Here is a 263,768-nt window from a genome sequence, read left to right as displayed (position 1 = left end):
GAATCACTTGGAGATCACTGACAAGATGGACTTCCGCGCGACGTGTGATCCCACAATTCTCTTGTGAGCTGGCGAGAATCAGCCGCCTTGCAAAAGGTAACTTTGTCCCTTCTTTCACTATACAACCCTCTTGTCCATCACACTGTCCATGCATGCTCAGGTCATTTAGAGGGAAACGACTACCAGCACTGCTTTTATCCTTATCCTCCTGACGCCTGTTAATGCATCACAATGTGCCCTTAGGAAGGCACGAGAGCGAGACACGCGATGCCGCCAATACCCACATGCTCCTGCTTCTCTACTGCGACCCCATGCTCCACATCTATGCCATTCCTTGCTTGGCCGTGCGCCTGCCACGCTGCTGCATGGCCCTGCGGAGCTGACGCTCAAATACAAGCAAGGAGAGGGCGACCTAAAGGCAAAACAAAGTCAAAACTCAAACTCAAATTCAGGCAAATAAATTGCAAACCTCAACAGAATCAAGACAAATAAACACACACGCTTGACGAACGCAATACGAATGTCTGCTCTGTGACATTACTGTCAAGTCACAAATTTGCCACAAGGACAATCCCTCAATTAAGAGCCCCAAAAATGGGGGGAAGTAAACCTTTAGAGCAAGAGAGGATGGACAGACAGGCAATAGACCTATGCTGACCTGTGAGGAGGTGACATCCCTGTAGTAAGGCAGAAAAGAGGAGCTGCAGCTGTTCTTTTTCTTCAGTATAATTAAATTATATTGAAATTAATGGATTCATTGTTTAAAAAAAATAAAAAATACACTTTTGTTTCAGTAAACCTTTTGTGAATAAATGCCTTTTTTTATTTTTGCACTACTCGTGCTCATCAAGCTGGTTCTTCAACATCCCTTGTTTTCTGTTGCCAAACAGTTTCAATAGTTTGATACGAGAAATGCGTTCGCTTTTGATCTCGACATTAGAATCAACCTGAGACCGTGAATCTTGACTTGACATTGGACTTCTTGCCTGAGTTACAACCCGACTGAATCGGTGCATCGGTGGCCTTGTGATGCAAGTTGGGTTTTTTCTGTTTGTAACAAAAAGCCACGACAACCACCTCATCTGAGCTTTACACGGGCGGGTTGGTGGCACTACAACAGTCAGGACGATAAAATCAGAGATAGATTGTATGTATATTCGAAGAAGTGCAAAACAAAATGAACAAAGCAAACAAATTCACCACACCGAGTCGTCTGAAAGGGTATCATGCAACAACAAGGTTGCTAAATTGGCAAGCCAAACATTGATTCATATGAACATGTTGCAGATGATTACTTACCATATTTTCATCGTCAATAACATTAAAAAAATATACATAAAAAAAAAAAAAAAAAACTTCTGTGGGGACATGCATTATAAATCATATAAATGAAGGTCAAGGTGTCCATTAATGCATAGCCTGCTGGTCATATTCACACACTGCATTATCAAACTACTACCTCCTGGATGTGCTGTCCTTGCATTCACAGCCCCTGCTGCAAGACGGATCCTCGATGGACCAACCCTCATTACTCATTACAGTGTTTGAGGACGCGGGGGACCACCTGCGACACTTATAAATGACTTGCTTGTGTAGCTTGCCGCGGGCAGAGCTGTTGCTGGGCCCGACCAGATGGCCTGTGATCGACTCTCGGGTGGCGCAGTACACATGCAGCGCGTCCATTGCCCGAGGGCCCAGTTTGCTTTTCACACGTGTTATGAGGCGGTAGAAATGCAGCATGACACGGATGACTCTTTTCTGGAATTGTTTTTTTTTTTTTTAACAGATCAATAGGCGGGAACACAGTCTGTCTGTCATAATTTGCATTCAGTCGAACGAAGGTGTCCTTCGAACTGTGAATTCTGAAGTCACATATTTACAGTTTTACAGTCTTTTTTATTGCATTAAACTGTCTGTTAACTATCTGCCCACTGCTCCTTAAAATACTAAGGATGGGTCAAATGCAAGGAATAAATGTAACAACTGTGGGACTAATAAGGGATTATTCCTATTTCTAAGAGGCAGGAGGGACTTGAATTTTTTGCTCTTAAAAACAGTCCTTTGTCCTCATTGTTCACAGACTCTCAATCTTTTTAGGACATTTCTATTCTGGTCGGAAAACAAAGAAAAAGGTATAGACGCGGAACACGAATGGCAACGCCAGTGACGGTAATCCGTGCCGGAGTGGGAAGGTGACGCAAGAGGTCACCGAATGTAAACGCTGCTGTTATTCGGGTAGTGTTAATCCCTCGAGCATGGCGACTGAGCATGCATCAATCACAGCCGTGTGTGTCCAGAGGTGAGCCAACAGGCATTAACCTTGAACCAGAAGTCAAAGTCTGGCTGCTCCACCCCCCGCGGCCACAACATAGACCACCGTGTCCACGCGCAGAAATACAAGCTGGAGCTCAGCCAAAGACAAAGTGAAGCGTCTGTGCTGCGACAACTAGGAGGTTGAAGATGTTGCCTGTTTTGAAAACCGAGTTACTGAAAAAAAAAAAAAAAAGGCACATTCATTGGTAAAAGACTGATTATGAGCGATGAAAGTCCAAAATTCACTCTCCTTTTTCTCAATCAACTCCGGAGAAGAAAAAAAAAAATTCTGTTTTTTTAGTTGCTAATGTTTAACCAGCTTGTGACTAAAGAGCTAAATCTGGCTCATTAGTCGCTAATGTTTAACTAGCTCATGGCTAACTTTGGAAAAAGGGGTTGACGAGAGCTGTGCGAATGAACCAAACAGTGAAATCTGTGGTTCTGAAAGCCACAACAACGATCCAAAACAGGCTCTCAAGCTACCGAGCTCCTTTTCAGCAAGTTTAATGTCAGTCAAGTGGCCGCAATCAGTTGGCATTCAACTAATTAGTCAATGAGATGCACCTGTCCTATTACTAACAGGTGTATCAACAGCAAGCTAAAAACTCAGAAGAAACTTGAACTAAATTGTCTGACTTGATTATGGTAAGAAGCTAAAACATTACAGTGGTGGCTAACAGTATGTTTCCCCACAGGCCTGATGCAAACAGGCCACCTCAAAGCATTCAGCGTAACGTCCAGCCCTCTTGAGTAGTTTTGATTGTCACTGTCTGATTCTGTTGTGTTTTCTGTCACTCACCTTGTCTCTCGCTCCGGATGCCTCCCTCCTGCTGTCTTCCTCCTGTGTGATTGCAAGCCCCGCCCTCATTGTTTCCACCTGTGCCTCGTTGACTGATCCTCCGTGTACCGGAACCCGCTTGAGTAAAGACCTTTTTTGTGCACAATACTACCGAGTCTCCAGTCCTTAACATACAGCGTGTAATGGAGATCTTCCATTTTCAAACTAGTCCATGCTAGTCCGTAGATGTCCTGGCTAGCTATAGTCGTGGTTTCATGGGACACTTGGATTGAATGGCACCATCAATGTTTTTGAATAAAAACTGTGCTTTCCGTATCACGGTTATTAAGAAACAAAGGACTGCTGTGAAAAAGCTTTATTGGGGGTATTTCAGTAGGCTGTGTGGTTTTGGAGAAGGGTCAATTGAACATCCAGTTCTCCACCTTACATTTGCAGCAGATACAAGGGCCGGTTGGGCTCTGACTTTGTACGATAAGAACTGTTAATGTGTTATGCAGTAATTGGTCCTTTCCATGTAGTAAAAGCAACATCGCTTGAATTTTTTTTTCAGAGATCATGGTAGACTCGAGGATTGTTTGACCGTTTTGTCCGGTAGATTACATTTTTCTGTGGTGAGAACTTTTTGCCTCGTGGCTATTTTAGAAAAGACTAAAGTGACTTTATAGCTCAGATCTAATCATGCTTCCTCAGCAAGCACCATCAGATAGGCTCCCTCACCTTATCAGTGTAGGCAGGCGGAGGAATCATTTCAAGCATCTACGGCCAGAAGGGAGGAAAAGGAGTAATTCATGTCTGTAATAGCAGTGGTACAACAATTAGAGAAAAAGGTCTAAGAAACGGGATGGGGAAGAGAAAAAACCCATAACAAAAGTATGCCTTGGGGGGCTTTTGTGATTGGAAAAAAAGAAGGAAGAGGAAATGAAGAAACAATCGCAGACTTTTAGAAAAATTTCAAGAGCAGATGACGACGATAAGCCTGTGTAGCACAGTTTGATTCCTCGGATTGTCAAACGGCTTTTGATTTCCTGCTAAGTTATATAAATGGCACTCATAGGGAGAACATCACAATTCAATAACTCCCTTTGAGATGAATGTTATTAGATTTTCATAAGAGTGGGAGTTCCTTTCTTCTGGCAACAAAAGCAATACAGCTAAAAAAAAAAAAAAAGAGCGTCAGCATTTGCATGAATATCCCCTCAATTAGCATAAACTTGAACCTCTCTGACATTGTCCAGGCTGTATTACCTTTTATTGCCTCATTTTAACAGGCAATTACGGACAAATTATGTCATAATGCGTTTGATGAAAAGGTCTAACATTGGTGAGTGAAAGACACTATTTTTGTACCTGCAATATAAAATGCAGAAATATAATACTAGCCGGTTAACTTCTAACCCATCTGTGCATCTATGGGTACAACACATATTAACCCACTCATTCAATGAGTTTATTGAGGTTGTAGTCCAATGCATATTTGCTCATGTAGCCTGATTGTGTTGCCTTGATGCAGCTCATCACTTATTTTATTCCAACTTTCTTTAAAATACTTCCGTATTGACGCGGCCGAGGCTTTCAGAGAATACCGCGCCAGCGATCGGAGATGTCTAATAAGGTGCCGAGAACGATTTGCCACTTTGAAATGCTAAACGGGACGGAGGTACAAATTAGCCTGGAAATGCCTGGCGCATGTAATTAAAGGCCCCAATGAATTCCAATAATCAAATGGGCCATCTTCTGAGAAAACTATTACAGGAGGATTATTAGTGTAGCAGGTTTCGCTAATCACTCACTGACAGGCCGGCTCGGTGCCAGCAGCCCCGTCTGTCTGGGGTGTTGCTTTCACACCCCCACACACACATATTACACACACACACTTGGACGCTCATGTGCAATCACAGCCGCCCCCCCCACCCCCTGTATGCATGCGTGTAGACAGACTGGTACACACACAGGCAGAGACAGTCAAGTCAGTCCTATTGATGTCAACCTTTTTGCTCTCAGTTATCATGTGCACACAGGCAGGCTTCATATTGAATCAGAGGGACAGGGTTAAATAAAACTGGAAGGCTTTCACTTTCAATCTCATCCAGCCTCCAACTTACATGCCTCGACCGGGAGATTCGGGAGATAGAGGGGGCTTTGGATGTCAACGCGCGGGCGACAACATACACGGGCGTTTATTCTGCACTCGAAAAACCGAGCGAGCAAAACCAGCCGTGCTTGTTTTGTGCGGCTTGCATTTCGAATCACAACCGCCTTCTCGAATGGAGGAATGTGGAAGCTGATAATGCGGCGCCCGTTCCCGTACAGCGGTGAAGTATTTACTACGCCAGATTCAACCACACACGGGCTTATGCGCTCAATTTGTTAGCTGTCGGGCCTCTGCGGCATCGAAAAGACCACGGTGGAAATTAATCAGTGACATTAAAAAATGCGTCACGCTTTGATGCAACCCAATGTGTTTATTGATTAATAAACGGTCAACGGATTCCATTTCCCAGATATACTGTCTGTGCCGGCCGCCGCTCCTTTTTGCTGCCGAAGAGGCTTTTTTCCCCCCAGGACAAATGTGTTTCAGCTGAGCTGATCCAATCCCTTCGCCATTGTTTTTATGTACTTCTGTTTAGCGCTCCCCCGAGCTCCACTGACTACCTGTCTGTTTAGAAGCCTATAAACATAAATCAGACTTGTTAGAGACTTTTTCATAAATTCCTCGCCACGGAGAAAAGCCGCTTCAACAGATGGATGAAACATCACCGGGGCTTTTTTTTCCCCTTTCTTTTTCTTTTTTTACTCTTTTCTGAAATGAATTTCTGTCCTCGCAGCGTTCAGAACATTATTGGTATCATTAAAGCCCTGATGAAAATCTGTGGTAGTAAGCCAAGAGTCATGGCATCAAGCTATTGTTTTATGTCCATCTCACTAGATTTAGAGTATTGGATCCATAACTTGTAGATATTGACATTCTGAGGAGACTGAATGATTTATAATTCATACTCCACACCCCAAAAGGCCCATCATCTATCCTATGTGTGTCTGCTTATAGAGGATGGCCAACAGTAAACACAGCTGCTCTGTCATGCGTTGAAAATGTACTTATGCAATGCTGATGTTACTCAAACCGTGAAGGCCACTCAAATAGATAAAAACCTACTGCCCTTGATCTTTTTCTTTTGATTAAAAAAAAGCCTTCTTCAATATTTGAATCTCCAGGTTCCGTTTTGATTTCAACCCAAATTGTATTTGTTGGTCATCGTAACTGTGTATTATTTCCCTCGCTAGTCTTTCAGCTCGGAGGTTTGACCTTTGTAGTCCACCGGTAGAGAATCTATGTCACCTCTGGCGCTCCCATTTGTCCCCTCACTGCACTTCAGTGGGAAAGATAATTACGCTTCAAATGAAGCTCCGTTCATCGTGTCGGCTAATGTTCACCTCTCTCTCTCTCTCTCTCTGAGCACAATGGGGAGGGTCAATGGATCCACGCTCACCTCTTATTTACAAGATTCATGTTTATCTAATGCATAATCAATAGCTTAGCACCAGGGAGAAGTTAGGGCCCCACTAACAATCATTGAAAACTACTTAACAGCACATCTGCCATTGCTGTAGTGGGCCATAAAGGAGAGGGATCGGTGTCCCGGCCCTCAACAGCACTGAGACTTGCATCCAGAGACAATGGAGGGTCAGCTGCATTCATCCCCGTATATCTATACAATACTGTCAATAACTGCTTTCTTGGCGACATTGGGGCTTTGCTTTTTTGTGTATCGTTCATCTTTAGATATTTAAAATATATAGAAATTAAAGTCTTACAAAGCAACATCACCCTTTGGTTAAAGTTATATTGTGTGTTCTGCGTTTCGTCAAAATGCAATTTTGAGGATTTTTTGCATTATACATTCAGAAATGGTTCCACTACTAAACAACACGTCTCCGGACTTTCACCCAGGAGACCACTGTGTCCCGTTTTGGAACCAAAAGTCAGCGTTAACTTATTTTACCGTACGAACCAAAGTACGAACTTTGCGTAACACGTAGCATACCTAGCTTTTGTCAAGTAACGTATGTTACATAACAAACGTACTTATGTAATGAATAAAGAGAGAAGAGACTCAGTTTGGTTTGTTGCCACAATTAAAATGTTATTTTAGATGCTGGTAGTTTATATTTCTACGTCCGAACAACTTGTTATCCCTATTTTATGTCAAATAAATAGAATTCTTTGGAAATATGACGAGATGAGGGTTTGTCGGTAGGCTGCTTGAGAAGACAGGATTACAAGCCAAGAAGTTGAGGCAATGAGAATTTAGCGTTGTATAAAAACATAATTCAGACGGCTGATAGAAGCATTGGTGTTATTTGTTTACATTCATTCTAACATTTCTCAAAACTGTGGCAGTTAATTTTATGTCAACATAAAGCACTGTACATTAAGAACCAAGTACAGGTTTTGATGATCTGCCGCCCTGACAAAGGGCCGTGTGCTCCATTAAAAGTTTGAAAGTCCATAATTGACTTTGACTAGGATGATACCGAGATCCCGTCTCTTCATCATGCAAACCTCTCCCTTGACATAGCGCTGTAATATCCTCCAGACCTGTAGAGACACCTCTACCTTATTTCCTGGTTCCTTGCACTTTGAATAGATCAGCACTTAGAAATCTGCCTCAGTGGCTCTGCTCGGGGGCGTGTATCATTTGGCCCCAAAATTCACTTTTCCCCACCAGTAAGCACTATCTGCCTCGCACCGCCGCGAACCCCGACAAAGACCTTGCCATCTGTCAGTGTCGTTCGCCGCAAAGTGGCTGCGATTAATTGAAAAACAATGGCGGGGCCAAGTGGGAGGGTCAAAGCAATATGCGTCGTGGCCTCGCCGGGTCGCCTCCTCATTTCCTCATTGTCGAGAAACGCCTCCCCCTGACATTAGCCGCGGAGATGTCGGATACGGGCGCCGCCTGTTTGGTTCAGCGTCCTCCCCTCTTTTGGCAGCGGGGATTATCAGGCGGACAGATGCAGGAGACTCTATCCGTCTCTGTCCGTGTCAGCGTAGCGGCGCGCTAATCGATGCGGAGGGGGATAACATGGAGTTGATCCCGGAGGACGGGAGGCTTCTCCCTCGACAGAACTCCGCTTGAGTTATGACCACCCAGAAGAAGTGCGGAGAGTGATGGACAGCGAAGCACAAGCGCGTGAGAATGAAAGATACATGGGAGGTTAACGGGGGAATGCGAGTGCCCGGCATGACACGATGCCTCTGGGCAGCAGAAAGCCACGGCATGTTATTTTTAATCCCGAACGAGTTTCACGAGAGCCCCTCAATCTCCAAGTTTCTACGTTACCGCCCTGCCTGAACGCTTCCTCCAATGGGATTTTTCTCTCTGCCGCCTCAGCAGATGGAATCGCGCTGCACACATGCCTTCATGCTTGACTGAGCAGCTCCTCGCCCTCAGTAACCAGGTGAAGTGACCCTGTCTATATGCAGACTTACAGCTCGACACGTTCCTTTACAGCCATCGAGTCCATTTTGCTGACAGCGCGCTGCGAGCCGACGCATCAAAGAGACGGAGCGTCTCCATCACTGCCGGGCCTGAGCCGGTCATCTTTATGTCACCGCCAGACTTCAGCATCCATCTTTCCCTGATGGATAGCTGGTGCACCAAGGTGAAGGACAATGCTCTCACTTAACAGGGCAGGTCCATTATTATTATTTTTCTTTTAGGTTTATACATCATTCTGTAGCTTCCTAGTAGTGTTTCCTATGTATTAAAATCCAAACATCCAAACATTTACATTTGGCTTAAAGTACGGATATTCTAGCAACAAAACGCTATTTTCCCAAGACATCTAGAAACTTTTCACATTTGACCTGACATGCATCCTTATTCATTGCCAGTGTCTGTTATCTACACTAACTTAAAACAATGGTTCTCAAATGGAGATACGTGTAGGCACTCCAGGCAGTACGTGAGATTTTTTATATATATTTAAAATGAGCATCCATTAAAAAATCCTTTAAAAATAGTTATTTAATAAATATTCAATTACATATGTAAGTTCAAGTGTAAGTTCATAAACTGAACTGTATATATTCGATATTAAATGAGACGCGGATGGCACAGCGCTGTATATTACATATTTTTTTCAACCAAAAATGCTTTGCACTGTTACTAAAAATGAGAAAAGGTTGAGAACCACTGATCTAGAGCGACTTAGAAGTTGGTCGGCACGTTCCCAGGTTGGAGAAACAAACCACTTTCACTTTCCTGGCACAGAAGCTGAGAGATGTCCTGCTATCGTATCTGAAAGTCACACAATAAACCAAACAAACAAACCCTTTCAGTTATTTCCGAACTTGAACAATGTTGGCTCAGCTATTGCTGGCGATCACGTTATTTATAACCTTATTGATTATCTTACTTCTATGTCACAGATTTCTTTGTTAAAGGCTGCGTGGGTGTTTCAATTTGAAAAACCCAGAAAAGAACGCAGATGGAGTCGACCTTTATATACACAACACTGACTTAAATCTTGGCACACACAGAACATTGCGTTATCTTATTACAGATTGTATTTTATCAATTTTTCTACTGTTCAAAATAACTTCAAAAGCTGCTTATTTCAATACGTTTGTTTTGATAAAATGGATTAAAGGAAATGAAATGTCAAGGGGGTTGCGGCTAGTGATAAACCTGACTGCAATTTGATTGTATGGAAATATCAAGGTTACATTATATGTACATAATATGCAATATCAATTACGATTCTTTTAGATTCACAATACAAATTGTGACTGATTGTGCCTTAACGGCTAAAAGCAGTGCTCATATTCCAATCCGATCAAAGGCTGACTGAAGGATTTATTACATTGACGACTTCACCTACATAACGTGCATATTTTAACCTCAAACCACGATGTTTTACAAAACCTAACCGAGTAGTTTTGTTTGATTTCACGACGTTAACCATGTGTTTTAAAACTGCAACCAGAGTGCAGCATCATAGTGTGCAGGGCGGGGTACCCAGTGCGTTAGAGAGAACACACTTAAGAGTCCTGATCCGTGACAAGTTGGGAATGAGAACGGGTCTGGTTTTGAAATATACTGCCGATGCTATCATAATAAACATTGGGCTTATTTTAGACTGACATAAAATGCACCAAATGCTCAACACAATAACATACATCATGGCACTGATGTCGCTTGTGTTCCTGGGAAAAATGAAACGAGGCAGAAGACAAAATGTGCAGAAGCGTTCCAGCGATCAACCCCCAGGTTTTCATCATATCCTCCTAATCAATCTTCCATTTCGTTTTTGAGAATTCAGCATGTCACAGCGCTCGAAAATGAGATCATTAGCAGTTATGTAGACGTACTGAGGAGATCACAGCGGGTAGATTGGCAAATCAATAACTTCTATTCTGGAAATTAAGTTTGAATCATATCCATGACAAAACAATAATAGAGCCCCAGCGGCAGGGTTGCCGTTAGAAGATATTTTATTTCTGCACTTTAGGAAACAACGAAAGAATAACGGACAACCTCTCATCTATATGTGAGATGGAAAAAGTGCTTTCTTCCTCCTCAGGTGGCCCATGTTCTCACATTGACGTCTTATCGTTCTTCCAAAGCCATACATTACACTTACCTCCAGGCGTTCGGAGTAAAATTGGAAACTAACCCAACTTGAAACTAAACTAACTGAAAAGAAAGTTTAGTTCAACCCCGGCCTGCAGCTCTTATAAATACAACACAGCTCTTTGCTCTCCCAGTTCCTCTGTTTTTAAAAATATCCCAGGGTACGACATCTTTAACTTCCTTCATTGCCCACCATGAAAGGGTTCTTAATGTATTTCTGCTGCTGTGTAATTAACATTAAAATGATTCATCTGATACTCATCGGATTGCCGACAACCAGTGGTTATGTCAGGCACTGTTCTAAAAAAGATGGCAGAGGGGCTCAATTACCTCCGCCTGAACAAAACCACTGTCTCTAGTGCTTGATGCGTGCCCTAATACCACATGATTTGATTATTCTGCACAAGCAAACACATGCAAATTACATTTCAGTTTGAAGTTGTACATTTCTAAGCGTGTTGATTAAGTGTAGGAATGTGTCAGAGATATCCTGCCAGGTATGAATGTGGATTTCAAATGCACATACCAACACATGGAAGAAAAGTTAAAAATAACTTCCCATCCACGGTGACGAGCAGAAACATTCTGGTAGAGGCTGAAAGTATACGTCCACCCTGTCGTGGGAAAAATGAATCCTGTGCACTCTGAGAAATGATATCGCTTAGAAACTGTTAGCGCGTTTTAATTATTGGATGCCTGGTGTAGCCTCCGGAAGAACTTAGCCAAACAACTTCTCTCGTTCTCTGGATTCATTTTCCTTGATCACAAACAAAGCAACAAGCGTTGCAATCGCGATGGCAGGGAGTCGTCCAATCAACACGCAGGTTGACCGTCCAAAAAACCCCGAACAGCCGGAAGCTCGGCTCTTTAATACACGGTTTCCCGTCATGAACATCTAGCATTTAATTGGCTCTAACTTGTCTAGAAGGAGGAGAATCGTGTCCTCATCTTTAACATGTGTGGGTGTTGTGGTGCAGAGCGTGGAACCTTGAGGAACCTTGAGGAGGATTTATTTTAACGATTTATTTTATCAAAACTCTACTATTTGCCAGATGTGTACTGGGTACCTGTGTCTCCAAAATGTCCATAGTTTACATTTTTACAAGTCTAACATGACCAAATATGGCAGAGAGGGACGGAGAGACTGAGTGTCTTACTTACACATGACCCTGTGCCATAAAGTGAATAGTGCAAAACAGTTAAAAAAGTAAAAAAATAGACAACATATAACCTATAAACATAGTGCTAAAACATATAAGCATAGTGTCTCTATTCCTTGTTCCATATCTTATCCTGTAATACATTGTTAAAAGACTAATGTGTTTAAAGTACTGTTGATTTCTCACAAGGAAACTATATTAATTTCCACCACACACCCCGCTCCGGCTTTCTTTGTGATTTCTTAAATAGAACAAAAAGAAAGGCAGTGGGGGTTAACCTTGGAGGCCGTTTTACAAAGTGAAGGGAGATAAAACATGGGCCGACCTGGTTGTTCACTCTGCCATCCAAGCCTTTGTTTTCCTCACAGTGTGGATGGCCATCTGTCAACCTTACCTAGAGAGAGGCAATGATTTTTGCTCGCCTGAGTGAACACCCAGCAAAGCAATATTTCACATGTTAGCACTGAAAAAAGGCCCGTCTCAGGGGATTTTTGCTTACCGGAGTGATGTGGGGGTGTACATCAAGAGCGATAGTAACGCCTCGGTGATGGAGCGGGAGCTGCAACGAGTCTGCTTAACTAGGAGCTCCAAACTCGCCTGTTAAAGGAGAACACCACCTTAAATTAAGAATTCTCATATGTTGTTCCCCGTGGCTCAGGAGAGCTCGGCTTTTATTTGTGAACAAGAGCTACTCTCGCTCACAGCCAGGAACCAGAGAAGTACGAACCAGTGATGATTTCCCAATGAATGGGAGACTGATTTGGTAGTTTTGTTTAAAAACCCAAATGAGCTTTTAGCCTGTTGCGGAAAATGAAACATTGAATGTTCTGGGGACCTAGTTTGAAAAGAAAATGACAAACCAAAACACCCCAATTTACAAAAGGCATTATATATAAATCAAAGATGTATAATTTGTACTACCATTTCCTCAACTTCTTATATTATCTTGAAACGGTCAAATAAGCTATTTTTTCTTGGACTGCTTTAGATCAAAGGAATAACATGAATGCATTTTGAAAATGGGCGTAGTTGCCCTTTAAATGCTGTCAGCTGGTTGTTGCATCGTGGAAAGGAAATCTATGTAATTTGGTCCTAAAAAATACATATCAACAACTTACTATTATATTTAATAGTGTCCCCTTATCCTTTCATCCATCCAGCCATCTATCCATTCAGGATCATTGTCCGTATCCCAGCATGCTTTGGGGAAAAGGTAGTGTCACATGTGGGTCCCTGACAATGTTTAGAAAATGCTCTGAACTAAGTGATTATATTTATTTCAGGTGTCAGTTTGTCTCTCTGTCGGTTCGGCAGTCCACCACTTTGATGCAGACTGAAATATCTCGACAATTATGGGATGGATTGGCACGCGGACGTCCATGGAGCCCAGATGTTGACGCCGGCTGACTTTGTCGATCTCCTGACTTTTTCACAGTTACGCTCGGCAACGCATTTCCTCAGGCAGCCCCAACTTCAACCAAACAATTAAAAGTATTTGGCAAACTTGCCCATTTTACAGCCTTTTGGAGGCTTCCAAACTTTTCTATCATTTGTGTCATCAATTCAGTATGTTGGGGAGTGAATCTCGATAGTACTGCTCAACCTAGTGAGGCTGCAAAAGTGCGAGCAGGGTTTTTAATATCTCGCCCCACCGTGCATGAAGTCAACATTAACCCAGTCTGCTTCTTCATCTCTGCCGCTATCTTTGTCTCGACTTGAAGTAGACTGCCAGGGGAATTGGATCTCTCTCATGGTATTTGTAGGAATGCAGGTCTTTACATGTGGCTGAAATGTGACTTTTCTTTTTTTCCGAGAAAGTGAGAAGTCCTCAAAGTGACCAGTAACACCGACCAAAACAAGGTGTCATTCCGCCTCAGCCATTAGCTTTCAAGCGTGGGGTGTCATTTGTCAGATCTTAACTTCTTTTCAAGGTCGCAGTCTACAGCGGGGCTATAATTCAACTATCATCTAATTAAGGAGGCCAATGATCATTTGAAAGGAGTAATGAAGTATATAAAATGCCCACGTCAGACCTTATTAGTGCCAAGCAGGACGCTTTTAGAAGTGATGAGCCATTATCCCAAAGGATACAAATAACTGAACAACAGATTAGCATCTCAAAGGAAACATAATGCACAAATTGGTTTATACTTATTGTGATATCTCTGAAAATAAATACAGTCCCCCATTCAGTCAAGCAAACAAACCAACCGGTGGAGTTGGTAGCCTTTTGGTGCGGCATGTTTCAGTTTGGTAATGGATCTCGCTAATGTGCATGGAGATGAGCTGCAATTAGGATACGTTTTTGTTAATATTCACTAATGAGCCTAGCTTTTTAATTGATAAATATTGCAGCATAGTAAAAAAAGAAGACAAAAAAAACACAGCCCAGTGGTGTGGCTCGTGTGGAAGGAAGCGCGCTCCTCCAAACAAGCACAAGCTGATGGAAGCTCGCGGTTGTCGGAGCTTTTCAAATTGTCTCGATTTAGCAGCGGCCGCTTCCACAGGCATGTAATTGTGTTGCCGTCATACATTCCCTCTCCCCTGGATGAAGCTTTTGGATTCCGGGCCTTTATCTAATTTATGCATCTCGTGAAAGTACAAGTCTGAATTTATTGGCGCTGGGCTAATGGCATTCATTAACCTTCGCAACAGTGGAATGTTTGATTGGAATATGGCATTTCCCGCCTCAAAGGGACGTTTCATCCCTTTTGCAATTCAAATACTTCAAATAAGTCATTAAATGATATTTTACTTCAAACGTCCAGTTTATGTATGGTAATAACTATACCTCATCACGCACACACACACACACACACACACACACACACATTGAGATAGACACACATTGTGCACACAGACAGACAGGCGGGGAAAAATCTATTTAAAGGGGGAGGGGTCACACACGCAGGAAGTTACATGCTGATGACAGGCAGTTTACAACTCACACTCACTAGGCTGTTTGAATATTAGGGCTTGATTAGAAACAATGCATCTGGAGACATAATTGTGTCTTATCATTAGGCTGATCTCTGACTAATTATAGTGTATAATTAATGAACTGTGATTATGAGACTAATTATGAAATCCGAGTTAGTTTGCATGATGTTAAAACATTAAGGAAATAAATTATACAAGTTGTCTTTGGTGACTTTTTAAAGCAACGGAACGCATCTGTTTCCCGTCTAATGCTGAGGGATTGAACCCATCAGGACCGATCCCTCAAGGAGCTGCAGGAACTTGCTATAGCTTTACATGTGATGCGCTTTGGATCCGGGTTTTTGGATCCCATTAGTTGTCAGCTCGGGACCAACGAGTCTTTCTGGACCCTATTAAAAATGTAAAAAACTTATATATATATATATATATATATATATATATATATATATATATATATATATATATATAAATAAAACATATTTGGGATAAACACAATACATAATGGCTACTTGGTATGAGCATGGATACGTTTGGAGTGCAAGGATAATTATGTTGAAAACTAAATGTGACTAATGAAAAACATTGGGGTGAGAGTTTTATACACTGCATTTATCCCCAGTTGGGATTAATTTGATTGAAGACATGCTGGGAAAAAACAACTTTTGCTTGGTCACAGTGCCAAGTGGGGTAAACCCAGGCGGAAACCCCCACGGTCTGAAAGGTGATCCCTGAATGCGGAAGTTCCTTAAAGTTGCATTCTTTCTAATGGCCATCAGGGGGCGACTCCTCTGGGTGCAAAAATAAGTCTTATTGTATAAGTAGTCTATGGGAAAATGACCCTCTACTTCTCACTTTGTTTATTACCTCAGTAAACATTGTAAACAGGAGTTTAGTGTCTTCAAGTCTTCATTTAGTAAATTATGTAAAACACATACATAAAGCAGGGGGATTTGTTCATGTAAAGATATTGATCAGGGCAGCTTTTTGAATAAATGTACTTAGTTACATTCCACTCTTCTTTAATAAAAAGGAACAAAGTGCTATGACTTACCCGGTGAAGACACTTTCACACCTTAAGCACCGCTGTAGCTGCAGCAGCTTTAAAGCAATGACTATTCGCTGGCTTTGGAGAGTCATAAGCTCATCTTGGCCCGTTCTCCCAGGAACAGTCAACTCCTCTATTAGGCTCCTGACCGGTGTGATGAGAAAGTGTTTCATTCAAGGGCGTTTTGGTCACGCAGAGAGATCCGCACCCACATCCCAAGCGGCCGATTGCCTCCGAAGTTATCCGAAATGTCCGGCTCTGTGTAATGATTTTTCCAGACAGCTGACTTGCCCCCTCCGGTTCGCTCACGTCACTCCGCAGATTTCACCTGATAATACGCTTAGACACAGTGGCTGATCACATTCACCTGACCTTGCTGCACCAGCTAACTCAGGAGGACGAGAGCGTCTCCGCTTATCCGTCCCGTTTGCTGGAAGAGATTCTCCAACTCTCGCTCCCGGGCCCGGTGGCTCCCGTTGACTTTGAAAGCTTTTAGTTTTTCCCCCCTCGGGCCAAGGATAGCCTCTCCGGGAGCTGCTGGGATCGTCCACGCCGGGCCGCCCAAACACAATTAGCCATCATGAATCGGAGAAACGTGTGAACCCTCCGAGAATGCCGACGGGTTCCTCCTCACCGGTTTGGGCCCAATGTTGTCACTTTCTTGTTGTTTCCTGGTGCTAATTGCATTTGTCATTGACGGCTGACTAAATCAGGCAGTTGCGACACCTAATGAGATGCTGATTAGGGATTCTGAAATTCACTCACAACTGATTTGGTGTTATTTTAGCAGGGAAAAATGAGGACAATTTCCTCTAATGCCACTTGTTAAGGTAATTACTCTATAATTGCCTTATAAAGGTGTCATAGAAGAGTTAAGGCAAAAAAAAAATACCACTACCCTTCAGGGGCACTTTGTTACTCTCCATTTATTTAAATGCGGGTCCCTTCGCACTGGCAATACTTTCACAGATTGGATGAGCAAAAGTGATGCGCGGCATCTGTGAACACTACTTTGCCCACATCCATGGGCAACACACATGGCGGCACCAAAACAAGCCCCGCTGCGTGTAAATAGAGTGACAACCCAACAAGGACCACAAATTCAACATCAGAGACTTTACACCGGCTCCACCAGACGCATTTAAAATTGGAAACCCTGCTTGATTTGATTAATCTCGCTTAATTAAGACATTTGAAATCGCTCAAAAAGTCAAGTTATAAAAAGGGAGAAAAACAAAAAGTAGTCCCCTGAGGATGTGGTATTGAAGCGGCCGCGCCTCCTGCGGAGCGTTGCTATTGGTTTATCTTGTACCATGTCATTTTTCAGTGATTGGAAACAAACAGCAGAGATGAACAAGTAGTGCGGTCTATAGGAAGCGTAAAGACTAGCAGGTCTCTGTACCGGAGCAGCAAACTACTTTGAATCAAGTTGAATGCCGCCTCATCAGCAATCACTTCAAAAACAGGAAACTTTTTTTCTACCAGAAACATGTTTTAAAGGCAGCATTGATGCTGGAATATTTTTCCAGATGCAAAAAAAAAAAAGCCCTACAATGTCGTGATTAGGGAGGAAAGCTCAGACAATAACCGGCTGATTGTGACCATAGCTGCTCACTCCATCAGGTATGAACGCAACTTTCTGCGGAAAGATCATTCTTTTTTTTTCTGCACTGCTACAGTATGTATTATAGATTTTCTTCTATATCATTCCACGCACAGCTAGGGTTTCTGAATTGTTGCAATGATTGATGGTAACGTTGGACTGTGCACAACAAGAATGTGCAATCACTCACCATATTTTTTGAATTACTGTACTGCGAGCCATTATTCGGTGTATCTGTTCTAAAAAGAGGCTTTATTGTTGGTCTTGACACGGGTCACATGTTTTCTTTTCACTGCCTGATAGTCTTTTCTTTTATGTGGAGAGACGGAAATAAAGAACAATAATAGTGCGGGAAGCAGGACGGCATCATTTGTCGGCGTCTTCCCAAACTGTTCCACTGTTTTATGCCATGTCCCGTGTTTGACCCATGAATCCTCAACAAAGTCATCCGACTCCTTCCTCTGGTCCTGTCATAATAATAATAATAATAATAATAACAATAACCATAACTTCCTCATCTGCTACAGAGGGCTTTGTCCCTTGAGTGTAAATAGACCTGGGAAACGACCGATACCTTAAAAAGGTAACATGTAGTGTCGACACTTCCACTTGCCCCGATGTCTGTCTCATTGTGGAAGATTCTTTATTATTATTTCAACATTTTTGGAAATACACTCATTTGCCTTTTTCTCCTGACGGTGGTTTGTCAGGTGAATGTGAAGCGACAGTCAGCAGCTGGTTAACTTCTAGCTCAGCAAAAGACTGGAAACAGCAGCCGCTCTCAAGCTCTCTCATTAATCAGTTATATATTGTCTGCTTAATCTGTAATACAAAGAACAAGCTGTGGTTTTACAAGAGGTTATGTGCCTCGATGTTTCTTGGCCGGCCGCAGTGACTTCCTCGTTTCCTGTCACCAGGCAACCGGAGGATACTCCAGACTAAACAAACATAATAAAACATGTTAATTAAAGAGCTTTGGCGCTGCTGTTTTTAATTTTTTTCTTCTATTTTGCACTTTGACAGATCCTGGCTGAGCTATTTCCCCGTGCTTCTCGTCAACAGAGTGAGTGCCAACCAACAGCGATGCCCTGGTTGTGTCGTTCCTGCAACATGTTGCCGTGTCACAGGACTGTTGTGACCGACCCGTCCAACTGGTGCGGACTCCAACAACAACCACAACAGAACCGCTCGGCACAGCTCCCGTCAGGGCCGGGTTTCTGCCCACGGACCTGTCTAGCCTACTTTCACAAGAGCAAAGCCGCGTCTGTCATATTGCGTTACCGTTGAATGATGGCTTCTCTGTTTTTATGCTGCAATATTGAAGGGGAATTTATTTTATTTTCATGCACTGAAAGGACCTCTTCGTGTGACGGGGGCCAAACGAGGGGCGCATTTGACTTGCAGCTCCCGATCCAGCCTAACCTCTATTTCTCTCAACTATAAATAACCCCCGTCCCCCAAAAAACACTCCCTAATGGAGTAATTTACACACACACTGCCAAAGCCATTGACAGGACTCTCTCCTATGGCAAATGTCTGGCATTTAGCGAATCAATGACGTGAGTTATGAAGAGGAGCCAGGGCCTTCGCTGCCTCTCCATTCTTCTCAATAACAAAAGAGGAAGTGCATTAAAAACTAGCACTGATGGGTTGTTGGGAGTTGCAGTCAATGAGCTCTTCGGAGTTTAAAATTAAAAGGCTCTTAGGGTGAAATTGTTTTCCCTGGTCATCCGTCATGTCGCGAAGGGTCTTTTTCATGGTGATTAATTAGGAAGTGAAAGGGTAAAAGGAGGCGGGGTTGTGGTAGAAAGCCAGTTGGTGTAAAATCCTGTACTTATCCTGCCCAGTTGTGAGTTAATGACACCAGCTTTCGCCTTGACTAAGTGTTATGGCTGCAGTCCATAATTTCATCTCGAAAATGGGCGAGGGAGTGGATCTTCCTTATAGTAATTGAGTATTGATTTGAAAATAAACAGCAGCGAGACTCCCACCCAACTGACAGACCCATCTTTCGAAGGGAATCGACAATAAATGGGCCCCTGGTTGGAGGGAAAGTTATGGATCAGGATGATACAGTCAAGCGCGCCTTTTCCCTCTGCGATCTCTCTCCCAATATATATTGGATTTTAGATAACCCATTTACGAGCCCTGTCATCTAAAACCTATAGTTTTGAGCAGGCGGGATGATAAGTTAAGGGTCTTTGGACAGATCGTCGCCGCTTACACTTCTGCAGCCCCAGATGTATTTATTTAATGCGGGGAAAGAGTATGTAAGGAAACTGCAACCTGACTGAAATGAAATGGGATCCCAAGGCAGTGTTAAGCAAATGTTTGATGTCAAACATAATGTATGCTCTCATAAATGCAAAGTACATCTGTCTAGCCGAGAGGCAAACACCTTTATCTGAGTGTGAGAGCGGAGTGTGTGTGTGTGTGTGTGTGTGAGAGAGAGAGAGAGGTAAGGGTTCATCAGCTCGGTGAATCGACATAATACGAGGAGTCTAACACTTATGTCGGGGCGGCCGTTAACCTCTGCGTAATCACTGTTGAACTGCGAACGCGCGGCCAACACTTCCCCCTCCGGAGCCGCGCGCGCCGCGCTAACGACATACAAATGTGCTATTCGTTTTCATTAGCCGCCACTTCACTTTTGATTCAGGAGCCGTGGGGAGCCGTGCGGGCGGCGGCGGTTCAACGCAAAGGAGTAGAGCGGCGCTCTGCCAAGTGACCTCTAGGTTCCTATCAGGCTGCAGATTAACAGAGATACCAGTTCATTTCACCGGCCGCCCTCAGAGTGCCAGAGGTGACGTCGAAACTCGCCATTGTATCGTCATCCACACCTGCCTAATGACTCCTGATTGTCATTCGCATGCTAATGCTTCATTTGTTATCGGAGCGGCCCGCGTCGGGAGCATCGCGGACCGCTATCTATATTTATCTTGTCAATTATTGATTGCCTTTTCCCCGCCGCACGTCATTATTAATTTGATGTGCTGTGTCAAACTCACTGTTAATCATATTTAAACAGATACGGGGAGATAAAAATCAATTTTCCATTATCCTTGAGGGGTATTTTTCTCGTTTTTTTCCTTCTCCACAGCCATCCGGCACTGCGGAGGGGACTTGAGAGATCGGCTATGCATGACTGAGCACATCCAGAGTAAATAACCATCTAATTTGAGTTTAATGGGAAAGCAGTAAAAAGATGGAAGTGGTGTCTTGAGTTTTTCTCAAGGTAAGATGATATAATGTGGTTTTCAGATGTTTCACCGAGCTGCCGTCATGATATTTACCCAGGGCTGATCACATTATGAGTGTTGTTTCTGTTTCCCCGTTACAGACAATCATGACGGAGACGTACCTGTTATATCCAGCAGCAGCACTCGCGCTCTGTAAATGCTGCAATTACATGTAATATTGCAGCAGTACATACAAAGAGAAGAAAAAGAAGCTAAACTAGTTCAGTTTAGAGCTTCTTCTTTTCTTCTTCTTGGAACAGAAGCAGGACGGAAAGACAAGAAGCCTAAAGAGCTATTACCCAGTGGAAGGTAATGGTGCGAGGCGCAGGAGGATACAAATAGCTGAGGAAGGGCACTTCACCCAGATAATGGGGTTGAAGGATTCTGGCATGGCGAGATTCATGTACAGACAAGGCTCTTTTGATGCAGTGACATTGGAGAGCCCATAAAAGCCATAGTATAAAATACAGAGGCGTTACTCCGAGCTAATAGGATCCCCAGCTTTTCAGAGGCAGATTTAGCATAGCCTGACATGGGAGACACAGAAACACTAATTGGATACACCTACCTGGGTTCAATAAATGAGCACAAGGGGATCCATCAGAGGGGATAGAGTTCAGACAGACGGAGGTTTTGTGAAGGAACGGTGGGCGTAGCACTGAGCTTACATTGGCGGCAAAAGATTTCAACTTAAAAAAGAAGAAAAAAAGAAGAAAAAGGCGCTGAAACGATATTGATGCGACATTTAATAAAAATGGACTCCCACTCAAACCAGTCGTTAAAGTCAAGCTTTCTCATTTCTTCACACTTTTTCAGGTTTTATGTATTGTAGTGTGCTTGTAGGAAACACAATTGTCCCGTGTGAAGAAGTAGTATTATGTGCAAGTGCAGCATAAATATTGCAGTAAGAAGTGTTCACTATCTTGCCACTAAGTGGGAAAGTGAGCCTCTGAGGCGTGGAAACCGTTAAAGATGCCGTTGTATCTAAAATGTTATGATACCACAGCTGGTAGATGTCTTGGATTAAATGAGGGGTTTATAATTCATATTCAAAGCGGTTCAGGTGCTAAAATTTCCTCCCAGCAAACGTCCGAACCTCATAATGTCTGTATTGTGTCCTGCGGCCTACCCAGATGGTGTATTATATCAAATGTAATCAACATTGTGTTTTTGCATATCAGAAGCAGATGCTAAAATAAGCAGATCTGTAGATCTGAGGGGAATTGTTGAGTTGGTTGATCATTTTCTGTGGATCTGTCCAACCTTTTGTGATTTAAGTCCACTTTAATTCCACGTCTCTGCTGTTTCCAGTGTGCTAAATACTCGGTTGTTCTCCGGTGTTGTGCTGAAGTCTCAGTACACAGACTCCCTACGCAATATGGCCTCACATTTAATAGATGCAGGCCGAGACAGTACAATGATACATAGACGTTTCACCTGCCACACAGCAGACCGAGGTTTGATTCTCTCCTTCTGCATCCAGCCAGACACTATTTAGCGATGCCAGAAGAAAAGCTCTTTAGACGGACTAATCTTTGGCTCGCTGGCAGCTGTGTCCTCTTCCGAAATTAAAAGAAATTCCCTCAGACCAGGTTCTCCTCAGGCCCAGATCAATACGGCTCTGATAAGCCAGGACACCTTCCAGCAGCTGCAGGGCACGAGGAAGGGATCTGCAATATCATGATTTGGGTTTTAATTACTTGGCACAAGCAGCTAGGTAACGCTTGCATAAATGTGTGTCTTTGTGTGTTTATGTATCTTCAAGGATTGTGTGTGTGCCTGCATGGCAGTTACCAATATGACTTATTATGTTACTCATACACTTGAAGTATGGTGGCACATGTAGGGAAGTATGAGTAGCCATGAAGATCAACTTTAAAATAAAAAACACCTATTAAGGATCAACATTTTTATTTTTTGTATTTTTAGTTTATTGATAAAGCTTATGTCTTTAAAAACAACTGCTCCAGACATTCAAAACCTTGTAATGCATGTTAATTTCATTTCTTAATTTCAATAGTATATGATACTATAGGGTCTGTGGCACTGACGGCACCAACTGTTGAATTTTTTTGCAACTAAACAAACAAACCAACAAACTAAAAGCAACCAACCAAAATCCATAAAAAAGAAAGAAAAAAAACAACCATCACACCCAAAAACAAACAAAAAAACACCAACCAACCAAAAACCATCCGGAAATCAACCAAACACTAAAACAACAATATAATATAATACAATATAATGAACATATTAAATGTGAAACGGGCCCCAAGTAGAGGCAAGATTCAAAACATATGGGCATCACAGATAAAGTAAATGTAGTAGTACAAAAAGGTACAGTAGTAATGCTGATCATGAGACAGCCAAGAGAGCTTGAGCTCTCTGAGGATACTGACTATTCACAGTGATGCATATAATGTGTCAATAAACAAAAACGATAAAGGACACTTTCGGCATTGACTGTCCTCTTTTGTGAAATTGGGAGAAAAAGAAACCTAAAAACAATCAAGCCTGGATTATTTTAGTTAAAACGTTTTCTCAAGAATGTGATATAAACATCATACATGTAAATTTGCCTCGGCACATGCAAACACACACAGTATTATGATGTTGACAGTCTCCAGTAAACACTGTAGTGTATGTTTTTCTAAGGGCCTGAGTTAGGACTCTGCTGGCCCTCCTGAGGCCCGGCATACATGATCCTTCTCTGCAGACACATATTTAATTTGTTATCTCCCCGCACGCTGCCGGCCTCGGGCCAGCGCGGCGGAATGGGAAATAAATGACACAGAAGGGAGCGGGCCCGTCACTCTGCAGCCCACAGGCCCTCACATAAATAGCTTTTAACATGGGGATCAATAATGTTAAGTTGTGAGTAAATAGATTATTACATTTAAAATTAGCCACCCCGGGGGCTAACACATGTTTATGGAATCACCAGACGAGGGCTGGTGCGCTTTCTTAGCGGACAGATGTGTCTTGTTCTAGATGTTTGGAATATGCCTGCTAATGTTTCAAAAGGTAAATCATACAGCACCTGGCGAACATTTTGCAACGAGGTGGAGGAAAAAAAGGAGACCCAGGGATTCAATATGTCTCTTACAACTCTTAACTTACGTCTTGATGTTCAAACCTTTGTCGTTGACCTTGTAAATACTTGTTACTCATTCAGTATGGTGTCCATCAAGCGTCAGTTTCTACTTCTCTCCGCCTGCAGCCGATCCCAGCTGACATCGGGGCGAGAGGCGCCAGTAAATCAGAGACACATTTAAAGACAGACGACCATTCACTCACATTCACACCTACAGGCCATGTGGAGTTGCAAATGAAGCTAACCTGTATAGGATTGTAGGTGGAAGCCGGAGGAAACCCACGCTGACAAGCTTCCGTCTTGATGATGTGCTCCAGGTCACGACCTTTTCTCCAGGTATCCTGGCTGCCTTCTTTCTAGTCTCACTCTTCCCATGAATCAGCACACCAGCAGGTGGAGGTGGAGGTGGAGCGCAGCAATGCAGCAAAGTCCCCCGTCAGAAGTCAGTGTGGTTTCACTCCGGTTTCCTCCCACACTCCCAATTTAGACATGAACATGTTGAACTGTATGATGATGTCTAAAGAACTTCTTCTTCTCAAATTAGAGCGACAAGAAAGATGCACTGACACACATACAGTTTATCATTTTGAAATCAACAAAATGAAAAGGGATCTCTTACATAAAAATCCTACTAAATAAAGAAACCATTATTTATTTTGTATGATTTTTATGTAAGAGATTTTATGTTCATTTTTATGTAAGAAAATCCCTTTAGTGGGATTGTGGATTATCTGTGGAAAAGTGAAATAGAAATGATTGTGAATAGTGAAAGCGTTGCATTTGGCTCAGAAGAAAGTTTGTTCAAACTTTTTTTTAAATATTTATTCCCTCTAAACTATATCAAAGTAATCCTAATAATGTACAATCTGACAGGAGACATGGTGGTGTAAGAGTCAACATCATATTTTTATGTGTCAGATATTATTTATTTATTCTGCTGTTTTCAGTTGTTCCACAATGGGTTGTGCTCAGTAACTATCCTGTGACTCATCAGTGTTTCTGCCTCCTCAAGTTTGAGGTATGTTTACCTTTTGAAAGTAAAACTTTATTTAGATTCCATTGCATTTGATTATAATCCAATAATAAAATGGATAATTCAGCATAGTGAGTATACTCTTGGTACTGTCAGTATATTTTGATGCTAATACTTCTTCCACTGTTCCACTGTTTGTCAGAATATCTTCAATAAGCATATTTAGAAGGAAAAAAATGGTTGATGAATAAACCAGGTGTGTATTATATCCTCTGCATGTGTACCTTTATGTCAGACTAAAACACCCATGTGCCCTCCTCTTTGTTTACCTTCTTTTTCTGTACGCCTCCGGGCTTCCCCTGGTGACCTCATGTTTACTGTCCACAAGTACGCTCTGAGTTGTGGGTAATTCCCGCAGGCAAAGTCTGCAGAAATGCGATTTTACGGAAAGTCTGCAGAAACGGCTCAAAGTGTCTGCGCCCTCAAGCGTTTGTGTGCTGCTGGCTATTAGAAAGCTTACCATTTTAAGGCAGTCTGACATTGGCTTCACTTTTCAGGCCTGGTCCAACCACGAGCAATATGAAGCCGTGCAATCTGGTTTTACAGAAACTGTACTAAGCAATGTAACACATGTCCTCCTCACTGCAGCTGATCCAGGTCCAGTTAACATCTGCCATGGTATCTTCTCCACCAGCAGTAGTTTATTCTTACCAGGATATTTGAAAAGCATTACATTTCTGTCTCCGCCAAAATACCATGCACTAAAATGCAGCGATCCAGCTTTTAACTGGATCCAGGAAAATTTGAATTTGATCATTAGCTTATAAAACCATTGATCTTATCGCTCCAGCTTTAATTATTAACATCTGGACTCCACATCTACCTGTTTGTAACCGCAATAACAACAATAACAAAGGATGGGTGCCCCAAGCTTGTTGGAAAATCTCATGTGAGGTAGCCATGCTTTTATATCTCTTTTGAGAACCTATGATTTAGGGAATTTATGTATTCTTAATGTGTGACTTTATTGATGCTTGTGTTTCATGATGTTTTCTCTCACACTCATATGGTTTTACAGGTTTTGCACAAGCAGACTTTACTTATCTCATCACACACAGGCTGTTTTTATTGAAGCCCTTTGTGCTTTTGTTTTACACATCGACCCCGAGTAAAACATGCCTCCATTCTTTAAAAACTCAAACCAAATTTCTTTTACGAGGCTAATCCATTTCTGACGGCTCTGCTTATTCTTCCAGCATAATAAGACCCAGAGTTCCTTTTTGTGTGTGTGTGTGTGTGTGTGTGTGTGTGTGTGTGTGTGTGTGTGTGTGTGTGTGTGTGTATGTGTGTGTGTGTGTGAGAGAGAGAGAAAGAGAAAGAGAGCGCTACTACCCGACAGCCTTTGCCAAATCCAATTGACTTCACACAGGACTTCATTTATTAAATCTCTAATAGGCCCTTTTATTATGTATGCTTATATAGATCTTAATAAAGATGTAAAGAAGTATAATTTAGCTTTCTTAGAATGCTCATAAATCTCCATAACTTTGCTATTTCAAAGAAAACCTGTTCCAATAGTCGGATGTTTTTTTCTTCTTCTTTTTACAGAAAATTGTTCATTCAGTTTAATTAAATATGATTTATTTTTCTTCCTCATCTGACAACATACCCATTATAAAGATGTAGTAGTAGTAGTTGTTAGCATAATTGTTTAGAATAATTAATAAAAAGGTAATGAAAGAAATGCTGAGTTGTGGTTTCTTACTCTTTTTTTAAAGCATGGCGGTGCAACACTGACGTTAACCACAAGTGATGCTTCACTAACAGATCAAACTTCCTCTCAAAAGTTCCCAAATGGACCAATACAACTCAAATGCCATGTGTGCTGGAAGTGGAGGAGCGGTGGTTTGGCATAATGGGAAGTTTTCATAGAGGCGAGTTGGTGTGCCGATAAGTGGCAGATAGAGGTTTTACACTTGGCCGGAGCATATCGGTAATAGCTCCAGGAGCAGCAGCGTATTGACTCCAGTCAAGGAGATGGAGGAGGGAAAGAGGGAACAGTCTTGTCTGCAGTTTAAAGAGGGCGATGCCCATCTCTGGAAGAGTGCAGGTCTACAGGGAGGAGTATCTGCCATGGAACAGATGTCCCAGTCACAGAGGCTGAGGGTGCAATCACACCTCCCACTTTTCTCCATTTCCCCCCGTGAGGCAGGTGGAGGATGTTGGGTATAGGTGGAGATAATACTCCGGTGCAGTCGTAGATTTGTTAAAGTTTACAGGTTAAAACAACAACGTTGTACCGATTCCACAGTGAGTGGCAGCCACGGGACGTTTCAGAACCTTTTAAACTCAATTTACTTATTATTAGACTCCTTTTTACGATCACAGTTAGCAGGAGGCTCGACAAAGTTGGAAACAAGTAAAAAAAAGAGGCAGCAGAAGCACAGAAGTTGCTTTTTTTATTTCACAAAATGATTGATCTTTTGTCACGACCTACATAACCCACAATGCAACCTGAGCACTGACACTCAGTTAGTCTGAATCAATGTTTTGATCAATGGAGTTTTATACAGAAAACACATGGCTTCCACTTTGTCCTGCCTCCATTTTAGATGTACGGTACAAAGTGTGTATTCATGCGATGAGGGTGTCAAACTGTGCATCGTAGCTCCCAAACCGTTCTCCCTTGTGAACTATGTGCCGAACTATTCTTTGTCCACTTTTCTCATAAGGAGGTAAGTAAGTTGCTGGACACAAACCCGTTGGTGAGTTTTTGTGCCTCGTTTTGGAGAAACCATAATAAAGAATCAATGAATAAATACCATCTGGAACGTCTCCTGCTGTTCATAAGCCTGGTTGCTGCCTCTAGTCCGTGTCCGTCCGTTGGCCGTGCCAGTTTGGGTTGTTGCTTCTTTCAGTGCAACCCTTCAGCTTTGCCATTACTCTGCATATATGAACCGACTGGTCTCTTATGTCGTTGTTGAAGAAGTTAGTTTCTTCCCTCTTGTGTGGCAAGCCTGTTTGTGAACGGCCATCTTTGTGCAGTTGCCTCACTGCAAACTGTTTTTGCACCACCGTTTTTTTTTTGGTGTATTTTGAGATCAGTGGAGAGTAAATAGTCAGCATGGAGAAAGCTAATTTTGCGTATCAGAAGTAAAACATTATAACAGTAAATATTACAATCGTAATAGTTTCCAGATTAAAGCATTTTGGTGAATTTTTTGAAAATATCTGGCAAACTTTAGCGATTGTTTGGTGCCTGTGCTCAAATGGAAAGGCTCTCGTCAGCAAAAACCTACAGGACTTGGTTGAGAATTTGATGCCGTCTATATCTGTCCGTTAAGCTACAGCCAGTAGACGCTTAGCTTAGCTTAACTGAAGCAGGTGGGACAAAAGCTAGCCTGACTCTGTCGATAAAGCAAGTTAAAAAACCTGCCTGATGCTTACTAATTGACGTGTTTTATGTAATTTATTTGATCTATACAAAATCCAAAGTGTACTGTAAATACAACTCGGCTAGTGGTTTCTAGTGTTTATGCTAATCTAAACTAGCCATCTCCTGGCTGAAGCTTCATATTCAACACTCGGCTCAGGGAAACCCTTTTCACCTCTTTATGTTCTCTAAAAGGTCGAGCAGATCTAAGTCAATATTAACAGCCAACACAGTTGGGTATTCCCTCCAATCCAGTTTTACGCTGCGTTGAACAAAAGCTTGTTTCCTCTCTCTTGTCTGCAAACGGGATCGCTTTAGCGTTGCACGCTCAAAGGTTGTGAAGATTCCAGTAATCCCTCTTCAAGTTTTTAGCGGTTTGAAAAGCATAAATTAGTTCATTAAACTTTCCCCCCCTCACAAAACTGCAAACATTACAGTCAGCACTTCATCTCAAGGCCTTAAGCACACCGTCCAGAAGTGCAGCCATTTGCACTTTTTATAAGCTTTATCCCCACCTAGTTATTCTAAGATCTGCTGCTAAATTTGTCCCTCATTCCCTCTCCCTAAGCTTAAGCCGTCAGCCCAGTAATACAGCTTCAAGAGCACATCTCCTGCCGGCTTATTTATTTATATATGTGTCTGCCTTTGGTTAAGGCCGCCATACTTCCAGGGTGCAGCACAGTGTGAGACGCGGAAGCAGAAATCTTGGGTTACTTCACACTGCTTCAGCCTCTGTGGTACCTTATCTGTAAAGCACCCTGCTTGATGCCAGGCAAGGACGTTTTGATTAGCAGAGCCGCAACCACTGAACTTGACTCTGTTTGTACAGTGAAGGATGGGAATAAATCTTTTTGATTACAACACATTAATTATCCAAAAGCGAAGACAATCATTTGAAATTTAAATTCTATGTTATTTGTTGTTTTTTGTCTCAGTGAACACACATAATATCATGCTCTCTGACTTCTGACGCTCTTGAATCTCACTCAGCTCTGTATTAGTCCCATTTTTTTGTGTGATGTCCCACATCTCAGACAAAAAAATGTCCACCTCGAAGTGGAATGATGCTTCCGTCGCCATCGCTCATGCTGTTAGATATTTCGGATGAGCAAAATATCTATGCAACTTGACAAGAGGAATCCAATGGTTTCTGCGATAGCTAACATAATCGTTGTGAGACCGTGTGTGAGACCGTGTAATACTTTTCCTTATCTTCACACCTCGAACACAGCTTTATCTTCCCCTCACATGCCGAGGTGGAGCTCTTTCTATGCGACTCCTGTAGACGGTTGTGTTTCTGTGTTTCACATCTCATGCTGTTATTCCCGCTGTCAGAAAAAACAAAACAGTGAGGTGATATTTGGGTAACTGCAGGCTGCGAGGTGGAGCACCAGACTCCACCAGAACGCCCGGAGTCAGCAAGAGGGAGGGACGTCATGATGTGTCAGCCAGCATCACATCACGTTTGGCTCCCAGCGAGGCGAAGGTCTCCGGACAAATCAGTTTATATAATAGACAGGATGAAAAACAGTCAGATGCAGTCTGTACACTTGGACACAATGGGGGCCGCATATGCGTGATGCTTTCACCAGGGATGAAGCCGTTCGCGTATGCAATGAAAATCGACTGGGAGAGATTTAAAAACATGTTAGAAATATGTGATTAATAGAGGCGCAGACAATATAATTGTACAGGTATGGTAGGCAGAGGAAATTAGGTTACTGAGGCAGGTTCTTTGTACCAAATGTATAATCATCTATCCAGATTAGATAATAAGAACGTCCTAGAAAGTGTGCTTTATTTAAACAGGTACAAAACAATATAGGGAAACGTGCGAAGAATTTAAAGTACTTTACATTAATACATTAACAATTCTTACTTTTATTGTTTTTAATTTCTGGAGGTCAAGTTAACCCTTTTACGATGCTCAAACAGCAGCTTGGGAGGATGTTTTGACAAGGGCAACGTCAGTACCTTGTTGGGCACTAACTCCACCCAGCAGGGGGCGCTGGTTTCTGCCTCATCTGCGAGTCAGAAAACAGAAAAACGTCACTGAACTGTGTTCTCTCTGTACAGCCAAACCAGCATCAGACGACGAGCTGGTAAACACAGCGGAGCGTTTAGCGGCTAGAAGGCCAGCTAGTCGACTCAGGAGTCGGCAGAGCTGAAAGAACACAAACACGCCTCAGAATAAATGCTTTTGTTGCTCCGTATTCGTGAGTGGAAATAAGAAAGTGTTTGCTGACAAGTTCGCCAAATAAACTTAAGTTGTGGGGAACCATAGACATGTGTACTACATCTATGAGGAACACTAATTGGGTCACAGATAACGCGACAACGTTCCTCTGCGGATGGACTTTTCCCCGCTGAGGTAACGCTGTTCCACCGCTAACTTTTTGCTACTCACGCTAAAGTGCGTGTTTGTGTTAGTTCATGTCTTGTACGTCAGTAGCCACGACGAGTGTGTTGTGTTTCTGTCCTGCGTAACCACTTGTAGGTATTGCCATGGCGCTTGCCTGACTGCTACTTGTTGCGCTAGCTAGCTAATTTGCATTGCTAGGCTATGAATTGCTGCTTACGGTATTGCAATGGCTTGGGTCATCTTTCTATGGCTGTTATGAGGCATGTGCATACAGTAGCGGTGGATTATGGTGTGTTTTATTGTCCCGTTAGAGCATTGAGGGTCGGTGTTGTGACTGGAGTGGTTTTGTGACATTTTCCTCCAATGTGGGTTTCCTACTGGCCAACACTTACCAACTGGAATCTTGGGTATATTGCTTTAGGGATGTAAACAGGACGTGATGGCAAATTGTATTTGATAAGAAGGGATTGTTAAGTCATACATTTGCAATTAAATATATGCACAAGTGAATAATTATCTGCAGCAAAGCTAACATACTCGCCGCTGCAGATGCATCATGTGGATTGATGGGTTTGGCTTGCCCCTTCTCATTTCAGCCCCTCTGGTTTCAAGCTCTGAGCAGGGAAATTGTGGATACTGTTGAATCTAGATATACTGTACTGGCGACGTCAGGCTGTGTGTGATTGTGGCCACACTTCCAGAACCTGCTCCACACACACACACACACACACACACACACACACACACACACACACACACACACACACACACACACACACACACACACACACACAAGTTGACATGGGACAGTATTTAAAAGGCAGGGTGGTCAGGATTTGCAAAAACAACATTTAAAGTTGGGGCCCCTCCTCCATGGCTGCTGGCGCATTCATGTTCATATATTATTTCATATACAGGCTTCTCTGACTGGGAAGTGATTAATCTCAATCTCTACAGTTTCTTGGTCGGTGCATCCTTGCAGGGCCTAGATGCCATGTCGCAATATCAACTCCCATATTTACATTAGAGCGAGATGAATAAAGGCCAAGCTAATATATAATGTTTTTATATTGCTGGTATATTGGTATTGATGTGTATGTTGGGTAGTAATAATAATAATAAGAAGAAGAAATATCAGTACAGAAATGTCTAAGATATCTATTTTCTCGATTAGTTAGGCTTATAAAATGTCAGAATATGGCGAATCAATATTTCCTCAAATGAGTTGTTTTAGCCTCAACTCAAAGATATTCAGTTTAGCAAAGAAACTAGAAAATCTTCACACTGAAAAAGCTTGAGAATTGCAACAAATTTACTCAAACGGATTGATTGTTTAGCAAAATTGTTAGCAAGGAAATCTGCTTTTTTACTCACGATTAATCTGCCCAATAGTTTATCAATGAATCATTTGGTCAGTAAAACCTTAGAAAATAGTGAAAATCGCCATGCACAGTTTCCTAAAAGTCTAACGATCTCATGTCATTAGTCTTGTTTTGTCAGAGCAGCAGATCAAAATCCAAAGATATTCAATTTACTATCACACAAAATATAGAAAATCTAAATCCCTGTACAATCAAACTTCCAGGGGTCTTCACAGATGTTTCACACACTCAATGTGCAAGAATACTTTATCCTCAGTGCCTACACAGCTTTCACTTTTGAGCTACAAAATTAATATTTATAATATGTATTGCAAAATCACAATCAATCACAGTGAAGTGTAATGAAAATGTGAATCGACTAAATGCATAGCATGTTTAACATTTTCAGCGGCACACGACAGACCGGACAGGAGGGGGAAAAAAATCCCTGTCTGACCACAACAAATGTGACCTTTAGACTAATTTGTTTGGAAACGTTACCTTTCATTTTCTATTTAACGGCGTGATTAAAATGTTTACTCATCAAGCACTTTCTCATTTTGATCTCGCTGCACCGCGCTCGCATTTTGGTTTACCATTTGTCTTCCACACAAACGCCACTAATTAAAGATCCCCCGATACAGTAATCATCAATAGCGAGTGGCCCATGAACAGGAACTAACACAAATGAATGATGATAGGTCTTTTTGAGTGTCATGAATCAATCAGCAGACAAAACCGGCTCGCCAACAATAAGTCCAATTGAGCCGAGCTGTGATTATGATTCAGTGAACAGCGCCACTCAAAAGAATAGCAACGTTGAGCCCAGAGAACTGATCAGCCTTTCTTCAGGGGAGTTTTTTTTAGGTTTTTTTTTGCCTCTCGGGTCCCAGAATCAGCCAGTTGTATCGCTGATGATGCTCAAAGTGCCACTCAGTGGGATAACTTTCAAGTGATTGAGGGGGGCAATGAGATTTGTGTTTAATCAGGAGACAGGTGCAGATAACAGGGCCATTAATGATTGGGAGTTGATTACAAGTCATTTCTGCGGAGCACGGCAGGACACTTCACAGTTTAATCAAGAACAAAAAGTTAATGGGTGCAGTTTCACATTTGTTTAGGCATTAATATCTGGGTTACTGTTTATTTTAAGCCTGTTTGGAGACATATCTATACTACGGATCATCTTTTCATTTCTGTTTTAGCTATAAAGGTCTTGACTCTGACTGAATTGGGTAAAACAACATTCAGACATCGCTGCTGTTCAACCTCAACTGTCTGCATGTAAAAGGTCAGTGTGGAGCACCTCCTCTAACCCAGCAGGAAGGACTCGCTCATGATTCGAGTCATCAAACTCCACGATTCCTTGCATCGTAATTAGAAAGAATGCATAAATGAATAATAATCAGAAACACATGAAACTAAGTGGGATATCCCAAGGAAACGATATAAACCAAGAAGAGCCAGGTCGCTCTGTCTTCAGCAGCCCTGGTCAGGCCTCTGTTGGCAAGCGGCTCACAATGTGGTTCAAACATCAGGATTTGATTTGTCTATAATACGCAATAAGATTAAATACAAAAAAAAAGTGTGCTACGATGCTTTTTCTGTTCTTATTTCCTTGCCACGCTGCTCTACACTGTTAGAGCTAACTAGCTAACCTGCGGTGTGACTGATTCTGAGTCTGACTTTGAACCATTTGAGCTAAAAATACTTTTTGACTCGATTTTCAGATCAAATTGAGTTTAATTAATATGAGCAATTTTAACGTAGTTTTTGAACACTGCGCACTACAAAGTAGAATGTTTTTCTGCTATATTTTCATTGATGCTTTCGTTTCACAATTATATACAGTTGTCTTGGCCTTTTTTTTTTGGCCTTCAGCTTTAATGTCCTAATTCCCACGATGCACTGTGGCGGCGGCGTTACGTCAACGGGATTCGATTGCGTCTTTTTTTCCGCACTTTTCCACTTGCTGAGACTGTCAAGCCCGCTGCTCTGAGGACTGAATGTAATCATTCTCCGCCGATATGAAATAATGAAGTATGAAGGGTAATTGTTAAACAAGCGGCCTCCTGGGAATTCATACAAGATTGTACCTGACATGCGTGATGTGTACGAGGCGCCGCGTTGGCGCGCCCAGACACGCGCACACTCGCAAACACTCGCGGATTAAACCCTATTAATGCAAACTCAAAGCCCAAGTGACATCTCTAGCAGCGTAATGAGAAATTCAGTAGGAATCCGAGGCTGATTATCAACTGCAAATTTGCTGTAATGCCAGTAATCAGAAAAGAGAGAGAGAGAGAGAGAGAGAGAGAGAGAGAGAGAGAGAGAGAGAGAGAGGGAGCACTAATTAAACCGTACCTGCAACTTGTTTCCTGTCATCTTCTTAACATGACAATGCCGCCAAGGCTCTGCGGAGAATTCATTTTCTGCTTCTGATTTATTGGATTGCTATTTACTGTGGAGTCCATCTACTTGTGTGGCTTTAAATGACTCATGAATAAAGATGAGGCCACAACATGTGTCTGCTTTAATAAAAAATGTTGCCCCCTTTGAATTTCGGGCAGAGTGGAATCTTTGACATCCACTCACCCTTCGCAAATAGGTATCCCAATGTCAGAGAGCAACACTGAGGAGGAGGAAGAGGAGGAGGAGGAAGAAGAGGAGGAGGAGGAGGGATACAAACTAAAATGATAATCATCTCATGATATTCTTGTCTGCCCAGGTGTCGGAGGGTTAATCACAAAATTAACTTATCGTCTTCCTGGATGAAGTAATTAAGCAGCGCAGGACAGACTCCTCACATAATTGAGGGTGAATAATGAGGATGAGGCGCGCGGTCTGGTGGGAGGGAGAAGAAGACGGAGGAAAGATCACAGATTGGCAATTAGGAGACGGGACACTTGATGGAACCTGTAAGGAGAAATATTGCCGTGCCACTCACGGCACAGTTCTATCCCCGTGATGTAGGAGGGCCGCCGTAATGAGAGGACGGGGCCCTCAGCGAGGCAGATTCTGTTTCCACGGCCTACTCTTAATAAACTACCTCCGTGTGACTCAACCAGGCCAGAGGAGATTTATTCAACACACAGAAATAGATCAGGTGGCGTGCAAACAACACATTAGTGGTGGTGTATTAACAACTACGGAGTAACTAGTTTCTTTTTGTTCCATTATAATGAGAATTTACGGAGCCTTCGCAAGCTCTCATTTCAATCTGAGCGAGCGAGTTAGCTTTGGGCTTGTTTCTGCGTTTGGTTTGAACGTGGCAAAGCTGTGTGGAGCCAGAGGCACAACCTTAAAAACATTAAGAACAACGAACATAATCGGACTGTTTTTTTAAGTCCTGTCTCGTGTGTCCTCTGTGTCCCCGCACTTCCTGCCCCTTTGATTGTCTGCCCTGTCCCTGATATTTAAACCCTGTCTGTCTCCGGCCCCACGGTCGGATTGTACTGCGTATTAACTGTGTGTAGACTGTTTGTGCGTCCGGTTAGATGCCCTGTCTGATTCCCGTTTTTGATTCCTGTTTTGTTCCTCTGCCTTTTTGGACCCGGTCTGTTTTGAAGCCTGTCCTTGTTTTTGAAGAATACATTTATTTTAAACAGTTGTTGGCATTTTGGGTCCTCACTTTGTAGTCAATCCTGACGGTTGTTTTGTTGCATTTCTTTCTCACGCACGCCACTCGGATTCATCCCAGTGACCGGCTCCTCTCTGCGGTCTCTCCTTCGCACAGTCCTGCTCATAACAGAGCTAATAGCTACAACAGCTAACGCTAACAGAGGGGGCATTGACTTGATTATGATGCGTTCAAGCTCTACTCGGTAGAACGGAGCATTGAGCGACGGTAGATTATAACGCTGTTGTGACGTGGTTAAAAGGGAAAGGTCAACAAGGAGAGTTTACACTGACGTCGGGGCGCTTCAAATGATTTTCAGGTACGGTTCTGCTGTCTATTTTGGAAAAGGAGCAGGTCATACTTCTAAAATGTGTATTTTAAATCACGTAAAAACAAATAATAAAACAGCCACTGGCTTTCTCAGATGAGATGAAAGGACTGATCCTTCTCAATCATCTTCAAAATAGATACCAACAAAGAACAGGCCAGTCTGACAATAAAAGATTAGTGTGAACACGGAGCATGAGAGCGCATGTGAGCGTGACATTTTAAATGAGCCCTCGCCCATATGTCTGTCATATGTTGACTCTGCCGTGCATGGTGTACGTTGCGGCACAATGGGACGCTCAGAAATCCCATCACGGCGTGTGATTAAAAACAACGTGAGGAAAAGACGAACATGAAAGCCTTGGCACATGACACACATTTCTCATTATACTTGTAGATTGCTGTTTAGCCCCTACCCAAGTGTAACGATTGTGTAATGAAGCAGCATTTACATAATGTGAAACAATTTGTTCATCTCAAGTTGGAGCATTTAAATGAAGCAGATAGAAGGCGGGGGTATTATGTCAATATCAGCCTTTCAGAGCTCGGTGTACGTCTATAAATGTCCGTGTAGCGGGATATTCGACGTCCTTTGCAGGCCCCCTCGGCGCTATTGTTGGTTTTAATGTGCAGGACTTGTATCACCGGAGGTGCTCTGAGGACCATTATGTCTCCCAAAAAAGGACAGCATCCGTCTCCTCTGCATTTTCTGCATGGCGAGCACATGAATACCGCGAATCAATACGGAGAATAGCAATCAGGAGAAACTGCCGGAGCGTTGGCGAAAAGTGCGGCACGCCAAGCGGCACTCGCTGTTTAACGGGACGGACGCGGCCTGCCTGGGCCGTGCTCAATTTATCGACTGCTGCAAAGAAATCAACAGTGGCAAGCAGCTTAGCGGCGCTCTCTTCCCATAATAGACTCCGTTCATACGGGGCCTTTGTTCTGCGCCGTGCGAGGTGACAAATGGACATAATGTCTGCCAGCCTGCCTCTGAATTTATTTGATTTGATTTTTACTTTCTTTTTTTGTATCCCTTCCTACTTCCCCCTCCTTGTCCTCCCTTCACTCCTGATCCTCGCTGATATATCTTGACGCTCTGAAGTATCCAGAGTAAATTCACTCTGCCTCCGCCGCTGTTTATAACCTTCAGACTGCCACGAACGATCTGTGTATGCGCGCCGCAAACAGCCGGTGTCATCCTTGAGAACACAGAGAGAGGCAGGCAAAGGGGTAAAAGGGCTTGAAGGGTGATGAAACAATGACAACAAAAAAAAACTTAAAACACACAGAGTATGTTGAGAAAAGTTAAGTGACTTATTTTCCTATAAATGATCTGAATGTACTTAATAGTAATAAAGTAGAAGTGTGTGTGTGTGTGTGTGCGGGTGGTGAAATACAGTCCACGCACAGCCTCGTAATTTCCAAAGCCACAGATGGGAAACTGAAAAGAAAATTGTTAATATAAATCAGACGGCAATTTGTCTCGTGCTGCAACAGCAAGTAAATGCATCTTCTCACACTGACATAATCTTATTACATACAAACAAATATGTTTATTGCTTTTCAAAAGTTTTGCAAAACACCATCAAGCACCCAGTTCTTGTTTACTCATTTAAAAAAAAAAAAGTCGGAATGATCATAATTCCACATTGAAGATGCGGAGCATTAATAATGAGAACATTTTACTACGGATGTAAATAAATACTTCAGCCTCAGAAGCCCCCGTGCCGGTGATCTATCACCCCACTCCCGAAGATGGGACGCTCCCTGCAGGAAGATAATTCACCAGTTGTGGATCCTGAGCAGCAGATGATCTATACAGTCCTAGAAAAAAGGTTATTTATTGCTTTCATAATTAAATTTGGTATCTTGGTGGAGGGGCTGTCAGCGTATGATTAATCAAGTCCTACTGGCCGGGCCCGGAGAGGGCCGAGTAGCAGGTGTTTGCTCACTCCGGCCTGAAATGCTGCTGCTCTCTGCACTCGGGTTGCTGCAGGTTTGTGTCGAGGAAAAAAAAACGCCTCTTCAGATACGCAGCTGGGGGTCGGTCACACACAGCTCTGTTTGCATCCCCAGCCTGAAATTTGTGACCGGGCATTTATTAAGCCGTGCGTACCAGAACGGAAACAATTAGTCGATTCATCTATTCTCTGACATTTGGTGGAACAAAAAAAGTTAATTGAGAAAATAGTCTGCAAATTAATTGATGACGGACATTATCTTTGGTTGCAGCCCTATTGGGAAAGCAGTGTGTGTTGTTTTTTCTGAATATGAATCACAATTAATGATAACCAGCCAGAGCCTTCGTGGACCAGCCTGCCTTCCACCCCAGAGGACTGGAAGGTGTGACGTCAGATATCACATTGTACTTGTACTGGTTTTAAAAATACTCATTTCTATTTGGGAAATGGCATATGCATGTGTTTTTTGTTCATACGAGAGGTAGACCGATGTATTTTTCAAGGCCGATATAAAAACTGGAGCAGGAAAAAGTGGATGACCGATTCAATTGGAGAATTACTTCTCAAATGTATCCATATTGTGACGGACACAGGGTTGTGCTGTGTTGGACGGAGTGATTTGCCGCATGCTTTATTTTAACATTACTCGAGTTGAACTGTAAGGATGTTTGTCTGCCAGCCTCCTTTATTAGAAATCACATTTTGTTACATTTATAAATCTATTTTTATCTTTGTTCAATGACCAGATATTCTTTTCATTATCCATTAACAAATCCATTGATTATTTTCGGAAAAGGTTCCCAGTGGCTGAAGCTTGTGATCTTCAAAATGCATGTCTTGTCTGACCAAATCCCAAAGGCATTTAATTCAGAATAATAAAAAGCAGAGCATATCAGGGAGTTCTTGCTAACACGGTTAACTCGCACCAAATCCCTTCATCAAATTTAACACTTTAAAGGTTATTTAAATATGTAATATTTGACTTACTTTGACAAATATTTATTACTCACTTTTCCACATGGACCACTCTTGAAATCAGCATTAATTAGATCCTCCAAACAGCACGTAGGCCTTTTTTTTCCCCAAAATAAAAGATATCACCTCTAAAGCTGGTCGGCCTACTGCTGCTGTTCCTTGTTCCACCGCAGTGGGGAAGAACACCAGGAGCGAAACACTGTAATGGATATTTGCCGTTATTTTGGGAAACCCCTGCACCACTACAAGGGAACTACTGTGTTATAATTCTTCCCCTCAGACCTCTTCAAAACACAAAATACCCGACGAGCTTGTGTTTGTCACCCAAGATGGATGAATTTCAGAATAATAGACATTTCCATGTATTGATTAGATGCTACCAATCCAACAACACCAGACACCAAGTGATTGATGACGGCATTCTTGTTGCATTATCACCACAATAACGTGGGCTAATGAATATGAATGGGAGCGACGGGAGGATTAAGTCATTTGACTGGACGCTCTCTGGAAGGCGGCAGAGATCCCGCGGTGGCCTCCGCTTAGAGACCCGGGTCTCCGTTTTCGGCGGCGTGGCGAGGGGATGAACTGACTGCGGACAACAGAAAGTCAATATCCTTGTTGAGCACAAAATGAACACGCTGTTTAATCCTGTGTCCATAACAATGGTCTGCTCCATCACTTTGCCTCACCGAGCCGCCGCTCAGCTTACCTTCCGCCGAGAGCCTCGGGGCGCAGGCAGAAAGTGTGTGGGGTTTATTAGACTGTGTGTGCGTGCGCGTGTGTGTGTGTGTGTGTTTTCTATGTGTGTGTGATCAGAAGCTATACGGATTACGCTCTGCAGAAAGCCGCTCCCAGACTTGTTTTGAAAGGGCTCGATTGGCAGAAGAAGTGGAAAAACGTGAAGGCTCTCGGGATGAGTCAGTGTGGTGATCATCGTCTCACTTCCCTGACAAATGCGATTTAAGGAAGAAGAAGATGTTATGTAAAATTGGGATTAGCAAGGTTTTGACAATCTCTGGTAAAAAAAACAAAATTAAAAATGGAGAAACGGAGTCCTATAGCGCTGCTTCCTGGGTGTTTTGTTTCTTGGTACAGAACCACTGAGCTGAGCCGGGCGCTTTAAGGACTGCTGCCTTGACCCGAGTGGTCAAACAACAGATGATGAGGTGGAGATGAGAATATTTTTTTGTATTTTCCCGTTCCTCCAATAATGCCATGCGGGCTGAGTGCGTGGCTCATCAGCGTACTTGCAGGTTTATAATTACCTGTCACCTGGATTCTGAGGAGTTGTCCGCTTATACTTTGTGCTAGTAGATGGAATATTAATAGGAAAATCCAGCTGAAACATCGTGGTAGAGTAATAAGTTATGTTGTAGACATGACTTTTATATGTACACAGTTTGTGACCGGCCAATCAGGAGCGAGGAATTGTATTATTAGCGCGGATGCTGAGGTTGGAAACACTCTCACAGGAGGTTAGCTTGCTGAAGGTTGGCGCTCGCTGAAGGCGACATTTCACCTTAATCGAAAGCAGGAGGAGTTCCATTTTTTTGAATTGATATAGAAATATAAATGGTACACTGTACTGCAAGATGACTTGTTTGGAATTGTTTGGGCAACTTCTGTCCAAATTCCTTTCTGTAAATCTTTGAATGTGAATTCTTACATACATATATGTATTATTTAAATATTTTTTATTTAACATTTATTATTTGTAGTGGTATAGGAAGCATTCAGATCTCGATACTCGAGTAAAAGTAGCAATTCCACACTGTGAAAGTACTCATGAAACAAGTTTCATTGATTATTTGACAAGTTACTTTGGCTCCGCCTCTTGTGGCTCTAAACCTCTCATATAGACGTCATAACACACATTTCCCCCCAAATAACGACATCCTCTTGGTTCCATCCTTTTGCTCTCCGTGCTCCGGTTAATGACGGCTGCCTCACCTTGTGTTGCACAACATCGCCTCGATAAATCCCATCTTCCTTTGCTGTATCCCGTTACCGTTTGTTGTTACTGTGTATATTTAGGGCAAACGCTTTATTCGCTGCTGCCACAGCTCAGTTTCCCCGCAGGCCTCATTACAGTTTCCTCCCACATTATCTTGTCCGACATACTATTTCCAGCCCCGTGCGCGGTGTTGGTACACCGGAGGCTGGCTTTCTCTCCCGTGTTGTCCTGTGGTTTTTATCCCTCTCACCTCCTCACCTGGCTGCTGGCCTGTGGGGCTGCCAGCCTCAGATGGTTAATTATCTCTTGTCTGAGCTGCGATCACCTCCCCAGGGGCCCGGCAGCAGAACGGCCCATCAGAGGCCGCCTATTGAACTTCCTCCCAAGCCCACCGGGGTGTCCAACCACCTGGCTAATAACGATTCATGCAGCTGCCAATCCGGCTGAGCCGCGCCATCAATATTCCTGTCTGCAGAATAACATCAATTAGGAGACGGGGATCTGAGCATTGAGACGCGGGACAAATATCATCCGCTGATGCCCTAAATGGCACGGACAGAGAGCCGCGAGAACATACCCTCATATGCTGAATGTCCATGGAATATATATATATAATATATATATATATATATATATATAAGCCACTCACACAGCAGAAAGAGAATATTTCCCCAAATATCAAACTAGTGATTCCCAACCAGGGTCACAGCGGATGCTTCTGTAGTTGCCGGATTATTTGAAAAGAATGAAAGTAGCTATAAAAAAAAGACGACCTGCTGCGATTGTGAGTGCAAGAACGCTCGTTAGCAGAGAATTATAGATAGAAGTGTGTGGATGAATGGTGAAAAAAAAGAAAAAACATGGCAGCCATTCGGCTCCTTCCACTATTGTACAATATCCAATTCCCCATAATGAGCTTGTCTTACTTTCATAATCTTGTTAAAAATCAGTTTGAGAGAACACAGTTGGAGCTGTTGGGTGCTTTAGACACTAATAGGTCAGCAAGTAGCCTGATACTACAATCCATGCTCAAATATAAAAGATCTCAAAGATCTTTTTGTTTCTGTTTTTTCTCAAGGAAAAAACCCAAATGAACTGAGTAAGTTGCCAACGGATGCTGTTAAAATCATTGCACAGGCGGCCGCTGCCTCTCAACACGGCCTCCCTGGGCGGCGTGTTGAGAGGCAGAGGCTGTCTTAATCACGCCGAACAGTGGGGAATGCCTCAGAGCCGCTCTCCGTTAATGGCGACATCAGTGAGAACAGAGGGATGTGTAGGGGAGGGGCCGGCTGAACGCCACCCTACAGTGTAGGCCGGGGTTATTATCTGCAATTACCCTGATTACTGAGGCCTTCATTTGAATGACTAAGGTGAAATTCATTTATCCCCAGTTTTACTACTAGACTGAGACTGAGATGTTCATTAAGCAGTCAGCGACCAAGGCCAGAGTGTAATCTGTTCGGTAGGAAACACAGGACGGCGTGAATGTGATCGTAGACGCTAAAGTAAACGTTATTGCCACTAAAGCTCATTCGTTTTACCGTATTTTGATGACTGAGCGCGTCGCTTCCCTCCCTCGCTCTCCTCGAAACTATTTGAACCAAAACCACGACAGAGCCTCGTTGCATTTAATATAAGCGCTTTCATCGCCCTAGTTATGCCGCCTGTGAAAGTCAAATTCCCAAACACATGGTTATTGGTAATTCCCCACGCGTCCCGAGATAAATATCGCTGCTCTGGAGCTCCGTATCTAGTGATCAATCACGTCACCTCTCTGAACCCGCGCCGCCATTTATTAAGTGCTGAACAAATGGGCCGGAGCAGGCGAGCGGCTGTTCCCAGGGCCGGGGAATGTAAATCTAACCAGAGTAACAAATTAGTCAGACTTTGCACTTTTTTTCTTTCTCTCTCCCTTGTTCGCATACTAAAATGTTGCTGGTGGCAATGCAAAGCAAGCAGGTAGACATTAAACTTGCAAAGGTTTTGAGGGAGGTTTGTATTTGCAAGCCGACAGCCAGAAGTTCTTCCCACCGATGCATTATGTGCTTTTAGAAAAATTGTGCTCGACAGTAATTGCTTTCCTTAGCTGAAAGAGTTTATTTCTTTTCATTTTCTCATCTAATTATGACAACGCTCATTTGTGCTCATTAAAAAATGTTTTGAAAAAATTATCATTTTTTTGAGACAATGGAGGGCAAGGAAGAGAAAGCAGATCCGTATTGATCCTCCAGATTAAAACGCTCCACGTTACTGTGACCCGGTTGCAGCCGGGCTGTGTGTATTCAGATGTTGTGTGTATTCAGATGTTGTGTGTATTCAGATGTTGTGTGTATTCAGATGTTGTGTGTATTCAGATGCTGTGGTCGGGTTTCCCTTCACACCTGCCAGCAGCATCCGACTCCAACGACCAGATGAAGCTGAACGCCACACTGTTGCAGTGAGTATGATAAATCAACCCGTCAACACACACACACACACACACACACACACACACACACACACACACACAGTGGAAGCTGCATAATCCAACAAAACCCAGGATCACATTCAATGACTGCGGGGATGGCAATACCAGTTGGTTAATTAGTTGTTTTCTCAATTTGAACGACTTCCCGGGGATACTGGGCTCTCTTTTTTTCTGACTTGTTCCCACTCAAGCAGATGTTGCTTTTGGGCAGGTGTGCTCAGGTAATGCCAATGTGTTCATACAACACACAAAACGTGGACACATTGAGTACATCTGCCATTTTTTAGATCATATTCTCTATCCCTTTTTGAAGCCTGGCTTTATTTCAGCCAAAGATTCTGATGCATTAAAAAGCCGATGAGAAGGACAGCAATGTGAACATACAAGTAAGTAATTAAGTTTTCCAAGAAACCCCAGAGGAACGCTTCTAAATACACTGGTTTGGTCCTCCTATAAATAGAAACGTGTCCGTATTCTAGCCCCGTCTCCTAAAAGTTACGTTCCCATTCAACGAAACATCATTGTGAATTATGTCAAAATGACGTATGACTAAACAGGTTTTAATGAGTCAGCGGAAGTCTGCATACGAGGAGGTCTGGGTGCTGGATGGGTCAGAAAAACACAGAGCTTTTCACCCAGGAGTGTCCAGTGTGCACAAAGTACTTTTTGTTCCTGGACGTGATAAGCAGTAGTTTTGCTGTTGCATAAACCTCACTTTTTACTTTTGTTGCGTTTTTTGTTTTCTTTCAATGTCTTAGTCATTTTAAGCCAACCCCTGATGTTTTTACTCAACCTAACAAAGTAGTTTTGTAGCGTGTAAAGTGTTTGAAACTCTTTAAAACTGCGACAGTCTGGTTCGGGAAACGTATTTGAGAGTGCAGTTTAGTTGTATGGGAGATGCCATATTCCAGGTACTTTTAAGGACTCCCAGCCTTCCTCACATGATGACGCCTCACTTCAGTGTCTGGACTGTTGAGTGTTGATGCGTCTCCACCCACCACCCCCAGAGAGAGAGTGTAATTCAGTGAAGTGAAGTTAGTCATGAATAAAATACACAATTTCCGCCACAGGCCCAAATATTAATTCGTCATTTCACCATTTTCGCGACTGAGCAAAATCATTTGAGTTGACTTTATCAATCCGGACACATTACACCAACAGTAATTGCCGTTATTATTTTCTCGGTTACCAGCTAAGAGACATAATTCTGGAACAAAGACATCGGCGTAAATTGTGGGCAGACGGATTCGCCGTGTGTTGCAAATCAGGAGAGCGGCTCATCAGCCCCCATCCCAGAATACTCTTCATGGATGGAAATGGCAACACCAGGCTCTTTCAACATGAATACCAGCCTCACCCCGTCGCTCCGACCCGGTCGTGACCTTCCCGGTATCTTCTGCAAACAGACGTCCCCCTGCAAATGGCAACATGTTTGAAATCCATCCGCTAGATTTCCTCTGTGCCATATGAGAAGAGACGATTTAAAAAAAAAAAAACTCTCCCCAAAAACTCACCTTTTATCTGGTCACTTAAAATTCATAAAGTGTGACTCGATGATTACTTCTACACACACTGCCTTTGACCTCCTGTCGCTTAATTATCATAAAGCGGCACAGAGGAGAACGAGCCGTCGCCTCCTCTTTTGTGCCACTGTAATTGCATTCTTAATTTTGGGAGGTGAGGAATACTGATACAGCGGCTCGGGCCTGATATCACAGGAGCTACATTGTTGTGGTGGCGAGTGGGAGGGGCTCTGCTGAGAAACAGAGGCGGCATTAACGGTCCACCTTAAACAGAAATAACTCGGCACATACAACTTAAATAAGTCGGCACAAGCAGGCAGAGGGTTCAATGTTATCTTTGGAGGCACGAGATTGATTGAATTCCAAATGTGTGAGCCTGAAAATCTTGTAGGACTGACACATTGTATTTGCCCGAGCAGTTTTGTCAGTACAATTCACCCGAATGGGCACATTCCTGTCTTTTCAGCGTTGTACGTCAGCGACAACTTTTCCCTTCTTGGATGCCCTGTGGAGTCTCCGTTGAAGCAACAGCCGTGAGAGGAAGGTTTTCTTAGCTAAGAGTCAGCCATGCTAGCAGCTCTGCTAGCAGCCATGCTAGCAGCTCTGTTGGGCTGCGCTTTAACGCGGCTAAACAACAACGTATCAAAAGATGATTTGGCAACAACGTGACAATATAAGTGATTTGTATCTGGCCGTAAACCAGTTGAGATATTTCCGTCTGGACCGAAGCGATAAGAGTGACTGACGGACACGCATTGGGGTCGCTAAGCCCATGGGGCTAGAGAGGCTATAAACATACCCAGAAGTCTTTGCTGCTATTTCCTGTGCTGGAACACTAACGGGTGCGACGCCTTTCCACGGGACTCGAACGTTTCTTTACGGTGTTGTCATGTCCGAGGCCTCAAACTGAACAGGACGGCTCGCAGCAAGCGTCAGTAAATCCCGTATAACCTTGTCAAGGTCGAGCTTTTGAAGATAACAAGATTCCGTTGTGATTGTAACAACATAGATAAGAAATATACATTTTATAATCAAATATTGATTTTTTTTTCTTTCTTTTTTTTCAATCTTGTTTTCAAGTGTGTGTGACATCAGATTGACTTTGCAGGAAGATTCATTTTTCTACAACTGGGAAACAGTTGGAGAGCGTAGTGGGCATCACTAGAATAGATGAGCATATTTGATTGATAATAATGAATAATAACAGATTCCACTCATCACATTTACACTTTGCCACCCAGCAGGCAGCAAGCGGTTTGTTTTCCCCCGGAATCAAGCCGCTTCTCAATGTGTGAAATGCATATTGATCGCCCAGGACATTATCTTAATGTCAAAATGTATTCGTGAAAGGTCTTTTGGGAGGTATGAACGTATGAATGTGTGTGATGCTGTTCAACTCAGATTGATTTAGTGTGATCACAGCGTTGCTTCTCTACTACTCACAATTACTGCATGTCTCTTTTGCTCTGCTGGGCCATTTTTTGTCGCGCTTATTGACTCTTTTTCTTCTTCTTTTTTGGCCTTTCGGATGTTAAAAATGGCTTTTGGATCCATTGGTGCATGCCTTAGTTTATTCACTGCTCTGCCAGACACTCGCACCAATAAACAGCCACTTTGAACTCTACCTGCTTCCTTTGCACTAACAAGCAGTATTGTCTTCCCAAAACCTCTCCAGGCCGCCATTAAATAAGATGTCAGTGCTGTGATCAGCTCCTACTGCTATCAGGTAAATAACGGTGTCTATGAGTAGATGACGAGGAGGAGGAAATATGTGCATACGTGTAGTATCTATATTAAAGTATTTTAGCTGTCAAAAGTAAGAGGAGCGCTTCATAACCAGGCAGCTCTTGGTGGTGGTGGTGATGCGGCCTCCCTGGGCAGACGTGGTTGATGTAGGAACAAGGCTGCAATCAAGACCGAGCACAGGGTCTAATTACTCATCCCCATACTTTCTCCCACAGATCACATCACTGCTCACGAATTACAGGCTTCATGGTGACCCGACCCTGTCAGGGGCCATCCTCGCTCTGACAGCACCTGGGCCGCACACACACACACACACACACACACACACACACAATATCACTCCTAAGTTGCATTCACTGTGTGAATAGAGCAGAGAAACTGTAGGCTGCGCTGTTCGATACTTGATAAGAAGCATTATTCAAGAGGAACTGACTAATTAGACAGACTTTGCTTTTAATTTAGTCATTTTAGAAATTGAGGCGTAAAAGTCTGCTCTGTAAACGCTTTCTGTGCACTCTGTTAGACCTTTGAGGAAATATACACACTGTGTTTTGGTGAGAATGATTTCTATGTGAAATTTGTCATGAACGCAGTTTAGGTTGCACCCGCTGTATAAAGGCCTCCATATCGGTGTCTCTTTGCCCTTTGAGCATCACAGTCCATCCTCCTGTTTTATAGAAGCTCAGCGGGTGTGAAACGTCTTCTCTTCTTTTCTACATTCATGTTCCATTTGCTATGAATGACATTTTTTCTTCAAGGCATTTTTAAGCAATTGATGATAAACTACAGAGATAAGAAAAGAGTGGAAATGTCACCCCAAAATAACTGCAATGTGGAAGCTTAAATACATCCACTTAGCAACTACGACCTTTTCCAATAACGCTTCATCCGGCCAGAAAAAATGCAAATCTCAAAAGCTAGAGGGGTTTCTTACACCGACACATCTTTTCTTGCCTGACTCACAAAAACAATCCTCAAACATTCCCTCACATATGACCATGCATGTGAGCAATGTGTCTACACTGTACAGTACAATCAGTACTGATACGTTTTACTCATAAAACCGGGCCATGAGAAATATTTCATCAATTTCCACCAATCACATGAACCCGAGTCACGTAGTTGAGCTATTAAAAAGTACTTTTTTTTCTGACAAAAAAAACATAATTCATTTCTGATCCGTTTTCGGTCAATTTGCGAATCTCTCAAATTCATAACTCAACACTATCAGCTTTTGTCCATGATGTAAGACGGGCCACAAGGGAGGAGAAAAAATCATTCAACTGCTACTTTAACAAACTCGCTTTCTGTGGCGACATATACATGCTGCGGCCGGTGGTTCCCATTAATTCTGCTCCAATTTTTGCCTTTATTTCTTTGTCTTTTTGTCTTTAAACCAGAGCCCTTGTGAAATCTTCCTCTGTCGCCATTGTAAACTACCAAAGCTCAGTCCCTTAAGGGTCGCTTTGAAACCAAATCTATCGAAGCAAATGTATTTATCCTGCAGCCAGAGAACACAGCGCCATGTGTTTTACATTCAATCACACGTAAATACGACAGCGTTGTTTTGGGTTTACGCATCTAGGCAAATATCTTATCACATGTAAATGGTTGTGTAGACATAAATCGGTAATGTCAGCTGTTGGAAGAAAAACACACACACACACACACACACACACACAGCCCTCCCCGCACTTCCCTCGCTGAGATTGATTTACCTTTGTGTCCCAGGCCGGTCGTTATCACGGGCCTCTCAGACAGGCCCGCTATGATAGCTCAGGGAAAGTGGGACAGAGGTGGCAGCAGGCGCATGATGGAGAAGAGCTTCTTATCACCGATGGAGAGATCAATCATTCTTACACAGAGAGAGAGAGAGAGGGGAGAGAAAGGAGTGTTGCTTTGGTCTCTTCCCGAGGTAAACAGCTCCACTTGCTGTATGCTGTGTATTTTAGCAAAAACGTAGCGCTTAATGTGCAAAGTGACTTTTACTGGATCACGGTTAGTGTGCCGGAAGGATAACAGCGTGTGCACAGTTCAGGTTACCGTAATGCTTGCTACCTGCTGATTAAAGTTGGTTTCTCCCTAACGTTGGGCCCCGGCTCACTTTTTTTTAAGGTGGACCAGCTATTCTCATTTTAGTGACAATCTGCTCCCTTTGAGTTTTGGTGGAACGGGCGGTGGAGTGAAGTGCGACCCCTAGTTGTAACGTTTGGTACTCCGGTCTGATGTTTGGCTTAATATAGAACTGGTTTGAAATGTAGTGTTTGAGGAGTGCACAGCAGAACATGCTGTATACAGACCAGCATGCATTTCAAGTACATACATACAAAAAGTAGAAAATCAATCAATTGATCTCTATTGGCAAATAGCCAATCCTTTCTTTACTATTCTGCTCTGCATAACTCAGCCAGCTTGGGCTTCTTATATGATTAAAAGTTTCTGTCAAATACATATTTGATCACAATTCAAGAATAAAACATGTATTGGATCAGACTCTGCTTTGGCAGATATCCAGTACGAAAGGACTTTGTTTAGGGATTAAACAAACAAAAAAAAACTTGATCGGAACGTCCCCAGTAATAAAGAAATGTGCATTCACTTGGTTTTAAACGGAGCGTTTTTCTCCAAACGTTTCCTCACTTCTCATAAACTAGCTAACAAGTTCCTTTTTAACTGCAATACCTTCCTCTGAACTTGTCGCTTATACCATATTCTATACTTTACAAGAAATTATAAGGGAAGAAGAAAATAAAGAACTATGTATAGATTCTGTCCATTTCCGAGCACATTAGTGGGCAGAACTGCGTTAAATTCGTACCCAAGTGCCGCCGGCACAATGAGCCCCGCTGAACACTGATCGGCTCCCCGGGCAGCGCTCTCTGCTGCGTCCGCCTTTATCCCCCAGCAGCGTGAGTACAGTCTAAAACGGTTCGGATGCAGAAAGCAATTTGTTAAACATGTAAAGATGGAAACCGGGCCATGCATATGGGGAGATACAATTGCAGCCTTTTGCAGTTCTGCACAGGGGAGCGACATGTGTGAAGAGGAGGAGCTCCCAGAGGACTAGGGAGCAGCAGCAGTAGATCATGAGCGCTACGCTCCTGTGCAGATGTGAGATGTCCAGCTTTCCCCTATCAGCATTTATAGACCTCACATATTTGAGTAGGTCGTAAAAGTTGCTGATGACGGCGATGTCTTCAATTCACTTTTTTCGCAAACAATTTCCTAAACGGACCCATCAAGACTCTTAATATGACAAGCATCATCCTCGTATCGTGATGCTTTTCTTATTCTTTCTGATATGTAATTCAGACTATGATTAAGACGGCATTCCTCCCTCTCTCTTAAACCTGTCATACGCAGTGCTTCGCCGAGCCAGAAAAAAATTGCTGTCAGATAATAGTATTTAATAGCCCGCCCAGCCCAGTTGCCTTGCAAACCATTTCTGTCTGAAATAACTGCGATCTTTAAGAACTCGCAGCCTTTAACTGTGGCGCAGTGGAGGCGCAAGTATCCTCACTCAGCCTTAATGACCATTTAATCTATATCATGCGTGGACCTGGTCATTTTCCCCTGATTCACCGTGACATATCATATAATGCCACATGAAATCCGAGCTTTGTCGCAGTTATTCAAGTCCAAAGTGAAAGTGTTATTGATCCTGTAATTTCTGGACCCTGGACAGAGTCGACGGGCTGACTGTAATTACGTCTCTTTGATTGCAGGGACAAGGGAAGAGTACATTGACAGAACATCGCATTATTTCCATCATTTCTTCTGGAGCGCATCGGAGCGATATTTAGCAATACGGCCTCTCCCATTACGTTTGAACTATTGTCTGTAAGTTGCTCAGAAATATAATTATCAAGCAATCCTCCCCCTCGAATGGTAAAATTCCACTGAGCGCTTTGTTATCTGCTGCCAACACGCTTTGTTAGCTTGGTGCAGTTGACTCACTTACCACCTACCTAATGCTGGCAAACTGTGAAAGCCCACTAGTGACACATTTGGAGATGCGTAATGAAGAGCCAGATGGCCGGCGCCGATGACCGTGATGACCGTTTGGATGAGATCTCGTCGGCAGCCTTGTTCACACGATTTGCGGAGGAAGGCTTTCGAGATACAGAAGCTGCTGGTGAGGAGCTCCAGAGCAACTCAATTACCATAAACAATAGTCAGGATCACTTGGAGCCCGTCTCTCTCACCAACCTCGACGCATAATTATGGATAATAACAATTTGGCTCCTATTTCCACAGTTTGTGCCACGAGCTCGATCAGTTATGATAACATTATACTTAGGAGATTGCAGAGATCTGGTAACGAGGCGACACCGCTGCCGACAGGCCGAGAACCAAAGGAGGTCCAGCTAAACATTTCATTATTATTGTTTTGTATTTTTTTAATAAGAAAAGTGCTATATAAATAGGTCATTATATTTATCCATATACACACACGTTTTGCAATAATCCCTCAAATGTGGATACCAAACTTGTTCGTGACAAAGATATGCAATAGAGGTGGAATATTATACAGTTTAACATCAACTTCAGGGATTCCCTGACCACTGCCTGAAAGAAAGAAAATATTCTATTTACCTCATTTACGTGTACTCTTTTTATGTCAGCTCATTTTTCTGAGCTTCTCTCATTTCCTCTTCTGTGTTTCACTGAGGGCGCAGAGTAGCTGTTAAATAGTTTTATTATTGAGGTTACATTTCTTTTCTCAAGCTGTGTTCTCCCCAAGGGTCATCATCATCATCATCATCATCATCATCTATGTGTTGAACCACTGGATTTGCCTTGCTCCTCATTCACTTTATTGTAAGTAGTTGTACGACTGATGACACCAGATTTGAATTACTACTGCAACACTTTCTGGAGTGATTCTTCCAAAATCTATGTGTCTATACCTTTGCAAATTGGACAGCATACGCACCGCATCTATAGAGTACATATTTGCGATTATACCGGCCAACAACCTCTAATCTGAATAAGCATGTTTGTTTAACCGTTAGCAATGAAGGCAAACATTTGAAAACAAGAACCCAAAATGAATTTCACTTTGTTTGAAACAGACCTGACAATGTCCACGTTGGTGACGGCCTCCATGAATAGGAAGGAGCACATGTCAGCCATCCAGCTATTGTTCCTTACCGAGAAACGACTTCCGCGCTCTCTCCATGCCTCTTCCGATTCTCCCGCAGACGAGTACGACCAGCTCATTGTCCAACGCGGCTTCTCACTTTCTGTGCCGCCCAGCTGCTAATGCCGTCTACAAACATTACGGCGCTCTCAGAGTTGGAGCCAAATGTGGAAGGACACAACGCCCGAGGGTGATCTGTTTAACTTTGAAAGGTTCTTTGGTTTGTGTTAGATTTGCTGGGAGCTACGCAGCAGCGGATCATCTAGCCTGTTCTCCCGAGTGGGTAGCAGCCAACAGAGTCTGGGCGACGCGCGTGGGCAGAGAGGGAAAAGAGAACCCCATCAGGGACTAAACGACAGTCCTCATTTAGACGGCACTAGGCAGGCCAGCTCTTCAACAACACAGGAGCAAAAAAACTCCATTAGATAATCTATTTTTTCTCTCTCTCGGGAGGGTAATGTTGTTCTCTAACCAGAAGAGAATGAGTTAGATGTATCTCATGAATCAAATTAGAGCGCCTTTAATCCTCTAAAGTGGGGGTCTCGGGAGGGGGGGGTTGCAGATGAGGAAGCACGAACTAAAGAGGTAGATGACAGATGAACAGCTCCACACTGAACCAGGTAAAAGATAAGTCTGCAGCGCCGGAGTGCTGTCCCGTGCGCTGTCAATCTGCACAGCTGGATGTTGCCGCTTCCCCACGGTGTTCGGGGTAAAGAGAGCGTAGATACGGCTGCTTCTTTCCTTCCCTCATCCATCCCTCCTAATCCAGCCTAAGCACTTAACCAAAGAAGTGCGGTGGAGATCACTTGGGTCTGTGGGGGATCAAAGCCGCTTCAGCGGAAATAAGAGAAGTCTCGATGAGGGAAAAGCTGATGTAACAAGAAGAGGTAGATTAACATTAAAGACTTGACAGATGCAAAAAGAAAGAGAGAAGTTTCCTGGATTAATCTTCACCGTGAATCACAGCAGCTCCGCGTTACGGTTAATGGCAGGTATACCAGTGTAAGCACCCGTCAAAGAAAAAAGCATTGTTTCGCCAAAATGAAAAGAGCGGTAATTTGATTTACCTCTCCAAAAAAAAGCAAGCGGGGCGACGAGGAGGCCAAATGAAAAGGATTCGAGGATGCACCAGGCCAGAGCTCCCCCAGTCATATTTCAAAACCACACACAGTAATGCTTTTTGACAAGTAAATTGCTTGCCTCTTTGCTGATGGCAAATCACTTAAATAATGAATTCTTAGTAACAGCTGCAGAAATAATGCATACCTCAGAGTGACATGGATGAGGGAGTTATTACCGACGGAGAAAAAGCATTTGGGATCTTTCCTGAAACAGTGGCGGATGGTCACTGAATGCGTCGTGGCTGTATGTGAAGAAACGAGATGAAATGTCTGCAGCAACGCTGGATTCTCCGGTAATTGATAAGTTTTGACCTGATAATGACACTAGTTATTGTGTCAGAGGATCTCAACATTTATTAGCTTTCATTCTGAGGGGAACTTGAATTTGTGCACCAAATGATATGGCAATTAAATACAAACGTCAACCTTATGGTGGCACCAGAGGAAAAGCCAGACCATCACTAAAGTTACAATGATTTATCGTTGAGAAACCATGATTGTCTTGAGAACTTCAAACGACTGGCGGTGCTGGAGGGAAACTCCAGGGCTCACCAAAGTCGGTAGGATTTATCCTCTGGGTACCATGTTTTTTTGTACAAAATTCTCAGGCAATCCATGCAGTAGTGTTTGAGATATTTCAGTCCGGATCAAATTAGATCAACCAACATTGCCATCAGTAGAGCCACGCTGCTTTAGCGGCTAAATCTGAATTGTATTCAATCACATTTGAAGGTTAATGAATACAGCAGATCTATAACGTCCATACAAATTAAAAGTGCACAAAGAAGAATGACGTAAAAAAAACAAACAGACAGGAAAGGGCATTTATTCACAAGGGTTTGGCACATCATAGCAAGGTTGTTTGTCCACCATTGAGTTGTGCACCAGAGCAACGTCTGACTGGACCGCCTCAGGTGTTGGCAGCTCTGATAGGAAAGGGCATACTGATAATGCAACTGATTAGACGCTGATCATTATCTACAGTACAGCTTATGATGGTCAAAATCGATGGCCGGAAAGAGAAGCTAGCCACGTGAAAGGATTAAATGTCTCACACCGAATGATACAAGTCTCACTCATCACCACTGTCTTTTTGTGAACTTGGAGAGTTGCTGTTCGAAGCTGTAACGTACGAGGCGTCTTCCCAAAGAGCAGCCAGACAAAACTTTCCCTCTTCATCCCATTCAAATTGAAAAGTGTGTCGGACTCGCGTTGTTTTGAGGGCTGATGCAAACACACATCAGCACGCTCTTCCATCACTGCCCCCTCCATCCGGCAGGTTCGTAACAGTGGATGGATGCAACCAATTTGGAAGAGGGAGACATTTGACACAGCATCAAAGACTTCTCGGAACAGAGAGAGAGGAGTGAGGTGGCAAATTGCTGGATATTAGCCAACATGAAACAAGAGGGCAGAACGGCATCACCCCCTGGACTCATTTTGATATTATGTGGATGATGGCGCTGTTTTGTCGCGCCTCAGCGTTCGTTACAGAGTCACCCCACACCTTTAAGAACGCACTCAAACAACTTTTGGTTGGTTACTTTGATCTCCTTTTTTTGCTCTGGCATGTTTTAAAGAGAACACAACCCATGGTTATGTGGCTTTCAAAGGAATTCTAGCTGCTGTTTCGTATTTGAAGTATGCGCGGTGGAGTTTGGGTCACCATTATCCACTCTTGGCCCACATTTACATGATTTAATTCTCGAGGAAAGAGCAATTAGTGGGTACAACAGCCATCCAAGAGCATGTTTATATAAAACATTTCCTCTAATCTCCACTTAAGTAGTAATGATTTACACAATATCACCTTCTCCGAAGTACTTTATACCCTATAATTTGAGTTCAGTAGATACCAAAAATCAATCCAACGCAACACAGGGTTATTCTTCAATTTAACTAAAACAGCTTCCAACCTCCTCCGAGAACCGGCACAGTGTGGACGGTCACTAAAGTTTCAGGCTTAAGAGAATGAAGTTTCTGCTCTTTAGTCTTTTAATATTGTTGGATGGCACAGTCTGCCCCCTTGTTCAATTTCCCTGTGTAAGCATTACAGAAGAGGCTAAACGGCTCAAAGATTTGGAACATGCTGACGCCACATATTCTGTCAGTAAGATTCTTAGTGGGAGAGCGGAAAGTGGAAAAAAACAGGGCACCAGCGGTTATCTCTTAAAATAGACACCAGAAACCATTTACCACGAGGAGCTGTTTAGTGACACGTATATACAGGGAGAAACGCAAAACCTGAAAGATCCCTTAGAAGCATATGGAGGTTTAAATTGAACCGTGCGACTAAAGTGAAACAGCGTGTTCTTTGAGAGCATCTGTGCAGATTGATGTTAGCTACCAAACCAGGTGTTCTTCAGCCTAAACAGGGCTGAATTTAGCAATTTTTGGGTACCCTCTCCAATTTAGCTTTTGGGCCCTCTGAATGAAACCATATGTCCTATAAAGTTGTTGCGGGTTCAGCAGAAGACTTATAATCTTCACACAACTACAAGCTTAGACAGAGGTTAAGCTAGGAGAAAGCTAGCAAAACTGTTGTAGTCTTAGCTAACGGAGAATAGAAAATACTGAGTCATGATGCAAAACCATTGATGGGGATATATATATATATATATATATATATATATATATATATATATATATATATATATATATATATATATACACACACACACAGTAGAGCAATGTTAGGTTTAGCATGACAAAAGAAAGTAATAAACCAGATCTTTTTTTTTTTACAACAATATTTGGGATTAGGCGACAAAAACAAAAAAACAACAACTGCAAAAAAACAACAACTACAAAATATATTAACTTCTCTCACTTCAAATAGCCATTTGTGTAAAAACACACCTCTCTCTTCCCCCCCCCCCCCCCAAAAAAAAGGGAGAAAAAAGTGAAGGGGCATTAACTTAACCATCAAGTTAATGCCCCTTGGTGTTGCAAAAGAATGAAAATAAAGAATTGATCATATTTTATTCCTCAAGCGTATATGTTCGATGATGAATTGGTGTTTACTTACATGCATTGAGAGAGTTGGTGCAATGACCTACAACATGCTGTAGATGATATGCAGGTGTACAGTGAGGCCGTGATATCCGCTGCACCTGATTGTGAAAGAAAGTTGTAGCAGTGGGTGTGAACCACTTCTTCCAGTCTCTACTCGGCCAACAGGAGGGCAGTCTTCAGGTGGAGCTGCCTGGTTAGTGGGAACAGAGAGGAGACTCATTAAAAGTGATCCTCTTGTCCGGTGCAGCCTGATCACTTTCAGCCCCACAATCCGCCTGAGTTCCCTTTGAGGAAGTGGGTCTAATCTCAGGCTTGAACATTGTCACGGTCAACCTGGGTTACCCTGCTAATGAGGGAGAGGCCGGGAGGAAGTTCACACCACTGAGCCGGGAAGTCCGAGAGCTTCTGACAGACTGAAGGAAACACTAAAGTTAGAGCGTTGACTGAGCCAGAGGAACTCTGCACTTCTCGAAAAAGTGGCGTAAGTAGAAGTAGTTGTAGTATATATTTTTTTACTGTTTTTGGTGATGTTCTGTCATAGAAAGTCAGCAGACCTGGTATTCATTCTAATTCAATGTAGGACTTAAGACAGCGGCTTCTTTTGGTATTCCGTCCTAACAGGTTTTATTCCAAATGGAACAACAGAAGATACAATTCATATTGCCTACATTAGCTAATCCATTGGTTTTGTGTACACAAATTGTCAGTTTTTTTAAGTTGCTGAAGACGAAAATAATGCAAACGGAAAGTAAATTAGAATCCTTATTTGTGGCGGACACATATTCAAATGTATCCAACATGAGCAACAGTCAGAGCAAGCTATGTAATATTTAATTTCACTTGTGGTTGGCAGGAGGGGTCGGGTGGACAGGTCTAACAAACAGGACTTTCTACCACGAGACGAGTGTTCGACACTGTTGTGGTTTTATAGTTGTGATTTTGTTGCCGAAACCTGATTTTGGTTTCGAAATGAATTCTTCTCCCTTTACACAAAATCAATAGATTTAATTTCAGAACTATTTCACGAACTGCAGTAAAACTGTGTTGTGGCCTACATTCGTGATATTGTGCTAAAAGACCGAGGATAAAGTTTCTTGTCTGACCGAAACTTTACAGCACATGGTGTTACAATGTGTGAAGGAGGACCCAAACGCAGAGACAACGATTAAAAAAAAAGTAATTTATTTTAACGAAAATAAGGAAAGGCTTCAAAAAATACTATATATATATATATATATATATATATATATATATATAAAAAAAAACATAAAGGGTGTTCAATCTTACTCGCACGGAGGAACAGGCAGTCAACACGCAGTACGATCCCACACTGAGGCAGGAGACAAACAGGGTTTAAATAGAGGGGCAGGTGATTGGACACAGCAGGGAACAATCAGGGACAATCAACAGATAATCACAAGGGCAGGAAGTGCAGGGAACACAGAGCAAACACGAGACAAGGACTACAAAATAAAACAGGAAACAGACAAACTCGCATCATGACACATGGAGGTACAGGAACAGCATTGTTCTCGTGTTGTAGCGCAAAGCTAGTTAGTTCTGTTTTGTGACGAATGTGACGCTATCGCAAAGAACATTGACTAAAGTTACTGGAGTTTCCTCAAATACAATAAAGAGCGGTATAGAGAGCGGATAACGTCCAGAATGAGAAACATGTTCGGAGTCTGGAGCAAAAGAAAAAAAGGTTCAGAAATACCAGCATTTCCCTTTTTAGTTGGATTTAAGTCAAATCCTTTGCATTCGATAGGGCGGCTAAAAAGTGGGCGGGGCATTGAATGTAGCACGAGACAGAGCACTGCAGCTCCACACACACACCTCCCTCGTTGCAGACCTATTGGAGGATGGACGTCATGATAGCAGTGGTAAACTATGTACACTGGTTGGTACTAGCTCATATAAGCACGTCATCTTTATTTTTGCTTATTTTTTTGATATAAAAATTGATTATTTTGTAAATTACTTACATATAAACAGGTACACAATATGTCCGGGGACATGATGTGAAAAAGCAGCTTGTTATTGCATAGATAGAAAAAAAAAATCAACTTTATAAGAATCTATCTTTCCAGTTTGAAACTGAAATAAATTGAAGACGCTATGCGTAACGGAGCGCTGCCACAGCCATTCATTTCCCCCTAAGTTCCACGAGTGTTATTCCTGTACCATCTGCCTACATGCACTCCTGCCACAATCCATATTTATTTTATTTTCTACCTGCGAGACGGCTTCAGGGCTTCCCTTTGTCTTTCCTCCGCTCCCTGAAGAACCAAGACAGACAGCGCCTCCTGTCCTCAGTGTTAGCGCTGCCGTGTGTACCAAGTCACTTCCTGTGGGTATAAAGAGGGAAACCAGGGATTAAAGCACAGTGTAATGATGCGGGGCTAAGGAGTGGAGCATGATAGGAGGTGAAAACACGCGGGCTCTCCGTCGCAGCGAGAACAGACATATGCATAAATACGGCGCCTTTCATCGCCAAGAGAGAACAAGCTCACACGCGCACTCTTTCTATATGGAGATCACACGCGGGCGCCGCGCTCCGGGATAACAAGGCAAACGTCAAAAACACTTTAAACAACCAACAGCGATCCACGCAAAGCATGAGCTCTGAAAACATCGAGGGTGGGGGGAGATGATCAGACGAGAGTATTCTTGCCTACAAAAAGGTGCACATGGAGGGGAAACAAATGGAGAGGGGGAATATTTGGAGAAAGGCGCCAAAATGTGCCAGCGGTTGTAGCGGAGGAGCTAAAATACATCTGAAGGAGACGTTTCTGTTCGCTGAAGCAAACGCACGGAAGGGAACACCGTCTGATTAGCCGAGTGTCACGGCGCCGCTTCAACCCGACACCTCGCTCGCCGAAATGTCTGAACAAGAACAACGCTAGCCCGCGCAGCTTTGCACTTTGATTAAAGCTAAGTGAGCAGTCGCTGTAATCCCTGAATCCGTTTTAGTCTCGGTGGGATTTAGGTGAGAGTGATTTCCTCTCGGCGGCGAGATTCGCGCCTCGGTCACTCTTTGTTCGAAATGACATCTCAATGTTTATTCAGTCGTTCCCTCTGCAGCTGGCTTTTCTTTTTTTTGGGGGGGGGTGGGGGTAATCATGACGCCTGAAAATCTTCCCAAATCACCCGAAAGTTACTCCCGGCGCTAACACCAGTGGAGCTGGATTCTACGCGGCACAATGCAGTTGTCTTAACACATGTCGAGAAATAAAAAAAAAACATTTTATAACCTGCTGTGTTTTTTTTCTTCTTCTGGCAATGCATTACTCTCCTGACTCACACACCAGACATGAGCGTAACCATAGCAATACACTAACAAACAGAACACACACACACACTTTTTTTTCCCTCCCTGCAGAAACATCTTGTTAATTACTCCGTAGCGCTAACATGACAGGGAGGCTAACAGTGCCTTTGGAAGGTTCAGAGATGGCCAAGCAGAGCTGCTTATTGGCTCAGACGTGTGATTTATGATGCCTCGTTGTGAGGCTGTGTGTGTGTGCGTGTGTGCGTGTGTGTGTGTGTGTGTGTGTGTGTGTGTGTGTGTGTGTGTGTGCGTGTGTCAGCTTAGGGGACAGTTGATTGAAGTCTTAAAGTGTTTGGCGGGAATAACCAAGCTTGACTCCTTGACATCATTGTAAACGGCAACCTTTTTTTTTTTTGCTGCGTGCCGCGAGGGCCGTGATTAATTGGGACGCTTGTGACTAACAAACGAGGGACTCGTTTCCCAGCAGACTTCACAGCGTGAGCGGTTGCACGGCGGCGCTGTCAAGTCCGTCCCCCGGAACCCAAACAAACCCCGCGGCGTCTCCCTCACAGGAACAGGTCAGTGGCAAGAGATCTGCACCAGTGAAAACATCAGACTGTGACTTTGTTTTCAATTAAGAAGAAAATGAATCCCTTACGCTATCTTACTTAACTCTTGCACGACATGGAAAGGAAAGGAAAAGAAGGCCGGCCTAATGAATGGGACAGTGGCATGCTGGTTAATCTGTGTTTGTGTATGGCAGTAGTACTGTACCTTCAGGCCTATGTGAGCCAAATGTTAAATTAAGCTATTAAGAAAAAGTTTGATGAACAAAATGGTGAGTCACTCAATCATTTTAGGCTGCTATAGAAAATTCACTCTTTTCTCTTTTTTATCCGTAGTCGCTCAGATTATTTTTCTGGAAGAATCTCACATCTCTGAGGTGGGAAATCAATCATCCCCGTGAGCGTTTTCCCGCTGAAAAGACGTCCAAAAGGCGCCCATGGCCACCGCTGAAGAGACGTTCAAATTGGTTAGAAAGGGACAGATTTTTACTGACGATTTGAAGACGTTAAGTGAACGCTCATGTTTAAACCATATTTCTACAGGATTTTGCAATAGTAAAATGTGTGTGTGATTTACAGTAATTACTGACTGTTGGCTTGTGTTGGAGGGAATTGTTTATGTAATCAAAGAGTTATACAGTAGTTATAGGAAGATCCACTAATCCACAAGCTATATCCACTGGTGTGTAAGGGAAGGGTTAAATATCAGAGAAGAAGGGTGCTGGAAAACAATGCAGGCTGTGTGACTGTTTACCCAAAGAGTTTTGGCAGGAGTTAAGCCTATCTGGTCACTGTGACCTGGCGCATATTGGAGCCCTGTAAGGGGAAGGAATGCAGGCCTCCGATGACACCAGTAGCATCTGAGAGTTGCATGATGGTTAAACAACAGGATCAGGGGTTACAGGGTCACAATAACAACTGTTTCCACGAACTGAGCCGCAGATCACGTTGGTAAGTGATCAGGCATTGGTTAGGTTGATAGAAGGAGGGCCGTTGGTTCTGGCACCATCAGAAGGGAGGGGTGTGATGACGTGCAATTAAGTGAGTATGACTAGGCGTTTGTGAAAACATCGGCAGTTGGGGCATTGGATTTGAGGGGGAACCCACACTCTTTTATTCTGTTCATAAACTTGCTGTTTGTGAATAAACTGCCGTGGATCACGTCATCATCCTGTCTCTGTGCATCTGTGATTCCTGGGGATTTCCTGAGTGACCCGTCGGACTGAGATTTAGAAGTACTCAGTACAAAGTCGAGAGCGTTATCCATTGGCGGGACGCCCACTGGCCCGGTGAGGCTGATCATCGCCAAAATAGGCGTTTAATTATCTTCTTCACTTGCATGTGTGAACCTCATATTTCCGTCTATCTTGAATAACAGTTTTAATATTGCTAAATGTCTGAGGAGGAACTGCTGTGCAGCGGCGGAGGTGAGCGAGTGGAGCTGTGCCAGGTTACTCCAGGCAGCGTCAGACGGGGGCCATTCTTCTTGGGGAAATTATGAAATTACACTGAGCTGAGGACAGTTCTTCAAGATTGGATAAGGGATGAATAATTTAGGGTTTAATGATTAATCCAGTGACGAAACGCCCCACGGAAATATATAGCGTCCCTGAAGGTAACTTTAGCCCTCAAAAAAGACGGATGTGGAGGGTTTGTCACGCGGTTTTCAAAGGGAAATTTCATCTCGCTCACAACATAAATCTTTCTGGCGGTGAGGGGGAGTACAATAAGTTCATCATGAATATGTCTACATCACGCACTATCATAGCTCAATTGTCCACGCGCCCGAGAAGCGGCATGCTAACCAAGTGCAAATCACGTCCCTGAAGTTTGTGATTGGTCCAACGTTTAATCCTGTTGTTGATACGGACTTTGAAGCGACTTCGAGGATGAGCTTACAGGGTTTGCTGTGAGTTAAAGACTCGTACTGTCAGTTATACGTATAGCTTACTGAGGAACTTCCAAAACATATTGAACAGTTGCAGGATTACAGCATTAAACGGTCTAAACTGTCTCTGTGCTTGTGGATGTGTGTGTCTGTGTGTGTGTTTGTGTGTGTGGTAGGAATTAGACAGAGCACGACAGGCAGGAGTGCAAGCAGCTTTACTTTCCCTGATAAATATAGATAGCACTGAGGGCAACAGCATATTGCTTTACACAGTGAAAAACACAACCTGAATCAATTCCACAATTAGCCAGTTCAGTGTTTTGATTAAAAAACAACAGTCGCCTTTGAAGAAATCAATTTCAACTAAAGAGGCAAAGGAGAGAATTCCCTTGCCAGTGTGCCGCCCCTCAGCTCTGTCAATTCAAAGACATGCGTGGAGATGCTTTTGGGCCTGTCTTTGGCGTTCATACAGTACCGCATTAAAACATTTGAACAACTATTTTCCTTGCCCTAATTTGAGAACCGACAGCGTGAGAGGTGACACGCCATCGAAGGAGCACGTTCTCTTATGATCTCTCAGCAGGGCTCATGTGCTGTCAACGTTCACCATTTTTCAATCGACCTCCTGAAATAAAAGTTTATTGTTGAATGTACGCGGACGTATTTTTCCCTTTTTGAAATGTATTTTACAACTCAACATTTTTAAGGAGGGGGACATTCCAGGCCTTTATTTGCACGTTGACATTAGTACAATGGCACACAGTAAATTCCCCAGTGTTAAATATCCATTGTCAAAGTATATGAACTCTTCCAGAGTTATTTCAACAACGTCAAGAGTAATTACTACCAAATTATTGCCCAGTGTTGGTGTAAATAATCAGTTACACTTTTCAGTGTAAAAATGTTGTGTCAAAGTACATTGACTCTTTCAGAGTAACAGAACAACAGCGAGAGTAAAACAAACCCTGTGTTGATGTATTTGTACACTGCTACAAGAGTAGTGTCTCTGGAAGGTACTCTGTGCTCTGGGAGGCTCCGCCCACCTCCTTCTCCTCTCAAACAGATCAGGAGTCTCCTCACTGCGCCATCTTGCACTTCTCAAAAGACTGTGGTAAGTTTCTCTAAATCACTTATGGAACCAAATTTTGGCATTTGAGCAGAAGCGAAGAATAGGAATACCTTTAAATTGTTGTAAAACATACACTGCAGTTGTTGTTTTTGTCTTGAAATACTGAATAGCAGAGCGCTAACGTGACCGAGTTGAAGGTTAGCTTAAATGTGCTGCACATGTTCAGCCAAAATAAGGCTAGCTAGCTAACATCTAACTCGAAAATGTGGGCAAGAGAGCTCAATGTGGAGGATTGACTGTTGTATGGTTTTAATGTGCATAGAGGACGGTAAAATAGCAAACACTGTAAATGCTCCTTTGACTGCATGGGATTAACTTTAAAGCTTATTAGTTTCATATGAATCAGTTACTGCATACAATCGTTTCTTTTTTGTCCTGTTCAACTGAATTATAATTTAAGTAAAAAAGGTTCAGGTCTGTCTACCTTCTCAGTGTAGTGTAGTGTAAAATATTAGCTCTTACCAGAATTGAATTGACTGAAGTTGTAACACTATGTTCAGTGTAACTCTGTAGATGGGGACCATATGTTCCCGGACTCAGTGTTCAATTTGACTCTTTAAGTGTTAAGCATTAGCACTGTCAATTTTACTGTGCAGGAAATGAGTAGAGAGCGATAGCGAGTGACCTGCAACACCTGGGATGTTGGGGTTTTGAGGTCGAAAACATAAACCTGTGGGTCACCACTGCAAACATTTGCTGACGATACTTCTAGAAACAGAATATTGATGTTAAACGTTTGTGTGAAATATTCGTTATCAATTTTGTTCATTAATCTTTCCTAAAATAAGCAAAAAAAAGGTATGGGTATGTTTCGTCAATTAACATTGTATTATAAAGAGCACCTAGAATGTAGCTTTGATGACTGAGGAAGATTACACATCTAAACTTCAGACTATTCGGCTCCAAGCAGGAGTTTCTGGGGCAGGTGGTGGAGAGGAGGACGCTGAAGAAACTTTTGTCCATATTGGACAACCTGGACCACCCTCTCCACCACCTGCTGCAGGGCCAGAGGAGCACTTTCTCTAAGAGATTCCTCACGCTCCGCTGCACCAAGGACCGCTACAGGAAAACATTCCTGCCGACAGCAATACGGCTTTACAACAAGTCACCGCTTGCTAGTGCCTCTGTGAATAAAACACTGTAAACACTGTACATGTTCATAGTTACCTACACTTAACACTTAACATATCATATTATATACATTTATTGCATTTTTGCACTCTCCTATTGTTTGTTGTTGTTGTTTTTATTTACACCTTAATATGCACATACATATTATTATGTTATTCTTTCTTTCATACAGCTATTTTATTGTTGTTGTTATTTATCCATTGATGACGTCAAGAAGACACCAGAGAAATGCCCACAGACAACAATTCCTAAAAAAATGACCAATGCACCCAGTAAGCCCTCTAAACTTCCGACTATACCAACAGTGACATCTGCTCTTGGTCTCCCACCTATTTCGCCGAAGGAAATCAGACATAGCCTGGTATCTGGTACGGACGAACCAAGAAAAGGGATCGCCATGACCAGACCACCACCTTCTCTTGTGGTTGCAGGAGAAAGAAAGCCTGCACCACCACCTCCACCAGTAGATTGCCCAAAGTGAGGGTTCCTGGTCAACAGGGTAACGGACCCATTGATGACTTTAAGAAGAGACCAGGAACACACCAGAAGGAAACAATTCTTAAAATATCTGCACCTGAAGATCAAGTTGTCCAGGAGTCAAAGAAGAAGTGTAATGAAACACCAATATCACCTGAGAGGTGAGATGTCCAGCTCTTGTAACAAAGGGCACAAATCATTTCAATGAGGCGTGCACATAAGCTCCCCAATACACACATGCCCTCATTTAGCACATGCCACCCATATCACAGGGTACAGACGATTGCAGATAAGCTCCCCATATTTAGGCCACGATAAGTAGAAGTCACATCTGGGGTTTTTGTGCCTTCTTAAAAATTGGTTCTTATATTTCAATAAAATCAATCGGTACATTCCTGCTCTTCTCGGACCATCAGCTCTGGGTGGTGCTTGTCCAAAGAATGCCAGGAATTGTGAAGAGGGACAGTCTAGCATTGATTCCCCCCTCAAATGTTATGACATATGGTGTGTGACGCAAGGGCCAAAACATCCATTTGGAATTGGTTTGACTGAATTTCTTTGCAGGTCTCTTATGATAGAGGATGATATAATTTGCTTTGCAGGCCACCATAGATGTATTGCCCTTAATCTAAAAAGTTATGTGCCTCATCCATTGGAAACAACGCAGACCATCTCTCCAAAACTGTAAACAGTAACACAAAGGAGAACTGTTGGAACAGTTATCCATGATTGTCACTACAGAATCTAACTTAATAATTAGGCCTTAGGCATACATAATACTAAACTGCATTGTACAGACAGATGAAAGAATGGGAAATGAATTCTTCAGTCAACAGTTATTATTTATTTTGAGAAAAGTAATAACCATATAAACTAAGACGTCCCATAAACGTTTAAGCAAAATTAAATTACTTTAAATTAATTGGAGGCAGTGTCAACAACTTGTCGACCCAACAGTGACATATTATCGCAACATAAAGCTGATATTGCAAACAGGTTTTCACTTCTGAATGCCTGGTGATGCCAGTCCAATATTTCCTCCCTTGTATCTATTTGTGGTCTCTACCTACTCCTGGGGGAAACATCTGGCTCCTTAGCTGCTGAACGCTCCCCAGCTATAGCTGACTGTCTGTGCACTGTTAGCTGCAGAGAGTGAACCGAAAAGCAGAGTTGTGCACAACAATGAGCTGAAAGATGCTGCAAACCTCCGTAGAGCTGAGGAGGAACTGCAGAGTCTGTGATAATGTCTCCGTGGCTTCATCGCCAGGACTCACTAACTCCGTAGTCAATTTAACAGATATTGAGTGTAGCAGCTTTAAATTGTGGTTTGGCCTAAATTCAGAAAAAAAATCCTGACTCAGGATGTGAACCCCGACCTTCGGCAGATAGACTGCACAGGAGACTGGGCTGTTGTTATTAAAGCAGCATTTTTGGCTTCTTTTATAAATATTTATTCCGCCTCTAGGAGTAGATTCAACGTGTCAGATCGTCAGTGTAGTTTACATGAGGAGTCTGGTACTTGTACTGGATTGTCTCTGACAGGGCTTTGGTTACCACAGTTATTGATCTGCCAGCTTTAATTATACCCCCCCCCCACACACACACACACACACACACACACACACACACTCCTCTTGAGAATCCACATCCGCCCTCTCCATCGCCCGTCAGCCCCCGTTCATGCATGTCTTTCATGTCGAATGACAGCCATGCTTGAATTCTCTCCACATTTCTTCTGCCGCTCGCAACCACCTTTGTCCTCTTTTTTTTCTTCTTCTTCTTCTTCTTTTTTGTTGTTGACGGGGGATCCGGTCTCGGCTGCTCACCTCTACGTGTGGTTTAGTGAGGGAAGCTTGAAACTTCAAAACGCCGGCGGTCTCTGACGCAGCGATAAACCCTGCCTGATGAAAGACTGGATCTTGAGAGAAGAGGAGGCGATGAGTTTTGGGGGATTTAGCCGCTACGTCTCTCCGTTTTGTCGAACACCGCGTAGCCTTCCTGCCTGATTGTTATTCCGGGTAACGGGAAAGTAATGACGCTCTTTTCCTGATTCCTGGGAAAAATGTTTAAAGAAAGTTACGTAGGAAAGGATGTTCAAATGAATTGTACACTTGTCAGAAGCTCATTAGAATGATGGATTAGGACTTAACAACTTCCCAACTTTTACAAAATACCCAATAAAATGTTCAGTTTGAGAGAGTCTGCTGTCACTGTAAAATGTTTTCTACCACCATCTACTGTTCACTTGGAGGAGTTAACTTTTCACACCATGATACTTTTGTATTTTCTTTCCCATTCAGCTCCATCAGATGTGTGGTTTAAAAAAACAAAAAACCTACCTTGATGTCTTTTGAGACGTAAACGCCGCTATTATCCGCCCCCCGGCCCGGAGCACTTAGAGACACGTCGCCTCCAAGGATACGCGCCTGTCGTTTATTTCAATGTTCACGCCATTAAGAAAGAATGAGAAGGACGTGCTTTAATCCTCTTTTCATCCAGAAGACAGAGGTCACAACACAATTCCACGCTGAGCATTCCTGGCTTTGTGCCACCAGCCAACCGGAGGAACTCAAGGTCTGCGGGTGCCTTCGTTCAGTCGAAGGCCTCGCGGTGTCGTAAAGTAGGTAAACACTTTTGTGAATCACGCTTTGCGAACAAAACTTTTAAGTGACTGAAGACGCACTTCAGAACGCATTTAATCAGACGCATTAATTAAAAGGCGCTATATACAGCACTGCATTTAATGCGGATAAACGACTTTTTGCAGCCTCATTGGTCTCTCTTACTGTATTCTTCCCTCTGCAGGATGGTACAATTAGAAAGCGGCATGGGTCACACTCTATATGGCAAGTGCCGTTTCTCCAAGTGCAAACAGAAGTAGCAACGTCTTTGCGGCAGAAGGTAACAGGATTGGTGTGAAACATATTCTTTCTGAGAAGTCTCACATGGGGTTTACGTGTCCCTGTGTGTGTTTTGCCAATAGATTGGTAAGTGTGTGCATTTAGCACCTTTTAAAAAAGTGTCCCGAACAACTGCTGGCTTCACACACCAGAATGTGACATCCAAAAGGTCCCGCCCCTTTAGCAGAAGACGGATATTCAGCAGTAAAGTCATTCCCCGCTGCTCAGAGCATCGCTTCGTCACGGCCCCTGCGGCCCCCTGGGAGCCCTTTGCCTCCGGCCTCACAAGAGCCCCGCAGAGACCTCTCTGTCAGTCATCAAGACACCGCCCTGTGATTGGATCAAGGATTGATTACACCCTATTCGCGTGAACGACGTCATCAGAGGACAGAAAGGCGCGCACCGCGGGTCAACTGGGTAATCAGTGGCAAGAAAGAAAAAAAGAATCGCTGCGCTGATTTCCACGCAGACGCGCTCCGAGAGTCGTGGCTTCAGCCCCCGAACCTGAAATCTGCAACACGTTCTCGCCGCATGCAAAGTTAATTGGCGAGCGAGGATTCCGTTTGTAAAAGCTTTCTGTGATTCCCAGTGAGCCGTTGATTCATCTCTACACATCCGGTAACCTTAATCCTTATTAATCTTCAGACACACTATGCTTTCTGAGCAAAACCACAAGCTCGATGCTCATTCGGTCGCCGGCGCAGTGATGTCATTCGACCGCTTGGTCTCGTCTCCACGAGAGCGGAGCGGTTGGCGACTGCTACAACTTTAATGTCATGAAATAGATTCAGCGGGAGGATGTTTTTAATGATAAAATCTCCGCGGCCATCTGCTGAGGGCGATGAAATGGCCGGCGCTGGCAGAAGATCTGGATGACCCATCTACTTCCGCGTATGCCGAAGTAGAAAGGCGCAACCTTTCCAGTGCCGACGAGCCGACAGCAAACTCCTAATCATCAAAACCTCATCTGTTGCCATTCATAAATCCCACGGCGGTCTGGATTCTCGAGGATTTGCAAAGCGGGGAGCGCGCCATATGCTGCCATCCCGCACACGCGTGTCCTCGCGAACAAAGATTGGAGGCGAGGGGGGAATTAATTAAAACCAATGGCTTGCAGGTTTTGATTCGTAAGACCTGCAAATATCACAGGGAAACAACAACACGTGTGGCCCTGCCGCTTTATTCCACGAGATATTAAGAGGGCGGAGACGGAGCACGGCGAGGCCGCCCGAGCCGCCGGTTCTCATCGCGTCGCGAGATTAACAAACCGGGCTCCGATAGCCGAGCCGAGCGGCATTGTTGCTTCTGCTTCGCCCCGCCACTCACACAGCTCTGACTCGGTAATACTTCAAACGCCTGCGAGGCTTTAAAGTGCTAATGGACTGGATATTAGTGATGTAGTAAAGCGTGTGTGGTAGGGGAAGGGCCTGTTTGACTTTACGTGGCGGTATCCTTGGTGTGTGTGTGTGTGTGTGTGTGTGTGTGTGTGTGAAAAGCGGAGGCAGTTTCAAGGATTACTGTCAAGGCGGAAAAGAGGCAATTAATCTCTGTCTTGAAAAAAGGGATGCAGCTTCAAGGCCTTTTAGGAATCTTTTTGGAAAACGATAAGCTTCTGTTTACTAATTTTCCCGCGTGAATATGTGGCGGATATCCGAACACGCGTGTTTGTGAGACCAAAGATTCACGGGTTGTTGTTTTTTGAAAGCGTGTTTCGTGCCCATTCTTTTTTTTTCTCTCCCTCAATCAGACATGCACGAGAGCAGCCGACTTTGTTTGATTTTTGTCTCGTTTTCAATTACAGCCAGCTCCCGAGTGGCTCGCGCGTCCGGGCCGCTATCAGTCGGGACAGGATGTTTGATCAGAACTAAGCTCTGCTGACATTTGATTTTTTTCCTGTCACTTGCGTCCTTGTCCCGCACTCTGTCGTCGGGTCAAAAACCAGAAGAGCTCATAATGTCCGCCTGAGGTGTAACGACGGACGTAACGTTATACGTGGCAGGAAACATGTGGTTCGTCCACAACAGAGCTTCTGTTGTTTTTTATTTTCTTTTTTTACTTTCATGGAAAATATGAAATGTGCCATCAGGGAGGTCAGGTCTGGGGGAGTTTCCAGCACCGTACCTGCTTGACACCAAAGAGCAAAACTAAATCTGAATGTAGCTGTACATCGTCTCCCCTCCCGGCTGCAGTATTCAGCCTGATCAGACCTGGCATCTCTACCTTCAGGAGCTCCACGACGGTTTTCTCCATCTGTCCGTGCAGATATAACTCTGCATGCATCTGCCTGAAAACATGAACTGCAAGAGAAACAAACATGAAAATATGAAGAGGGAGCTCAGGTTTCATTAAGGATGAAACAAAGAAGCGCCATCGACACATACTATTTGCATATACTGCAGCTGCTGTTAATGTTTTCCTGTTTTTCTAAAAAGATTCATGAAATGTGGAGACAGTCAAACTAATAATATCCAGGATGTCATTCTGATCTGCCAAATCGGTCTTTTAATTTATTATTATTAAGTATTTCTTTTATCACAAAATCTGGCTTTTTTTCTTCTTTTACAACTCCTCCTAAATTTGTGGGAATTTACATAAACGCACCTAAAGAGATGCTGAGATGTTGGGCGACTAGTTAACGCTCACGATATTTAAAAAATGCACTCGACTGGTCGTAGCGGCGAGCAGAATGACATCATCAAATGCAAGACAATAATTAGCATTTACCACTGCATCCGAATATGTCACAGTAAAGACGGAGGGCGATGGCAGGGCCGTCAAAATCAGCTCCCCCAAAAAAACAAGTAGCAGGCTCTAGCTAACGTTAGCCGCCACCGTCTCACAGGCCGTGGGTGTGGCAAATGACCAGACTGCTAACATATTTTAAAGGAGTAGTGTAGCAAAGGCTAAAAACGAATGTAGTAAAACTCTATTCTCCTGTTTGGTGGCTACAATTCTGACCCAAAAAAAGTACAGCATATGTATCCTTAGTGTTTGTTTAAACATACACACATATATATATTGATTTTTCTATTTCAGTTGAGCAAGGTGTCTGAATCCGGCATTGTGAAGGAGAACTGTTTTGAGAAATCTCTCCTTCGCTAAACATAGATCTAATTTACTTTTATTCCGTTCCATTCTCTCCTTTCTCCTTTCCTGTCTTTCACTGATAAGCCCCCCCTCCCCTCGTCACCGCAGAACACAATGACTCCATTGTGCCAAACCACAGAGCTGATAATGTTACGTGACATTAAGGGCAATGATGTTAGTTCCCATTCAGGGAGACATTTTGATTTGGAATGTGGACTCACAAAGAGCGCCGTAACATTCAATGCTCTCGGGAGCTAAAGAGTCTAATATTAAATGCGATCGCCATCGATCTGCACCGCCGCGGAGCATTTTATTACCCAGGTACTAGGCCAACGAGTATAGTTGCTGTATTATGATGACGGACTTTAACGATGACCTCATTAACTCACAGGTTTACAGTTGCGTATTTCAAGTCGCCACTGCTCCCAATCCGTTGATTTTGAAAGCCATCTTTCCGCAGCGGCGTAAAAAAAACCACTGAGAATTCCCAATGTCACTCAGCTCCTCTCAAATAAGAACTCAATTGTTTTTTTTCCGCTCTTTTCATGTATAATAATATTCATATTCCCCTGAACGCTGACCTGCGGCGGGAAAAAAAAGGGGGCTATTTCAGAGCTGTCAGTACAACGTCTTTATCTGCGCTCTCCAAATGTTGGGGTCAGCCAAGACTTGACGCTCGGCAGACAATTCTCCCAAAGACCTAATGTGATTAATGGGTGTCACTTAAGAGGGGCGGGGCGGGGTTGAGCGAGAGAAAAGAAGAAGTCATCCGAGGGAGATTGTTGCTGAAGAAAAGGTACGCTGGCGGCACTTCGTCAAGCCGGGAAGCGAGGATCGAGCCTCGCCCGGCCGCGCAAAATGAGATGTTCAATGTCACTTTCAAAGTTTTCAATGCGGCCTCGGAATGCCACCTTGAAGAGTTTTTCAAACAGCAATTAGAGCGCTTTGTGTTGGCAATGTCCGCGAGGTGCATTAAGGAGTAGTGCTCGCTCAAATGCCTGACACTACTCCAAAAAAAGTAAGAAATACAAAAATGTAAATGCATTCTCTGGTGTACTTCCAATATTGTAATTTTGCCTCCATTTGCTCTTTGCCACTGGTGGAAGGCCACGTGCATTAAAAAAAATATTGAAAGCCGCAGAGTTTGCTGTCACAGACGTCCTTGCTTGTCCTCCGCTTCCGCATTAGCAGCCTCTGGGAAGTGGAAGCATGCAGTTTGGATCCAGGGAGGAAGACCCACTTTTCCTCCTGCTGTTGAACATTAGTTTGTCTCTTAATGCAGTCAGGTGGCGTTCACAGCTGGACGCCGGCTTCCTCATTCACCGTGCGAGAGAAGCGCTTCGTCACAAATGTCACTGCCTCTCCGAGGCGTTGACTGACGGCACTTGGAACTTATTGAGTTTTTTTTTTTCTTCGACAACACCCTAAACATGTAAATGGGTGGTGGAATCCGCCTGAAAACGCATCGTATTTATGCAGATCTTGGATGTGGATTGTGTGTTCACCTCATCGTGAGCAAATATGCCAGAATTATGTTTTTTTTTATATATATATATATATATATATATATATATTTTTTATATATAATTACCTTATAGCACTGGTTCCACTTTTTTTTTGACTCTCAGGGTTATTTACGCTACATGCACTCATCATGACACGATTCGTAGCCGTGATACGGATACCTTGTGTGCAGGTGCGCGCCCACAACTCAAGTCGCGTTGTAGTCCGTGAGTACATGATGTAATGATACAAAAATGATCTCCATCCTAAAATGAGAAGGAACGACATCTATTCCCCGAGAGCCAGAATCTAGAGACCTGAAATCACTCTGGATGCTCGTCAGTGCTGTTTTCAGTGCGTTGGAGACGTCAGTAGTTTGGAAAAGGTCCTGAAAACCTGTGGACAGACTACTGGGAGTTTCTCTGGAAAAAGATGTACTTTCTGAATTTACACACAAACAAAAAGACAGTGGATTTAGTGTGAAGTAACTTTGGTCTTTGTTTGTTTTTCGTGGTGCTTTATTTCTGACATTGTCTGAATCCTGCCCTGACCTTCCACTGACACTTGTGGATATTACAGGAAATGCTGTGAGACAGAAAATATGACAGGGAGCCTGCACGTGGTATTGAGTTACTGCCAAGCTATTCATCTGCAGAACATATCTCTCTCAATTGTTTTACTAATCTTAATCATGGCCTAAAGTTGCAGAATGTAGAAGGACGATAAATAAATTGTCATTTTTCTTTTTTTGTAGGGTTAAGCTGTATTCCAATGCCTTTTTTCTAATGTCATATAGATACAGAAAGAGGTCATGAAACATGACGGGTGAAACAATCATAGGTAGACGTCTAATGGACGCCGGGTTGTTGGAGCTGCAGACTCCTCGAGAGGCGGGACAGCTTTCCAGGCTCTTTTCCCAACCGCGAGCAAAGGAAATACATAACTGTTAAATCACAGCATTTTGATGAGAGAGCAACAGGTGCATTACCATGGAGACGGTCCTATACCTACGTGAATTGTTCTGATACCGAAAAACGGTGGAAAGCGATCAAAGTCTGCAAATGAAGAGCGCTGCGAGAGGCATGCAGACCAGCGATTTCTTCCTTTCCAGAAAGAAAAAAAAAAAACGCCACGCTACATCAAATGTAAAGGGAGAAGAAGAAAATAATGAATGTGCCCGAGCGGCGTGCTGATTGGCCTCCTTATCTTAGATTGCAGGCGTCTGATTTGACGGCGGGAAAGGAGAGGAGTTGTTGCCGTGTGTTTGCAGCAATCTCAATTTAAATCAAACTCTTTAATCCACAGATGTGACATCAAACTAATGCCAAAAAAACACAGAAACGGAGAGCACGTTCCGTCACTCCTAGTCCAATACACACGTTTTTACTATGTTTTTCTAACATATAAGTTCATCCACAATTCCTGGAATTGGCACAATATTTTGTTTTATATCTAGTGATTCATCACCATGCCAGCCCTGAAGATTCATACATTAGTACAATTATCAATTACTTGATCGACATTAAATTAATCTGCATATATTCACTTTTTCCACATTTTCTCGGGTTTTGGACTGTTGGTCGGACAACACGAGTTTCTTGAAGGCATCATCTTGGACTCTGAGACAGCGGTGAACATTATTATTTTAGTTTTAATATTTTCTGACAAAAATAGCATCCGTTTATAACCAAAACATTTTTTAAGCGAGAGGCAATTTTTTAAGTGAGAGCCCAAAATCCACAGTCATGTCATGAATATGATTACCGCCGCTGGAGCATATGTTTAACCTTCTAAATCCATTTGGACTGACATTGACCATTGTCATGCAGGCAGTTAAACACATACACAGCCTTTTAATTTGTTTTTTTTGGGGAAACACTGTTTGAATGAGTCATGTTGACAATTCCGTCTCCTATCTCTCGAACGTGAAATCTGAAATGCTCTTTGCTGCTTCTGTTTACCTCGCTGCAAACTTTTCAGAATTTGGCGGGGCGCTCCTGCGAGGCGGCGGGGCGCAGCGGTGTGTTTAAGGTCCGCGGAGGTTGTGAGTGTGACGGTTCCTGTGTGAACCCGCGTGCAGAAGAGCATATTAGTGATAATAATGAAGAAAACCAAGGTTAGTTAGCGCTTAGCATCCATCCAACAACCACTCACCTTGCTGTGTGTGTGTGTGTGTGTGTGTGTGTGTCTAACCTGTACCTCTGCCCCACCCAGCCTGTTTGCTGTTATCTACGTACCCCCCCAGCACACCTTCATTACTGCCCCAGCATTGGCAACTTGTCACTTGTATTGATTTCTCTTAAACTGCAATTTACATGGATATTTGTGGGCGTCCTGAGGGCAGATGCAGCCACCGCCTCTCTCTCTCTCTCTCTCTCTCTCTCTCTCTCTCTCTCTCTCTCTCTCTCTCTCTCTGTCTCTCCCCCTCGGGCTTGGAGGAAATGTTTCCACCCGTCAACAGAGCCTCAAAGTGACTTTTCCATCTGACATCAGCAAATGGGTCATTGTTGGAGTTTTTTTTTATTCCTGCATTTTTTCTTCTATGTGAACCTAAAAAAGGGTGAGCGATGATGAGGGTAAAGGGTAACGTTTTTATATGTATTTTATTCAATAACTGCACATGCAGAGAACACAACTTTGAAGTAGCTGCAGAAAACCAAAGCCAAATCGTGCGCTTGATAAAGCAGATCCGTGAAAGAAAAAGTCTTTATTTTCCCTGTTCAGGGCCAGAACGAGTCCGGCAGATGTAACACACCTCCATAGTGTCGAGGCCGGGGGAATGAAACAACAACCTCCAGCCTGGAAAGCCACAAATGCTTTCTGAGAGCCTTCGACTCTTTTTCACTTTTACGCCACAAAAAAAAACGCCACAAGTCTCAAACTTTGTCGCTGCAACACAATGTCAGAAGAGTTTCTTCCTCCTGTGCTGAAGGTCACCTGCAACACACACACACACACACACACACACACACACACACACACACACACACACACACACACACACACACACACACACACACAGGATTTTCAAAATAAAAGACACATTTGGTCACATACTTATAAGCTATAATGAACGACCAAAGCTTGGAAATTGAACAGAAGTTGACTCAAACTGTGTATCAAAGATGCATTTGATGTGACTTTGTGCTAATTGAGCATTATGCATCTCAGTAATCTCCCTTTGTGGGTGACTTTAGAACAGAGAGAGAGAGGGACTTTATTTTAGGTCCGTAATCCTGCAATGAAATTAGAAATCTAAGTCGACAAACAAGGAGAGGGGAAGGAGGAGGAGGAGGATTCATGGAGCAGAAGGACTCTGGATATGAAGGAGGAAAAACATCCATCCTTCACATCCTGCTCTCTCAGTCTCCAAGTTGGTGCTGGAGTTTGCAGCAGGCTGGGACATGGAACATATGTAAACCAGCAGGAATAACCACATTTAAGCCCCTCAAAGCTGCTGAAGTGCCCTTGAGCCTGAATCCCCTAACAGGCTGACCTCTGACCCCCTCCCCTGTGGAGGGCGGAACAGAACCGACTTCCCCTGCAGTGCGAAGAAAAGAAGAAGAAGAAGAAGAAAAAAGTAGGACTGAAAATGTGAGAGAGAAAAGAAGCAGCGGGTGAATAAGGGGTGCGAGTTGGTGGGAGTCGCCGGTGATGTCACACCTCCCAGACAGCCACGATTGGACCCTAATTAGAAAGCTCGGCAGCAAATAGATAGGCGTCCTGCATGATTGAATCCAAAGTGGCTGATGCCCAAATGTGTGCAGAGGCGCGCAGTCGCCGGTATCAGAGCTGCTGAGAGCTGCCGCGCCGAGAACCGTCTCTCCGCCACGCGGGAGGCGAGCTGGAGTTTTCCGAGGTGACACAGCGAGACGCGCTCTCCCCTGGTTCGGAGGGAGGAGAAAAAAAAAAGAGAAACCATAAGGAGGGACGGAACATATAGTCCGAGAGTCCTACGTCAAACCCAAGAGGGACGTTATCGGAGAGCAGCGGAGGCTGGCGAGACAAGTACAAAGGGGAGTCGAGCCGCCGAGTCCAAGTTCCCGCTGCGCGCTGATGGCGTCCGTACTTGGGAACAGCAGCCGCGCGTCGGGGGCTCAGAGCGGACAGGTGAAATGCAAGCTGAAGAGGAGGCGCAGGAGGCGGTCGAAGAGAAAAGGTACAACTTCACTGCGCTGTATTGTGTCGGCATAACCATTTTAATTTATTTTTTTGGGAGGGTGGTTTGTTTGTTTTGTTTTGGGATCCCGGTGTGTGTGAGAGAGCAGAAGGTCGTGCGCACCTTGGCGGGGCATCGGAGCGCACGAGCCCGCTCTCCTCCCGCCCTCCGCGCGCTCCGTTTGAGCCCCTTGAAAATACTGGAAACAACGGAACGTGGAGTAACGATTTCCGTTAATGACGCATGTTTTTTACATTTACATTTTACCCTTTTAAAGTTTAGTTGCTGCTGGTGTTTATTATCCGTTTTTTACTCTCTCTCTTTTTTTTTTTTAAAGCCTCCATCAACGAGCACGAGGACGAAAAAGAAACGCGCCCTCAGCTTATTAAACACAAGTTTGATGAGCGCGGCTTGTTTCCTTTGATTTGAACATGTCCCCGAGCCGGGTTCAACTTCATCACGGGAAACGGCACCTTTTTTATTTCGTCCACGATTTTTCAACCTCGCTCAGTCATTTCCTATTCGTGACTTAAAATATTCAAAATATTACATAAAGGATAAGCCATGCCCCACATGCACTGTAATAAAACTGCATGCTTTTTTAATAATTATTTTGTAAAGGAAGCACTTGAACGTCAATGCCACATACTGTACCTTTTTATACGAGCATCCTAAAACTCAGCAGTGATCATCCTGATGATCCTCAGCTGCTTTCTTTTCTACTGTTGCCTCATATCAAACTATTTGTGTCTCATTAGAGACTTGAACCCCAGAGCTCTGAGCTGTGCCTCATGCAACTACACCGAACACTTAAAAAGTCACAAAGCTCGAGAAACAGTTCGGGGCCTTTCAGCATAAAGAGAAAGAGCCTGTTAGTTACGTAGCACTTCAGAATAATATTTAATTTCCTGTTTAATTATATCTGTGTTCATTTCTGAGATAGAATCTCCCAGGAAGGATTCCCCCTCTAATGAAGGAGTGTGTATCCAGTCGGTGTGCTGAAAGCCCTCAGACGAGACGCACCGTAAGCGACTAAAACACGACAATAGTGCAACATTTTGTCTGAGGCCGCACCGATATGGATGCCCGATCCCCTGAAAACCTGCAGGAAGGTGCTGCGTTCCTTTGCCCTCGGCAGCCGCACACCTGACGCCGCTCATGCTTTTACTGAGCGGGGAAAGAAAGTAATAATTCACTTTGACTGTTCACACGCGTCCAGCTCTCCACGTCTCACCGTGAGTTTTTTTTGTGTCCATTATAAAATATTCCCAATCCACTGCAGAGTGGTGTTCACTGTTGAAACGCGTACCTGTGATTTTGATATTGTGCCCCACAGTGAGGAAAAAAAAAGATTCAGGAGGAAGTTAAAGCGTTCCGTACTTGGAAGCTTCACTGCCTCGAAAGAGGTTCTCCTTCTCCCTGCTTTGGCTCTCTTGGTTCTTTTCCGGGGCGCTTTGGCTACTTCACAGCAAGTCACCTCTCCCCCCAAAAAAAACAAAGCTCCAACCGCTTCTTTGCTCCGGCACAGGCCGCAAACACTCCTTTTCTTTTTCTTCTCTCTAAAAAGAGAGGAAAGAAAGCAGAGCGGATCTAAATAAAGAAAGCAATGAGACGTTTATTCTTCATCAATTTGTATCCATAAGAGATGAGAGCACAACTGCATAGCGTCGTCCACGCCTGACTGTGCCGCGTCCACCCGGCCGCCGCTGAACGCACGACGAGCTCCCATAAACACTTTGCACTTGTCATCAAACTGCAAACAGACAACCGCACCTCATTTCCATAGCCTCTTGATTTTTAATAGCCCAAGTAATTGAGACAAGGGAGACAATACATAAAATATGGCGCACAGGCAAATGTATTTACATAATGGAAACGGCAGAATTGGTTCCACAACATTAGGCATTGCATATGAGTATCACGCGAACAGTGCGCGCATTAGCCGGCGGGCCTCCGCAGCGTGTTTCCCGAACGGCTAATTTATCAGCGCCGCTGATTCATTCTGATAACACGGGACATTAGGGGGCCGGTTCAGGGGCCGCCCGTAAATGAACTGTGTCTTTGGGAAGTGCTGAGGGGCCGCTGACTCCTCCGAAAGCTGCAGGAGTTGGACTCACTGTGCCGAAACATTAAGTCAGATCTCCTCTTCCTGTGTGTGTGTGTGTGTGTGTGTGTGTGTGTGTGTGTGTGTGTGTGTGTGTGTGTGTGTGTGTGAAATACAGATTTTACAAATGTTTCATGATTGAAGGATTTTTTTTTCTTTCTCTCCCCTACTTCAGACTTAACCACAAATCAAGCAAAGCTGAGCATTTTATTATTCTTTTTTTATTTTTTTTATCATTATCATCCTCCATCTCAAATGCCAACTGATCATCATCTCGAGATGCCACACAATTATTTTTATAGCCCTTAAGGCAAAAAATAAAAAAAGGCACAGAGGGATTATTGCGTGGCATTTGAGGCTTAATCCCTGGAAAAAGCTGCAGATTATTTGTAGATGGACTCGCTAAAACCTATGTGTGTATTCAAAAGGTTGTAAGCAGATTCCTCCCCAAAACTTCTATTCATTTTCTATTTTATTTTTTATTCCCCCACCCCTCCTCCAACCTTTGCAATCGTCCGGCTGTAGAGTGCAAAACAAATCACTCCAGAACAAAGATTACGAGGCCCACAATTGCTAGAAATCACACACTTTGCTAAATTCATCATCTGTGGGGCTTATTTTTATGTTCTCAAAGCTCTCTCTCTCTCTCTCTCTGCTGCTCTTCGCTCTCGGTTTGCCGACCGGCGTCGCCTCGGACGAACGCTCACCTCGCTCTGCGTCCGCTTGTTTGTCTGACCCGTGCCCCCCCCCCCCCCCTCCCCCCCCCCCATGCGCTGCATATCTGCCCCTTAATTAATCACAGCCTCGTGATTTACCGTTACGTCTCTGATGGATGTCAGCGACGCAAATGGAATCCTTTCTATTTTTTTTTTGGTGGAGACGTGTGACAGTCCTGTGTTGCACAGGAACGTCCACTGTCTGTACAGTCAGTGTGTTGTATGACCTTTTTTTTTATTTGCTACCTTTTTTAAACTGTGGCGTGCGTGAGCCTTGTCCCCTCTTTTATTTTTTTCACATTTCATTTTTCATGAACAAAAATAGAGCAGAGATTTATGGAGCGACATAATTTTTTTTACAACCACACTTATCACCCCGTTCTCTCGGCGTACAGAACAGTATATCAGCGTATCATCAAGAGCGCCGGGGGACGGACGTGAAATACACAAGAGTGTAATTTATGTAGCAATTACGGGTTTACACTCGTCCCTGGCGAGGTGGCGGCAGAGGGGTCGAGTGTGGGCTGACGGGGGAGGGAAGCGGGAGGGGAAGGAGGGGAGGGATGAGGGTCAGCGCCTTCTGGCGTTCGAGGCTCCCGCTTTAGAGAGGCGGGTGGGGGGGGGCATCAGACGAGTGGATCGCCGTCGAGCCTCCTTCGTGTCGAGGTGAGGGCAAAGGTCGGGGTGGCGAGGCAAAGCCGAGGAAGGCCCTGAACCTCCGTTAGGATTTTGGAATTGTGAGTAGAGAACAGCAAAAAAAAAAATCCTGTGTTGGTTTAACCGGCGTCTGCATCCAAGATGCCTTTCTTAGCAGTCGCTGCCGGTGACACTGTATCGTAATGTAAGAAGGAAATAAGCTTCTTTTTTTTGCCGGCGTATTCTTTTTTTTCCCCAGCCTTTAGAGGAACGTGACATTTAAAGCGTCTGTGTTAGCAGAATTTTAAAACTAATGCTGTGTACAAACCACCCCCTCTCTCTGTCTGTTAGATAGCCAGATGCATTGTGGTCATGTGGTATCCAGAATACACAGGAGACATCTGATTGTTTTCGATTGATAAATCGGTCGCTTGCAGATTTAAATCTTTGTCGGATTCTGTTAAAAAAAATTAAAAACTCTCACGGCTGACAAATATTGCTCGAAATGGCATCGCGGCCTCATGAGATGCATCTCGAGCAGCCGAGTGCGTCGCCGTGATGACGCTGCTTTAAAGTAAAGTAAAGTAAGTCCCCACGACGATGAGCAAAACTAGATGTGAATCATAAAATAATTTAAACAAAAAGTGGTGTCCTCGCTGCTGGATAATGCTACGAGGAGATCTTATTGTGAAGTAGTCACATTGTAGCCACAATGGTGTCCCCACTGTGTTGGTGGTGGAGGAGGCTGATCTGTGTGTGGCTGTCGTTTCATTGAGAATCTAACCTGGTTAGTGATGCCAGCGGCTCCGCTTGTGCACCGTCACAGTACAGTATACTCTCTCTCTCTCTCTCTCTCGCCGCAATGGTTGGGATTAACATGCAGAATGTATTCATTAACAGCACCAATGTCAGCCGGCCTGTGTGCAGCGGGAGGGACGTTTCACAGAGATGCATTTCACAGAGAAGTGAGGTCTAGTTTCATCCCCCCCCTTCTGTCACACTTGTTTGTGTTTGTGCTGATAACCGCATTTAGAGCTGCGACAAAAAAAAGAAAAAAAGAGAAAGGAGGAAAAAAGGAGAAAAAAAAAGACCCGCCGCTGGCATTTATGAGGTTAATGAAGGTCAGCGCCGACAGGACGCGCTCCTCCGCGTGCGCGCGCATGGGCTTTGTGCATTTACAGGCGCTCCCTGATTAAGGCTAGCGGTGGAGGAGTTGGCGGTTTAGGACACGGCGTCCTCTAACTGACTGAACGTTTAGCTGAGGGAGAAGGGAGAAAAAAAAGGTTATTACTACTGACTGTGCTCTCTTGAGGACAGCTGATAAAATGACCAAGAAAAAAAAAAAGGGAATAGCACAACTTTAGCACATTAACATAATTAGTAATTATCTCGTAATAGTCCCTCTTGGCTCTTTGGAGCTCGGCAGTGAGGAATTGTACTTAAAGTTCAGGCGCGGAAAACAAATTTGGTGCCAAAAAAATGTCTCCGCATAGCAGCGCGCACACGAGCCGCCTCAGTCGGGCCGCGCAGGAAGTGAAACACGAGCGCGTGAAAGGAAGGGAGGGAGGGGGAAAAGGAAAGCACAGATGCAGATTTTTATTTTTTTTTTAAATTCAGAAGGTGACACTTAAGTTAATTAGCCTTTTGTTTGATGACTCCCACATTTGGAGAGATAAGGGTATTACTCACATCACAAATAACTTGTTGCACTTGTTGCCATGGCGACGGAACACAGACATTTAATTGCGTTCGCCGTGCGCGGCGCTCCATCATCATCTGCAGCAGCTTTCAAAACATCCACTACTTTAGGGGAGACCTCCGAGAACCGCCGCTCAGTTGTACTAACACGTGTGTGAGCGCCGAGGGAGTTAAGCTCCGGAGTGTATCAGATGGTGTTAATGTGTGTGTGTGTGTGTGTGTGTACACACTAGCATAGGCTGGAGTGTTTTGTGTGGGTCTGCACCGCTCGCAGCGAGCTGTCAGTCCTTATGAATGGAGACGCAGCGAGTCAGGAGAGAGAGAGAGAGAGAGAGAGAGAGAGAGAGAGAGAGAGAGAGAGAGAGAGAGAGAGAGAGAGAGAGAGAGAGAGAGAGAGAGAGAGAGAGAGAGATCTTTGTTTTGGCAGCAACAGCTTTCACCGTTTTGTGATTGTTGTCATCCGGCTGGACCTTCTTTGTTTGTGAGCAGCAGCTTCCAACAGATCAAAATCCCTAAAAACATTCAGTTAACTAGTAAACACATCCTTACATTTTTGTTTGTACATTTTTATTGGACTCAAAGATCTCTTGATTTAAAACTTGCTTGTTTATCTTTCCGCGTCAAAACTGGTTGATTCTGCTCAACTCTGAATCGATGTCGTCAGCGGTTCAAGCAACGCTCTCCTCTCCTGGACGCGTTGCAGTTTGTCACAAAAAAGCAAAAAATAAATTGTTTTGTTTTGTTTAAAAGAAGATATTGAACAAAAAGAACATTTTTATCATTAAGGGACTAAATTGTGTCTAAAATCCTGTTCAGTTTCCTCGACATGGCCCTGATGATGGATACCTCTGTGCATCTTCACGGCTGTCTCCTCCACGATGCTCAATTCTAGTGGAATATTAACCGCTGTAAATCTGATTCATATTTTCATCCCTGAGTTTGACGGAGTCTTAACGGTTCGAACCAGAAGGTTCAGGGTCGACCCCCATGAAGCTCAGGGAGCAGACACCTGCTAGAACGAGGACTCGGTTTAAATTTTCTTCTGGTATGAATCAGATCAAATAATCAAAGTATTGTAAAAAAAAAAAGGAGGACATGTCGTCCTGTCCCCTCGGAGAACTACGCCCCTAAATGTCTCCTTCAGGTGGGAAAGAAAATCTCCTATTCATGCTGGTCTTCATCATGACAGCCAGCTTCAAACAGAAAGGTAATCGGCCAGAGAAGGCTTTATCTCCACAAAGCTCAAACTCAAGTAGCTGTTGATATATAATATGTTTATAGATACATATATATATTACTATTTAAGCATGCTATCCGGACAAGCTCACATTTAAAGCCCTGCCAAGCCCCCCCCCCCTCCACACACATCATGGTGGAAAAACATTTCTCCAGTTTATGATCCTAATTAGCTCTAACTGTGCCATCATCCCTGAGTCATCATGCCTGGAGAGAGGCCAGATCATTTGACGGTCCACAGTTTCACACTTTCTTCATCCCTCTCTCTCTCTCTCTCTCTCTCTCTCTCTCTCTCTCTCTCTCTCTCTCTCTCTCTCTCTCTCTCTCTCTCTCTCTCTCTCTCTTCCTCTCTCTCTCTCCGCTTTCATTTTCTTCCCGTCTCTCGTTTCTGCAGCGTGTACACACACACACACACACACACACACTGTTATTGTTGTCCTCCGGCTCACTCGCTCGCTCGTGGTTATTCACGGCACGGTGGTAGCTGCTACTGTGAAAAGGGACATATTTCATGAGTGCAAAATAGCTAAAGAAGGTGTAAGAATTTGAGCATCAAAGAAAAATAAAATATAGATTTTTTTTTTCTTTCTTTCTTTCTAACCTTTTTTTTTTTGCCGTTTCACAAACTCGGCCCAAAAAGCAAGCGAGTCGGTCGTGTGTTCAGCTTCCATTTGTAAACCTAAAGTGACGGAGACATGAGCCCTGCCTGCGACGGCCCTGGATCAGCATGGCGGACGGACTCCGCCCGCGTCGACTTAAACCTTCGCTGCCGCCGCCGCGCCTCAGGCACATGACGGCACAAGTGGCCCGTCTGCTGTGCTGACATAGCAAAGTTAACACTGATACCCCGCCTCATATGGAATAATGAAATTGGATGAAGCGGCTTAACCGCGCGCCGTCCCTCCTCTCGCCATCAGACTGGGTGCCTATTTGAGATAACGTTAATGAAGGGGACTTTAGCCAAGAATAGACACGTCTTATTGCTGGAGTGGGGGGCGGGGGCGCTAACAGCATTTATTTCCATTAATAAGATGGAGCGCTTTCACGACAGGGCCTCTCCTGAGGGCTCTCTCCGGAGGTCTGAGAGAATCCTACACCTTGACAACTTCAGAACGAGTTCATTTCAGCGCTGGAGACGAAGAACTCGTCTTCACCTTGACGTGGCTCCACGCAACCCGGGCCGAGGTGGACACTCCATCACCGTAATCACCGCTGTCCGTCCTTAATATATCTTTTTGAGGTCATTAATATGAATCTGAGCAGCTTGAGAAGCTGGTAGCTTTGCTCTGTCAGCACTGTGGTATGGGTTCTTGAGTGCCGTTACTACTGTACTAGTGGAGGTGGTAAGCGCTTCAGCACGACATGCTGATGCTAGCAGCTTCTGTTCAAGGACCATACACTGTATGAGAAGTGTATGTAGCCACTGACTGCGCTTCTGAAGTTTGGCGTTAATTTTTTGGAGCCCAAAGTGACACAAGAGGGTGGAGCTACTGTAAGTGCACCTGCATCATTTTAGGCGACCACAACAATTACAATTAACTTGCATGAACTCAAAACACCCTGGTTGACCTTGTCAGACAAAAATATGTAAACTCCCAGATGACAAACGCCGTGGGAGCAACCTGTCTATCACAAGGCAGCTCGTCCTACAGCATAGTTTTATTTATGGTTGATTTCAATCTAAATGGACCATCATTTGCTAGAAATCATGCTGAGCTTGAAGAAGACTTGAAACTAGAGATTGAGACTATAAACTCATGTTTACAATTTTTACTGAGGGAATAAATCAAAAGAAAAGTAGAGTCATTTTCTCAGAGACTTCTATACAATCAGACTTATTTTTGCAGTAGAAGGAATGCACGTTTATTGCATTCATGTCTCATTCATTGTTGCCTGGTTAGAGCAGATAAACACTTTTTTTACTTGTGTTATTTTGGTTTTGTCACAGTCACAGTCACTCGTGTCTTTATTTAATTGGCAGTAACCCCATGATGATTGCACATTATATGATAAGTGGTTAGCATCATGGGTTAGCAACGCATGATCTCTGTGCAGTAAAGAGGTCCGTGATGAACTCCATTACGATACCTGTCCACAGAATGCTTTCTGTGCACTTATGTATTATATTTCCACCGAGGGGTCAAGAGAAATCTCCCTTGTTTTTCTGGAGCACGTAAACATGTCCCCGACGCCGGTTGATTCTCGGTGAAAGGTAAATACACCCGGCCGCATATTAGATCTGTGCGGCGGATGGAATTGCCTAATGGCAGATTAGTGCATTGATAATGATGAGCGCTCACATTCATTATTCTGCTCACACGCGAGCGTTAAATAACACCCCCACCCCTTCGCACTACAGTAAATCCTCTCTCATCCATCGATTCCAGCATCCTTTAGGGGCTCCTTCTAGGAGAGACCGACGGGCTTATCTGGCAAATCCTTTAAAAGGTATTTATGAAAAAAATAAAATCCTTGCCTGCATTAACTCCGTCTGATGTTCTGCGTATCACCGCGGAGTCGGCCAGCGATGGGCGAGTCGAGAGTTTTCTATACCTCTGGGGCCGATCCGCGAGATATGTGGAGTACTGTTTTCCAAGTTTCTTAACAGTCACACAGCATGGTGTTTATCTCCCCCCCCTCCGCCTATCCTGATTTTTGATTTGTACAGCTTGAAGTGGTGGAGCGTAATAGGTGTGTTTGCATTCGGCGGAAAAACCGAGAGCTTCAGTCACTCACCCGGTGCCTTTGATAGCTCAGAGCCTATTTGGCCTCGCCCAGATAAAGCCTGGGTATACATCGAGTCGGATACAGCTGGATTGTTTGTACACACATGGCGCTTTGGCACTGGTCTGCTTGGATTGGCTTTGGCACGGTGGAGAGTTTCATCCCCCAAACCCCCCCACCTCACCGACAATCCCACTGTGGTGCTTTGGGGAGCTGGAGCTGTCGGTGAAGGGTGAAGGGTGCGCAGGACCCGAGGCTACGCATGTTGCCTTGCGTAAAGGACAAAGACAGAGGACGCCTCTGGGTCGAAAAGAGTCCCCGACACGCTGGCACAGATCAACCTACATCACCAGCATTCCACATTTAGACACGAGGTATACTGTGCAAGTCCCCACGCGAGGTATGTCTCCGGTAAAAACATCCCCCATTTCAGTGTCGGGTGTTGGGGGGGAAGAGAAAAAGAAGCCCTGCTGCACATGTGAAGGGAAGCAGACTTATCAGCTGCTCAAACAGATTCGCCTCAGTTCATCTCGCATCTGTCTTCCATTTCTCTGAGTAATGGTGGGAAATAGTTTTCCACAAACAACTTCAAATGTCAGACCTGCCAGGGATGTAAACAAATGTGATGACATTGTTTGGATAGGAACAGATAACGTGCGCTGAACTGTTTGAGCAGAGTGCAACTTTTTGTAGTTATTGCTCCTCTAAAAAACAGGAGGTGTACGTTTTCATCTTGAGACAGGAAACAAGGTTCCGCCTCAATAAACGTCCAGTTTATCATCAGTTAGTGTCAAATTCTCCTGCACATTGGTTGGGCTTAAAGCTGAACAGATGATGGAGTTGTTACTTTGACCTCATGATCTATTTATTCTATATTATTGAAGCTAAATTAAAAAAATCGACACAAATGTCTTAACATGTTAAAATGGTGATGATGCCGCTCAGAGGAATGTTCACTACCTGCTGAGCACCAAAGATCAGGTTTTTCTATTTGACTCAATAAGGAACATGGTAGAGTGTTTATTTATGTGTGTGTGTGTGTGTGTGTGTGTATATATAAATAAGGGAAATAAATGAGCATAAGTGACAGCAGAGAACACGTTAGCACGTAAATGTACTCGATATTTAATTCAGATGTAAGACCGGCCTTTTATCCGGTGTGAATCCAAAATTCTGAATCAAATGTGAGCATGTTTGTGACATAAACAGATAAAGGTATAGATACTTTTTTATTTTTTTTAGGTGTGAAAGGGCTCACAAACAACTGGAGAGCCAGGTGCAGGTTTTCATAAACACATTAACATTCCAATGCAGTTTAATCACACTCAAATACTAACATTGAACTTGTTACCATCACAGACGACACTGATTTGTATTGTAACAGGAGGAATAGCCACAGCGCCGCTGCACCGCCGCACGGTGCTGTACGCTGAGTTAAACGTAGCGTTAACTTCAAATTAGGGTGAGTGCTTTTCAAAATACACGTGATCTCCAAAATGTCCAGGAACAACAATGGAAATCAAACCAATAATCTGTTGCACTGCTCGCAGCGCTCCGTGGAGCTGAAGTCCAACCCGTTGAGGTCACTGGCTTTAACGATATTAGCCCCGACGATGGCGACGATAATCCTCCCGCTATTCCTGCCGACTGCAGAGGGCTTTGTTCTCCGCTCCCCTGTTAGCGTGATGGAGCTTCATTTTAATTTGAATGGACCATCGGTTGGAAAAGGAGGAAAGCGTTCCCGCATACGTGTGCAGACTTTCGTGGGAGAGAAAGCGAGCTTTGGGGAGCAGACGTGTGAGAGAGACACACACACACACACACACACACACACACACACACACACACACACACACTCACACTCTGTGTCTGTGCTCCCAAACAAAGACACAACAATAGAGAAGTGGCCGCAGGTCAAAGCGGTGACCTTTCCGGTCTTTCTGCTCGTATCTTCCCGGCTCCTGTTGAGCTTCTCCTCACCGCTGAGGCGTCAAGAGGACTTCACAACACGTTGCTATTCAGCAGCTTCCAGTAGAAGAGACGGGTTGAACGGCAAACAATTAAAGCAGATCAGATTCATTGTGAAGTTGAGATGTCTACTGTCAGTTCCATATTTCCGAGAGGAAGTTCATTTCTTGGTTAATTTGACGGGAAAATAGGCAATCAGACGTGTGCTTCCTCACCTGTCAAAGGATCTACTTGCAACCTACCTGTATGGATGGAAATGTGCAGATTTTTTTTTTTTAATGTAATCAGTCAAATTGTTTATGAATTCCCCATTTCCCCCCCCGGAGTCTCTCATAAAGCCATTGAAAAGTCCGATGACCGGAGACTCTTCTGTGGAATGCGGTGTCGTTTCTCTTTGGTATCCCTGTGGTTTTATCAGGGTAGTCAATCAATAGTTGCCAAATGTGTGGTTTGTGCGTAACTCCATCGCTGGACAACAGTGTAAACCGGCCGCTGCAGGAACATGGAGTGTACTGAAGATACTGTATCCAGCATGTACTGTAAGACAGATATGTGTTATTAGTTGACCCTGAGTTTGTTCTGGCTCCCTGTGGCGCAGCTTGAGTTTGTGCAGCCCGGCCCGCTGTTGAATGGGCCGAGCGTGTAAACAAGGCTCTCTGTGTGGGTAGTTTGTTATCGCCGTGACTCCAGGGCTATCTAAATAGCAGCAAGCGGGTAGCGTTCATCATCACATTCATCCTTACCAGGGTGAGAGATGGATGCCCGACCGGTCCACCGGGTCATGAGTTATCACCCACCAGGGGCTGCCGGTTCATATAAAGGTCAAAGGGCTATTTGTCTTCAGGCAAGGATGCCTGTCTTTTTCGACACACACACACACACACACACACACACACACACACACACACACACACACACACACACACATGCTCCCACTCATAGCCTGTTACCTGAGGACTCCAATTCCTGCATGCATTTATTAGTTTGCTTTATTTTTTTAATACGTCCATGTTTGAGATATTTCAATAATTTAAGCTAAATACACACAGGATGTGGACGACTAGCTTAGCTTAGCATAAAAGACTGGAAGTATAGCTAGCCTGGCTCTGTCCAATGTAAATTACATTTTAAAAAAACTACCAGCTCTGCTTAATTTGAACACAATTCAGGATGTAGTTTATTAATAAAGTCACAGGACCAGAACATAGGTAGTTACAACTCGTAACTCCATGTCGTAAGTGTTTACATCTCTGATTGACACCTGTCTCACACCTGTTCAGTAAATATACAGATAACATCAGCATCCAGTTAGCTTAGTTTAGCATAAATACTAGAAACAGAAGTAGTAGAGCAGATATCAACATGTCAATTAGGTGGGTTGTGTTACTGTTGGACAGATTCCCCCAGTTAAAAAGCTAAACTAATCTAAGTGAATTGTATTTATCTTTTTGTTTCACTCTTGGCAAGAAAGAGCATTTCCCAAAATGTTGAAATGTTTCCCAAGGGAATGAATTAGATGCTTTATTTCCCATTAGCATCAACTAATCAAATCATTTCAACAGTGCTTGTGTTAATCTTCCTTAATCCTCCCCATTGTGCATTGTCAATCGTCTATGCAGATGATGTCACTGTGTTACCAAATGAACGATCCCGTGCCAACGAATAGAATAATAACGTGTCATAGGAGCTTACTATAATATTCAAGCTTTTAGATAAAACCCCTTCACTTCCCCTTCACAAACCTAAAAAACAATCCATAAGGAAAGTAGGCATCCACTTCGTCCATCAAGAGGCTCGTCTGTACGTTGTTGGTGTCATTACAGAGAGCAGATGTGAATCAGCAAACAGTCAACTATATCACTACGAGAGGAACATCATCGCGCTGTCAAGGCCCACTCATTCACAGCGAGCATCGCTGGGTATGATAATTATGGTTTCTGCACCACCCTTTAACCGTCAACAGTGAATAGCAGTGCATTGCAGTGGGAACACATCAGTGTGCAGAGCTGTACGGTGTAATAAGGAAAACAGTGATATTTGATAGTTTTTCAAACACCGTTACGAAGGAAGTGCTTTACTATAACAATATTCGCTCTCAGCATCAGTGTTACGTAATGAGTCAGAGGGCATATGGATTGGCTCTTTGTTCCAACTGGAGAATGCATTATCATTAGTCGGGCTACAGTAAAGAGCCAGCCAACCCTGAATGGCGAACAGATTCATTGTCTTTCATTTCCACTCATTAGACGCCTTTAATGAAGATCGGTTTGCTCCGAGCGAGAATGTACCTTTGTAACGGGAGACACTTAACTCAGCCACCAACATCACCTGCTCCGATAAGATAAAATAACATGAAACTTTAATGATCGCTGAGGGGCAATTGGGAGTGTTGCAGCATCGGCTTGTAATGAAGGATATGTTTAAGAAAAGTAGGATTATCATGTGAATAGAGCCCGAGTGGGGAGTAATGAATGAGCCCACACCAGCAATTTGAACATTAAAGCAGATAAATACGACCACAAAACATGGTTAATTAAAGCCATAAAACAATAAATATGCTTTGTTTACACTGGAAACATTTGGCAACATTTTTTTTCCCAGAAGGGAATTAAGTACCCGCCCCCTCAAAAAATTAATAAATTAGGTATCCCCTGTTTTGTAGCAAATACTAACTGCATAAAAAACATATTTAAATGATTTGTTACACACTGATATTTAAACAACTATAAGCATTTATTAATGGGTTTATTTACATATAAAACGTCTTATAAAATCAGGATAATTTAATATAATATGATTATAACTAATCTACATTATCAAGCATCCACAATGTTATGGTTGTTTACAAATATGTGAATCAAAACGGATATTCCGCTTATAAATGCTAAACAATATAAATTGTTAAAGATTAATACATATTTTTTTTGAAGGATTCATGAACACGGCTTTAAGCCAACAAGCTGATACCACACTGAGAACATGACGAATCTTCTAGACCACTTATGATGTCATCGGTTTTGTCAGGATACTCGAGCGCAGTGATTTCAAATCACCGCGTGTGTAAGTAGTCCCGGGAACGAAACCCGGAAAAAGATCGGACTTTTCCCACTGCCCTTCGTCAAAAAACGAGCTCCAGGTCCCAGACTCAAGCCCCCCCCCCCCAACACACACACACACACACACACACACACCTGCTTGTCGCCGACCGGCTTTCCTCGCCAAGATGGTTTACTGGCCAAACTGCAGCCGTGCCCATTACCGCGCTCCAAGCAGGTGCCGCGACGCGGCGCTCCTCGATCTCGCAATGCGGAGCGATCCATTTTTCAATTTGCTCTCCTGCCTGAGATAAACGAACAGATGTCACCTGACTTCCCTTCCGTTGCTACTTGCGGGCCTTGCTTACACCTGACAGCCAGGGCGTCATACCTGAGCGCCTGTTTGAGACGAGCGCGCGTCGTAATTAGCGCCTTGCTTTTTAATTGGACTGACAATTGGCAGGAGACTCCGACGGCGGTTACTTTGACGTCTTTCACTTTTTCGTGCCTCTTTGTCGAGCTAATCGACAGATTGCTGCGCGATAGACGAGGTGAGATAGGAGGCCCGTGTATGCATGTGCATACACGCTTTTAAACAATATCTCACCCCCTCATCCCCCTCCAGTGCTTTCACAGACATCCATGTTCACCAGCTGGTTATTATTGCTAAAAATACACTTATAAAACTGGTGTAGCCTGGCAGCATCGCGCCCTAATGACGGGAGTCAAGTGGCGCGCGGCTGATATGCCCTCGCATGCGCGCTGTCACAAGCCATTTAATTGAACTTGAGGAAATGGGAGCCGGCATTGTTTTGCTGTAAGCTCGCCTCCACCTCGCCACACACACCCCTTCTCGCCCTTTGCAAGTCGTTATGAACTAATATACCGTCTTTATTGCCATCATCTCAGTGATCATGGTAGTTTTCACGTAGTGATGATCTGATATTATCCCCCCTGCGTTCCCTCGTTCAGGCTGTATTCACCGCTATGCGGGGAAGGCGAACGCCGGCGTATTATTCAATGCTCACGAAAGGTTAACGACTGTTTTGATGTAATCAACTGTCAAACAAGCTTACGCTATCAAGTACCTCTGGTGAGTTAATGCCACGGCACAAATGCGTGATTTACCGGAGCTCGTGTGTGATATAGAACATGGCTGTTTGGGCTTTAGGCTCATTTTGAATTCTTCTGTTTTAGCGGTCTTTGTATATTAATGTCATTCTTCATTAGTGTCTGATGCTTTGGTCCGAGATCACCAGTAGTAATGGTCAGGGATCCCCTCTAAACCCGGTTCTAGGCAGGAACTGGTTCTAAGTTAGTGAAACCAGCAGTATTGATGATGATCGGTACTTTAGAAGTCATGGAGGGAATTCTCTGCAGCGTCTCAAACACATCTCTGTGCCTGACTTTGCACAAGGGGTGAAGTCACGCTTTACTCTGAAACACACACACACACACACACAGCGATCCGGCTCGGTACAGAGAGACACACATCAGGAGGGGGAAAAGATCCAACGCGTGGTTACGTTTCCCTCCAGTAGATCCTGAGAAGATCTCCTTGTCACTAATGCAATAACACCCTCACAAGTGCGGGAGGTATTAACAGCAATTTCTCAAAACATTTGTCGAACAAAAAGAACAGAAATGTGCTGAAATGCTCAGTTTTTCGACTACATTAGTCGAGCAGCCGGTTCCAGAGACAGAGTCTGATAGTAGGACCGGGCTAATTAATGAAAGCTAATCGCTTAGCTAAGTGTTGAGATGCTAATGCGATTTAATATTTTGGAACTTCTTGTATCTCTGCTCAAGAAAGACGATTTGTTTACATACAAGAATAAAAGCAATGTTGATTTTCTTAATTAATCGTCTTTTTTTTCTCACAAAATAATACAAAACAACCAATAAGAGAATCGATAAGGAACCAAACCGATAAGCAGTATCAATAAGACTACTGGTATTGATGAAATCCTAATGATACACATCCCTGGTAAGGATAAGTATTTAGTAATAATTAATACAGCCGAGTATCGCCACTGATTTCTATTTCTATTATTTCAGTTACAATACCAACATCACCAATAATCGGATATGAAAGACTCTCAGAGAACCAATGATGTGAATGGTACAAGGAACCGCTCTCCTGGTGCATTATTAAGAATATTATGCTTACATTAAGAATGTAGCTCAGAGCTGTTACAGTAGTGTGTGTGTGTGTGTGTGTGTGTGTACATATATACCATCATATCAGCGCTGCACCTTATTATTAGCGTGCAAACGTTAGCATCCAGCCCGACACGCTACTGTGTACCAAGTAGAGCCTCACATAGCTGCTAGCTTTGCTGTCAATGTTAAATGTAGTTGGAATGAATGATCTCAGGTGTGTGATCGGCACTTTATATTGAGTTTTGGGGAATTGTTTTTGGCCATATGTTGCACATAAAGCCTCTCACGTTCTCTCTCAAACAGAAAGCGCCCCTCTCTCTCTTATATTGTCAGAAACATTTCAGATTCTCTGAACTTGTCTTTCTGTGCTGTGCTACACAGCTATACAACGTTTGCCTGCCAAATCCTGCCACTGTCTCATGGTGCTGGCTGGCTTGCTGTAGTTATTATAATACATAGTGTGTTGTGATTTAATTCTCTTGAGGTGCTCAGTATAGCACCTTTTAAGTTTCATGGAGGGAGAACAAACTTGTCTCGTCAAAGCTGTGCTACACTGCATCCTGGTTTAAGTTATAATACCACTGCATTCCCATCAGGCACCTCTCCTGTTCCACCTCCTTCAGAGGGAGGTCAGAGGTCAGCGCCGGCTCCAGAACAACAGCTCCAGACCTGGTAGCGATTCCGTGTCCCGTTCAAGGACGCTTGCCAACACGGAGTGGAGCTCTGATTTTCTCTCCTCTCTCTCCCAGAAAAAAAAGCCAGAAAGCCCACACCTGTCCCACAAAGCCAAGCCATTGTCTCCCTAATCCCACCTGCCTTTCAAGTGGTCACCCATCCATGTCTGTGAGCATGTACCCTGCACCGCCGCCGGGTACCTCGGCCGCGCTGCCTCCGCGTCGAGGGCGCATGCGAAGAAAAGCACATAAAGGGTCCAGAGAGGGTCTACCGGGAGGCGGGAGGAAAGTGGAGCAGTGTTGGGTCGCATGTGGCGGCGGCGTGGGGGGGGAGGGAGGGGGGCGACCTGGATGATGGATGGAAAAGAAGGTGATTCCCAGAGAACTGTGTGTGTTCCTGGTCATGTGTGTAGAAGACAGCGGGAGAAGAAATGAGCTGTGCGTGTGCGTGTGTGTGTGTGTGTGTGTGTGTGTGTGTGTGTGTGTGTGTGTGTGTGTGTGTGTGTGTGTGTGTGTGTGTGTGAGTGTGTGAGTGTGCGCGTGCGCGTGCGTACCGCTGACACTCGGGACAGCTGCCAGGCCCGTAGTCCCCCAACTCGAAGGTCAGCGGCAGGCATCGCACCCCAGCAACCCCGCGGGGTAAACGCATGCAAGCGATCCAGCACAGGTGTGAGGGCAAAAAAAAAGAAGGGATGGGATGAAAGATGGGACAGAGGATGGATGATTGAGCAGAGGATGAGAAGAGGGGTTAAGCACCGGGGTGACGAGCTCTCCCGGTTTGGAGGGGGGGGCAGTTTGATGGATGAAGAGGAGGGCTGGGGGAGAAGAGCTGAAGGGAAAGAGTTGGGCTGCAGAGGAAAAGGCCGACGTATTGGTTTTTTTAGTATTTTTGGGGATTGTGGCTCGCCGTTCGATCGCGCTCAGCGTCCGCGAAGTCGGCAGTCATAACAGAGACGGGAGAGCCTGTGTTTCTTCTCAAGGTCCATCGAGTGCAATTACACAGAACAATAGAGACAGCGCGCTGCCAGTTGACTGTGCTAAACGCCGCTCCTCTCTCGACACGAGAAGGCGGCGCCGGTGGCTGAGCCGGATCGAGATGCGGACGCCTCTGACCGGCTCCTTTTGTTCCCCGTCGTCTCTCCCGTACAAGTCGGCGCCCGCGGGCCAGGAAACGAGGAGGATGGCGAATTATATCTGGCTGATTTGAGGCCAATTGCTGGTTTCGCCGGAGCCTCGGATGGGAGAGGAGGGAGGGGATGTCAAAGAGATGCGAGTGTCGGGTGATTATTAGCGGGTGGGGAGGGGCGGAAGAAAGCTTCTCCTCGCCGGGTCTCAGTTTGAACCTGACAGGACACAATCTCTGCCTCGGGCTTCAGAGCGGGCGTCCTGGGTCTGTGGCGAGGCCTGTGGTCTCCTCCAAGAGTCCGCCGCGGCTGCTGTTGTGACAGTGTGTCAAAATGTAACGGCTGTAACTGCTGGACAAGTGGGAGACGAAGCGCTGAGCTCGGTGCGTTTTGGTTCCATTTGTGTTCAAGGTGTACAGTAACGTAAAAAGAAAAAGGAAACGGAGACACACAGGCCCGTCGCGATAACTTTGGTTGGACCACATGTCCCAGAAAAAGACACGGTCACTGTGTCAGATGGGTTTGTGTTGTATTTTTTTCCTCCTGTGACTTGACTACATGTTGAGCTCATGCAGAGGTATTCATCAGAAAAGCCAACAGCTGTGGCATCCGAAGCGTCTCAAACACGATGTCAAACTGGGACAGGGAAGGCAAACTATACTGGATGAAAGGACAAATTACCGTGCCAGAAATTCATCTTCATTTATCACACCCCGTGCCAGTGGAAGTGGAGTAATAGAGGAATATTGCATAGTCTGATCCTGGCACCATGTCAATTATTATACTTAATCCCCGCTCCGAGGTTGTTGTTCTGAGGTTGATGCCAACCTCTAACCTCCGTGGTAAACCTTCCCCCTCCGGGCATCAATACGGAGTCCCAGCCTTCGTTGTAATGTAAAGCCAAATGAAGCCATTCAGCCTGTGTACTGAGCTGACACCGCCTCGCCCCTTTCCAACTATCTAAGTGAGCTGTTATATCAGTAAACACCTTGCCGTTCCGTGTCAGGCGTGCGCTCCACTTCCTAAAGAGAGAGGCTATGCCTGCTCTTTGTAACAACACACAGTGCCGTCTGCAGCATACGCTGTATTTTTAATTCAACAAGGGCGTTTTGGAAGCCTTGTAGCGCGCCATACGATAGCAGCTCGAAGTGGCGTTCCCCCGACGCCGACAGAGAAATCAAACGTAAAAAATGGAGCACCGGAGCGAGCGCGCAGCGGTACAGAACAGATGTTTGCAGAAGTGTTGACTTTTTGTTTGGCCCTTATCTTTGACGCTGCCATCCTCTGGTAAAGTGAGTGACGGAGGAGGAGGAGGAGGAGGAGGAGGAGGAGATGAGTGAAGGGGAACAGCGCGGCGTTGTTGGTGGAACTAAGTGGAGGGAGCGTTGGCAGGCGGGGTGTTCGTCGGCTGGAAAGTGGGACAGCCGCACAGCTGTGTTTTGGCGTCGAGGGACCCCCCCGAGATTGGTGTCACTTTATTTCATTGTCAGGGAGAAGAAAGGGAGGGAAACACGAGAGACGATGCAGAAGGGATGGGGAGAGGCAGAAAGCAATGAAAGTAAAAGAAGAAGAAAGACAGACCCTGGAGCAGCTGCTCCACTATTACCTGATGGCGTAGAAGGGAGGGAAGAAGAAAAAAGACCTTGTGTCGGCAAACACGGGCACCTCACTCTTCACACTGACGCCCGGTTCAATTGCAGGGTGACCTGGCGAGTGCGACCTCTCATTTGTAAGCCGGGAGAGAGGAAAAACAACATTTCCCATGATTCAGCTGCTTCATGTGTGTGTAAGGGCGGCGCTGACACCTTTAAGATCACAATAAATAGCCCTTTTGAGTTATATCACGTTTTCTCGGGATCTGGAAGAATTTACGATCAGGCCGTTATTCCATCCGTGCCGGGTGATAAATTCCCGTGGCTGAAGTCACCGCGGGGTCAGCTTCCTTTTTTTTGTGTTGGCTATTTCGTGTTTATTTTGCCATCTGTCAAGGTGAAGTGTCGGAGTAATGCGCCCAAAGTCAGATGGTTAAGGATAGCGGGGGTCATCGCTTCAGCGGAAAATGAACTCTCCCGCAGCCTTTTGCAGGAAAAGAATCTCACCTCTTCGACGAATCATGTTCTTCAGAGAAAACAGCCGCTGCGGAGCGACGTCTTATCACTCAAGCGGACACTAAAAGTCGCAGATAGAGCGAGTAAATGCGTCGCCATTGTGGCCATGATTGCCCGCCGTGGTACTCGCGGGGATAGCCGCACAGGCTCCAAGAGACTTGGGACAAAGTGAGTGATGGCGGGCCTGATTCACCCCACCAGCCTCTCTGTGGGCGGATATATGGGACAGCTGAGGTGCAGACAGATAAACTAGACCCGAGAGTCCTTCATCTTAAATCATCACCCTCGTTTAGGACAGTCGGATAGCCTGCGAGACGCCTTTACAGCCCAGCGCAGGAGTGCTGCTTAAGTTCATACAAGATTAAAGTCCTTCTGTCATCAAATAGAAAGAGAAATAGGCGGGGGGAAAAAGCAAAACAACAGATGAATATGGAGAAACAGTCCACCCTGCCGTTTTTCCCGTTGGTTTCTTGCACGCTGCTGCTAAACAGCGCGTGAACAAGCGGGCTGCAATTTTGAACGCAGCTTTATTTTCCGGCATTCATTTAAACCCAAAATGGGTCCTGATGGAGTCATCAGCCCCCACTCGCCGGCTAATGGTTTAATTATGTCCATCTGGAGGAGGCTGGGAATGGGAAGCTCGCCTTGCTCTCCAGTCATTCCTCTGGTAATTTGTCTTCCCCGGCGCCCACTGACTGGCGCAGCGATGCCGCCGAGGAGCGTGAAGCATTCCGGCTGATCAGCCTCCTGCCTCCCACCCAAAAAAACGCCCACCCTTCATCACTTCCTCACTTCCTCGCTACCTCACTACCTCTACCTGTGTGGCGCACAGTGAGAAGCCAGACGTCGTGTTGTGTGATGTGATCCCCGACCTCGCCGAGACCCAACAGCAAGTTAGCGCTCTGATTACGTGAATGGAGATAAGAATCCTCTTTGCCTTAGCCATGGATATTCTTAATTTAAGTCTTAAATGGGATTATTGGTATCTCTTGCATAATGAAGTAATAATCGCCAACATTTCCATATAAATGAATGAACGTTTTGCTACTCTTGCAGTAATCCTGCTGCTAGAGAACATTACGAAATGTGATGTTAATGAACATCATCAGATGGGACGTTACCAGTAAAACGAAGTGGTTGAATGTGCACATGGCTCTCAATATAACCAAATAACAAAAGTGGCCGGTGTGGGCTTCACATGAAGCCTAGAGATGGTTAGCTTAGCGTATGGAGACAAACCGTTAGCTTGTCTCCATGCAAAGATCCTACCAAGTTTTATCTGGTTTGTGTGATCACCCAAAAAACATACATGATGCCATACTTGATATTGAGTGATGTTGTTTATCTGAACGGGCATGTTTGGTTTCCGTGTGTTTGGTGTTCAAACACATCATGGCTCTGGCCAGCAGCTAGCTGACGGAAACAATAACCAGATTAATGTATCTCATTTGCTGGCAAACAAAGTAACCAGATTTATAGATAGATATAAAATAGGGGGATTCGTAAAGTTAGTTAGTCGCTTCCTGTTGACAATGTTTCAGCGGAATTTTAAAGCAAATGCTGTTAGAATTTAGATGTACATGCTTTTACACTTAACTACAACCTTGATCATGGAACGGTAGAGAAAGAACTGTGTAGTTAGTATTGGCACCAATGGCCGCCAGGACTGAATGGGCAAAGAAAGTACAGAAAAGAAAGAGCTAGAGTCAATACCTTTTCCTAATTAATTGGCACCTCAAAGACAGAAAGAAACGCCAAAATCCCAAATATAAACACAGTTCACCCCCTTGTAAAACACAGTGAGAAGCCTCCTCTGTTACTGTCCCTTTAAAAGACTTCCAGTGGCTGTGAACTTGACCCTGAACTCTTTCCCCCGTGCCTCTGCCGTGTAGCCGTCTGGATCAAGTGCTGTTGGATCACATTTCATGGCTGATTTGTACATAATGATGCTGTCTGGTCTAAGAAGTTTGTCGAGCTGGATGGCTTTGTTGGTTTGCGGGGCGAACATCATTACTTAGTCTGGGTATTGTTACGAGCAGACTAAGCTGTATTCCCCTGCCAGGAAGATGACATTGAATTACTTGTAGAGGAATTGGGTCAACAATGAGCGTCAGCGGCAACAGAGTGAGCGTTGTGAGTCGGTCTGTCTGGATGCGAACATTTTAACTTATTACTGTCTTTGCATGCAGATGTGATGTGTATATTTATATATATATAGAAGAGGAAAGTCACTGCTGCTGTTATACAATGCATGTGTAAGTCTTTCTTTCTCTCATTTTGTGATGCCTCATCTCGGCTGCAGATTCTGGGTCAGAGCGTCTTGTTCGGATGGTTCATTTTAACCGCCAGGTATTATTGCTGCCATCATTTCAGCAATACGTGCAGAAACGGCTCATTCCTCTTGCAAGGTGATTTAACATTTGAATAGAGGCCCGTTCTGCACAGATGACCTAGTTACCTTTTTACTCCTGAGAGCACACGCTCTTCAATCTGAAGGTCGCAATGACGCATGGACATAATATGCTGTTAGGGCATAAAAGTAAAATGCTATGGTTATAGGCTCCTGTGTTTTATCAGCCCCCGTGAATGAAAGGGGAAGAGAATGCGTCTACTTTAACGTCCTTATCTCTTGTTCTCAGCGAAAAGCCTTTCTTTTCTTTTTACCTCAGATCTTGTGTTTGTTGACTCCGCGGAGGTCGCCGCTGCCAGAGCACTTCCTGGCTCGTCTCGCCTGTGTGCATAAATGTGAAAGGGTTTATCGTTAGCAGATAGCTTTTTTCCCCCCGCTAATAGACGTTAGCGAGGGCGCCGTTCCAGCTTGTCAGCTGTCCTCACCTACGCCGGCGCCTCAAAGAGAGAGCGTCCTCCGTCTGACATCGCCGCCGATCAAAGGAGGAGGAAGGGAAAAAAACGCTGCAGTCTGCAGCCTTTGAACGTTCAACTCCCGTCTGACGGAGGAAGTGTTTCGACAAAATATAAAGTCTCACTAATTGAACGACATCGTCAACACACTAAATGGGCGTCACATTGTCTGCCTCAGCTGTGTTTATTCTAATTCTCGTTCCTTGTTTATTCGATCACTTCTTCCGGCCACACTTCCACGTCTCGACCGGGAACGTTCAGCCAGTCGAAGTCACCTGACCGCCACTTCCCGCCTCTTCCCGCCACTTCCTGCCACTTCCCGCCTCATCCCGCCACTTCCCGCCTCATCCCGCCACTTCCCGCCTCATCCCGCTTATTCCCGCCTCTCCCTCCTGCCCTGTAGTTAACCCCCTTTCCCGCCATTTTCTTCCTACCCTTTCCCAGACCTTCTAGTTTGCATCCTCCCTAGCTTTGCAGCCTTTGTTCTGACTTCCTGATACACGCTTTGATGGTTCTCTGCGTTCCACTCTTCTGACTCGCCTGTTTCAAAGCTAAAATATTAGCGATCAGTGACTTCAGTCAAACAATAATAATATTGGTATTCCACACCTTCAGTGTTTGAAAAAAAAAAAGGAGACTAGGAAAGGAAACTGCCCACCAAGCTCAGGTCTAGTGCTCCCTCCCAGCCTGGCCCGGGGAGAAGGTTTTGGGGGAGATAAGGCACACGGAGGGAGACAGAGGGATGGGAGGAGGGGAAGGACTAGAAGCACTGCAAGATGGCAGCCACGAGGGAACGGTATCGGCCTCAATTATGACGGGCAGTGGAGCGCTGCTCGGGAGCAGATGAGTTGAGAGTCGGCCCCGGCGGAAAAGTCAGCGGCTGATAGCTGATAATCCCCCGGATGAACCGGGACAAACCGGTCACAGATGGAGCCGTCCCATGGTCAGGTGTGACGCCAACTGCCGGCAGTGATGTGTGCATGTGAGGAGAGTTTGGGGAAGATTCTTTGTGGGAGGAAGTAGAACAGGGCTGTTTAATTAAAATGATACGAGAGAGAACGTCCCCATACAAAGGTCCACAGCATCACAGTTGTGTCTAATTTGCGCCTTGATTTGGTGCCATATGTATATTAAAGTTCAAGCAAATAATATTTCAACAATATTTTTTGTCAGATTTCAAATTGAAGCGGATGAATTATAAATAATACATACTCTAATGATTAATACAATAAAATGAGGGTTGGCTTTAAGAATAAAATACATGACAAGACGTTTTTGTAAATTTTAATTTGAGAAAAATGAATTGCCCTGGAACTGAATTGTCCTGCAGCTTTAAATTAATTTCATTCAGTTGTGAAGTGATGTCAATCAAAAGAGCCATTATATTCTTCTTCTTCTCATCTTCTAAATTGAGACTCTCTGGTTACTGAAACCACTTGTTTCAGCTCTATTCTCCTCTCTGTGAACATCATTGTTCACTGAATAAATGTGTCAGGATTCTGATCATGCTGGGGCTCTTAGCTGGTTTATTGTTTGTTTTTCATCATGTGATTTGATTTACAACGCATGCGATCGGCCTGTGTGTTTCCTGGAAGAAAAGCAGCGCCGGTTAAAATGGAAGCGCTCCGTCGGAAAATTGAGAAATATTTTGTTTTATCGGTGGAAGGTCCGGGTCTGGATGAAGTAGGTGAAGGGAAGCGGTGATGTTGTAGCCGTGTAGATGGAAGAAAACCAGCCTGCATCAGAGCTGATTTGATGGTGGTAACAGCCGCCTTGTGGAAAAAAATCCATCTCCGCAAAGAAAAGTTGTCTTCTTCACTTTCTTTGTTGACCCGTTGCTACGTTTGTCGGTGCGACCAGTGGAATAGCGTGAAACTGGACGTCAGGACGTGTGTCGCGCCGCCCGGAAGTGATCGCTCAACGACTCGTCCTCATTTGCATCGTGTGCTGTTTGCCATGCTCCAGTCTTTTGAGAGGTCACAGGATAATTTCCATGAAATGAAGGACCGTTTGTCATTGGAGCGTCTCATTCTGTGCCCGTTAACAACAGAATGTAAACTGAATACGTTTTGGGAGGAAGCCATCGCAGAGGCGACCGGAGGGGGGGGAATCTATTCTGACATCAGTTATTTCTGCCTCTGTTGCCGTCACTGCCACCGTACTGTGTTGCCACCTTCTGTCAGTGGAAATGAAGGATATCCAGGTCAGGGCTAATAGTCTGCCACCAGGAGAGAAAGGAGGCTGCGGCAGAAACTGGCCTTGTTAATGCGTGTTTGTATCCATGGGCGGGAGACACTCTGGGATGGACTAACACAGCACTCCATGTTTCCATTACTGGAAAACAGATTCCTCTCTTGGCCCTTGTATTACCTTTGAACAGAACATGGAGCAGCATTATTGCACCAGATAGACTAAATCAGAGGTGAGGTATTAAAAAAACTGGTGTATGAAAGAAGCAATAAGCTTCTTTTTTTTTTGTCACACCAAATTAAAAGGTGTCCATTAATGTAAATATTTGTTTTGCCGGGACATGAATCCCAAAGCGAGAGAAGTCAAGTACCACACATCAACAGAAAAATGTTGTTTGGGAGAGGTGCTTGCAATGAAAAAACGTTTCAGTGCCTCTTCAAGCTGTTGTACCCCCGATGACGCGAAGACGAGTGGTTTGGAATTGACTACGAGGTGATTTTTGGAGGCGATAAAGGTCTGAATAATCATAAGTCTGCCTCTCATCGATTCATCCTCTCTAACAGGTCCTTATTTTCTGATCGCTAGTCGGATCAACGTTATCAGTTTGGCCATTTTCTTTCGCGGCCTTTGGCCGTATTCAGGTGGAAGACGTTAAACAGACAGCAGCTGGTTTGTCACGGTAATGTCAACCCAATTCAACTTGTAATTTGTGATTTGTGATTTGGAAGTGTGAAAATCCTTATTCCATTGACGTTTTAAATCTGGGTTCAGTTGAGTGAATATGAAAACCCTTTTTTAAAGTGAATCACTTTGATACACTCCTTTTATTAACAGCCAAGTCCGAAAAATAAATGGATTCATCTGCAAATAGTCATTTATCCAGACAGTAAACCTATTTATTCCAACCTTGTTTTGCCATTTTAACTACCATGAGACTTTTTTCTAAATAACATGCTTTCATCCATGGCACTCCTTCTGCCCGCTCAGCAGTAACACAAACCTGTGCAACAAGATGACAATGGACTAGTAAACATGCAGTACCCAGGTCCAGCTGTGACGCCCCATTAGGCGACGTGGAGCATCGACGCCCTGCGTGATCCGCTTCCTGCCCGGCGATACGGCGGAGTCCAATGCAAACATTCGGCTTCCGGGGGACTTCCTCTCCGCGTGTTTGTGTGCGTGTCATCATCATAGAGCCGCGGCGCCTCATCAGGACACAGATGCGCCCTGATTAAGGGCGAGCGCAGCGATGACAGAACTGCATTAGTGTGATGTATGTGTTGTTAGCCAGCGAGCAGCTAATTCCAAATTTAACACCTGATTCGCACAATGCAGTCACACCTGAATGCGAGCCAAGATTTACTACCCTTGTCAGACCACTGATGGCTTTTATAAGTAATTTTTTGGAGTCCCCGATTCATTCTCTCTCGACGGCGCTGATAATGAATTATGATTCTGGGTCAGGATTCAGCTTTAAAGCAAAATTATAGTCATTTGGAAACTGGGTTGGTGTCAGATAGTCACTTCGCTGGAGGGGAAGCCCCCACCACCGCCACCCGTGAGGTTTCTTCAAATGCGGAAACCACTGTTTGAAAAGACAGATTCATCTTTATTTCTGCAGATGCAGAATGAAGTGGGCCTGATTGTGCTCAGACATTTGTGCACGTTGCAGTCTGGTCCAAACCTGGAATGCACAAGTGCTATTGGGCTTTTCCCCGAATACCAGTTTTTGGGGCTTCGAAGCTTCAGCGACAAATATTTAGCGATAGAATACTGCGTCACTGCCGGCTCACTGCAGAGAGGGAGAGAACCGCCTCCTCTTTACGAGCGTCAGATGCCTCTCGCCCTGCACTCGGTCAGTGAGGAACAGATCTCAGGCAGGTGTGCAGTTGCAAGAATACGATTCTTCTCCTCTCGTGGCAGCTGTGTCTTGTAAAAACCCTGCCACCGTCCCGTTTTGGCCAAGCCAAGGCCTCTAAGTGCTAATGGGAGGGGAGACGGCAACACAAGCTGTCAAACTTTCCTCAAACTTGCGGCCGTTTTTCCCCCTGTATTGTTCTCTACTTTGCTCTTATTGTCTAATGAGAGATGAGTACAAAATCGATATTTTTATTGAGACGCAAACTGATTAAAAAAGTGTTCAATAATCGTCACCATCAAATGTAGTCCTATGCGGACATGGCTCAGAAGTTAGAGCGGTTCGTCCTCTAGTCGGAAGATCGGCGGTTTGATTCCCTGGCTCCTTCCGGTCCGAACGTCAAAGAGTCCATGGTCAAGAAACCGAACCCCCAAATCGGGCCATCGGTGTGTGTGTGTGTGTGTGTGAATGAGGATGGGATCCTGATGTGCAGCCGAAGACGTCGGTGTGTGAGTGTGAGTGTTCCCTCACCAGCAGCCTGGATAGAACATCTAATACGGCGCTAACGGGCCTCGCAGAGACTTCCTTGTTTAATGCTCCTTTCCTGTGATTCATAATGACAGCGACTGCGGTCCCGATGACGGAAAACAAGGGTGCTATTCATGTCAACACCGCGGGCTTTTGTCTACCGACAGGTTGTGTGATTTTGAACAGGTGTACGTGCTGCATGGTCCCATCTGGCCTTGTTATATTTCCCAACCTGCTATTTGTCCCGTTTTATACCTCTCGCAGTGAAAGAGCTGTGTGTGTGTGTGTGTGTGTGTGTGTGTGTGTGTGTGTGTGTGTGTGTGTGTGCCGTTTTTAGTGTTGTTGTTCCAGGTCAGGCTGGTCCTGTATAATCATGGTTGTGTCAGCTGCCTGCCCGCTCATCACTGCACAAGGATACTAGCCTCTGACATTGACCCCCGACCCCTCCCTCCTTCTCAACACACATACACATATACACTTCCAGGGTTATTAAACTGTGTGTGTGTGTGTTGGTTATATTTAATGGACCTGGGTTGGAGCACGGGTGACACGTTTCCCCCTCTAAGAAGCAGCATATGAGCGTATACGTATGATGCTGAACTCATTCGCGGTTTGGGGGCTTCAACCAGATGGTTTCAGTCCCGCAGACATTAGTTAATTTATTTTCTTGTAGCCTGAAGATCCAGTATCACATGGCGTTCTTCTGTAGTAGCCCGGGTAAATGTGAAAATATCGTGTTGTAGCTCGAAATAGAAGGATTTTATTTAAATATATCCACATTTTTGTGTTAGGAAGAAGAACTTCAGATCTTTAGAAAATAACAGTAATCAGGTTGCACTGTGCGGTCGGCCGGAGTGAGTGGCAAGATGTTTCAAAGGCATGGTAGCTAGTTAGCTAGCTACTGGAGAAGTCACAATCGTTAGCTCAATGTAATGGACATTTCAAATGGTTGGCTAAAAGTAGCTGAGAAATGGTGGAAGTAATTACCTCAAAGAAATGAGTGGAGATAGTTGGCTAAAAGTAATGGATAAATAGTTGGAAAAATTAGCTTCATGTAATGGATAAACAGTTGGCTAAAATAAACGAATAATTGGTAGAAAAGAAATAGAAATGTATGTGCATGTTGAATTGTGTGTGTGTGTGTGTGTGTGTGTGTTAGGGTTCCAATCGAGTCTGATTGAGTGTGCAGCTGCATGTCACTTGATTACCCCACGCACACACACACACACACACACTTAGTTATCATATTTGTCTGTGCCTGTTTTTGTCAGTGAATCTGTTTGCGTGTGTGTGTGTGTGTGTGTGTGTGTGTGTGTGTGTGTGTGTGTGTGTGTGCGCATGCGGGTGTACGTGTGTGAGAGAGGATCCGCCTGAGGACAGCAGTCATGCTCCATTAATTAGCTCAGCAACCTGCTGACTTTCAAGTGGCAGTGGCAAAAAGTCTCTGAGACCCCAGAAGAGGATCTAGTCCCTGGTCCCTAGTCCCTGGTCCCTGGTCCCTAGTCTCTGGTCTCTGGTCCCTAGTCCCTGGTCCCTGGTCCCTAGTCTCTGGTCTCTGGTCCCTAGTCCCTAGTCTCTGGTCTCTGGTCCCTAGTCTCTGGTCTCTGGTCCCTAGTCCCTGGTCTCTGGTCCCTAGTCTCTGGTTCCTGGTCTCTGGTCCCTAGTCCCTGGTCCCTGGTCCCTAGTCCCTGGTCTCTGGTTCCTGGTCTCTGGTCTCTGGTCTCTGGTCCCTAGTCCCTGGTCTCTGGTCCCTGGTTCCTGGTCTCTGGTCCCTAGTCCCTGGTCTCTGGTCCCTGGTCTCTGGTCCCTAGTCCCTGGTCTCTGGTCCCTAGTCCCTGGTCTCTGGTCCCTGGTTCCTGGTCTCTGGTCTCTGGTCCCTGGTCTCTAGTCCCTGGTCTCTGGTCCCTAGTCTCTGGTCCCTAGTCCCTGGTCTCTGGTCCCTGGTCTCTGGTCCCTAGTCCCTGGTCTCTGGTCTCTGGTCCCTGGTTCCTGGTCTCTGGTCCCTAGTCCCTAGTCCCTGGTCTCTGGTCTCTGGTCCCTGGTCTCTGGTCCCTGGTCCCTGGTCTCTGGTCTCTGGTCCCTGGTCTCTGGTCCCTGGTCCCTAGTCCCTGGTCTCTGGTCCCTGGTCCCTGGTTCCTGGTCTCTGGTCCCGGTCTCCACTGGCCCTGCTGTCGTTGACGCCGGTGCATTTCTACATACATGTATCATGCGTGTGCGCTGAGCACCTGAAAACAACTGGCTTTCCTTTTCTCCTAAAGAATCCCGTCAGATTGGGGAAATGCAATCACAACAAAGTGGCGACTAAATTGTGTAATTTCTTTTGTCTCGAGAGGAGGAGGAGGAGGAGGAGGAGGGGTGGCTGATATGAAATAAACAGATTTCTGGTGCATGCAGACGCAGGAGGTGTGTTAAATACTTGCTACATTAACGTTTCTAGTTCTGCAGAGGCTCTGGTTTGCTGCTACAGTATCTCTCCTGATGGCTGAAGCCCAAACACGAGGGTCAGCTCTGGCACCAGTGATGAATATATCTTTACCCTTTTAAGGAAGATATATTTTTCAGCAGCGCTAGTTTACAGTCTAAGCGGCAGGCGGTGAAGTTCTACTGGACGGGAAGTCCATTCAGTCCCAATTAAAACTAAGCTTTAGGGTCTGAAAGAAATGTATGATTTTTGCAAAACAAAAATACAAATTCCAAAATAGCTGCCGCTTCTTCTCGCGGGGCCACATTTCTAAAGAAACACTTTGTTTGTGTTGCGCAAAAAGCACTGAGATGTGTGTGTGTGTGTATATTTATATATATATATATATATATATATATATACTGTAATGACACTCATGGTCACAGTGGACGCCGCTCAGGTTTTTAGGGGTTAATTTAATGATTATTTCATTTTACTAGTTTTTTTGTTAAATGTTTCAATTGCTATCAATCAAGATCAAAAAAACTCAAACATAGCATACACAGTTGAAACCAGCTAAAAAAGATGTTTTTGCTTTAAAAAGCTTTTTTTTAATAATTTCATTGGCGGATCGTTTCCGCACCGTCTGCAGCAGCGTGTCTTTTCTGTTGACGTTAAAGAGTCCGTCTGCCCGATTCCTCTGTCTGCTCAGCCACGGTGGCCATCACTTCCTACTGCTATTTTACCCATGTGTCATCCCTCCCCCAATGCTAAACAACGCGCGTTACTGCTGCTGGTCCGTCGAACGCGTCCCTTCCTGTCTGAGGAGACGCGGCGTCTCTACCTGAGCGACAGCGTGCCGAAGCGCTCAAGCCGGCTGTGGGTTGAAGAAGTGACAGGCGCTGGCGTTTCTCTTCATTTGATATAAGATTAGCACTTTAAATGCTCTGATGGGGAGGCTGTAAATATATATATATATATATATATATATATATATATATATATATATATATATATAAACAAAAAAAAACACATTGTGTGTAGAGGTGGTGCTTGGCCGCTGTCTGCTGTCATCAGTGCGGCTCCTCAGTGAGTGCCGCTGACAGTTGAGCTGGCCTGGATGCTGTCACATGTCCTTGTCAGTCCACTCAGAGTTAGGGGACGCACCTCGCTATTGTCAGCTTCTATTACCTCTTCTCTCACACACACACACACACACACACACACACACACACACACACACACACACACACACACTACAGTAAATGCTTCAAATACACACACAGACAAACCTCAGACTCTCTCCTCTGGCTCTGGGCCAGTGGCGCCAGCTCCTTCGAGTTTTGCTTGACTCTCACTCACACACACACACACACACACACACACACACACACACACACACACACACACACACACACACTTCCAGGGGGACCTTGTGACCTTCCCTGTCTGCCCCCATCCTGCCCCTGTCCATGTTCAGTGTCAGCCCTCCCGCTCCATCATGCCTTGAGCTGCCGCCCCCTCTGGGCCGGGATCAGAACCGTCGTACCGGGCCCAGCATGGCAAACACTTTCGCCAGCGCTCCCATCTCCGCCGCCGCCGCCACCGCTCATTCACCACCCACCTCAGAAAGCAGTGCCAGCATCTTCCCCCACGTAAAATCATCTTTATTTATCCAACATTGGATGCCTGGATGTGCGGTTGACACAACCAGGGGGTGTGCCCGCTTGTCGCCTGAGCTCATCTCAAGGCGTCTGGCATCCAGCGTTACTGCGGCACAGATCGGGCTCAGAATGGAATATAGAATGTCGCCTTGTCTCACGCTGACAGCAGTGGTGTCACATGCCGACTTGGGAGAAGTCAATAAGGCTGTCGAGTGTTTCACATGTCCCGCCAGTCATCAGATTGGAGTTTGTTTTTTTCAGCTTTAAATCCAAAATGGTTTTCAGTTATTTTTTTTTTGTTTTTTTCCGGGGGCGGGTGTTTGTTCTGGTTTAAGTTAGAGTTCAGTGTTTTCTCATTTTGAACAGTCACAACTTGTGAGCGTTGAGCGTTGCGACGTGCGGATCGAGTGTGTGCGTTATCTCGGGATGGGATCTACAAAGCCTGGCATCCAATTTCCACACGCTTTATACTTAACACACACCCACAACCACACACATACACACACACACATTTCTGTATTCCTATTCACTTTTTTCCAATTCAATAACTTTTCTGGTGTGTCTGTGTGTTTGAGCACTGGTCCATAACTTTTGTATGAATGACATTACTGCATGTTCTCGCTGCTCAATGGAAGATGTTTGAGTTATTGCGCTGTAGATTTTGATGATCTAGATTTTATGACTTGGCGATGGGTATCTTTTTATACCACATGCTTTAATACAAAGTCATTAATTATATAGTTATGGCTTGAGTAAAGACTTTTTCAGCACAAAAAAGAAAGTGTACAGGGCGGTGCGACAGATTTCAACGTCAGCCGCCAACATGACCATGTCCGGCTTACTAGCTTCCTACATATATTAGTCAGCTAACCCAGTGTTACTTCAAAGGCCAGCGGGATTTCATGCCCATATTTTGTGAGGTTACTAATGGCATTAAAGACCCAGGATTCTGGCTTACTTCAGCATCATTCCGCTGTGTCTGTGCGGAAGCTGCTCGTGTTATTACATGAGAGTTTAGGCCAACATTAGAAGCTTTGTCTGGCTTTTTAGTGGATTTGGGGAAGTTGGCACTCGAGCGACCACCAACCAAACCAGTCATCCAAGACACATTGGCTAGTCATCATCCTGAGAACCTTTTTCTCTTGTAACGTTAAAGGTGATGTTTACACTCACGCTAACAAAGCACAATTCGTTTTTTTCAAAAAGCTTTTTTTGATCCATTTCCTGAAATCTAATCGCAGCGAAATCAGTTCATGTTGGGTTCACACCGCTGTACTAAACCAGATCCATGCGGCCAATGTGTGACTTGCTAGATAGAGCGAACGCAGACGCTGTCTGTAAACCGGCGAGAGAAGCGAACGGACTCATTTCCACTCAATCTCTCAGTATTACAAACACATTTTTTGCTTGAGGTGGACAGATGGAAATGTATGGAAATTAGGACGGAAATGTATTTGTTGTGCATAAACGCTGCGGAAGCGATGTTTGTCCGTAAACTACCCGTCCATCCCAACCTTCACAGGGATGTCCTTCATGCTGCGGCTGCAGGTATAATTGACCTGTCACGGCTCTGTTGCCATTAGTTGTGGCGGCGGAAAATCTCCAGACACATTTCTGTTCATCACTCCACTAGACAACATGAAATATGGACATCATTAGCAGCAACTACTAACAACTCCACTACTATTTGGTGAGATCGCAGGTTTGCTTATTTCCAAATTTAAAATCTCTCCCAGGCTACTGTACAACACATGCAAGTCAAAGCCAGTCCAATTAATCGTAACATTCACCCATCTGATGAAAACATCAAGCCGGCATCACCAGAGCTCTGTCTGTGAGGAAAACATCTAAACAAAGAGTCCATGATTCTTGGCTAATAATATCTTCATCTGGCGGTATCTCATCAGTCATCAGCCATTGCTTCACTTAATCATCGGTGATTTAGCTGATAAGAGCCGGTTTTGATGATTTGATAACAAGTGATATCAGATCCCGGGAGAGAGAAACTCGTGTCGAGGAGAGATGTTTCTGGGAGGAGGAGGGGTGGAGAAAAGAAAAAGGAGAAGAAGAAATACCCCTCAGAGCGACACCACAATAATTAGCATAGCGGGAGAGAGAGGCGCAGTGCGGGAGAGATAATCATAGAGCCTTAATGTCTGGTGAAAGCTATTTATCAGCAGCATTACCCATAGTGCCCTGGCTTTTCTTCAGTTATCTCACGCGGAAAAAAAGAGGGGATGATGAGCCTCCCCTCTTGATCCCGAGCCATCTCGGCATGGCGCGTGTATCGCACACTTCTTTTACGGCATTATATGTAACAAGTTTTAAGTTCCATCCTGTGTTTCCCGCTTGCACATGCGTGTTCTCCCGTGTTCTCTCACACACATAAACACACTTAGAGGCCCCCAGAGGTCCATAGTATCTCGCAGTAGCAGGCAGGCATTGCTTCCTAATCTGGGTAAGTGGCCCAGTGCTGCTGTACGTGTTGATCTGTTTCTCCCACAATGCACGTCTCCGGATGGGTTTAATGGGCCGCCGGTTGCCTGGAGGTTAGAGCAACATGGGAGATTTGTGACCTGAAGGGGATCTAAACTGAAACAATGAGAGTGGGTTTGTTTTTGTGGAGCTACCCTCCCTCAATGTTTGCTCGTTAGCTTAATCTAGTGTTTTCCTACACTTTCCAGAGTGCATCCTCAGAGGACCTAAATATCAGTATAAGGAAAAGTGTTTTTTTTTCCTTCTTTTTCTCGCACTCAAAAACGCAAACTGTCTTCTAGCTGCGCTGATTTGTGGTCTAACGAGGCCGCTGTCACCGGGAAACTTGACATCCTTTTCCATAATAGATTCTTCCCCCCACCCGTCATTGTTTGTCAGTAAGTAGAAAGCAGTCCTTGTGCTTTGATTTAAAGTGACTGACAGCGGAACACTTGGCATTCACTGAAATATTGTGTGATATCAGACTCCATTGTGGCCTCGTTTGAAGTGTCTCAACATGATGTCATGTTCTCTGTTTGACCAAATATCCACACAGGAATACACACATAAAAAAGAAGAAAAAAGAAAACTGCCACTGTTGAACGTCGGCTTTGGTATATAACTAAAAGGTTAGACGATATCAGGCTCTACGTATGAAAATGTGACGTATTGATTGATTGATTGATTGATTGATTGATCAATGCCGATGTGATGGATGTGTGCAGCACTAGGATATTCAGGGGAATTGATTCCCAGCACCACAAAGGAGACAAAGCGAGCGCCGTGCATTTTATTTTCTACTCGCAGAGGCCGACAGAGACGGATGCTTTATTTGAAATGCACATTGACGATGCTTCATGGTACTAAGAGGATGAACCTAAAATACTTTGGCGATCCAACAAGATTTACATTTCTTTTTATCTATTTGATTGCCGTGAAATCAGAACGTTATTCAAGATCCCCAGAGGATGAATGGCTCGGGTGTTTCACATACAGCACCACCATCAGATCACGATTCGCCCAATGCTCAGCCTCAGTCGTTGCACATTGTCTTTAATGCTAGTCTTTAATGCTACCGCACAAAGCTAACAAAGAGAACCTGGTAAACTTTACCTACTGAACATCAACATGTCAGCAGACTTGTGCTAGCAGTTAGCTCCCGTCACATGTCAGCAGACTTGCGCTAGCAGTTAGCTCCCGTCGCATGTCAGCAGACTTGCGCTAATAGTTAGCTCCCGTCGCATGTCAGCAGACTTGTGCTAGCAGTTAGCTCCCGTCACATGTCAGCAGACTTGTGCTAGCAGTTAGCTCCCGTCACATGTCAGCAGACTTGTGCTAGCAGTTAGCTCCCGTCACATGTCAGCAGACTTGTGCTAGCAGTTAGCTCCCGTCGCATGTCAGCAGACTTGTGCTAGCTTTTATCCTTTTACTGCGGTGCTTGAATACAGCCTCACGGAGCCGCTGGTGTGGCTTCACTTGCCGCTATACTTTTCCATTGTGGGGTGCAGAGTCCACATGGATCAGGCCATTCAAAGCTATCTAAGGTCTAAGGATGTAGCGATAGAATGCCGTGATCTGTCAGAGTTGCTGGTGGTCTATTAACTTGGCTGCGTTGTCTCGTTACACTCTCGTGAATGCATGCTCACAAATGTAGTCGATGGAAACGCACTCGATGATTCATAATTTATTTTTTGTTAGAAATTAGCTTAAAAGGCCACGTGGCACCACTGTACCGTTCAGTCTGTTTTTATGACCTGTTTTACCTCTCGCTCTCCTTTCATTAGCTATGCCCCCCTCGTGTCTCTCTCTCTCTCTCTCTCTCTCTCTCCTGCAGTGCCTCTCGGTCCGATCCACCTCTACACATCATTTATCACTATGAACATTGCTCATTGCTCCCAGCGCAAATATGTTTATTGTTGTCATTCACTCATAGGCCATTTATTTAATGTGTTTCCCCCCCACTCCCCCTTCTTTCTCCTTCTCCACGTCTCTGTTCATTGTAAGGAGCGAGTGCATTGTGGGGAAATCAAACACGTATTTAATGATAATGGCCTGATGTGCGAGTGAATGGAAGGAGATTGGAACAGAACAGCGTGCTGGAAAATCAGATCCCAACATCTCCAAGGTGCAAACATAATAGGAAGTCAAAAAGAATGCCTTCGCGCCTCAGCTGTTGTGAATTCTCCCTTTTGTCAGCCAGGGCCCGGCCATCTCTGCCATTGTTCCGCTTTTTAGAGAAGGAATTGCATTTTTTTTTTCTTTCTTCCTCTTCTTCTTCTTCTCTGTGGTTTTTCTCCCCGTGTCGGCGGCTGACTTCCCTCGCTAACCAAGGGGCAGACTTAATTGGGACATTTCTGAGTGATTTATTCACAAAAGGACACTGGCTGTACCTCTGACCAATTCACTCTGAAACGAAGAGGACAATACCTTCCTATAATTGCGAATGGCATGTAGGGGTGGGGAGTAAGCAATCAAGCCGCTGGGCATTGATTTATCAAAATTAATTCTGTCTGTAGAGGAACTGTAACCTGTTGGTTTTGCGATGTGTTTTGATCACTCCAATGAAGTCTGAGGGTTGTGGGGGAAACTACAAATGACTGGACCGGCAACAGGGACAAAGGCAAGTCCGCTGACATTTCAGACATGTCATTTCCCTCTCTACGGTTCATATGATGCACACTGTAAAAAGATTGAGACGTATTAGTCTGTGTGTGTGCATACTCGTTCCCTAAGATGACATATTGCCCTTTACCTCAACGCACCGCAAACACTCGATCATGCTAACCAAGTCAATGCAAGTTATTACGGCGTTTTGCCCACACGCCGCAGCTACCCTCACAAAAAAGGGAAAAGGTCAGCATTTTAATGGCTTCGCTCTCCGCGGTAATCGCCTTTTTAGGTTAGAGCCGCGCCAACGAAATGAAAAGACGCCAGCCTCGCGCGCGCGGGGTCAAATCTGCGGCGCTCCATTTCAATAAGCGCCGTGCCATTAGCCTCGCCCTCCGCTGCGAGCCCCCGTGGAACCGGGCGATCCACTGACTCACTCTGCTGCCCATCAGCGAGCGCTGGGAGGTGGGGGGCAGGGGGGAGGTTTTCCCCGTTAAACTCTAATTTCATCACCATTATCTCAACGTGACTCTTTCCCACCATATGGCTGAAGAGCTCGGAGAATTTTGGGTAGCGAGGGAGGGGGGTTAAGTTCATATGGATATTATATTTTGCTTTCATCGTTATGCTACAAATGTGCTAATTTAAATCACTGTGAAACATTTAACTGGTCCTTTTCAGGGGGAAACAAAAGAAAGCAAGTCATGTGTGTGTCATCAGCTGCTGAGTGACAGAAAAATGGTCCAAAACTAATGAATCCAGAATTTAAAGGCAAACGCTTGACATTTTGGGGACTGCACTTATTCTTTAACAGAACCGAAAATGAGATGCGAGCCTGGGAGTGTGTTTTATTTTATTAAAAAGTGAACATCAGTTGATAATTGCAGTTTGCATTCCTGCATTCCCTCACTCAAGAGTCTGGGTGTTGCCAGATAAACAGGGTGATTCATTCCCCCCAAATCTGCATTTGAGTCTAAAAAAAAAGAGAAGAAAACAGCCTAACTAATAGGAGTAAATAGACGAAGACGAGTCCTCTGAACGTAGGGCTCCACTGCTCCCTTCCTGCTGCAGCTCAAACCCTCCCTGATTGGTTTCAGGATGCATGCTCGGGCCGATAATCGGCACAAATCCATGCGGAGAATTTCTCAAAGTCCACAAGTGTGCCCTTCAGGGGGAGGAGGAGAGGGGAGCGGCGGCGGGGGCCCCGCAGTCGATGTTGTTTCCACACTCGCCGGCGTCACGTCCTAATCCTTCCCCGTGGAACCCAGGCGCCGTTAAACTAGCTGGAATGAGTGCCATGCAGGGAGTAAATGGAGGGAGACGACGGTCCACAAAGGCCCCGGAAAGTGGCTGCTCTTGTAAACGGGAGGATTAGAGGGAAAGAAATCCTCCTCTCCTTGCGTAGGCGTGCCCGCGGAGACAAAGCCCAGTGTTTACACTCTTTCTCTGTACCTGTCGTCCTCCGGATCCAAGTGCGTGATCACCCGAGCGCCGCAGGAGTTAGAGCCCATTCACTCCCTCCTTCTCTGTTGACCCGAATGCATTTCAGCAACAAGGAAGTGCTGCGGTACTCCGCTCCTTCATCAGAGCAGAAGCAGTGCAGCCGTTTGAAAAGATGTGTCTGAAAACTTTCTTTGTTATTGGTCACGAGTGTTGAATGAAGACTCTTAACTCGCCCGCCAGAAAAATGAGGCCTATTTACATGTAAGGATTGTACAAAGGCAGCCGATTCATTTTTAAACGCTTGAGACACAGCCGGTCATTAAAAAAAATCCACATTTGAGTATATTTTGGCATACAAATCACACGATTTTCAGGATATTCTCCCCTCGTTTCTTTATGATGCATGTAGTACTTGACTTGTTTCTTTTCAGGGCATTATTGTAGTACATGAATGAGTTCGCAGTCGATTACAATTCCCCCTCTGTGTTGTGGAGGTTGGTTCATGGCGTTTTTTTTCGCCTTTTCTTGCTTCCTCACCGCGCCCCGTGTTTGTACGCCCCCTGGCGTCTGGGAGATTCCCGCGCTGAGCGCGAACACCTGCGAGTTTAAAGGAAGCGTTTAGCAGTTTGCAGGTAGCCGCGGCAAACCATTTGCATTCCACACCTCCCGACGCTTGGACAAATGGAGGGAAATGAGCTCTCCAGGTGACACGGACAGGCACGGCTGGAGAAAACAGAGCAGCCCACCATCTCCACTACCCACAATCCCTCCCTCCCTTCTTTCTCTCTCTCTCCAGCCAGCGCTCCACTCCTGTCAGTTACAGTATTTCTACTTTTACACTCCCTGCCCTCTTTTTTTCTTTTTTCCAAATGAGTGGCATTTAAGTGAGGAATGTCTAGAATGCACCCACGCTGGGGGAGTCATTGTTGTGTGTCTGTTATTGTGATCTATTTAGAGATTATTATTATTAGTATTATTATTAACTCTTTGTTTTCAGGTCCTGCAGACGTGGTGCATTTCTTTATGCTCTTGAAAAAGTTGTGCCGCTCATCAAATGTCCGCAAAGCCTCGTTCTCAAATTGAAAACACACACACACACACACACACGCGCGCAGCAAACCACCGCTTTCCAATCAAAACAGGCCTTGGCGTTTGGAACGTGGCGTCTAATCAGCGATGCTCGTCAGCCATTGTCAAAGATTGGGTTTCCGAACGTTTCGGAGAGTTACAAAAGTATCGTGGAGCGAAGCGTCGAAACACATGTTCATTAATAACAAGTCTTTGCTGTAAATATGGAAGCTAATCAGACAAACCTCGCCTTATGAGGTAATCAGCAGAGATGCGTGTGCGTACGCGTGGGTTTGTGTGTGCGATCGGGCTCCCAGGTAATTATAGCAGACAGCTGCCACGGCATCCTGGATCAGTCCCACCTCAACAAGCCGCAGACACACACTTTGACGCACACACACACACAAAATAGGTCCCCTAACAACATGGCGTCGTTATTAGCGGGCTGATCCCCAGATTTGTATCGTTTTTTTTTACGCAGCGTCTCAGACAAGTTGGATCCAGGGCGGCTCGTGCCGAGATGAGGCGCACCTGCACCTGCTCGCCGATGCCGAAGGTTTCCGGGCTCGGACGCGGACGCTGTTGCGCTAAAACAACCGCACTGCCTTGTGTACGGCACAAGAGATGGGGACGGGCCGTCAGAGGCTGGAAACACGGGGCGGGACGCGGCTCTCCATCTTTATCACCTCTTCTTCCCACACCTGATCTTTCCCTCGATGGACCCTGGTCTGTCAACCCCCCCCACCCCCCCCACACCCGCCTTTCCTCCCTCCTTCCTCCCCACTGTCTGTCTCCCCCTCTTTTTCTTCTTTCTAGTCGGTGCTGTGTTCGCCAGGCTCGGTGCGGTTTCATGCCTGCACGCATCACGGACCCGCTAACAAATTACATAGAGTAGCCACTCTGCTTCCCCTCTCACTCAGCTGTCAAGTGGAGCCACTGAAGCATTTTTCCCTCTTCTCCTCTCCACCTCCATCCCTCCCTCCCTCCATCTCACTATCCAGTCTTCCCCTTCCCGCCAAGCTTCTTTGCCTGCTTTCCCTCATGCCCCCCCGCCCATTTCCTATACCTGCACACCCATCAGGGACGCAGAAGAGATCTCCCTCCCCTTCATCATTCCCCTTCATTCATCCAACCGTCTCTCCATCCGTCAAACACATTGAAGATATCTAGCAAGCATTTCTACATTTTAAAGAGCTACATCTATAGATGTTGTCGAGTTTGAATTAATTCCAGATTTAAAAGGATGTACCAGAAAACTTCAATTCAAAGTCCCTTTTACTTGCCGGGCTCAGTTAGACCCAGTACGGACGTGCTACACATGGTTAGATTTGTTAGATTCTCTACGATTCAATTATTTCATTCAGTATGTTCTGAGTCATGTGACATAACAAGCTTCCCATATTCACAAATACATTCAAAAAGACTTCCCCTGTTGTAGGTAATATTCTTATTATTATTCGGGCAGGATGATGAGGTGTTGGGTCGGTATGCCGGAGGCCGTAAGAAGATCACCGTTAACTCTTAGAGCGAGGTCAATTACATTATTCCGAATTGATATGTTCATTGTTAGCTACATTTTTCCACAATTAATGTATACTGATTTAAATAAATGAGTTTTGTGCAAAAAGCTTTTAAACTCACAGGCCTGTTGAGTTCCGAGATTGAAGCAAATACCTTGACTACTAATTGTAGTTTTTCGGTAGTTCAACTCATCACCAATTTTCCATTGCTTGTTCCGAAAATACATAAAACCCTGCGCCTCATGAAAGAGTAGAAGCAGTACATTTATAATAACCTTTCTCGTGCCCCGCTGGCGCCGCGAGGCGGGTAAGCACCTTCGTGATCAAGCCCTCACTCAAATGTAATAACTCTTAACAAATCTTGTGATTAGGCCAGAAATGACTTGAGGTCAGGTAGAAGTCCAGTTGTTGAAAATGTCCTCGAAACTTGCTGCGGCAGATACTTGGGTTGCTTTTCCCCTCTGTTCAGTCTGCCATCAGATTTGTGACACATCTGAAAAATGTTAACATTTTCAGTGAAATACATCCTGATTATATATCTTCAACCCTGTATAACAGATTATGGTTATTTCTCAAGTGCTGTATAGAAATATAGTCAAACATTCACAAGCATTGATGCTGCTTTGAGACTTTACTCCTTTTTGCTTTGCCCGTACTGGATGCAACGCTGGTTACTTCTGAAAGGTTTTTACACACCGAGGCTTCTTTTTTTTTTTTTTGTGCAATACATTTGTTTGTTGATGTATTTTTTCCCCGAACTGTTGTTTTTGTCTTGAGCGTTTTCACACAGAACATGAATATTATGCAGACAAAAAGCAAATGTTTTGTGTGCACTATATTGTGTGTAAGAACTGGGCAGGATGAGTGGTTGGAAGACAGCAAATTGAATTACTCCTCTCAACCCTGACAAGGCAAACACATAGCGGATCCACTTTTTCCGTTATTACCTTTCACAATAAAAGCCTTACAGAATAAAAGTGGTCTGAAACCACTTTCCTCCTGTTGCTTTAATATAAAAGGGAGAACAGACGCCAATTACAAATATATATATATATATATATATTATTTTTTTTTTTTTACAGGGACAACACCTTACAAAAAGGCTACCAGACATGGTGACATCCTCAACCCAATTCCAGCTGAAGGTTACTGGTTTTATTTCAAATAGCAATCTGGCTCTCCTAAGATGCATTCATCAAGTGTCAATGGGGTAAAGGACAAAAACAGCTCACCAACAATGAAAACACTCACGTATTTTTCTTTCCACTTGTCCACTGATTGTTACTAATTATAGGCCAACAATAGGCTACTCAGCAACTGATGTTCCGTTTGATGACCTGTTTGGGGATTTGTCCTGCGATGCAGCCGACATGTGGGCAGTGAGCCCGATAGGTAGATGTCTAACCTGCCACTCAGACACCGGCGCTAAACACAGCGAGCTCTGCCAGTCTGTCTCCCCGGCAGCAGAGGAGCGTGACGCGGCTGTGATTAATCGGCTGACGGTGGAGCCCTGACCCCTGAAGGTCGCCAGGTTGTTTCCTGTTTGACTAGCCACACACACACACACACACACACACACACACGGGGCACACTTATTCATAAACGTAAACAAGAGCGCTCACACACTCGCAGTCTAACGCACCGCTGCCTCCGCACCAATTCCAGCGAGACAATATCCTGTCTATTTACTGGCCACTGAAGAGCTTTGAATATTTGTGAGTGTCGGGTTTACTGGAGTGATAAGAAGCCTTGGCTTTCATTAGCATGTCACGTCGTCATAATACTACCCCTGCCAAACGACTTGTGACCAAGTCGAGATCATAAATAACCCCCATGAGGGTACTTCAAACTGAAGCTACTGTATTTTTACAGACCGTCGTTAATTGGTGCATATCCGCGTCCTGAGAAAGACGAAGGCCACACTTTTTATTATAATTTTTTTCCTCGTAAGTCATAGCCATCTGGTCTGAGTCAACATACCTAATGCCCTCCTCAACTTCCCTGGCCTTAGTGACAGTCAAATGCACCCCACCCACCTTTTGATATCGAAGGTGATCCCCTCCTTTAACACCTCCTTAATGGACGTGCACCAATGATATGCATTGCTCTGCACCAGAGAGTCTTCCTCTCTGGGTGAAGTGGTGCGGGTTGTGACCCCCAAAGCCAGGAACAGAATTGGGGGGGTTGGGGGGAGAAACTACTGCTGCAACCTCCTGCTGGGAAGCCGGTGTTCTCCGATCACCATCGAGTAGGATTTCACAGAAACAGGAATAATGGATTTTGTAATTGTAATATCTATGGCCCCAGGATTTTTTTTCGCACGATTTTGTTCAACGTTTTCCTAAATTCTGTGTTTTTCGTTGCAATTTTGACAGTTTTACAATCCAAGCACATTTTGTCATCAGAAAGAGTCGAATCAGGTGGCGGATGAATGCAAAATCAACAATTCAATAAGAAAATATTTGAATTCTTTAGTTTTCCGCCGCCCCCCGGTCTTTTTACTCACCAGTGTCTCTCTGTGGCTGGAGCTTCTCGCCCAGATATTTAGTCTGCTAAATTATCTGGGCTGTGTCTGGGTCTCTCCACTCGTACCTTAGAACAGTTCACACGTAGTAATTATGCACTTTGTAAGCGCCGATTTGCCTCCGACCTGAGTCTATTGTTGTCGGGGGGCTCCAAAGAAAATGCAAAAGCAGCATTCAGTTACAGAAATACTGCAAGCAAAAGCCAACCTTATCGTCCCTCTCTCTCTGTCTCACCCTGTCTAGTCTGCTAGGTACTCGGGGTGTGTCTGGGATGCCTCTCCGCTCGCACCTTTGCAGGCGCCGATTTGCCTCTCACCTTTGTCAGGGGGGGCTTCAAAAAAAGTGTAAATTCAGCATTCCTAAGTAATTGCTAACTTACAGTAACACTGCATGCAATAGTCCACCTTGTCGTCCCCTCTCTCTCTGTCTCACTCACACTCACACTCCTGACAATTGTGCTACTATAATGCAAAAAAAGTTGGCGCTTTGCGGGTCGCGTCAGGTGGCTGAATAACGCATACACAGCCTATAGAAAAATGTAGAAGGGCCTTATCGGGCTCGCGGCCAGCTTGTTGAATAGTCCTGCAGTGTGTTCAGCAGTGAGGAATCAGGCCTAGAGATACGGTCACGTAGACGGCAGCTAAATGCAGCCTGAGGGGCTCCTCCAACGCCACGGCCCTGAGGGATCATGCACTGCAGTTCACGTTTGCGCACCAGTAGCAAAAAGGGGGAAGAGTTGCTGCCACAAGCACACTGAGAGCATGGCATTCGTTTTACTGCTTTACATCACAATATCGGTGTGATGATTTTGCATTTGTCTGGTGTTCTTTTCTCTTTCTTTTCTTATCTCTTCTTGCCTCCTCTATGCACCAACACTTTTTTTTTTTTTTTTTACCTTGTCAAGCTAGAGGTATCACTGTCGGGGTCTGACCTCTGTATGCAGTCACTGTCATCATAGCGTGTCTGCTGAGGTACAGACATAGCTTTAGCTAAAATCACCAAAATACCCCAGGAACAAGCTAGCTACAAACAATAAAAACCATGGCAATGCATAATTACTGTCACCTGTTAAGCATCCAGTAACTTTGACACAGCTCACGTTATAATTTTTTTGCAGAGAATATTTTCATTTTTAGTAACTCAAATCAAATTAGCAAGCTATCTATTTAGCATGGTAGCTAACGGGGGGGAAAAAAAGAGGCATAGAAGCAACCCTACCGTATTTGCCAAAGGATAGTTCGATGTGAATCACACACACTGTGTGGTACACTACCATGTAGATGCTGAAAGTTCTCTTGGAGATGAGTTATTTCTTTACAGTCGTCGACTTTGCTGCTAAATTAAGAATTAAAAATGTAACATATCGCACCGTTCAAGCAAGCGCCGAGGTGTTAAGTGGGAACTGTTGACTGTTATGTGACTCACATGCAACTCAGTGAGTTCCCAGAAGACCCGGCTTCTCCAGCAACACACTCCTACTGAGTAAACTAAATATGTGCAGCGCTGACGGGCCCAGAATCTCAAAAAAATTGCCCAGTGTTCCCTTTTGTCCCAAGATGGCCGAGCCTGTTCTGTACTGAGCTGCAGCTGCAGGTAGTAATTACTGATAAGGCCGTGGAAAGTGGGGACAAATGCACAGTATAATCAGTGAGCCCGTCGACAGTGGGAGCCCTTCACAATGGCTTGTAATTAACAAGATAATTGGTGAGAGATGGCAAAGATTTCTGGAGTTCTTCCTTATTTGCATGTCATTTTGCCACAGAGTTCTTTACGACTTCTTTTCTCATCTGTGAAGGTTGAGTCGCTAATGATACCGTGTCCTACGGTGCGACTCGCCTGTGTTGTGGATACAAACCGAGCGCGTGCGGCCCAGAGAGGAGGGACGCAGCGAGTGTGGCGTGCACCTGTGAACCTCGTGAAATCCAAATATTTGTAGCGTGGAGCCATTTCCTGTCCAAGCGGTATTTCGACATTAACTCATCACATTTGTATGCCTATTTAAGCATTATTTTATCCTGTTCGAAAGCCCTGGAAGGCTGTTCCTACATCAGAGTTCCTTCTTTTAGTCCCCGAGGACATCTCTCCGTATGTATTCATTAGTGTAATTCTTACAATAACTCCAGTAATGAGTGCTCAGGCGGCTTCCTTTCAAATACCGTTCAGTACATCACACAGTCAGATAGGAAGATGTTTATCGCTTCTTTTCCAATTATATTTCTCCAGATTAAGGTGCCGCGGTGGCACTTGTTTCCTTGACAACGTCGTCGTTATTTCACCCTTCTTCCAAGTACCCTTAATCTGAGCGGATATGAAAACTCTTCATGTGTATTTTTTTCTCCCCAGTTAGCCACACTAGCACCTTCCGTCCAGCCTCTTAAGCCCCATATCGTGGGGTTTGTTTTTTGAGGGACTCAAATGTGAAGTGCGGTTGACGCTTGACTTTCCTCCCGTTCCCTCTTCCTCTCGTTGTGTTTCCCGACCCATTGTGAGTTTGAAGGAGCTCCCTGGAGACTTTCATTCATGGCTTCGGCTCTTACCACGCGGGATTAAAAAGATGCAGAGACGGCATGAACAAACACCGTGTTTATTCGATTTTGTCTCATCAAAATTGAAGGGAAGGAGAGCGGGAGTAAAAAAAGAGAAAAGGAATCCACCTCGATAAAATGATGAAGCATGAAGGGTGTTAATAATGTATAAGGTTTTCAAAATTCAATTTCGAAAGTGTGCGGCGCTGGAATAAAAAAGAAAAGAAAAAGAAAACGCCGACATAGAACAGAGTATATATTTGACAGGTGACATGGTTTCTTTTTGTGTAATTGATTTGCTTTGCCATTTGTTTCCCCCCCTTTTTCCATCTTTAGTGGGGCATAGGAGGCAGCTAGGGTGATAGATGAACCTGGTGGAGTTAATTTTTCTCTCTCCACACTGCTGGGTAGCCTCCAGTGAAGCGAACGCTGGTGCTTTCATGTGCAAGTTATGGCAGAATAGTAATGTTCCTCACTTACTAAACATGTGTCTCCCACTGTGTATGGATGTCCTAGTCTGCTTGGTATTTAGACTCCCTTTTTTCCTGTGACCTTTTAGGTGTTTTTAATTGTGATGTTTATTCTGGATCTAATCATATTTCAAACGTTGTATTAATTGCTAATTAAGTCAAAAATATTAAACGCTCCCTTTTTTATTGCCTTCCTCGATGTTATCCTGATCAGGTAAGAACTCTCCTTCTCTCAGTTTGTGTGTGTGTGTGTGTGTGTGTGTGTGTACAGTACACATTTCATTTCATGTGTTTCATCATGTCTGACACTTGAGTCCACCTGACCTCTCACTAACAGGCCAAGGGACCTGTGTGCACAATCTCTCTGACATAACCTTCCCCGCAGTCTGAAGAGCAGGTCAGCGGCATGTTGTCATACATCATACGCGTCCCGGTGTGTTTGTCAGCCGCTAAGAATCATATACCCATAAAGTACACAGCGCACGGGGGATGAATCACCGTCCGCAGGAAGTGTGTAATGCACAGTTAGCTTGTGTTTTCGGACTCGAGCATTATCCTCAAGGTTGGTCTCATTTGACGTTGAATCATCCTCTCAGTCACCGGGGCTTGTTATTACACGTCTCCTCGCTCACGCCACTTTCTGAGGAAACGTTTGTGCCTTCTGTAGCAGCCACAGCTGCAGCGCACTCCCGGAGCTTTGAATAGTTTGAGCATTTTGACAATTAAGGCTGAAATAGCACAATGGCAATTGTAATTCCGTTTTGTCAAGCGCACGCCTGTAGGTAATAGCCTCGCTGTCTTTGATTTCTCCCTTTCTGTCAATGTTTTTTTTTTCTTTCCTCTCTTCTTTTTGTCTGCCTTTCTTCTTCTTTTTTTTTTTTACTCTAGAATACTCATTCAATTTTTACTGCTGTGTAAGACTGAACAGCTTGCGGGGCGGGAGCGCAGTAATTACCACGGTTATGTCAGGCGGAGCTGAGGAACGTAGCCTGGGGAGGAGAAAGGCCACTGTGCGGTGATGGCCCCCCGAAATTAATGGAGAATTGGAAATGAATCAATAGCTAATGAAAATGTGTGTTCACTCTATTACTGCTTTTATGACGGCTGTAGCCTGGGGCGGGGCGCTTTGTCACCCACTACACAGAGCGTGGTGGCGCCCATCTATGTCTCTCTCCCTCTCATCATATTCATCTCTCTTCCTCGCTGTGAGTCTATTATTCAGAGCCTTTTCCTGCTCTCAGTCTGCCTCTCTTTGGTACCAAATTAATTGAGGTAAAAAGGCTAGATTTCATATTTAGAAAGTATACATTATCATATGGTCAGTGTTAAATGTCTGTCTTGTAATGAGATAAGCAATTTCTTTTAGTTTGCAGTCATGTCTAAAAGGTAACATACAAGTTGCAGAACTCTCGCAAGATGTTAAAGGTTAGACATTGACCTCAAATGGTTGAGGTTAGACATTGACCTTGAATAGTTGAACTTAGTCATTATCCTCAAATGGTTGAGGTTATGGTCAGGATACGTCGTTGGGCAGCGCATCTTTATAAAGTTTCATCAAGTTTTCACAACTTGTGGCTATGGTTCTCTAAGCCTCCCTAGTTACTGTGTTTATGCCTGACAGTGTAAGATTGACTACTAAACTTTGGTAAAACAGAGGGTCTTTGATGTCAAACAGACAGAAACCAGCTGATCAATACATATTGAACTAAGGGAACTGTGTTTTACTGCAGTGTAGAGCTTATTAACCCTAGTTTGACATAGAACACTGTATGTTAAGGAAAATCCCAGATCAGACATTTTTTTTGACTTAACCCTGTTTGCATGCCTAGCTTACAGAAAAAAATGCGTAGAAAGCAAATCACTGAGGGTACGATGTTATGAGGTATGATGTTCTGGGTTTACTGTAGAATTGCTCTTATTTTCAACCTTTATGTTAGACATTTAACAATGCATGGGTAAAGGCTTTGGAGATAAGGATTAACCTACAAGGTTGGCAAACGCAGTGATTGGACAGTCGCTGTTTGGGGGAGGGGGTTTAGCGAACAGTCAATTACCAGAATGACTTTCAGACAAAATGAGGTTTAACAGTCCCGTCATGATGACTTCAGGATATAAACGGAGCTGTCGTCTTTTAACATTCCAACCGTTTTTTGAGAGATCGTCTGCCAAAAAAAAAAAGGAAATAAAAGCATGACATCTCTGAATTCTTTGGACAATGACACGGTCTAAGAAGAAAAAGAGATTTGTGAATAGAGAAGGGGCTCTTTAATGTCACTTATCCAGGTTGTGCAGGGCCACAGAGCTCTGTGCACATTAGTTGACTGCTCCCTAAGGATTCACAGACCATTTCTCTTCCCTGACTTGGTACATGCAGCACTGCCCTGGGGTGGCTGGTGGCGCGTGACATCGCCCTCCTGCGGACTGCAAACCCTCAGGGCCGCCCCACCCCCGCCATTCAAGTGCGCCGCCTCACTTCGTGAACACATGCTGTACGATAGTGTAGGTAAACACTAACTACATTTTTACAAGGTTGTCATGGACACCATCGAATGTAGCTTCACTATGCACTCCGCCGCAAAACTACCCTGCAGTCCTGTGGATTTGAAATCAATGTAACGCGACTTTGACTCGTTATTTACTGCTCTGTCATAGAAGGAAATGTGTTTTATTGTTGCTGAGAGGTGTAAGCTCTTTGAATCACGGATAATTCATCACGTCTGAAGTCAGCTCGCCTACAGAACACTGTGTGGGATTCATTTAAATTCATTTAAAAACAGTCAAGCTATTGACATATTGCTTGAAATCAATTTTTGGTTTTCTCTGCACCTCCATTAAACTCGTTTTCGCTGCTGTCTGCTGAAAAAATAAGTAATTCTTCGAAAATAGTCAAACTGGCAGCCGCAGCCTCTGTCAAATTTCATCCCGCCTCCAGCTCCCGACAAAACTCTGACGTGCGTCTTCTTTGAAAACACAAGTTTCTAACAAGCTGTTCTGTCATTTGTAACGGCAGCATCATTGTGGTGGCGCTGTGCCGTATCATCATAGGGAACAACTGGCAACACTGCCGGAGGGGAAGAAAAGAGCCGTCTGTTATTGGCTGGATCGCAGCAAAGCGGGAGTCGGCGCTATTAACGCAAAACTCTATCACGGACAGTGAGTGAGCGATGGAATTACACCATTGGTTATTACGCTTTCAAAATAAACAGTGTAATAAAAAGTGTCTCTGCTGGTAGCGCCTTTGCCACTGCCATGGAAAGCCATTTAGGTCATTGTTAGCCTCTTTTTCCAGTGTTTTGATATGTAAAACAACAGCTGGTGATTACGAACATGGAAATTGCAGATGAGCATTTCATTTGCAGGGATTCACATTATATACACGACCACTGACTATTCCTGTAACAATTTAACCACAGTTAAGCACATTCACCAAACAAATACCGGAAAGTGCAGATGCAAGTGTATACACATGATCCGAATGGTACCACCTCCGACTCATTTTGAGCGAGTTGTTCTATTTTGTCGCTTCAGTGAGTTTCTTTTATTTATGTTTTCCCTTTGACAAAGAAACTGACGATGGAGCCCAGGAAGGGCAAGGCCCCGCCGTGTGAACCGGGGAGTCTCACAGGGCGATGGGGGCAGGCGGGGTTCTCTTCCCTTTGGCCAGACTGTCCGATAATTCAACAGATGATGGGAGGAAGTGGGAAAAACATCTGCTGGAGTTGTTGTTTTCCAGATGTTCATGAGCACTATAGCAGAAAACTGAATTAGCGCTACAACAAATGCACACCAACACACCGGGGCAGCCAAGCGCAGCACCACCTCGACCAGAGGGGTCAAGAGTCCCTCAAGTGATGAAGGTCACCATTCAGTGAGGGAGAGAGAGAGAGCGAGAGAGAGAGAGAGAGCTTATCATGCCACAGAAACCTGCAATCATCTTTGGAGGCAGATTAGTGAGCGGACCGGTGAGCCTGTGAATACCCTTCACTGCCTGTGCAGGTGGCCTCCCATACCAAGTACAGCACATTAATCCAGTCTGTTAACAAATAAGCAGCCAGGCTAATAGAGCACTGCCACAGGCTTATGTTTCCACTATTATGGGGGGGACTCGTTTAATTTGTCTCAGCTCAGCGAGAGGAGGGAGTGGGATCAGATGAGGTAGGACGCCGGGCATTGAGGGAGAAAGAGAAGAGGAGAAGGAGAGCTGAACGGACAAAGGGAGCTGAAAAAGTGCCCGGTTTGGCGAGCAAGAGCAGGACTCAAACAGCGGGTTTGTGTAGTCAGCAGTATCGCGCTCAGCCGGCTGTTCTCTATGAACGTTTGCCTGGCTTGTTGTCAATCAAAAATGGTGTTAAGTGAACTGCACATAATGCATCTGGAATGAATCCGAGAGACTTTGAGAGACTCCAAATATTACAAATGACGTTTGAATATTCCCTTTAAAAAAACACATATATTCGAATATATTTGACTTTCTGGTTGCGCATTAGGCACGTCAATAACAGGACAAATTAATACAACGAGACATAACTACTTGTATAGGTAATTTATTTAAGTTTTAACATATTTAAAAACATATTACCTACACAAAAATAAGTAAATGAACTAATGGCCAAGACCGCAGACCTCGGGTGCACATTCTGGAGATGTAGCCTCAAGCTGCTTGTCGTTGAATGGTAAGCTAACTCGAGCTTACATGGCTTACACACTACTTTAGTTGTAGGCTCAACAAGTTTCCCATCAACTGACCAAAATCTGAAATGTTTCCAGACATCACATTTTTCGGGGTTAATATCACTTTCCGCTGCGGTCAAGCTGGGTTCTGCACTTCCCGCCATCTTCCACGCAGGTCAACTAGGGTGACCAGATTTGAGTTTGTGAAAAAGAGGACATTCGTCGCGGCCGCGGCGGGGGTTGCCAGATTCACGATAATTATCCTCCAAAAGACTTTTTTTTTGACATTCGAATATTAATTTTCACATTCGAAATTCTGTTTTTAACAACTATTCAAAAATATATTCGGATTTTGAATATTCGTTGGCAGACCAAAGAAGAGAGCATAGTCACTGTGACGTCAGTTTTGAAGCCTTAAGTTCGTCATTTTGGCCGCCGCCATCTTGTTTCTTTGCAACCAGACACAAGGGGGTGGAGCTAAGTACAACCATACACTGAATAAGACACTTTTGAGCGGTTTCATTTCCCTTTCATGAACTGAAAGCACATTGTGAAAGTATTAAAGTTCCAGGAGAAAAACACGGACAACTCCCAGACTGGACAACGTCGTGGTAGTGACCTGTTAATCAAAAGGTTGCCACACTGCCAACCATACCCTGCCTTATGATCTATTTCACTCCAGATGGGACCATAATGTACAAAATGAACATTATCCTGTATTGAAGGAGACTTGAAACTACAGATTGAGAACATAAACTCATGTTTGCAATGCTCACTGAGGGAATAAATCAATTGAGAAGTCGGGTCATTTTCTTATAGACTTTTTATTTCTATTTCTATTTAATCTGACGTTGCTCCCTGATGGCCACTAAACAGAATGCACGTTCAAGGCCCTTCCACATTGATAAGATCAGGGGCTGTACAAACTCTGGTTGACGACCATGTCTGTGAAATTGTTTGTAAGCTTTTGACCAATTAAACACTTGCACTGCATTAGGGTTCATAAGCGTATTCAATATATATATATATATATATATATATATATATATATATATATATATATATATATATATATATATATATATATATATATATAACCCTCCCTTATGATTTTCATACTGTCCAAGTGGACTGTGTCTGATCTATAAAGTTACCCGGCTCAGTGGTGATGGATGTCTCCTGTGCTGCATTGTTTCCATCAGGATCAGTGAGCGCAGCGCTTCACCCCTCTGCTTCCCTTTAGTCCAGGGGCAGCCGCGCTAATGGGCCGCTGACATGCGTTCAGCAGTAATGATCAGCTCCAGGGATCTCCCCTTAGTTTGTCTCAATGACGGGCGCACGCAAGGACAAATCAATAGCCAGCCCGCCGCCGCCAATCGGGTGACCGTTTTCATCTCGAATTCCCTCTTTGATTTGGATGAACGCTTCCAAGCCGTCAGTCAGGGCCGCGCTCCCTCTCATTCGGTTTCCCTTCTCCTTCCTCTCCGACTAAAACGCATGAAGCAAACAGCCGTTTCCTCGCAGTTGTTTTTTATTTCAGGAGTTGTTATTTGAAATACGTGGAAACGCCAGCGACTGTCTAAACGAGCAGCTGAACGTCAGAATGAATGCAACCAAACGCACTGCAGCGAATGCTCATATCACCACTTATGCCTGGGGGATATTTCTCCTCTCTTCTAATCGCTTTAGCTCAACAGTAATATTGTTTTAATTCATTTTACTGATTCTAAAGGCAGTTGCAGCTAATTTGCTTAAACTACTGCTGTATTCCATTACAGTAAACCTATTTAGCAAAGTCTGCAATTGTTAAAAATGTAAAACTCGGCATTAACATTGCATTAATACAATGTGTGTGTGGATATAGAGTATATATATTTATATATGGCTTGATTTTCAGACGTGTTTGAAAGGAAAGGAAAGGAAAGTGACGGCCATATTCCCCTAATCTATCATGGGAATGTCTGTGCAAGCTATTCCAGCAATTAGTTGTGGGCTGGTCATTGATTAGTTTCTTTCAGGCTAAAGTAGGGCGGTTAGCAGGCCTCTCGAAAAAATCCCCTTGTCTTCATCAAGCCTTATTTCCAACTAATGACGTTCATTAGATTACAACTCTACCTCACACGTTTAACAAAAGATTAAATTGGCAGAACTCTGTGGGGAATATGTTTTCATAATTCCCCCGTAATGAGTGAAAGTTAAGGGAATGTGAAGCGCTAAGCAGGAATAAGTCATTGGACATGCTGAACCAGGCCGGGAGGGCCAGAGCGCTCAAAGAGGCACGTAATGTTGTCGGATAGCCTCCTAAATGAAAGTGACGTGACAACGCTAATGAGACGGCTTCACATTATGTGTGACTCCTGCCTGAGGGACACATTATAGCTGACTTAATGAGAGGAGATATCGTACACAGGCTCTGTTGTATAGTCGAGCGGCGGGTCCGCCGGCCCCGCTGCCGAGCGACAAGCCGCCGCGGCGAGCGAGCGAGCGGTTTATTACAGCGGCTGACAGGTTGAGCAGCGGGGAGCGCGCCGGCTAAATGCTCATCGCTGAGGCCGAGGTGTCGGGGGGGGGAGCGGGTCAGGTTCTGGTTCATTTACCCAGAAAACCCTGGGCTTAAAAAGAGAAATCCTGTGTGTCAGTCTGGGGGAAATGTCAAAGCGATTCCTACAGGCAGCGGCGGTTGTGATGCTTTTTCAACAAGAGGTTTGAGTACGTTTATTGTGGTTTATTTGATAACGGGACAGTGCACATTAATACAAACGTTTCTGTGCGCCAGAGTTAGCCAAGAGGCTATTTTTCATGTTTAGTCCCGAGAGGCAGATGTTTAAAAAACAGAAATAAGATTAAATATACAAGGTTATAAAATATTGACGCTTTGCAATGCCTGCACAAACAATTAATAGAGTGAGAATATTAAATACATGGTATCATCATTCAGGAGACATTGACAAGTACTAACAAGACATGCAACACAGAGGCTCACACATTCAACACGCACAAAGCAAATAAAGTGAGGGATAACTATGTTAAAATAGACAAAATAGAGAGACACTAAAACAACATCCATGTCAGAGGCAGAGAACATAAAAGCATGCAGAGTATGTGAAATATATAAATCAGTCAGACACAGCTAACCAACAATTAAAGACATGCATGCATGTAGATGATGGTCGACCGGCAAAGTCAAGACAGACAGAACAGAACTTTCCCTCAAGACAGAGGGAAAGTTCAACACGGACAGAGTGAGACCCGGAGATGACTCATCATTTTTGTACTCCTGTTTCCCTGGTCCCAAAATCAATGTTTTGTTTTGTTATGGGTTTATGGTTAGATGCCTAAAATTAGGTCTGTGGTTTAAGATGTTTAATTGTTTTTGTTCTACGGTATAAAATATGTCATTAGATATCTCATCTGCAATCGCGGTGTATGTATGGCCTAATGTTAGCCCTTTACTTGAGTAACAGCGTTACAGTTGTTGGACCCCGGTCAGATCTAGCCGATGCTGCGCAGTGATTAAACATCCTGCAAGGGGCAAAAACGTAATGCACACACCTTGATGAATCGACCCACCTTGAAAAAGGGGACAAAACCAAACCTAAAACCATAATATAACATGTTCTGTCTTCCGCTGTGATTAACACAAACAGGAAGTGTGGTTGCTTTCATTGCATTGACTGATATTCCAGGTGCTTTTTTTATCTCCTCGGCTGACCTTTTTGATCTGCTTTCAGCTCTTACCCAACAACTGACAATTCAACTGCCTCCAGAACTTACATAAAAACTGACAATTCAACCTCCTACTGGGCTAAAACATGAAATTCCACTTATTTTAGCAATGACACATCAACTGCTTTCAGTTCTAATACAATCTGACACCTTATTTCACAGAAAATAACATTTGAACCTGTTTTCAGTATTTGCACGCGAGCACGCTTACAATTCCTTCAGGAAATCCTTTCCTAGTTTATTTATTTGCCGCCCATTTGTCCATTTGGCTCTGTGAAGAATGGGCTTGCTACTTCCCCAATGAACCCGGCATCCTGCAGGAAGTATTGATACATTTCAGAAGGACACCGGGGAGAGAGTATTGGCCGTGGCAGATCCAGCCGTGTGCGATGTGTTGTGGTGACGGGGATGAATCTCCAGCATCTATTGACTGGAGAGGGAGGGGAGACAAGAGAAGGGTCACTGGGAGGTGTGAGTGGGGTGAGGGAGGGTATGATGTCTGTCCAAATCTCCACAAGACACAAGTCACACCTCATTAGCAGGTAGTGGAAAGGAGAGCGGCAGTTATGTCTGCCATGAAAGCACCAGCTCACACACACAGACACACACACACATTGACACATACTTCTACCCCAATTACCCTTATGCTGTCCCTTGAGTTGACGGGTTGAGTTATGCTGACAGGCACTCCTCCTGAAAGTGTGTGTGTGTGGGGGGAGTCAAAAGACGAAGGGAAAGATGGAGAGGAGAGGAAGAAAAGTGATGGAAGGGTGAAAGCCGGGGGAGTTCAGAGGAGGGAGAATAGACAGAGAGGGGAAAGGGGGAACCACATCACGCAGCAAGAGGCAAAATGAAACATGTCTCTGTCACCTGCCGCACTCTGTAAATGGATGGCCCCTGCAATCTTGCCATCAGCGACTTATCTCCGCGGCCTCAAAAGTGGGAGGGGGAAAAAAAATCGAGCATGCTAGAAGAAGAGAAACAAGCAAGAAAATGGTAGAGGGTAGTTTCCACTGCCGCAAGCGCACGGTAATTTGTTACAGTTTCTAAAGACAAATATGACAGGATGGAATTACTCTGCCACTACTGAGGTAGTCATTTGCAAATGCCATAAAGTGCAGGTATAAATCTCCAACCCGAATCCACTTAATCTGAGGCTTCGGAGCTCTTCAGCAGCAGCCGTCTTGTCAAGCATGTGTTTATAGTGAAAGGTCTCTCGAGTCCTTAAAAAAAAAAAGAAGGGTTGTACAGTGGGGATGGAAGTGGCTGGTGCACAGTGGTGAATGATGCTTTCCTTTGATGCCACAGAACGGGTAGAAGGCTTTAGATGCTGCAAGAGGATTTTGACATGTCCCTTAATCACGGCGGAGCCTTTTCACCGGATTTATGCAGAATGCAACGACTCCAACTATTACGAGGAGAAAGGATTCTCCACATGCGTTTATTCGGTGCGTGGCTGCCATCAGTGCTTACTGATTTCTGACAATATTTAGGAGAAAGTTACGGAAATAAGTTGACTGTAAATTGACTTGAGCCAGAATTACTTTAAGTCACAACAAATGACCGTGAGATTTAACTTGGAAAGAAAAGTTGAAAGTAAAAATATCAAAGTTTTGACCTGGTAAAAACCTGGAACTGGAAGAGATACATTTTGAAGTTGACAGTGAAATTGTTCTGGAGTTGTTCTGGAGCTTTGAGTCCTACCACATGGTCTTCATCAGCAGATCATTTGCTCAGTAGATGTTTGAATCTAGTCATTTTTTTCTGAGCACATGACATTGTCATGTTAGAAACTTGTTTTACTAACCTTTAAAAAACATCTCCTCTGAAACCAATGAAGATTATGACCTGATCAAAAGCTCCAATTACATTTTTCAAGAATAGACTTTGAACCCCTTGTTCAGACAACGTGGACCAGAAGGTGTTAAAAGATCAGAAAAAAAGTGTGAATTTGATCATAGAATCATTGACTTGTGACTTGACTTGCGTTTCCTGAGACTTGACATTATGTTGTCCTCAACGGCTTGAGATTGAACTTTGGCATCCCAAAAGAAACCTTAAAACAAGCCAACACTGACTGCTAGTCTGGTGTGTATGCATCACTTACATTGAGAACGACACCTGCATACAGTTTCTATCTGTCAACTGGGTTTTTATCGTTGTCGCCCCGCATTCGCGCAATCAGAAGCACTCCTGTGAAGTCGTAAAGCGCCTGCCATCACGTCGTAGTAAACATTTCTCACGCGCTGCTGCTAGACAAAGCAAAACAGTGCAGGTGCTTGCCTTTCTGTGGGTATTAACAACAGCGATGAAAGATGATCACACGGTATTATCAGCCCATCAGACAGTGAGTGATGAGTACAGTCACTGCCTTAATTTATGCATTGCTACTCCGTCTTGTCGCTGCTGTTCAGCTCCAAGGATTTTACTTCCACCACGAGGAAGGCAGGATGGAGAGAGCGAGGGAGGGAGAGAGAAAAAAGAACTGTGGAAAAAGCGTGGATTTTCTACTTCCTCTGACCAAATCCCACCATTTCAGGAGATTAACCTCGGCATGCGATAAATGTTCGACTTCTTCTTCCCTTCCAATTTCCTTGGAGCTAGAAACTCCAGAAGCCAGCGCGGCATGTAAGATAAAAAATGATCACCTAATTCACTCAAGCACAAAATACATTTCTGGAGAGAGGAGGAAAAGCGGGCAGAAGGGCGAGAGAAAGGGAGTGTCTCCATGTGCACTGCCTCACGTCCGCTGTTCAGAACTCTCCTCAATCAATTATTATTAAATGAAGCACTTATTCAAACGGACCTGTGTATGGCAAATAGGTCGTGGCACCGTGATTGTCTGTAGAATTTTCTTCTTCTTCTTCTCTTATCCAGAGGGATTAATCGCATTGTTCAGCTCTCCCCGCTACCCATAGTGCACCTCATATGGCAGCTGTGCTCAAACGCTGTTGATTGCTGAAGGTGCCCTCTGCAGATTGCTGCTGCCACTAAGCCATTTAAATGGGGTTGTTAATAAAATGTAACGATGATTGCCTTCCACTTCCCTTCATCTCTGGTTTGGCAGATGGTTGTCGCAAGAAACGTTAACTTAAATGTTCATACTCAACATTTTGTTAAGAAATCTGTGTATATATAGTCTTAAATATTTGTCTTTTTTTCTGCACTTATTTGTTCAGAATTGTTATTTTCAGATTTCAAGGTGGGAAAAAAATTATATAAAGCCCTCAAATAGCTCCTCATATATTACTGTTTTCCAGGGGCCAATCATTTTCAATACTGTCTGACAGTGTTGGTACTGAGGACATTTTTGAACGAAAAGCGACATAAACAACACAAAACAATACACAAAATGACTACTAAGAGACACAAAATAACTACTAAGAGACACAAAATGACGACAAAGAAAAAAGCTGATCAACTACAAAGGGACACGAAACTACAAAGAGACACAAAACAACTACAAAGAGATGTAAAACGACTACATAGAGACACAAAACAACAACAAAGAGATGTAAAACGACTACAAAGAGATGTAAAGTGACTACAAAGAGACACAAAACAACTACGAAGAGATGTAAAATGACTACAAAGAGACACAAAACAACTACAAAGAGATGTAAAACGACTACATAGAGACACAAAACAACAACAAAGAGATGTAAAACGACTACAAAGAGATGTAAAATGACTACAAAGAGACACAAAACAACTACAAAGATGTAAAACGACTACAAAGAAACACAAAACAACTACAAAGTGATGTAAAACAACTACAAAGATGTAAAACGACTACAAAGAGACACAAAACAACTACAAAGAGATGCACAACAACTACATAGAGATGTAAAACGACTACATAGAGACACAAAACAACAACAAAGAGATGTAAAACGACTACAAAGAGATGTAAAATGACTACAAAGAGACACAAAACAACTACGAAGAGATGTAAAACAACCAAAAAGAGATGTAAAATGACTACAAAGAGACACAAAACAACTACGAAGAGATGTAAAACGACTACATAGAGACACAAAACAACAACAAAGAGATGTAAAACGACTACAAAGAGATGTAAAATGACTACAAAGAGACACAAAACAACTACGAAGAGATGTAAAACGACTACAAAGAGATGTAAAATGACCACAAAGAGACACAAAACAACTACAAAGATGTAAAACGACTACAGAGACACAAAACAACTACGAAGTGATGTAAAACAACTACAAAGATGTAAAACGACTACAAAGAGACACAAAACAACTACAAAGAGATGCACAACAACTACATAGAGATGTAAAACGATTACATAGAGATGTAAAACGACTACAAAGAGATGTAAAACGACTACAAAGAGATGTAGAATGACTACATAGAGACACAAAACAACTACGAAGAGATGTAAAACGACTACAAAGAGATGTAAAACGACTACAAAGACACAAAACAACTACAAAGATGTAAAACGACTACAAAGAGACACAAAACAACTACAAAGAGATGTAAAACGACTACAAAGAGACACAAAACAACTACAAAGAGATGTAAAATGACTACATAGAGACACAAAACAACTACGAAGAGATGTAAAACGACTACAAAGAGATGTAAAACGACTACAAAGAGATGTAAAATGACTACAAAGAGACACAAAACAACTACAAAGATGTAAAACGACTACAAAGAGACACAAAACAACTACGAAGTGATGTAAAACGACTACAAAGAGACACAAAACAACTACGAAGTGATGTAAAACGACTACAAAGAGACACAAAACAACTACGAAGTGATGTAAAACGACTACAAAGAGACACAAAACAACTACGAAGTGATGTAAAACAACTATAAAGAGATGCACAACAACTACATAGATGCATAATGACTACAAAAAGATGCAAAATGACTACAAAGACGCAAATGTTGTGCCCACATCCTTCGTAGGTTTGTGTCTCTCAGTCTGGGTGTCTTCCTCTCATGCAGGGCGGTTGGGGGGCCTTGACTGTTGGCTCATGGTCTCCTTGTGGGTGGCCAGGACCTAAAAGTGGTTCCTAATATCACTCTAGTTCAAACTGACATACAGATAGTTCACCAGCACTGGGGCTGACATCATAAACAGTTGGTTATCTGTGATTCTAGTGCGTTTTACATTACTTTGTGATATAAAAATAATAAAAGCAACAAAAAAAGATATAGTCCAATAGTCTTCACATCAACATTTGAGGCATTTGCTTCGACTGTCAACATCCCTGCCTTAGTCAATGCCTTGTTGAGCAAACATTTGAATCACTGCCATATGCCTATTCATGTATTTTGAATCTGTCTTTTAAATATTCTTGTTTAGCCTGAATGTGCCAGTGCTCTATCACTGCTGGCAGTCGGCCTCAGAGCTTCATGTAAAGCCTTGATTGGGCAGTTTATTACATCGAGATGTCATCCAAGACATTTCTGTCTGCCAAAATGTGCCTCTAATGATCCATTAATGCTCTGATATGTTTCTACACCAACTCTTGCCGTTCCTTTAGTGCTGATCATTGTCTGACTCACTCAAAAAGTTGTATTCATCTGATCGATAAAGCAATAAAAAGAAACCAAACTGTTGTTAATGCGGTGACTGTAGTCAAAGAAGTCGGTGCTTTTCACACAATGGAAAGAAGTTTTCAGATGTGAATATGTAAAAGGTATGATTAGCTGCAAATCACTTCATATGGAGAAAAAAAATATACCTCCTACACAATTGAATAATGCATATGGCCGAGTGTTGGACTAATTAATGTCCACCAACCTACCTCCACCATAAAACAGGGTTCCCCTGACACAGCGAGTTAATGAGCCTGTTGGTGACGCAGCCACCAGCGGTCTGTTATGGAGGAGGCGATCCGTAGTCAGTGGGTGGATTATGATGGTGATTAGCACCAGTGGGTCAGGAAGGGCCCATTGAATTGTCATCAATACCGACGAGATAGGATATCATGCTAAAGCAGCGCCGCATGCACCGCGGGCGCACACGCACAGCGCCAGTGGGCAGAGGCATTTGAATATTAACTGAGAGGTGGGAAATACATAAACACTCCATCTTGTTGGCAGAGCCTGTGTGTCTGTCCCCGCAGAGTGTTGAACGTATGCCACGGCTGTGTCGGCCTGCATCCTTGTGATAAAAGGAAGGAAAAATTACACGGGCTCTCTTTGGCCAGACACTAACATATTCATTAGTGAGGAATATGACTGACTGGGCTGGTTTGAAATGTCACCGTCCAAGGCGTCTCCTCGGAGTGATGACCCCCCACCCACCCACATGTCTGTGTCGGATGGAGTCGTAATGCTCTTGAGACGTCGGCTCTTTTGGACCACGCGACCGGGAAGGTAGGTACCGGAAACTGATTGATCAAAATACTGGTTCAGACATACCACTCGAAGCCACAAATGTCAACGTCGCGGTGGCGCTCCAGGAAGAGTCAGAGGGATCAAGTCATTAGGGCTCGTTGGCGCAAAGACTTTGCACCAATGCTGCGCGTTGATTTTTTTTCCACGTGAAAACTCTGACCTGCTGTTGCCGCTGTGTGAAATGTCAGGTAGTCGCACAGTAACTGTTATTAATATGTGGAATATATTATTCTATTGGTTTCCCAGACTTTACATGTCACTGAGATTCATATTTAAAATGTCATGGTAATCCATCCGCTAATTGTTGACCATGAGTCGTAAAATGCATTTTAAAAAAGCCAAACCATCAGTCGTTCTAGTTATTAAAATGAGCATTTGCTGCAGTTCTTCCAATATTTTGCTGTTTGAGATAATCACCAGTTGCAGCGCGAAAATAACATCTGCCGACTGTTTTCAGACAATTTATTACCAGTAGGAGATATCGAAGCCTTACAAAAGATACCCACATGTTCCACTTGCAATTACCCCATGAAGGTTGACCCAAATGTTTACCCGTGTAGCAGCTGGTCTTCCTAGTAAATAACAGCCATGTACGGCATGGATTACAAGTGTGAATTCATCAAGTCAACGCTGGAGATCTGCTGCTGGAGGTCGTCCTCCAGGAGCCGGCTTGTGCCATGGAAACCATCATAAAGCCGGGTCACGAAGGGTCAGGGGCCGCGACGAGCACCTCCGATGATCAGCAGTTAGAATCGCACATCCTAGAACAGAACGCAACACGTGTTGATGCACCCTCTGCGCCACCGCCAATCCTCAAGCGCTCAAACTTCCCTCCCTCCTCTCCTGTTGTTTTATTCATATGGCTCGGGTTCATTTGCCAAGTCTTCTGTTGTAGATTTAAGAAGACAAACAGTGTCTGCAAATCCTGCAGAACAGTGTTAGACTAAATGACATTTTGCTCTGCCGCCTGGCTAATCGTAAAGAAAACAGTGGCGGATCAGCGCTTAAACCTCGTGTCTTCAGGCAGATATCATGCTCAGTATCGCGGATGGATCCTTTGAAGTGTTTGTTGTCTTCCAGAGGGCCCCCGGAGGAAACACTTCTCTCTCTCACACACACTCACACAAGAGAGGTAATGGTAGGGAAGGCATTAAACAACACGCTCCTGTGTGTATTGCTGGTCCCATATTGGCGGCGCTGGTGGTGAGGATCCTTCCACTCCACTGCTATGCTCGCTCCTCAGCAGCAGGATCACACGAGAGAGCCAATGAAAGCATATTAGGTGAGCGCAAACACACACTGCTTAGCACATGCATGCACACACAGCAGGGGGAGCGTATTTGACAGGTTAATGCACACACTGATAAGCACGTGATGTGTGTGGACCACCGGACGAAACACAGACATGTAGGTTGTGTCGCTCGAGGCGAGAGAATATGAATAATAAATGTAAATATATGAGAAAAGGAAGAAGCTTGCCAGGATGAAAAGCGAACCATGAGGGGAAGAGACAGAGCGCTGTGGGATGGCCCGCTTTATCTTGGGTGAGAGTCAACTCTGCAGATTTAGAACGAGGTATTGCTCCAAGAAGAAAAAAAACATTTTTATTTTGTCACGGTCGGCCAATTAGTTATTTCTTGAGTCACATCTGAATGGCTGCCATTCGCCTACTCTCGGTTGCAAATTTAGCCTTAGACATAAAAAAAAAAAAGTCTGTGAAAGCCTACCTGTGCCAACATTGTGCGAGTGCTGGCAGGCATTGGCAGCTACGCGTTATGCTTTCATACACCTAAAAGAAATCATAATAACAAGCTCAGTATGCGCTCAGCTAAAGGGTTTTTCTCCTTTCTCAACAATGCATTGATTTAGGGTGAATTTAGGAGTGTGCCGTCGTGACACGGGAGTCACACTAATGACCGGGGAGCGTGGGTTTGGTTGTGCGTCTCACTCCGTCAGCCGCTGACAGCAACAACTTTCCTTCCCCTGTTGTTTATCTGCGAGCGCTCCAAACTTAGCGGCGTCACGGCGGTCACGCACGAAGTGTCCAATAAAGAGATGCGACACCTGTCCGGTTGACACTCCTGTCAGGAGCCAGATGTTTGCTAGACCGACTGTGTCTGTGCGCCTGTGTATCTTTTTTTATATTTTTTATTCGCGTTCGTCTCCGGGTTGTTTTGACAGCGACAGCGAGCGCTTGGATGTCTTCTAACTCTTTGTGTCTCCATCCATCCGCCCGTCCAAGCAGTCATCCATCTATCCATCCATCTATTCATCACTGTTATTTAATGAGATGGCATTGCTCATCAAGGTTCATTGGTGTGTGCAGATAAACCCAGATTTAATTAGGCCCCATCAGTGAAATGCCTCGCCCTCGCCGGCGAATCCTCCAGCTTCACAAAATAATGACACATTTACATTTAACCAAGTAACCTATGTCTAATTAGTCAGTTGGGCTTTGTGTGTGTGTGTGTGTGTGTGTGTGTTTAATTTTTATGACAGCAGAAAGTTCAGCAAAATGACAAACAGATGTATTGCCATTTATCGCAGCTCATTATTCCTCCGTTTGTTTTCACCGTCATCTATCTGTTTTTTTTGGCCCCCGCGATTTGTACAAGTGAGCTTGTGTAACCGAGCCTAGCGTCGGAGAGCTGGCGCGGTCTGAATGCTCGTCCTTGTGTCTCGACTGGCTCAGCAGTTGCACCTCCAGCCAGTTGAAATCAATGGGGCAGTGGGCGACTGTGGCTCTGTGCGGAGCAGATGGCAGAAGAATGGCCCCTTCCTCCGACCGCGGCGCGCTCTCCAACATACAAATGGTGTCGGCCCTCGTTCGCCGGCCCCATAATATCCTGGAGCCGGCGCTCCGGCGTGGAGGGGTCGTGGGCCACGGGGGAAACGCGGCCTCTTTCGAACACGATTCCCTCAGATCTTGAGGATGATTGCTAATCGGGTGATGAATACTTGAAAGAGAAACAGCTGGTGTCCGGTCCACTTACTGTATGGAGGGCGGTGTTATCGCCAAACAAGACCGACAAACACAACCCACAAGAGGAGCCAGCGCACAATCACAGTCGTACACGGTGTGACAGGCAGCCAGCAGAGTTAGTGACTTCAATCTGTCTCTAATTTGACATTTTTGGAGACATAGTTGTTTGCTTCCTTTTAAGGAGCGTCAGATGGGATTATACTGTACCACTCTCATGTCCATCTGTGTGTACACAGATAGAACTAGGAGGCAATTAGCATAGCTTAGCATAAATGAATCCCCTGCTAGCTCTAGCTACATAAATGGGGAGACGGCTATTAGCTAATGAAACGTGTTATTGTATTTTTTTACTTTTAAACTTTTACATACAAGGGGAAACAACTAGTCTGGCAAACGGAATACAAATGTGTTATTTCGTGAGCCGAACTAGCTTCTTCCAGTGTCCGCGCTAAGCTACACTGATTTCCAACCGGACGTTTGAGAATTTTCCTCTGGATTCCCCTCGTGTTTAGATGTTCAGGGAGTCGCTGAATGTGACCTATTGATCTCTGGTCTGCCTTATCCCGGTATACATTCTGACATGTTTAATGCAGCACTCTTTTCCACCCTTGACCCGTCTGTGGGCTTGCACTGCACATTGGCATCAATATTTACATGTGCATAATGAAGTAGACGAGTGTTTCACACGTCCGCTGTTTGATTTATGTCTTCGCCACCGCGGCTGGCTCTTAATTGCTTGACACACGTGTTGGTGTCAGCCTCGCTGTGCTGGATGGATGGCTGCCAGCACGACTTCACTTTTCTCTGTTTGGATGTGTATTACTTGTTGCTTCACTCCTCGTCCTCCTCAACTCTGACTCCCAGTTTCTCTGCCTTCAATCATCTGTGTCCCTGTGTTGCTCCTTCTCTGTTGTTATTTATTTCATGTTTCTCCCAGTTCTTTGACTTTCTCATCGCATCTCTGTTTCCTCTGCTCTTCTCTCATCGCTTTCTTCCCCTCGATTGTCTGCCAGAGCAACATGTGGTAGGTGGTGCGAGGGGGGGGAAAAAAAAAAAAGCATAGTGAGTAACGGAAAGAAAAAAGAAAAGCACACTGACAAAAGCTCCTTCCCCCGAGTTTGCTTGTAGCGGCAAAAAAACACACACACATCAATTACCTCCGTGATTGAACGATGTTAGCACAACTCCGAGGATGTCGCCTCTGTTGAGATGAATGGTGCAGCTCGACTCGACGTACGTTTTCTGTGTCGACTCGTGTTTGTCTTTTCCGCGCGCACAGCCTCACCGTCAGTAATTATAGCGCCCTGTCGCTGCCTGGCTCGGCCTGCCAATCAAATCATGAGAGATTTGTGCGCTGCAAACGATGGTCTGTGTGTCTGATTCTGAGTGCACAGACGGTACGGGGAGCTCTAGTTGGAGATGAGCTGGCAACGGTGTGAGCGGAACGAGGACAATGTTTCTGTTGCCGTTCTCGGCAATGTGAAGTCAAGGGGATAACCAAAAAATTGGCTACTTGAAGGTCAGAGCTGATATTTACGGATCAGTGTTGACGGAAACAAAAGTTGTGCTTCATATTTAGTATTTTCTATTCCCGTTCTTCAGTCTTTCCAGGAGGGATGAGAACTCTTTTAAAACCCGGGAAACAAAAAATCTGATCTGCATCCGGATGTCAGTGGGTCGGAGATCCTGGCTCGACCGCGAGAAATAATCGGCTGTGACAGCCACTCGTTGCGTAAGAGGAGGTTAAAAAAACAACTCATTCTCGGCCCTCGTCTCTATACATCGTCGCCGAAATCCACAGGATCCAAAACCACGTCGCTGCAGATGTAATCCACATCTGGACAGAGCTGGATGATCCGTGTGACAGACAAGAGAGGCCTGCCAGGAAGGCTGTTTAGCTTTTACAACACACACAGCGTGTGTGTGTGTGTGTGTGTGTGTGTGTGTGTGTGTGTGTGTGTGTGTGTGTGTGTGTGTGTGTGTGTGTGTGTGTGTGTGTGTGTGTGTGTGTGTTGAACCTGCCTATTCTCCCGTTGTCTTGTGGCATGTTTTCGCCTTCCCTCACTTTGTCTCGCTGCCAGTCCCTCCCCTCTTCCTCCCCATTTCCCTGTAATCTCTATTTGCATATCCATAGGTACACACCCTCAGATCGTCCCCGACTCTGGTATCATTTCATCCGTTTTGTCTGTTTGCTCGTGTTCCTTGAATGCCGTGCTCGGCGAGGTTGAATGATAAGTAGCTCTCGGCGCCAAGAGGCTGGGAGGCTTGGCACAGATGTCATCTGGCGATATAAAAGAGTTCAGCATGGGTTAGCGCCGTGGAATGCAGGGTTTTTTTTGGGGGGGTGGGGGGGGAGACCGCTGTCTGCTTAAAGTGACAGTCGGCAAGATTTGCGGCCATTTGTCAACATATGTGTCATTCTGCCTTCAGATGCTGCGGGGATTTAATGAGCAGAAGGAGACGCTCATCATACCGCACACAGCAGCTGTGGATCACCGATAGTGTAGCAATCACTCACATGCAATTATTGGTAATTGATGACTGATTTACAGACCGGACCAGTTTGGACATTTTGTAGAACTTCTTCATTTATATGTTGGCTCCCTTTCATGTTTAAAAAGCGTAGCTACCGTTGATGATTTAAATGGCACAAAAAAAGTTTTTATATGAATCTGCTCCATAAACACATTAATAAATAGCGATGGTTTTGGGTGCGCTGGTCAATGACGTAAGAGGCTATCGTGCAATTCGGAGAAAAAATAAAAATAAAAAAATGTCATGGAAGTCAATCACATGCCGTTCCTGTGTTCGACATCAACGCACCTGCCAGCACCTACTCTGAGCTCTCTATACTATCTATATATATACACACACACACACACAATTTTTGACAGGTAGTAATGTTTACAAGAGGAAAATTTGGGAAATTACTTCAATCTTTACCCTGCAAGATAAAGCCTGATAATTTCAAAGACGGCTGCATTGTTTGCCAGAGACGTACGGACCTACCTTTACCCAGAGCGTGACATCTCCCCCCCCCCCCCCCCCCCCCCCCCTCTGGCGTTATCAATGTGCTAAACGTCGATAAGGAAAACATGCATTAGAATGCCGACACACAAGGTAATGATAACCTATGCCAATCCTAATAGACTGTCAGAAATCTTGATTGAAATCTCTCGGTTTTTCCTCGCTCCAAAAAAAAAAGCCAATCAGCATTGCCTGCGTGCCCCTCCCCCACCTCCCTCCCCAATGCTTGCTTTTCAAGGTATGGATGTTTGTTTTGGAATATGTACGTGGCAGGTTTGCACGAATGTCTTGTTTCCCCGGCGAGGCTCGGGGGAGGAGGGGTGTGTCCTGTGCAGCTCACGGGGGTTTTGCCCTCGGTGAAAGCGCCCTGACATGCTGTTCCTTTTCATTCTGAATGAAGTGGAGCTCATGAACGGCATTACCATCACTGTGTGTGTACGGCTCTGTGGGGCTAAATGCTGCCGCCAGCCACGTAAATATAAATGTGATGAATACAAATGCATGTGATGAAATTACAAAGTGATATTCAAGGAACGGTTGGGCAATATGCTGATTGAATAACCACACTCTCATATATATATATACAGACATTAAACAGGAAACATCCCCAACCAGCCCCTCTAAAGCTCATTTAATCACATTCCCCCTGCTTCCAGTCTTTATGCTAAGCTAAGCTAATTGCCTCATAGCTCCAGCTTTATACTCGGTCTTCTCCTCTAACTTTTGGCAAGAAAGCAACAACAAAAAAAGGCGAGCAAAGACAGGTGTAATGCTGAGAGGATAGGCAGCTTCTACCTGGAAGGATTCAGCATCATTAGCTCGTGGTCAGATTTTGGGCAAACAAATTAGAAGCGCATGAGGAAAAAAATTGTCTTTGAGCATGTTAGTTCTGTTTACTGAAGCCAAAGCTAAAATCTCCTCAACAGGGATTGTTGTAAACGTGCTCTTAATATGGAGACAGCAGCGCTAACAATACCTCTGGCATAAGATAAAGGCCATATTCATCTCAGCTGTGGTTTCATTTGTTTACACTAATTAAACCATGTTAATTGAGCAGTGGCAAATTAGACATGAACGCAACACGGTTTTTAGAGGGCCACATGAAGTGTATGTACGGACTGTAATTTCCTGGTGGTTAGTTTATCTCTTCTCCTCATGAGCTTATAACCCGTCATACAATCTATCACAATACTGTCTCGGTTTTTTTTTGTTCTTCTTCTCGTGCTGCCATTCACATCAACTCCTTTTGTTTCCCTCTCTGTCTCGCTCCCTTTGGCTGCTGCTGACTCGGTGAAGCAGGTAAGACTGTTATTAGCTCTCCTTCAGCGTGTGTGTGTGTGTGTGTGTGTGTGTGTGTTTTTCAGAGATGGGTTTAGCTGAGATGAGTAAAGCTGGGTCGCATGCTGTCTCTGGTGCTGCTGATATTGCTCCGGCTGTAGGAGGCTTACAGGGGGCACTGCTGAAAGTGAAAGAATTATGACACACACACTCACACACACACAGAAAGACACACATCCAATAACAGACAGTGGCCAGCACAATTTACACCCACTATTGACGGGTTACAATTGGATGATTCCTGTGTAACATACTGTAGATCATTGGACCTATAGTTAGAGTGGGACTCCTGACTGGTACCGGACCTTTACCAAACATATACTACACACACACACACACAAGTACATACATAGTGTTTGAGCCAGGGAGATAAACAGTGCCCAGCCTCAACGCCTTCTCTTATGATACTGTCTATGGCGGCTGGTATAATGTTTGACATGAGATAAATCAGATGTAGAAAGTCTGCTTTCCACTGAAAGGAATTGGCAACAATAGTTCTTTACACACAAAAAGGAGAGGAAGGAAGCTGCCACGCGAATATGCAATATTGAGTCTCATTTTTCTTTCTTTCTTTCTTTCCCCACAGCTCTGCTTGGTGGACCTGTCAAATTTCAATTTAAAAAACGGGTGCCGTACGTTGTAACATTATTTCCCACCATAATAGAAAAGGCAACCTGAGGTTACAATCACATTCCAAAGGTTTGAGGAGTTTTCAACGAGCCGCTGTTATTTCCTAAATGGTAAAGCGTTTTCTTTTCTATTATTTCTCCCCCCCACCCCCCCTCTTTTGTTTTTCGGCGACGTCGTCTGAAGGTTTCGCATTGGGGAAGGGGCCTTAATTAAGATTTCTGTGCCTGGGGCTCCGTTCGCAAGCTGTAGTACATCAGGAACGAGCCGCAGAGCCAGATACAGATCATTGGCTACCGGGGTCAAGTCATGTGATTAGGAAGAAAATATTAACATTCTCACCACGGCGACCCTTCTGACTTAGCAATCAAATACGTCGGAGGCGAGGTAAACTCATTCCCGACCCACGACGGCACTCCCACCACCGGTGTTCAGGCCGAAGTGACCTTTTTAATTTGAAAAGAATGTGAAGAGGTCGCGCTGCAGCGTTTCAGCGGGTTGTTTTCGTACAAAAGACACACACCGACACACACACACACCGACACACACACACACACACACACGCGCGCGCACACACACACGGTGGAGGCAGCTAAACAACACAATGATTGACAGCTGGATCTCGGTATTGATTGAATCCGGAGTCTCTGTGTTTCGCGGTAGCCGTCTCTCTCTCTCTCTCTCTCTCTCTGTCTCTCTCCTCTTCCCTCGCTGTTTGTTTGCTTTAGTTTTGAAATTCCGACTGGTTATTACACGGAGAGGAGAGGAGGTTATTGCCTGGTGCGAGCGGGCATTGACTCATTGTGGCCGCCGTCGGAGCAGCTCGTCGTATCCTCAGTCGGCCGCCAGCAGGATGCGGGGGGAACGTCGGCGGATCGGAACGGCGAGTGCAAATGTGTTGGTTTCGACGGCTAAAACGCAGCTCAGGAACCCAAACCAAAATGAGCAGTTTTCTTCTTTCTTTGACAGAATGGTCGATGCTGTGAGAAATACCCATTGTCGATTTTAACAATGCTTTATTAGATTCAACAAGCGAGGGGCCAAGTGAGGGAATTGGCTTTTAATTCATCACCAGACTGCCTTCCTGGGTGTGATTGTAATTGACTTGTTGTGTTTTTTTTGTTGCTATATTGTCTAAAGCCTCTGCATATGCAGGCATAATGGGGATGAGAGGTTGAAGATTGAAAAAAAATAAAACCCACAGAAAGTGAGTAGATGGAAGAGGGGGATCGCTATTAGCTGTTAATTCTGAAACAAATTATGCAATTAGCTCTGGCATCAGGATGTAGGCCATGAGAGAGGACAGCGTAACCTTCATTTGATCTGTTCTGCGGCGAGCCGGGGCGAGAGACACACACACACACACACACACACACACACACACACACACACACACACACAGAGAGACAGACAGAGCGAGAGACCCATTTAATAGGAGAATTTCTTTGGCCTGAGCAAAACGCTAACAGTATCCATAAGTGCCACTTTAGCTTCCCTTTGAGTGCTTTTCTTTTTTTTCTATTTATGGAGGGATTTTCATAATGTGTTTTTTTTCTCCTTCTTTTTGAGAAATACTCATGTCCTTAAAACAAAGAGGTAATTTGTCTGTGCCTACGAGATAATATTGTCTGGGGAGCCGTGCGATTCGCTGCCCCTGCTTGACAGTGAAACAGAGGGAAGGTGTTGATTTCAAGGTGTGTGTGTGTGTGTGTGTGTGTGTGTGTCACCCCTTAGTGTGTGTGTGTGTGTGTGTGTGTGTGCGCGTGGGCGCACCATCAATAAAGGTCTCAAACAGCAGCAGAACCAATCGCAGCGCTACTTAAACGGCGGCCCCGGTTCTGGCTGCCGATTGGTCGTTAGCCTAACACAATCAAATTTGTCCACAGTGAGGAAGTCATTAATTCTAAGTGGACCATTCATTTAATGCTGTTAGGATGCAGAGAGGCGAGAGTCCCTCGGCATCAGCGGCGTGTGTTGCTCCAGTGGAGCTTCTCCTCAACAAACAACCGCTGGATCACGACTCACTTTAACAAGGTTACATAGTAAAGGAAAACAGAAAAACTGTGGGAAACCAGGTATTTATTGGAGGGGGAGATAAACTCTAGAGAATAATACTTTATGCAACACTTTACTCAGTTTTTATGACCCGCAGCTTGAGCTAAAATAATTCTGTTCACCGTAATGTTTGAAGGGTTCTCATTGGTTTCCCTGTTGCACCCGTTTCACTCTCTTTGATGAGATGCTCAACATGCAGGAAGCACTACACACGTTCAACACCTTTCATACGCCGACATGTATACATGTCACCATGGTTACTGGTCATTCTGTGTTCGGATCTCCCGTCCGGTCCGGGGTCAGGGTTAGCGCGATATCTCAGGAACCCTTTGAGGGAATTTCTTCAGATTTCGGTTTACTTAGATTTTTGATCGTTGGCAACGCATGTGCCGATCACGGTGATTTAACACTAATGTCGAGTCGGATAAAACGATGTGTGTGATGACAATATGCAACATGACGCGCTAGTCTCGTTCATATGGAAACGGCTCAGTTTAAATATACGGTACTGATGACCAAAACAAAACCAACCTGCTTTTCTCCGAGTTTCCGAACAGATGGAAGAAAAACTGTCGCCATCTTTTTTGTTTCCCCTCTCTTGAACATGAGCGTGGCACCAATTCATTGCGCCCCGGCCCGTTTCTAAAAGGCTTTGTGCGACACAGGTTTTGGGTAATGATTTGGGATGTTATCAGTGCAGAGCAGGAAAGTAAACAGCGGGCGCTATCTCCAAAAGGTTAGCCATATGTTAAATCAGTGGCAGGGGACGGGGGACGGGGAGGTGGGGGGGGAGACAGCTGCTTCCACCACTGCTATCTGACACACACACACACACACACACACACACACACACACATGCACGTGAGCACACTCAATGCGCACTGCTGCTGGAATCGTATTGATTATTCCGCGTGCATACGTGTAAAAGAAAATGAAACGTCCTGAGGGAAAAAAAATAAAAAAAATAAAAAGCTGCTTTCCAGACAGACAGACATCATCTGGATGGTGAAGTGTAGCGCAGGCCTGTTTCGGTGACTGTGGTCTCTGCATTGCAAAATGGCAGACACACACACACACACACACACACATGTGGGCAAGACATCTGGAGGGCTGAGCAGACCAGTGATCAAAATCAAGCCAACGTGAAAACAAAACAAGGCGGCTATGCAGTGTTAGCCGGCCAGCTGTCTGCAGGAAACTTGTGCAAATGAGTCTCTTTCTCACAGCTTCCAATGCTTTAATTATATATTTGTGTAAGACAGGGAGAAACATATTAACAACACGGTAAACAGAAAAGTGAATTTGATAGCCATTTTTATACTTTCTTTCATAAAAAAATGACAATGCGTGGGCGAGGGGAGTATTTCGTGTCACGATAATACAATAATCGCGCAGACTTTCCACAAAATGAAAGACACGCATAATTACCGTGAGGCTGCATTTGTGTATTATCATACCGTTATCGTGGAGTTGTCTTTCATGTCCGACGTTTGCACAGATGATTATCTAATTGGCATACAATTTCACACAGTAGAAAGCTCAAAGACTCCTATTATGCACCACTGCTTAATTAAAGTCGCTTTTTTTTTCCGCACTCATGAAATCCTGTCACAAAAAAAAAGCCTTTTCACAAGTCCTACATGCAGTCCTCTCACGCTTAATTGTATTACGGACTGCTTTACATTGTCCCGCTTTAATTCTCAGCCCGCGGCTTACAAATTGTGAAACAAAAGACTTAAGCGTATGTGGGATTGGCTGGTTTCTCAGACTCGCCCTGTGACGGCGTGGGCTCTGATCGTTCCCTCGATAGGCTGAAACACATCCGGTCGCCTCGTGTCTCTGAAGGCAAACCGTACATCTGGAGGTCCCGTCCTGCATTCAGCATCTCCAGAGGACAAACGTGCACCGGACCTTTGTACCGGTCCACATTTTCACACTAAATCCATGCCTAATAATCATAAATCATCATAAACATAAGTGTGCTTCAGATGTAAATAGAACATTTCCTGTGAAAATGGTAGACAATTCTAAACCAACTAAAAATGACTGCAGAGAGAAGTAATTACTAAATGTAAGAACATTAATTAGTTATTTCAAAAACAAACGTCGACCATAAATAGTATCAAAGATGGAGTTAGAGTTTATTGAAATCTGAAAAGATATCACTATTATTAGGTGGTGTTTTTCAAAGGTGGGTTATACACTCATTATGGGAGGATCAGACGGACCTCTTGGATTATTGTACTGGAAATGTAACATCACATGTCACTAGAGCATAAGATTGTTTATATCATTCTGTATATATACAACATAAGTTATTTTTAGGCCGACAAAAAAATAAAGCATTCATATATATTTTATATATATATATATATATATATATATATATACAGTATGTATACAAAATAATTACTTTTAGGCAGTGTATATTGCAAAAAAAAGAAGAAAAAAAAAGACTCAGGTCCCTTCAGGAAACAGACCCCACCTCTTTGCCAATTATCGGTGTGTGTGCAGCCGTCCAGCTTTGGCTCCACCGCCGCTGCCGCCTGCACCAATCCGCCGCGCAGCACACATCTGGCACCCAGCGCATTCCCCACTTAGCTAAATTACATTACTTCTAGCCTAGCGCCTCTAACAAGGTGCTCCGTGTCTTTCGCTAGCTGGGAAAAATAGGACGAGAACACTGTAAAGAGACAAAGAAGTGGAGTAGCTAACATGGTGTTAACAATTTGCTCACTGAGTTCCTCTGCTTCCCATTACACACACTTTGCACCTTTTAACCTTGTTAGCGGGGCACGGCAGCGCGCCGCCCCAGAATGCTTGTTCCGTAATTAAGGGTGGCTCAGGTGCTAGATTTATGGAGATTTGCGGGCCTGTGATTAAAATTGAAATTTAATTCTGCTAATCTGGCCGAGGTGAGGGAAGAGGAATATTGAATGTGTGTGTGTGTGTGTGTGTGTGTGTGTGTGTGTGTGTGTGTGTGTGTTGGGGCGGTTTGGGTGGGTGGCTAGCCACATATCAGTGGGAGATACTTCACACAGGCTGTTCAAACATGGACTTAAAACAGGCTTATCTCCCCAAAGGTTAATGAGGAGCGGCTGGCTGCGCCTGTTACAAATGCACAACAGAGGTCTCATCTTCTACTGCGCGGCGGCGTGTCAGTCACAGAAACACACACACACACACACACAAACACACACACACACACACACACACACACACACACACGGAGAGGCTGGATAAGCTGCAGGCATCACAAGCCCTCAGCCCCACTGATAGAATTCTCGTTTCCAATAACATCCTCAGACGACTTAATTACTTTTTCCCTTTTGATGCGACTCACAAGAATAAGCGGACTCCAGATGGAATCTCTCCTTTTTCCTCTGCAGCCCGCGTCTCTCTCGCTGTGTTTCTCCGTCCTCGGCGATAGCTGATAATTTAGCTGTGGCATTTCAGACGGCTGAGCATGACTCTGAAGTCCCTTTTTTTTCCTCCCTCCTCAGTTGTCACACAGCTTATGGAGCACGCGGTTCACAGGCGGGATGGGCGCGCTGGTGGCGGCGTGCGTGTGTGTGTGTGTGTGTGTGTGTGCGAGTGTGCTCAGGCGGCGCTGAGTACAAATGACATGTAGACCGCTTTTGTTGTCCGCCGTGTGGTCGGCGGTAAAAGTGGAGCTAAATGAAGTCAGAGGGAACACTTTTGTGCTTTTGGACCTCCATGGAGACGGTGTCAAGGACGAAATCAAAGGAACACAACAAGATTGTGTTTTTGTTTGTTTGTATGGAGGCACTTATACACACACTTGCGCTCCCTTGGCATGGCTCAAAGAATATGTGCCCTTTGCTTCTTTGTTTTCTCTGAGCAAAGTAAAAGTGTGCCACCGCAAGACAGAGGAATGTTCTATTTTACCTCGAGGTGCCCCATTTACCGTTCTGAAATAACCCTTTTAATCCCTCTACGCGGGTGCGTTTTCTTCTATTGTTGCCCCCTCGAAATGAATAGAGGCTCTGATATTCATTGCAGGGCATTAAATCATGCGGATCCCGGACGAGCGCATACTGCAGATGTATGTTGATGCCACTGAGAAGGTGTGTTGTAAATGCAGCACACTGTGTGAGGCGCAGTGTGAGGATGTCTACCTTGTTTTTCACCTGCGGGGAAGCGAGTGGTGTCTCTGTCTCATCGGCACACGGTGGTGTTTAAGCCTGGCAGGGGGGTGTTCGTGAGTGTGTGTGTGTGTGTGTGTGTGTGTGTGTGTGTGTGTGTGTGTGTGTGTGTGTGTGTGTGTTGGGGTTTATCTGCATTGTTTCGTACAGAGCTAGCAACTGCTCACACACACAAGCTCACAGAACCACCAGTCGTTTTTTTTTTTTTGGGAAGGGGGGGGTTCTTAATTGATGAACGTGAGACGTGTTGGTAGACTGACTTTGTAATCAGAAAGAGGCAAGCTAGCTGCTTCCAGTCTTTCTGCTAAGCTAAGCTAAGCTAACCGAGTGGTTGGAATCCTCTCATTTCACCCTCCCTTTAAAAAACGAGTCAGCGTCGTTCCCAAAATGTCCCAACCTTTGACACCAGAGATCAACTCTGTTTTTTAACTCTCTGTCGATTCTGTGTTTCTGCTCCAAATCACATTTCCTGCTACATCCGTGACAGAGAGTATTCCTGCTGCACGTGAGCGACTTCTTTAGTTTCTCGGTTCTGCAGCAGCGCCGGCGTCTCTCTGGCCGGGTGGTGGCAGCTACGGAGATGAATAGCCCACTGCTCTCGGCCCACTAAGTAATCCAGCCAATGATGAATCGCTGCTCTCACTGACACCCAAATTGGAATCATTGGGTCCAGGAGCCAAAACTGGAAAACAAAAAAAAACAAAAAAAACAGAGGGCCTCTGGCGGCGCCGTCTAGTCATCCGTTACCGTGACACTTTTTCCGAGGCCGCACAAGCTCTCCACCTCTTCCACCCCCACTCTGTGTGCTCAAGGCCTCTGATAAATAGGAAAACAAAGGGCCTCTCAAGAATGTGTCACAATGATATCCTTCCCCATCAGAATGGTGCTGATATGATATTAGACCGATCGCTGCAGCCACGGCCCCTCGTTTTTAAGGTTTTCCCCAACATTTGAGATGCTTTTTTTATTATTTAAAAGTTGCTCGTGCTCGTTTTATTTCTTCTTCCTTCAGAGGCTGCAGCCTCACTTAGCCCACATTCTGTGAGTCTGCTGGCGACGCATGTAAAACAAATCCCCCAACACAAGGAATGACTTAATGAACTTAATGAGGTTTTCTAATTACAGAGGGAAGTTAGCCCATGTCAAATGGGCCTTTTCTGCCTTCCTTGACACGGATTAACAGCCGGACTATTAAATCCAGCGCTGCGTTACAACAGAGGAGAGACTGAGCCACAGTCGGTCATATCTGCTGTGCTTCTGGCCTACATTTCGGGGCCCGTTGCTTCATTTGAAGTGAATGAAGCTTGTAGTTTGCTACGCTAGCCTGAGCGAGCCTTGGGCCCCACGTGAACCTCCACTTGAACCCTTCTCAGGGATGCTGAATGGGGAATAAGAACAGGAACGCTTTAGTGTCTGAACCATGAAGGCCGTAACCTTCATATTACTGGGTTTGATATAGAATAGACATTATTTCATGAGTTTGAACTGTTACTCTGCGCTTTATTCCCCCGCACGCCTCTCCTTTCTCTCCGTCCTCTTTTTACTCATTCATGCTCTTTGCTCTTTTCTCATTCTATTTCTGTCTCCTCCTCTCTTTCTGACTCCTCCACAGCAGGGAGGAGGATTGACTTTGTCATCATTAACACATCAAAAGAGCCAAGTGTGTATTTCAAAGTCATCGGATAACTGATACTCTTTAATGGCGCACTGGAACAGTAATTAATTTCAAAAAAACATCCCATTTATTTGTTCTGGAAGTGAATGCTCCCGCCAAAGCGGCGTAAATCCTGTCTGTTGCTGCAGCTCAAATTAATTTACGTGTTGCGTCTCCTCGCATCCTTTGAGAATTTAATTATCTCGCCAAACAGGCTCTGGGTGTGTTGAATATACATTCTATCAACAGAGTGGCGCCGAAGCCGGGACGCCGTCGTTCCTCCGTCCTCCCGGTCGCTCGCCTCGGAACACGCGGACAGAAGTGGAAAAAGAAAACGGATGAAGTGCGGATACATATCATTGGGTGTTGAACAACCCGGTCAGGGTTCTTACGGTCATGGAAACCAGGAAAAGTCATGGAAGTTTAAAATGGTTATTTCCAGGCCAGGAAAAGTCATGGAAATGTGTTATATTCATGTGTTCATGACGTTCATTTACGCTGAGTTTGAAATAATGAATATGCTTTTAAAAGAAAGACGCTCAAAATATAAGCAGGCGTACATACAGGCATCTATATACATGTTTATTCTTTTAATCAAACTATTGTCTCATTCATTTGTGTCATTTAAGGTTTACTGTATGCTTTGTATTCTCATTGTTAGTTTAAATACTACATTTACTCACTTTCTCACGAGATCTCACAATGTTTGGTCATGGAAATTTGGTTTAAAGTCATGGAAAAGTCATGGAAACCCATTGGTCAGAATGTGCATGAACCCTGCCGGTGGAGAGGCGGCCTCTGAATGCCACCCTTCTTCCCCAGCCTGTTAGCACACTTGATCCAAGTCAACCTGGAAGCCTCAGTGCTCTGGATTTCTCTGAGAGTAGGCAGACCCACTAGCAGACCCACTCGGATAACAGTCGGATGGATACAGAGCTGTGAGTCCACCGAGCTCGGGTTGGAACAGTTGCCTTGACCCGTAATGGCCGGTCATGTTCAGAGAGCGGAACGCCGGCGTTGCCCATCTGTGCCGATGCGAAGCGCCGACGTTATTTTTGTGAACGGGTGAGCCGATCACGTTAAAACCAGATGGGGCGCAAACCGTCGGACGAGCCCGGACCGTCAACAACAACTTGGAGCCTGGTTGGAGCTGACAGGCGACTCCGGGCTGTCTTCACATTCAAACACACCGGGGGACGTCCCTGTCTGATCCCAGACCACCGGTAACGGGACCCATAAGCACCGTGGTTATCGGGTTGCTGTTGGCGATGGGGAGCCCGGTCTGATCCTTACGTTTTACGTCAGCTGTCACACAGCTGTTCTCACTCGGGAGGCTTTCATGCAAAGCAACGCAACCGTCGTCTACTCTCCTCCAGGAAACGACCGCTAAAGACCTGATTTATACGCATTCGTCGGATTGTGGGCAAAGAAAAACCTAAACCCAGCAGTCGAGCCAATAAAATGTCGATATCCCAAAATCACAAAGGCTTTACAGTCTTTTTTTGTAATGTTATTTTTGGGCTTGTTTGAGTTTTTGAAGTTGAGGGTTGATATTGATAGTTTTCTCGAAGAGTAAAGCTTAGCGAGAATCATCTCAATTGATTGAATGACATAAAATATGAAAGACACACAACTGAGAAACGGATTTCAGGCTGTTTCACACATGAATTTCATCAACCTATGAGTTGAGTTAGCGACACATTGCGCTTCTACTCTCTTATTGCATATTGATTCCACCCACCTGGCGGGTGGCAGCGGCTCGGCCGTGTTTCTCTAAATGAAAACCTTCCCTTTGCGTTGTTTCTGAAAATGCAATTCAAATATTAAATCAGGTGTGAGTGATGTACAGGATGTCGAAATATGGCAATAAAAGAGTTACAGCTCCCTGTCATCTTTGTTTTGACAGACGATCCTGGCACAGCACACACACGCACGCGCATGCAAACAGCCAGACACACACGCACACACACACACTCACACACACTCACACAAAGTCAGCATGATTCGTTGGGGATTTTCTCACAAATCGGGCCCCCTAAAGGGAAAGAGGCCGGCATAAATCAGCTGGTGTCAGGGCTACAGACACCCACGGCTCCTTATCACCACACGCAGGCGGACACACTCACAGATTGATAGGTAGATAGTCATTCTGACAGGCAGGGCGACAGGCAGCCAGGTGGAGAGGCTTACAGCAGCATGCACACGGGCAGAGGGAGGAGGAGGTGGAGGGAGGCGATAACACGGAGCAAAAGGCAGTGGTTACAAGGACGCGTTCTCATTAAGAACATCTGAAATGATCCATTATCCTTATTATTACCGCTTCCGTTTATTCCTCAGCACGCAACAGGGAGTGCAGCCTGCAGCCAGTTCATGAAATCGTTTACATGTGTGCTTAAAAATACCATTCGTACACTACCCTGGCCGTGCTTTTTGTTCCCGCACGACACATGCAGCTCACTACGACGACGCTTGCAGATTCCCCACTCAGAATTCGGAGTGATTTTCCAGACATCGGGTCTTTGATTTCAGACAAAAGCAGCCTTCAAAGTACTAGCCGGTGGCCATCCATTTTTGCTGGCTGAAAATGACAGCCGTAGCTCTCACTTGAAAGCTTAACTCGCTCGCATTGCGGCAGTGTGAACTTCCACAAATCCAATAAGGATAATGAAAGACACCACCCGCCCATCCCTTTGAACACACAGCACAGCTCCTACTTCAGCCCAACGACTGGATAAAAAGTGAACGCTATGGTCGTGACACCTCCCGTTGGTTTGTGGACGGCCGCTTTGAGACTCTGAGTTTGCAATTTTGGCCGCCGCCATCTTGGTTCTTTGCAGCCAGTGAATGGAAGTGCCCATATTTAGACTGCTGGGGAGTGAGGTGGAGACGTGGTGTACGGCTGTCAATCACAAGGTGTTCCCGCCCTAAAGGATCCCCTGCTTTATGGTCTGTTTGACTCTAAATAACCATTATTTACTAAATTAACATCACGCTGTATTGAAGAAGACTTGAAACTAGAGATTGAGACATAAACTCATGTTTGCAATGTTTACTGAGGGAATAAATCAAGAGAAAAGTAGAGTCATTTTCTATAGACTTCTATACAATCGGACTAGTCGCCCCCTGCTGGCCAGTAGAGGGAATGCAAGTTTACGACACTTTTCAGAACCTGAGGTTGCCGCCTGCTACAGCGCCGTGCGCTCCGCTTTCACCACGAGGAAAAACACTAAAGCATTATTTTTTACAACGGCTGGAGAGGGAAGGATTGTGCTAACACCTGCAATGCGGGACGGAGTTCTATTTTCTTTGGATGCAGACGGTCAAACTTAAAACCAAGCCAAAGGCCTCACAGCGCTGACGGTACAGGCTGTGAGGACGCAGCGCTCTCCTCCCCTCCGATCCGTATCGCTGCACGGATCTAAACAGACAAAGGCTTGTTTTACTGTCAGAGAGCATTTAGGACACACTGTATCATACACAGCGATGTTGGGTAGCAGTGCCAAACTCCATTTGTTTCCACGCATCTGCGTCTACTCGAGCAATACTAAGCTGGTGTTCCATTTCATGGGCTTGTCTGTTTGGGTCACGCTCCAGAAGATACACAGACAGCGGATAACATCTCTGATTCCATTATTTACTCCGTGGAAGACTTAAACGTTCCCTCTGAGGGACGCGTGTGTTTTATTATTTTCTTGTTTATTTAGAATCGGTTTTCAGCTGATTACACCCGGGATGGTATCACGACACTCTGTTTCTCGTAGTTCACAAACAAGCGCCACCTTAAAAATGACTAAGTGTGTGGTATCCTCCTCCTAAATAGCAGCTTTCCACTCGAGATCAGAGTAAATGAAACCCCGGTGATTCAGAGCAGACATTTAAGCGAGGAAGCAGGAAGGAGTTTGATGTCTTCCAACTTATAAAACACCTCTGTCGGGAATTATAATAATACTGAGGGGTTGCATCACAGATCTCCTAGCAACCACGCCTAGTGTCATGGAGGTCCCTTGGTGACTCAGCGGTGCGCAAATAATGAGTAAGGACCGGAGAAGAAAAATATGTTGATTCAGTGTGGGTGAGGACAACTGGAAGTAAATGTAAAAGACTGATGATGGTGTTGAATCTTTCAAAATTTAGAAAAAATATGTAAAATATATAAAATGGGACAGTGAACCCAAAAATCTAAAATACATATTTTTCCTTTTACCTGCAGTGCTGTTCATCAGTTTTTCAAATGGCTTTTTTTTGGCACCACAAGGCGAGTGCAATATAGTCCCATTGTTATTGGAGAGAAAGTAGACATCTTGATGGCCGATATCCCCAAAGCTAGGCAAGTCACACCAAAACAATCTAGACTGATAAACAGCAGTATAGGTGAGAGGGAATCTGTGTAGATTTTGGGGTGTACTGTCCCTTTAAGATGTAGATCTATTAAAAAAAGCTTGCAAGCTTGTCGTGTTCGAATTATCTTCAAGCTTCTATTTGATTGACAGCAAGCACTGAGCAACGGTTAGCTAGCTAAGGTGCGTCTTTGAGACACTAAATCATCAAAATAAAGAACATAACAGAATGTCTATTTACGTACTCACCTCCAATATGGCCGCCATTCAAAACGAGACCGACCTCTACACTCCCTTTTATTAAGATGATGTATCTTTACATTTGCTGTGGAGCCTTACTTACTATGTAGGGAGGTAAAAGTACTTTTCATCAGACTCAAATATCATCTTGGCAAATCTCGAGATATTGAACGATACACTGCCGTTTGTACGCGGAAAAAAAACACTCTCAAACACACACACATGCAGTGAAAACACACATTTCTCGCTTCGTCTTCTCTCACGCGCCACAAAAACGCACAAACGTTCCATTTTGCTTCCCACATTGCTTCCCTCCAGCATTCAGGGAAGCATTGTGGAGGCCTCTCTCAAAATAGATCAGCCCGCTGCGGCTTGAAAAAAGACGAAAGCGGAAACGAGCAGAGACACCAGTCTTCCCACTAAGAGTCAGGTGTGCCGCGCACTTCAAAGTCAAAGGGAGTCGTGAAAGCGGCACAAATGAAGCCTCCGGCGCGCCGATTGAAACTCCCACGTCTCGATAATGACCTCACTCTCCGACGCGATTACTCATCATTCATTCAGCCTCTGCTGTGGGAGACTAGCGCTGTGGATCCGAGGCTCGCTGAAGGCTCGCGTGAATGAAAGAGATTTTGGAGTAGTTGGGATAAGACCCCCCCCTCAGAATAATAGTCACTTTTCCCTCCGTGTGACGTTGGCCTCGCTATGTTTGGCTTCGTTAGCTCCTTTTTATATTCGGTTTAAATGCGGTGTGATTTACTGTGACTTCCGTTTGGTGCCGCCTACAATGACACCGTGAGCTCAACCTCTCGTGCTTTATGTCGGCCTGAAAGAGTGACAGACTCCTTTTTATGCAGCTGAATTTGGGCGTGATTACCCAGCACTCCGTCCCTGCTTGATACTGATTCATAAGGTTTTCATATATGTTCTTTAAAGATCCCCTCAGCTTTCACAACGCAGACCAACCAAAATAGTTTCAGAAAAACTAGTTAAAAATGCATATTTATACTACGATTCATCTCCCTCGTGAAAAAAAAGACAAGACGTGGCTATGCAAATGTTTTTAATTTCAAAAGTTTAACCACACGATGACTTTCCTCCATCAACCCGCCTACTATAAAAGTTTGTACATCCATAATTCTGCAAAGAGAAGCTCAAAACGACAAGTTAATCTGACCAGTAAAGGCCATCTCTCACTTTTGTCTGACCAAATTGACTGAAATAAAAGTAATTCGCAGGCAATATATATATATTTATTTATATTTATTTTATTATGATCTAGTTGATATTGGCATTAACTGCTGTAATATAATGTGACCATTATTCAGCACAATTTAGAATAAGGGAACTGGGAGCTGCTTTATTTTCCAGGTTGTCGCATTCTGAAAATGTAAATCCAAGACCTTCTGCCGACTGGCACCGTGACCTCTCTTTTCTCCAGGTCAATATGGATATCATTGCTCATCCGCCAGAGAGCATTTCAGCTTCAACACGTGGCGATAGGAAAGACGTGGAGCTTCAGCACACGGGGACACAGAACATTAAAGACAACACACCTTCATCTCAGTGGCACCGAATCAAAGCAATACAGGGAAAGCCTTTTACTGTGTGCGTGGCCTCCATTCTTCAGCACACGCCTCAGACATTGGTGACGGTTTCACAACTAAATATACCGTCTCTGTTTCCTCTCTCTCTGTCTTCAGTTCTGCTTCACTGTACTTTTGTTTCATGCGGAGGAACTTTTTATTTTGATTTAATCTTTGCAACGAGCTGGGCACTAAAGCAGCTGTGCAGTGATGTGCTCCTGAATGCAACACGCAAGCAGAGGCCACAGGTTTCTCTGTGCAGGCCAAATGCACAATTATTCAATGAGTCAAAACAGTGGTCTGTGTGTGTGTGTGTGTGTGTGTGTGTGTGTGTGTGTGTGTGAGTGTGATTTTTAGATTTTTGTAAAGAATCTTTCAGAGAACATGCTGTCTCTCCCGGTTGTGCCAATTCACCCCCCAAAAAAATCCAGTCCATTGAATTACAGGAAGTCCTATTTTCCAGCTCTACCCTCTTATGTAGCTCCCAGCTTTCTCTACATGAATTTGGGCAAATTGGAAAATGTCTTTAAGTTACTGAGGCCCCGATTGGGCTAACACACGCGCGCCTTTTCAATTTACGCGAAAGGTACAACGGATATTTCGAAGATACTGAGTGCCCTGGAACTTTCCAAGTCCCTTTGCAGCCAGTATTACCACAGTGTCATCCTCCCATGCAATATTAATGTCATTCTTAAGTAGCCAAAGAAAGTGCTTGTCGACAGATAAGTGTTTTTTCCCCTTCCTGAAAAATAGATTTCTGTGCGAGCGCCGTGCCATTTACATTTCACTCAAAGCCCCACTTTTCCTGTCCCCCTTCCAGTCTTCTTTCATTTTATTGTATCTTGGATAAAAATATATCCTCAAAAGTGTCTGTTTATCCAAAGCTGAGTCTACAATACTCCCATCCTAGCTGCCAATAGCAACGGCAATCTTCCGAGCGAACCTCTATGGCCTGTAGATGCTGGTGTGAAGGCGGACATGAAGACCAACGCGTCGACCAACTAAACCAGCAGACTGCCGCTTAATTTCCAAGTCTGAACACATCAACATCAAACAGTTCTTTAATTGACTTAGAATCTATATTATGAGCTGTCAGATTGTATTCATCACCTTCTTTTATCTCCCCCCCCCAATTCTGGGATTGTGTAGAAAGAAAGGCAGGCTGAGTGGGGGCCCAGATATTTACACAGCCATTCATGTCAGGGTTGCACAACAAAACAAAGCTTATAGCAGCCATATCAAGGCATGGCGGACTTGGAAGATGATCTGTTGTTGTATCTTGTGGTTTTATCTGTAGCCGTCATCACCACATCATTAACTCTGTAGGCTTTCAAAAAAACAAAAACATTCACAGATAGTTCATTCCTCACTGTTTTAAAAGCTGCTCCTGGATGCTATCAAAGGTTCAGGCTAACGTTAGCCGTTTAGCTACATGTTTACGTTTGCTTAGAGAGCTACCTAGAAACAGCTGTTTAAAAAAACTCCCACTTACAGTCGTCATTTCCACCCCAAAAAATCTGGTAAATATGACGTTTCTGGAACACCTGGAAGTGAAAATGGATCTTCACCTCTCTTTGGATGTTGAAGGGGAAGCAGTTGCTTGAAAGTAAAAATTCCCTTACCCCCTCCCACTCTTTTTTTGTTTTCCCTTCGCTCACCCCCTCATCCCCCACTCGCCTTCATTCCAGTAGTCAGATGGCTCCCGTGAGCGAGTCCCAAGAGGCCGGCCAGCCAGCCGGGCCGCCCGAAACTTATGACTAGCCATGTTCTTCAAACATCATGCAGCAACCAAAGCATGGCAGGATGACAGATAGTCCCTTCAATGTATAGTGACAAACAAATTAGTGCAAAGATGCTTCTCGCCGCATACCAGATGTGTTGGGCTCCGTGGTACGGAACAGCCGATGAGAAACTGTCCACGTCCCATCTGTGCTTTCGGCGCGACCATCGGTGCAGCAATTTGTGCTGAACAAAGTAGTGCAAACAGCCAGCCTGATTATATGTGTCATAATGCGAGGCATAAAACACTGCCGGGGGAAGATCACACAGGAGCTGGCAGGTTTATTTGATGAGAGGAGAGGGAGGCTGTTAAGCATGAAACAGGACGGGATGCAGTTGAAGTATATTCAATGGAGAAGATGCGTATTGAGCTGGTTTATAAAAGTAAAATAACAAAAAACTGGGGGAAATAAAAGTGTGAATTTTTTTTCCGCCCTCCAAACACAATCAATTGTAGTTCTTATTAAGTTGCATCCAAGAACATCTCTCCTTTCAGCTATATTTTCTCCCTCACACCATCGCAGGTGTTGCTCTGGGTTCCGGCCCGCCGTCCAGGTTTGAGCCTTGTGGCGAGAACGGGCCAATTTGTATCCAACCCCACACCTCCCGATTGACTCCCACACACTTTGAGATTGGAGAGCGTCAGCGAGGTCTCGCACTCTCTGCCGAAAGGAGAGGGCGAAAGCGACATGTGTCCGGCTCTGAGCACACAAACACGGCGGAAGCTGGGAGAAAGCATCAAAAAAAGGCTTTTCCCGAACACACTGAGGGGGTTTCGTGGGCCGCACCAGGAAGCACAGCCTCGGTGACAGAGACGGGGATAACAGTAGGAGGGAGATGAGCAACAACACGCCCGGGAGGCAGAGACATTCCTGACCTGCTTAGTGTCATTACACCGGCAGACTTATCTGGCTCGCTCTGCCTTGTAAATACACTCGAGTGCTTGTTATCAAACGAGCGAGGCGACAAACCTCATCCAGGTTTGAGTCCCCGGCTTCCTCTCCGTGCTTGTAAATGAGTTATTCCCATGGATGGCAGCCTGCATTAATATTCTGTTAAGAAGGGAAGCGAGTGCGCATTAAATCCGCCACTTATCAGGTAGCGATCGTGATCTGTGTGGTGCTTTGAAGAAGAAGAAGAAAAAATGTAAAAATCATAGTAATTTTGGGGGCAGGGAGGACGGTGACAGCATATGGGATTCATATCTATATTTCTACTCCCATCTCCAGGCCTCGCATTTGAATGCATTTGCGTTCATTTTTTAGGATGACATGTTTGCGCGCGTGTTCTCTTTTCGTGAAAAGGCCTCCGCGGCACTTCCAGGCGCCGTTGTTGAAATGCCGCCACATTAGCCGCTAAAAGCTTTCGCGCCCGAACGCAGGGCACTGAAGGCAGCGCACTTTGGATTCGAGGAGGCGGGAAGGAAAAGGCAGTTAAAAATTCATTTTTTTTTTTGTTGCATGGGAAAAAGCATCCCTTTTTTTTGCTCACCTCGGGCACGGGATAGGACATTAAAAAGCTTTCATCGTGACGGCGAGGGGATGCGAGCGCTGCTAGCGGGCGGCATGTGTAGCGCCGTGTGTGTAGCCATGGTCGACATGGAGCGCCCCCCCCCCCCCTCGCCGGAAAAAAACCGGCACGTCGTCTGCAGGGGCCTCTGTGGCAACACTAGCCGTCACAGACTCTGAGCAGGTTCCTCAATGACACTCAACCGTGTCAGCTCGACCTCTCCGCAGGGTCGGGAGAGCACTCTGTGTCTCGCTGTCGGAATGAAATAGCGGAGGGAAAAAAAGAAAGGATAAAAAAAAAAAAACGTGAGAGAGTGGCATCATATTTCCCCCTGTGCCACACTATGATTAAGCGGTTCAATGTCCACTGGAGTTGTTCTGCTTTATACACTCCACAGCGGGGTACCGTGTCGCCCTCACTGCCAGCTGCCCATGAATTCAAAAAGGCTCTGAATCGTATCTTTTATTGTATCATACAGCAGGTAATATTACAGTACGTGATGCAGCAAAAAGTTATATATTACAGCAAAATGAGAAGAAAAAGTAGAGAAAAGATTTGACTTGAAGTAGCAGAACTGAATAGAGCCACAGCAGAATGGCGTTTTGACAGTAATCAAAATGAAGCAGTTTTTACTGCACATATACTGAGCAATATGTTGAACTTCAATGCTTGATTGACTTCGGCTTGTGGGAGTATACTTCACTGTTATGTTCTCAGGTCATTTCGAGATAATGCTGCTTGATTTCTTCTTGACGAGTGTTGTAAGAATACCAGTTGAAGAAAAAAACAGCTGTAACTGGCGCCAAAGCCAGCCTCCATTGTCCGTCTACATCTAGTTAATTATAGCTCCCTCTGAAGAATGGGCTCGCTGCTGTGACTGCATGGCGGCATGGACACGAGTACCGCGCGTCTCCACGTACATTTCTGTGACGAAGCTGGTGTTCCTCACAACGCCGACATCTGCACAGGAAGACGGCGCTCACCAGCCCGACTGTCCTTGGCGCCCATGTCCACGGGAGCAAATGTAAAGCAGATGGCCCGCTGCTCCGTCCTCACGGCCGCTAATCAGGTGCTGAATATCCATCAGTCTGTGCTAATGCACACACACACACACACACACACACACACACACACACACACACACACACATCTCTTCTTTTACTCCCTCTATCCATCCAGCCCCCCCTCCACCCACTGATCAAGTGTAAGTTCATTCAAGTTAAGTAATTTTTTTTGTTTGCTCCGTTCGCTTCGTTGTGATGAAAATTTAAACATTTAAAAAAATGGTCGCTGAATCACAAGTCCCTCACGCACAGGAGCGAGTTTAGACATATGCGTGTCAACGAGGTGCGAGAAACCGGTAATTATCATGGTTGACGTGAGCGGGTTCATGTTTGAATGTGCAGAGAACGCAATGTTAATTTGTTGTCGTAAAAACTTTTGGGCGCTCAAATTTGAACGCCTACCTTTAGCAATGAGAAAATGCGGGAGAAAGAAAGAAAGAAAGAAAGAAAGAAAGGTTTAAAGCTTCTTTTTTTTTAAACATGCGTCACTCCTTAATCTCTAAATGCGTCTTGCTTTCACAGTCCCAGTCCCGCACCGCAGAGTCTCGCTGCCTCTCCATCCCCTTCACCTGCGCTCACCATCCTCACTTGCGTCCTCCTCTCACGTCTCAGTCCCTCCTCCCTCTGAACACTCGAGGAAAGAGGAATCAAGGACACTCGACTTCAGAGGCATAATATGCTCTTGTCTCTCGGGGCGAGAGCTTCTGCAGGTGTTGACATCTCTGCGGTGGCTTTTGATGCTCTGGAGTTTGTATTTGCACATATATGTTATGTGCTGTCCAAGCCCGTTTCTTTCCTCACCTGACGGAGGTGAATCAGCCTCTGCATCTTTTTCCTGAAAGAGAACTGACGGCTAACTGGCAGGATGAAATCTTAGCATGCGTGGACTTTTATTTTTTATTTTTACGTATAGGCCCCGGATGTTACGAGTTCAGAAGTTCGAGAGAGAGTCGGTGATTTCCCCTAGCGCCTGTTTCAGTCCTGTCTCCCGTCGCTCATCTGACCCATTATGCTGAGCCATGGGGAAATCTGACTGGGCTCATTACCCTTCTCCTCAGAACTGATACAGGAAGTTTAAGGAGAGAGAGAGAGAGAGAGAGAGAGACTCTCCTCCAGCTCATTTTGAATGGACACCATCACCAGTGTTGTCACTATCAGGAGTGCGTGGCCATCTGCCAAGGCTCTCCCTATCTAACCTGCTCTCTCTCCTCTGCCTTTCCCGCCTTTTGTGCGCCGGAAACAAATGAGTCCGAGCGCAGTGGGGGATGGAGACTATTGGCATGCATTGTCTCATCCACTCGGCCGGCCGGCGAATAAGAAGGGCTGGATGACAGATACCGTGAAGGGCACGGCGCGTAAGGCGGTGGTGACCGGTGGCTCTCGGCTTTGACAGGGACGATTGTAAATTCAACTTATTTGCTGAAAGAAAACTGATATCATGTACGGTCACTTAGTTGAAGTTATTTAATTTTTTCCACTTTTAAAAAAAAAGAAAAAGGAAGAAGAATCAAAGATAAAATCGATACATATATTTTTATCGAAAGACATCGCTATTTATCGTACTATTTTGGTACTAAATATAGGAAAATAGAGACAGTTTAAATTGGTACATTTCCTTAATTACTTCCAATGCATTGCTAATAACCTGCAGAGACTATTCAGTGCACAGCAGGTCACCAAACATGTAAAAGTTCTCTTCAGTCAGCATTCAGTGAAGCCAATATGATGCATATTTGCTTGGGTATTTGCATTTTGCCTTTAATTAGTATCAAATTACATAATTATTTCCTGTAAACATACTCACATTTCCAGCAGGGCACATTGAGGACTATTACGTGTCGATTCCTGTCCATGTGATGTTTCTAGCGCTGCAAAACAAACCGCAGCATCGAGTGTTTTCACTCACAAAAGGCAGAAAGTACGCTGTGTCTCTCTTTGGAAAATCAATCACGCCACACACACTGTAAACTCTGAACACAAACTGCCTCTGACGTTATACACAGCTCACCCATAAATCAGAGTGAAGTGTGTTTGTGCCGGCGCTTCATAAAGCTATCAAAAAACGATCAGAGGTGGCATTTGGAGGATGACCTCTAAACTGCACTGCTCACCACTGCGCCGTTGATTCGCCGTCAGAGTTATTGCAAACATGATGATGTTTTCTACTCAACAGCTACTTCCTGAGACATTTGAAATGAACTGCGGCCCATTGAAAGTGAGAAGAATTGGTTTGTTTTGTCACTTTGAAATGATGCAGACCTGAAGAGCTCTATACAGAAAGCGCTCTATTCTGACTGTGAACTTATGAGAAATGCTCTGAATACAGAATAAAAGGCTCTATTGAGGCTTTTATGCAGCCCAGTGAAGGGTCTCAGACTGGAGCAAGTGCATAGAATTAGTTTCCCCTTTACGTCATTGGCCTTTTAGGCGGGGGGGGTAGTGACTATTATGGAATTAATTGCCATGAAATTATGCAGTCATGTTTCCCAGACGGATGTAAACTGTAATAACTTTGGTTATCCATATTCACTTTTCATCTGGCGCCACCACCAGGTCAATGCTTTGTTTGATGACCGCGTACCCGCAAAAAAAACAGACAAAATATCCTTTCCTGTCATTCTGAGTTTGAAATAATGAATATGCTTTTAAAAGAAAGACGCTCAAAATATAAGCAGGCGTACATACAGGCATCTATATACATGTTTATTCTTTTAATCAAACTATTGTCTCATTCATTTGTGTCATATAAGGTTTACTGTATGCTTTGTATTCTCATTGTTAGTTTAAATACGACATTTACTCACTTTCTCATGTTTACACCGAGATTTCACAAAATGTTTGGTCATGGAAATTTGGTTTAAAGTCATGGAAAAGTCATGAAAATCCATTTGTCAAAATGTGTATGAACCTTGTTCCTCCTGTTTCCTTGAAGTAACGTGGCAACATTTCATCTTCCGTATGAGTCACGTAAACGACCATTGACACAAAATCCACTATCGTTTGTCGGCTGCAGACAACTTTGAGACGGCAAAGAATAGACGCTGGTCACACTGTACAAGTCGCATTCACACCGGAAAGAACCAATTTCAATGCATTTGCACCTTGAGGTGTAAATAGGGCCTCGTCTCCCTCTTGGAAGTCAGTTGACCCGACATTTATTCACATCGGCACTAAATAGAAAGAGAGACTTAAGCGCAGTGGCAGCTTTTTCTGGCAGGTTCAAAAGGGCCAGTTAGCCGTACATGCATCCAATTAACAGAATACTTATCACAGCAGAAAATGATGGTGACCAGGTGTTAAAAACCTGCCACTCACTGAACTGGGTGAGAAAGATAAAAGGTCTTGTGAAGGTCTGACTGGGGATGAGCAAGCTTTCTGTTGTTCCTCTTCTCAGATCTTCATTCTCGCCAGGCGGAGGAAGTAAAGGAGATGGATAACATATCAGACCTCTCTGAACCTGTAGATTTGCGTGTTGTCAGCCTCAGTTTATTCTCTAAGGAGAATTAATTAGCTCATGCTCCTATATTGTGCACACTGCGCACATCTGGTCACACCGACTCGTGTCTTATTGCCCAGTGGGTCCTTTGACTGGAAGCTGTTGAGTGGGTGGACCTCAAATATACATTACAGTCTTTTCAGGCCACAGTGTGAAACTCCTGTTTGTTAATTGCCTGCAATTTCATGCTTGATGTGAGCATTTGTCTTTCACGCTACAAAAGCTGTAAAAAAAAAAGAAAACTGTATATATTTTGTGCGACAAACGCGACTGAGATATGCTGTACAAGCCAACACCTCTAATGTTGCCCCCCGCCTGGTAAACACACATGACCATGTTTTCACACCGCTAAAAAGGGCCTTCAGGGCTTTAAAAACAATATAGACTGATTTGAAAATGGTCCGGGTAATGACCTTGTCGGCCGAGGGAGTCATTTAGCGCCAAATTGCTGCTTGTGTTGGGCTTCAGTCCGTAATTAGGTCAGAATGCAAATGCTTGTATTGTGATGCCGGCCCGCCAGGACTCAGTGTTTAGAGTGTAGCCATGTGTGTCAGAGTGACTCATTGAGACCCTCTAGTGCTGCTGGGGGGGAGGGAGGGAGGGAGGGAGAGAGAGAGAGGGAGGGAGAGAGGGAGAGAGAGGGAGAAGGAGAGAGAGAGAGAGGGAGGGAGGGGGATGGAGAGAGAGAAGGGGAGAGAGGAAGAAGGAGAGAGAGAGAGGGAGGGAGAGGGATGGAGAGAGAGAAGGGGAGAGAGGAAGGAGAGAGGGAGGGAGAGAGAGGGAAAAGGAGAGGGAGAGAGAGAGAGAGAGAGAGGGAGAGAGAGGGAGAGAGGGAGGGAGAGAGAGAGAGAGGGAGGAAGAGAGAGGGAGTGAGAGAGAGACCTCACGCTCTTAACAAAACATGTTTTTTGTAATGTGCCCTCCGTCTATGCAGCGTTCTAGCACATAGCATTAAGTCCTGCTTCAGGACTGAGGAGGAGAGAAGGGGAGAGAGAGGAGGGGAGAGAGAGGAGAGGAGGGGAGAGAGAGGAGAGGAGAGGAGAGGAGAGGGGGGGAGAGGAGAGGAGAGAACAGGAGGGAAGAGGGGAGGAGGGGAGAGAGAGGAGGGGAGAGAGAGGAGAGAGAAGAGGAGAGGGGGGAGAGGAGAGGAGGGGAGGGGAGGGGAGAGAGAGGAGGGGAGAGAGAGGAGAGGGGGGAGAGGAGAGGAGGGGAGAGAGAGAGGAGGGGAGAGGAGAGGAGAGGGGGGAGAGGAGAGGAAGGGAGGGGAGAGGAGGGGAGAGAGAGAGGAGAGGAGAGGGGGGAGAGGAGAGGAAGGGAGGGTAGAGGAGGGGAGAGGAGGGGAGAGGAGAGGAGAGGAGAGGGCGTCTTGACCCCCAGGCTCGCCCTCTGGCCTTCACACACCTACACAAACTCATTCTGGCTCATCTTCTTCCTCTAGCTTTTTCTTCCCCTACTGCATCACCTCCCCCTTATTCTGTCCAGCTCCTCTCTCTCTTTTATTGATCATTAGCTGGTGTGTGGAGGAGAGATGGGGAGGTGGGTTGTAATTAAGGAGCCAGACTGGTCTGTCAATTCTGCTCAGCGCTGCATGGAGTGCACCAGACCAAGCGATGGCCCTAATAGGGCTTCATACTGTAAACAACACGCACACCTGGACAGCAGCCGCCCCGGGAGGAGCAGGAGAAAGCCACTGTCGACAAGTTAGCACTGATAAAGAAAGGAAGTTTAACACTCAGGACCGTGTGTGTGTGTGTCTGTGTGTGTGTGATTTAAAAGGCTTAGATACAGTCCAACTAAATAAAAGACGGTATTTATATTTTCATGTGTGTGTTCACCGTGTCATTTTAGTATTTTTTATTCAGTCGCTTCCGTTAAAACCGTGAAACCAAACAAAGTGATTGCGGTTCAGTGTTGCCCGTCAGGGAGCAGCGAGTTAGTTTTCACGAGCAGTTTTCAGGACGGACGTGCATTGTTTGAGTCAAAATAAAATCCATCGACTGTCAGTTTAAAACTTGGGGGCGGAGCTTCAGATTGCTGACACGAGCAAGCTATAGGATGAATAGTGAAACGATTGTCCTTTTTTAACATAACGCGATAAAATTCCCCAATTTTCTCTCAGATACGTACTAATTCACGAGGGATCCACTCCTGTGGTAGAGGTCGTGTACAGACAGTCTGCTTTCTTCACAAAGGAAAAAACTCACTACATTTGACCTGAAATCATAACGCACTATATTCTCTCCTTCTACGCCTACGGTGTATGAATGGTTGATCATCTGATGTGGCACCTTGCATGGTAGCTCCTCTCATCAGTGTGTGAATGGGTGAATGATGTCATGTAGTGTTAAAGTGCTTTGAGTGGTCGAAAGACTAGAAAAGTGCTATACAAAGTACGGATCAATTTTTTTTTTTTTTTTACTGCTTTCAGAAAATATCGCACTGCTCTGACAAAAGCATTGATAGCAAATGTTCTGTGAATTTGATCTAATTGTTTCAGGTCCTCTAATATCTCTGATCACTGCAGCACTTGAAACTTTGCGACATGAAATAACTGAACATTACACTTTTAGGGACGTGGACCATGCATCAGATGTCAAAAGCATGCGATCTTTCCGTGACATTTAAACAAGTGTGTCCGGTTAAAGAGAGTTTGGTGAATCTTTGAAGTCACAGTACAAACCTCACAAAAAAATAAAAAGGATTAGGATGAGAATGTTCTTGCATTCGGTGTTTCTTTCACTTCACTTCATGTCTTCTGTTTGATTGTTCTTCACGAGGCCTTTCAAATCCTCCGTGTGTGTGCATGTGCAGGCTTTTGCTTCCTGATGTGGGCGCGCACTCGCCCTGTTGCCCCCGCGTTGGGCCTTTAATCGATAAAACTATCAAAACATCTGCCCTCTTGTTGACTCTGCTTGTCTCTTGTCTCTCCTCCAGAGAAAGGCAGTATGCTGTCAGCATTGATCGCCCCCTTCAAGTACATAAGCCCTGGGACCAGCAGCACCGAGGACGAGGACAGTTTAAGTAAGCCGCCGCCTCTTTTCCTTTCTCTCTGTCAGCTCGCTGCGCTAATTCCCTCAGTGGCAGGCTTAATATGGAAATGATCTGTCTGTCACCCACATAATTAATTATTTGGGAAACGGCGTCTTTGATTACGCACGGATGTCAGCGTGTGTGTTCAAATCTGTATTATCTTTAGCTATTGAATATTAGATGTCGAGTGTGATAAATAAGTCATTAGATAGGTACTCGCACGCCTGCGTATGCTATCATCTACAAATCTGCCTCAGCCCACCCCTGAATGTCAGCACTTGATCCCAGCCTCCCATCCCACCATTAACATTCCTGTGGCGGGGTCTGAACACCCCATTTTTGTTCATTTCCCATCAGAAATGCAATACGCCGCCACTTCCCCGTAACTAGGTTTGAAGAGCGTATCACAGCTGTTCAGGCTTTGCTCTCACAGAGGACAGAAGTGTGAAATAAAGCGGGCTACAGACATTTTATCCTTTCACGGAATGTCTGCCGCTCGATGTGATCCCCACCCCCATTACAAATAGGATTGATGCTCCGCATTGGCCACGGGGGCCAATGGTTCCCACTTACGACACAGATTCAGAACCAATTTGGAGGCAGATTACAGAATGATTTGGCAGATAACGTTGCCATTTTTTGGGGGGGGGATTTGTGTTTGGATTTTAAAACACTTAAATATGATGGAGTATGAAGTGGGCTCGGCTCAGGGAGATGATTGTAGATTTGTTCATTACCATTTCATTGCGTATAAAGTGGCTCAATTTTGCCCGGCAGATTTTTTTCCCTTGATTCATTTTGTTCAGCCAGAGGATACATGTGAGAGGCACGCAGTAATAGTTGCGTCCCCCCCCATCTGTTTTTTTTAAACATATATCACTTTGACGTTTGTATTTCAGGCACCAGCAGTGCAGAGGTGAAGGAGAACCGAAACATCGGGAACCTAGAGGATCGCTCCATCGGATCTGCAGAGTGCCAGTCCATTTTCTGCTCCGACTCTGCGAGAAGCGGCGGCTCCGGTCTGAAGAGGAAGCGGCCGCTGGAGGAGGACAACAACGGGCACTTGTGTGAACTCCGCCTGATCTATAAGAAGCTGACCTGGTCCGAAGCGCCAAAGAACGCCTTGGTGCAGCTCAATGAGCTCCGGCCGGGCCTGCAGTACCGCATGGTGTCTCAGACGGGCCCGGTCCACGCTCCCGTCTTCTCCATCGCCGTGGAGGTGAACGGGCTGGCCTTCGAGGGCACGGGCCCCACGAAGAAGAAAGCTAAGATGAAGGCCGCCGAGCTGGCCCTCAAGTCCTTCGTCCAGTTCCACAACGCTCCTCAGGCCCACCTGGCCATGGGGAACATCTCAAACCCTTCGGCCGACTTCACCTCGGATCAGGCGGACTTCCCCGACACGCTCTTCAAGGAGTTTGAATCTTCGCCGTGCTCCGACGGCCTCTCGCTCTGCGACTCGGCGGCAGAGAGCGAGCTGCTGTCGAGTGAGCTCCTGAGACGTGGACGGTTGCTCCGCCACACCTTGGACCTGATGGTGCAGGCTCAACAGAGGCTAGGCGGGATCGTTCCCGAGCCAGAGGCCCCCAAGAGTCCCGTGGCGTTGCTCAATGAGTTCCGGCCGGGCCTGCGCTACGCCTGCCTTTCGGAGCGAGCCGAGGGCCGACGGCTGCGTAGCTTCGTGATGGCGGTGCGCGTGGACGGCCGTATATTTGAGGGCTGCGGTCGCAGCAAGAAGCTGGCCAAGACCCAGGCGGCCCAGTGTGCTCTTCAGGCCCTCTTCAACATCAGGACGGCCCCTGAGGGGAGGACAGGCCTCAAAGCCAGCAGGAAGAGCTGTCCTCATTTACCCCAGGTGAGTACAGACACATCCCCAGCGCCTGTCTTCTGCTAAGCTTTGGCAGCTCCTCCACTTCCTACAGGGGCCTGTAATGACCAAAACAGCAGGCGGGAAACGAAAAGCCAAACACTTTCCAACAAGTAATTATGGAGGAAAGGCGATAGGAGCGGGAAAAAAAAGCAGAAATAACGGCAGCATTGATAAAGCAAGCTGGCATTTACGTTGAGTCAAAAGATATGGGTCCATATCGTGAAAATATGTGTGCGTGTGTTCTGCAAAGCCGGGTTTCTTGAGTAAACAGTATCTGTTTTTTTGGACTATTTAAATAGAAAAGCATGTAAATGTAGGTAATTATTGTCCTTGTGCCTCTGACACAAGCGAAATCTGCATCGCCACCCAAATTAGTTTTTTTCCCCCCCTCGTATGTGTTTGTAGAGCTGTAATTGGGCGAGTTTTGCAATTTTGCAAGATCTCCTGTTTCCTCATGTGTGGCATCACAGTGTCTACAAACATTAATTCAATCTGTTGCCCAAAGGAGATAGAAAAGCAAAGAGCAAATCGACAAACAAGCCACCGAGCCCAATCCCATGCTCATTTACCCAAATATGTAAATAGCAATCAGAGCCAGGAAACTAGTTTTTGTGAAACTTGAGGAAATTAGAGAGCCTAAAGACATAGTGGCTGGATTGGCTGGCACTTGTTGACTGCCATTTTAAAACTTCAATTTCATCGAAAAGTAAAACTGCCATGAGAAGATAGTCACACTGACTTTAGTTGTTTACTATTGTTTGCATCGAGAAAATATCCAACCTCACGTCCAAGCTGACCAGGCAGGTCACTGGCTGTTTGGCAGCTGGAATTGAAACCGTAGATGTCTCCTCCACTGTCCCAATGCAGTCTTGAAGTTTTGAACGGGGAAAGAATTAAGCCCATCCTTCCACACAGCGCACATCCAAAGCGTCCTTTCCCGAAAGTCTTCCCTTGAAGCCTTCTGTTCGACACGCGCGCCTCCACATTGTGCTGCCGCGCACCCTGCAGGGTACGTGTCGTATCAACATTCTTCTCCCAGCCTTGAAGAAATAGACCGGCGAGGGTGTCCTTCCCCAGAGCACGACATCAACCCAACAAACCTGCACATTTGCCTGGGAGAAACTGTTTTCTCCCCGCTGCCACGGTGTCTAAAAGGATTTTAAGAGGATTTTCCGCACCCGTTTAGTTCCAGAAAGCACTCGCTTGTGGAAATTTCTTGAAAGTCAGCCGTGCCGTCTGCCAGGCTCGAGAGGCATTTTATTTGCACTGGTAAAGGAAAAAAGCGCACAAACATCACGTATGCGTGCAGGCAAAGGTGTGCGGGAAGAAAAAAAAAACATGTGACCGGGCATATGATGGGTTACATGTCTGAACTGTTGCGTAATGTTCGTGCGAAACACCCTCCAGCTCGCGAACGCACACACCACGTTCACATGCGAGCCAACCCCCGCCTGCCAAGCGCTGATTGCATGGGCAGTGGTTGACTACACTGCAGATGTGAAGCGTAGTGCGGGGGCGGTTGCCAGCCGCAGCCTGAGAGCGATGCAAATGTTATGGTGGTATGCCAAATTATGTGTGCCACATTGATCCGTTCTCTTTTCCCAGAATTTCCTCCGGCTGTACCTGTTGCAGTAGAAAGCTTTGTTGAGAAGAAGTTAATGGCCCAATGCAGTAGAGCATCAACCCCTGCCCTGACCATAGAAGTATATGGTTTTATCAGACATGACACGTTGTTTCACAAGTTATAAATATTTCTATTTGTTGGTTGTTATAATTTGTAGAAAGAAAAAAAAGGTTTCACCTGTGAGGCCAAACCTCTTTACCGTGTTGCTCTTAGCTTAAAAGAGTTCAATCTGTGGTATTAAAAATCTTCCAAATTAATAATTTTACCAGACTTTGTAACAAATGCCAAACTAAGCTGAGCATTGTTTTACCTTGTTTGAGCTGAGTGACGTCCCATTGGGCTGCGGGTTTTGAAACCTCGAGGTTCGGCATTTTGTCCGTCGCCATCTTGGATTTAGTTTTTGTCGCCATTTAGTTTTTTTGCAACCAGTGAACGGAAGTGACCATATTTGAAGTGTGGAGGAGTGATGGCGCGGTGGGGACCTTCTAAACACAATGGAGCCAGACATAAACTCATGTACAATGTTTACTGAGGTAATTAATCAAGTGAGAAGTAGAGACATATTCCTATAGAGTTCAATACAATATGACTTTTTTTTTTCAACCAGATGCGCCACATCCTGATGGCCCTTTGAAAGAATGCAAGCTGAAGGCACTTCCAAGTTGGATCCACTTGAGCCTGGTTTTACCGTTAGCATCAGTGCTAGACATAAGTGACTCAGAGGTACAGTGAATAATTCAAAGACGACGTCCAATAAGGCAAAACTGTGGTAATCTGTGGTAAAAAAAATAAAAACTGGGTCAAAGGCAAAGCAGAGGGTCAGGACGGCTACTTCCTAGTTGAAAGAGTACGTGATTCAACTTGAATACTGTATATTGATGGGGGGAAATGAACGTAAGACAGGGCAGTAATATGAGGACATTGCATTAACTCAACAGAGTGGAACATAAGGATGAGGAGTCCTTCAAACTTAGCTGAACAGGATGACTCGTAGCTTGAGAATTCAACCCCCCATGAAATATTTAAACTCCCGAGGACGTGGTGGTGTATTCGGCTTCACATACATACGAAGGAATAATACAGCGGGAGTGACAAGAGAGGCATACTAGTGCACATCCACACAATGCAATAGACTTGTTCACCTGCAGTAACACAGCCTATATCTTCCTCTATGCCTCCCACGCTCAAGTCTGTGGGAATTGACTTTTAACAATCATCTCAGAAATGAGGCATCGGGCCACACTGCGCTTGACATTAAAGAGCTATTTATCTTCCAGCGAGGGCTTTGATTTTTTTGATTCCTTAATTTAACCTTTATTCACCCAGGGAAATCAAATGAGACTGCATTCTGCAGAGATATCTTGCCTTACACTGACTTCACTACTTATTCATAGCTGAATGATAGGCCCAGTACCACCATCTGCATTAAGCAGAGTCCAAGGCCAGGTTAAAAAAAAAAATGTTTTATCATTATTTACAATGAGTATCGCTGAGCATCTATTTTGCACTTCACGCTGCACATTTTGAGATTTTTTTTAAAACCCGCGTTAAATGCTACGCTTGCTTTTTTTCAACCACAGTGGAGGAGGGGCGGGACAGATAGGCTCCCACAAAGACTTGATCCAATGTTGATCTGCCTATGTTACTCTCGTCTTCTTGTGTAGCGCTGTGGTATAATAAAGTTAATCCGAATCTGAACCGATTAAAACGATGGCCCACAAAATGAACTGACTCAGAGCGGCATGTCCGTCTTCTCTCTCCGTGCGTCAGCCTTCCCTTCAACCAGAGAAACAGTTAGAGCAGTGAAGAAAAACGCTGTGACTCCAAATTGTTCTCAAGCTCTCCCAGTTGAGCGTCATCAGAAGAGCGACGGGTGTTTTCAGGTGGGGGAAAAAACCTTTGGTGCACACGTGGCCCTTACTGCCTTGCTCAACAGCACAGGGAAGCACGATACTCAGAGCTGATCAGTGAAGCAGCCTTATGACCACGAAGCCCAGTTCTCAATGATTGGGGTGAGGCTGAATATTATATTTTATAAGAAATAAGAAGAAGAAAAAGACGCTTACCAGCATTACGTATATTTTCTTTGGGTCCTCACTTTCATTTCATTTGTAATAATGGTGTTGATTGGTTAAAACATTTGACCTGTTTGGTTCAGTTTAATCAAACTCCAGTCCGTTTGCTGGGTTAGTCCGGTCTCGTTTGGGCTGGCGTGAAAGCTGTCAGTCAAACCTTGGGGCGGGCCGACAACCGAAGCCGTCTCGGCCGAGTCGGCTTGAAAATCTGGTCCAAGCGGACTGATTGCGGTTCTGTGATTTTAGCAGGACTAATAAATCCATCTGGTCGGGACACAACCTTAAAATTGCTCAGGATCATGTATGTGTGCCAGTGCGGGTCGTTTCCTTGATCAGTGGGTCAAAAGCTGTAAAACTGCTGTGCTTGTATAATGAAGTCCTTTAGAAAGTGTGTGACAGCGATCCCACAGTAATAAGCCCTTTAATCATGTACGAGACGCCGCATGCGTCTCATGCAAAAGGTTATTTTCAGGCCTGTTGGTGGATTTGCATTCTGATAATACTGAGAATGCTTTAAATCAGTTATTTCTGATTTCCATTCAGCAAGTTACAAGTCCCCCGGGTTCGTTTGTAATAAGGCCGTGTGAACAGACACCCGGACCAGAACTAAAATGTAACAATGTCACATTTTTTGTTCTCTCCCTCGGTTCGGACCAAATGAAGCGAGCTACAGGTGTGAAAGGCCCCTCTGTCTTCATTATTAGTCCGTGAGCAGGAAGCTGCTCTTGAATTGTGCCCGTGGCACTCTAGTTAGCGGGAAATGTCTTTGCCCTATTAAAGCCTGCACAGTGAAGTGAGAAAGTGCAGCAGTAATCCTGACACCCATTTCACCAAGTGGAATCATTACCCCACTGTTCAGGCCTTGATTGGCCACTTAATCTCCCCTCGCCGCCACAATGCGCCGCGCCGTTGCCAAGTCAACTGAGACTCGTGTGTGCGGCTGTGTGTGGGGGTCGGTGGTCCGCGGGTCCACGAGGAGGGACGGTGCGGAGGTCAGCGGGTCGGGGCGGAGCGACACGTGCTGGACGAGGATCCGGGTTAAAAGGGAGAGGCGAGAGGGGAGAAATCTTTAAAAAGAAGGGGGCGGGGGAAGGCAGCGTGTTATTACAAAACAGATGAAACACGCCAGAGCGTTTTAATTCCTCATCACATCAGATGGGATCGAATGCGACTGTAAATTGTCTTTTAGTTGATGTTTTTTTCGGTGCAAAAAAGTGAATTGATTCAGTTATCTCTCCAAACGGGAACCAACGCGGATGGAGAAGGATACAGACCGGTCAAGTGGAGTAATTTCCCCGCCTCCTCCTCCTCGGCAAATTGAATATGATTTCAGACTCGTGAAGGTGACCCCTGTCAGCCGCTGAGCCTCTCGCAGATTGTTTTCTTTGTCTAATCTCTCCCACTTCTAATCTGTCTCAATATAAACAGCTGTGACAGGCTGATCATTAATTAATATTGCCACAACAAATTAGCGACAGCGATCGCCCAGCCAAGCGCCCTGTCTAAGATAGAAATCCACCAAGTCGGGAGAGGGAGCGGGTGTGAACAACACATTAGAGAGGAGTTGATTAACAGCTTCGGAGACCTTGCAGACAGTGTTACAGCCTCAGTGTGATGGCGACGGATACACACAAAGTGACAGCTACCGCAGCAGACTGTAGCCACGGGTTCAGCTGTGATCATCGGCATAAGTGGTGCAGCGCAAATTGACTGATGAAACATCTGCATTCATCAGTTCGTTCTGATTCGCTCAAACAAGATGCCTCCTGCAGTTGAGCACTTCTAGATTGGGGTTTCAGTTGGTTAACCGTTAACGGACGCTCCTGGGTTCTTGTTTTGGGGTTTTTAGTCGTCAATAATAATAATGACATCGCACTCACCGCGGTTATTGCTGAGATTGGAGGACGTGGAGATTAAGCTGCGCAAATAGTGAGACAAATGTTAAGCAAACCTCAAGGTTAAGATAGATTAATTTGGAAGAAAAAACTAAGGCGATCATCGAAATGGGCTTTTAGAAACATCCCAGATTTGACTTTTTAACGTCCTGGTTCAACTTTGATCCACTGGACGTACATTTTTACTTTAACCTTTACTTGTAATATATATATATATATATATATATATATTATTCTGTGTCGTAATACCATTAACAATTAAATAAAATACACAAAGTGATTAACATTATCTGGTTAAACTGGGACCATATATGAGAGTCGAGTAATCTTTCAAGAAAAACTGCCAATTGTTCCCTTATTGGTTCCTGATTATCTAATGAAAGGACTTGCTTCACTATAAGAGAAGCACGTGGGAAAAGGGTTTGCACTCTTGAATCCTGGCTGTTCATAAAGCGTAGAAGAAGAATCAGCGGGTTTCATGTGCGAAAGCTGACAAACTGGAATAATGTGACGAAAAAAGTGAGTCTTTAGGTGAAAGGACTAACAGACAAACTGGAATGACCAATCAGGAGAAAGGAAGTGAGAGTCAGTGTTTTGTGTGAACTCATCAGCCACCTGGGTGTGATCACATGACCTACAAATGGATACCAGATTGAATACATAGACAATACATATGTGTTTGCTCACACCTATGAATGAGTATTTTAATCCATATGCAGGCGTTTATTTACACAACAAAAACAAAAGGAACAGATGGGCTGGTTTGAATTAAGCAACAGATGTGAAGCAGTACGCCAATGTGAAGGAAACAAGAAGACAACTCCTCATCGAGACCCTCAGGATGTACAGTAGTGTTCTCATGGAGAAAATAAATGCATTTTTGATCTATCTCACCACGTCTTAATGCTTTTGTAATCTGCTAAATGGCTCAGAATGTCTCTGTTATTGATGATTGAACATTGAATACTTTTGCGTTTAGGACTGTGCGTCAGCCATTAAGAGCAAGATGCCACACGTGGGCTTAAAGCATCGTGAGGAGCATATTTTATTACTTTATTATGTTTTATAGCAGAAGCAATTCATCTATTAAATGAGAAAATAATCACCAGATTAATGGATAATGAAGATATTCATAAGGTGCGAGGTGCAGCCCTAGTAATGATACCACGGGGCGGCTGTGGCTCATGTGTAGAGCGGTTGTCCTGCAACCACAAGGTCGCCGGTTCGATCCCCGACCTCCTACAGTTAGTATGTTGTGAGTGAGACACTGAACCCCAAGTTGCTTCACAGCAGCCCACTGCTCCCAATGCTGCGTTCACACCAAAAGTGTTTTGCGAGTGGGAGTCGATTGCATGCAAAGTCAATGCACAGACGCGAATGGTTGCGAACAACGCACATTTTCGCCGGGCTGCGCGAATGACGTTGAAATATTTCAAAATCCGCAACGCTTTTGGTGTGAACGTAGCATAAGAATGCTAAGTCAAATGTCATGTATGTATTATGATTGTAAAATAAGCTAAGCTAAATCCTTTAAAGTGGTGTAATAGTGATACTCGGAGTATTCCTACTCAAGGGTGATGCTAAAGTCCTAAAAAGTCCCAATAAAAATGATTTCATGGAGGCCGGCCGAGGCAAATTATAGGCTACACTAAAGGTGATAGTCGTGAACCCGAGAGGTTGAAGGAGATAACATTAACAAATTATGTGAGCATATAACTTTAGCTTTAACTTTAGCGTTAGCTCGCCTATGCTAGCTACTGTAGTTAACCTGCTTGTCTACATTAGATCATATTTGTTCCGTGAGTTAGTGACAGTGTGGGCTCTGTGGCAGCTCCTGCAGCTTGGTGGAGGAGCAGCAGGTTCATTACTTTTTACAATACTATCGTACCTGGGAAAAAGTGGCAAATAATACCACATTTGTAATAAACTGGAATAATCACTAGTGACACCGTAACACAAGTAGTTGTTGCTTTAATTTAATACTAATCCGGATCTTTGACCTTTGTGCATCCATAAAGTAGCTCATTACAATTTGTCACTTAGCGTACAATAATAATTGGAGCAAAAAGCCAGTGTTTGCTCCTGGACTGTCAGTCTGCCCTTTCAGCAGCCACTTACCTCATCATGTGGTATTTAAAGAGGAAGCAGCATGGGAGAGTGGAGATTTGTGTGTGAAATTACTGAACAATAATGTTTCCCCCGTCTGAACGGGAGCACCCTGTACACGGAAAGGTTAGAATCATCCTCAACCGTCTAATATGTATGCAAAATATGACCTATGAGGCTGCAGGCTGGTGAATGTAATGTACCACGTCAGCATGCAGCTTTGAGGGAAAATCCCTTAGCAGGGAGGAACTGAAATGGGGTTGGTCGGGTCAAGTCACCTCGGATACCCGGTAAAACGCCCCTGTAATCTATTCCGAAGGAGCAGGGCGCCCCTGTCTGCTCCTCTGCTCGCCATACAGGATCTGGCGAGCAGAGGAGCAGAAGTCTTCATTGTTCGTGACAATCCTCCATTCCTCGCTTTGCTTCCTTCTCTCTCTCTCTCGCCTCCTTCCCCCCTCCACAGCCCTCTAGCCCTGAGCCGGAGCGCGGCCGTAATCGTTTCTGAAGAAGCTCTCACACTTCATTAAAAGCATAATCAAGTTCATTACAATTTCATAGGCGTTCAGGTACCAAATGGCTCCCGATAAATCATGACTATTGGTCCTGTGTGGCTGGCATGTGTAGGTTTATCTCGGGCTCTCAGGCAGGAGAGTGGATGAGGAGGCGGAGGAGGTGGAGGAGGTGGAGAGGTCTGGATGTCTGGCCTTTAAATGACCTTCCAGCCTGGAGCAATGGAGCGTTCTGTCATACCCGCTGATGGAGACGTGCAAATCAGCGCATCACATATGGGAGATCAGACGTACAGGAGGCCGGTCACCAGATGTGGCACCGCAGTACTGTTTCACTCAACACGCTGTTATAGATCAGTGCTTATCTTTAATACACTCTGTTATCCATATACTGTGCTCTCTGAGGGAGGGGACCCATATTTATACCTTGAATATTAGAATTGATATTGCAGGATCAAAGGAGAGGAGACGGAGCATGTTTCCAATAGCAGCGTCGTATTGATGGATTGAAAATAAATTGAGAATTATTACAATTTAACCGGAAGCACAGCGACCAATTACATGCGCTCTAAACCATCTCATGTGACGCTACTCGGCCAATCACATGTGTGTATTGACGATAAGCGTCACCCTCGACTCAAGTGCCATCTTCACACTCACGGCGGGGCTGTGAGGGAGACCCAACAGTCGGAAAAAGTTATTTCACATGACGTGCTCCAATAAGAGAAATGTGGACATCTTAATTAACCAGAGTCTTCAACCAAGAATAAACAGACTATGTGTAATGTTTATTATTCCCGTGGCGATTATTAATAGCGGCGCTATGAAGCACCACGACGAGACGAATCCCAAATCTGTTCCCATTCACATCTGAGATGAAGGCACAGATAAACAGAACAGCTGTATTTGTACTGAGATTAGATTACACACAGGTGGACTCTATTTAGTCATTCGGTCAACATTCAATCATTCAGCAGTCATCAGGCAACTTCTGAAGGCGATTGGTTACACTCAGAGAAAAGGGGGCTGAATAATTTTGCACACTGCACTTTTCAGTTTTTTATTTGTGAAAAAAATTTAAAAACATGTATAATTTTCTTTTTACTTCACAATTGTGTGACACTTTGTGTTGGTCTTTCACATAAAATTCCAATAAAATATATATATGTTTGTGGCGTGTAATGTGACAGAATGTGGAAACCACTGTATATACAGACTTTAATACAACTCTTAAGCTACTTCAATGTATGTGACACCAAATGTATAACACAAATGAGACGTTATTGTGATGTTCTGGACCTTCTCTCTAACTGGACCTCTCTGCTTTATCCAGGGCTATTCAATTAAAGTTCAAACTGTGTTATATTGATCATATTCACATTAGCGGTTGCCTCTCTTCTGCCTCTCTTCTGGCTCAGAGGACTGAAAGTCTTTTTAAGGTTTTTCCACCACAGGATCTTTCCCAGAGGGACCAGGAATCTTTTGAGAAACTCAGGAACCACATCTCCGTTTCAACCAGAGGCGCCAGCGACTATATTTAGTTCCTGTACGATAGTTTTGGGTGACGAAAAAAAGTCCCCAGTATTTCCTCATCATACAGGAAATATCAGAGCGTAATGTGTCAGGGCCAAACGCCGCTGACGGGTCAAACACAGACATCATGCTGCTTCAACTTGGACCAAATGAAACAAACATCAAACACTCAACAGATCATCTACTTTGGAGATTTCAGTCTTTTTCCCACCTCTGCATGTATTATTTTAAGTACTTTCACAAACACATTAGAGATCACAGCTGCTTTTGAATATCACGTTCCAAAAGCAGCTGTTGTTGTTTTTTATGCGTTATTGCTCTAAATTATCTAAACGTCATGGTTCTGCAGTTGCGAGCGGAAACACAAATACGAATGCGGATAAAATACTTTTAATTCTTGAATTTAGCTCCTCTGGTTCCATAGATCCTGGAAGTGTTTGGTGGTAAAAAGCTGTTAATTGCTTCCTGTGGTTTAAACGAACATGAGTCATTCAGCACACGGCGGCCTGAGAACGAAGCATTTCTTGTGCATATCACCTCGTTGTACATTAATTCCTTTCGTAAGTGGACGTTATATCTGCAGCAACATTTGTGGAGAGTGTTTTTTTTCTCAAGTGTCTATTTGGGGAATTTGCAAATGCTGTGACAGGAAGCGTTGGGCTGACTGTGGGATGCTCGCCTCAGTACATGTCAGAGCCACAGCTAACCTTTGTTACATTTTAGAAATGTCATGACAGGGTGAGACAGAGGGGACCCTGTCATGAAGTCAACAATCTGCAGAGAAGCAATGAGCTGTTCTCTCTTTAGATAATCCAGCATCTTATTTGCTATGACACATATTTCTTTCATGTTCTTTCTATCGTAGCGGCTCGCCTCCTGATCATAAATGAGTCCAAAATATCATTCCTACGCACACATTGACTCGTCCCTCTGCACCCCCTCACACGCCTGGCTGATCACTCGGACCCTCTCGGCGTCCCAAACCTCTGAGGATCTTCTCCCCAGGCTTCCCTCCCCTCGCGTCTATAGCTGAGGCGACAGGCCTTGTGTTGCGGGATGGGACAGGAGCCAGGGTGTTGTTGTTGTTGTTGTTGTTGTGTGTACATAAGTCTGGGGGTACGTGTGTTGATTCAAATAAGTATTATTTTTCAATCACATCTGGAAAACACATCCTCTGTTTGTGCGTCAAGTGAGATGTGATTACACAACAACTTATGTGCGATACAGAAAGGTGTGACAGTGTGTGCTCACATTGCTCAGGAACACAATGTTCTTTAAGAAAGGGCCGGTTACCTGGCAGCCGCTCCAGCCAAAGAAATAGTCTGGCCCATGAGCCCCTTTGTGTGTGTGTGTGTGTTTTTTACATTTATTATTACACATTTGGGGTTTTGTAGTTTGGTCAGAGCCAGGCGAGTCTTAACGCTATGCTAAGCTAACTATCTGCTAGGTGTACAGACACAAGAGTGGTGTCTGTGTATTCCTTTAAAGACATGAATGCTGGGCCAGTACAGGCAGCAGTAAACGTCTCCAATCGTCTCCGCTGTGTCCACGCTGCTGCGCACCTGCATCGTGAAAACCATAAACATGTCTCACGAGCCCATAATTAGTGGAATACTGGGAATAAATGTAATGGCAGTCGTACATTTGTGTCTGGATTAAATTACCCCAAAGATGGAGGGGAGAAAAAAAGGAGAAAAAAAAGCAAAACATCTGTTACCCTGTCCCGTTCTCTGGGACTGAGCCGTGCCTCCCTCGGGGGAAAGGAAATGGGAGAGGCTGGAATAAGGTGTATGTATGAGAGAGAGAGAGAGAAAATGTGTGTGTGTGTGTGTGTGTGTGTGTGTGTGTGTATGTGTGTGAGGGATGAGAGGCAGGCAGTGGGGGAGTGAGGGGAGGTGAGGATGGATGGAGTGCAGTGGCAGGAAAGAGAGGAAAAACCTCAGCGGAACAAAAGACCTTCAGGATTAATTAGGCGTCAGATTGGTTGCAGGGCACAGCGGGAGGGAGGGGGGAGAGAGAGAGAGAGAGAGAGAGAGAGAGAGAGAGAGAGAGAGATGTATAGAGCTGGGGAGAGGGAGAGAGAGAGAGAGAGAGTTAAGCATTCTGGGAAGACCTCATGTCCTCAGCCCTCATATTTCAACCTGCCTGCCCATGAGTATACAACAGCCAGCTAGTTAAGGCCTGGAACCACTGTCCATCGGGTTATGGATGGAGCCCCTTCCACATCTCCATGTATTTTTATGTTATCCCACTGGGCAATGAGGTCATATATGGAACGCATAATGTTTACATGATGGTTTTCAACCCCCCTCGTGTTTGTTAAGGTTCTCCCCGCCTATTCTGTAAATGCGATAAGGCGTGCATGCCTGTGTGTGTGTGTGTGTGTGTGTGTGTGTGTGTGTGTGTGTGTGTGTGTGTGTGTGTGTGACGTTGCAGGGAAATAGGCGCGATATTTCATCGTATTCATTCGGTGCAGCAGCATTTCTCCTTGCCCGAGTTCCCTTTCGCGATAGCTGAGCCCTGCTAAATTAGAGGAGTGCGAATGCACGGAATATGCAGCTGAACTCTTCCTGAACTTCTTACTTTCCTCTTTCTCTTTGTTAGCTTTTTTGTTGTTGTTTTTTTGTTGTAACAATTGCTCCCAGAATTGCTGATTCGGGTCACAGGCGTCCCCTCTAGATTTGAGAGGGCGGACCCGGAGCTGCCTGTTAATACCGTCTCTGTTGTCATTGTCACAGAGGGGATGTTTCCTTCGCGACCTTTCGATGGCGCCTCGTCCCCTTTTCCACACAGGAAGTGCTGAACCCTGCATGCAGATGACAGGCGGGGAGCCGCCGCGACTCTAATGTCTTCGCCCGACGCCGTCTCCTCGCAAAGCACTTAGCGGATCAAATAAGGAGCCGTTCTGGCCAGAGCAAAATCATGCCCTTAAAGCGTTTGTACCAATCATCCACACCATCACGGGGACTCCAACGCACGGCCGCGAGACACCTCGGCTGCCTGAACTTTAGAACAAAGTCACCTGGCTAGATGAGCTGATTAACCATCACATTGGCTTCACAGAGCGAGTGATAAAGCTTTGACAGATTTAGTTATATGGAGGGGAGGGAAAAAAAATATGCGGCTCACAGCATGAATAGTTATGATATGCTTTAGTCAGAGCCTGAAAGGAGAAGTTTTCCATTCCCGATGACTTTTAAGCTTTTAGACTAAGAACTGTTTGACCCAGCTCGATGTACTTATCCATCACACGCGGTAAAAAGATGATGAATTACTAATAGCGTTGGCAGAGTTGTCCTCACAGTCGTGTATGACTTCAACCGCCAGTGTGCACGTCTTTAAATACATTCATGCCGTTGCTTTAGCACCTGGTTGTGCGTCAGCAGGTACATAAGAAATCCATTCCCGCTGCCCTGTTTCCTGTCTCGGCGTCCCCGGCTGGCTTTTCCAGGCCCCGTTTTTGGGACCCTCCTGTGCGGGATGATGAACTAGCACTGCTCCCGCTGATGGATAAACGAAACGCCGCGGTCGCAGACGGACGCATAAAGGTTGAGAAGGAGAGTTTTATGCACCGGAGGCATTAGCAAAAAATAGATTCCTTTGAGTGAGGAGGCTTTCAATGTCACTTTTCACCCACCAGAACAGGTGCATACGTCATTTAGAGGTATACACAACATAACATATAGCAGTGAAGGTGAAAGCCAGAGGAGAAATAAACAGAATTTAAAACAATATTAATAAAGCAGAAAATTAAAAGACAGAAACATAATGAGATGATTTTCAAATTTTCAATAAAACTAGAGCCGAAAGTGTCTTTTTTTGGCGAAATGGTCCTATTTCCTCAAGTTGAAGTCCTTATCATATCAGCTCTGGTTGATTTGTTAACAATCGTGGTTACTGTGATATTTTAAAACTACAGCAAGCGAGCAACTGGTGTACTTGCTTATTATAGTGCAGCCAAAACTTGTTTCGACAAATACGTCGGTCAATAATCTGCTTTTGTACATCATCCCAAGAGACCAAGATCTGATTGCATGTGGTGCAGCGCACGAGTAGCATTAGCTCGCTAGCAGCTCTCTGTGTTGTTCCTTTGATATCTAAAACTGATCTGCTGCTTAAAAGCACGCAGAAAGAGAGGTTGCAGATGCATTTCTGATGAAGGATTTCTGTGAAGCAGCAATACTTTACTGTGACTCCTGTGACTCCTTCACAATAAAAGGTCACCCTGCGTTTTGCTAGCTTTTAATGTGAAATAGCGGCGTTACTTTAGCATTAGCGGTAACTTTTTTTTTACAATTCAGATATCGATTAAATACAATGACACATGCATTGTTTCCTGTGATTGTTGACTATTTGAATCCAGACCACAAATGGTATCAAAACTGGGTTTGATTTCATGAATATAATAAGTATTGTACTGCATCTTTAAACTAGGCATAACATGAAGAATGCATTGTCACAACAGAAAATGGAGAAGTTGACATTTAGGAGAAACATGGTTGTCACAGGACTAGAACCAACGCTCTGCCAGAGGAACACGGATCACGCTGATGTCAGTGCATTATTTGTAAGGGCATCGTCTCCTGCATCATTTTACCTGCTGTGCTGTAAAAAAAAAAGTCAGTGTTCAGCCTTATGACATGCCGCACTGCCTCATGTCAGTCTTCTCAATCGCCCACAAATCAGGTGGCTCTCTTAGAGGTACGCATGAGCCCACGTGCCCGTACAATGTACCATCACCCAAATATATATACATGCGCAGTGCACTCTGTGCATATATATATCTCCCTTTTCTCCTTTTTGTCCATTTCTCCCACTTGCGTTCCCTTCATTTCTCTTCTCCACAACAACCATAAAGTCGAGCATCCTCCCCTCCAAACCACTTCACAGAAAGACATTTACAGCTTTGGCTTGTTTCGATGTGGCAGCTACTTCCCACAAAACAGCCGGGCACTCCAGCAGAGCTGGCATCCAGTGCTGTTATCAAAGCGGTTCAAGAACATGCGTCCACAGATTGTGAAGGTGGAGCGACGACGATCTCCCCTTTCTTAAGGCGAACCCCTCTTATTTGCCCATTTCGGTTTCTTTTGTCGTCTTTGTTCTTTTTTCACCTCGCTCTCTCACATAGCAACGCCATGCACCGCGAGCGGCGGTGGAGGTGAACAGCTTGTTAAATTCCCTGCACAATGCTGAGTAGCTTGACACGCAGTCAGGTAAAAGTACAACATGCGCGCACGTACACACACCATAGGTACATAGACCTTGTGTGTTCTTTGCCTTTCTTTTACTACTCAGTTTGATATTGACTCTCCTTTCAGTCTATTGTCATGCCTCTCCTGCTCTCTCTGCTGGCCTTACTGCAGGGGCTTATGAAGTGTGTGTGTGTGTGTGTGTGTGTGTGTGTGTGTGTGTGTGTGTGTGTGTGTGTGTCTGTGTGTGTGCGCACTTGAAAGGTTCGGCGGAAAGGAAAAGAAAAGGTGACAAAAGGGAGCATGTGCATTTGTTACAGTCTATCTGGGGTTCTGCTTACTCTGCAAACGCCACATGATGGATTTTTAGTAAATGTTAAAAGAGCAGGGGCCACAGAGTGATTTCTCCGGTACGCTCAAAAGCCTCTCGCACGCGGTTATTTGCATTCATTTCATCCCCGGGCTGTGAAGTGCATATTATATTGTGTCGAGAAGGCTGTGTGTGTGTACAAGGTGGTTGGCGGGGAGAGGGATCATGCACTGTTTAAGCCTCTTCTGTCAGGGGATGTTTGTTAGAAGCCACATTCATCAGTGCGGAGAAAGAAAGAGGGAAAAAAACAGCTATTTTCTCCAAAAGGCAGGTGTAAACTTATAGCGACTGTACAAACATATCTCCGTTGTCGGGAGAAAAAGCTAACATCTCCAAAATGTCAGCTGAACAGCTTTGTGTGGCGTCTGACATCCATGCATTCAGTTTGTCTACGAGCATTAGAAAGGTTGTCATTAGCCCTGAAAGGTGAACGTTCTCATCCCACAGAGGAGCATGAAATATGGCGATCGGTGAATTCAATGTTCCACCCGACATTGATCGTTAAACAGCTCACTGGTTCACAACAGTACGCCTGCATGAAGGGTCAGGATCTAAACGAATACTTTGAGGGGGAGGAGCAGATACACGTGCGAAACAGCATCCAAATAATACAATAATCATTAATAGCTTTTGAACAGTTTTCACCAGTTTTGATATTCAGTGCAGGATAACACTCCGCTAATGTTTGACACCTTGCATGCGTTTACAACAGACAGGAAACAAGCTGAGAGTTAGGGACCGTCTCAAAAGTGCATGCACGTGAGCCACATTAGCGTTTCCTATTCTTTTACAACAGCTTTCTCATTTTTTTTCATAGTCACTTCAATCCAAAGTGATTTTCATGTGATTCTCCTCTCATTGCATGCACAATATTCTTAAACATAGATTGTTATAGTTTTTGTGGCCCTGTTCGTCCTCATATATTAGTCATATACTCTTCAGACCAACGGTACACTGATTTGGGGCCCCTGCATTTTATACACCACCTCCAAGAAAAATCATAAAATATGGCCCAGTGCTGTGACTCGTATGGTCAAAAACAGCAAAATGAATTTTACAGTGACAGGTTAATTTCAATGATGAATTTGAGGTTGTTTTTACTTTACTGTGATGTCAGAATATACCCCCATGCCAATAGGCTTGCTAAATAACCAAGCGATTTAGCTTTTTCGTCCTAGCCATTATGGCAAACTATTCAGGCCCGGGCGGTTGGTATTTGTCCCGGTACGCCAGATGGCCAGCGCTCCACTGGATAGAAGTGAAAGCAAACCAGCAGCTTTCTCCAGCTGCCTCGTCTCAGGAGATAGTTCTGGAGATTTTTGGCATTTTGTGCACTGCAATCCGATTTTCCCATTATATTGGAGAGAAGGCCGACATCCTCCAACACTCCATTCACACCAAAACAATCTAGATTAATAAGTAGCTCTACAGGCTCAACATATTTCTGTGTATTGTCTCACTCAGCTATGCTAAACATCCAAGGCAGGATTGATTGGAAACCAAAAAGTTACAAACAGAATTTTAATCTGAATAAGAATGGATACGATCTTGAATTGTATCACATCCTGCCTCCATAAACACCAACACAATCACACACCAAAGGGCCATTAGCTCGCTACCTCTCTCAACAGCCTCCATTATTTCTACCACTCTCCCTCGTGTCATCGGGGCGCCCCAAACCAGCACAACATTGACATTTCCCTGTGATCCCTTGTTGACTGTTAGGAATTCAAAAAGAGCACCCAGAGCTATGAATCAAATGTCAGCCGTGGCGCCGTGGCGGAACCGTATCAATACCTGATGATGTATGGCTGGCTGTAGGGCCTGTTGGCCACAGCGGCACCCACAGACATGACACAGAGTCCGGTCCACACTTAGTCACCAGCAGAGGGAAGGCCGCGGGATAAATGACTCCTTCAAAAGCCATTGGACTCGAAACAACCAGCTGGAAAAGTCAAACAGCCTTGTACTCAGTCATCAAAACTATTACTTTTCTTGAAACACAGAACAATAATAAGTCAGCCGGGAGATTTGAAGTCATACTATGCAGCATTGAGGCAAAGTTGGCCCCCTCCTTAACAGCTGGGCGAGGCCATAGAGGCAGAGAGAGAGCTAGAGCGGCGTATTTTTCTAAATTGTTGCGCGGCGGTTACGTCCTAAAGCTCGATGGCCTGTCTGCGATCGACGCACCGACAGCAGCACGCTCCGCCAGAGGGTTCCTTGGCATCAGACGGCGAGGGACGTGACCGCGGGGCGCTATTTGACGACCTGCAAATGAGAACGGGCTATCGGCTGACGTGGCGCCCGAAGGCTCCTCGCTGATTCCCAGAAGCAGGTCGCGCTCTCTGCAGAAACAGACGCTGCGATATACTTCTAGTGGGTCATAAGTGATGATTGAGTTGGATTATTTTTGTATTAGCCTCATTCTTGTTTATTAGGACAGGACTTTCTTTTTTAAGATGTTGTTATTTTAACCATTATACGGTCAACTTTAGTCAAGTTAGTTTTTATGTTTATATTCGTGTTGGTGTCTCTGAGCCGGGTGTGGTGTTCCATTTGTGTACAGTAGTGAGTCTGCACACTGTGCTCGACAAGGAGACAGAAAAGCATCTGAAAGCACCAGTGTTCCCCCTCGTCTGCGCCTCTAATCTCCGCGCCGGGAGGAGCCGCGGTGCTTGGCAACAGACGTTCCCGGGCGCCTTTCAAAAAGGGCGGCGGCGGGTGTTTGAAGTCTCGCTGATTGCCGGGGTCGAGCCCGCCAAAAAGAGCCACGGCGGTATCTTCAAGAGCAGCAGAGACGGAGGCGCGGCCGCCGCCGCCGCCGCCGCATCTGGGCGGAGGCCGGCACAATCGGCCACCCTTTGGAGGGAGCCATCGCTTCAGAGGCGCCGTTTGAACGGCTCGGCTCTTTCAAGACATGAAAAGCGACGCTAGATCCTTCCGTCCTCCCAAATGTTTAAACGCCGCAGCAGCAGCTTCCCCACATGTCGAAACAGCAACCACCGTTTTGTTGTTGTTGTTATTTCTGTGGGTTGTGCTCTGAGCGGGTGGAAAGAAATATTAGAATTCACTGCTGGGCGACACATGATGCCAATATTTGACTTTTATTCAAAAGTAAGTGACTCTCTTATGATAGAAGGCTCTGACCACATCTAGTGAATATTATTTGTTACGATGGTTGTTTAATTTCACATATATGCCTTCAAGAACCATACTAGTGTGGTGTGGGGGGCTTTATTTACCGGAAATAGTCCCTGAACGAGTCTTTGGGGACTGCTTCGAGCTGACCTTCATGTTATTCCAGTGCTAATAAACAGATGTGGGTGCGATATATTTGCACGCTTTCAGCAATAAACCACGTAAAGTTTTCAACACAGAAATCAGTGACACAGAAAATCCCCCAGTATTCATAACTGTTGACTTTTTTAAGCAACAATTAGTTGCAGTTGATAAGCAGTTATTGGAGAGCTTGTCCCCTCAAAGTGACTCATAAATCTCTTGGGCAGCTGTTCAATATCCTTACGAGACTTAAATTATGACAGATGTGCAGAACATTTTATACTTCACGATGTGATATTTGTACACAGTATATACACCGTCTCCCCTGACTGATACAGCAGACCACAAAGGTGGGAATCTCTTCCCTCTCTCCCTCTCTCTCTCTGCTGAATCATGTGCAGATTAATGGGAGTTATGTGAACTGCCCTCAGGGGCCTTTGGAGTGGCCGCCTCCTCCTCCTCCTCCTCCTCCTCCTCCTCCACCTCCTCCATCCTCCCTTGGTCAACTACGTACTGTAGATGATAGACTTGTTAAATCCTCATCGCTGACCCTCTCATTTCCACCTCTGTTTCCCTCTCTAAGTGCCTGCCTGTCCGTCTCCTCCGTCTCTCTCTCTCTCTCTCTCTCCCCTCCCTTCCCCCCGTCTCTCTCGGGGTAGGTCATGTTATCTTTTCACAGGAGTCCCTCTGCTGGCCTTTGGTGCATAATGTATAAAGCCGCCGGTGTGTGTTTTACACTGTGCTTGACATTATTAAGTCGTTTCAGGCATATCACTGCTTTTATCTCCACCATGGAGGTTAATCAGGGGATTTATACCGGAACGACTTAGACGCGCTCCAACCGTCGTCACCCCGAACCGTTTCTTTTCTTTTTTTCTCCTCTCACGCTCTCTGCCCTGTGAATATTTTAAAAGGAAGATTCAGCAAAAGGATGTTTGTCTATCAGTCACTTTGAACAATGGCGATTCCTCAGTGATGCATTTAGGAGCATGATGCAGCTTTGAAAAAACACAAATTTACCGATGAAACAAAACAGTACGCACAGGAAACCACAATTCAACATAAGTGCATTTCTAATTTCTCAGCGATTTAAATACGGCTGATACGGTGAAGGTTATTTGGGGACCTGGCAAGCACGGCCTCCAGGTTACAACCACACCAAATATGTTCCCACACACGGGCCAGGCCCCGATAGCGTCTATGTTGTCATAACCGGTGGTGCTTGTTTGATCAGATGAAGCGAATTTAGGCCGATAATGAGTTTTAGAGTCAGTCGCGCTTAACATCTGCGATCGGTGGTTACGATTCAGTGGCTTCAGTTCGTTTTGGCTTGAATGTCGGGGTTCCATTTCCCAAATTAATGTTTGGATTTAGGCTTAAGAGCATTAGTGGCTTTCAGCAGTTGTAACCAATCAGGGGACATATGAGGTTAGCTGTGACCAAAGTTTGGGTTTTTATTTTAGTTTGATGTTTTCTATGAACTACTGGACAAAAACATACTTTCTCATTTTCTTTTTTCCAATGTTGTGGCGTTGTCATAAAATGATTGTTTTCTGATATACAATCCAAATAAGAGTGACAAGCTGTCAATTAAACATGATTTGACATAAGACTCTGAAGTGGGGACATTTATTGTCTCACTTGGCGTGAAATTGACTTCTTCTTTACAGTATTTTATCATCACTCTTGTGTTTCTAGAGTCTCTACGCATATAAACACCAAGACTAGAGTTTAACATCAGCATGGTAGCGTGTTCACACTAACAACGTGAACATGCTTTTGAGTAGCTGGTGTAATATTTACCTTGATCTCCATTTTTGAATATATTATTATATCATATTTTTGAGCAGCTATAGTGAAAGGTCACTGGATCACCAAAGAAATGGGGACATGAATTTCTGTGCCAAATTTTGTTACGAAACATTAAAGTAGATGTTAAAATAAGTTTAAAGGAACAGTCAGAGTATCACCAATGTCTGGAAGATTCATCCTCGGGGAACTATGAATATCTGTGCAAAGTGTCATGGCTATCCATCCAATAGTTGTTGAGATCTTTCAGTTTGGGCCAAAGCGGTGGACCAACTGATGCCATCCCTAGAGCCCCGCATGGCTAAAAAAAACTCTTTGAATATCCCAAGCTGTCTGTGGTCTTTGTCACTATTTAGATTTACAGTTATGATTGTTCCTCCCAGAAGAACTGGGCCACAGGGATTTATTATGACCCCACGTGGAGAATAGGAGAGAAATAATGATCCACTTCTATGTTTAGCATCATCGCTCGGAAGTATCGTCCTTGATTTTTGGATGAGGCCATCATTCTTGTGGCAGCTCATCCTAGACTATGATCCTTCCCACATGCACCAGGCCTGTCGTCTTGGTCTCCACCGTTTCAAGTCTAATGAGGAATCCCCGCGGCTCTGCTTTGCTGTTGGAAACCTGTGGCGCAGCGTCCCATCTCCCCCGCCTCACCCTCGACGGGGAACGGAGCTTGGACGAGCCGTGGCAAAGACAGATCAATGGCACAATCTCTGTCCTTTGCTCTGTCTCTCTCTTGTGCTCCTTCATCTGCCTTTGCTTCTCGCTCTCCAACATCAAGAGTGTGGTTTTAAAGGAAAAAGACCTCTTCTCATGGTGACGACGGCCGCATGGTGCAGCCCGGCTGCCTGATCTGACTGACAATGCCCCGCCGCTCAAGCGAAATGTTGGACACGCACACGCACACGCAAAAATCTGTTCCGCGAGCTGCAGGGCCATCTGGCCGTCGCACGGGGAAAGGTTGGATGTAGTTGGAGGCGAGGTGCTGGAGTGTTTCCCAGCACTCCCCAAATTTGTGCACAGTTCAACTTCTCCGTGTTGCACTTTGTTGTCATCGCATGACAACGCGGCAACTTTGCTGTCAATAAAAAAGCGAGACAACAGAACAACCACTGACAGAAGATCGGAGTACGCAAGCACTGGCATATCCGTTTCTTTTTTTTCCTTCTTCTCTGTGATACAGATCTGGAGGACAGACAGAAGGAGCAAAAGATTTAGGAGTGAGAGTGATGCTATGTGTCATATGGAGAACAAACAAGAGAAATCTGTCTCGCGGCAAGGAGTCTGGCTTTTTGAGTCTAAAAAGCCCCCAGAGGCAACGCTTCCACCAAATGAATAGATATCCATTTTCAAAAGACTCGTGCTTGGCGGCAGGCGAGGGACGGGGAGAGGGAAGGGTGGGCTGTCGGTGGTGGAGGGGATGGGGGGGCTGAGATATCTAGGCAGAGGGCAGACACTATTAAAACTCGGGAGAATGAATTGTTAAATACCTCTATAAAGAAATATAAGACATGGCCCCGTTTTTATGCTGCCTGGGCCGCTCTGCAGGCGGGTGATAAGGTGGTGAGGGTGGTGGGTTGAAGCGTGCGTGTATGTGTGTTTTGCTGAGGGCGGGGTAACAGCAAGCCCACATCCACCCCACCCCCCTTCACTCTGCACAGGAGCAGCGATGTTCATGAAGGAATGACACACATGGACACACACAATCAACATGGCTGCCTCAGTCTAACACTCCATGTTTCACCAAATTAACTGAGGCACAATGTGTGGAGCATATGGAGAAGGTTATGGAAGGCCTTTAAATGCAATCACTACGGAATCTTCAGTCATCATTTCCCTTTAGGGCCTTCACGCTAAATAATAAGTAATACAATTGAGCATTTCCTCCCAACACACACACACAGACACACACTCACACTCGTACCCGTCACCCCTCCCAGCATGCACAGACTTCTAGGTCAGGCCACAGCTGAGAAAATTTCCCCGTTGACATTTTGTGTTTCTGGCACAACATTGACTTCAGAGGGAAGGCAGCAGGAGGATTGTTGGTGACATTCCACATTACCTTGGAGATAGATGCTGAACTGTTTACGTGCACAACAGTTAGGGAGGGAGTGTGGGCGAGGCAGGTAGTGAGGGATGATGGACAGACAGGAAGGGAAGGAAAAGGTTCTATAAAAAAATATGAATTACCAGAACCTTACAACACACCGAAGGATTTTTACTCCAGCCATGTGGTTGTTTTTTCTGTTTTGTTTTAATATAAAGCACCTACATAATAAGTATAGGTGCTTTAATAAGTGTACACTACGACTATGTATATTGTAGCAAAGTCCCTCATAGTGACGAGCCAACTGTCTCTGCGGCTCCCTTCAGCCCTACGGACCCTTTTAGCATCTTTTAGCATCTTTTAGCATCTTTTAGCTTAGTGTTTTGTTTTTTCAGCCCACACTTTACCGTTTATTTTTTTCAGGCTCACCACTTTCTGTTTTTAGTGGAAAGAAAAGCTCTGATAAACCTACTGTACTTATCTAGCACAAACCGGCAGACAGACCTGCAAAGTTAGCTAATAAGCTAGCAGCAAGATATTTTTCTGAAGATCTAGTTGAGACTCAAAAACTGAGCTAAAAGGAGAGTGCAGTTTCAAATTCATCAGGTGGCCAGAAACCTGACTGCAAATGAGTGCTAATGTTGCTTTGAATTTGCTAGCGTTTGTTTGCTAGCAGGTTAACCAACACAGCGTTGTGTTTATAGCTTATTTTGCTGCCTTGATATTAGGTTTAAGAATACAAAGCAACTTTTTGCCTCGATATATTCATGCAAATGTAGCCGTTGAATTTCTTTTGCAGTCCATTTTTACCACAAACAAAGTACACGCTGTGTGAATATTAGCTGTAGCTAGCTAGATAGCAACCTTTATAGCTACCATGTGTGTGCAGGTCGCTCCTGTGTGTTGATTGTGAGAACTTAGAAAATGTTCAACTCATATGCATGCCTCTTTGCATCAGTACGCGTTGCCTCAAATTAAGTTATTTCAACTAATTTCCTTTCATTCAGTCATTGTCATTCACCTCTATAAACAACTCTTAAATATAAAAAATATAATATAATATAAAAAATCTATTCTATATACCAATACAAAATAAATGCTACTAATAAATACCAGAATTATATTTTGGCCAAACACAGAAATGCCCCAGTTCTATTTATCATTTAAAATATCTGATATGTCTGAAAGCTGTTTGATAAATGCCAGAAACGATGAGGAATAAATGATGAATAAATGATGCACTTAAGCAGCAGGCTATAATACCAGGATTTAAATGTTTGCAATAACACCTAGCAATAAACTAGCACAAACACAAATCACAGTGAAATCAGTCAAATCACAGATCGTAGTGAAATACGAGCAAGACAGAAGTTCATCATGGGCTCTCATTCACGCCACTCGGTTAAACTGATCAGGGATCAGATAACATGCATCAAGTCAGAGCATCTTCTGGATGAACATGCATGTTTTAATCACTGCAGACAATTCTTCCTGTCACTTTACTGAGAAGAAGGATGACATCTCTAATGCTTCTTTGTCGCATTTACATTTAGCTCCTAGCTATCCAATCTGCTGCATGAAAGTGTATCAGGGGTCAAAGGTCAGTGGATCCGTTTTAAGGTTGCTCCGTACTTCAACACCTCATCTTCATTAAGGCTGATTGTGTTATTTATGCGATATGTCTCATCCCTTGCAGCAATAGCAGTTTACAAAAAAAAGGACTGCCGCTTGTTTTCTCCACCGTGAGGAGGCCCAGAGGAGCTGAGAAGTAAATTGGTCAGAACTAATGCAGGAAAGACACCAGGTGGGGTGAGTGACACAACAGCCACTACAGCAGTTTCTACCTGAGGCGTATTCCTCAGTGGAGCTTACATCAGTTACCGCGAGACGGATTTTGAAATTCCCCAACGTAGCTGTATGGAGCAACGTTAACCTTGATGCTCATCCAAGAGGAAGCCAGCCGGCCCTCCTCTCGCCGCGTGGCAGGTCGCACTGAGACGAGATCCTTGGCCCCGTTTTTCTGCCACATTAGGCCCACACTGAAGGTGGCACTCAACTCGCATGATGTGGAAAACTATGTGAGGAATGAAGGGACAGGCAGATGTGCGTATTGAGATATTAGCTGATCAACGACAGAAAAAGTGGAAGGAGAGTATTTGTTGCTAAGGGAACCACTGCTGTAAATCACAGCCTATTTTCCTTTTGTGTCAGCTGATGAAGATTATGTTGTTTCCCCACTCACGCTCACAGGATGAGGAAATTATAGGCTCTGACTCACTGTTGGCTTCTTAGTCCTGGCACATCACTGCCCTCTATCACAAACTAGAGCGAGGGAGGGAGACAACGCCGGAGGAGGAGGGTGACGAGGAAGGGTTGTTGAAGGGAAGGGAGAAGGGGAGGATTGAAAGGCGAGACCAGAATCTGAAGAGTCAAACACAAAAAGATGGGAAGGGAAGGAGAGGAAACGTGAGTTAAGAGAGGGAACAAAGGGAGAGGCGATGGGGGAGGAAGTCGGAGGGAGGGAGAGAAAGCCGGGCCGTGTGCCAGGGTCTATTCCACCTTTGCTCTCCAGGCCTTTCTGAGCTGCCACCTTCTCTCACCTCTGTAATGTCATCAATGAAAAGGCCTTTAGGAGGGATGGAGGACTTGACACGGGGTTCACACTGTGACCGACACCAGCTGACGCTGCCAAGCCTAGCAGGGTTCTGTAAGAATTAATTGGATGTCACTTTCAGGTACGGCGTACAAGGCAGGGTTGTTTTTTCACATTTCTGTGGCTCATGCTCCTAGATTCAGAAAATTCAACATTTGGGCTGATGAATGATCTCAAAACCAGGCTGGTTTTTTCCTCACCTTCCTGAAAAGTTGACTACCAGGAGGTCCATGATTTATTTGTCAGTATGATTAAAGAGAAACAATCCATTGATTTTGAAAGACTTTGGTGATGGTGTTCTATAATGCCCCGACATACACTGCATTGAGCAAGACTTTTTTCAGACTTAACAATTCATAGTTTATTCTATGAAAAGTTTGAAAAAGAAATGCTTGTCACAATTGATGTCCTGTTTTGTCCAAAGTTATACCATTTTAAATTATATATTGTTTTAAAACAGAGCAAAAGCAAAGACAAAAGCACATGAATTTAATTGTTTCAGTCGTCCACCAAAATGAAATAAGCAATTTAATTTTGGTGGATGACTGAAACAATTAAATTCATCGCAAATTATTTATTATTATTATTATTATTTATTATAAGAATTTTGGATTTCTTAAAAATTCTCCCTCAGTGACTATGACGAGGTTTTTATTGTGTCCTAACAGCTTCTACTTTAGTATTTCATGAGATAACTCACTTTAACGCTTGTGATCCTTTTGTCACTGGTCTTTCTTCTTCTTTTTTGTAGCAAAAGCTGCATACCTTTGTGACATAAATTGACCTCTGAGCGTCCTTGGTCACACTGAGTCTTCTAAAGATGTGGAGAATCCACCGTTCTGTTCATTCTGTGCCCCGTCGCTGCAACAGGAGCGGCACTGACTCGGGGCTCTTGGACGGGACTGATCGCTCAGGCATAAAGAAAACAACATGAGGCTGACGACAACTCTTCTCTTCCTCTTGTCCGTCTCGCCACTTGTTAAGGAGGTACACTCATCTCAGGAAGGCGACCTGTCACAAACCCGTTAGAGCTTGATAAGACGCCGCTGCAACTCCTGGAAACAAAGTGCTGAAAGTTAGTCACTGTTGACTTTTTGCAAACACCTCATAATCCTTTTTCTGTTCCATTCCCCCAAGAAAAGGCTTCGGGCTGGCTCAGGCTGGAGCAACAATATGTGCGTTCATACACATGGACACACACACCACAAGCTGTGAGCACGTCGACCGCCGGTTCCAACTGTGAGAGTATTTCACAGACACGACGAGGGCTGTAATGTGCAATATGCTCACTTGTTCAGTCACCCTCTCTGTCTTTTTTTCACCCTTAATCTCTCACTCGATGCGTCCTTCATCCTGGCATCTGTTGACGTCCTTTTAGCTACTGGGGCCCCAATCTGTCAAAAGAGGGCCACTCTGTTGCCATCTCCTGGTGATCCGTTTATGTTCTACAGGTGGCATGAAGCTCTGCTCGGGGACTAAATCCTTAATTGCCACTAGAGTAAAAAGTCTTAAAGGTCGCGAGAGTGGTGGAAATTATCCACTTTTGTTCAACAGTGTGTATTTAACCTGAGTGTGGGGAGAAGAGTGGGTTTGGCCGAAGATATCGGTAGTTAATCAATTGATAAATCCTGAACAGTCGGCTTTTTATCCTGTGAAAGACTTGAGTCGAGTTAGTGGTGAATCCAGTTGGTTGCTTCGTGGCACAAACGGGTTGTTTGCGGCGTTAAACTGGGACGCTGTACTGTTCATGCTGTGCAAAGAGAGCGGCTGAACTCAGATGGTGGAGGAAATCGAAGCCAGAGAGAGAACAATCGAAGAGCTGGAATTGAGCTGGGACAGTGTCAACATTCTCTTTGATTAATAATGCATGTCTATAGCATATGAGGCGACCTATTAAACCAATGAGCAAGCACAACAATGGTTGTGTTGATGTAAAAATACTGATGTCATATACTACATTTATGTGGGTTTGGTAATTTACGTAAAAAATGACACATCACGGTCAGATAATGTGAGTGACAGAAATAGCCAATATGTAAGTATACAGGAAACAGTTTTGTTTTTTCTTTTGGGGCAAAGAGTTGCTTGACGACGGCAGAAAGCAGTGTTTTACTGCTGCCTCAGATTGAAAGTTTCAAGGCTGCTCTACCACAGCCAGCATCACTGATGGGTCTAGGGGTTTGTGGATAGATGGTGTCATATTTAGTGTATGTGTTGTACAGCCCTTTGAATAGTGATTTTGGGGGCCATACAAATAAATCTGACTGGACTTGAACAGGTGAAGTGGAAAAAAAAGAATGAGACCAATGTGAAACACTTTGTAAGGGTGGCAACAGGGGATGAAACTGGGACTGCAGCGATTTATTATTGCTCTGCAACAAAGATGAGGGACTGGCAGGAAACCGAATAAAAAAGGACGGTCAAAATGTGTCAGAGGTCGAGTCGTTGTCACTTTATGTAGTGTCGCTCAAGCTCCACAAAATACTGGGGTGTACGTTTCCCATTGTGCAACTCAATAGCATATTTCACTTTAAACTTCAGTCTCCGAGATTTTAAGTTCAAAGCTCTCTCCATAGCAACAGAAGATGTTACACGACTGTTTCCCAGGCTGCTAATAGCAAGATAATTAAAACGAAAGCAACATTCCTCTATAAAGACATACAACATATATATAGATAGATACAAATATACAGGTGATAAAGTGTATGCTCCTTTTGGTCATCTTAACCTTTTAAAGTGGTGAGAATGTGAAGTATTAAATCCACAGTATGTGTCCCCTACAGATACACTATGTTGAGCGATAGTAGGAGACTGTCAGTTTTGTGCCGGGTGAATAACAGGGGTGTACTTACCCTGTACGTAAGTCAAAAAAATAAGTGTTCCCTAAAGGCAGACTGTGTGCAGACTGAAATCACAACACACGAGAGGAATTCATCAATTCCTCACCTCTAATAGTGGCCTTTATCTATGTTATATTTTGTGTAGCAGTATGTGCATTTTTGTTTTTGTTACAACACGGCATGTGGCAAACTGTCATTGTTTTGTGGTGGGTCGTATGCTGGCGTTGGAAACTTAAATATAATGATGGACAGAGAATGACTGCTTTCTACATGCACTCACAGCTTCACTAAGGTAAGTCAGGTAAGTTCACCTCTGGGTCGATCTCCCAAAGAAAACAATTTCACAGCAATACCTGAACACATTAGGGAAGTGGAATATTACACAACAAAATAAAAATATTTTTAAAAAAAAGTCTCTATAGATTGTAAGTAAGTAAGGTTTATATTGTTAAGTAAGTAAGGTTTATATTGTTAAGTAAGTAAGGTTTATATTGTGTTTAGTTGAAATTAAGGGAGCGATTGTGTTTTTCAGGTCTTTGCCGATTCAATATTCCACTTGGTGAGGGAGAAGTACCGGTCGCTGGTGGGCGGCTGCAGTCCTGCGCACGCCCGGCACAAATCCCTGGCAGGCATCGTAATGACCCGAGGTATGGCAAATTTCATTGACTTTTATATATCACTTTGAATTATTGAAGTGGTGCAATATAAAGAGAGTGAGTGAGGGAGGTATAAAGAAAAAGTAAGATGGGGGAGGAGAAATAGGAAGGGGATGGAATTCTAGATTAAGATGGAAATGATAAACTCAAGGTGGGAGGGGAGAGAGAGAGACTCTCCAATTCTTGCTGTACCTTGCACTCGTGCAGGAGAATATACCTTCCTGATGAATTATTGACTATTCAGAGTCTCTGAGGAGAACGCCACACGGTAGTGAGTGTCAGTCATCCCCACTGCATGCTGGGCCGGCTGTGCTCAGGCAGCTCTGACAGGAGTTCCTGATGCCACAGTGGTGAAATCTTAACTAGATCAGCCCAAAACTTAATCTGAAACCTGAATGAGTGACACACTTAAGGAACAGTGAGGAGGAGGAAGCTTCCCACTGCTGTTCTCCTTGCAGCGGGAAACAATGAGATATTGCCACACGTTGTGGTGTTTGTGCACGGTTACATCAGGGCCTCCCACGCACACACACGTGCACACAAAGACACACTGACCCATACGGTACATAGACACCGTGACTCACTCCACATCTCTTGTCACGTGATACGGGCACATGATGCTCACAGACTGCAAAGCCCAGAATGTAAACTGTGGCACAGTGGAGCCAACTATCACTAAAATACATAGATTCTGCTGACGCTTGTTTAAACGGTACAAAAACAATTATTTGACATCCAATGGATTCTGCAACTGGTATAACTCACTCATTTATGTCAAACAGAATTAAATACCTTTTAGAATTTAAAATTAAAGTAGAAGTAGTTATATTTAGGTTAACAAAAACATGTAAACATGCTATTGGGCATAACCTAAATTTAGCTGTTGTTAGTTGTTTTCTAGTCATTGCTTTTAGCTAGCTAAACATGTTAATAGATAGCTTAGCTGTTGCTGTTAGCGGTTGTTGTTAGACGTTGGTTAAAGCTTGGTCATCCTGATGTTAGCTGTTTTTGGTAGTTCTTTGCTTTTAGCTGGTGATGTTTGAGACAGAAGTGTATTTTTTGTTGCTTGCTAAGGTGAGGTAGCTGAGCAGGTTTGTTTGGTGGGTTAGGCCGTCGTTGATAGCAACATTCTTGGTAGCTTAACATGTTAGCTAGCATTATTTTGGCGAGGATGTTAGCTGGTGATGTTCTACACCAATTTTAGTGAATGTAGCTCGGACGATGTCCACCTGATGACCCTGTAAAGCCAACACACTAAATCATATTGAAACTATGGTTTTCTCTTCCCCGTTCAAGGGACATATTAATACATGGAATAATGTGTCATATGAGAGGCCGTTGCTAACTATTGGCTATTTGTAAGACTGGTGGAACTCGATTTGCAGTGATAGCTGCATACTGAGCTGGTAATAGCATTCAGTTTATGCCAGATTATATCGAGCCAGTGTTGTGGTTTGGCATAAGCAAATACAATACAGGTATATGTTCTGGTCAAGTAGCTGAATACTTCTTTATTAATCATTAACATTGGGCTTCCAAAGGAATGCTCAACATTTGGCATATTCCAAAATACTCCTAACCCCGAGAAATGGAGCCAAAACTATAACCAACAGACGAAGCAGCTTTATACAAAATACAAAAAGGACCATACACACACAAATGCTCACAGGTCTGCACATGTGGAATCCTGACACACACACACACACGCGCACACACACACACACACACACACACACACACACACACACACACACACACACACACAGATGAGTGTTATCTCCCTGTGTGGCTGCAGCCTGTGGGGGTGCAGCGGGTCAGTGAGGAGGGATTGGTATCTCTGCTGTCTTTGGAGGGCTGCAGCTCATCAGTTTATACTTCAGTGAGACCGGCACTCATCCTGACCTAATCCAATCCCTCTCCTCTCCTCTGCCTCCCAGTAATTGCTTCTGTTTGTTTATTAATAGCGCGCGTTATCTTCAGAGATCCAGACGGAGGGTTGCCAAGTATTTGCAGTGGCGCAGCAGCAGCAGCAGCAGTGCTGTGGTGGCCGGCGTCCACGCATGCAGTCAGACACCAAACTCGACAGGAACACTGGGGAGTCCTGTTCTCTCTCTCTCTCTCTCTCTCTCTCTCTATCTCTCTCTCTCTCTCTCTCTCTGTGTCTCATGCCTCTGCTTTCGCCTCAAGAATATTAATCAGAGTCCGTCTTTGAACCACAGACAGACAGCGAAACCCCCCCACCCTCGCTGGAGTCCCGCCGAGACAGTTGAGCCCCAACCTGAGTGAGATTAGCCTCGCCACCGGGCTGAGAGTTGCGAGACGACCGGCAAAAATAAACCTGCTAGCACACATTGTGAAATAGTGTGGAAAATCTCATTTGAATCGATCTGAGATAGCATTGGGGTGTTTGGAGATGGTAAACAGTGTTCAGATGTGTTCAGAGACATGAAAAAATTGCGAACGTCCAAATGGAAAATGCTTTAAACCCCCTTCCCCCTTCCTCCTCCTTTCTTTTTCACTTGTTTGTTGGATGGGATGAGAGAAGCTTCTTCTGACGTTTTTTTTTTTTATTCAGCAGGGTGATGAGACTCAGAGTGGAGGAAAATACCACAGGGACTCAAAGAAAGAGATGAGAGCAAAGGGTTTCAAACAAGTTGATTACAAATGACGACTAAGCTATGGTTCTTAGTCTGCATATCCTTTTTCAAACAGGGATTTTTCTCTGCTCTTTATCTGGTTTTCCGGCTGCCGCAAATTTTAATGTTCAATAATCACATCCGGCAACGAAACAGCTTGCTAAGAGGCAAAATAAATTAACAGAGATGTGCTCAGGGTGTGTTGAAGCAGAGAGAGAGAGAGAGAGAGAGAGAGAGAGAGAGAGATATTTGAGAGCTTCAGCAGCATTTCACAAAGACATCCTTATGTGTTCAGAGCAGTTGCCTGTTAAAGCTAATACAGATTCAACAGGGTGCAGTCTCTGCTCTTGCCAAGGTTTTTTTTTTTTCCTCAGCAAGTGTAGAGCATTTCAGAGATTTTCTGTTATTCAAACGACACGCACTGGATGACATTCACTGTAATCATCCAACATCTTGTGGTTAAGAACACATGAAAGATAAGATGTATGGGGCTCAACCTAAATGGCATGAAGTAAAGTTTACGAAAACGTGACCTTGAGAGCTCATTCTGCTTTGGAAGAAAATGTTTTTGGGGGCTTATTAGATACTACTTTACCCTATTTTATAATCACAGAGATTAAATGGATTCAGATAATAACTTTGCTGTGTTACTACTCGCATCTAATATTGTATAAAATGTTATTGGATTATTATTATTTCATTATTATCTATGCATTGTACCTGTAAACAGCATTTTAACAGAGGTTGTATTTACTATTTTATATCCTAATTATATTATTTGGGTTGCAAAACAATCTAAGTATTTATTAATTGTATGTTTTGTGTGCAGTATGATACATCAACTAAGAAACCAGCAGCTGTCAAATAGATGCAGTGATGTAAAAAAGTTAAATATTAACGGAAGAAAGTGAGTGAATAAAAGTGAAAAAAAATGGCGGCCGGGTGCAGGATGTCCCGTGTTGTGCTGGTGACTGTTCTCACTCGTCCGAGGTTACAGTAAAAAAAAAGTACCGGGTACCGTCAAAAAACAAACCAAAAAAAAGAACGAGTTGAGTTTAGCCGAGCTGTACAATTTAGAGTAAATGCATCATGAGAGGAAGCGGCCTCAGAACCGGCCTTGGTCCCTGTGTGCTGCACTGTGGCTGCCCACTGCTACTACATTGGTAGGATGGCTCCATAGCAAAGGACACATTTTCTCGAGAAGAATAATGATCTCCAACTTGACCATAAAAAACTGTATACATTATTGGGTGCACAAGTCAGGGTTAAAGTTGCCCGAGCAATAAATGGCACATGTGCCCTCATTGGCTGAGTGGGTGGTGTGACTTCACTGCCCTTTTTCCAGTTAGAGCGACAGCTCCTCAAAATGTCTGCGTATGTCCCTGTTGGGTTGGGATTCCTGTCTATTTTTAGTGGATCTCCACAAGTGTGGATAATTAATGTCCTTATTAGCATTCCTTTGGTACACTACTTGTTACAGTGTGTTTCATGCCATTAACGTACCCTAAAATCTTTATCATCACCATCTAAATCAAATTGAGATTTCTCTCCTATAAAAGATAGGGGAACATTTTGGTCCAGCATCGCTTTAGTATTGTACGTGGCGAATTAAAGGGGCACTTTACCATTTTTACACACTGTAAGCAATTAACACGTCATGAAGAGTACCATTAAAGTGGTGAAAACCGTTACATAATGTCTTCAAATACCCCTGATGACATCATTAAATCAAAATACACACTACCAAGTTAGTTAAACGTGTGCCTCCATCATATTAGAGCGCATTCTGCATCGTCTATGTTCTCAAACCCCATAAGAAATCATCCTATCCCACTGAAGTTACCAATTCTAATGCGTTCCACTTCAGTGTTGAAGCAGGTAACCTGATGTTTCCGCATACAGCCGGCGTTGCTCCAGCCACCTTGGCCGCTAAGCCAAACAGTTCCTTCTGGAGCCCGGCTGCAGCGCTGTGTAATGCGGTGTGTGATGCAGCCTGGCGGTGAGACGCCATCCTGCCAACACGCAGACAGAGCAAGTGGAGAACCAGTGTTGCGCGGTGGAAGTAATGAAACGTGCAGAAGCACTCAAGTAACACATTTTCTGGAGCTGTCTGACAAATATGACGACATTAGTGAGACAAGAAACCGGTTCAGCAAAAATATTCTAATTCTTAGCTTGGTCTTTACTTCTCTTAGTAGAAACCAGTGTCTGGTTTTAACGCCCTGCTCTAACAGACGCTGGGTCCTATGTGCGTGACTCCGTGGCTCGTGGCTCGTGGCACAAGGGGCAATCAATGGCACACAAGGCAGTTGTGTCAGACATAGTTATGTGACACAGTTGGAAGCAGGGGGAGATTATATTTAGTCGGAAGTGTTGACACCAGTCATGCACGATGAAATAAACCTCACTTCCTTTTTTGGAAAGCAGCACGTCTACTTCTTTGTCCACAGCACAGATTGTGTGATGGATGGAGCGGCGTGGACTGGAGCGGCCACCAGAATCCCCATGGCTGAATTATAAGTAGATGGTTAAACTCGGCAATTTAGTCTGGTAATAGCTTGACTAGGGTGTGTGTGTGTGTGTGTGTGTGTGTGTGTGTGTGTGTGTGTGTGTCAATCACTTGAACTTGAGTTTAATTTGCAAAAATTCCCTTAAATAATTGACATGGCAATTACACTCCTTTGCTTGATTGACACACACACACACACACACACACACACACACACACACACACACACTTAGGTGCAGCCGTGGTTCAGGGGCGGTCATTGAAGTCCGGTGTTAAATAAAAGCCACTCCGCTCCATGCGATGCCACGAGGTGTGTTTATCTGCTGGGTTGCCATAGTGAGGCGGCCTGCACTTTGTTTTCCTGCTAAAGGCCTCTGACAGCATTGCGCGCTGAACAGTATAGTGCAGTTGCCATAGTGAGTAGTTCCAGGTCTCAGTCTGTGATGTGCATGCATTTTGACAGTGTTGTTATCGCGGGGTGTGACATCTTTGAATCACCAGTAACAGATGTATTTGTGTGTGAAGAGTGCCTCAGGCCTTTGACTCCACTCTACCTTGTTCCTTTGGACCCTCTCTCTTTGTGTTCCTGTGATGCAGCTGATTATTCCTGGTTTAAAAACAGCACACTGCCTGTGGGGCTCTCTATCTCCTCCATGTGCGTCTCTCTCTCTCTCTCTCTCTCTCTCTCTCTCTCTTCCATTCATCTCTTCTCCCCGTCTCTTCTCTCCTGCAAACTGAAGGCAACCTCAGTGCCAATTTCATGGCAGGGTAGTGAGCAGCGCGGCAGAAATTATCCACTGCAAAATTGATCTAAACAATCGCAAAGTGGAACGGCAAGGGAAAGCAGGAGAATGAAATTGGTTGAGTCTGTTACCTTTTAGAACTGGCTTTATCACCGAGAAGGAATTGGGGTGCATTGCTTACAGGGAATGCCAATCGTTGAACTCATGATATCCAGATTTTTTTCTTTTTTATGGCGCCGCGCCGTCATAAATATTGTATGTTTTCTGTGCAGCAGCACAGTGTGTTTAGCATAAACGCACCGCTCCTCCGTGAGTGATATCGACAACAAAAAAGCTCCGTAAAGATGCGTTGCGTTTGATCTCGCCGTTGATGGAAATCATTATCTCTCTGTCGACACGTTTGATTAATCACCGCACACATCGGCATGCACAGGGTGATGTGCTTCTGAAGCTGTGTACGCAGTATATACATCATTCTTTTAATGACCTCTTTGCAGCCCGACAGAGGTGTGATGTAAATAAAATGCACGTGAATAAATGTTTGATTAATGACTCACTACAGGGAGCCGTGAGCACGAACCTTTGTTATTTAACACAGCAGCATTTACTTCTTCTGAAGTCAGTGCCCTTAATTGTTGCTTTGAAGCCCGTGTCAACATTTGATTCATAAAAAGGATAGATTCAAGTCACATGTGGCAAGAAGGCTCATTTCTAACACTGGCAGTCTTTAATGTAGGGACAGTTTGACTCAGAATGAAGGATGTAGGATGTCTAACATCGTGACTAAATCATTTTTAAACAACATATTTATATTAACAATGGATCCCATCACATACTTGTACATGAAAGATGCCGCTGTGCGGATGAGCCCATGGTTAGTAAACTCTATGGAGCGTTATAGCATCTTTCAGCTTATTGTTTTGGTTTTCAGGCAAATCTGGCCCCTATTCTTTGAAAAAAATGTATATTTATTTAAGTCTAAAGGCAAAAATAGGATACAAAAATGTAATTTAGACAGTAATGTTTACTTTGATTTTGTTACTCAGGCTCCAAATGGTACGGTACATTAATTTGAGATTTTAGAAGTCCATACAACATAGTTTTTTTAAGATAAATATAATTTAAAGTTCTCTGCTGTAGTTTGTAAAAGTAAAAGTTGAACTTATTCCACCCTACTTTAGTATTTCCTTTATTTTTCTCTCTGCTCTCTTTCCCCTTAACTGCCCACACACACACACACACACACACACACACACACACACACACACACACACACACACACACACAATCCTCCCTCCCTTAACTTTTGCCTCCTTTGCCCTCCTTCCTATTCCTCATCAGTGGAGGTGTCAGGACTCCACCGCCGCAGTGCCATCTGGGCCGAGGCTGATAAAAGCTCATGTGCCGGGCCGGCGGTGCCTGCAGGTCTGCCAGAAGCCAGCGAAGCCTGACTTTGAGAGGCGATGGGAGAGATTTGTGGCAGCCGAGGAAGGAACGGCATGCCTTTAACGTGCTGATCCAGCCTCTACCCCCTCTGCACCACCTCTGTCTATCTGTCAGTCAGCGGGGCTCTCGCGTGGCCCTGCACTCGCCGGGATCCTCACGGAGGAAAGTGTCTTTTTCTCAAAGGAAAAGCAACACATCACAGGATGACTTTATGATCTGTGATCTCTCTCATAGCTTATACTTCATGTCTCGCATTGAGAATGTCGCTCCAGTGACCTCTTTAGAAGCTTCTCTCGTGCTGTCCAGACAGAACTGGGAGGGTAAAGACCGTTAATCTGGCTGACACAACACCAGAGCTCATTCAAAACACCCTCCAGCTAGGAAGATTAGTATTTTACTACTTTCACGTTGGTAGAATAAAGCAACCGAAAATGGAGGTTTCCATGAAAGCAAAGGAGAAAACACTCCTCTTTCCCAAGAAATTAGAAATACCTCAAGGTCAGTCGGTCGGTGAGTCAGTGTGGTCCTTCTGGAACATCCCGTGGGCCTCAATCTTTGCTGCAGCTGTCACATACTGTAGATGCAAAACGGTTGTAAAAAAAAGGTGATGTGAATCTCTGTGAAATGGGGGACGCCATCACTCTTGTGGGTCAATGCTGGACATGTGACAGATACTCATTAAGGCCGTTTAAGGGCACCGTTTCCCGCGAGTCCATGGTATATGAAAGTCTATAAAGAATTATCATATTTATTTCTAGCAAGTAGACCCATGGAGAGACCACCCTGCCTCCAGTTCCACTCAGAAGAAGAAGCAGCAGGACTGATATAGTTTTCCTTTTTATGTGGAGAGCAAGCCCGGCTCTCTGCTGGGTTCTCTATGCCTTTTCATTGGCTCACTTCAATTAATGTTATGGATGCCTCTATCTCCACTTACAGAGGACTCACCAGGTTTGCCTCCCAGAGGATGAATCGCTATCTAGTCCTCCAAAGGCGTTTGTGAAATGTACTGAGGCCGTAAAACAGCCTCCGCTTCCCTTCTCTCTGTCAAAAAAAGATAGATGTAATCTCAGCACAGATTCTCAACATGTTTATATCTCGTGAAATAATCTGCTTCAATCCATGTTTGTTGGTGTTTAGCCTTTAAAAAAAAAAAAAAACGTGCGGGTTGACGAAGGGTCGATTTGACCCAGGAGAAGATCGCCCACTTCTAGTGCCAGCCCAGTTTATAGGTGGAGGCTCTCTTCACTCCTTGCATCCGGCTAATCCTGGCTGCTGCGGCGTGATAGCAGCTTCTAAGAGACGCTTACCCATGCTGCTCAGAGACCTGTGGTTATGGAAATAACACAACGCTATCTGACGGAATGACCTGTTTTACCCGGTTTGCTTCTTATGTTGAGCAAAGTGTACTCTCCACCTTTACTGAACAAGTTAGAGACTAACTTCAGTTTGAGGTCTATTTTTACACCCATTGCTGTTAATTGGTTGCGTTGTATTCTCTTTACTCTATTTTAGTTTGACTTATATTTTCATTACTTCCTGACTTTTATTGTATGCTACTTCACTCTAAAAATACCACATGCATTGACATGGAAACGTTTTTTGCAAAGCAGTGTTATGCAGTGTGTAAAATACCCGGTGGCAACCCGCCCACCTAGTGCTCCAGTATTATTCTGAAGTCCTACAGACGCAATACGACAATGTACATGACGTTATGGATGCAAGCCAAGGGAACCGGGCTGTAAACACTTGCCAAAATATCACTGAGGCTAATATCGTTGATGAAAAGGCCTCTCGCACAACTAAGAAGAGGAGAGACGACGTCCTGCTTTCATCCCGGTTCTTACCGAAGGTCCTGGGTCCAATATGTCCAAAGGGGGACTAACGAGGTCCTCAACATGACGCGTGTCCTTCACAGCGAACCAAAGGATGTCCTGCACTCACTGTTTATTTTGTTTAGTGCTTTTTAGTTTGAAGACAAATTTAGTTTAATTAGTCAACTTTTTAAAATACATTTTAGTGTTAAAACTTCTTCTTGTTCATTTTATCCTTAAACCTTGTAAGTCTGTTTTCATCCTTTGTGGGTGTGAGTGTGTGTTCTTGGACCTCTTTCCTAATGATGACAAAATGCCTCTCTCTGACACAGAAAGGTGAGGAAGGGCATGCATTAGAGCTGCTATTAACCTCTTGGATTAAGGAATCAATGCAGTCAATGGAACGTATGACAAGAGGAATAAGTGGAACATTTGTCTGTCTGTTTTGTCCAACAGGTCTGGACCTGAGACACGCCCAGGTGGTGGCGTTATCCACGGGTACCAAGTGCATCAACGGCGAGTACCTGAGTGACCAGGGACAAGTGGTCAACGACTGTCACGCGGAGGTCACGGCCCGCAGGGCGCTTCTACGCTTCCTCTACTCTCAGCTAGAGCTCTTCTTGAGGTAATAGATCGATCTTCAGATGTGTCTTAAAGAATAAGTCTAGTTGATTGTTGGTCTGGAAGGCTTGCTCATTATTAAAAATCAATCCCTTTCATCTCAGGTTTCTTTATCTGGGTATCAGCCAAAACACCAACACAAAGGGAACATTTTAATTAACTCTGAGAATAAAGACAACCCAAAGAAGTTTAGTGTCTGATCACAGGCGCTCTTGCTCAAAAAATGACTTAAACAAGCAATTGATTATAGAAATAGTTGCCAATTTACTTTGTACTGTCTGAATTAATTACTAATTTCAGCTTAAAAACCACAACTCATATTGAACTTCTATGTGACTGTACAGCTGCTCCAGGTTCTATCAGGGTCATGTAGGTTATGATCATCACCAGCGGTGGAAGAAGTATTCAAATCAAATCCTTTGCTTTAGCAAAAGTAGCAATGCGACAGTGTAAAAATATTTCCTGAGAAGTATTAAAACTTGCATTCAAATTGTACTGAAAGCAAACCTATGCCACGTTTGAAAGAAGAATTAACAGATTATTCCTTTTATAAATAAAAAGTTGAAATCATTTGTAATAATAAAACACCTTCTTGCTCAGTTCAGTGCATCAGGGACTTAAAGACCGACTGAAATTAAATGGCTTTTTTTTTGGGTCTGCTACAGCTTACCTATCTGCTCTGTAAATCCTGTCCTGTGTTCACCTTTGAGAAGCCTTCTTTCTTCCTTTTAGTTATACCAAAATAAATATCAAGCACGTCTTTGACTACAAGAAGGGATGACTAAATGTGACCTTAGTTGGACTTCCAGACATTACTGGGTCAGTTAAATTACCTTTGAATCCCCTCTATGTTTTAGCATGAACCGTTATCCTGTTGTCTTATGGCCACGGTGGTCAAGTGATACATGAATGGTATTAAAAATAAAGCACCTAAACCCATGCAAGCTGTGTTGAGATGATTTCACCTATTTAATATTCCCTCTGCTGTTGGCCTCTTCACGATGATGATGATCAGGAATTACAATTTGAGTGTAAACCTTTTTATTGCAGCATTAAGTTGGTCCAATAACCATAAACAGGATTTACAATCCCAGTGTATGATGTATACGTTATATAAGCATAGAGTTTAATTGACCGGCCCTCCACCTGATGCAGCTATTTGAGTCGGCCCGATATCCGCTATCAAGCTGCCTCCAACTACTTCAACATGCAGTTTATTGCATTATGCATTACAGTGTGCTTAACAGAGTTAAATATCTAATTTGTTGTGACCGCCTGCTTCCAAAGAATACTCTCTCCTCCTTAATAAGCTCCATGGAAACAGCTCCGCTTTGGCCACCAGAGAGCTTTCAATAATTAACTCTGTCTGGGTGCTGTTCTCTCCAGCTAACTAAGCATACCATCACACACTCAACTGGTTCAGCTCAGGGTCTCGGCGGCCTATTGGTTTTTAGCACTTTTTGAAATGTACACAGCGAGCTCTGGTGCACACAAGCTCACCAGGATTTGCACCAGTCTCCAGACTTCCAGTCCATGAGCATATAGTGTGTGTTCGGGCTCCCAGAGGAACCCGGTGGCGAGGCTGATTCATCAGATAAGTGGCTAGAAGTCTCGATCGTTGAATGTCATATTTGCATACACAGTACTGACTTTTTGTCTTGGCACAATGCTGGGTGGCAGGTACAGAGACTTTGCAGCTGAGTAAAATGGCTAATGGGGAAGATAAGTCATAATGAAATGACCAAACAAAATGCCAGAACTGCCATATTTACGCTCAGTGAAAGGACAAGGAGACAGAGGAGAGGTTATATAAAGAGTGCAGCCGTGCTTTGCATTGTGATGCATAGTTTAGGTATGCCGTGTGTGTGCACTTTGTGTGTGTGTGTGTGTGTGTGTGTGTGTGTGTGTGTGTGTGTGTGTGTGTGTGTGTGAGTGAGAGTGAGAGAGAGTGATGAAATCCTTATTCCTGCTCACAGCAGAAACAATGACCCAGATTTTAAAGTTAGATTATGTGTCTCCTTGTCGTCCATAATGCAGGTATTCAGCTTATTTTTAATGGTTGGAAAACAACTTTTCTAAACTTCTGGATTAGCTGTATTAAAAAGATTTACACTACCGTTCAAAAGTTTGGGGTCACCCAGACAAATGTTCAGTTTCTTCGCAATTTCTCGCATGGAATAGCCTTCATCACTAAGAACACGAACAGACTGGAGACTCAAGTAGCTCAAAGGAAGGCCAGTTGTAAAGCTTCTCTGCTAACATAATTGCACAAGGGTTTTCTAATCATCCATTAGTCTTCTATGCGATGAGCAAACACAATGTACCATTAGAACACTGGAGGGATAGTTGCTGGAAATGGGCCTCTATACACCTATGTAGATATTTCATTAAAAACCAGACGTAGTCATTTACCACATTAACAATGTATAGTGTATTTCTGATTAATTTAATATTATCTTCATTGAAAAAAACAGTGCTTTTCTTTGAAAAATAAGGAAAGTAAGTATTGGGAAAAATTGATTGAGTTTGTGACCTCACAGGATCATCACTGATCTGTTATTGGGTGAATTGACATTTATTTCCATCAGTGTACCTTCAGCATAAATGTATAGGTGACCAACTTTTTGTTCCATGTATGTATGTTTGTCTTATTGTATCTTTGTCTCTTTAAAAAATAAAGTATATAAAAAAAGAAAAATAAGGAAAGTGACCCCAAACTTTTGAAGGTAGTATGTATATATATATATATATATATATATATATATATATATATATATATATATATATATATATATATATATATATATATGTAGTTTTCAGACGTCTGCTGTAACGTTTTCTTGAATGTTTGTTTGTTATATTCAGCCATTATTTTAACTCGGCCAGTTCTTTTGTTGACCTTCATGTGTTTCCCGTCCCCGACACAAAGCGTGGACCACAGGTTAAACTCACTCTCCCTGTTTCCCCGGAGACGTGTGGGCAGCCTGAGTAATATCCAGGAGCCGTGCGTGACAGCAGGAGAATGGGCGGTGGTCAGAGAGCGGGCCGGTGTCCTTCTCTCTCCGCCTCACTTCATCATTGGAAACAAAAAAAGTGGAAATCTATTTCCGATGCTGTGATGAATGGTGCTACCTTTGTCATCAGTCTCCCTTTTGTTGTTGTTTTTTTCTTTCAGTCAAAGGCCGGAGGACTGGGAGGAGTCGATATTTGTGCGGCACAAGGAGTGCGGCTACAGGTTGAGAGACAACGTCCATTTCCACATGTACATCAGCACCTCGCCGTGCGGGGACGGGAGGCTCAACTCGCCCTATGAGATCACCACCGACCGTAAGACACCTTTCTGTTTCCTTTGTCTCATCATAGGTTGACATCAAAGTAATACTCACCATGCGTTCCTCTGTAATGTAATCACTGCCATTTTCTCTCTCATCACTCATCAGTCAGTCTCTCGGGTTTATAAAGAGATCATTTCCCCTGGCCCTGCTTTTTCTTTTTCTTATTCTCCAGACGCTCTAAAGAAGCCGGCATCCTTTTCATGTCACATCCCGTCTTTGGCCCCTTTCAGCCGCGCCGTGCTGACGAGATGACATTTTATTGCTTACACACTGAAAATAAATTGTATATTCATTTAGATGGTTTGCCCAGCATTTTTTTCTGTTGGTCTACGAGTTCAGAAATGTAATCTGGACTGCGGTTTCCATCAGTGGCATGTATATAACCCCCCCTCCACCCTTTCATCACAGACTGAAGCTGCTATTCAGCTCTCTGAATATACACCACAGTGCATGGGGAGGTTTTCATGAAACCAGTGTGGATGGAAATGCTGATGCTGTCACCAGAGAAGCCTTTGAACTTGACGTTTGTGGTCATTAAACCTCTTAAATGTTCTGCAGTGCGCTCTCAGAGATTAGAAAATGACTAAGTACCTTTTCCTGACTGTTCTTAAACATTTCTGAGCTGGAAGTCGGGGCTTAATTTTTTTAGCTGCTGTCACATCAGCCGAAGCAACAGCCATGCAGAAGGAGAGAAGGAAGCAGAGTTTAAGCCGGGAGAAGTAAGAGGTTAATAAAACAAAAACCCTGATTATTTATGTACACTTTGTCACAGTATTAGGGAGACATCCGTATTGTAATTTGTAGCGAAAGCAAGAAGTGTTTGCTTCTTCCTGAAAGTGTGGAGTTTCTACTTCTGATACTGTGCAGACTATTTATGAATAGAGCGCACAGATCAAGGGGCTGTGCTCTGGCTGGCGTGGCTTCATTGTCGGTTATTCATACCATGCCGAGTTCATCAAAGCTGCTTCATCCAGTCAAATGGTTCCTTCTCCTTCCCTCCAAACCGCAGGCTGCTCCGTACATCCAGTTAAACGCTGACTTCATTAACAATTAGGCAGTCAACGGTCCCAAGATAATACATTTAATTCCCCAAATGAAGCCGTTAACCTCATTTAAACTTTTGCTTTGAAAGGGATTGCAATGTTTGTCCTTTTGCTGGAAAACTGCACCCGTCATCTTATTAAAATATATAATAATTAGTAATGTCTTATTGTTTATCGGCCTAACATAATACTGGATAAACATTTATTTTATTTTTTTAATTACGTGGCGCTAGTTACACATGGACACCAATAATTAGTCCTGGAGAACATCCCTAATTATACAGAGAATGTAACGCTTAAGGGCTAATGTGTACTATATAATGGATTCTGTTATAAAATATATAAAAGGCGATGCTGGGAAAAGGTCGACTGTTTCCACTTTAGTTTACCTGCTGTCTTTGTGGCCTGGTGCATTTTGGGTAAATTTGATTAGACGTCTACAAAATGAATTTTTGCCGCTTATTGATGTGATTAGATCTGGAACTGCTTTGTGTTATTTAGAAATAACAGACTTCATTAATAGCTAATTAGATTGGCTTCCCAGCGTAGCCGTGTAATAAGAAATGACATAATGGAGACGGATGAAGCTCGGGCTGAGCTCGCATTGTGTTGTGTTGGCAGTGCACAGCAGCAGACACCTCATGAGAAAGCACCGCAGCCACCTGCGGACCAAAATCGAGTCGGGCGAGGGGACGGTGCCGGTGCGGGGTCGGGGTCCCGTCCAGACGTGGGACGGCGTCCTACAGGGCGAGCAGCTCATCACCATGTCCTGCACCGACAAGATCACCAGGTCAGTGCTCTCGGGCCTGAAACGTGTCATTCTTTATGTTCTCAATCAAAACTTCATATTGTTGTCCGTCAAGTGGGTCAAAACTAAATTGGAGCAAAACACCTGTCTGCACTGCTGTCATACTGAACCACCTGGTTTATACCTGGAAGAGCTTAGCCTCTCTTGGCTTGGAAATGAAATCCGGGGTTTCCTGTTGTCAGGTAAAACGCTGTCCTTGTCGTCTTTTGTTGAGATGGTGCAGCTTTGATATCGGACGACATAAACGATGCTCCTTAAGTCTTAACGTAGAGGAGCTCAACAACACCAGGCGGCAGTACGTTTCTCATTTGAGCGCTGCGGTTATCAGCGCAGAGATCGTGTTGATTTTATTGTACAAATCACAACCCATGTGATCATTACATCCTCTCACCCAGGACGTCTGTGGCCTACGTGAGAGGAGAACGGCACACGGATTGATTGAGGGGTTAGCTTTATTAGGAGATAAGCTTCCTTATGAGAAGGAGTGATCCCTGTTTAAATAAAGCCTTTTCAAAATGTGCTTCATGAGCCAGGTAGAGGTCTGTGATATTTACCGTTGGCGCGTCTGGGTACGTAGGTGCATGTTTGTGTGGCCGCGCTGCGTGTGAAATCCTTTGTCGTTTCAGGTGGTGAATATTGATTTCCAATAAGTAACTCCAGCAGGTAATCCCGTTCTAATGAATTAGTGTATTGCGTACCACGCCGTCGTTTTAATCTCCACGCATTGTTTTAATCTCCACATCTGTAGGGCTGACTCTCCTCCAGCGAGGATATTAGTCACACAACTCCCCCTGTGCCCGTGCCTGGAACCGGCCTCGGGACATGCCAAAGGAAAGGACAAGGTTTCTGCACTTTATATATGCTTTAGGTTTGCTAGCAGGTTGGTTTGGGAAATATTTCCATTATTCCAGTGCAGTGTCAGTGTAACAGAGGGAGAGAGAGAGAGAGAGAGAGAGAGAGAGAGAGAGAGACAATGGAGCCCGTTTATGTTCTTAGGTTGGTAATGTGTCGCCCGCATGTTGGCACGCCTGCACGGGACAGACGGCAACGCTAAATGAAGATAGCTCTCCCGCCTCTGCCTTCACACTGTGCTCGCGTGAGGAGTAAAGGCATCAATGTGTACACACACCAGAGCATCTTTACAGGCAGAGGGAGACATCTACACGCACACGCACGCGCACGCACACGCACACACACACACACACACACACACACGCGCGCGCGCATAAGGCTATTCCCTTACTGACTCGTTTCTGTACATGTTCTAAATTCGTAATGGTGCACACTATTAGAGGTGATAACTTATGATAATGTATCTATGATTAGATACATTATATTGTTATTTTAGCTGCGTTAAAGCAGGCTATTTGTTTTTTGACCATTTGCAGAAGATCAGCTTTACATGGAATTAAGTTTTGAAAACAGTATGTATATATATATATATATATATATATATATATATATATATATAGATGTATCAACAAAATAATGTGTATTGAATGAAGCAACGGTATTTTTTTAGGCTGATGAATTAAACTTTTGCATGATAATTAATTTTGTTTGTTCATCAAGTCATACTCTACTGCTACTACTACTACTACTACTGTGAGGCTGTACTAAGGCACAGCGACACTTTTACCGAAAGACTGCACCTAAATTCTCAAAATGTCAACGCTAACATTCTGATATTCGGCTTTTTCAAGATGAACTGCGCGTCGCCTTGAGAGCAGACGGGCTCAGGAGTATACAGGGAGCCACAGAACGATTCACAACCTGTTGGCTACGGCTACTTGTAGTTCGCAGACCACATTTAAATTTTCTATATATTTGATAGTAGATGTATATTTACACATATGTGAAAATGTGTGTGCATCTGGCTTTGTATTATATCCTTTGTTTGGTTTATGTCGGTCGTGTAAAACACTTTGTAGTTAAGTATTATATTAAGATATGTTTAACATATTAAAACATGACACCAACAGCCAACAATCTACCGCCAAATAATGTAATTACAACAGAATAATAGGATTTTCAACTAAACATGGTGTTTAAAGCTGAGAGCCAATCAGCTCTATGATCAGGCGACTGGCAGGTGTTTCCCATCATGCACTTGGGTCTTGCAGTCGGCGGAGAGAAACTGCGACACCCCTCGACCTCTAACACAGTCGCCATCTTAGTTTGGTGTGTTAGCATGCTAACGTTAGCTAATTCACATTACCCCTTTATAGGGCACTCATTCAAATACTTTGTGAGGAAAATTACCATTTATGGTTACTCAGAGTGAAGCGGCGGCTATATGTTTTATGAACCTAAGTACTGGACAACTTTGACCAGACTGGTGCTTCCATGAGTGATTGAAATATTTCAAACTGGACCACACTTGTGCACTAGCATCCCTAGAGGCAGCATCCCCAGCACATAAGGAAGGTCCTCAACAATAGTAAGTCTTTAGTCCCACCCTTGATGTTGCATTTTGTAAGATATCTGAAATCGATTTTTAATATAGTCTCAGTTTCTCTGCCGGTACAGGAACTAAACCCTTGAATTTAGCTTAGTAAGCACCGCACTGTGCCAACTGAGGCATGCAGGACTACAGCTGAGCCACTGGTGTTTGTGTGTGTGTGTGTGAAAGGACTGGCACCAACACACACACACACACACACACACCTAAAGGGAGAGAGAGAGAGGTGAACCCTTCTCCTGTGGAGCCGCTGTTAATTTGACCAATTTGATTCAGTTGGCCAGGGCTGAAGATGGTGTGATTAAATCTACCCAGGTCACCAACAGGGGTGAAAGCAATTACTTTACAAAAAAATAGAGTGACGGGGGGAGGGAGAAGGGAAGGGACACCCTGCTCCTCTCCCCTTACCCCCACTCCTCCATCCCGCCAGGCCGGACGGCAGACGCGCTCTCTTTGCTCCGCAGCCTCCTCCTCTTTTTTTTATATATCTCTGTAAATGATGGGTGGCCGTCGTTAAAGTGAGTGGGTCACCAAGGGCCAGTTTATCAAGGTCAGGGTGGAGGGTGGAACTGAGAGCAGCTTAGGACGGAAGACACACACACACACACACACACACACACACACACACAGCTGCAGTCTTATAGTGATCCCCTGGATGCTCTTCTTGTCCTCTGTCACACTCATTTTGCAACCTCCCATTACTTTTTTATTTCCACACTTCCTTCAGCTCCTGCACATAATTACAGTGAGTTCAGCCTTGACCATAAGGGATTTTAGGATCTTTGCTTTTATCGTAAACATTCCTTTGATGATGGGCAACGTCTCGCCCCATCATTAACTCACCTGGTGATCATCGCTGTGTTTTCTTAAGCCGGGCGCTATGAAGCGCCTTTGCTAATATTTGATTTGAAGTCGACAGCTGGATTTAATTGAGGGGCCTAAATGGCTTTCATATAACGATGATGTTCTCCATTCCACTGCAGTTTTATGCAGATGAACATTACTTTAATGGTCGGCGTTTACCGGGGGAGGGAAGAAAGGATAGATGTGGAGAGACGGAGAGAGAGAGAGAGAAGAGGTCTCTCCCCTCTCCTCTCTTTAAATTCACACACCCGAGCCAGATGGCTGTCTTTTCTTGCATGAGATTAGAAGATGTTTCTGATTCACGGTGTCGCTTTCTGGGTAAATTAATATTTCAGGCTAAACTATTTCTATTTTGGTGGGAGCACTGAGTTTGCGTGTGAGCGCTCCCCTGCTTTTCGTATCGAAGCTCCGCCTCTCTGTTGGAGAGGGAAGGACGGATCCCGCGGACAGATAGCGGGTGAAGAGGCCGCTGATGTTGATTGACGGCTCGGGAAAAAGCCACAATGAGTGATCATTAAGTCGTCGAGAAAGCAAGGAAGTGCCGTAATTGCATCCATGATAAAAAGACATTGATTAACAAAAAGAACAATGATCTTAAAATTAGTGGGATGATGTTGAGCCTTTGATTGTGGCTCACATGAGTTCATTAGTCCAGTGAACAGCTCTCTCTCTCTCCATGAAGAGCAGGAATAATAATAAACAAGGTAATTATCATTTTCCATCCATGAATTAGCATCTGCTGCTTAAATACTGTGGAGTGGGTTTGGACGGTAGGTGGCACGCGACCAGCTGGCTCCAGCATCAGGCGGGATTAGCCCCGCAGTGATTTTGTGTCACACGTGGATCTCCCAAAACAAATCCGGAGGTGAGTGCCCCTCGCGTCGAGCAATCGACGGGAGCTTGCCTGCAGCGCCGCGCAGTGCATTAACCTCGACGGCACTGATGAATGCACACATGGTAATGTGTTGTTCCACGCCGCGAATGCTGATGGACTGACCTTTGGCAGTGTTGTTGTAGGTGGCGGTGATGGTTTGCGTCGCTGAACCAGGGGAAATGGGAGAGGAGGACGAGGGTGTCCGTCAGATTATGCATGTGCGTGTGTGTGTGTGTGTGTCTGTTTGTGTTGTCAGTCCAGCAGCTATTATTCATCACGTCCCACATCAAGATAATGATCAAATTGTCTCTACCTGTCATTGAAGCTCTCACATGTATCTATCGCTCTCTCTCTCTCTCTCTCGCTCTCTCTCTCGCTCTTTTTTACCCTTCCTATCTCTCCTCCTTTCCCGCTGTGATTCTATCTCTCTTCCCACGTATTCCCTCCCCCCATTTGTTGCCTTTCCTCCTTCTTTCCTTCTTCCATTCCTTGATGCCCCTCCTCTCTCACCCTTCCTTCCTCATCTACTTTTCCAACCATCGCACCGATCTCTCCTTGACTTCCTCTCTCTTTGCCCTTCCCCCTCAGGTGGAACGTCCTGGGCCTGCAGGGGGCGCTGCTGAGCCACTTCGTGGAGCCGGTGTACCTGCACAGCGTGACGGTCGGCAGCTTGCGCCACACGGGCTACCTGGGCCGGGTCTTGAACCAGCGGCAGGAGCGCCTGGGCCCGCTGCCCGTCACGCACAGACGCAACCAGCCCATGCTCAGCGGTACGACTGCAGCACTGTGCATTCCCTGTTGGAGGGCTTTCTGAGGCGCCAAGATGGGGACATTGTGCAGATTTTCACGTCGAAATTCACCAAAAATGTCAAACTTTGTAAAAGACCGGAACTAATTTACACCGTGATTCCTTTGAAATGATGTCACTTCTGCCTGAGATCCCCGTGACCAGTCACAGTAGACCGTGGCTGGTCTCAAAAGTGATATAGAATTTGATTTGCGTAGTGATTTTACAGCATTACTCGTTTTTATATTTTTTTTAAAGACAGTAGATTTGATTAAGAGATGCAATTTCATATCACAAAATCGACGATTCACACATTCGGCCGATACGGAGCAACATCATCACTCATGAGTTGTGTTTGTGTCGCCTGGTGAATGTGAGTCCAACATCCACTTTACTCTTATCCCTGTTGCCCTCTACTGAGTTAGACGGAAAACACACTTAACCAGGAATTCACAGGCTAATTGATCTGCTTGGATCTATTTTTCGGTCTCAAGTGATCTAGTGAAAGTTTGTTTCCTCTAGTTCTTGTTATACTAAAGCTAAATGACAGACTGTTCATATCGCCACTCTGCCTTTAAACAGTGAAATAAAAGCCTCTTTGTATTTTCAGACAGGGACATAATATATTATAGAATCAATCACATCAGATCACAAAAGTAACAACCTAGTCCCCTCCACCCCACCTCTTCATACACACACACACACACACACACACACACACACACACACACACACGCCTGACAGACTCATGTACCCCTGCTTCTCTACAGTTACATTGTGCCAGCCAGACAAGCAACAGCTATGAAGTTGTCTGGCACGTCTGCCTCCAGGGCTCCACTGAGACCTGGAGGCTTTCGTTTGTAGAGAAGATGAATGCTGGAAGAGGATCTGAATGACACCCGACTTGTAGAATCTGCATCAGCCATCACTTCAGATCTAGGCCAGCCGCAGTGTCTGAGCGACAGAGACGCACAACGATGTAGGGCACATTGTGTTTCTAGGGATCTCTAATGAGAACATGTGTCTGTGTAAATATATCTATTCTGTTTTTGCTGTTTTGGGCGGAGCGTCTCTTATCAATAGAGTGTAATCTATTTGTTTTTTTATGGGACAAAAACTTGTAAATCAACGACTCTCTACCACAGCGATCTAGCGATCATGTGCAAATTGAGAAAAAAAATCTTTATTCAGGCCTTTATCAAATGTAAGCTTTCCTTTATCTACCATGCAGTAGTTAGCTTCTTGTGTAAGCCGATGCAGTGGAGCAGCAGCCAATAGGACATGCACAACGAGAGCTCATGTATTAAGCAGCACTGAGCTCATTCATTAAATGGAGGTGCAAAATAAGAGAAAGAACTAAATGATGTCATTTACTAGCTTTTCCTCCACTGCTCTCCATTTGTTTGAGTCACCAGCGTCTGATACACTCTCCATATCCACCGTACTATCAGCCTCCAAGTGTGCTTCCTGAAGGGCATAGGAGCTCTTTGCATTGCGGGGCTGCGCTCCGGGTAATAGGGTGGCATGAGGATGAATATTTTGTGAGGCCTATCCTCATCAAGATTGATAAATGTACTGAATTGTCCTCTGGTGATGATAGTTGGGACAAATTTATCATTGAATCGTCCGACCACGGCCTCAGCGAGCATTTCTCATGATTTGTTCGATAGCTCTTGGAAAGGAGTCATTTGAGTTGTCTGGAATGGAGTTTGGGGTTTTTCGATATTACGGGCTGCAGTTAATATTTGGAGACTTGTGCTCAGGTACGATCCATTTGTTCATCAATCATACTTACTTATGATATTACGTTATTCATTCTAACTATAACAAGCCATGCAGTAAGTACATAATTATTTTAATGACGATATAGCTTATTTTTTTCCTAGAATAGATGCTGCAGAATGTCCTTTACATTATTCTGAGTGTTGAGGGACACCGATAGGCCCTCTACCTTCAGACGTCCTCTTGACTCCAAACAGAGGTCGCCTCCTCCCGTAAACGCTCGGCCCTCCCCTCTAACACGCCTCACAATGTGTGTTTTCCGTCCCGCGCCCGCAGCACCTCGAGTAGCGACGGCCTGTTGAAGGGTAGAAGGGCGAAGGAAAGGGAGGAGAGGAGGTGGACCGACAGTGGAGATGGCCCTACACCAAATCAATGTAATCACAGCCCTTATCAGACAGCCATTCAATCTGAAGGGAGCTCGGACAGAGCGAGAGAGAGAGAGAGAGACATGCTGAGGGCGAAGAGAGGGAGACAGCAAGGCAGGATGGGAATAAAGAAAGAGAGGTATTCGGCTGCATTCAGATGTCTTCCCCCACCACCTCTCATCTCCTCCTCCAGCCTTTCATTGGCTCTGATGAGCTCCCCGGCTATTGTGTGTCCAGGGTTATTTAAAAGAAACACCCCCAGAGGAAATTCCCGGCGATCGCAGGGCCCGGTCTTATCACGCTCAGACAAAGCAGCTACACCTGAACCCCGAGGGCCAAACGCATCGATGGGCCGCCTCGTCCTTCACTCTCGACTTCCACCGCCGCGAATCCGGTCGACACAGGAAACAATGACGATGACAGTTTTGCAGTTCATTGAGGATGCAGCGACACCATGCTTTGTTCACGTGTCACAATTTAAAATTGTAAACCTTGAAAACAGCATGTTGTGACACAAAGTCATGCATCAGACCCATGCTCCACTCTTGGGTTGATTGTTGAACTTTCCATTGGCCTTGTAGGACTATGTTGGAGAGCTGCACACCTGTGATGGCAGAAAGTACATATCATACATATTGAATGCATTTGTGATTGATTGATAGCAGAGAGATAGAGAGAGAGAGAGAGACCTGCAGCCATGTAGCCCTTTAAGCCCTAATCCTATTTATTGTTTGAGTTGTGTTTAGAGGTTGTACATGGGGACAATAATATATAAATATTATTGTAGCCCTGATTTGTATGTTTAATTTGATACCTAACATGTTTTTCTGTGTTTTTTGGATTTATACCATGTTTTTTTCTTGATTTGTAAGGCAAGGCAAGTTTATTTGTATAGCACATTTCAACAACAAGGCGATTCAAAGTGCTTGTACCATGTGACCTGACATAAAAGGGTTTCCTAATTAACTGAGTTTGAAAAGTACAACTCCCCCCCAGACACAATATATACGTGTGAGCATAAAGAGGAAGATCTTAAGTATCAAGCATGACCTTTTATTATTGAGGTACTATAATACCAATCTACTTCCTGTTTACACCGTCCCCCGTACGCCCAGTGAACGTGAACAGTCACGTGATTCAGGCAGGTCAGTGTGGACGGAGATCATTTAGAAAACGATGCTGTGTGTGGACAAAGATGGTTTTCATTTGTTTCATTACATTACATTTAGCTGACGCTTTTATCCAAAGCGACTTACAATAAGTGCATTCAACCATGAGTACAAACTCAGAACAACGAGAATCAAGAAAGTACCATGTCTTCAGGTCAATGGACAGACAATCAGAAACCTCTTCGTGAGCAAGTAGCCGCAGTCACATCTCAGGCCTCTCTCGTGAATGAATTGCTGCCTTTTACACAAACATGGAAGAAGGCCATCTTTTCACACACCAGTTGCTTCACCACGACTTTAACACTGCTACATGTCCACATAAACACACAGGCTGTGCTGTGGCTCCACAGAAGCCTCTCATAGAAAGCGGCGGCGGGTACGTGTACTGTACCGTTATGAATCCCATAACCAAAAGGCTCTAATTCTGCCTCTTTCATGTCTGCCAAACACTTCTCAAAAGACACATTGATCAAGTCTTCATTGAGGGGAAAAAATCAAATTGGCTATTACAGAAACAGAGGAGTCAAGTCCATTGAAGGGATGAAATGAGCCGTGAATGGAGCGAGAGAAAGGGAAGAGGCAGGATGGATAGGGGGGTCTTTTGTTCAAAGAGGTGCGTCTCCACAAGAGAGAAGAGATGGGTAATAAGAGACTTGGAGGATTGTTACCGTGGCAGGCAATTCATTCCGACTCCAAGGAGCTACAGAAAAGAAGAGCTGAGATTGGTGAATGGAAGAGTGAAGACAGGAAAATGAGTGTGGCAAGGAGGGAGATGATCTGCTGGCATGTATTGTGGTATTGTACATGGGGTATTGTACTATAACAAGCTGTCTGTCAGGCGGGGAGATCAGAGGCAACTGTTGTTCACCCGTCGCACAGAATCTGTCTGCTGATTTCCTGCGAATACCAAATTTCATGATATAATGAATAACTGGGGTTGGAAGTCAAGGGAAAAATTCAAGACAGCGATTTCCTTTTGTGAAGACAGTTTTACAGATTTAGAGTGGATATAGTGTTCAAGCAGATGCCCAGATGCTACATGTTAACTAGATGTTACATATCCTGGTTAACAGATGAGCAATTTGCTCTTTCCTGTAAGTCCTTTCTTTTCATTATTATTATTAGAAATAGTAGTATTTGGGGAAATATGCTTATTTGCTGGATGGAAAGATACCACTCTCGTGCTAAATATGGACATGCAGCCAGAAACGGGTTAGCTTAGCTTAGCATAACTACTGGAAACAGGAGAAAAGCCTTCTCATCGTTTCATTCGCCCCGAATGTAATGATGGAGGGAGGCCTGAAGGCTTTTACATCTAACTGTACATTAAGGACAGCAGTCCACTGTTCATTGGGCTTACACCGCTACATAAACACTGATCTATTTAGAATTGTTTTAATAATGTGCCTCTTCATCACTGCAGGCCTAAGTAGTCTGTGTTCAGCATCTTCTGCTGCCGCGGGCCGTCGAGTGTTTTCTGAACTTCAAACACTGAATCACAAGTTCTTCATTTTCCTTATTCAGAATATATTGGTGAACTGGCGTATACGAAGCCCCGACGGTGTCCCCTAAAGGACATTTTTTTTCCATTTCTCACCCTGTTGTCAGCTCTGTTTCCGCCATCATCCTCTGCCAACACCTGTGCTCTCGATGCAGACAGCTAATTCTCTACACATGGAACCCAATGTGACAGTCACCTCCACTTTCCCTCTACCTCTGTCTCTCTTTCTCCTTCCTCGACTGAGCGCTTTGTGTGCTTTTGCTAGCGAGGCTAATTATTTCAGAGAGAGAGAGGGAGGGAGGGAGGGGCTGGAGAGATAGACAGTCCAGTGTATGGGAGGCTGCGTCTTCTTGACTGGAGACAATGTTTGTAGCTGGGAACACTCGAACGCTGTGAACGGCTGGGACTCGAGAGCAGACAGGCATTCGCACAAAGGCAGGGACATGTTGCTTATATGCTCAATAGCCCTCCCTCTCTCTGAGGGTGTATGACAGCTTCGTACCGACAGCCGAGACTGAAGGAAGGGTGATGGAAGGTTAAACGAAACAACAAAGTGGCTCATATTGCTCATTTACATACTTGTTTTACTCATATCTGCATAACAATTTGAAACACTTTTAAGAGGTGTTTTGTTTTACAAATAATATCATTTGGAACCGGCTATTGAACCCAGCTGAAGTCAGCCTCTCTGAAAGTCCTTCCTTCCCGCTGCTGTCAGGCTGCATAACAAGCTGAGCTCACAGTCGACCACAAACACTTGGAACACTTAAACACTTTAATCACTTTTAGCCACTTTAATTATGTTCATCATCTGGTGCAATATATGATACATTTAAATACTTTCATATACTGTTTTTACTCCGTCTGTATATTTAATATTGCTATTGTATTCTTCTTTACTGTTTTTTTTTATTACTGTTTTACTGTTTATTTATATTACTAGATTTTTTTTTACCTACCGTAAAAGTCGGTTACAAGCCGCTTCTACCTGCGGTGGGTGTCTCCGCTGTAGCAAGCTAGCAGCAGCGCTAGCCAGTAGCCAGTAGCTAGTAGCTAGAAAAAGAAAGAAAGAAACATGCACTTTAGTAATCCCCTTGGGGAAATTCTTCTCTGCATTTGACCCACCTCTGGATAGGGAGCAGTGGGCAGCCCTGTGAGGCGCCCGCGGAGCAGTTAGGGATTCAGTGTCTTGCTCAGGGACACTTCGACATGTGAGCTATGCGGGGACTGGGGATCGAGCCGGCTACCTTGTGGTTGTCCACTCATCCCCCTGAGCTACAGCCGCCCGTACAGCTAGCCAGTAGCAGCAGCAGCGGGGATAGCTAGCTGATGCTGCTACTTCCCCTCTGCCCGCATTGGGTGTCGAGCCGGGACTGGTCCCGCTACCTTCGGTGGTTAGCGCCAGCTAGCGCTAGCAGGAGCGCTAGCTGGCTACAGCGGGGAGCTAACGGGGACACTGACCGAAGGTAGTAGCGGCTTGTAACCTGACTTTTACGGTACTGTGTGTCTCTGTGTGCAATGCTGCTGTAATCCTGCAATTTCCCCACTGCAGGACTAATAAAGGATTATCTTATTTTATCTTGTCGTCTCTGTAGGGCTGAGCACTGCGGAGTACCAGCAGCCGGGGAAGGCCTCGTGTGTGAGTGTCAACTGGACGCTGGGAGACGCTCAGTTGGAGGTGGTCAACACAGCGACCGGGCGGAGGCGGGACTCGGGGACGCCGTCCCGTCTCTGCAAACACGCCCTCTTCACCCGCTGGAACAGACTGTACCGCAAGGTGAGGGCCTCCACAGGCCAGGTGACGTCATGGTTGAGCTAAACGTATCAATGGAGGAATGCCTTCTTCTACTAGCAGATAGTGAAAAGTTGAGCGGTGAAACGAGTGCGACAAAGGGGGAAATGGGGATTTCCGGTGGTCAAAATATTGAGGAAACCAGTGGCTTCTCTCCCTCTATCGGCTTTTTTCCCAGCACACAATTTGACTGGGAGATAAAGCCCAAGTGTGACGTTAATGATAGCTCTTTTCCACTGAAGGATAGCGGCGTGAACAATACAAAGAGCACCGGCACAACTCAACGGAACGCAGCCATTATTAATATTATTAATTACGCTGCACTTTGCTTGTTATGACTTGTCGACATATCTGCTGTGAAAATGTCCTGCTAATTTAAATGTTAATTAAAAAAAACACCTTGTACCACAGTGTATCTTTTACTCGCTGGGAGAGAAAAAAGTATTATGATGTACTATTTAATTAATCGGAGTTGGGAACAATAGTCGCATTTTCATATGAATAAATGTCTGTTTCACCCGCTCTGCTCCTCTGCTGCAAAGCGAGAGGCATTACTCAGCTGTCGTCAAAAACACAACGCAACCCTTTGCCATCAGGAATCACAGAGACGGTAACTGCAGAGCCGCTCGGTTAAGAGCAGACACGTGTACGGAAAAAATCTGAGTCTGCCGCTCGGTGGAGAACATGTGGGATTTCCTCTCCGCCGTGGATAAATGCGTCGGCCCCGGCGACATCTGCTCTCTATGCGGCTTGTCAAAAAGCTGGCAGCTCGGATCTTTAACGTCAGCGCGCGGAGCCGCCGCACTTTCATTCCCATCCCCGAAACTTTATGTAACAGACAGTGCCTGCATCGCCAAATGGCGGCCGTTAAAGCATAATGACTATGAAACCATAATTATTTGGAGAAGCACTCGAGGAGGCCCCCACCCTAAGTGCTCCCCGCGCGCCGTATATAAGGGCCACGCAAGAGCAGTCGCACTAATCTCCAAAAGAAACTTTTGCTCTCTCTCTCTCTCTCTCTCTCTCTCTCTCTCTCTCTCTCTCTCTCTCTCTCTCTCTCTCTCTCTCCCCCCCCCACTTGTCTCTCCGTGGATCTTCATTGTTTCCCCTCGCGACAATAGGAATGCACAAAAAAGCACAGAGAATGTTCAATTGCTTGTGAAATTTAAATGGGGAGATTACACAGCTGTTGAAGCCCCCCCGCCACCCCGCCACCTCCCAACCCCACCCAAATGCATTTGTGCCGGCTCATTCGTTTTGTTTTGCTCGCTCTTCTTCTTCTCTCTCTCCCCCCTTCGTGAAACCTTTAGCCCCTCTGCCCACGGTTTGATTCCCCTCTCTTTGTTTTGCCTTCCTATCGTCATGTCTGTCGCTGTGTGTTTTTTTATCTGACTCCAAATTGCTCTCTCTCTCTCTCTCTCTCTCTCTCTCTCTCTGTCTGTCCTCTTCTCTTTCTCCCTCGCTCGCCCTCTTCAGTCGGGGATCCACGTGTTCAGCTCGGCGGACCGCCAGTTCATGTACTGCGACGCCAAGATGGCGGCGCGTCCCTACCAGACAGTGAAGCAGCAGTGGTTCAGATCGCTGCAGGAAACGGGCCTCGGGACCTGGGTCAAGAAACCGCCAGAGCAGGAACAGTTCCTGCTGTCGGTCTGAGGAAGAGATAGATAGAGAGAGACAGAGAGAGAGTGTGTGTGTGTGTGTGTGTGTGTGTGTGTGTGTGTGTGTGTGTGTGTGTGTGTGTGTGTGTGTGTTTGTTTAACCTTTATTTTCTTAGGTTAAGATGACTCCATGCTCTTTACCAACATCCTGCTTCACACCTTCATACCTGTATGTTTACCAGTGTAACCGTTAAAGTCAAGGCTATCACCAGTGTGTGTGAGTGTGTGTGTATGTGTGTGTGTATGTGTGTGTGTGTCTTGTGTGTGTCATCCTGAATGTGTCAACAGAAAACACGACAAGAGGAAGGTCAACTGGACGGGCTGAAAAGAAATAAACGGACACAAAAAGATGGACCCTTTCTTTTTCCTGCCCTTCTTCAAACCACACACACACACACACACACACACACACACACACACACACACGTTGAAGCAAACACACACCTAAATACCCACTCTTCGGCTGTCAAGGAAGGGTGGGGTAACCTTGAGCGGAATGAAAGGCAGCCGCTATCTTGTCATCAGCTATTTCCGGGCCCCAAGGCTCCCGCTGAGGAGCCGAGCCATGGGGGAGAGAGAGACAGAGAGAGAGAGAGAGAGAGAGAGAGAGAGAGAGAGAGAGAGAGGTCCACGTCCAATTACCGGCCCTGTCAGGGTGACGGGTGATAGAGGAAGAGGAAGGGAAGAGTGAGAAAAAGAGAGGCCCGCCGCACCTTCCCTCTCTCATTTCTATCTTTTGTCCTCATCTCTGACTCACCCTTTGACTCCTGACGTCCTCCTCTTGTCTCCATCCCTCCCTCCTTGCCTCCTTGCCTCCTTTACATTTCCTTCAGTCCTCCGCCTATTTCCCCTCACGTCCTCTTCGTCACTCTCTCCTTTTCGCCTGCGTGCCTTCCCCCCTCCCACCCCACCCCACCCCACTCCTGCCTTTCAAGCGCAGTGGAGGTTAACACGACACGACTACAGGTTAATACACCTTCTTCTTTTTCCTTTTTTTTTCAACCCACTGCATGTAGAGGAGAAGAACTGAGGTGCATAAACACATAAGCAGCCATTACCGCTTGCCTAAGTACAGGTGGAAGTGTTTCTCCTGTTTTTATTTCCTTTCTCTTCCTCTCTCCTGACCTGCTTGACCTCCGTCTCTCTCCTGCTGCAGCCGCCTCCCCGTTCATCTGAATGGAAGCTTGTCGTCCCCGATAATAGTGACTTTAGGTCTCGACTCATTAGCGAGGCCTTGTTGACCTGATCGACTTGTGCTTTCTCTCCGTGGTCATGGCCGCCCCCAACAGATAGACGGGGGGAGGGGTTTACAAAACCTTTTGCCACCTTGACTAACTGTGAGCGCTCAAACACACACACACACACACACACACACACACACACACACACACACACAGCTTATGTAGGAATTAAAGATTGGAAATCAGCGACGTGAATACGGACATCCCGGATCATGACCATGTACATTTGTACCTCACACTGTTTTTTTATGACATATTTCACGATGTAAACATACACGTGTGTGTGAGATTTTTCATTTATTTTTTATGCAGCTAAGTGTTGATATTCATTGTGATCATGACTGTGTTTTTCTGTCATTGCTGTATATCTTCAATTTTAGAGGAGGGATCGACACCAGGCGCCAGCTCAGTCAGCAGTAAAGATGGAAGTAATGAGAGTGACATCTAGTGGTCAGTGTGGGTAGTTGTTTCCCTGCGCTCTCTGAGGGAGGATAAAAGGATACGGTACCAAACCAAATTGTCGACCTCACACAAGAGAGAGCGTGACCCGCATGTGGCCTGCGTCTGGCCTCCCCATTCACTAGGCCAATGTTTCACTGGTCTTTAATAGGTTAGGGTGTTGGCCAGTATTGCTGAGTAGTAGTAGCAAAGCTCTGCATCTGCAGAGCCGTGCATGTGATATTCTTTGTTTTATGACAGTGTTATGAAGCCCCTGGAAACGTACATTTGGTTCTATTTCTCTATCTCTCTAGCTTTTCTTTTGTCAAAAGTTAAAGTTCGGGGGGGAAAAAACAGGCTGACTGATTATTTATTGAGTTTAACGCTCACAAAGTCAGATGTGTGGCCAAACAACCCACCTGACTCATTCACTGAAGTGACGTTACCTTTTTTATTCAACGAACCCCCCACCAACCAGTGAGATCAAAATACGGAAGTTTCACAGATATAGAAAAATAGAAGTTGCAGATGATATTATTGGTTTAAATTGACTGCTTCTATCTTCTGTGAGCAGACGCCATACTTTGTTTTACAGGATGAAAAGATGATTGGATTTTCCTCCATTCCTTTTCATTCAGCATTTTGTTACTTAGGTGCACCATTTGACAGGGGATGTGATCTAAAAGGGTACAAAATAAATAAAAAAGAAGGCATAATGCCTTTCACCGTGACTCTAAAGGCTTTAAAGGCATCACAAGGTTCACGTTTACTTGTCTGTGCCAGAGGCGTAGCCAGATTAACCTTTTGTCGGGGCCCTGAGGCAGAAGTGTGTTGCCGTGCCCCGTTGATCTCCGCCCCCTGTTTTCAGGAACTCATATTGTCTGACACGTTGTTTACACTTTCAGATCCGATTTAAAACCTCTTGTCTGCGTCTCGTGACAGAGATGCAGTGTGTTTCTCACCGACATGTTTCCAGCCCACACTCCATAACTCCAGCGTTGACATGCTCGGCAGAGGTAACGCCATGCTTCACACCAGGTTTCACAGCGGCTGTGTTAGCCATAAAAACTGATTTATTTTGAGAGACAATAAATATAAGGCATGTCTGAATGGCAATACTGTATCTAATAGTGTACATATGTACAAAAGATGTCGACAAAGACGTGAAAGAGATCCTGGAAATGTCTAATTATCATGTAAATTAAAGTATATGAAGAATTGCTGCTAAGGTCTGTAAATTGCACTTCAGTAACAAAAAGTGAATGTTTGTACTGTATATGTGAATAAAACCACAAAATCTTGTAATTTTACCTTGTTTTGATCGTTTTTTTGTTGAGTCCGATTTACATCCGTCATTACGGCTACACACAATTCCAATAAGAGCTCTGGTGTTGGGATATTGGTCCATTCCCACCTGTCCGGCCCTCAGGAGCATCCAGACACTTATTAAAGGGGCTTCCCGTCTCTCCCAGGGGAAATCCACAGGGAAATGGTTATCTCTATTTGGCTCGGTGGCAGGTGTCACACAGACCAGCCGCCAAATTAGCCCGGAGGAAGAACGCGGTGAAGAAGGAGGCGAGAGGAGAGGAGGGATGGGGATGTCTCCTCAGCAGCAGCCTCTCTGCCCCCGAGGCCATGCAGGCCACTGTGTGCTCGACAATAAACATCATAATTGACAATTTGCTCCAGTGGCTGGTCACGGCCAGCCGGCTATAATCTAATGGACGAGGAAAGAGAGGTGAAGCTCCACAGAATATATTCTGTCTCCCAGTGCCGTGCTGTGCCTGTATGACTGCTGAGAGCCAAAGCACAGTAAGCATGGCAGCCTCATGGTGCGTTCAAGACAACTCGGAGGTCGGAGTCTTCCTCAGTGTCTTTTAGCAAGAGGGAATTGTCAGAGATGCTTTACATGCAGAACAAGTTTACTACTTGCTAGTATGTTTTATTTTTTATTAAGTACGGATAAATATACTTTATGTTGCATTTTACTTGACTTTACTTGAACCCGGACGTCACATGACAGCATACTATCAGGTTATGTACAATCATGGAGACTTATTTTAGATTTTTTACTCCCTGATTTGAACGTCGTCCGAGCTTCTGCCTCACGAGATGAGACTTAATTGTCAAATGATGTATTTACTGGTTTTTGACCAAACATTTTTGATAACTAAATTAAAGGAAAATGTTAAATGAATAAAACTGCTGTGTAAAATAATCTAATTCCATGTGTTTGTATGCACCAATGTGTTGTTTTTTTTCTTCCGTCTCCATGCTTCCACTGGTAACCCTGTGTTTAACGTCTCATTGCTATGAATTGTGGGTAATCCTCTTGGGCTTTGGATATTGGGTGTTTTGGATTTACTATATTATCACGTTTTAAGGCCTTTTTTTTTGTCCATACTGTACTGTGACGCTTTTTCTACATCATCATGGGATTTTAATTTCATCTGTATGGCCCAAAATCAGGAAATACAGATTTGCCTCAGAAGGCTTAGCAGTCTGTACCGCACATGAAAACCTGTGTCCCAGGACCCTCACGTCAGAGGAAGAAAAGAAGGAAGAAACCTCAGAGGAGGTCAATACAATGTGGTCATCTATCATCTATATGATATACATGAAACATACAATGACAGAAGAAAAAGCAGTGGCAGCAGTGTTCATAGAAAAATGACGACTACTCATAATAACAGCAGCAGTGGATATAGTAGAATAATAATGATGATAAATCGTCCTGAATGCCTTACGCCAGTTTTCCCTGATACCACAGCGGAGACGGAGGCTGCACATCTCCCTGGACATGGAAAACTGGCCACAGGGAGGAGAACAGGGACAGGGAGGAGAACAGGTAGGAGAACAGGGAGGAGAACAGGGACAGGGAGGAGAACAGGGACAGGGAGGAGAACAGGTAGGAGAACAGGTAGGAGAACAGGGACAGGGAGGAGAACAGGGACAGGGAGGAGAACAAGGAGGAGAACAGGGACAAGGAGGAGAACAGGTAGGAGAACAGGGAGGAGAACAAGGAGGAGAACAGGTAGGAGAACAAGGAGGAGAACAGGGACAGGGAGGAGAACAGGGACAGGGAGGAGAACAAGGAGGAGAACAAGGAGGAGAACAGGTAGGAGAACAAGGAGGAGAACAGGGAGGAGAACAAGGACAGGGAGGAGAACAGGGAAGAGAACAAGGAGGAGAACAGGTAGGAGAACAAGGAGGAGAACAGGGAGGAGAACAGGTAGGAGAACAGGTACAGGGAGGAGAACAGGTAGGAGAACAGGTACAGGGAGGAGAACAGGGAGGAGAACAGGGAGGAGAACAAGGAGGAGAACAGGGAGGAGAACAAGGAGGAGAACAGGGAGGAGAACAGGGAGGAGAACAAGGAGGAGAACAGGGAGGAGAACAGGGAGGAGAACAGGGAGGAGAACAAGGAGGAGAACAGGGAGGAGAACAAGGAGGAGAACAGGGAGGAGAACAGGGAGGAGAACAGGGAGGAGAACAAGGACAGGGAGGAGAACAGGGAGGAGAACAGGGAGGAGAACAAGGAGGAGAACAGGGAGGAGAACAGGGAGGAGAACAGGGAGGAGAACAAGGACAGGGAGGAGAACAGGGAGGAGAACAGGGAGGAGAACAAGGAGGAGAACAGGGAGGAGAACAAGGAGGAGAACAAGGAGGAGAACAGGTAGGAGAACAAGGACGCCCGGTGAGTCGACACCACCTCCTCTCAGTATGACCCCCAGGGAAGGAAATCATGCATATTTATATAAAAGCAAATTGAACTCGCTGTAGCAAAGACAAGCTGAGTGTAGATAGTTATTGATGATCCACATACTACATTAATGATGTTGAAACATTACTGAATAAGTAGTAATGATAACACTGATACAAAAATAAAGACTTACAGTTAAATTAAGGCAGTCATCTGTTTGAATGTGCTCCTGGTTGTGGTTCTGTTCTGGGTACCAGTGGGATTTCACCTGCTGGAGGAATGAGAAATGGGAAAGTCTAATAGTGAAAATAAGAGGAATAGAAAGAACTAGAGTATAAAAGGCTTGGTGAAGATTTGTGAAGTTGGAAGTGACATTACTCGGCCATCCAATGTAGCACAAGTTCATCGGCTTTAAGATGGAACATTCATGTTGACTGGGTATGTTCTCGCCTGCTCCAGAGAAGTTTTCGTCCTTTTTAGTGTGTGTGGAGTTTTATCAGGCCGTCACGTGTTTTGTCACAAATGGAATAACTGCATGGTTTGGGAAACTTCCTGTTTCCTTCAAATGTAAGTTCCTCAGGTTTGAAAAAAAAAAAAAGATCATCATCGTCGTCAGTCCCTCTTTGACCCGTGTGCTCTGTAACAGGTGAAGAGGATCCTCTGTAACACCTGATGCCACACTTTTAACATGCAGGTGAAGCAGAGGCCACAATGTCGTCTGCTCTCGACCCACGAGAAGAGGGCGTGGCACAAGAGACGGCTTCTATTGCCTCATCATCATCACTATGACATTTGATTTTTATGAAACCTCGTGGATGGCATGTGATCTGAGTTTTGTGATCTTTCAGAAACACATGCTGTTATAGCACCGCACATATCTTATTAACAGGGTGTCAGTATGTGACAAGGTACGGCTGCGTGGAAATAAAACCCCTGAGCGATGTTTGACATGTCTTTGCTTATGTGGAGGAATGAAATTATTTTATGGCACGAAGATGTTTTCACGGTGGTGCTACTACTTCATGAGGCTGCGTGGGCCTCGCCGTTGGGCGCTCTTTCACGAGGAGAGGCGCCATACGTTCAAAACATTTTAGCAGAAGTTATTGATGAATATTGTGTTTTTGTATTTTGTTGCCTCTCTGCCATGACAGTTTTGGGGGCTCGTCCGGAATTCCTTAATTTTGACATACTATAATAAAACCTTTTTTTAAACATATATTTTTCTTTTCTTTTTAATTATATTCTATGTCCTTTTATACTACTTTACTCTTTCAACCCATTAAAGTTTGGAGGTCGAAGGTTGAGGTCCTTGCAAAACCCTATTTTAGCCAAAACTTCATAATGAATATGCTAATGACGTAAGCATGTCACACAAATGTCTTATAGGATAAATGTATTTCCCTTTGACATCATAATGTTCTTTCTGCAAACCTTTTCTGGCCATTATTAATGTGCATAACAGGAACAAAGGAGGAGAGTGTGACCATACATCACATCGGGGCAGATCCTGAATTGGTGAAACGTATCTTGGGTGCACACCTTCAAACTCTATTCATCGAATGGATCGTCTGTGTTTAAGATGTGTGTGAAGCGCTCACGTCTGCTGATGTTGAGCTTCAGGTGATTATTGTTACAGCATGTGACGAAGCTTTCCATCAGTCTGTGAAGAATAGTCTCCAAGTGAAGACACCGGAAAGGATTTACTGGAATCAGACGTGTCCGTATGGTGAGAACTTCCATTTCGCCAAATGAAAATACACTTTTCTTTTATTAAATTCCTTTTACTTACATATTATATGACCTGGATGTAAGCTGCAAATGGTTAATAGAGGCGTACGACCATGAACCGTTAATAGTTATACTCCAAGTATATTATACTGCTCATGTATCTTTGAGTGCAGTTCTTTTAAAGTGTAGTATTATCACTTTTACTCATTCTATCACAGAGAATCATTATAAATACAATCACAACTTTTTAATGCTTTAATGCTTTTGAAATGGGTAAGCACACATCATCATTAAGGTCTTAAGTTAATACACCTCGGACTGGAAAAGAAAAAAAAATGGCAACATGCCACCTCAAACTATTTCATATTTAGGTTAAATATTGACACAGCATATCCAAATCCAGAAAATAGACACTTGAATAGAACGGAGCCATCAATAAAGTCTGCTGTGAAAAAAGGCAAGGTAATGAGTACACGTATTCATACACCTTATGGCTCCTTTCACTAACAGACTTCATTGTTGCAACCTACCAGATTAACATCCAGATGAATGTAATTTTAAAATGATATATACCGTATTGAACTGAATAAAAAAGGGTGAGATGGGTTTGTGTTAAACAAGATGAAAGAGACACGAGAGGCTGGGAAAGGAAATCACACATTTTATTGGAAAGTGTCAGAGAGCACATCACAATAAAGTATGCAAAGTAGATCACACAATGAACTCTGAGGAATATGATTCGCTACAATGAGGCAAAGCATATCCACTTTTTACCCAATCTGGCACGCGATAATTTAATGTATCAATCCAAAATTATTTTTCCTTTGAGTCGGAATTCATGTGTGGGGAGAAAATAGGACTTGCCTTTCTACCTGCAGATTTAAATGACATCGATATCATTGGCCGTGAGATTGAGCTCCCTAAATGAAACCGGAAGAAAAGTTCAATCTGCACAGTGAGTGCAGTGGAGCCAATTAGTTGTTTAACAAGCGTTTGGAAAAGTGCATTGATGCTCAAGTGGATAAGGCCGACGCATCGTTTTCAATGCAATGGTAAGGCATCTCAACACTCGTTTATTACAGTTTGACCTTCATGCGACCCCAGAATCCACCTGTTGGTGGTAGAAACCGCAGTAAAATGGGAAGTCTGAAGCCAACGTTGGGGTAAGTTATGCATCAATATGTACACTGAGCTACATCGACACCAGTCACACAAAGCACATCTTGTCGAGGGGTTTACGGCACTGAAATAAGTTAAACGTCTGAATATCAAAAACTACAGCGCGACTTCATGTTGAGGGATATTGCACGAGTGTAACAAACAAAGGATTTATGGTCAAGCCCAAATCCAGTTCTGCTAGTTCTGAAACTGAGATTCAGGTTCGCATTTCAAGTCCTATTCACTGGTTTCCGAGACAGAACACAGAGCGGGGGGCTGGGTTATTGCTTCTGAATTTGGATAGAGAGTTTTAGTTCACAGACTTAAAAAGAGCCACCAACAACAAAAAGTCAGAGCGGTTCCCCTTACAGAGGTCACACAAGGCCGTGGGTTCTATGGGTTGCACTACACATTCATATTGACAGACTGTTAAATGACCTAAAGCTGACTTGGGATGACGAGTTGCAGCGAGAACGAGGCTCTGAGTTGGCAACAGGTTGAAGAGGGCGGGTCTGAGTTTCACTGACACTGAAGAACTGCGAGCGCTCATTATGGCTAAAAAGTAGTGACTCCCAAACCTGCACACGGGGAACACTACATTATGATAATGCTGAACAGACCGACAAAGATGATGGGCGAACAGAAGTTCCCCCGTTATTGCTGTGCTCTCGACACTTTGCAGTCCGACAGAAAGACGGAACGGAGCGACACTTATTTTACACGTGAGCTCCTACTGTAAACACGGAACAAGGCGGGGTTACAGAATCGCCTGAAAGACGAAAACAAAATAACGTGAGAGGTACGGAGGCTGGCTGTGAAATTGAACGCATCGAAGGTAAAAAGGCGAGGGACTCACAACTTGAACGGCGAAAACCTTCAGACGAGACAGCAGTTCCTGAAACATTTAAATACAGCTGAAGGACCCAGCAGCCTGCATGCCGAGCAGGTCTTTTTCTGGCGGGCCGGATTATATTATATACGTTTTGTTCCACGATAAGAATATTTCAAGTCTGACTAAAAGGATAAAAACATTTCACAGATGCACGCATATCTCTGCCAAACGCCACCTTCAAAAAGGTAGATCACTGTAAGACACTTAATCCATGAAGTAGCGACTTAATCAGGCCACAACATAATATTTACATACCTCCTCGATATCATATCCTACCGACCCTCCTGGCTCTTACGTCTAGTTAAGGAACATTTGCAAAAACCGAGATTATCTCCATGCGAGAGCGAACTAAACAACAGTGATGTGAACAGCAGCCTGTGACTGTGGAGTCAAACATATACTTTTACACTTTTAAAACAGAAAAAAAGGCTGAAAAACGGAAGAGTCAGCATAGTCACAATTCACAACGCATGCTAAATAAGCGAGAGGGTCAAATACGGGAGATCAGCGCTTTGGCCTCACACACACACTTGGACTTTAAAATGCTGGAATCCGTCATTTAAACACCAGCAGGTTTCAACCGCAGACGGACACATTAAACGAGAGTTATCCGTCAGTGGAATATCGGACGTCAACAGCCGCATCCTCAAAAGGTCATTTTTTTTCTCCTCCTACAGCTGGAAATCTGTGATATACATAACAGTTAAAGTGCCTCGCTGCGTCAGCACTTTAAGCATGCAAGCATGTGCGAGACCAAAGATTACAGCGTGTGTGTGCGTGTGTGTGCGTGTGCGCCGTCTCCTGCTTCACCGTGTGTTTCTGTTTTGTGCGTGCGTGAGAGTGGGCGTGTTCAGAGGCGTCACTTCTCCTGCAGCAGGGCGGGGATGTTGATGTTCCAGCCGATGGCCTGCCGGTCGAAGCCACAGGTGAACAGGTTGCACGACTGGTTCTCTTCGTTCCACGCCGTGCAGCACACCATGCGCCTGTGACCCTACACACACAGACACACACATAAGTGTTACCGATGCCGATTGACGGAGCGCACATCTCCCCGGCCACTTTGTCGCCCTCCTCACCATCCTGTTGCTGCGTGGAAGCCGGGCCAGCCTCACTCCGCTCATGTCGAACAGCCGGACTTGTCGATTGTCGTGCGGCAGCGCGATGATCCTCTGGTTGGCAGAGACGCTTATCCTGAAGGGTCAGATCAAGTTCACTCTCAATATCGGTCACATGTTTCTCAATACTTCTAGATAAACTTGTCGTGTGTTTTTCAGCACTCGAGCTCAAATTCACTTTCTAGTCGGCACACACCTCCATGTGTGAACAGCGACAGCAGCTTCCTCTAGACCCCGTGTTCCCCGCTGGCATTCAAGATCATTACTGACTTAAAATGTTAAATGGAGATACTTTTTAAACAGACTTTTTTTTATTAAAAGCTAAAATATCTATAAGGATTCTATTCTTTAGAAGTTTAAAAAAAACAGCTTTTTTTACTATCAAGTGGATGGTATCCTGCAGATACCATGAGAGGTCATGAGAGTTTCTGCTTGAGCTGACTGTTATTTAATGTTGAAAAGTCAAATCCCAATAACACCACATTCACCAATACTGTGCGCATCAAAATAATTAAAGCATTTTAGATATTGAGCACCAAAAGTGTATTTTCTTGACCTTGGACAAAAACCCTAAAGCCCATTGAGTCATTCTGGACCTTTTGATCACGTCACACCATCAAACGCAGCTAAAACTAGTTATTCCCAAAGAAAAGTAACTCTGAAACTCCTCCTTTTTTCACCTACCTGTTCACAGCGGAGTCAGTGCGGATTGTTGCTATCGGCGACCTCATGTTCTTCAAATCCCACACCTTGACGGTGCGGTCGTCGCTCCCCGAAACCACGTTGTCCCCGACCGTGAACACCGCCGACGTCACCGTGCTACAAAAGGATGGGCGCGCACAGAAGTTGGGTGTTAACACAAAGAACGCAAAACATGTGAATTATACAGTTATTGTTACAGCTACAGGAGCTGTAATGGCTCATGAGCCCTGAAAGAATGGATCCACACCACAACCTACGAGGAAAGTTCCGGCACAGAAAGTTGACACTGCCAGGTCCCGATAAAAAAAATTAGATTTTCCGTTTCGAGACAGTATAAAAGGTATCACCTTCCAATTTCACTGTTAAGGAAAGAAAGTAAAGAATGTTGGCAGCATCACACTACTGCCAACAAAGGTGTGGCCGGCGGGGGGAAACGTGACGGGTTAAATAACGGCTCGAAGGCGTTCACACCGTCGAATGCGCTCGAGCTGTCGTGGCGGCGTGAAAGACGGTTTCACGCTTTGCACACCTTTTAAAACCGGGAGAAGACAACACTTTTATATATTCGGATAATTGGATATTACGATATCCAATTATTTACAATTGTAAAATAAATGTACCATTTTTAATTATCCGTCTCATCCAGTCCTTGTTCAGCGCCAAACCCCAACTTCCACTGGAGGCGTTTACCAAATAAAAGCGAAGAGCAACCCGTGAGCCATGGTGTCCCTTTTACTTATTTCAGGCTAATGCTGCTCCAACTGCAAATCTTGACTTTGCTAACCTCCAGTAGTTAAAGTGCAGCGGTCAATAGACCCGACGTCGCTGTTCCAGCTGCACAAGAGCACAACCCTGATCACATCCATCTCTGATGCTGGGCAAGAGGGGCAAAAAAACTAAAACTATACGATAAAGGGACGGTTTAAAAGAAAAGATCCCACCGGGGGAGAACCGATCAGCTGACATAAATAGCAACAACATCGTGGGCCGTATTGAGGCAGGAAGGGTCTTTGTATGCAGCGTCCCCCTCCTCCACCGCCCTTTATCCAGCCAGCCGCGAGGCGCTGCTCCACCTGAGGGCACATGCGGTCAGGCCCAGCCATTCATTTAATAGACCTTTAATATTTCCAATCAATTACTGTATGTCAGTCGCTCCTGGGACGTTTTTTTCCCCCTCTCTTTTGTGCTGGTAAAAAAAACAAAAAAACTCTGATTCTTGATTAAAATTAGCGTTGAGCAGTGTGTACACACACACACACACACACACACACACACACACACACAGTTTTTCTTTCTAAAACTGGCTCGCCTCTTAATTTAAATTGACATGGCATTAAGGGCTAATTAGGGGACTAAACTTTGTCCTATTAGAGGGTTGGGGCTCAAGGAAACTGCTGTATCGTTACAGGCACCTTCTGACATTGCAGGGTACGGCCCACCTGGGAATACAAGCGGTAGAGTGAGAGACGGAGGGAGAAGGGAGGACAGGAGGTGTGCTAGGCGGGAGGTGTGTGGGGAGCGTAATCAGACAGGGTAATTGATTAAAAGCTTGATTAAGGTTAAAGGGTTTTTTAGAACGGGTGGTGAGGAGGGAGGGAAGTATTCAGTGTTGCTTAATGGCATCTCTGCAGTGTGTCTGACAGCCAAGGTCAAGGCTCCCTCTGATCCGAGACTGAGGGAGTCGGTAAAGAGGAGAGAGAGAGCGAGAGAGAGACATTCAGAGGGAATTATGGGACCTCTCTGCAGTTTAATGAATCCCTAACCATGAAACGCAAAAGGTCCCTTAGCCCTATAAAAGGTTGCGGCACACAGAGGTCAGAACTCTTTTTCTAGACAAAATATATATTGGGATTATAAGATTTCAAGAACAGAGATGAGGCTAAACAGGAAGGAACCTCCGCTTGTGGTTCTCCGTTGCCACGTTCTCCTCTCCAAATGTCGGAGATTTCTATTTGTGCAATAATATTGAGGTACATTAGTCAATACATTAGTTCTTCTTCTAACCTCGTTCGGTGTTTCACTGTGGGAAGCGCTCGGCGTGACCAACTAAGGAAGCTCCAATGACACCACGTCTGTCAGTGACAGACAGGTCGAACTGTGCTGGGGCCCCGCCCCCTCATATTATCACAGTCGACCACCCCTTGCAATTCATTCTCGCTTTCTTCCCGTGAAGAAATTATTATAGCTCCCTCAGCTTATCTTAGCTAGCTTGGATTTTCTGCTTAACAGTTCACAGACGAACCGTTTAGGACACGTCGCCGAATGCAGTTCCTGGCTCTAGTCTGGGTTTGCTGGGTAAGTACTTCGTGAGAAGTATATTTTGACACTACATAGTATTTAGGCAGTGTCCGCGTCAAGGCGAGCTGTTCTCCCGACTACCCGGTGTTTGTTTACCGGTGTCGTCGGTGACTGTAACTTCATTATCTCTGGCTAACGCGTTACGGCGAGCCTACCAGGTCTCGGTTAGCATTTGTTTGCTAGTCGAGCCGAGTGCCCGGAGTTCTGCTAACGTGCTACGACGAGCGAACTCTCACGGCCCACTATTAGCGGGCTAAACGCCCGTTTGCTAGAGCAATTCACCGTCAGGCTAACACTAAGTGCGGCTAATTGTTCATATATTTCCCTTCCTTCTCAGTTGCCATGTCGGCCGCTACCCCCACCAAAGGGTCGGAACCGAAGGCAAAAGAGGCTGCATCCCGCCTGTGCCCCGCGTCATGCGGGGCATCCATCTCGGGCAAGGACCCTCACCCGATGTGCATAGCATCCATGGGCGCTAAACACGCTCAGACATCGCTGGCGGACCCACAGTCATGTCTGCACTGTGCGTCAATGCCGGAGAAGGTCCTGGAAAGGAGGCTCAGAGTAGCGGTATCCCCTAAGCAGGACCCGTGCCTGTCGGGAACCGCCCCAAGAGCCACGACCAGCACACATCTGCCGCGAGCCTCTTTGAGCTGGGCGGACATGATGGACGCTGAGTCCCCGGATATGCCTCCAATTTTCGAGGAGCTCCTCGAACTGGAGCCGGGTGTTGAGGACGCAGAGGGCGATGCTAACTCTGAACTCCTCAACATGGACGACACGGATGATGAGGAGGATGACTCAACATTTCCTGTCCAGCTGTCCAGACCCCCCTAGTGCATCCGAAGTTGCTCCCCCAGGGGACAGCAACTTGTATGAAGTCTGCAAGCGAGCCGCGTCCAAGTTGGGCATACAATGGCCAGCAGCCCAAGATGCTACAGGAGGGGGAAAGAGACCTGTATGATGGTAAAAGGCTGCCACCAGCCCAACCACCATCAAAACAACTTCTGCCAGCAGTACCTGTCTGCATGAAGGAAATGGCCAGGTTCTGGTCCAGTCTATTTAAGAGCAAGCTTCCCACCAAAGGCTACTCTAAACTGGAAGTCGAAGGGATGGGAGAGCTGGGTCTGGCTGGACCACCAGGAGTGGAGCCATCCGTGGCTTATCATCTCCACCCGGACCGCCGCTCTCTCTCAGCTTCCTCAAACATCGCTTTGCCTAATAAAACGGAGCGCCTGACCGCCTCCATTTTGCAGAGAATGTACCGCTACGCAGCACAGTCAGTGTGCTCGCTAAATGCAAAAACTCTGCTGTCCGCGTACCAGGGAGAAATCCTGGAGGAGATGGGCAGGCAGCTGGACTCAGGGTCACCTAATCCAGCCCTATGGGATGAGATTTGTGTGGTGAATGATCTCATCCTCCGCTCCTCACGCGGTGCAGTGCAAGGCTGCGGCCGTGTAATGGGCCTTGCGGTCTCAGGTGAGAGGGCCCTGTGGCTAAATCTCTCAGGCCTCAGTGATATGCAGAGAACAGAGGTGATGGATGCGGCGTATGACCCAACCAAAGGTCTGTTCGGTCCTGCTCTGGAAAAAATGAGGGAAGCTAGCACCCTCAGGAAACAGGAAGGTGAAGCCTTTAACCTCTGCTTACCCCGGAAGCACGTCCCTCGTACCCCACAGGCACCCAGGGCTAGCTTTGCAGCTACAGCCGCAGCTACAAGGGGTAGACAGGGAGGGACCAGACCTCACAGACAGGCAGCAAAAACACTCACGGATCTTGGGTTCAATATAAACTGGACAAAGAGTCGGGTTTGAACCGGCGCAATGTACAGATTACTTGGGTCTCAACATAAACTCCATCTCGTATCGCGTCACGCTATCGGAGGCGAGAGTAGCGTCCCTCACGCAGTGTCTCGCCCTCTTCCAGCTGGGGAAAGCGGTGTCGTTCAGACTATGCCTTCGCCTGCTCGGCCTAATGCGTCAGTGATATCTGTGGTACATTTGGGGCTTCTACGGATGAGGGATTTTCAGCGTTGGGTCGCGGCATTACGCCTATGCTCACGCCGTCACCTCAACCGCAGAGTGAAAGTATCACCGGCGTGCGTAGCTGCGCCGCGCCCGTGGAAGGACTCGACGGCTCTCGCGTCAGGTGTCCCCCACCAGCCCCCCAAGAGTTTGAGGGCTCATTCCACAAGGAGTATGGCCACTTCTTGGGCCCTGTTCAAGGGTGTTCCAGTGCAAGATATTTGTGCTGCAGCGAGCTGGGCTACGCCTCACACTTTTGTAAGGTTTTACAGGCTCGATGTCTCAGGGCCGTCCTTAGCACATGCTGTGCTGGAGGCCAACGCGCCAGAGTCCCTGTGATAGTCATTACCGGGCTAAACAATTTAGGCTTCGGGAATTTTCATGCAATCCGGGAGCGGTCTATATCTCCCATAGTGAAACACCGAATGAGGTTAGAAGAAGAACTTTGGGTTACTCAACGTAACCCCCGTTCTTTGATAACAGAGTGAGGTGTTTCACCAACACACCCCTCCTTGCATTGACACGGAAAGAAATCTGGTCTAGAATGATTTGCGAGGGGCGGTCGACTGTGATAATATGAGGGGGCGGGGCCCCAGCACAGTTCCACCTGTCTGTCACTGACAGACGTGGTGTCATTGGAGCTTCCTTACTTGGTCACGCCGAGCGCTTCCCCCATAGTGAAACACCTCACTCTGTTATCAAAGAACGGGTGTTACGTTGAGTAACCCAAAGTTTCTTTTCTCCTTATTGAGCCATTTAAATGTCCATGACACCCTTCTTTTTACTATTTGAAAGAACAAGGGCTGTCATCTCAAGTCGATCTGACTGTGCAGAGTCAGTCTGCTGAGTCAGTGCTTAGTCTTTGACCTCGCGGTGACTTTAAGCCACTTACTGTGGGGATGTGCACACTGGCAGTGAGAAACCTTTAAATGCATAACTTGATCAAACTGGTGATTTAACACCAGGAGCTTTAACAATAGTTCAGTTTGCTCTCAGGGATGTCTGACTTTACATTTTGGGTTAATGTACGTCAGAGACAATAAACAATGAACTGTCGACACATCATTTCTCTCTCATAAAAGGCCTTTTGTGGGACAAATGCAGTGCTGCCCAGTATGATGTGATAATTGCAGTGCTCTAAATTCTACGGGTTTCAGAAAGTGTACAAATAAATTGAGAGAAATTACCGACTTCGACGAACATCTCAGAAACACTGGTAAACAAATCAACGATGACGCAATGACTGTTCTTCACGCCACGTTTCCTGCCTGGCTGGTATTTCTTTACACATCAGGCATCTGCTCGGCTTTGATCCTTATCCTCCTTCCCAGCGAGTCATTTTAATGACTGATGTTTGAACTTGTGAAAACTCTAAAAAGGAATATCACAATGTACTTATTTGTAAGAAGACGAGCGCGCGGACCAAATGACAAGAAGGTAGAATGTGAATGAAACAATTCAGTTACAGACGACTAAGAGGTTTTAGAGCAGCCTGTTATTTTGCTGACAGCCGCTGAGAACCTGTTAAGTGCTGGTGTGTTCCTCCAGAGACAAGACGTCACATCTGCATACGGACACCGCCTCACACATGCATTTCTATCAACTGCAATCTAAAGGCTCCCAAAGCTGCCGATGTCAGAGACAAACGTGACACGGCTTTCCGCTTGCAGAGCGAGACCGCTGTCACTTCTCGTTTGTTCGCTCAGGAGCAGTTGTCATTACTCTGCAATTACGGCGGGGCGGCGGGCTAGAGGGTGTGTGTGCTGCACTTTTCGCTGCCGCGGATCACTGACAGGAAGCGTTAGCTGTAACTGCCAGGGAAAGACTGTGGAAGCAACAGGCCGTCTCCCCTCCAGCTCTCCACCGCTCATGCTGGCCTCTGCTCGGCCGTTTCATCGGAGGAACGTGGAGATTGTGCCGCTTATGCCATGTTGGAGACAATGGAAAATTAGCAAGAGAAACGGCGGGGAGACAGCAACCTGCTACTAATTGCTCACAAACACGAGGGCTGAGTAAACTGTAAGCATCCGTGTGTGAGTGTTGAGGCGAACTTTCACGATGGGACCCCAAACCAACAAACACACACATTTTTGTCAACAGTATTCCTCTTTATATCTAACTCACCCTCGTCACCTCTACCACACTATAGAGTCAAGGATTTCATTCATTGACATATGATGAATAAATCAGCTAATTAGTCAATCAACAGAATTTGCCAAAATCTACTGGCTACGTCCTAAAAATGTGGATTTTTGCTGGTATAACTAAAAACAAGTCATTTGAAGGCCACCTTTCTAGATTCATTGATAATAAAAATAGTCATTAGTGCGTACACACACACAAGAATGGAGGCAGGGAACGGAGAGGAGGAGGGCTGTTGTTAACTGTGAAACACTGGTGCTTAATCTCATTATACCAATTGTCTACGGGAGAGAATTAGAGTGGGATCTGCAGGATTTAAACATGTTGGGGTCGTACATAATGAGCTCTATGTAATCCCCCCACTTGCAATCAAAAGGCTGCCAGAGAGGGGCAGCCAGCCAGCACACACATGTAGACATGCACATAGAAACACACACACGCACATAGAAACACACACACCTTTTAAAGAGCGCCGCTGTTGAAAGCCACAGACAAGCCTGACAGTCATCATTTTGAAATGAGCGTCTGCAATTGAGTGTTAACAGCGAGGGAAGTGCCAAATTATACAGAGTGGCGGATTAATGCAGAAAACGGACCGATAAACGAACAGGAGAGAGAAAGAGAGGGAGAGAGAGAGAGAGGGAGAGAGAAAGAGGTAGGCAGAGAAAGAAGCGAACTGTCGAAGTGAGGAGAAGTGCTCGGTAATGAATGAGAGGCAAGTGGAGGATTTGGCTTAGAGCAATTGGGTTTGTAAATTAATGTTTCAAAAAAATTTGAAAAAGCTGAACGTTCAGCGATTCACAGAGCAGATAGACGTTACAGCGCCGCCCTGTGGGCAAACCAAGACTGCAGCCACTCAAACTGTTGAACATTTTCACGACTCACTCGGTGTGTCCCTGAAAGACGTTGACGGAGTGTATGGACGGGTCTCTGAAGTCCCACAGCCGGAAGGTGGTGTCTCTGGATGAAGTGACCACCAGCCGCTGGGTGGGATGGGTACAGCAGTGGGTCAGCTCCTGGTCGTGTCCTGCAGACGCAGACGCATTGGAGTAAGCCTTCTAAACCTCTGCGGGTCTGGACATCATTAAACGAGATACGCGGTCGCTACGGTCAGGAAGTAGCAAGAGCACGAGAGTCAGAGGTCCACTTCATGTGTAGCAGCATGTGTAGCGTTTTCCTTGTTAAAGTGTTGAAAATAATTATGTTTAAAAGTAGCAGAAGAGACACAATCTGGTCATCAATTTCTCTAACCAAGTCCTGCTGCACAGTCTGCTTGGACATAATTAAATTGTGTAGTCCTGTGAAGTAGATAAACACACTATTGCCGGAAATGATATCATAGTGGATCATATCTAATTATAACGTGACATGACAAACATATTAAAAACACACAAAATATACGTCTGCTGTGCAATGAACATAAATATTTAAAATATGAAAAACCTAAAAATAGACTCCAAATGTATCTGTACCATAAGATACACAAATATATATTCCACAAGATGAAGATAAAAGACATATTGTGCTAAATATATGTACTATGATATCAGCCAGTGTACGTACCAGTGAGGGCGTGAACCAGCTCGGACGTCTCCACCTCATACAGGTTGGCAGCACGATCCCAGGAAGCGGTCACCACCTGTCGGCCTCCCGCCAACCAATCGGCTGCGATCACTACACCCTGGTGGCTCTTCAGGGTTGCCGTAGGGACCCGGACGGTGGGGACCTCGCAAGGGCCCTCGCCGTCCACCTCGCCTTCTTCTCTGTCTGACGAGTCCTGGTCGTCATCACAGGGAGCCTATGGGCGAGGACACACAGACGTTCAGTCAACGTGTACATGAAACAGTGAGAAAATGTAGTATTTAAACTAACAATGTAGTATTTAAAGTAACAATGAGAATTCCTAAGCATACAATATACCTTAAATGACACAAATTATTATTTATTTTTTAGCGTCTTTCTTTTAAAAGCATATTCATTATTTCAAACTCCGCGTAAATGAACGACATGAACATGTGAACATAACACATTTCCATGACTTTTACAAAACTTTGGGGATTTTCCAGGCCTGGAAATAACCATTTAAAAAGGTTTTCCATGACCGTACGAACCCCGAGATAGAAGTTAGTTTTGGTGATACATTTGCAATTTGTGAATGAACTTGATATTCATTCAATATACACACACACCTCTCAAAACTCTGTGAGTTCCAGTGGAAGCTCAGAGAAGACGGCAACACACAAAGGTACTCACACTGACATCTGGCGGCGGCTGGGCGGCAGGAAGCTGCACCATGTAGCGCCAGATGTGAGCCGTCTGGTCCCCAGAGGCTGCGGGTGTAAGTACACATCAGCAAACACACAGCACACTCAGATCTACAGAAACCTAACTGCTGGAGACAACCGCGGCAGGGAGAAGACAGTCAAATGGTCATGAAGAAAGCTAATTCAACAACAACAACACACACACACACAGACATTTAAATGCATACCTGTGAGGGCCATCTGCTCTGTGGGGTGGAACTTGATGGAGTTGACTGTGGGCGAGAGAACAATGGAGAGTTACATCACTTATTCCAATTATGGAACAAGTGCTCAAAATGTGGACACACTGTTGTTTTTAACCTCCAGCATATGGTTGAGATAATCTAACTGTGCACTTTGAAATGTGTGCATAGTAGAGGACAACATACAGGTATGTGAGATGTGTACTAATTATTACCTGATCCTGCATGGCCAGCATACCTCAGCAGACATTTCCCCGTCTCTATACTCCAAAGTAAAGCTGAGTGATCTGTGGAGAAAGAGCAGTGATGGACAACATGAAACCACTGACTCCTTAATAGAAGTCGGGTAATGATTTAATATAGTAATGTATTTACATGGTGGGCTCCCTGATGAGATTCAGTTCAAGGCCACTTTACGGAAAAATTGTGTACGATAAAAGTGAAAACTGTCACAAACTATAATGATCTAACACTTTTAGTTCTGACTATTTGTTATAGTTGGAAACCCCTCTGTGGCGTGTAGGCTGTCAGAGCACAATGATGCAGTGACTGACATATCACTAACGTAGAGACGTAAAGTGTCTTGGTGTACCTGCGGAGGCGGTGCCCAGGACTACTGGCGGATTCCGGGTGACGGCGAGATCCCAGATCCCGTCCCGGTGGCCCACGTACTCCTTAAGCAGCTGACACAAAGCTCGGGAGCCTGCGGTGGCTTTAAAACTGGACACAATCTGGAAAGAGAGGGAGGAGACACGATGGAGAAATAAGAGACGGACAGAGGGATGAGCATTCAAGTCCTCATGCCTCACTACGGTTACAGAAACAAATGTGCCAATTGGCTTTATAATTCAAAGGATGATAATGTAATTGTCATCAACTGATACATAATCGTAACTTTTACGTTTTTGGCAGGCACCAGACATCTTATTTTTAATCTCTGTCCAACAGATTAGTGGGCAGCCATCTTTCTGTGGGCTTTCTGCTCGGCTACCCGGCTTCAGAGCAGGCTGACTTTCAGAGGAGCGGATTAAAAACCTGTCGACAGCCTGACAGCTCTCTGGGAAGAAATGTCATAATGACGACGTTTACAATTCAGCGTGAAGTAATAAAAATCTAGGGGATTTTGCTTTCTGTGGTATTTATGTCAGCGATAGAAGAAACATTGTTCTGCATAATGACGTGTCCGCTCCAGATTTAAAACAAACAGAGCGATGGTTTACCACAGACTACTGAATGGCAATTATAGCTGCATATTAATTGTGCGGTTATTTGGTTTATTTAGAACAAATAATGCACTTCAGCAGCATCATTATTATTATTACTATTCAGCCTGCGAGCACTGTTTTCATATCGTAGGATGTTTCTGGAACTGCAGAAAGATTTATGGTTTCAAATTCCACCAAACTGTGTTGTTTGAGTATTAATATTTAAGACTGCTCCAATGCCAGTTCAAGTGTAAGGAAGATAGATCATCACTGTGTTACTGTATGAGGGGAGCACCTCTAAAAAAAAAAAAGTGGTCTGGTTACACAAACAAATTAAAGGGTCAATTGTAGTTTCAATTGGCACAGAGCGGCCGCCGTCTGTACGGCGCATGCAGCTGCATGCAGACAGATGACATCACTGGTAGTCATTAGATGCAGCAGCGAAGCATCGGGGTCCTTTGTGTTAATGTAGCGTCTCATTATGTGCGCCGTGTTTACATTCACGTTGCAGTACAATCGTATTTGTTTTCCCCCGTCATTGAAACACAACAAACAATGATAAAAAAAAAATATCCCATTCCATTCAAGGTCCACTCAGTAAGTTAACCGAAGAGAGGCGTTAGTGCAGATCATTAGGTCAGTCTGATACGGTCATTGTTTCTCAGCCAGCTGATCAGTTAGCTGTGTGTTATATAGCAGCTGGTTCTGTTAGTCTACGTCCTCCCTTGATCCTGTGTATCCTCTTTTCTAACTTTCAAATCAGATGAGGACCGTGTCCCGCCCTTCATCTCGCTCAGACTCGCTGCATTAGGATTGTTTCTTTGCTTCAAGAGGTTTGTGGGTAAAGTGAGAAATGAATGAATGAATGAATGAATGAATATATACTTTATTAATCCCCAAGGGGAAATTTTGTGTCGAGTATGAATGTGGAAGAGACAGTCAAAGACGTGTCTGTTACACTAAATTCAACATTTATAATATGTCACTCATTTATTTTGTTTCGGGGCACAGAGGGAAAAAGCCCCCGAAATGAAAGAATTAGTGCATAACATGAAGCGAGAAACAACGACAGTATGCTTAAGTCTTTAAGACATAACATGACGATATTTTGAAGAAGTTTGAAAAACTCGAGATGTACTTGTGAACATTTTCTCTTCCGTATGCAGCATAAAGCACTGCATTAAAATGAACAGTTTGACATTTTGGGAAGTTTGCCGAGAGTTAGATTAGAAGATGAACGTCGCTCCTCTGTTTTTCATCTTTTACGGAGGTTGTATGCTGGACTATTCCTTGCCTGGGAACAGTTGCCAAGCAACCAGCATAGGCTCCAAGTGGCTGGTTCGGGTCAAGAAGTCGCAAACGCACGCGCCAATTTTTGGAAGGATTGAAAAAGCGAGATACAACAAGTTAATTACTGAGCTTTAGAGGTGCTGGGAGGCGATGTTTTGTATACCTTCAACAGGTTTCCCCCGGTTTACATTGTATGTGTTAAGCTAAGATAAGCGACTGCTGGCATTTGCTTCCCACTCATCAAGCTGCTCATTTAACTCGTGGCCAAAAGGCCAAATAGGTGTATTTCCCAAAGTGCTGAACTTTTACTTTAAGAGCCGTTTGAATTCAACTTTTGACTGAACGTTGCTCCGTTTGAAGCCGATCCGTTTAAACTTGGCCTTTCCGAAGTCTTGTGGGGAAAACATTTATTTATTTATTTTTACTTTTGTAATTCCATATCCGTTATTTGTATTGGCATTATGATAACTGACTGTGACATATCGTTTTGCTGATGTAAAGGGAGTCAAGTGGTCTATTGGTAGAAGATTGTGGAATGACCAAAAATATAGTGTGTTCTTGTGAGAAACTGCTTAAAAAAATAAATAAACATATTGGTTTTTTTATGCAGCCGTTAATCCAAATGAATTCTGACAGAGAAGAGAAGAGGAGTCAAGGTCGGACTGTAGTTCAAAACAGACAGAAGCTCTGCCTCGCAATGCCTAGTGACAAAACAAGAGCATTCAGGAAGTTACCCATGAATCTCCGCCCCACAACTCCCATGAGGCCACACTGAAGTTGCGAGGTCCACCTATTTTACCACGGAAAGTGTGCAAGCGCTGCAAGTCAAGGGAGATGTCATATTGTGATAAATGCTTGAAATCACGTTTCCTTAACCTCAGTTCCAAAATCTATGAATAAACGCATCGGCATTTAAAAAACTAAATAATTTAACGGCAACATATCACTCAGAGGAAGAGAAAAAGACTTCCCGCTCAGAAATAGAGGGGCTTTTGGGTGTCTGCTCCCATCACCCACCTCTCAAACAATCACACAGACGACAAATCGTATGGGCTCTAAGAAGGAAATGAAATAGCTGCAGCCAGGTACCTTGCTGGTGGAGGCTTTGTATGTCGTCTTCAGCTTCTGTGACAGTTGACTGGTGCTGTGGCTGGCTGTGTGACGGGAAAACAAAGAACAACGACTGAAACTCTCCACTGAGTGACGAACGCATTGGTCGGTTCCACTGCAGCGTTTGATACCAGAGGGCGGTTTCATAAAACAAGATGACCTGTTTAACCAGACTTGCATCTGCAAACCAGGCATATTTACAGGAAATTCTGTTCAATAAAAGGAGGTTTAATATGTCTGACCTAAGTTACCATGGAAACTTGTCCCTCCTGGTCCAACTGCTTTTCAGGTTTAGCTTAATGTCGGTCGCATAATCAAATCTACCAGACTGAAACGGTGGTTTAATCCAAGACTTCTCCCTGAAGGTTCCTCTTTACTGCTGCACTGGTAACATTAGTCCGTTTGTAGTACAGTATATACTGAGTTTGACACGATTCAAAATCTGAGGTCACACTTTGTGTGCACAATGTGTGCTTTTAAATACACTGCAATTAAGGTTAAGCTGGTTGTCGGTGCTTAAAATCTATTGACAACTGACTGATGTCTTTAATACAAGAAGGATCAGTCAGTCTGAAGGTTATTAGTCAAACTTGAGACTTTTCTTCAATGAATGAGATATCTACTTTCACTCAATCAATTTTAGCAATATTTTTATATATTTCCAAAGACACAGACGACACGTTAGCTATATAGAGACATACAACAGATTGAGAAGGAGATACAGTACCTTTTGTTTTCAAAGCTCCCTTGGTGGGGTCCCCTCCCTCAATAGTCTGTCCATCGCCGGTCAGACGGTCATTCAGAGAGTCAATTTCTCGGCGTACTATAATGTCAGCACAGTAACAGGGCATCAGTAGGAAAACATTGCCTGGTTAGTCGATCAACAACGGAGGATCAATACAGCAAAGGTATATGTGTCCAAGAAATCTGAATGCATTTGCTGGACTCTTTCGCTCGGTTACTCACGTTCAAGGTTTTCAATGTAGAGATTTTCAAACTCGCGCTCAATCTGGCCAAAAAGGTCCAGAAGGTTGTTCCGTAAGGAGGGGGGCAGCTTGGAGTCCTGGACAGGCGACAAAGAAAAGACAATGCTCCGATAAACCCGATGGGAAGCTGACAAAGGAACCACTTTAATTCCCTTCAGGCCCGTCTTCAGTGTGGGGTTTCATTTACATATAATGTCATATATACCAGTGTTTCCCCTACCGTTATAATAGGGGGGCGGGGCGCCTATTAAAAAACCCGCCGCCCCCCTGTAATTTTTTTTATAACGCCAGATATCAGAAGTTATTTAAGGTTCTCTTTCCTATAGAACATGTCTACACCTTGTTCTGTTAAACAAACTAAACGTCCGTATGTTATTGATCATATCTACACGACAGGTTGTAGATACATGGTCGCGTCTACTTCTCTGCCCTTTGTGTTGCGCACGGCGGAGTTCCGCCCTCATTCGCTGCACACAGGGGAGAGAGAGAGAGAGAGAGAGAGAGAGAGAAAGAGAGGGAGAGAGAGAGAGAGGGAAAGAGAGAGAGAAAGAGAGAGGGAGAGAGAGGGAAAGAGAGAGAGAAAGAGAGGCGTGTTTTTTTTTGGGGGGGGATTTGTTGCTTTATGCTATCACTAGTTTAAGCTATCAGCGTGATCACACCAGAGGCGACTTTTAAAAGCGGCCGCAGCAGGAGGTGTTGTCAATAACCTGCGGTCAAGTCGGACAGTTTTAGGCTGCCTTCAAAGTAAACACAGGAAGTCACAGAAAAAATGACTTCCTGTTAGTTACGAACTTTTGTCTACTTGTAGTTTACAGATCACGTTTGGATTCATTCATATGTGTTTATAAGTATATATTTATGTAGAAATGTGTGTGTAGCTGCATCCTTTGTTCTTTTTATGTCTGCCTGTGAAATACATTACTACTGGTTTTGATGTGTGTTGTATAAATACGATTTTGTATTATCAACCACACAAGATATGTTTTCAGATTTAACATGAGACGAATAGTCAACAATCCAGCGTTAAGTATTACAACTACACATGAAATAAGAATTTCATCATCTCGAACAAGCCTTGTGCTTAAAAGTTAGAAAATAGCTAATTGTTTTCGACAATAAGATATTTACTAGTAACTCAATATTAGTTATTTTTTGATTAACTTTATTTTAATTTTTCTAACACAGTGATAGCACTTTTCTTTTTTTTGTCTGATGGAGCGATCTGGTTTACTTGAAAGGGATTGCAATGCTCTTTATTGTATTGTTTATAAAAGCACAGATGGAGACACTAGCACTGTGAGGTACCACTATGTAGTATGTCCGTCCGTCCGTGTCCCCCCCTGAAGCTGTAAACCTAGGGGAAACACTGCATACAGTATATGTTGTGCTGACCATTTTAATATATATTCAAAAAAAAATGAATATGTTCAAGCCAAACCAAGAAATGTTACAAGGACAAACAAGTATGTCAAAGATTATCACTAAGAGAAGTCTTAATGTCTCACAAAATACACTCCACTTCAACAACAACTCGAAAGCAACCCACATAAATCTCATGTCGAACACAGTCGCATGTTTACCTGATTTGATCAACCCGCCAATTATGTTTGTGTAAAAGCTCAGTTACATTTTGAGCTACATAACTACAACAGCTATGTACCAACAACACAACAGCCAGGATCCAAGCACTCAAACTCACTCCAACGGACTTACCTCCATGGTGAACTCCTAGAAGTACCCAGTTATCAGGTGACCACCAGTCTATACCAGACTAGCATGCAAAGGGACGTAAAAAGCTGCCATGAAAAAACAAAGGATTCAAAAGGCTGCATTTGACAGCATGCCTTGAGAGCTGCTGCTTTCTCTAGCCATCTGACGAGGGAAGACGAGGGAACCAAACACTTGAGTGTCACTCTTTCTTCTGGCACGTGTTCAAAACAAACAGTTTGTCACAGTGGCTTTAACCGCCTGACCGTTCTGTCTGCGCATGACAACAATTTGTTTAAAAAAAACAACACAACAAGCAGTACTTATGAATTCAAAGCTGCTTAGTTGAGGCCCTAAAATCTGCACCATACCCTGGCTAATAATGACAGCATTGAAAGTTAGAGTAAAATGCATTCTCTGTGTTATATATGGGTTTACAAAGCGGTCTCTGTGTGTGTTGGACTTGTGCTGTGGGGGCTAGACTAGGTACATAAACAAAGCCAGCATGTCTTGGCAATAGACAAAAAGGCCTGGTGAAAAGACTAATCAGGCCTGGACAAGCGGCCCATATTAAAACTTGATGAGACAACAGGACAATGCAAGCTGAGCTCTAGATTTAGTGGCCGATAATTCAAGGACATTGTCAAGCAGAGAAAGTAAAAGGACTTCTACGACCAAAACTAGGGCCGGGCAATAACCAAAAAATAAAGCATTGCATTATTTCAGACGTGATGTTTTGATCATGAAAAAGGCAAAGACAATAATGTGTCCTTCACTTAACCAGTTTGATCTCCCTGGGAGAAATACATGATGATACAATCTAAAAACACTTAACAGTCACTCACAATCAATTTGCTCATCTTATCTAAGAGATGACTCGAAACAGGGTCATTCAACAGCATCCTCCCAAAGTTAACAACCAGGATGTTCTTCTTGATCAAACAAGCCGATTCTATTATCTCAGTCGTGTAGTAGCTTGACAGTTTGGCACAACTACTTTGCATCAGGGAATGAGTGCTCATGTGAAGGCTTACAGTCCTCTCTTTCTGAGGAAAATAAATCAATTGTATCTGTAATTTAAATACTCTGTTGGTTGGGGCAGGGTTAATCACTAACTTGATGGCACCAGCAGGCTTAAGAAGTCACAATAGATCCCTTTGTTTTAACAAAAAGTAATCAGTAACCAGCATGTACATCCACAGCAGGCAGTTCAGAAAAGTTAAGAGAATGTAGAAATCGAGACAACATTAACACGTTGACGCCAAAGTAAAAACATCTAGCCACCTAAAAAGCCCAGACATTTCCCCCCGGGGGGTAGAAACTACATCTCACAAATACATTACATGGAATGTTGCAACACCAGGTACAAAATAAAAGCAATGCTACTCAACCGGCTGGTACTGTACTCTCATGACTGACTAAACACATCCTCAACCCCCAACAAAATAACAATAAAAAACTTGAATTAATAAAGAATGCCTGGTATGTATTTTTGAGCAGGTCTACAAGAAAGTTTGAAGGCCATGTGTACAAATCATGTAATCAAAATGTGTGTCTACAGCAATCAGCTGTGCATGTTTCAGGGAAAGAAGAAGAAGAAAAAAAAAAGAGTATGGATGTCTGTGCATATCCCTCACCTGTCCCTCCAGCATGTCTCCTCTTTGGAAGCCTGGCGGCCTGTCCTCTGTGCTGTTGGTGCGCCGGATAGACAAACTGTGAGCCTTGCGCTTCTGCTTGGGGTGACGGGCAGCCGAAGTCGAGCCACTGCTGCTGCCACCCTCCACAGGCATCCTTTCTACCGCGCGGGTGGCCCTGCCCCCTGCTCACCTCTTTACCCGAGAAGCAGGTAAACAAAGGCCAGGCTCACCAGTTGGCTGGTGGGTGGGTGGATCAGGTCCGTCTGTTATCCCTGTAAAAAGAAAGATAAGTGCAGGTTCACACGCCATTGCAGGAACCACTCAAAGGAAAGGGTATCCTCCAGCATTGATCCAAACAACAAATAGATATTCTGAATTGTAGTGCTTGTTGGTGCAGTGCTGCTCCGTTACCTGCTGCCCTGAAACAACCGTATCAAACAAATTGCTGTAATTTAAAGCTAATTTTCTTATCAACAAAAAAGTAGAACGTTACTTTGTAGAACCTGACAAGACATTTGATTTATAAGCAACATTTTGCAATGCAAATGTCCTACTTCCTCTTACTGACTTTGCCTAATGTTGTTGGAAAAAGGCAAATTGGCAACCCACGAAGCCTGACAGACTTACAGTCATCTATATTAAATGTACATTTGCTAGCAGGCTCTCTGACATTAGAGTCACAATATTAATGAAGTCCAGCGGCACGGTCCTTACATGCTAAAAGGACGAGATAGCTAGCTGGCTTAGCTTAGCTAGCTTAGCGTTATGCATTTAAAAGGAAAAAGGACTTCGACTTGCTTTTATTCAACGTTATACCAAATACCCAAAGGACATTAACGGAGTTATGCTAGCAATACTTTGCTTTCATGGCTTGTTGACTCCACCGATATGATTCTGACACAACAACAACAACAACAACAACAAACACACTCACCTCTGTCACTGAATTAACCAGCCAGCACGGAAGTCTACAAACGAAATTAACCTTAGCTACACGCACGCGCATGCTAGCTGTCACTGTGCGTTCATTGCGGCACCGCGCACCATGCTAACGTGTGCACGTCAGACAGCAGCGACACGTCAATATATATATAATAATATAGCGTTAGCTTCCCTAACACGGTATTAAATATAGCTTTAAACCTGTCAATTAGTGACAACCTATGACAGTTGACAGCGGGCGGAAATGACACGTTACGGTTTTTGTTTTTTTCTTAACCAAATTTTGACACATCACGTATATTTATCAGCGCCCCGACTTCCGCATTACGTGATTAATGTTTGACTCTGTGAGCCAATGGGCGGCCACGTTGTTGCTCAGGCGACCAATGGAAACCCGTGACCTCAGAAGCAGCGCGTGAAGCTCGGTGGTGCGACCACCGCCGTCAGCTCTAAAACATCGTCGTAAACAAACGCAAAAGCCGAGATTCTTCCACTTGAAACGGGAGAATTGTTTTGTAAGTAATGTAGCCTCTTTACCGCTCTCTCCGTAGGTTGTATATGCAGCAGATAAACGCTTACTTGTGTTCAGCTGTCAGAGGCCTGGGTGGTGCGGGCTGTGCGGTGGTCTGATGGCGTGTTGACTGTCAGTGTTAACGCGGTAACACGGAGTGGATCCACTGGAACGAGACGATGCACTTCACTGCATGCTCTCGTGTTAATAATCACTAAATTAAAAAAGTGTATATATAAAGTACAGTAAAGCACGTATGACAGGGTTTGATCATGTGTTTCAGCATCCAGTCTGTGTGTATATAACCTTGACTAAACGTGTATACATTCGTGTCGTTATATCTTCCGATCCCGGCTCACTGGCTCCAGTCCAGGTTTTCCCGCCGTCCCCGCCTCCAGGCCTTGTGATTGGTGTTGTGTTTTGGTCAGGCGATGGTGTGGGCCGTGTGGGCGGTGCTAAGGACGGTGTCTCGCGAGGGAGCCGCTAGGCTGAAATCAAACGTACCTCGCGCGTGCAGAACTGCTGCACTACGGCACCGGTCTACCTACGAGTCTGTCACGTCCGGCTGCAGAGCTATTTCAAGGTAAGACGGCGAGCTTAAGGCGTCCGAAAGCGCTCCACGTCGCGTGTTTGTGTCTAAAAGCACGCAAAGCCAGAGGTATGCGGAGGGAATGGCGCGTGTGTCTGAGCTGCAACGACTCCTGTCTCTTCCAGATACATGTCGTTGCTTCATACCAAATACTAGCCTTACTTTAAAATAAAATAAAAGTCCTGCACTTAATGTGGTTTTGCGTATTTGCTTGTTGCATTGCACACTTCCAAAATAGCAACTGGAAATCTAAGTATATTCAGCGTCCACCAGCTATTACTTACTCACTTTGTAAACTGTGTGGCCAAGTCATAAACTAAAGGCTACGACATCAGATTAATTACTTTATTAAAACTATATGTAGTCAAATAACTGCTTAGCAGTAACGTTAGTCCGAAATAAATTGTATCGTTAGCTAATTGTTGATGCGCTTCATTGAGAAAACATAGTAGCTTCTCAAATGGAAACTATTGGCTTTTTAAAAATGATATTTTATTGTACTTTTTTTCTTTGGGTTTTGGACTTTGTGACAGAACCAGCAAATTGCTTTTTTTAAATGTAATGTGTTGATAATAGACAGATTATTCAATAATTTAAAGGTGTAGACCGTATTTAAAAGCAGACATATGTCCAACACAATAAGATATGAGTATTCATACTGGAGTATGAAAGTACATCTTTTAACATGAGTTCTTCTTACTAGTTTTTTCTCGTACTTTAAACCTGCATCTTGTAATTTTCCTCAGTAGGTAGAGTTTGCTTTCCACCCATCTTCCAAAACTAAAAAAGCTCGGGAAAGAGCTCATAGCATTAACATATTCTGGGTCAAATTTCTAATTAAGTGTTGACTCATTGGATGTGAATATGCACTAAGAGTCTACGACTGTTGTCCCTGCAGCGAGGCGAGGCCCCTACGGTCTGCGGTCAGAATGCCCGAGGTAACGGACAACCTGGACCAGAAGCAGGTGCAGCTGCTGTCGGAGATGTGCATCGTCATCGACGAGAACGACCAGAACATTGGTGCGGACACGAAGAAAAACTGCCACCTGAACTCAAACATTGACAAAGGTACTGTTTATACTGTCTTTCATTGTGTTATCCACCACATTGCACTGCACCGTAACTGCTTTTCTTTTGCACTCTGGACAGATGCAAACTACATTTCGTTGTCACAGTACATGTGCAAAGACAATAAAGTTGAATCTGAAGCCCATCTTGTTCTAGTACAAATCTCTTGATCTCAGCTTTGTCGTTGCGGTAAATCTTTTTGTTTGCTCTCCCAGGTTTGTTACACAGAGCCTTCAGCGTGTTCATTTTCAACAGCGAAGACAAGCTGCTCTTACAACAGAGATCCGACGCCAAAATCACATTTCCAGGTCGGTGCCAAAATACCTGAAACCACCCAGTTTAACCATTATCCCAAAATGGTCCACTGGGACACACTACATGTGGGCGTTGGCACTGTGTTTCACCATCCCGTGTGCATGTGTGTGCGTAGGCTGTTTCACAAACACATGCTGCAGTCACCCTTTGCAAACCGAAAGTGAGCGGGAGGAGAAGGATGCAATCGGAGTGAGGAGAGCTGCTCAGAGGAGACTTAAAGCTGAACTGGGTATCCCCATGGAACAGGTATGTGTGTGTGTGTGTGGAAGTCCCAGCTTCTGCATTAATGGAAGAGTATTATTAAGGATTGTGGCGATTCTCTCTTTCTCTCTCTCAGGTGACACCAGATGAAATGACGTACCTGACAAGGATCCACTACAAGGCCCAGTCAGACGGCGTGTGGGGAGAACACGAGATTGACTACATCCTCTTCATGCAGAAGGTTTGTGCTGTAGTGTCTGTTGGACTTTAGACTTGAGTTACGTATTCGGATAGATAACGTGTATCTGGCCTCCGTTTGTGCCTTGCTGAAGGATAAAAAAAAAATGAAATCTGGCAATTTTTGTAAAAAGATCTTTAACCAGTTTCTCAAATTGATACTTTATTTCCTGTTTGGATTACATCATCATCATCATCATCATCATCATCTTACCCTCTTAGTTTAGATGTTTGGTTGTGTGCCTACATGATGGGCAGTAATAACATCTTTAATAACATCTTCTTCTTTTTTTTTTTCTTCTCTCTCTCTCTCTCTGAAGAACGTGGAGTTGAGTCCGGACCCCAATGAGATTAAGAGCCACTGCTACGTGAGCAAGGAGGAGATGAAGGAGATGCTAGAGAAGGCCAAGCGCAAAGAGCTGGAGATCACACCCTGGTTCAGCCTCATCGCAGAGACCTTCCTCTTCAAGTGGTGGGACGACCTGCAGAACCTTAAGAATTTCATGGATCACAAAAACATCCACCGCATGTAGGATCGCAGGATCGGCTCTACCGTCACTCATGCACGCGTATAGACACCACCAACGCTCTGAAATACAAGAATCACTCGCTACTTTTCCCAGAGGAAGTAGTACGTGTAGGGCTTCTACAGCGAAAGAGGAGGCGGAGAACGTGGCAGTGTGGATTTGTAGCTCCGAGTTGCGTTCACCTACACAAGTGTATGCGGGTAGGGCGACTCTTAGTTTTGAGTATTTAGCTCGCAAATAGATTATTCATTTCTGGTAAGCTGCACACTGGATTTACTGAGTAAAGACGTCTCGCATCTAAACTTGAGTGGGAAGAAAAATGCTCGTCATTGACACGGAACTGGAAGAAAATAGCCTATTTTTATATAAAAAGTGCCCGAGTACAGGTCATTAGGCTGAGATGAATAGTGTCTTCAAGTCGTGATGTCACAACAACTAATGTCACCTCTGTGTATTGATTGACAATTACGTCAGTGAACATGCCATGTCTTTGCACTTTTTTCCACAATAAAGTGTCTGGTTGTGGTCATTGGCAATATATGGCTGTATTTCTCTTTGTGTGTGTGCGTGTGTGTGTAAAATAAACCCCTTTATTGTGTGACAATATTAGGAGATTAAACTATCACCTCATTCAATCATGTTATTGGTCAAATAGATGACACAAACAAGGTGTTTTTGTCTTGGTGTGGCAGTAGGTGGCAGCAAAAGCTTGCATTTCACCTCCCAAATATCAAGAGCTCACAGTCCACAACCTGAAAAGTACACATACTTCATGTTGTACCCATTAGGCCACTGTATTGTTCACTTTTCATAACTTCACGTTATCAAACCCAAATGGCATATTGTCTCTGTGTATTCATGTTGATCACAAGGAAGTGAATTCAACGGGTTATCTGTTGTGAGAGAATGACCCAATCCTATATGAAGGGCTGTGGACTTGCTTAAAGTTGTGAAATAAATGTTAAATTCAACACGCATTGATTAAGAGATGCTTTAATAGGAATCTTGATATTGACACAAAGGCACATTACCGATCTCTTACAGCACTAAAGCTCATACATCATATGAATGTTTCATATCTTTCATCGCGCAACCGTAAAAGCTATCCGTGCATATATTTCAATAAGCAGCACTGTATTTAGTTTCTATGGCGACAGTGGTGTAATACTGATATATAATGTCATATATATGGAAGCTAGTCCTTGTCCAGGAACTACCCAATGGCTAATTAACCAAATGTAACTGGCACATACATGTCATGAGATTGGCACAATAATAACCAAAAACAAGAGACTACTTTCTAGTTATCACAATATTTCATACTTTAGGTATGAACAGTTCTGGGTGTACACAGGTTTATAACCTGCAGACAGAGTTTGGCATTTCATTAAGTAATGAGTAAAAGGTTAGAGTGCATAGGGAAGCATTACCAAAGCTACTTGGCTATATGTACATATTTATGCTACTAGCAGCTATTTCAGCTATGTAAACATCGTATATGGGAGAGTCCACTAACCTATGAGATATACTTTGTCACGCCAGTTTCCCATGATTAAAAGATCCTCTTTGTTATCTTAAGGCGTGAAAGCCTTTTACAAAACTATTGTAACTCGAACCTGCACACTGCATTAGCAGTAAATGAGTTTATACACAGTGCATTGGTTCTGCAACGGGAACTGGGTTTCTCGTACGGCTTTCCGTTTCACCGAGTACACTGGAAACAAAGAATGCTTAAATGTATCTTAGGAAAAATAATTCTAAAAAACACTTTTTAGAAAGTGCAATTCCCTGCCCATCAACTTACAGTTTCACAAAAAAAAAAGACGGAATGATTATGTTTGTTTTCTATTTCTAAGATGCAGTAGCACTGAACAACAGCTAAAATGAACACACGTGAATGTTAATGTCTAACAAAATCTAGGTCTATTTTGACACTTAAAAATACATGGGTTGAACTAGAGTGTGGAGTTCTTGTGTACGACGTATTGTGCGTTTTGGATACTGGCATTTCCTCAAGGTGGGTGAAAAGAAAGGTTTGAGAAAGTGAAGGAAGGACGTTTCTCTAGTTATTGAGGAGGCGAAGCTGGGATCTGCTTTACATCTGCTTTACATCTGCAGGAGAAGAGACTGGTCTGGATCTGGTTTCTTGTGTTATCAGACGGTACCCGCAGGGCTTGGTGCATTAGCAGTGGATTTGGGTGGACTCAGCTTCATGGTATTGAAAAAGTCCACCAGCTGACCTGGTACTTCTGCCAACACACTCTTTGCCAGCGCTTCTCGGGGAGCCTGAAGTGCAAACAAGAAGAGAGAAAAACATTTACAACTAATTTTGCCACAGATTTAATTAAATGAAGGGCTCATGAATGAGAAGTAGAGCGCCATGCAGGTAAAGGCAGCTAAAGGGGAAATTCCAACCATCTTTGCTTTTCCACTGTATTTTGAGAGTTATTTTGTCACAACGGCACTTTTTCTGGCAACCTCCGGAGGAGTTGCTTGCTCTTGCTGCATTTATAGCTGGAGTGAGCAGCAACAGTGACAGCACGGATATTGTTTTGTCATTTCCTCTTAGTTTGGTCGAGCTTCAACCCCAATTCACTTTGAAAATCAGCTGAAGACGCAAGTGGTCATGTCAGATTGTTGACTATGGTGCACTACAGAACAATAGATGAATCTGCACAAACGGCAGTGGAGTTTTCCCTTTAATGTGAACAAGAATATGTTTCTGAGATCGGTCACCAGTGCTTCATATCCTCACACAGAATGTATTGCACCATCTCTCTCTCTCAGCACTGATGATGGATCTTTAGCAAAACAAAGTTGGAAAAGTTGTGAGTAAGAAGAAAAAAAAAAAAAGGATGAGGATCGCTATCACTACATGCGAGGATTCATGCAATGAGGAGGTTATTCAT

The 263,768-nt window shown here is 44.6% G+C and overlaps 4 protein-coding genes across 6 annotated transcripts in view; 2 read left to right on the top strand and 2 right to left on the bottom strand.

Annotated features, from left to right (window-relative positions):
• Positions 1 to 75,821: 75,821 nt before the first annotated feature.
• Positions 75,822 to 228,582, top strand: adarb2 (adenosine deaminase RNA specific B2 (inactive); the record flags this gene model as incomplete). The annotated part of the gene is given in 12 exon segments (XM_079234160.1): positions 75,822 to 75,924; positions 84,674 to 84,682; positions 84,685 to 84,762; positions 169,826 to 169,912; positions 170,821 to 171,773; positions 200,259 to 200,373; positions 209,984 to 210,152; positions 213,324 to 213,475; positions 215,148 to 215,316; positions 220,122 to 220,303; positions 226,733 to 226,914; positions 228,406 to 228,582. Coding segments are annotated over 12 exon segments (2,376 nt in total).
• Positions 228,583 to 238,606: 10,024 nt separating this feature from the next.
• LOC306751042 (WD repeat-containing protein 37-like) lies at positions 238,607 to 256,622 on the bottom strand (the record flags this gene model as incomplete). Its single annotated transcript, XM_079234556.1, has 13 exons — positions 238,607 to 238,738; positions 238,824 to 238,938; positions 239,547 to 239,681; positions 246,914 to 247,055; positions 247,592 to 247,826; positions 248,282 to 248,358; positions 248,520 to 248,564; positions 248,750 to 248,821; positions 249,127 to 249,265; positions 252,119 to 252,183; positions 252,867 to 252,962; positions 253,106 to 253,202; positions 256,470 to 256,622. The coding sequence occupies 13 exons, from the start codon at positions 256,620 to 256,622 to the stop codon at positions 238,607 to 238,609; spliced, it is 1,503 nt and encodes a 500-aa protein (XP_079090682.1).
• A 1,191-nt stretch (positions 256,623 to 257,813) lies between these two features.
• On the top strand, positions 257,814 to 261,388 carry idi1 (isopentenyl-diphosphate delta isomerase 1). 2 transcript variants are annotated; one of them, XM_079234088.1, is made up of 7 exons: positions 257,814 to 257,926; positions 258,351 to 258,505; positions 259,410 to 259,579; positions 259,795 to 259,887; positions 260,010 to 260,140; positions 260,232 to 260,336; positions 260,653 to 261,388. In XM_079234088.1, exons 2-7 carry the CDS (start codon positions 258,354 to 258,356, stop codon positions 260,863 to 260,865), a joined length of 864 nt encoding a protein of 287 aa, XP_079090214.1. In that variant the 5' UTR covers positions 257,814 to 257,926; positions 258,351 to 258,353; the 3' UTR covers positions 260,866 to 261,388. The 2 variants fall into 2 exon arrangements, with proteins under 2 accessions (XP_079090214.1, XP_079090215.1); XM_079234089.1 differs by lacking the exon at positions 257,814 to 257,926 and having other exon boundaries at positions 258,349 to 258,505.
• A 457-nt stretch (positions 261,389 to 261,845) lies between these two features.
• The window catches only part of LOC306751077 (copine-3-like), a 9,264-nt gene continuing 7,341 nt past the window's right edge, over positions 261,846 to 263,768 (bottom strand). The window contains exon 16 of one of the 2 annotated variants that reach the window (XM_079234600.1): positions 261,846 to 263,145. In XM_079234600.1, the coding sequence (XP_079090726.1) occupies positions 263,014 to 263,145 (132 nt within the window). In that variant the 3' untranslated portion in view covers positions 261,846 to 263,013. The remainder of the gene's footprint in view (positions 263,146 to 263,768) is intronic. The other variant, XM_079234601.1, reaches the window with a different exon arrangement.

Source organism: Taurulus bubalis, assembly GCF_910589615.1.
Source record: "Taurulus bubalis genome assembly, chromosome: 18".
NCBI classification, from domain to species: Eukaryota; Metazoa; Chordata; class Actinopteri; order Perciformes; family Cottidae; genus Taurulus; species Taurulus bubalis.
This window is presented reverse-complemented; position numbering and strand designations above follow the sequence as displayed.

What these genes read in the sequence shown, in the direction of transcription:
- idi1 (XM_079234088.1), top strand. Translation starts at nt 258,354, where the DNA reads ATGGTGTGGGCCGTGTGGGCGGTGCTAAGGACGGTGTCTCGCGAGGGA. An exon ending in GGCTGCAGAGCTATTTCAAG is followed by an intron (nt 258,506 to 259,409) that starts GTAAGACGGCGA and finishes TTGTCCCTGCAG; the next exon opens with CGAGGCGAGGCCCCTACGGT. An exon ending in ACATCCTCTTCATGCAGAAG is followed by an intron (nt 260,337 to 260,652) that starts GTTTGTGCTGTA and finishes CTCTCTCTGAAG; the next exon opens with AACGTGGAGTTGAGTCCGGA.